This window comes from Columba livia, chromosome Z (assembly GCF_036013475.1).
Source record: "Columba livia isolate bColLiv1 breed racing homer chromosome Z, bColLiv1.pat.W.v2, whole genome shotgun sequence".
Classification (NCBI taxonomy): Eukaryota; Metazoa; Chordata; class Aves; order Columbiformes; family Columbidae; genus Columba; species Columba livia.
The window spans coordinates 83,626,855-83,915,212 of NC_088642.1; the positions used below are offsets into that span (position 1 = coordinate 83,626,855).

Consider the following 288,358-nt stretch of genomic DNA (forward strand, 5'->3'; position numbering starts at 1 on the left):
TTTCACTGCTATGGAGAGAGCTGTCAAATGTGATGCTCTGAGCATTTACACTGAGATCTGTTTGTGCCTGCTCCCTTTCTGTACCTCCAGATGCTGATTATGATGTGCACCACATGTGCACCTCGTATTCACCCACTGGCTACCCTGGTTGTAGGACCTCACATGGAGACAGCAGCATTTACCATTTCTTGGACTTCCACTTCACTTCACTTATGCTGGCTATGGTTTATGTTTCTCCAGCCCACCTGGAAATGAAAAATTGTGTTGGGTATTTCTGCCAAATGGGATCTTCCTGACTGTGCAAGCCCTTGGCCATTGCTTTGATAGATACCAGGTGAACAGGAACGATGCTGTTATTCAGAAGAGGTTCCTGTGAGGTCTTGTGCAGCTTGGCTTGGAGAAATGATCAGCAAATGTACCAAAATGCTTCCTGAACCACTTATAATTTACCTCACGTATTTCACTGTGCCAGTCTTCCTGAGCAGATGTTGGGCATGAAGTTGAAGGGGTATTCTCAGCTGGATTGGGAGGGACCCATATGCCTCCAGAGATGGGTCCAAGCCCTCACCGTGGAGCAGCCATTGCTGTTGGGGTGAGTCCATCACCCCCATACCTTCCTTTCTGGCCAGACTTGGGGAGCAGCAGCTCCTCAGCCCCACCACCTTTGTCAGGATGGGGATGAGAGAGTTTCTCCTTCCCCTCTGCTCTGCCCTGGGGAGACCACACCTGGAATCTTGTGTCCAGTTGTGGCCCCTCAGTTCCAGCAGGACAGGGAACTGCTGGAGAGAGTCCAGCGCAGCCACCAAGATGCTGAAGGGAGTGGAGCATCTCCCGTGTGAGGAAAGGCTGAGGGAGCTGGGGCTCTGGAGCTGGACAAGAGGACACTGAGGGGGGACTCATTCCTGGGGATCAATGTGGAAAGGGGGAGTGTCAGGACGATGGAGCCAGGCTCTTCTGGGTGACAACCAGTGACAGGACAAGGGGCAATGGGTGCAAACTGGAACACAGGAGGTTCCACTGAAAGATGAGAAGCAACTTGTTGGGGGTGAGGGTGGCAGAGCCTGGCCCAGGCTGCCCAGGGGGTTGTGGAGTCTCCTTCTGTGCAGACATTCCAACCCGCCTGGACACCTTCCTGTGTAACCTCATCTGGGTGTTCCTGCTCCATGGGGGGATTGCACTGCATGAGCTTTCCAGGGCCCTTCAACCCCTCACATTCTAGGATTCTGTGATGCTGTGATCATGACTCAAGCATGACAATTTAGATGGCACATGTAAGAGAATCACAGCTGCTGATTCTCAGCACACTTCCTCCTCGGAGCAGGCACCAGGGTTTCCTGGAGACACAACCAAACACAAACCTCTTGGCAGCAGCCGTCCTCTTTGACCGGGGACGCACTGGCCCCTCTGCCCGGCTGCTTCTGCTGCAACATGCTGAGGAGGCAAGTTCTGTGCACATTTCACATCTTATTTTAATGTAAAATGTTTTGCCTGCTCCCAGGGGATGGGACTTTGGGGAGGTTAGCAGCAGCGTGTCCGTGGCTTGCTTGTGTGACCTGCAACGTGTCTGCTGGCTGCAGGGGGAGTTGGAGCCTGGAGCTCTGGGTTTGACCCTTGTTTCCGTGGCAATTGTTTCTGGAGCTCCTGCTGTCTGGGATTAAGATTAGTGAGACCAAATCTGAAGTTGCAAAAGACAAAGGGAGAAGAAACCATCAGTTTCAGGGTACAGCAGTCACTCTGTGGCTTTCCAGGGGTTTTTCAGCTGTCCAAGGGGACAGTTCAGTGCTGTTGTGGCACTGAAGTGGTGTTTGTACAAGAAACCCCAGTCTGCAGCTCTGTTATTCTCTATTTTTTTTTTTTTTTGTAATTAAGAAGTTTATATACTAAACTACTGTTGCTTAAGCCAGTATCACACATATAGCACCAGCTCAGACCTTTGAATTCCAGAAACTCCTTACCATTGCTTTTCTTGCAGAATCATAACTGTGTATATTCTCAAGCTTGATTCCTGTATTTGTCATTCACAATGCAGTGCAACCAATACTGTACAGACAGACAGAAGTATGTTAGGTTATTTACTCGGATTTCTCATTAGCAATGTTAGGAAAACATTTATTATCCAGCCTAATTATTTTTAAACTTCAGTATAAGTTTTTACAATACTGAAGTCACTGGAGACATTTATGGGCTGAAAGTGTTGTTTTTGACAACACGGATACAAACATACGGGTTTTGAGGAAGTTGTTTCTGAATCACTGAAAACAGAATTTCTTCCTGGTGTGTGTGATTTTAAACTATGATTATTTGCCAGCTTTACCGGTCTGGATATTCTCTTTGATGTGTCGTTTCTGATGCTGGCCAACATGTTTCGCAGTGTTTGCACTACCTAATAGAAATGTTCACTGCTGTTCCTTGAAAATGAACATTTCTGCAGGGTTGGCAGCCTTAGGAACCAGTGGCTTCCCCGCTTGTTTGCACAACAGGTGCAACATGGAAAGCTACTCCTCTTCCTCACCGTGTGGACGCCTCCACCAGCATCCTCCATGGGGAGAGGATACAGCCAGACAAAAGCAAAGGTCATTCCTCCTGCATCTGAAATCAGAATTTTCTCTGGGAAACCAGCCTCAAACCTGTTGGGTCTGGAGCTGTTCATGTGCTTACATATGCAGCTCTTGCTTCTGACATATGTTTTTAGAAAATCACAGTCGTTTTGGATTTGCAGAAGTATCAACAAAAAGGAAGGGACTGTCATCTTGCATTTTGCATCTTGACATGATCAGCTTTGTGTTGTCCCCTGCACATCCATACTGTGTAACACAAGTGAAACACTAGAAGATTTTACTGCTACGGAGAGGGCTGTCAAATGTGATTCTCCGAGCATTTGCAGGTCGACACAGACAGTGTCCTGCCCTCAGAAATGTCCAGAACATCTTGCAGCTGATCCAAAACCCCACCTGAAACTCTTGAGACCATCACTTGAGTCCCAGCCCTCTGCACTTTGGGGGTGAGGATGAGCTTTGCTCTCCAGGCAGCAGTGAGCAGAAGTACAGAGGAGCTGGTACCACAAGTCCATGGCGTGAACATCTGGTGCTTTGTCCATGTGTACGACCACATCCAGAGACTAAAAACACAAAACACCTCGACCCTCTGAGCCTTTTCTTTTCCAAGCCTTTTCCTGGCCTCATTTTGAGAGGCTTTCCAAAGGTCTGATGACTCCTCTGAGCACATCTATATATTCTGAGAGTGGCTGGAATAAGGAAGATGTCTCAGAGGATGCTCCTCAAAAGAAGAGGAAGCCTCTGGAATATGCCAGGGTGGAGGGCTGAAGACAGATCCTTTTGCAGGTGCTTTTCTTCCAGCACCAAAACCACCATGTGCAGGTGGTGGGGTGATGTTCTGCATATGCAATTAAGTGACACAGCAAATCAGGCCTGCAGTTGGCTTTCTTAGAACAGATGAGCTGAAACATCTGCAGACAGCATCCTCCTCAAGGGCAGGCACAGCCATAAAAACTCAGACTAGCAGAGCCAGTTAATTAAGGTGATTGCAAATATTAATTGTTTTTCTACCTTTGCCTTTGTAGACAGAGACTGAAACTGGCCAAGAAAAAGGAGAAAGCATTTACAATTACACAATTTTGTACTAGTTGAATTCATATCCTGCACAAGATCGCAGACTTATTTCTCTTTAAGGACTTTCTATTTTAAAATGTTCTGCATGCATTTGATATCTCTACTTTTACATTATTATAGGCATACGTGCCACCAGTTTGCAGTGGTGATAAAAATGTGAGGGAATTTATATCATTAATGATGTTAAAATTTTACATGTGGCAGACAGGCAATAAAAGGTCAGGAATTGGCTCCAGTTTTGGACATCTGATCCCATGGCAAAACATATGTTGAGATCATAGAATCGTGGAGTGGTTTGAGTTGAAGGGACGTTACCAGCTCCCCAGTCCCCTGCCATGACAGGGACATCTTCACCAGCTCAGGGTGCTCAGAGCCCCATCCAGCCTGGCCTGGGATGTCTCCAGGGATGGTTCATCCACCACCTCTCTGGCCAACCTGGGCCAGGCTCTCACCACCCTTATTGGGAGGAATTTCTTCCTCATGTCCAGCCTGAATCTCTTTCCTTTAATTTAAAATCATCACTCCTTGTCATATCAATGTACATCACTGGTAGTCCCCCAGTCTGAATGATTTTCCCCAAAAAAAGTACTCCCTGATGCTAGTTTTTCCTGTTGTTAACTGGTATTCTTAAGAATACGTGGTGTACTTGGTACACTTGTTATACTCAAGAACTGTAACCCCTGCTCTGCAAGGCGTCCCAGCTTGTCTGGGTTTCATTCAGTATGGGGAGACACAGCTCATGTTTCAGCCTGTTTTAAATAAATATTCAGGAGACAGGTCTGAGTGAAGCCATTTGCTGAACTCCTTAGATCATTGTGCTTAGAAACCTCCTGTTGAACAGATGTTATCAAGGAATTGCTAACAGGAGCACCCGGATTATTTAATTCATGACAGAAGCAATTAGGCAACGCTGACAAGTCATTATTGTGGATACACTGCAAAACATTCATTATTGGTTTTGGCAAGGAACATGCCGGAGGTTAAACTCATCAAATATTATACTTTCTGCTCATCCCAATTCCAGGTTGCCCACCCTTCACCCAGGGGCTTTTCTGCTGTGTCCCAAACTTTGCTCTGCTGCTTTTTGAGAAAACAAAACAAATCAAATCAAAATAAAATAAAGCAAAACAAAATGAAACAAACAAACAAAAACCACCACCAAAACAAAACAGACAACAAAAACCCACATGGAAAACCAACTGAATAATCCCCATCCTCATTATTCCAGGATGGCCAGAAGCCCCCAGGAGCAATTTTGGGGTGGGATGAAGGAGTTCAAACCTTCGTTCTGCAACTGGTCCAGCCCATCTCTTGGCATTACAGCCCTATGAGACAAAGAGACAAAAGTATAGCTGGGCACACTGCTGAAATTGCAGCTGAGTGCTGCATTTCACATTATTTTACTACACATTTTTTTTAGGAGAAATTGTTTACATCTTTGTTTTGTGTTGGTTGTTTAAGAGAGTGTCTATTCAACAGCCACGCAATTTTGTGCCTGATTTATAGCCTCTTTTCATGCAAAAGCTTTCATGATGATTTATTTCATTTGCATTAGAAATTAGGTTAGTGCACTGTAAGGCATAAAATAAAAATCAGCTAATAATTAATGGCACTTATATATATATTTAAATTTAAAAATATTAAATATGCATTAACATTGAATGTATTAAATTAAAAATAAAGTACTGCACAAATTTTTCCTTGGCTTGTTCACAGCTACAGGGGATAGTAATTTTGGAAAACAGGCCTTATGTTCAGCATTGTTTGATGTACATCACACTTACATCCATATTTCTTTAGATACCAGGAAATTACTCATGTGATCAATAATTTTGTTCAGCAGGTTACTCTGAGAACAACATAAATAAGTTCAATTCACCAGCTCATGGTATTCATTGATTCCCAAGCCACAGTCCTTCTCACGGTGACCTCAGTTATCACACTGTGGTTATGAAATGTGCTGCTCCAGGTGGAAGAGCGTTTATGTCAGCCAGATGGTTTCTGTGGCATCCTCCCTACAATGGGCAGGAAGATGTTATTAAGGGGTGAGAGGTTCATGATGAAGTATGATGAACCTCTGTGGGCTCTGGGGGCATCTGTGGCTCTCCTGAGGCTCACACGCGGTGTTTCACATGGCAGCAGCTGCCCTCAACTGTTGTGGTTCCTCACCCATGACATTGGTTTTGATCGCCGTGGTGAACTGATACCTGCACTGCCCTTTCCAAACATCCCATCCTGGTCTGCCCCAAGCTCTGTTCACTCACTGCTGAAACCAGTCACAGACATTGTTCTGAAATAACATCACCATCATTTCCATGAGCTGTGTGTCTGGGTTAAGATTGGCTTCCTGTGATGCTTGGAGAGCTGTGGGACCTGTCCCATCCCTGGAGACATCCCAGGCCAGGCTGGATGGAGCTCTGAGCAACCTGGGATGGTGAAGATGTCCCTGTCATGGCAGGGGGGGAACTGGGGGAGCTTTAAATATCCCTGCCATCCCAAAACATTCTGTAATTCTATGATTCTAATAAGAACTCTTCTTAAAATGCTGACACTCGTTTGTTCATTTTATTGGCCAGAATGTGGCATTTTACGCTCTTAGCTTCAATGACTCTTCAAGGTCACCTGTCTCAGAGCAGCTGAGTCTCACAGTTCACTGGTCTCCTTCCCTCTGGACGGTGTCTGGGGCTGCTGCAGGCATGGAATGTGCTGTGGGTAATTTGTACAAGTAGGAAAAAAGAGATACGAGATGATACAGGGCCAACTGTGGGATTTTTTTTTTTGTGCAGACATTTTTAACCATGCTTAAGCATGTGAAATATTTATAATAACTGTGCTAGGAGGTAAATAGTGATCACTGTACCACAACAGCAGCTGCATGTAATTTATACTGTTATGCAGTGAAATTCTGCAAGGTTTGGAAGATATTTTTGCAAGATCTGTGTTAAAATAACTCCAGTGAAAATGTCCTGTGTGGCCAGATTTACTGTGTGTTTCAGACAGTCCTTGAAACTGGCTTTGGTGTATTTTAACAGAGGTTCTGCACAGCAGGTTCAGTTCCTGGTGCTCAGGGGAGGTGGAAAGAATCTGCGACTGGGTTATAATGAGGAAGACGGAGTGACCATGACTCTGTGGGAAGGGCAGGGGTGGAAATTGTCAGGACACGTGGTTGCTGGCAAACTGTGCATCGGTGGTTATAAGAATTATTCCTTGGATACAAATTTCCAAAAGGCAAACAAAAATGAATGATTTATGCAACACATGAATTAACTCTGTGGTGCAATAGCTCATGTCGGACAGGGGCTGTTTTTCAGCTCTGAGGAACAACTCTGCCTTCTCAGCCCCGTCCTTCAATCAGCAGTATCCTGCAGTGATGCACAGAAAGTATTAATAAATTCTGTGTTCAGGTCTTAGATGTATTTTCTCTCTGCTGAATAAGCAGAGAAATGAGGATGGATTTGCATCTGTCAAGAACATTCAAGGTTGATGTGAGTTGAAGGCGCACGCTGATCACTCACGACCGTGAAGTGCCATCGCAGGAGCTTACCCTTTTTCTTCATAGGATTGAGGGAACAGCTCAAAGTAACGGCAAATTGATCAGCTACCCTTGATGTCACATTAATAAATGATCCTTCTCTGAATTTACTTGATAATTTCTTGATGTTTCTTTAACCCTGCAGGCCACTGACTTTGACTTGGTTTCCTAAAGTTGAAACAGTAGCTGTGACTCCAGAAAAGTCTGTTGGGAAATGGTCAGGTCTCACTGGCAGAATAACAAAGTTATTTCCTTGAAGCAAAATGTGCCTCCTCCCTCACCCTTTTTTTAAACTAAGAACTTTCGATAGTAACAAGAATAAACAAAGAGAATCCAGGAAATACAGTATCCATAAGTATTTGATGCATTTGAATAATTTTTCTCCCTTTGTGCAAAAGTTCCCTGCAAATAACCCTGCGTTGCTGTCAGTCTGCTTTTCGAGGGAAGTGAAGTTCTTCTGCTTCTACCAATTTTTCAGTTCCTTGAGTGTTTCAAACAGATTTGGTGGAATCTCGGTGCTCAAAGTTTTGGATTTCCTGCAAGTTTTGAGATAAACAGTACCCCTGTATTGCTGCAGTGTCACTGCTGATCTTCAGTGTGAAGTGAGGGTTATTTTATTTTATTTTATTTATCTTATCTTATTATTTTTCCATTCCATTTCACTCCTATTCTATTCCATTCCACTTCTATTCTATTCTATTCTATTCTATTCTATTCTATTCTATTCTATTCTATTCTATTCTATTCTATTCTATTCTATTCTATTCTATTCTATTCTATTCTATTCTATTCTATTCTATTCTATTCTATTCTATTCTATTCTATTCTATTCTATTCTATTCTATCCTATCCTATCCTATCCTATCCTATCCTATCCTGTCTTCTGACCAGCAGCACACAGAAGAACAGGTGCAGTTTGCAGTTATGCCGGGATGTCTCTGGGCTGGTGGAGAAGATCTGTGTTGCTGGGAGGGAGGGAAGGTCTCAGAGGCACCACGAGGAGCCGAAGGAACTGGGCTGCAAGGATGGGGAAGGTCACAGGAAACAGGAACAGGGATGATTTTGGCAAGGGGCTGTAAAACTACAGATTTTGGGAACTGCAGTCTGTTCAAAGACTGTTTTAATGTGGGTCCGTTGAATACAAGAGATTACAGCATGGTCTGTGATGGCCTGTGGCAAGCCCTTGTTTTGCCTCTCCTGAAGAGATTTCCAAAATAGGGATGTGAACATGCCAGTCAGCTGCATTGGGACCTGCAGAAACCTCTGTACCTCTTTGATGACACTTGTCAAGGGTAGGAGAGAGCCTGGGGCTGTCGTACAGAGACACCTTCATTGTTGTCCTACTAGATAAAATCGCAGAATCCCAGAATGCCAGGGACTGGAAGGGACCTCAAAAGATCATCGAGTGCAATCCCCCCATGGAGCAGGAACACCCAGATGAGGTTACACAGGAAGGTGTCCAGGCGGGTTGGAATGTCTGCAGAGAAGGAGACTCCACAACCCCCTGGGCAGCCTGGGCCAGGCTCTGCCACCCTCACCCCAAACAAGTTGCTTCTTCTTTTTCAGTGGAACCTCCTGTGTTCCAGTTTGCACCCATTTCCCCTTGTCCTGTCCCTGGTTGTCACCAGAAGAGCCTGGCTCCATCCTCCTGACACTCCCCCTTTCCACATTGATCCCCAGGAATGAGTCTCCCCTCAGTCTCCTCTTGTCCAGCTCCAGAGCCCCAGCTCCCTCAGCCTTTCCTCACACGGGAGATGCTCCACTCCCTTCAGCATCTTGGTGGCTGCGCTGGACTCTCTCCAGCAGTTCCCTGTCCTGCTGGAACTGAGGGGCCACAACTGGACACAAGATTCCAGGTGTGGCCTCCCCAGGGCAGAGCAGAGGGGCAGGAGAACCTCTCTGACCTACTGACCACCCCCTTCTAACCCACCCCAGGTCCCATTGGCTTCCTGGCCACAAGGGCCCAGTGCTGGCTCATGGTCACCCTGCTGTCCCCAGGACCCCCAGGTCCCTTTCCCCTACACTGCTCTCCAACAGGTCGTTCCCCAACTTACACTGGAACCTGGGGTTGTTCCTGCCCAGATTCAAGACTCTACACTTGTCCTTGTTATATTTCATCACATTTTTCCCTGCCCAGTTCTCCAGCCTGTCCAAGTCTCTGGATGGCAGCACAGCTTCCAGTGTCACCACTCCTCCCAGCTTGGTGTCATCAGCAAACTTGCTGACGGTGCACTCTGGGATCAGGATGACCCAGATTGCCTTCATCCCTCCCAGTTCTCCTCTTCCCACCTGCATCCAGCTCCCATCATCTCTGCTAGTCTCAGTCTTCAGACCCAAACTGTAGATCTGATCCAGCTGATCTCTCTTCTCCACTCCGTTTTCTTCTCTCAAGTGCTTGACATACTTTCTCTTGAACATCCCATTGGCACCTGAGATCAGAGTTTGCGATGTCTTCTTGGCAATTACTCCTGGCAATTACCTCTTGGCAATTACTCCCCACTCTCATGAGAGCAGCTACTGCAGCTTGTCCAGGGAGCTCTTATTCAATCAGCTTCCTTAATTGCCTAGCAGTATGCCTGCTGGCAACACCTGCATATTTAAGGTCATTAGCATATATGCTTCAGCATTTTATCTGGAGAATAGAGCATTTCACTTGCATTGGCCCTGAGCCGCAGGAGACGGCTCTGCCTGCAGAAAGCATTCTGACATGGGAGGAGCAACTGGTGTCAAGTACTTCTAGGGTATGAAGCTCTTGGAATCTTAAAACCTTCTTGGCTTCACCACTCAGCAGTTAATTATGACTGATAATAATAATTGATGAGTTCATAGCAGTAGATTGCAGGGTTTGCTTATTGCACACACTCAGCTCTTCTGAGGAAGGTTATTAAAAAATCGATGTGGCTTGGACCCCTAAATAAATGCTAGTTCTATTAAGGCCAAACAAAATCAAACTTAAAATTGTCATTAAATTAGAAGTCCGAGGTGTTTTGTAGCAGAAGTTAATTTCTGCAAATGATGGGTCAAAATCTTTGGGGAATCTCCCTGTGCTGACAGAGGATCAAGAGTGTTTTATCACCCTAATAATGTATATGAGCCTTCAAAGTGACACAAGGTGACAAAGGGTCGAGGGTGATGATAATCCCAGCCTCATAATGAGGAGGAAGATATTTATGGAGGATGACTCAATGTAGCGATGTCCCACACTCTCAGATGTTCACTTTTAGAGATGCACCCCAAGCCGATAGCAGCTTACTCAGCGTCTGACAGGATTGTGGGGTTTTCCAGACTGGTGACATGGAAACACTCAGAAGTCCCCCAGGTTCGGGTGTTGTCTCTGACAGGTGTCCTACAAGCTCCAGCCCTTCATGAGATACTTGAGACAGTCAATGTGACAGCAAAACTTCTCGTTAGCCTGATGAATCACCACTGGTTTCCAGATTTTCATATAGTCAGAGAATCATACAACCACAGAATGGTTTGGGTGGAAGAGCCCTCCCCAGCTCCCCAGCCCCCCTGCCATGACAGGGACATCTTCACCAGCTCAGGTTGCTCAGAGCCCCATCCAGCCTGGCCTGGGATGTCTCCAGGGATGGTTCATCTACCACCTCTCTGGCCAACCTGGGACAGGCTCTCACCAACCTTGATATTTAGAGCTCTTACCAGGAAGAGATTTAAATTTAGTGTTCAGATCCTGTTGGTACTTCATGGCTGCCAAAAGTTATGTTTATTTTAAAACCTTAATTGCACGGACAAATGTAAAGTAGTCCCTGGTACAGACAGACATAAGCCAGCTGCAGAACATCATTGCAGCCCATATGGCTGTAAAATTTGTTGCAGAGTATCCTCAGGCGCACTTCAGTCATTAAACTGTCATCTTTGGATTTTGTGTATTGATTGAGTAGGGTAGCTGAACTCTCTTCTCATTTCCCTTTAGAAATTTATTTTTACATCAGAACTTTTATTTATAGCAGTCTAAAAGCAGAGATCAAGAGAAAATGTGTATGACTTCTTTCTCGAATGAGTAACTGGATGTTTTTCTTCATCATTAAGCTACAGGATTTAGCTAAACTGTGTGACAAAAGGGTACCTCATATAGCATTGAGATCATAAAATGTCATTCAGGTTAAACTAAGACATAAAACAAACTTCATTTTCTGGATAATATGCAACCCTGAAGTTCTGCAGTAATTAAATCTCTCTCTGGCTTTTTACAAAAAACTAAATGGTGACTCTCGTTTCACTCAAACTCCAGATTGTGCCTGTCTAAATCGAGCTTCATTCTGTACCTGCCAGTTTCACATCCTCACAACATCCTTCCTCTCTTCTACATTTATACGCAGTCTCACTGAGCATATCTGAGCCCCCAGCTCATTCCCCTGGGCTTCAGCAGGCGGATGGGGAGGTGGTAGATGTGAGAAAACCATTAGGATTTCAGACTTCTTTCCACTGGGTAGGTGTAAAATAATACAAAGAGAAACCAAACACAAGCCTTGCTGTACTTGGCACGATCTCTTCTTCTGCTGCTCTCACACAGTGCATGTTCCTGCAGATGCTCTGCATGAGCATCACCACATCCACCGGGCTGTTTTTGAAGGGTGGTCACTGGGTGTGTCCATTTTTGCCTTTGTATTAAATGAAACAGGAAGAGCTTGAAATGAGGATTGCAATGATTACATATTTTGGAAGTACAACAAAGCCTTTGAGAATAAACCCAGGGCCTCAAGCTGTTTGAGTTTTCCATAATAGCTGCAAAAATGCCATTTATGTCCACAAGGCCACTAAGGGGACCAATACCAAATCCCAGCACCCCAGGCTGTTTGTGCTGCAGGAGCTCTGTGTGTCCCCAGCCCCCCCTGCTCACGCAGGGTCACAGGCAGATCACACAGGATCCCAGGGGTGCAATGGCTCACAGAAGGAGACTCCACACCCGCTCTGGGCAGCCTGGGCCAGGCTCTGGCACCTCCCAGCAAACAAGTGTCTGCTCATGTTCACATGGAGCCTCCTGTGTTTCAGTCTGTGCCCGGTGCCCCTCACCCTGGCCTTGGGCACCACTGAACAGAGTCTGCTCCATCCTGACACCACCCTGCCGTACTGATCATCGATCACATCCCTCTCAGCTTCTCTTCTCCGCTCAGCAGCCCCAGCTCTCTCAGTGTCTCCTCAGCACAAAGATGCTCCAGAGCCCTCAGCATCTCCGTGTCCCTCCCTGGACTCTCTGCAGTGGTTCCTTGTCCCTCTTGACCTGGGGAGCCCAGCACTGGCCCCAGTTCTGCAGATGGGGCCTCCCCAGGCAGAGCAGAGGGGGAGGAACAACCTCCCTGACCTGCTGCCCACACTCTTCCTCACGCAACCCAAGATGTCTGGGATGCCTGTTAGCCCTGAGTTAGAGGTTGTTATTACTTGTGGCATGTCAGGGATGCAAAGCATGGAAACTTCAAAACTCCTGGTACAGTGGATGGTCTGGATGGCCATGGCTGACACCGGCCTCAGTGGGGACAGGAGACCATCGACACTTGGCTTGATCACCATGACTGGTGTGACACCGAGGGTTTTGGTGTTCACAGGAGAGACCCGTCCCCTCATCCTCAGCCTGAAGACAGGGCTCACCTGCTGGAAGAGCGTTTGTCCAGCCAGGAGAGGACCACGGCTTTTCTCCTCCATCAAGCATTCCAAATCAAAGACGACATCGTCTCCTTCCTCCAGGGAACCAAAGGTTATCAGCACGGGGAGACTGCTGCCCGGCGGCTGCTGGAAAACCACATCCAGACCATCACGAGCATCGTCAAGAAGCTCAGCCAGGACATTGAGGTAACACAAGCCGAGGAGCGGTTCCCTGCCTTGGTGGTGCAGCTCTAGCCCATGGTCCATTTTTCTCGTATAGAGGAATTTGCAGTTCCTTGTGAAAACAGAGTGGAAGGGACCAGGGAAAGTAAAAAAAAATGAAAGTAAAATAAAATAAAAATCAGATGAATAAGTTTTGGTGGTGTTTTAATTTAAAGATTCAGATTCCATTTGCTTTCCACTTTGTTTGAGCACAGGAGATAAGAGTTTAGGGGAAATATGAAGCAAGTTGTCCTTTCATCTAAAGTATAACGTCAAAACTCAGGTTTGGGTTAACTTATGAGTTTTCCTGATGCATATATTCTACTACTTTACATAATTTCTGTATGTAAACATGATCAAATATTGCTGAAGCTCTTCACAAAGCACACTGCAGACCGGAATGGAGGTTCAGGTTCAAGTTTTACTTAAACTGACTGATCATTCTGTGCTGGAAATCCATGGGATGCTCTTTTTCTGGCTGAAGACCTTGCTGTTATTTGTCAGCTTTCTATGTGGAATTTACCAGCACTGTGTGGCTTTTCCTTTTGGACACAGGTGTAAAGTAGAAAAATGTCATGAAATAGACTTCTCCACAGATTTGTTTTGTCATTTGAAGCATTAAATGTCTTCCAAATGTCACTAAAATCACAATACATTTTGTTTTTCATGTACTTGGAGAAATACTAGATCTTCTTTTCTTAAGAAGTATGTAATCATGACTCACCTGATATCAATCTGAATGAAAACGAGGTTGTCAGTTTCATACTGATTTTATTTTCAAGATTTTGATACTATGGTGATAAGAAATGCTATAAAATTGTTTACTCATCCAGGTCCTCTAACCCTACCCGGATCAAGTATGTACAGGATGGTTTTGCTAGAAAAATGCCTATCAGCATCTAAATCTATTCTTTTCCCTTGACAGTAACTTAATCTTCTTTAGGTCCAAATCTCAGGTGCGTGTTTTCCTTGTGTATTTTTTTTGTGAAGATTTGGTAAGGGTAGAGCACCAACAGCACAGAAAATGAGACCTGACAGTCAAAGCCATAAAAGAATCAGTGGAGGTTTGGAGAATTGCTCCTGGCACACAGGAAATGAGATTGAGCAAAGTCAATTTCTCTGGATCTGAAAAGGGATCTGCCAGGAAATGTGACTCACATACTACAAATCATCCCCAAAGCAGCAGGAAAATCCTTCAAAAAAGAGCGCTTTGGGGAAGATGTTGGGATGCCATTGCCACCAGGAATGAAGCTGATCACAGAATCACAGAATCACAGAATCACAGAATGGACTGGGTTGGAAAAGACCTCAGAGATCATCAAGTCCAACCCTCGGTCCAACTCCAGTCCGTTTACTAGATCATGGCACTAAGTGCCATGTCCAATCTCAGTTTCAAAACCTCCAGGGCCGGTGAGTCCAGCACCTCCCTGGGCAGCCATTCCAATGCCTGACCACTCTCTGCAAAGAATTGCTTTCTAATCTCCAGCCTCAATTTCCCCTGGCAGAGTTGAAGCCCATGGCCCCTTGTCCTATTGCTGACTGCCTGGGAGAAGAGCCCAATCCCCCCCTGGCTAGAACTGCCCTTCAGGTAGTTCTAGAGAGTGATGATCCCTTTGCCAGAGCCAGAAAAACACCCGGCTGATGAAAAGTGATTTGTGCCAGGTGGAAAATGATCAGACCCTGGACAAAGACGTCATTCGCGATCCCAGAAGAGAATTGCAAATTGCAAGAGGAGAAGCATTGATAGTAAAAACCTAAGGGCAGAGGGGTGAAGTGTCTGGCGTCACCTCTAATGACACCCATGGGATGGCCACGTCTTGGTGGTCCCTTTCTGTGCCTGCGGCACCAGGCTTGCATTGCCAAATAAACTGCCCAAAATACACTCGAGTTCCGCAGTACATTCAACCCTTTGAGAACATTATTTTCTGATGCAGAACAAAAATAAGAATGCCTGGTATAGTCAGTATTTCAGTTATCAACACTGTGTTTGGAAGGGGCAAGATTATTCAGGAATAACTGCATAAATTACAGATTTGAATTTAACTCCAGTTATTACCACTTTCTCCACACACCTGTACCCCACTTTTGATGGATGCCGAAGTGTCTCCTTCGGTGCTCAGGGTTTTTGCATGTGCCACCACACCTTCCGTGCTTGTGACCAGTGGGAAATGTTTGTCCTGACTCTGTTTCAGGGACACAAAAAATTCCTGATATTTGTCCTTTTCTGCTCTATATTTTTTTTTTTTTTTAATTTTTAAAAATTCACTCAATGGGGAACATTTAAAAAAAAAAAAAGTCAATAAAAGCCACTGTATTTTTGTACAAAATCAATATCTGCATTGAAAAGGGGTAAAGGGGTTGCAAACTGGCTTAAGGAGAGAAGCCAGAGAGTGGTAGTCAATGGTGCGGAGTCCAGTTGGAGGCCAGTATCTAGTGGAGTGCCTCAAGGGTCAGTACTGGGGCCAATATTATTCAATATATTCATTAACGATTTGGACGAGGGAATAGAGTGACTGTCAGCAAGTTTGCTGATGACACCAAGCTGGGAGGTGTGGTGACACTGGAAGCTGTGCTGCCATCAGAGACCTGGACAGGCTGGAGAGTTGGGCGGGGAATAACCTGATGAAATTTAACAAGGGCAAGTGTAGAGTCCTGCATCTGGGCAGGAACAACCCCAGGTTCCAGTATAGGTTGGGAAATGACCTATTAGAGAGCAGTGTAGGGGAAAGGGACCTGGGGGTCCTGGGGACAGCAGGGTGACCATGAGCCAGCACTGGGCCCTTGTGGCCAGGAAGGCCAATGGTACCTGGGGTGGGTTAGAAGGGGGGTGGTTAGTAGATTGAGAGAGGTTCTCCTGCCCCTCTACTCCGCCCTGGTGAGACCACATCTGGAATATTGTGTCCAGTTCTGGGCCCCTCAGTTCCAGAAGGACAGGGAACTGCTGGAGAGGGTCCAGCGTAGGGCAACGAAGATGATTAAGGGAGTGGAGCACCTCCCTTATGAAGAAAGGCTGAGGGAGCTGGGGCTCTTTAGTTTGGAGAAGAGGAGACTAAGGGGGGACCTCATTAATGTTTATAAATATATAAAGGGTGAGTGCCATGAGGATGGAGCCAGGCTCTTCTCGGTGGCCAACAATGATAGGACAAGGGGTAATGGGATCAAGCTGGAACACAAGAGGTTCCGCTTAAATTTGAGAAGAAACTTCTTCTCAGTAAGGGTGACAGAGCACTGAACAGGCTGCCCAGGGGGGTTGTGGAGTCTCCTTCTCTGGAGACATTCAAAACCCGCCTGGACATGTTCCTGTGCGACCTCACCTGGGCGTTCCTGCTCCAGCAGGGGGATTGGACTAGATGATCTTTTGAGGTCCCTTCCAATCCCAAACATACTGTGAAACATACTGTGAAACTGTGAAAAGTTTTGACCAGGTGAAGGGCTGTGTAGTGCTGAATTACACTGAAATGTCATCACTTCTCCTTTCAGCTTGAGAAGCAAAATCAGGATATTTTTATAAATCACTCCCCCTCCTGCTCTGCATCTGTAAAAGGTCACGGTTGCTGCACAAGGGCTTCCTAAAGTTAATGCTTGTGACACACTCAGACACCATCGGGATGAGCCACTTCAGAGGAGCCTGCAGGGCAGTTGGTCCTCCCATCTTTAGATCAGACTTTTAATACTGATTAAAAAAAAAACTGTGTTATTTATTATGGGCTGCATTCTACTGCAGATGTTTAAGGGAGAGAACGGAACTAATTAACTAGTTTTTGCATTTCTGAAGTTTTCGTGTGCTAGACTTCTTCTTATATAGCACATTTTTAAAGGGGAAAAAAACGACGTATTATTTATGGAGATATAGATTTTTGAGAAAAATATACAGTTACTTTCTCCAGGAAAGAAAATCAAGCTTTTAGACTTGCTGCCATAAATGGTGCTTTGAACCTTATTTTGAAATGTAAAAAACAAACAAACAAGCAAACCAAACAGAAACAAACATGCAAACAAAACACAAAGCAGAATAAACAGAAGTGCATTAATAGCCTTTTGTTCACAGGTTTTGGAGAGGCAAATAAGAACAAGGGATGGTGCTGCAGTAGAAACTAATTTTGCGGTTCAAAGTCTGGACCATAAGTACATCCATGGTCTTGGAGACCTGCGTGGAAGAGTGACAAGGTAAGGGAGGCATCGCACGCTCATTTCCGTCCCTGCTACTCGATTTGTGCAGAGCAGATTCAGAGTGGGCATAAATGTACTTCACACTCATTTTATGATGCCATTTTAGTGCCAAATCTGTGCTGTCACACTCTCCATGTTAGAAAAATTATCAAGCTACAAAAAAAAAAAAAACAACTGTATTTTCCTGTCTAATTCTTTATCATCCATTTAACATTTTGGGGATATTTTTCTTCTCCCTTCTGGCTGGACTTCAGCTGAAGTTGTTATTTTCTCCTACTGAAACTCTACTGTTGTTTCAATAAAATCTTTACTTCCCCTCTTGGAAATAAGGTCTTTTTGAGCAAACTTGATTTCTTCCTTTGGTGAAATTGTAAATTTTCATTAACACAAGCAATTATGTGTACATAACATAGGTGGACTTCCATGGGGCAACTTGTAACACTAAATATTACAATTAAAAGACAGACAAAGTAAAACTCTGCTATGTAATATCAAGAGAGAACATGGATCAAGAACTGTCTGAAACAAAACAGCAGGAAAAGTAAACATTAAGGAAGAAATTTCCCTGAACGTGTATTTTTCTAATTTTTATTTTTTCCTCCAGAGACCAGTTATATGCTTTTTATATAAAACAATGCTATTGACACTTGTGGATAACACAAAAATTGGTCAAGTGAGGATAAGGTGGTAGTAAAAAATAACCAGGAATATTGACAAGGGGGGCTGGTTGAGAAGAAAAGTATATAGTTTATAAACACAAAAATAAACTGTTTCAGCACTGAGTGCCCCAAAAATTTTGGGGAATGCAGGTAAACAACTTACCATGAGCTCTTACAATAATTGAGCATCAGGAATGCCAGATGTATGGACTTGGACAAGAGAGGCAGAGGACCAGAAATTCAGCAGGTTATTTCAGCTCTATGTGTGGCACAGAGACTGATACCAGAATAATGTACCGCACCCAGAGTCCTCTTCCTGAAAATAAAAACTTGATATGGTGTAAAAAAGAGCCAGGAATGTGATGGTGGGATGAGGAACATTTCTGTCTGAGGGAAGTATACATCTATGTATAGTTCATGGAAAAAAATAAATCCAGAGATGTCTTCATTTACATGTATAACTACCAGTAGAGAAAGGAAAAGAAATCATAGGGTACCAAGGGACTCCTGCAGAGAGACCCAAGAATCCAGAGTGGGAAGCTGAAGCCAACACATTCAAAGCTGGCAGGAAAAAGATTGGCTGATTAGCACTGTAATGAGGTAGGAGGTGATCCCACAAGAACCTCCTGATGTTTTGAATTTGGGTTGGCAGACTGTGGAGATGATAAGGTTTATGCAACATTCAATGGGTGAAGTGTGTCGCTCCTCTTTTCCCAGTACTTTCCCAGGCGTGATGCTTCCCTTCACCAGCTGCATCGGGACTTGCTCCCATCTCCTGCGCTTGAGCATCTCCCGGGAGCAAAGGAGTGAAGAAACACTTGGGAAAAACAGGAAAGTGGGATAATTGTGGGGAAAAAAATGACCAGTCCAGTTCTACTCATGTAAAGAAAATAACAACCAGAATAAGAGTTTGAGTACACATGGAGGTCCACAACACTTTTTATGGGATCCCAGTTCCTCTTCCTTCCTTGCCCATTTTTTGGGTGTGCTGATTGGCCTTTCCTACAGGTAGAAGGGAGGATCCTGAAACATACACAACTACACACAAAAAACTATTGTAAGGACACCAGAGCCATCATCTTATGATGCTGGAAATTAATTCCTTAGACCCCATTTTTGTTTTTAAGGAGAGAAAGAAGGAAATGGCTTCACCGAACATCTTGTAGTGTAGAGCCAGAGCTGGCATTTTAGCAACATTTCAGCAGCAATGATATAATGCAGTTTTATGCGAACGATTGCCATTAAGCTAAAGCATAGTATAGTTTTATGTGATCCATGAATCATCAGCACTTTCTTGTTTTTCTTGCTGCTGACGTTCCCCTCGGGAAAAGCTGAGACTTAACAGCAAACCGGCCCCCGGCGTCGCGGCTGAGTGAGCCGGGACTGACAGACAGACAGACAGACGGACAGACGGATGACCACCATTATAGTGGCGCTCAATATTTGGATTTTCCACGTTTCTTTCATCTTGAGTTTTAGGATTTAAAATATTCATGTGTACTAAAGAGATATCAGAGTGGCTGGAGACAAATGCACATGCTCGTTTATTGAATTAATAGGAATCTTCCAAATACAAACTTGTGATGGCAGTTTTCCTCTTGACTTGTAGCCTAACCTTAATCCAAGTCTATCTGGGATGAAATGAACCTTAAATGGAGCCACTGCTCTTCCTCACAGGAGATGATTCATCTTCAGTCAGCCATGTGTAAAGGATAAATGTGGATTAGCTCTTGTAATTTGTGTCTATTCTCTTACTCTGTCTTTCTCTGTAAAATAGATAGAGACCTCTTGCCAACTACTGAGGCAGTTGTTCATTAATTCTTGGACCTTCTGACTATATTTCTATGTTGTATAAGCATTTATGTGCCAAATAACAATTAAAAAAAGAAAAAAAGCAACCTTCAGCATCTCAGCTATAATGTCATTCCCATTGAATTAACAATACATTTTATTTGTATTCTAACTGTTAATAAGATTTTGCGGGGGCTTGGGAATGCGTATTACAGTAATAAGAAATAGGTAATCAGCTGTCAAAAAAGCCATACTTCTGATTAGTATGAATTCTTTCTCTTCGGGCTCACTGGCAGAAGAATAAATAAATGCACAAAAGAATAAACAATGCACTTTACTTGTATGGTTACATTTTACTTAAATTTTCTTGTGAGGATTTTTGTTGCTCGGAGAAAAAGTCCAACACTGATGTGTACCCATGAAGTTCCTTGACCATTCAGAAAGTGTGATACTTTGGCAAGCACAGTAGTCCAGTATATGCTGTTCCTTGCATGACAAGGGTTGAGCTCCTTGAACGTACAGCAGGTAGCTATGTCCCTGTTTCTAAATAAATGCTTTTATTTAACTTTCAGAGGCTTTTATTTCTTTATATATTTCAAATTTATATGCAAATCTCATAGGAATATGCTTTCTGTACTATCCCAGTCCATCTGCACTGCTGGTCGCTCACTCCAGCCTCTGCTTTGTACGACTGGAAAACAAAACCATGATCTCACTAGAAGCTGGTGAATGTCTCCTACGTGAAGAATCAAATTAGACCAAGATTTAATCAAGTATCTCCATTGTCTTCAATCTGCCAAACAGCAATAACACATTTAACTGGTTTGCACATAATAATGATATTAGGTGCAGGGGAAGTGAGATGTGGGCAGGACCAGAGGCTGAAGGCGCATCAGCAGTGCTGAGGGTCTTTGCAAAGCTTGACACGTCTGCAGGTCCCAGTCTCAGTTCTGGTCTGTCAGGCTACAGCAATGCAGATGTAGTCTCATTAACCCCACGCTGCAAGCCTAGTTCTTGGGGCTTTTGGATTCTAACATCAAACCTTCTATTTTAAGTATTCTCTGTAGAAAATATTCAGGTTTCTTTCTCTTGTAACTGAAGTTATGCCTTCATACTGCTACGGGTACATTAATTCTCGTTCTCACAGAATCATGGAATAGTTTGTGTTGGAGGGAACTTCAGGTGTCCGCCAGTGCCCCCTGCCATGACAGGGACATCTTCACCAGCTCAGGGTGCTCAGAGCCCATCCAGCCTGGCCTGGGATGTCTCAGGGATGGTTCATCCACCACCTCTCTGGGTACCTGGCACAGGCTCTCACCACCCTCAGGGCAACAATTTCTTCCTCATGTCCAGCCTGAATCTCCCTCCTTTAGTTTAAACCATCAGCCCTTGTCCTGTCACAACAGGCCCTGCTCAAAAGTCTGTCCCATCTTTCTCATGGGCCCCTTTTAAGCACTGAAAGGTGCACTAAGGTGTCCTGAAGCTTCTCTTCTCCAGCTGAACACCCCAACTCTCTCAGCCTGTCCCCCAGCAGAGCTGTTCTCACACTGCATGTCTCATAGAGCCTTCTAATTTCTGCCTTGTGGTGGGATTTTCCTAAGGGAGCCCTGAGCCCCCATCCCTGGTCTCTGTGGGAAGACCTGGCCTGTGTGTGGTGCAGCCATTGCCCCGCCATCTCCACTGCAGCCTCTTTTTATTTTTGCACATCTACCTCAACATCTCCACCAGCTGTCCAGCCTCAAGAAGCCCCCAGACCCTTGTGTTGTGTTCCTGTGTCCTGGAACCCTCCATCCCCCAGGATCATGGTGCCTTCACACCTTCCCCTTACAGAATACAGGAATGTGAGGGGCTGGAAGGGACCTGGCAAGCTCATCCAGTGCAATCCCCCCATGGAGCAGGAACACCCGGATGAGGTTACACAGGAAGGTGTCCAGGCGGGTTGGAATGTCTGCACAGAAGGAGACTCCACAACCCCCTGGGCAGCCTGGGCCAGGCTCTGCCACCCTCACCCCAACAAGTTTCTTCTCCTCTTTCAGTGGAACCTCCTATGTTCCAGTTTGCACCCATTGCCCCTTGTCCTGTCACTGGTTGTCACCAGAAGAGCCTGGCTCCATCCTCCTGACACTGCCCCTTTCCATCTTGATCCCCATGAATGAGTCCCCCCTCAGTCTCCTCTTGTCCAGCTCCAGAGCCCCAGCTCCCTCAGCCTTTCCTCACACGGGAGATGCTCCACTCCCTCCAGCATCTTGGTGGCTGCGCTGGACTCTCTCCAGCAGTTCCCTGTCCTGCTGGAACTGAGGGGCCACAACTGGACACAATAAGCCAGCACCTGGTTTGCTCTCCAGGTTTGCAGCCAGCTCTGGAGCATTCCCCTCCCTCTCTACATCCATGTTCACCTTCTCAGCTATTTTGTAGTTGTTTTCCAAATCAGTGTTTTCTTTTGATCAAAGTTCTGGCCTTTGTACAAAGCCTCTATTATCTGCAGTATTTTTATTTTTTTATATCCTTGATCTGCACACTCCGTAGGTGTATCACAATATCTAAGCATCACCAAGAGATGACAAAAAGCTGGTCTATTTAAACTGTCAAAACTTCTTTTCAGATCTTTTATCTGTCAACAGCACCCGCTTTATTCGGTGGTCGTGCTTTAGAAAATAATTTCTCTGGCATTTTAAAACTTTACTGTTTTCCTCACTCAACTCCTATTCTGTTATTTTTATTAAATTGTTCACTGTTTTTCAGCCTTCAGGTATTTTTTCTTCCACACTCTGGTTTTAAGTAGTACTGGCACTGGGGCTGGCAGTCAGTCCTGCGTAACAGCCTGAAGGATCGCTGCAAGAGGGGAAATCTGTGTCTCCTTGCTCATTATAAGTATATGTATGATATTATATGTCTATTTAGTTATACACTGAAGAAAGTATTCTTGCTTATGTTAAAAAATATATTTTTTTTAATATATGGACATGTATACATATACACTATACATACAAAATATGTGTTTGTGTATATATATCTACACATGAAAGACAGGGATTGAAACAGCCATTTATTCTACCTGGAAAGGGTGGCTGGTTACATGGTACTCAATCCCTGACTGCTCAATTAATGCCACCACCCTCGCATCACTCATTTGTTCATTTTAAATGTGATGAGATATTTTGGTGAATGCAACTGAAAGAGGCTAAATAGTAAATGGCAAATGCTCCTTACAAAACACCAAATTTCTGGGGCCTAAAAGGGATCTTCCCTAACATCTGTGTCCAGCCCACGGGGGTTGCAGACCGGGGTGGGTTGTGTCTCTCCGGGTAAGCATCCAAAATCTGGGGGTGCCCGGAGTGAAGATCATGCTCTCAATTTACACTTCAGATTTAATTTGATCTATTTTATTGAGATTGGCTAGTGGAAAATCAGGGGGACTCAGTCGGGTAGGGGGAGCTGTGGGCACAATAAGGGGGTTTGCAGCACAAGGAGCCCACAGGCATCACTGCTGCAGCGCAGAACATTGCCTCTGGCTGATCGTCCTTCCTCATCACTTCCAGCAGCATTTTAATGGGCAGTAACATCTGGAAGCAAATCGGGGATCACGGTGGTTGTCTCTGCCTATTTGCTACTCCCCAGGATGGTCCTGGGGGTCTGGATTTGATCCAGCAGCAGCACATGGAGACCAGCATCGGTCCTCAGCCACCCTCCAGCACCGCCCTCAGTGGCTCTCCTGTCTCTGGTTTGGCTGCAGATGCGAGGCAAGCATTGCAAAACTGTCGGGAGACATCAGTATTATCAGGCACGAGGCCCAGAAGACTGAGAAAGAGATTTATGGCCTTCACTCTGCACTCAAAAACTGTGTTAGTGATTTTGAGAAGAAGGTGAGTACAATACTTGGTGAGATAGATCTGTCTATCTATCTACCTGTCTGTTGATCTATCTATCTATCCATCCATCCATCCACCAATCTATCTTCCTTTCCTAATTGCTGAACAATTTTAAAGGCTGATATCGTATTTAACAGTGTATCATGACATCTATTAAAAAACATACCATGGAATGGTAGTGGCATTTATAATAGATGTAAGGTAACAACGGATAAGGAAAATATTCCAGGGTTTGGAGATCCTGACATTGTAAATGGCTGATTACACTTTCCCAATATCGTTTATGAGTCCCTTGAACTCATCAGATCATGACTCTGGTTCAGGAGCATCTGGAAGTTTCAGTTCACAGGATCATAGAATACCAGGTCAGAAGGGACCACAAGGATCATCTGGTCCAGCCTTTCTTGGCAAAAAAACCCACTGCAGTTGCAGGGATTTTGGAGCTAAAGAAGGCCATCTAAATCTTCTGGGTTTTCTTTATTTATATTATACTCTGGTATTAAATATAATCTCATTAGCACATTTTGACTGCAACCCTGCTGCACAAGGCACAGTGCCAGCCGTCATGTACCTTGCCTAGCCAAGGTCATCCTCTCCAAAGAAAAATTACGCATGACAGAACTTCAACAGAGATATCTTACCTGGAATTCTGTTGATGCTTGAGCATCTGTCTCCTTGAATACTTGTAAAAAATGTTCTTCTTCACCTGGAAATGGGGAATGGAGCAGATGCACGTGTCAGTCACACAAAACAGTACTCAAAATCTTGTAAAAAAAGGATAGACGTTGAACAGGGTGGAGACGCAACTTCCTCAGCTGAAAAGGGAAAATTAATCCTCACATGGTTGTAGGAAAGAAGAAAGGAAAGGATTTCTGAAAAGGAGCCAGGTGTTCCTGTGAAGGAAGAAAATACCAAGTCAGTGTAAGGGTCTTCATTGACACCTTTTTGACATTGACATGCCACAGCTACCAAAAAAACCATGACTTTTTGTGCTTGCTTGGTGTAAAATCTCTGAAGAAAATTGCTGGATTTTGATGTCAGAAACCTATTTCTCCGACAACCTCACGCTCCAGGCGTTTTCTCTGGGCTGTTTAATCTGCTGCTGCAAGTAGCAGCAGCTGCTGACCTTGAAAACTCCTGGAGCCTGAGGTTGTCGAAGAAATAGGTTTCTGGTGGCTTCCAGTCTCCTGAGTCACTTGCATGCCATGTTCCAGAGGCAGGTGGACGTCCAACGTGAAATAGCAGGTGCTGTTGCTGGAGCATCCGCAGTGTTTCCACGCTGCACCTCTGATGCATCGGGAGCCCTCAGCTCTGCGCCTGCACACCAGCTGTGATGTGCAAAGTCAGACGTTTGCAGATGATGGGCCAACAGCTCAGGGCCCTGGTTTGCCAGACCTTCTGAGGGCTGAAATCACAGCTCTTAGATGGGATGTTTCTAGCTCTACCTGCTTACACGGACTGATGCAGTCAGGTCAAGGGGGAGAACAGACATGTGTCCATTCTTGCAGGACATGGGGTTCTTAGCTTCACTATATGAGTCCTCCTTGTTCTCTGAATCCTGTCTGAGGGCACTGAGCCCACAGGTCAGGTTGCTGAATCACAGGATCACAGAATAGTTTGGGTTGGAAGGCACTTTCAAAGCTCATCTGGTCCAGCCCCTGCCATGAGCATCTTCTCTTCCCCTCTCCCTAGCAATGAACGTTCCCCTGGTGAGGGCATCTCCAGACACAGAACTGCGGGAGAGCACCAGGTACCTGGGACACCCCACAGCCCAGAGACTGAGGGTCTGCGCAGAGCTGGGGATGCACATCCCAGCCTGGACATGGCACGGGAGGTGGAAGCTTTGAGCAGGTTCACCAGGTGACATCTTGGTGCTGCAGATATTTGGTGAGAGATCGGCCATGAGCCGCCACGTGCGCTCGCAGCCAAGAAGCCAATGGTGCCCTGGGCTGCATCCCCAGCCCCGTGGGCAGCAGGTTTGGGGGATCCTGCCCCTCTGCTCCGCTCTGCTGAGACCCCCCTGCAGTGCTGGTCCAGCTCTGGGTCCTCAGCACAGACACACACGGAGCTGCTGGAGAGGGGCCAGAGGAGCCCCAGGAATGACCCGAGGCTGGAACAGCTCTGCTGGGGACAGGTGAGAGAGCTGGGGTGTTCACTGGAGAAGAGAAGCTCCGAGACACCTTAGTGCACCTTTCAGTGCTTAAAAGGGGCCATGAGAAAGATGGGACAGACTTTTGAGCAGGGCCTGTTGTGACAGGACAAGGGCTGATGGTTTAAACTAAAGGAGGGAGATTCAGGCCGGACATGAGGAAGAAATTGTTGTCCTGAGGGTGGTGAGAGCCTGTGCCAGGTACCCAGAGAGGTGGTGGATGAACCATCCCTGGAGACATCCCAGGCCAGGCTGGACGGGGCTCTGAGCACCCTGAGCTGCTGAAGATGTCCCTGTCATGGCAGGGGGACTGGGGAGCTGGGGAGGGCCCTGCAACACAAACCATCTGTGATTCTCTTCACACTTCTTGGGATCCCATGAGGTGCTGGACAGTCAACATTTGGAACTTGTCTGTGCTTTCAGGTATTCGTCCCGTGGTTCTGGACACCCCTGGGCAGGTTTAAATGGTGCCCAGTGTCTTGTTTAATTAACAAGCTCATTCCTTGCCCATGTGTGTAACAGCGAAGCCTGAATCAACAAAGCCTTTGAGTCCAGCAGGTCTTGGTGACTCTGAGCTCAATATTCAGGTTTACCGCATTTAATTATTTGGGAGAAAATTTCATTTTTGTGTAGCTGTTCCTCGATAGCTGTTTTTTCGTTTTGTCTTGCAATCATAATGTGTATTTAAATGTAAGTGCTCAGTGTGGCTCATAAAGGCATTCTCTGTTGAATTCTCATTAGGTAATGCAGCTATTAGGCAAGATAGAGGCTTCCAACTCTGATCAAAGCTTGACTTTAAAGACAGTCCAGGGAGATCAACATCACGAATTGCAGCTTCTGGATTTCAAGTAGGTGATGGAGGGTTTTTCATTATGATAATTCACCCTGAATGCTTTAGTGTGATGAACAGGTTGCCATGAAACAGCAAAACAAACCCGATAATTAGCATCCATTCAAAACACTGAGAGAAGGTTAATGAAAATCTATGCCATAAAATAATGAAAATACATAATGAAAGTATATTGTCTTGCGAGCTAATTGTTAAAATGGGGCGCTAAATGCCACCCTGTAAGAAGAAAGGTATGATACCAATTAACTTTTTATACTTAAAAGAAAGGCATGAAATACAAAATGCTATTTACCATTATAATTGGGACTAATTGGTGACTTGCCTAGTACGCAAAACAAGACATTTTCTTTATGCACTTGCACTCTGCCCATTTATGAGACCACCAGGGTGCTGGTGATGAAGAAACTTGGGCACGAGGCGAAAGCAGCTGCAGAGCCTCATATGACCATAGATTTGTGATTAGTTTCTTGCTTCTGCAATCAATGTAATTTTCCTGTTCTAGCTGCAGAAGTACTTTCAGGGTGCCATTTTAATCTTGATGAGTTTTAGAGAGGGAAGGATGAAACGAACAAAAGTATCTGGCATCCGTATTCAGAACAATGCAAAACAGCGCGGCATTGAATAGCAGAGGCAGCACAAATAATTTAAAATGTAATTATAATAATCCTGCAATAACAATATTTCAAAGGCAACAGCTTCCCGTCTTTAAAATGGTGAAGTAGTTGAATAAAGATTTATTTTAATAAGGATTCTATCTGAATTGTATTCAGAGGTAAAAAAAGGGCTAGAACTTTAAACAGCAGAAAGTTCTCATCAAGAGAACCAGAAAAGAAATGGGGGTGAATAGAGAAATAACAGCAAAGAACTAAAACTGGGAAAAAGGAAGAACAGGGAGACAAAGAGCAGTGAGCAGTGGAGATCGAGACGATACAAAAGGCACAAGAAATGGAACCGAAACAAGAGGGGAGGGAAATGGAACAATGCCAGAAAAGACAGAAATTTGAAAACTGAATTAAAGTAAATGCTGAGTTTCTCAAGAGTTAATGAGACCTGACTGAAATTGCCATCAGAAATAGGAAACCTGAGAAGAGGTGGCTTTCAAGACACTGAGATGTGCTGCCGTTGTCTATCCAACATAAAAGCCAAAATTCTTATTTACTAAATGTTCACATTCTATTCCTGTTAATATAAAATTAATGAAAACAGCGGGCCCTTTGGGAAATGTCTGTCTCCTTTTATATTGCTCCTTTAAAAGTCTACCAGGTTTATGCATTCCTTTTACAGAGCTGAAGTAAAATCTAGCTTGTGGAACAGACTGGGGCTTCCATATAAATCTTGACATATTTAAACCGTCTTTAAAGCCCCGAGTTAACTTTTCAGCTGTGTGGGTTCCAGTCACCTCTGACCGCACCCTGGAACTTGAACTGTAAATGTACAAACTGATATTGTTACTGAAAACTGGATGGATTTTAAACATATTTCAGGATTTCATGGGAATCGTGCTTATTCTTCCACCCGTAATAGTTGTATTCAACTGCACAAAGCCAATTCAATTGCCAATCAGTCTATTTTCACATATAAAAATTTATTGTAGCACTACCTGAGTTTGCTTTTATTAAATATCCACGGCTGTCCCCTTGTCAATATTTCAGGACTTTGCTGGGCTAAAGACGGTGGTAAATCATCTGCCCCAAAGGAAGTTTCAAGCAGAGTAAAACACGGAACTGTTTTGTTATCAATAAGAAATTACGTTGTAATTGTAACTATTATGTATTATTAGTACTGATAATAATGATCGTACTATTAAAAATGATCCTGCCACTACCAGGCGTGTCCCTCAGGAGTTGTGTCCCAGCCATTGTCACACGCTGGCCTCAGTTTGTGGGGTTTTCACCCTTCATACACAATTATTGCAATTTTATCTGAACCACATGAGCTGTGTAACCTCGTGTAACTGCCGGTGTGGCTCATCACATTTTCAGTATTCACTAAACGACCTTTTTAAATGTTGTGCTAATTATTTCTGAAGTAATTATTTCTTCCCGTTCATCCCAAGCCACACTTGGACTGGTTGCCAGGTCCTTTCTAAGTTGCTCAAATACAGTCTCACACAATTTATTTTTAAGTATTTCCCCATTTTCCAGCTTTGGAGAAATCGGAGCAAAGTCAAATTCCAGCTGCCAGCTACACGAGGTTTGGTTTTGAACTAAAAAGAGTAAGAGCGATAAGCTGACCTAACAAGGCTACTTGTATAGAAGATCTTGAAAGGACACTCTCTACAGCAAACTGCAACAACGTATCACTTAGAGAGATTTTGCTATCTTTAATTTATTTTTTAACCACATCTACAGCAACTGCTGCTGGAAATTATCACTTCATTAGACTGACACAAAGCTGTCGTTAATCACAGCGTATAAAAGATGCTTTCACTCCAACACCCTTTAGGAAAGTGATATTAAATATTAGAAGTGCTGCAAGTATTAAGTCCAGTTCTAAAATCTTGCTCTTTACCTGTTGATTTGTACCCTGAGGCCCAAGCAAGTTTAAAGTAATCATTGCTTTAATGAAAGCACACGTAAGAAATAAATACAATTACATCAAAATTTTTCATGACACTCTTACAGTCAAGTCATCTATAAGCATGAACATTTACATGTATGACCACAGCTTGGACCTGTGTTTACAGTTTGTAATGTTCACGTGGTAAATTACCTGCTGCAGGACAAGAAAAGCAAAACCCAGACCACATAGTTCGCTGTAACTCGATGTTTTCCTGCAGATTTGAGTGGAGCAGCGTTTGTTCGCCGCCCTCGCCCGCGGTTCCCATCTCCTCTGGGTGCTGTTGGTCTGTTCTCTCTGGCTCAGCTTTCACATTTCCATCCAACTGATGCCTCAGAGGCAAATGTGCATTCTCCTTTTGTTTGCAATCTTTTAGTTATAATTTATTTTTTTTAATCCTTAGAGATAAAACTACAAGCCATTTTGCTGCTCTCCCCGATGTCCAGCAGCGCAGTCAATATTCAATGGGATATTGTGCTTTTTTAATCAACTTCAAACAGAGTTAATTCAAGTAGGAAATTAACACTTTTCAGCCCTCAGATATTTTCTTAGCATAGACCAAACTGCAGAAATCAGATTTTGGCACGTAGGTACAACCTTCAAGGTAAGGATTAGTAAAATAATCGAGCTTAGGGCTTGTTAGAAAGCTACTTGGGAAATTTGGAGTAATTTAAACGTTTTACTCAAGTGACTCAGGACTCCTCCATAAAACTGACTAAGACTTAGTCTTGTTACCAAAAAAAATAATGCTAATTTTAGGTTGACAAGTATTCTGAGTGACTTCAGGGATCAGATACAGACTCATCGGAAGTGGACGGAAGCGCAGTTGACACGGTCTGAAGAAGATCAAGCCCAGAGCAGGCAGCAGCTGCTGGACGTGGTGAAGGAGAGACTGGTAAGACCTTCGGGGACACCCAACCAGGGCACATCACCTCCAGGTGCCAAATCACGCACTCAAAACCCGAGATCTAACACAAAACCGGATGCCAGCCAGAAAAACTATGAGTTATGGAAATCACGTAATTGTAGATTAATTTATTTTGGAAGGGTTCAACCGCTCTCTCAACCAGGACCAACAGCAAAGTCAGGGCTTGAGTGTCGTGGTTGAGACTGACAAATGACATAAACCAAGTTCTTCCACGATGAAAGTAGTAGATGCCGTTTATTGCCACAAGTGCATTTTTATACAGTTCTACCAATTCATGTGTCTCTTCACTATTGGTTACAAGTTACAGCAGTAACATCTCATTGGCTAGTTTTGCTATCATCAATGTTACTCTTCTACTCCCTTCTCTCTCACGGGTACATCCTGAACATCTTCGGATACTCCTTTACTCCCATCTTTCTCACGAGTAGGCCTTAATATCTTCAAGGCTAATTTGTGTTCTCATGCCCTCCATCAGGGAATCCACGGACCCACCGTGGTCCCACACTTGGGTCTCACCTGAGTGATTTTTGTTGCTGAGGATGGAGATCTCACAACATTCTGGGCATCCTCAGTTCCAGCAGTACAGGAAACTGCTGGAGAGAGTCCAGCGTAGGGCAACAAAGATGCTGAAGGGAGTGGAGCACCTCCCGTGTGAGGAAAGGCTGAGGGAGCTGGGGCTCTGGAGCTGGACAAGAGGACACTGAGGGGGGACTCATTCCTGGGGATCAATATGGAAAGGGGGAGTGTCAGGAGGATGGAGCCAGGCTCTTCTGGTGACAACCAGTGACAGGACAAGGGGCAATGGGTGCAAACTGGAACACAGGAGGTTCCACTCAAATTTGAGAAGAAACTTGTTCCTGGTGAGGGTGGCAGAGCCTGGAACAGGCTGCCCAGGGGGTTGTGGAGTCTCCTTCTGTGCAGACATTCCAACCCGCCTGGACACCTTCCTGTGTAACCTCATCTGGGTGTTCCTGCTCCATGGGGGGATTGGACTAGATGATCTTTCCAGGTCCCTTCCAATCCCTAGCATTCTATGATTCTATGATTCTATGATCCCAGGAAACAAAATCTTCCCTGATAATGGCACCGCTTCACATCTGCATAACCCTGATGTACCCAACAGTGACAGGGTCTTTTCCCAAAGGGCTTACCGGTGCCAGCACTGAACACCACCCAGTTTCATCCATTGATAAGCTCAGAAAACAAAGGGACTGTCTGTGCAAATTCTGCATGGTTTTAAACACAGACCAACCCTCACCACTCTGTGGTCAGTGTGTTAAAACATGTTGTTTCGCTTCCACAGCAGCAGTTAGTGCTTGGCACAGGACCAATACCTTCTAATTAATTCCTTCACAGCTTTTAAAGCTTTTCCTGCTTTGCTGTGTGCAGCTCATTCCACTTCAGCCTTCAAAAGCGATTGAAACACCATCACCTTGTCTTAGCACTGCTGATCAAACACCAGATTCAGACGTTTGGAACTAAAATGCTCTTGAGCTTTAATCTCCATTTATCCAGCCTGACGATGACCTCTTGTACTCAATCAACCAACACGTAGTGCAGCCAGGAAGATACCAAAACCATCAGCTGCTATCTCAAAGCTGCTGTTTGAATTCCTTTCCTCCACTAACAGTTTCTGTGATTATGTTGCAGAAAACACACCGATATATGCAGCTACTCTCCCCCAGGGGAGAATGCTGTACCAAAAAAGGCAGCATTAACAGGAGCTAAAGCTTTCAAAGCCTTCTTAAATAGGTTGAGTAAGGTGTGCGTTTGTTTTTCTATGTATGCATACATGTACACAGAGCATGCATGGTGGTCATCTGGATGTCATCTTGGTGGAAGCTCAGATCAGCTCCTGGGTGCTGAAGGAAACCTCAGCATCAATGCTGGAGAAAAGCAGCTGGGGACGAGCTTAAATCTGTACCAGGAGTGCACTTGTCCAGCCACCTGCACTACACGGCAACATTTGCAAAGTCAGAGCATGTTCCACCACCTCGTTGAACTCTGTTTAGGTTCAGACAGCTCTGCTGGGTTTGCAAACACCTTCCTTGGGAGGCAGAGCCACTGCCTGGGGCCCACAGGTCTCCCTTGGGCTGCAAGGGCGAGAGAAGGTTGGATGGTTTTCATAGAATCACAGATGGTTTGTGTTGAAGGACCTTCCCAGCCCCCCAGTTCCCCTGCCATGACAGGGACATCTTCAGCAGCTCAGGGTGCTCAGAGCCCCGTCCAGCCTGGCCTGGGATGTCTCAGGGATGGTTCATCCACCACCTCTCTGGGTACCTGGCACAGGCTCTCACCACCCTCAGGACAACAATTTCTTCCTCATGTCCAGCCTGAATCTCCCTCCTTTAGTTTAAACCATCAGCCCTTGTCCTGTCACAACAGGCCCTGCTCAAAAGTCTGTCCCATCTTTCTCATGCGCCACTTTTAAGTGCATAAAAGCCACAATATGTTCTCCCCGGAGCTTCTGTTCTCCAGCTGAACAACCCCAATTTTGATCATATTGATCAGATTTGACCAGACTGATGGTCAAATAAAGAGTTGACCAGAGGACTCAGTGAAACCTGAAGACCAAGGAAGGGGTGGGCAGGTGCTCAGCTCAGGTCTGAGCAGGAGCAGTTGCCTCCAAGACTTGTTCTGAGCTCAGAAGAGAGAGAGCACTGCTGGTCACCCCTCAGTTAGGACAGCTCTTACTGGGCTCAGCCTCACCGATGCCAGCAGCTGAGCTGGGTTTATACCACTGCATTGCACCCCTTAGGTCAGGAAGCTTGGGCTTGAATGGGCACGCAAAGGCAACCTGAAACGCGCTGTCAGAGTTCGCAGGCTTGCATGACAAATCACTGGGTTTAAATGAATAAACAAATAAAATAACAACAATTTTAAAAGTACCTTTGTACCAGCCCAGGCCCAGTTTCCCAGTTTATTTTGTTGGTTGTAGAAGGGAGGACAGACACATCCCCTGGGGTACCAGACCTCCCCTGCATTTATTCAGTCAGGCATGGGATTAGGAGTCAAGACTGACCGAACACAAGATTGGCAGAAGGCAGGTTAATATGGGCATATTTAAAATGTCCCTGTGTTATGTATTTAAAGGAAAGAACAGAAAAAAGAGTAGAAGAAAAGCTCCTACTTCTGTCGCTAAAGCTAGAACAAATAGATAAACCACAGAAATATGAGAAGCAGAAGAACCAGATGAAAAGTGATGAAAAAAACCTGCAGGCCAGAATCACCAGGTTTGAAAGACAGATCTGGAAGGAGCTTGAGGAGATCCAAAACGAATACAGATCAGGTGAGGAGGGGCTTTCACACATTATTTTTTTTTTAAATAAATATCTACCGCAACTTCCTGCTTCAGAAAATACTTCCCAGTAAAGACAGAAAGACATTGAAATGACTATTTCTCTCTCCCAAACCCCATTTGCAGATGTGTAAGGGTTACCCGCTTGTCTTTACAAACAGCCTGCATGAGATTTTCACGCAGGTTGCTTTTGCTTCCTAAGAATCTCAAGGCAGGATAATTTAAAAGGCAATTTCAGAACCTGTTTTCCTGATGTTTTAGAGTATTTCTCCTGTTAGCAAGGTCACTAACCTCCACGTGGAGGCACAGGTTGTTCCGTTCTGCACAGATCCTGAGGCTGTGACTGTGCTTGATGGTTTTGTGCCATTTCCACCCTTCACTCCCCATTCTCAATTAGCAGTAGCTGCAGAAAGAGGCATCTGGATGAGCTACAGCTGCCCGGCACACGCTGTACGTGGTGGGAGTGAGATGGGAAGCAGTCAGGTAACATCGCTGAACACACGGCAGCTACGTCTTATGGGGACAGTCACATCGATGTAGCTCACAGAGCACGAACTACATTACAGTACCCATTTGCGATGATCTGACTTTCAGCAGCAATGAGAAAGGCTTTCGCCTGGCACCGAGCACAGGGAAGATTTGCCCACTGTAACCCACCCTTCGTCACTCAAACCTAATTTATCAAAACAGCCTCCACTTGCAGCTGGTAATGGACACATCAAAGAAACAAGAATCACTCATCCCTCTCTCCAAGGGAACAGATGGCTGAAAGTTGTTACCCGAGGGATTCACATCTTACATGTTCTCACTTCAAACTCAAGCATCTGGTTCTCGTCTTCCAAGCCGTCTGTGATCGAGGACCCCAGTTCTTTACTTCAGCTCTGACTCCCTCATGATCCACAGCCCACCTGCTCCAAGGCAAACCAAGCTCTAAATAGCTCAGGTCTTCGTGCATCTTGAGAGGGGAATTCTTGGCTGTCTCCAAGACAATCTGAGTGAGCACAAGAGAGCATCTCAGGGAAAGCAGCAGCTAAGAGGAGCCAGAATTCTAGATTCCGATGCTGAGAGGGTTCTTAGCTCCAAATTCCCACTTGCAGAAACAGGCAACAGAAGAGATCCATTTATAGCGAACTTTGGGTGTGCACATGTTCAAACCCAAGTCCAGGGATTTCTCTTTGCCATCGCAGTCCCCTGGTAGGGGCTGTCCCCAAAAAGGGGGAGAGAGGAAGCCTCTGGGCTGTGTGTGTTTCAGCACAGATCGGAATCTTGGAAATCTGAGACGTGCCCAGAACTCACAAAATTCTAAGCAGTATGCAGTGTTTTGGTTGAATATTAAGTGAAGAAGTGACAAATTTAATCTATATTAAACAACCATTCCAAAAAGAAAAAACATGTAATCAGATGCCACGTTACAATGAACACCTTCAGAGGGGGAAAAAAAAAGAAAAAGAAAATAGAGGAAGAGAATGAATTAATCAATCCACTGTGAGGCTGGTTGCTTGCTAATAAGTTAACATATGTGACATGCTGGACAATTGTGAAGAGCTACTGTAATAGCTAGGTAACAGCAGCTCACAATTCTATTTTTCCAGTCTTCATTGACAATATTTTACTGTACATTGGTTTAAAAAATGTGCTTCAGGTAGTCTGTAGCTCCATTTTGGAAAAAAGTCTGTCTGCATGCTCCCATTTCTTTCTTTTTCTACACCTACAAATACCAACAGCTGGTGAAGCTGAGCTCCCATTCTCACAGAAGTGCAGGACAAACCAACATCCATCTCAGATGAAGTGTAATTCCTGTTTACATTTGATATAACTCTGGAGATCCATGGCACTAACCTCACTCTCTGGTGGGCAAACTGCAGAGCAAGTGTCAGAATCCGATGGGAACACAGAGTCTCTGATTCAAAATTAGGACTGTGGACTTAAAAAAAGCCCAAACCAAACAAAAAACGCCAGTGCTTAATGGGAGAACAAAATGCTACGAAGCCAGCAATAACTTTGGTTTTAAAGGCAAACAGCATTTTCTTTACTCCACATCACAAATCTGGTGTCAACTGCAGTTTACTGCTATGTGTATTTATGCTTTATATATTGTCCAATGTATTGGAAGATAGGATTCTTATAGCAAGGAGCTTACAACCCAAGCTGCTAATGCATGATATGGTATTCAGTAAAATGATGGAAAAAAAGTATATTTAATGTACTCTGTATTTATCATGGGTCAGAAACCTTTGCAAAGAAAAAGAAGGGTCTTCTAATGTATCGAGAACAACCACTACCTAATTAATTGTTCCTATTTTCTACCAGGATTCCAAGCCCTTCAGGAGTCTCTGGAGCTGCTTAAGCAAATACAAAACACAAAGCTGAAACTTGAAAAAAAGAAGATTCAAAAAGACATGAAAAAGATACAATGAAAGTGACCTCCTAGAAGAGTGAACACCAAGAACAAGCTTTGTCAGCTCTTGCAGATGCTCTCCAGTGAGAAGCGGCATTGGGTTAAAGAAAGGAGTCTTTAAACACACCTGATTTTGTTCTCCCCTGTCCACAAAGGATGTTATTGCTATTTATGATACTGTGCAGCCACAAAAATAACAGGTCTCTTGACACCAACAGTCATTTTTCACACCAATTTTACTACAGAATACTTCACTACAGAAGTTAAAGGACCGACTTAAAAAGCTACGAGTGATTTAATACAAAAGTATTCATATTATTTTAAGGACTTTAAGAAAATCAGCACTTAGTTGTTAAGTGTGGTTCGCCCAGTCCTGACATAAGCTACACTGGTTTTAGATTGGTGTAACTGTTGAGATCAGGTCTAGTAAATTCTTGCAGTCGCACATGAGGTGTATGTCACAATAGCATTATGAAAAATGGTATAAAATATCTACTGATGCCTGATTTGGATCTATTGTAAGTCACTGAATCATTAGAAGTAGCTAATAAATTTGGTACAGGTGACAAAAAGCTAGTTAACTATTAGCAGATTCATTTCTAAGGAGGTTTATTTCTCGTCTTCTCTGTTTGACTAAATAAAAGTGTGGATTTGCATTAGAACACTAAATAATGTATCAGACACTGTGGGTTTTGTTTTGCTTCAACAAACAAGAAGACTGATCTAGAAATAAGGAGGAAAACCCTGCGGGTAGGGCAATAGACTCATACGGTTTCCCCAACAGAAGCTAGCATGAGTACTTTAGCAGGGAGGTCAAAAAAGGAGGTGACAATGCAATTGCAACGGAAACCTGAATTTTTACAGTACATTTGTTTTTCAGAAAGTCCAAATTTAAGAGGGCTCAGAGAATCCTCCTCCAATAATCCCTACCTCAATCTGTTGTGCTTCTTGCTCTTCAGAAAAGCAGGTTTCCCAAGCCATGGATTGCAGGTGGCTTTTCCAAGAACCAGACCCAAGCAGTGTGAAACCGAGTCGATGTGGACAGCAGGGAACGCTGCTGCAGCAATTAATCACCTCGCTCCTGCAGGCAGAAACTTGGGCAGGTTTAGATGTAAAAAGCTCTAGAAGTCACTCAGGTCTTGTAAAAGATGAAGAACAGCCACCCTACTGCAGACAACCTTTCTGCGAGCTCCTTGGGAAGGGCTCCCGGCCTCACACCCATTTTTGGGTCAGATCCGTGTTCACCACATTCCCTACAAGCAGCTGGAAATCAGCAACAGTGAATTCCCGACATGGTGCAGCAGTTTCTGAGTGACTCTGAATCTGTATTTTGGTCTCACTGTGTGTTCTGTTCATCACAGGGTGTTCTGCCTTCACTGTAGACTTAAAGTTGTAGGATCATGGAATTGTTTTGGTTGGAAAAGACTTTTAAGATCATCAAGTCCAACCATTCTCCACCCCCAGCACTGCCCCATGCCCTGAGAACCTCATCTCTGTCTGTCCAACCCTCCAGGGATGGTGACTCCAGCACTGCCCTGTGCAGCCCATTAGCGCAGTCACAGCGAGACATTTGGGGTTGAGGGTGGCCTCACAAACTGTCTCTCTGGCTCCTTTTGGGCACTCGTGACATTTCTTGCCCATGTCCATGGCTGCTGGTGGAGCAGCAGATAGTGCAGCTTGTGGATCTGCCTCCACATCTGGGATGTCACAGTTCTCACTGTACTGAGCAACAGTAAAAAGGTGAAATAGAAGGTTATTGATGAGTGAGTTTCTAAAAGCACATGGTGTCAGAAAAATAAGAAAACAACCCAGGAAAACCTTCAGAATACAACCCTGAAAAGAGAAAGTACAGAGGTATTGCTGCACATTTCCTGTCCATCTACTTATGCATGTATCTATCCATCCATCCATCCATCCATCCACCCACCCACCCGTCCATCTAGACATACATCCATCCATCCATCCATCCATCCATCTCCATCCACCCATCCATCTACACATCCATCCATCCATCCATCCATCCATCCATCTCCATCCACCCATCCATCTACACATCCATCCATCCATCCATCCATCCATCCATCCATCCATCCATCTACACATCCATCCATCCATCCCTCCTTTCACATGGTAGTACAGTGCAACCAAATGCTGCTTTATCTATGCACTGATTGGTATAATTATACCAGAAGGGTCTGAGAGCCTAATTATAAATTTGGGTCACACATGAATGTATATTTGGAATGTTGCTGCTGTTTGAGTGACCTCAGTGCATAAAGGAGTTATCTCAGTATTTATCACTCCACGCTGCAACCAAACTCAAAATGATCCCTCTCTCTCCCCTGAGAACACACTAAATCTAAAAGTTATTTAACTTTAAATGAGTAGAAAGGAAATTAACTGGGAGGGAAGGGAAAGTAAACTCTAGACATCCAGGACGATATCTAATTGAGCTGCAGGATTAGGGATGTACTTTTCCTTGCAAAGGTGCATTCGTGCAGCGTTAAAACCATTATCAGGGAGGTTATATCTCTGTTGTGGTGTTGGTTTTGTTTGTTTTTTTTTGTTTGGCTGGTCGGGTTTTTTTGTTTTGTTTTGTTGTGTGTGTGTGTGTGCGCTTTGTTTTGGTTTGTTGCATATAAAAGGCATCAAACAAAGGTATTGGGAAGAAAGAAGAACACACATCTGTAATACCATGCTTTGTAATACCATTTTGAGAGCAGCTCAAAAATTGAGTAGAAATCCAATCCAGGAAATACAGAGAATGAGATGAACAGGCATGACCCAAATAAATAAATATCTCAGAGGCAAGCCATTGTCTCATGTGTGTATGAAAGAAAATGCAAGAAGCATATAAAATAATTCATATCCGAAGTAGTAAAAGAGTTTTACCTTGAAATTCGTTAGAACTTGTTCCATTCTGCCTTTGGCACAAACCAATGTAATAAAACAAATTACAGCGGGGGATGTTTGCTTTTCCCCCTTCACAGCAATAGCAGCTGAACTTATGAGTTCCCAGGCAGCAAAATCTATAACCAACTCTCAGCTCCCCAACGCAATGGTGCTTATGTGCCTTTGTACAGCACTTTGCATTCTAAAGCTGAGCTCTACACTGGTGTAAAATACGGGTCTGTCTCAACCGGCGTGAATTTTCTGTTTTTTTCAAAGTTACAGCACATTTTCCACAAGTGCTGATTTTGTAGAGGATATGCATTGTTAAAAAATGAGGAGAGCTAGATTTTTACCTCATACTGTTGGATTCTGCAGATGCTTAAATTTAAACTCCTGTTTCCTGAGCACTTTTCACTGAGTAAGGGGTAGCAAAATGTACTTTTATTTTTATTTTTTTCCTACAGGGTATGTAATACAACTTCGTGCTGTATAATTATCTTGTCCAAGGAGTTCATCACTGATCACACTAAAAGTAACTTCACATTCTTCCAAAGTGAAAAAACACTGTGCTATTTTTCTTTAGGACACAGAGAGTTCACAGTTGATAGTTTCCTACCCGGCTCCTTTCACCTGCTGTAATTTTTCTCCTAGATGTTAGTACTTTAGTGTGGAACCAGCTATAGGCTAAGACTAACATAGAAGGATTTCTGCCTAACGCATTAACGGGACAGGCAGCTGCTTCCCAAGCTGCCGTCAGATGTGATGATGCCTCTCCCACCACCAGAGTAGGAGGCACAAATATCAAGACCATGCGCCAAAGATACGAACTATAGGCTGCAACTTCTTTCCAGGCTTTTAATAGCAGCAAGCTAAAAAAAGTTACAGCTCGTCTTGAGAGTCACGAGTCTGGCTTTCGCAATATTCCCTTTTAATATTTGCAGTTACTGATAGTTCAAGACTATGTGACAGCAGGCTGTGAAGGGAACCACAATGGATCTAAATTTACCCTGAAAAGTCTTTTTAAGGAAGGTATTTTGCATTGAGATGGGTGGGAGAAGGAAAGTGTGGGAGACAAGGAGGGATTCTTGCCATTCAGGGAGGTTTGCACTCACCTCCGCAGTCGGAACCCCAGCCTACCGAGGGCTGTTCTCTTCTTTGAGGTGACAGCGATGCTGGTGGCCCTCACCCACTCTCCACGGATCACTGAGCACGGCTGGTCGTGGAGATGTGTGTCCCACACCCCTGCGCTCGACGTCTGTCTTTCTTTAACCACAACAGAGCCGTCTCCCTCGAAGTGCCCCTTCTCCTCTGCAACAGGGGATCGTACGAGCCACTGTATGATCTGGTGGACAGAGGGTTTTGTTGGGGCACAGACCGCCTGAGTTTATTGAATTATTGGCTACGCTGCTTCCTACAGAACTTGGTTAGAAACTGCTTACATAGAATTCCCTCAGCATAAGTGAGTTTGCTCAGCATAACTTCTGCAAGCTGTGAACCTTTGAACTTTCTGCTTCGTTAAGTAAAAAAGGCCTCAGAGTCTTCAAGAGAGGAGCCAAGGGGAGCAGCGTCCTGGGGATAAGAACAGAACAGTGTCTGACAGAAGAACGTTTTGGCTGTTACCAAGAACTTGTCTTCTCCAGCTGCAGGTGAGAAACAGCCGGTGACGGCCAGAACGTTACTTGACAGCCCGCCTGACGAAGATGAACAGACCGGTGAAGAATGGGAGAGCCCAGACTCCAATTCTGCGCTTGGCCCAGTGGCACACGGGGGTGCAGGCCGGGATGGGGTGAATTGTCCAAGGGTTTTCTGCTGGGGTCCCTGTGCAGGAGGCACCGGCTCGAGCTGCTCTGCGCTGCACCTTGCAATAAATTGTTTATTTTAGAAGAATTCCTGGAACCCACGCCTGAGTCTCTGCTGCGGGAAACCTAGGGAAAAGGAACTTCTCTAACAGTGATTTTAAGAAACTCTAAGCCAGGAAATGGGCAGCTATCGTGACTCTTGTCCACAGCTTGAAAATCCTAATAGCAACACTAACAGATTAGAATCATTGCTTTATTATTTTTTATTTTCATGTACATAAAGGCAAAATAACATCATGTCTTAAGAACCACTGTCATGATTCATCCAATTAGGCAGTCAGCAGCAGAATTACCAAGACATAAATAGAGTCTGTTATACACATTTATAAATATGACCCTGTCCCTGATGATCACAAGCTTTTCTTGATGGGAATGTTTACTGAAGCCTGCAGTCAAGAGGATACACTGCTCCAATTAAGATTAGTTAAAAAAAATAATTAGAAGTATAAACTGATACCACACATGATATTCCCAGTGGATTTGGGTCTCAACTGCAAAACAAAGTATATTAGAGGAATACAGGTGTTTTAAATATCTGAATGTTTTACAACATCTGAGAGACAAGAAAAGTTTGCTGCTACTTAGACAAGTAAGATTCCGTGCCAAGAAAAAGTAGAAGCCTTTTCACCCTGCCAATGCAGTGAATATTGTACTTCTGTATGTGGCCAAGAGGGAAATAAAGACAAGTACTCTTCATTGCAAATAGCGCTGAAGTTTCAGTGAGGAAGAAAACAAAAGCAAAATTGAGGGTTTTCGTTTCAAATCAAGAGTATTTTTATGGTGGAACCCATGTCAACACAAAAATAACCACTGTTGTTGAAGAAAAAGTAAAACTAAAACAAAGCTGCAGTTTATGTAACAAAAGAATAACACTAGACACAAATAATTAAAAAAGCCCAAACCACATATGGTCCTGGAAGACAGACTAAGTTGCGTAAACAGAAGATTTTTCATTTGAGACAGTTCATACTAGGCACTTGATGACAATTTCTCATTTAGTTCCAGAACTCTAACATCCCCATTAGCTTTGGCATTTTCTATAAGTACCTGCAAAGAAAAACAAACAATGAAAAAATTAGATTTTCATAATTTCACTGTTATTTTTTTTTACTGGCAATCTCAAATGCATGTTACTTTCTGCTGTGCAATATCCCTAAAAGTTTAAGTAACCCATAAGCCCAGATGGCAAATACTTAACATTACACATCAGCTTAAAACATCAGGCACTTGAAACCCCTGCCCTGTCGTGACTTGCTAAACCTGTGGTCACTTGCAATTAATGACTAAACCATCTTTTGTTACCTGAAGCTGACACAAAGTTTGACAATTACATTACCTCCTGGTAATGAAAGAAGCAGAGCTGGGTGAAACACACACTTGCCTCCTGCTAGTGCATTTGTATAAACCTAAATTGGGCAAATGGGAGCATTCTCTGCAGCTACCTAAACAAACCAGCCAAGGTATCCTTTTGTCTTCCTCATTTAAATCTACCCTTGATTTATTTTCCATACCTCCTATCTGCAGCTTTTCTACTAGTTAAAAAGCTCTGATGAGAGTCTAATGTTCACAGATGCTCATGAGCCTCTGGCACCTCTCATGTAATCCAATCCCATTATACATATTAAAAAGGAAAAACATTAAGTAGAATCAAGCAAATCTTTAACCATTTTGGTTACTGTGCTCATTGGCAGGGAATTCAGATGACTTTACAGAAGTGCAATGAGATCATATCAGGATCTTCCGAACTCATTAATTCTAGCTTGTTTTTAATGAACCTGTGTGTCTGTGTATGGATTTTTATCAACACTGAGCCTGCTTGATGTGTTGCGCCTCCAAATGTACCTCATTACAGACTGAATATTTCACCAGGGAACAGCAGTTAAACTGGGCAAAAGAGCTCACCGTGCCAGCGGCAGCAGAGAGGAGATTATTAGCAGAATGTATTCAAAGTGACTTAAATTACAAGCCCAAATGAACAACCCCTCTTTGCATCACATGAAAGAGCTGTGTGGATTTGTGAGTTTCATCAAATCCATTTGTGAAGTACTACCAACAGAAACTAATGTACCATTTACTATGTACTGAAAATGTTGTACCATTACAGCTATAAAAAAATCCTAAGTACAGGATGTACAGCACTCTACTGTTCAGATCTGGGTCAGGGATACCGCACTGTTCCAGCCAGGCTAGAGGGAACTTACATTTTTAGTACATTAATACATTCTGGTAAAATTCTGCTAAAACAGTCCCTGTGTTTACTGAAGAGTCACTAGTGGAATTCTTGCCAGTTTGGATTAAAGAGAGATTTTACTGTTCGTTTTTCAGTAGTATTGCATGGAGAAATGGAAGGCTTTCAAACAAACTGGATGCAACTTTGAAAATTCAGGTGTATTTTGTCAGTATAGAATCCTTAAACACTGCAACGTCTAGAGCAGGCAAACCAGCACCTCCTGAGCCTCCCTACACCCCACTTTAAGTTGTGAGCACAATATTCAACATAAACAGATTGAATTTCTGTATAAAATAGATTGTCTTACATCTATTAATTCATAATCATCTTTGGCATACAGGTGTCGCAAGAGGTACCAGCGTGCCACTGACACTATGGTTTCTGGATTTCCCGGTTGATACACCACTCTCTCCAACATTCGACGAGTCTCCCTAGAAGCAAAACCAACATGTAATCCAAATCAAATGCAAGTGTAAAATACCAGTGTCCCAGAGCAAGCAGAAGTGACCAGGAGTAGTGAGGGAAGGTCCTTATTTCCATATCACCCAAGAAAGCGAGGATGCAGAGCTGTACATCCCTTTGTTTCATACGTAGTTGCATCCAGAATGCAACTGTCATAATTGTTATGTTTAATATATTGCGCTCAAATTAGTGCGTCAATTAGCAAATAACCCAAAATAGATTGACATAGCAGATTTTATAAGTGCTACAATAACACGACAAACATTGTGCTGCCTGTGAACTCAGCGCAACCTCTGATTTCAGCGTGTGATCTGCTAAACAATACAGCAGGTATTCTGTTTAAGAGCTATGAAATAAATCTTTTGGAAAACATTGCACTGGAGAGGAGTAGGTACTACAATACATCTTAACAATCCCAATAGGATTTAATATTATCCACAAATCTATTAATATTTAATCCTGGCACTCAAAAAAGGTTCTGCAGCTCTTGCAAACACAGAGGCAAGATGTGAAATTGCAGAATAGAATGAAATTGGAATAGAATACTACACAAAGTCTAAAATTCTATTTGACTAATACTACCTCCAAACACCACTAGCTTATACCTAACCAAGACACTTTCAAATTCACCATGCGATTAGAAATCTGGTAAAAACTGGCAAGCTTATGGATGTCACATTTATTCACTGGCGCTCCATCACCCTTGGCTCTGCATTTCATAAACAATGTGATTTTTACAACCATTGTGATTTTTATAACCATTGTGATTTAACAGGCTGTTGAGAGTTGTATCTTGGTTTTGTTTGCTATTTGCAATTAAGTTTAATTTATTGTTTCAGGATTTTGAATCACATAGGCAGATTGATTAGATCTTGGGATATACCCTACTGCTTATGTAAGTTAATATCTGAAATTGCAATATGACTGATATTAACTTATTAAATAAGTTTTCAGCCCAATTTTGTTATCATTGACAACCATCACAATCACATTTGGCTGCCTGTTACCTTCTCAAAAGCCTACAAAGTAAGCCAGTTTGTTAGAAATACCTATAAAACCAGGTGAAATCATTGAACAAAAGTATCAAGAATATTCAAATTTTCCACAGCATAAGGAAAAATACTGTAAAAGACAAACCAGACCTAATAACTGAACTCACAGAGGTGGTTCCAAGCACCCTCCCCCAGATCTTTCTCCCCTACCTCAAAAAGCCACAATAGCATGTGGCTGTTTGGGAATGAACACAAACTTTGATTGTGAACCCAATTTAGGATCAAAATGAAACCCAGCCTTAGACAGGGTAGTGATACCTGTTTCCACAGTGATATTTAACAAGATCTTTGAGAAATGTATAGTCTTCCTGATTAATGTATGCATGTAGGTAACATGCTTTAAAATAAAAGTTGTCTTACAGCTGTTTTTCCTCACGGTATGAAGGTCATACACTTTTTTTTTGAGAAAAGGAGGAAGATTCTGCTGCTTCCTGCTCCCCACTCTGCTAATCCCTTCCCCATTCTCCCTTGTAACTGCCACACTACTTCAAGAATAATTAATTTCCTGTTTCCAATTTTCTTTTAGTTCTTGATCGGGGGATAATGACCACTTGGTACAGTGTGCTCCATTCAGACTCAGCAGATCATCCGTACCTTGCTCCCATTTTGCGACTATATTGTAGCAGTGCTTGTAGGAGAGTTGCCAGGGGACAAGGAGTGAGTTTCAAGGCTTCTGTTGTTGCCTCTTGAACCAAGGATGGCCAGTGGTCATTGGAGACATTAGCCTAAGATGAGAGAAAATAGAAAAGGGAGGGAAGGGGAAGGGGAAGAAAGGAAAGGGAAAGGGAAAGGGAAAGGGAAAGGGAAAGGGAAAGGGAAAGGGAAAGGGAAAGGGAAAGGGAAAGGGAAAGGGAAAGGGAAAGGGAAAGGAAAGGAAAGGAAAGGAAAGGAAAGGAAAGGAAAGGAAAGGAAAGGAAAGGAAAGGAAAGGAAAAAAGAAAGAAAAATAATTAAGAAGAAGAAAAAATAAAAGATAAAAAGGAAAAGAGAAAAAAATAAAAAATAAAAAATAAACAGAAAAAAGAAAAAAGAAAAAAGAAAAAAGAAAAAAGAAAAAAGAAAAAAGAAAAAAGAAAAAAGAAAAAAGGAAAAAGGAAAAAGAAAAAAGAAAAAAGAAAAAAGAAAAAAGGAAAAAGGAAAAAGGAAAGAAGAAAGAAGAAAGAAGAAAGAAGAAAAAAGAAGAAAAAATGTAAAAGAATAAAAAATAAAAAAGAAGAAGAGAAAAAGGAAAAAAGAAAGATGAAAAAAGAAAAAGGAAAAAAAAGAAAAAAGAAGGGCTTTGTTGTAGTTTGTAGTGTAAACCAGTTTTTGTTCACAAGTCACTATAAAGTAGGTTTAATTGAAGCTGTTCTGAGTTATATAAAATATTTGGCAGGTTAGAAAGACATTTCTTTAAAACACAAAACGAAACCAACCTAACAAACGGTGGTAGAAGAACCTGGAAAAGTCATGTCAAATATTCTAGAAGCAGCCTTGCCAGCATTCCACTTGCTGGTTTACGCAAAGAACCTTTCCATTTTTTATATGCGTGTTTGAGTAATGCTTGTTTTAATCACAAACCCTTGTTTGCTCCTCACCTTCTAAATTTTAATTCCATGTACAAGACTATTCTAGAATGTAGAATTTATCCCCAGAAGTGACAACATATTTTACCAGAAATAAAAAACAACTCCAAGATGGTAATTATCTAATAGGGCAATTATTGAGCAAATCCCTGTATCTTTTGGCTTAAGAAAAATCTTATCCCCATTGAGTCTGGATAGTATTCCAAGCACTGCACTTGAAGGCGAGCCCAAATTTTCATTTGGACAGATAACTGGGAGACAAGCCATTTTCAATCAGAACTTTCTTGGATCTGAGCGAGGTTTTCACCAGACTTTTGCACATTTAATTAAGCCAGTGCTGATCAGAGAGGCCAAAGAGAAATCCACTGATAGCTGCACTGCTCATTCAAAAAGCAGAGATAATCAACTTTGTATTAATTACATTTTTAAACAAAGTGTTACGTGCTGTTGGGCAATTAGGGCCAGAATTTGACAAAGGAGTACTAATTAAGTTAGAGGGTACCTTGCAACCTGTGGAGATATTTAGGAGCTATGGTCAATGGAGCAGAACACTAGAAAATGGGCAGAAGAATCATGGAAGGAAAAATCCTGTCAGTTGACAAATTCTTGCCATTCAAAGCATATAGTCTGTGAGAAATAAACTTCTCTACACTGAGGAGGATTCTCCTTTCTCACCAGAAGCAACAGCTTTGCTTTATCCTCCATAAAACTGACTGCCTTTTCTTACTAAAGCACTCAGGGCATATGGAGTTCCTTTGCCTGATTTTGATGATGGCTGTTAGCTCGATTATCTGTTAAAATACACGAAAGAGAGATCCCTAAGATCACAGAGGTATCTACCTTTCACACCTGGCTTTAAAGAAGTCTGGTAGTGCACTTCAAGTTTCTGGAGTGACAATGCTTAACGAGAACAGACACTTGCCAAAAATTTATGTTCACCTGGCCCCTCAGTGCAAGAGGCAGAATAATTTTCTTTATACCACAGGTACGCTTCCCTTAGATTGTCTTTATACTTCAAGGCAGGGCATCGTATTCATAAATGACCATACAGCATAAAGTTACTTGAAACTTGACTGAAGTCTCCAGGAAAAATGTTTATTAAGGCAGCTGTCTGAACAGGAGGACAGAGACTTGAAGGGTATGTCAGTTTGGATTATAAAATTGAATCTGTTATTAGAGAAATAAGCCTTATTGAAAAATGTAGACAGTGGTCCTATGTGATTATTTCACAGAAACCTCTCTTACAAAAAGATATTCTAAAAACAGTCCACTGCCCCTTGCAGTCTCATTTTATTCTTAGTTTTCTTTCATACAACACAAAGTAATTTAAACAAGGGGCTTCACTTAAAGACTGCAGAGGCCTTACATCCCATGAACTCCTGTTAAATAATGGATTTATGTAATTTTGATTATCCTACCATGCAGACTTCCAGTGCTAGCATAGCTAGTCTGAGCAGACTGGATAACTTCCCGTGCCAGCTGCCCTGCTGTGACGCCAACTGCAGACTCTTCCTGTAGCACATCTCCGCTCCAACCATCATCCTCTGAGACTGATACACTTTTGCCAGCCACTGAAAATAAACATCCAACAAAACCGGTTATGGAGCCACCAAAATACACATCCATTAAGTACTATAATTTAGTTCAATTTGTGAGAGTACCACAGCGTACTATTAGCTAAAACACCACCACCCACCCAGCCCTCATTCATTCCAACAACACCCTGCAGGAAAATGTCGTCTGCTGCAGAGCTGGCAGTCCACATCACTACAGTGACTTATTTTGGAGTTCCCTAGACCACCTATGGACAACTGTTTGACAGCTCTGTTAATCTGGAGATTGCTCAGAGGTGAACGAATGACTCGACTGGCTTTGTGAAAGTCACCCTTCAGACTAGAAGACCATCGTGTATTGCCTCATTTGTCTCTAAAAGTTTTGTAGCGATGAAAAGATATTTTTTCCTCCAGAACAAGGGTTCTCCCAACCCATCTGAGTAATGCCAGGAACATGAAAGATGCCACAATGTGAACCAGAGCTCAGTTGATGGGTGTAGACTTGGGTTAAACAGCTTCTGACCTAGCAGGGTCATACTGGACGAGTCAGATGGGGCAAAGGAAGCAGACACTGGGATCTGCGCAGAGTTTTGTGCTCCTGCTGACTGCTCTGCCAGAACAACATGTCCCGGACTTGCTCATGAAGAGAAAGAAAAGGATCCAAACTCCTCTTTAATTCTCTAGTCACATCACATTTTTTAAAGTGGATATAGCCACAAGTTTGCAAATCCCTGAAATGTACACGATATGCATCAAGATGTACAAGTCACATTTAGAAATATTCTTTGCTGGATCATCAAGCAAACAAAGCAATTTCTTATTAAAAAAACAATTCCCCTGCTTTTAAGCAAAGGTTGTTAGACTTTTGCTAGCTGAAGAGTGCCTGGTGTTAGAAAGGGCAAAATTCTTAACCCTTTCCGATGCATAGAAGTTATTGCGAAGAAGATGCAAAGAAGAAGAGACAAACTAGGAAGTATTTATTAGCGCTAGTGAGATTGTGCATTCTTGACATCAAGCTGCCGGACTGCTTTGTAAAGTAAAACATCCATTCGTCTGCAAGGAAAGAAAAGGCTCTCCTTGGCCTCAGCTCTTTGCAGCTGGAAGTATCTAGCACTCAAGATGTGAAGGAGAAGGGAACCCTCATGAAAAGGCACAATGGCAGCTCTGGCAGATCAGCTTTTCTCTGTTTTCCTGGTAAGACACAGCAGAAAAAGTAGAAAAGCTATCAGGACAGCAGCCCTTCTGAATCCTGCAAAACAGCCATTTAGACACAAGCCAAAAACTTAAGGAAAAAGCAAAGTCAATGTCCCCTCTAACTTTTTAAAATTGTAAGGCATCATGATGAATACTTCTGACTAAGCCAAAACATTTATCAAACTCTTGGGAAGTCTAGAGCCAGAAATCATAAAAGCCTAGATCTATCCATTAGGAACAGAGGTAGCAACCAGGCTTTTTCAGAATGCTATCCAAGCCCTGAGATATCTGCTTTAATTGAAGGCTGGAAAGATCTTCCTCAGAGGTATCTTATCTGTGGTCTGGATTAAGAAAAACAAAACAACCCTTCCCCCAATCACATACACTTTCAGTTCATTTATTCTCCCTGCTTGTAAGCAAAATGACACTTGGCTATGCTAGGGATGCTTGCAGAATGTATATAAGACCCAATTCAATTTTCAAGATATATTACTAAAATAGAGGATACAATCATGGCCTCATATTTTGCAAATCCAGTCTGAACAAGTTCTGCAGTTCAGAAAGATGAAGTCTAACAAATCAAACAAACAAACAAAAATAAGCATCAAAAAAGCATCTTTCCACAAATGGCAGTCACATGTTACAGGAGGAAAGAGCATCTGCAGCCTTATAACAAGCAAGATAATGATCTCTGCAGCACCCTTGACCTGATCTTCTAAGACTGAAATCAGCTTTAGTGAATCTTACCACAAACAGGGTTTTATTTGTTCAGCATGCAGAGGGAGCACCATGAATCCTGCAACTGTACAAAGGGCTTTAAAAGTTCATAGAATTTTTCTAAACAACATGTGTCTAACATTGGTAAAGGATGATAGTAACTGTAACTAACAGCAACAGTTAGGAAAGAAATAAACATGCTGCATCACCAGAAAGATCTTTTGGCATGTGTGAGACAGACCTCTCAGATTGTCTCACAGAAGCAGCACATAGAGCAAGTTCTAACACCTTCATATTAACTAAAAATGATTTCTTGTGATGCTGTGGAAGGGAGTGAGTGATCACTCTTACTAGGAGTGATTTATTTTCCATGCAGACTTAACCTACTCAAAGGAACATTGACACCTGACACCAGGAGATCTCAGAGAAAAGAGAGTTTTTCAGGTTTTCAGACCCTGAATTAGGAGTTGTATAGTACTACACTAGGAAAACATTTACTTCCGTCTGTTCTTACGGGTTATGAAATATTTCCCTGGTTTCTGCTCATGTGCCAAGTTGCAGGTCCCTAAAGACACAGCTGCCAGAGGTTTATCTCAAGCTTGCCATTCTCCTGTTTCCATGTCTGCTTGCTCTTACTAACAGTCCTTACTACAACAGCTATTAAAGACAGTTAACAAAATGTTACAAGTGAAAATGAGTTGTTTTTTCCGTCACTGTCTGTCGGCAGACAAATAAAAGCAAACAGCAAAACAAGCTCTCAGCCACTAATATTGCAAGCTCTGCTGAGCGTGGCAGACTGAGTCAGGAGAGAATCCACACTTACTTGCCAGGCTGCCACCGAAGGGGAACTGGCCATGACTGTCTTGCGAAGCTCCTCCAGGACGTTGTCTGGAAGTTCTTTGTGAGACTGCAGCAGCTGCTGACACTGAACTTGTCTCAGAAGCAAAAACAGAGCTGGGTGTTCAGGGTAGCTTTTTAAACCCTAAAACAAAAACAAGGCTCAACATGACACCAGAATTATTTCCAAACATCACAAGATCCTTCGATTTTTCCATTTTGGTCTTCGCAGAAAAGAGCACTGAGTGCATTCTCAGGATGCTTGCAACATGGTGTTTTCTTCCTACTCTGCACAAAGGAGAGTTCCAGGAATTGACAGATGAAAACAGGTAACATATTTTCTGTCCTCAAAATACATTTCAAGTCTATCCTAAATTTTGTACCTGTCCTACCCTTATAGGTTTCTGAAAGACAGACACATAACCAGCAGACTTCTAGTTCTCCTTTGACTTCACAATCATTATGAGTTTTGGGCTAATGGAGGATAAAATGAGTCTAATGGCTGAAAGTGACCTTGAGTATGTTCCAAGCAACTTCAGTTCTCCCAGCTAAGGTGCTTTATTTTCATTGAAACAGAAGCACTTTACCAAACATTCCCTGTCCAGTAACAGCAGATACCCACAGAGTAATTTTCGGAATCAACTCATACAAAAAACTAGCCATCTATTCTTTATCCTTCCTAGATGAAGCATGTGAAGCTTCTGCAAGTCACCTTACACATTATTTTACGTGTCCAAATCACAATACTTTCAAGAATTAAAACTCAAACTAGATCTAAGAAACAATACAGGTAGTTTTCACTATTTTTTTTTTAAATCAAAATATGTTGTGAGCCGTTAACAATCTGCTGCTTTGTGACATATAGATACTTTATGAAACACAACAGAAGCTTCTAGTATTTGCTGTAATTTTCCTCCATTAATAAATGTGGAATCACGTTGCCTGTCTCAAATGGAACAACAGCAGTGCCTGACTCATCATCCCCAGTTATATTGCTTTCTGAGATTCCTGGGGTCTAAAACTGTCAATAAGAGCTTGTGGTACCAAATGTTACTCTTTTTCTTCACAAATTGCAGGCACTGACTGTCCTCTTCACTGGCTATTTAACTAACAAAAAACAAGCAAAACCCAACATAACCTTCTCTCATGGTCAGATACCACCTTGTATGTCTAGAAATCTGTGATCTTTGTTAACCTAAGACAGGTCAGTAGACATGCTGGCCAGAAAAGGAAATCACATCCTCACCACCAAATAAAGAGACAAGTACTAACGCCTAGAAAACCAGCATATTCATGGAATCCTTTTGTTGTCTTTTTGTTTTTTTAAACTCCCCTCCCTGTTAATATAGAAATGCCGTAAAGAAGCAGCACAGTTGTATAGGATTAGCTGCTTTCCTTCATGTAAGTCGGGGATGTGAGCTGCTGAGTCCAGTTGTGTTTTTGCCTATCTTTTGCCAAGTCTTATGTTCATGGACACATGAAACACACACTTGAGGCTCATTAACACGCAGCCCCTTCCCCAGCTGTGTTGCTTTAGGAATTTTCTTTTTAATAATTAAACTTGCAGCATCCACGTGTGGCTCTGAAGTGGAGTACCAACACAAAAGAGCAGAAGGCCCTTAAGTCTAGAATTCATGCCTTGAATTTCTGTAATGTTTTGTTTAAAACCAGGTTAATGAATAAAGGCAGGAAGGGCAGACTTCGCTTTGTCATGTCATACACTGCTTGTTTCAACTTTTAACATGGTTTTGGTGTTGCAACCGGAGTAAGTATCTTGGGGAGAGGGAAAGTACTAACAAATATTGCATCTCAGAGCTCTGATGGAACAGACAGTTGCTAATTCAAAGATTACCTTTCTGTAAAATGCACACAAATCTGTACAATTCTAAGACAATCTGCCAGTATGATGCTATTATACCTTGGTACAAAGAGCTTCAGCCTCGGAGAGTTTACCAGCCTCCTCTAGACTGGTAATAGCCTGACATAGACACCAGTCCTCAAGACTCTGGATATAATTACGTGGAAGGTTATTTTCTCCAGCTGCAAAAAACAGATAAAACACTTAAACAGATTCTTCTATATGCTATAGCGTCACATCATGTCACATGCTCTAGATACAGTACAGAAGAACTTTTAGGAGTATTAACCTGACATGGCTTCCTTCATCAGTAGGAACAAGAAGAAGAGGAAAAAAACTACACCATTTGAATTAATGGTTTGAGAACAATCAATCAAACAGGGAATTTTAATTCCAGCTTTCAAAACACTACAGAAGTTGAGCAAGACTGAGGCTGAGGTTATTCCTCTACTGGAAAAGTTCCTTGTAAGCAGTGTTCCTGTGCTGTAATAATACATCCATCCATCCATATAGACATCAGAGTTCAGAAGCACTATGTTAAAAAAGCACTTGAAGCTTTGCAGGGGAAAGCAAGCTGTATTTAAGTAATTACCTCTAGCTCTACATTAAGATTTAGCATTTTTATGGGATAAAATACAGCTCAAACCACTCCTAAGCAATTCTCAGCTTATATGCAAGTTTCTGAAATTCAGAAGAGTACGGCAAGATTAGAGATCTTCTACTTGATTATTTTCTTAACTAGAAAATTGTATAGCTTACTTTTGGCTGAAACTGTCGATACAAGTGTCATCTCTAGATCTGTTAGCTTTGGCTGAGTGTTGTTTAGGCAGACAACGGTGTTTTCAGCATGACAGGCTGCCATTAGCACTGCCCAGGCAGCAGGATTATCTACAAAAGGATGGTTAAAGGTGTTTAACCCATTCTACATAATGGTGGTAGTTCATCTAGAATGGTCTTTACCAGATTAAGCATAAAAACATAGTCATCAATGGAACCACACACTGCAAATAAGTGATGGCAAGAACAAGGCACATAATTAAATCAAAACCTCCCATCAGGTCAGCCCAAGGCAGCTGATTATTATTTACCTCTATCTAGTAAGAATCTTCAAATTAGAAGACAAAGATGATGTTTCTAAAGCCAACAAATACATTTTTCACGTAGCCACTGCTCTGCTGACCTGAAGGTGCCACTTCCGACTACACAGATTAAACGTGACGATCACTTAGTGCTGGGTAACAGTGGCAGTGAAAACCCCAAGATGTCATTCAGAGCTTTCCTGAACTGAACAGTGCTCAGCTAAAGATTTCACCCATGGAAACTTTCATCCCAAAGACAATTCATTTTGCCAGTAAAAATGAAACAAAGTTTGAAGATCTGATGAAGTAAAATGTAAAGTGTACTGCTTTTGAATAGCAGTCACAGTCTTGTGTGCATCTGTAGGAAATTGAAATTTTAAACTTGGAGCCACACTAATGCATCAGAACAAAATCACTGCAGAAGAAACAATATATTCACTAACATGTGCAACTGGCGTGTGAAAACTAGATTTGCACTTTCCATTTACTGAAGATCACCATTTAGTAACAGGTAAACAGTTGCCTGTAGTTAATAACCAGCATATTTTAACAGAACATTTCAAATACAGATTGTCAAGCTACATGAATAAATCTCTCCTGCTTGGTGTAGCATACTGACTCTGAGGGAACATGTGTTTTTCCTTTTGGTCTAATGTGCTAAATGATACTTGTCTCTTCTCCTGCCGAGGGATTAACAAATTGCCCATGTTTTCAGAACTAGCTTTAAAACTCAGTCATTTTGTTCTTCTTGACTGGTTTAATTTCTCAAGCCTAAACTTGGAATAGCAGCGAAAATTTTGACTCTAAGCATTTTCCTCAAAATACACACGGAAAACCCAAAACAAGAAGAAAACCCAAGAAAAGCAGATCTTTTTGCTAACACAAGAATTTTGTTTCTGATGAGTAAAAATATCACTGCAGTGTTTGAGAACAAGAGTCACCTGGAAAAAGGTGGATTGCCTTCTGAATATTTTTCAGAGGGTTGTTTTTCTTATCTTCTAACATGTGACATCCTGCTGTCAACTGATTAACTGCAATATTCAGCAGGGCTTCCTATAAAACAGGACATAAAAGTGACTTAACACTGTAAGTGATCATATGGAATTAATTTTAGGATTGTTTACGGAATTATAAAGTCTGCATTTTAAGAAAGCCATACCTTTCCATGGTTTAGATCAAGTACATGGGCAATGTTTCCTGCCCTAGCTCCTCCCTGTAAGATTAAAAAAACAATTGATTCGGTTATACGACTGATAAATTAAAATTTTTTACAAAATGTAAAGCCAAGATATTTTTAATCTTTGTTAAACAGAAATACAACGTTTTCACAAAGAGATATTTTTCTTGCCTAGAGAACAATCTCTTTATAAAGAATTAAGAAGACGCATTCAAGATTAGATCTTATTCATTCATTGTGTTTCTAATTTTAGCACCACATAGAATCACACAGAATCGCAGAATGTTAGGGAAAGGGGTTTGTTTTCAGGTACTATTTCTGTTTACATAATTGACATAAATTAAGACAAGTAGTCTATATTTGGAGAAGAACTAATAATAAGCATAAAAGCAGCAAAGAAATACTGGCTAACGCAAAAAATCAAATTGACTAGATTAACCAAATTCAACTGACCTAAATCCTAACATATATATGTACATACACACATACATATGTAAAAAAACTAAACAAAAAAATTACACATAGTACAGCCTTTTCTTGTTGGAATAATTCTATTTTTTCCTGTAAGTTTATTTCAAGAAGATAAGGAATTACGACCCCATGGAAGATGCAAGTAACTGGATGTGTAACTTCACTAGGTACCTGTGCATTGCTCTGTATGTGCTTGTGTATGTAAGCCTTAAGTTTTCATATTAAGTAGTAAAGAAAACTAGTTTAGATAAAACACAGACTACTCAGGATGTAAACAGCACACACGTATTACAGCCATACACTTACTTTTGCCTTTTGTGATGCATACAGGGGGACTAGTCGAGACAGGAGACACCAGAGGGCAGGATTATCAGGGTTCCTGGGAAAAGAACAAGGATATTAGACTTTCTGGTTTAGAGGTGAACCTGGTCTTCCATGACTCAGTTGCTATAAATCTGAAATGCATCTTTTTCTATTAAAAAACCAATCCAGTGTGGTTGAAAACAGACATGGGTGGTAATTTCAATCAACACAACATTGAAGTTATATTGCTGGCTAAAGAAGTAAAGTGTACAATATGCATATCAATATTCATGTGAAGAAAACAAACTCTAAGACCACAGGTCATGTCCTCACAGTCTGAAGAACGAGGAAGTTTAGTTACAGCTGGAGAAAAGCAATTTGTATAAAGAATAGTTTCTGAAAACACTTGCGGAGAGTATGAGGTGTGGCTTGCTTAAAGGCATTCATTAAAATTCCCCCGTTCTATATTGCTAAGGCTAATCGAAACACATTTTAACACAGACATTTAGCTAATGGAACAAACAGCTTCAGACTGTTAAATATTAAATAAAGCCCTGAAGACTTTTCTAGGTTTGAAATTCTGCTACATATGATGAAAAACATTCTTAGAGCACAGTGAGCTGATCTAGTTACCAAAGAAGCCACCAAAACAAACCTAGAAAACCCCAAACGAGCCATGAAGCTTTTGCCTTTTGACCCCATAAATCAGAAAGTAAGCTTCTGTTGGTTGCTGCTACAACCTCAGCTAAGGACTTTTGAAAAATAACTTTTTCTTCAAAAGAACACGGCAGGTCAATAGAGGTCTGCTTACTAGTAAATGTAATCAAAGCAACATATTTACAAGGCAATCTGAAGAAAAACACATACCTGTGTATTGCTCTGGAGATTTCTCTCTGGACTGCCACATTTTTACCTTGCAAAGCATAAACAGCAGATGCAATAAGGCACCTCTCGTAAATTCCGTCATCCCCTTTTCCGTGCTTCAGTAACTCTTTTAGGGCTGCTGTTGCAAGCGTAGCATCCTGCTTTACCAGTCCCAGTGTGCACAAAGCCTTCAGACTTTCCGTACTAGGTTCTTTTAACGAGCTGTTGGATAAGAGGGAGGGACAGAGAGACTATTTTGGAGCACTAACTAAACTTACGGTTAACATTAGAGTACGCATTACTTTTGAGTCCTCCTGCTCATGCGCATCGTGTAAAGTTTACGGAATTAACAGCCTTTCATGGTGGAATCATGAATCAAGCTAGATCAGTATCCTTGAGACCTCGGGATGTGGAAAGCAGCAGTGGTTATGTGCCATTTCAGCACTCAAGCTATAATGTGTAACTGCTTGGCAAGACTCTGACACATTAATTGTCCTTCAGTAGCAGCCATGAAATGAATGCTAAGAGACAACATGTAACACTGACAACTATTTTCTTTTCTTGAAGGCATCTGTACATCTAACTGGCATCAAACCCAAGTTTAGCATGCCTGCTTGCAGCTTGCAACAGAAATCCAGGAAGGAAAAAGCCAGGAACGAGCCTGCTGCACAGAACTGGTCTTTCTGAGAACAGGGATGTTCTGAGAAATTATCCCTTGTTTACATCAAATTTGCTCCTATGTAAGGTGGTGTGAGCACACTTTTCACCATCTATTAGTTTTAGCACCATTACCAGTTGCACTGTTCTATTTGTTGCATTATGAGAGGCAGTTTAACCCCACATGAATAGTACAGATGGTGCATAGACGAGGTTCTCAGGGACATGGTTTAGTGCTGGAGTTGGGTTATGGTTGGACTCGATGATCCTGAGGGTCTCTTCCAACTGAAACAGTTCTATGATTCTATTCCCAGCTTTATTACAGACCTACTAGATGCTGTTACTGACTTTTTCCAGCAAGTTTTTCTAGTATAGGTGGAAAACTCTTAAGGTAATCCACTGATCTTCATCTCTGGTAAAACAAACAGTGAGCTCAGTACAAACAACCAAAATCGAAGACCTTGACTGATGTACTAGGTGAGGGTGTTCTTATTGCAATACAAACTGAATGGAGGCAAACAGCAAAACATAGCGTGGCAACAGTAATCTGCAGTTACTCCACTGTCATGTCCTAAACATAACTACAGGATGAAGTGCTGCTTACTTTCACTTATCAGGTGACTACTGGCTCCTAATCAAGCTTCTAATGATTACTTTTGCCTTAAAAAAAAAAAAAAAGACAAGAATGTAAACTTCTGATTCTATGCTTTGTTTTCATTCCCTAGCAAGAAATATTTCAAGGAGCTGTTAAACATAAACTTGAACAGCCAGCACTGTGCAAAGGCGCTGCCCTTTGACAAGTGGGATTCTATCGTATTAGCAACGGAGACATACTCATTGCTAAAAATCTCGGTGTCAAGTTGCCTATGAGACAAGAAGAAAGGCAGCTTCTTGTTCACGGTCTTGCTCTAGCATGAATTCTCATTAATAAAGACATCTGCCTACTAGATTGCACCTTATTACTAAAATGTACTGTGTACCTTTGCAGCACTGTGCTTCCAATTCAGATCTAGATATAACACTGTGGTGTTACTTTCCTAAACCATTCACTACTTTCTTTTTCTCCAAACACAAAAAACTAACTTCATCTAGAAAACTCTCATCGTTAATGTTTATAACAAAAATAAAGTCTGATTAATAGGAGGTAGGAAGTAGCTAGTTAATCATCAGTTACTCAGGATTTGGAGTGTACTAGGTCATGGACATTCACTATTTCAGAAACTTCAGGAGTCTGTTGGCAACATGAGACTGGAGTTCTCTATTAACAAAGAGCTGATGCTGAGAGGCTGAGGTGTTAGCTCTTAATACATAGCTAACAGGAGACTAACAATGACGTAGAGGCTTTTAGCCTCCACAGCTCTGAAAAATGACACTTGTGACTTAAGTGAACAACTGATACAGATCTGTTTCTTTCCATGGGGAAGCTACAAGACTGTCCCTGTCTATGATGCTTGGAACACAATTGTTCTGGAGATTTCAGACTATTTAAACAGAAATTGTTTTCATTAGTCATCTGAATTTCTCACAGCTAGCGGGACAGCTACAGATTAACATCTTAAAAGATAAACCTATTAAAGCTACCATTCAAGGATATTAGATATCAAACTGCCCAGCCAACTAACCCTTCCACTCCATACTGCTTTAAGAATACAGAAGAAGACACAGACCATAAAACAAAACAGATATATCACATGAATAAGCCTAAAAGAACACCGACTCCACTCCTACTTTTACTCTGCAACACCAAAAGGAAAAATCCCACCTGAGATCTCCCAAAAAGTAAATTTGCTGATTCAGCAATACAATAAAATATCATATACTGATTATTATTATCTCCACTCACCATTTAAACAGCAGTGTTTTGGCAGCATCAACTTTGTTCTGTTTATACTCTATTATTGCCAAGGCAGTCAGGATATGTGCTTTATCTTGTTCAGACTCAGCAACAGACAAGGCTTTTTCATAGGCTGGTAAAAATGCAAGACCCCAAATTTAAGTAGGAGAAAAAAATACAACGTTCATAAAGCCTCTAGAAAGGCTTGATATTAGAACACACAAACAGGGGCACTTTGTTTCAGGTCCACTATATTTTCACACCTCAAATAACAGGCAGAAGACAAAAAAAGTTGACTAAGACTTTGGAAGTAACTGTAAGTTAGGAAATGCTAGATGTTCAAGGCTGCTTAGAGCCTGGGAGTTGTTTAATATGTAGCAAGTAAAAACAGAACTGAAAAGCAATATTGGGATATCCAGAAAAACCCCAAAAGAACACAGTTTAAATAATCCCTTGTCATAGTTTATCTATGAAATAGAACTTCAGTTGGGCACATATCACTCTGATTAAAAACTAAAGAGTTACTTTAAATGCTGAGCTGGCCGCTCCTCTGTGAGCACTTACACTTATACACTGACAATTCAGTATAGCTTTTTGTACGTCTCACATCTTAGCAGTGCAGAACATAACAACACAGCACTTACATTTAGCACTAAAGGTAAAGTGCTTTGAACAACAGTTTAATCTCCTACCCAGAACAGATTTTTCCAGGGAAGTAATTTCATCTGAGAATAAAAGAAGCTAAGAGCAGAACAGCTTAATGGACAAAAATTACACACTTAAAGAAATGTAGCTTCCCTTTGTACATTTGAATAGTTCTAGTACCCTGCTGAATGGCCTAATGATTAAAACAGCTGTGGAATTTGTACTTCAGCATTAGGACTGAAAGACTGAAATAAACTGAACAACAGTTAGGTTGGTCAGACTAACAAATTTTCATAAGCTTCATCTTGAGAGAAGTAGCCTGTAATGCTTTGGATTAGGCACCTGAATTTGAATTAAGCTTACCTTTGGTACTTTCTTGTAAGAGCCCTTTCTTGAAGTAGGCTAACGCTATCCCCACAATGCCATCAAACTCAGTCAGGGGTGTTGATGTGTAAACCTCAATGGCCTTATCACACTGACCAAGGGCACTGTAAAAACAAAAACAGTCACTGGTATGGAGGATGTAGCAACAGCTGCTATGATGCAGACAAGATGTCCTTGCAGACCAGTATTCTCTTCTCCACAGCAGTCATATGCAGACATCTGGAAAAGAGCAAGATTAAGACAAGAATGTGTAATATATACCCCATTCTCCTTCTGTTACAGCAGCTACTTTCTCCAACTATCTGCGGCATGAAGAATAATTGATACAAAAAATCCTCCCAATCTGCACGACAGCTATATGTAAGGATGTCACTTAATAGTCCACACAACAGAGTGGGAGAAAAGAGCAAAGGAGAAACATGGAAAAAGCAAATTAAAGTATCCATGCACACAGACAGGAAAGCACACACACAGAGATGCAGCATTCTTGTTCTAAAACCACCATGGAAGAAATTATACAGGATTGTGTTTATCAGAACTAGTTATTAGATACTAGGGATTTGCTCTTGCATAAGTTGCCCCATGCATACAGCTTGGATGTGAGAGTACTGGAAACTGAAGAGTTGCTTCTAAAATCTTCCCTGAAGCTAAATAATTACTTATTGCATTATCACAGTCTAGAAGTCCCAGTGTCATCTACAGAAACTTAAAACTATATGAAGTTTCCCTAGAGAGCTAACAGAAATCCAAGAAAGCAGAAAGCAGAGCCTGAGCTGTCTCATATCAAAGAGAAGTTTGACAGTCTTTATCTGTTAGGAATTGTGCCCTGCGTTCCCTCAGAACCAGAAGGGAAATGTGAAGGGAACTCGGAATTGTGAGTAGGACTGCAGCACGGAGGGTCATCAGCAGAAAGATCACACACATGTATACAACACCCCAGCCTCACGTTACTTCAGGTTATTCAAGTAAATAAAAATTCAAAGAGCATGTAGAAGGGATTTTGAACAAACCTTGAAGCAGCTCTTTTATTCAGACTAAACCTACTACATATCTCAAGTGTGGAAATAGTAAAAAAAAGCCAATTTATTCTGGAGACCATACAACAGCTACATTGTGTAGACTATGTTAAGGCATTTAAGTATCAAGCCAAGGATAAAGGAATCACTGATATTGTAAACTATCACGATGTATAGCAACTCCTTGCAATTTGACTTTTTCTAATGCACACTACCCATTTCTGGAACACATATAAAGTTCAATCAAACTTGTCTACAGTTAAGAATTATGTTTAATAAATTATTCCTACCAACAACATTTTCCCTTTCAGGCTCACCCATGTTTTGTGTCAGTGTATTCACTATATCCAAAGCTGAAGTTAGGAGCTGGGAAAATATGCCAACAAACACTTACCACAGTGACCTGCCATAGTTTTGCATTGCTGTATGATACTTCTCAGTATCCCCAGAGTCTTTCAGTAATGCAGCTGCCCTGAAAATAACCACAATTAAGAATAATTACCATCTAACTATAACACGCATATTTCAACATTAGTTCTCAGAGCAGAATGGACAAATGTTTTATGGAGAAGCTTTTTTTAGCTAATTAAGCACAAACAGAGCCCATTTTGTCACTTTAATGCATCAACAGACATGTTCACCAAACATGGTTTCCTTCACCACCTCTCCCTGCCGTTTGAAAACAGAAAAAAACAAAATAAAACAAAACCCAATCACCTCATTAGAATGGGGTAGAGACCAAAAGTAAAACCAAGCTTATAGCTTATTAAACCTCCAAATTTCACTTAAATCCCACACAGTGAATAAGTTAAATGTCCTCGTAAGACCCTGAAGCCTTGGAATATCTTCTGCAGTTGTGTTCTGCATTTCCAAATTTGACATAAGAACATCCCCACACCTTCCAATACACTTAAATGAAATGTTCTATTGAAATGAGCAGGTAAGGTTTATTCAAGGAAGAGAAAAACCCTTAATTTTTTCAACCGGTACATGGAAAGAGGTCAAGGAGCTTCTATCAGTAAACTTCTCAGGATGTATAGCTTACCTCTCATAGGCATCTGCCGCCTGTCTTTTTAGATGCAGATACTCACTCAAATAACCAAGCATTGTGAAAGCAGATGCATCGTCTGGATTTCTTTCTAGAAAAATCAGAATTGACAGTATAGGAGAACATGATCAGAAGGAGCTGTCAAAAAGCATTACAAAAACATTGCTACATTGATGCTGCAGTGTCTGCATATATACAAAACACTTTCCCAAGTGCTTCTGTCAGTTGCTGACTTGGATCACTTTGACAGGCTGCAGGCAAATAAAGAAGAGATAACATCCACAACACGACATCATGTTAGCTCAAAAACATTTAAAATTTTATGACATAGGATTAATGTACTCAATATATTTTAAATTTTTCAGCCTGTGGTGGTTTGTTGTTTTTTTTCTGGTAATAAAATAGGAAACTATTCAGTTTGTATTGACTCTAGGAAAATACTAGTAGAATCTTATGGTTTAATGGTGCAACTTAGACATACTTATTAGTAGCTAAGAACATATTTGTCAGATGTCACCTCACCTCAGAATTCTAACTTTTTCTCCCAGACTAGGAAGGATCCCGTAGGCCTCTCTGGTAGTCCATTTAAGAACAGGGATTTCACCAAGAAATACTGTTTCTTACTTATCTCATTTTAAGTGCTTGCACCATATTTTGTAGCTCTCAAAACTCTGCAACAGATTAGTCATCAAAGGATATGGGTCCAAGCCCTCACCATGGAGCAGCCATTGCTGTTGGGGTGAGTCCATCACCCTCATACCTTCCTTTCTGGCCAGGCTGGGAGAGCAGCAGCTCCTCAGCCCCACCACCTTTGCCAGGATGGGGATGAGAGAGTTTCTCCTTCCCCTCTGCTCTGCCCTGGGGAGACCACACCTGGAATATTGTGTCCAGCTGTGGCCCCTCAGTTCCAGCAGGACAGGGAACTGCTGGAGAGAGTCCAGCGCAGCCACCAAGATGCTGGAGGGAGTGGAACATCTCCCGTGTGAGGAGAAGCTGAGGGAGCTGGGGCTCTGGAGCTGGACAAGAGGAGATGGAGGGGTGACACATTCCTGGGGATCAAGATGGAAAGGGGGAGTGTCAGGAGGATGGAGCCAGGCTCTTCTGGTGACAACCAGTGACAGGACAAGGGGCAATGGGTGCAAACTGGAACACAGGAGGTTCCACTGAAAGAGGAGAAGCAACTTGTTGGGGGTGAGGGTGGCAGAGCCTGGCCCAGGCTGCCCAGGGGGTTGTGGAGTCTCCTTCTGTGCAGACATTCCAACCCGCCTGGACACCTTCCTGTGTAACCTCATCTGGGTGTTCCTGCTCCGGGGGGATTGCACTGGATGAGCTTGCCAGGGCCCTTCCCATCCCTGACATTCTGGGATTCTGTGAGTGAATAAGAAGACAGAAGTCACATCTATTTCATCTTCGTGTAATACTAAGTATCAGTGGCCCAATTTCCCTGCTTTGGTTACTTTATAGTTCAAAAGCCTCTCCCCAGCCCAGCCAGATCACCCTTTGCTAGAACTAGTACAGGTGTATTATCCATCTATTCTGAATGCATCTGTTAGACTTGACACCTTGGTGAGGCTTTTAAATTACCTACCTGTATATTTGGTCAAGACCACCTGTGCTGCTGGAATAGCATTCATTTCAACAATGTTGTACCGATATAGTTCAGTGTTTCTGTTGCTTTTGTCCTGCAGCGTTGAACATACCCAGTGGGCGTAGCCTTTTGCCCCCTCAGTCTCAAGAAACAAACAAAAAAAAGCCCAAATAGGAGTCATTAAACTTGCTCAAGTGACATCAAAATAATTAAAGATTATAATAACAATTCTGTGTTTTAAGGCAGAGTCTGGGCTAAAAATGTGCATCAGTGCTAAGCAGGAGAAGAAAATACCAAACTGAATTGCTTCACACACAGTTTAAACCTGCCCTTTGGGCAAAGAGAATTCTTATTTTAACATATCACTTGCTGCACCACTGGTGGGATGACAGATGACAAAAGCTGTAAGAGAATGTAAAGTGCTCCACTTTCTTAGAACACAGTGTACTGGCAATATCCTTGCTCTCTTCTGGAACAGGTTATGCCTTTGATCTCTGTCCGATTATGTGGAACACCAAGGATGTTTTTTCACAACTTATGGTGCTGATTTCTTGGACCACTGTGACTAAAGCTTTTAATAAAATAACTGCCTGCTGTTCAATGCCAGTACGGGCCAGGAACAACAACAAGGAAGTCAGTCAGTCTCATCTGGAACATGATCATAGCTGTTCCATCAATCAACACATGCTTATTTTTTAAAATATTACATCACCTAAGTAGAGAGATTAGATAAGCAGAAACTTCAGTAGAATACAACTGTTATACTTACATGCATACTGAGTTCAGTCGTGTGCCTGAAGAGGTCCATAGCATCATAGCTGCCTACCTTCTCTGCAACAAAAGCCTACAGACAAGCAAGAGTTGCTGTGGTCAAGTACTTTAAAAATACTGACACTGACAAGAAATTCAGCACACGTTCCCTCAGGCACATCTTAGGCATTTAGCATGGAGACACTTTCTTTTCCTCATACTCCCCAAGAAACATCAGTTTCAAGAACAAAGTTAACACAATTAAAGGGAGCAGAAGCAGTTTCCACTGTATCAGTACTTAAAGCTTAAGATCTGCTTCTGCTGCTTTACATTCTTCAGATGGTGTGTGTTTAGCACAACTTAAAACAGCATCTGACAGGAGCTGAATTTCAGCATGTGATGGTGCTAGTTCTCCCCTATAATCCAGTTTCAATAGATATCATTACCAGGTCAGCGGCACAGGATTATGTAAAGGACCTTTAATGATCATAAAAATATGAGTCACAAGTATTTCTACTGTTCAGCGACAGCTTAGATACCAGTGGGAGCACATCCAGCCCCCAGTGGCAGGGAGATGAAGGGACCTCCCAGGAAATAAGAACTGCTTTTGTCCCAGGTATATGAGAGACACACTCTTTTTAATGCTGATGTTAGAAGCAGGGGCTGAGAAGAGAGTTAAGTAGTGCCATATAATGAGCTAGAGGTGCAGATGAAGCTGAAATAACTAGTATCATATGAATATGGTTATTTGTTGACAATGCTCAATAAAAAGCTTCAGAGCACAAACAGTGATTATTTTTTTAATAGCTATTTTCTTAGAGAACTCACAAGATCAGGCAGAAAAACATCACATAAAGATATTTGATGAATGTAGCTTCTATCGTGTTACCACTATGGAAACAAAGGGTCCCACCCACCCTCAGGGAAACAGAAGCTCCCTTTACTTAAAACATTCAATTTTCAGGACCATGCTTAAATGTCAACTATTAGGATGGAGACCAAGTACTCTCTCTGACTAAAAACTGTTTTTGGTGCAGAGTGCTATGATGTTTCATCACCTTACCTGTCCAATCCAACACAGTAAGTAAGAAGGGTCCAGAGACTGGGCTATCTTGAAGGCTTCGTGAGCTTGCTGTAGAACCAGAGACAACAGTCTATTGTATTTTCTGGCATGGTAACAGAGCACAGGTATCAACATGCAGTAGTATTGGAAAAGATTTCACAGGAAAATCAGGCCACTACTAAAAACATCTACTGTCCTATACAGAGCAATGGATTGCCCAGAAAAATAAACCAGTTCAGTCTTATTAAAAATAAATAAAAATCTTTACAAGATCAAAGTTCCCCTTCCTTCCAAATATATTTCCTTCTTAAAACAGTTCATCAGCTAGATTACCTCTTGGAACAATTATTATTTTAAAATCTGACTCTTGGAGGATCCAGTTTTGGAAATTTGCTTTTCCTCCACGCAAACAGTTAAACATATTCTAGAAATGGTAAAACCGATTATCACCCACAAATTATCTTTTCCCTATGGATTTCTTTTATTTAGAGTTCTTCAACATGGCATGAAGCGCACAAAATCTTGGCATTACTGGTTTTAGCAGTAAGCAGTCTGCAGTATCAAGTTATGTTTACTAAACATAATTCTGACCATCACATTTCCAATTAAACAAAATTTCTGTAATTCTGACCAGCAAATAGGACAGAATGTAGTTTTAGCTGCATGAGTACTCCGGAGTTAAGATATACTCTGATTTTTCCCCAGAGAAACTCTGAGGGTTACACAGAATTACAGTAAATCATATGACATGCTTATGAACAGATATTAGCTACCTATGGGAAACTCAAAGTTTAGTTTGTGACTTAAAATTAAAAGGTTTATTGGCTAAACCTGGTGTGCATTGGTATGCTTGTCCACTTCTCAGTCCTTCCAAATACTTTTAATTCCATACAGTTACTTGGACAGCAACCTCACCAATTCAGAAGTAGTTCACTTATCCCCTCCAGAATAAATATTTAGCATTTGTGTTCCTCAAGTAAAGTACAGATGTCAATTTTATGTCATTCAAAGGAAATGTGTTTCTTGAATCTGAGAGGGATGTTCTTCACTGTTTGTCCATGCTCCCACCCCCACACACACCCTTAAAAAAAATAATTAGAGGAAAACAATATCTGAAGATGGGAAAAGGAGTTACCTCGATGTTTCCAGTTACCAGATACAAAACCCCCAAGTTGGTCCAGGCAACAACATTCTAGACAGAACAAATAAAGTTAAAACCAATGTATTATTGCTATATTCAAAAATAACACTGCATCAGGAGAAAAAGTTTTAAATGCCCACTTGAAACAGATGGCAGCTGCCTACAGCACTTACAATTTGCTCAGCTTGAACAGATTTGATGAACGAATGTTGAGCAAGAGCATAATTCCCAATAGCTGGAGGGGGAAAAAGAAAGAAAAAAAAGGAGACCTAAAATCTAACTGAATTTCATAAACACCATTAGTCAAGTTGCCTTCAGTTTAGGGTATTATGGAGCTAGGGGTTTTGATGAAGACTTACCACTACAGGAGGCGACTACACCAAGCGCATTCCAATAAAGATGATTTTTGCTGTCAAGCCTCACAGCTTTTTTGATACACTGGAAGAAAATGAAATGTGGATTATATCACCAGAAGAGCAAAAATTAAGACTTTATTCACTTACTTCATCAGAGATGTAAGTTTTATTGAGGACAGAGATGGTATGCAGACAAGCATCAATATCAATTTAAATTTTAAAGAATGTAACAGGAAAAACAGGTAGTACCTGTAAAGACTTCTCCAGCAGTTCACTGATCTCACTCATGTCAGTGCCCACTGCTGTGAGGTGCTCTGCTTGTCGATAATAATTTATTCCAAGATCACACCATATGCTAGGCAGAGCCATCAATTTTAAAGCTCTGCCGTAACACCTACAGAAACATGAATCACAGAAGCATTATTCTAAGCCTCCCTATGAGAAGAGCAAAAAGCTGAAAAACACATTCAAAAGAGCACTTAAAAACCTAAACCAAGCAAACATGCATAAATACAAACAAAACCAGACAAGAATGGAAAGCAAACAACAACTAATCGATTTTCATTCAGACAGTTATCATCACAGAATCTACCCCGGTCTAAAGGCCGTCTGTAGTGCCCACCACTTGTGAAGCCACAGATGTGCATTAAATCAGAGTTAGGTCAGTTGCAATATGCATGTTTTTACTTACAACAAGCATCAGTCATTTTTACAGTTAATTGGACTTCCCCTAGGAAATATCTGACTTCATATATCGTCACTGAGATTTATTAAGCAGCTGCATTCCCTGCATTACAGGACCAAATGCACAAAGCTTAGAGGGAGTCACAGAACAGGTTATAGAAATACTACAAATATTTTCTACATCATGAGCTTCCAGGCCCAGAAACAAAGAATTACTTCTTCCAGTGTATTCTAGACCTCATGCTCAGAGCAAGAATTTATGATACTTTTATAAGAAGCACAGACATAAAGCTTAAAGTATTATCCTGGACTTCGGTAGTCCTGGGAGAATTGTATTTAAAGAGGCACAGCTTGTTGAATGACAGGCAGGATGCAGCCATGCTCTGGAGACAGAAACAAGAAGAAGAGCAGCTGCGACATGAAGTGTTGACAGCCACTCTGGCAATCAAGGAAATGTACCCTGAAATGAGCAGTGCGATTTGGAAGAAGCATGACAATCCATTTATCACCTCATTAATCTTTGCTCAATATGCAGGTGTTGACACATCAGCATGTCTTTCATTTTCCAGAAATGGTCTAGAATATTTGAGAGTCTCAGGCTGCATAGAAGCTCTTGGTAATAAAAATTGTTACCTTCCTCCTAGTATGAGCAGCTCACTTTTCTCCAGCATCTGTTTGTCTGCATCTTTACCCACAAGACATCCTTGAACTTGAACTTTCACTTTGGTTGGTGAAATAACATGCACGCTAGTACACGTATCTCCCAGCAGTTTCCAGAGGCAAGATACATCAGGACGGTGTTTTGCTGCCCTATAATCAATAATATAGAAAACCCACACAATACCCATTCAGACAATTCAATATCCTTTTTGGAAAGATAATTCACCACTTTGAAGAGTGGCACAAACTCAAATTTAATTTACCAATGAGCTGCTTTGATTTTTGTTGATTCAGTTTTCTTCCTATTAAAGCTATAGGTTTAAAAGCTCAAAAATAGCCAAAAAAAGAGAAACTATGAAATGCAAATGTGCCCCAACTTTGTTGGGACCAAGAGTCAGTTCTGAAAATTAGCCATTTCTTATCAACGTGTCAGCTGACTAAACCCACTCTTGCATTTCAGAGCACTGTCATGTTATATTACCAGACACGACTCCTCTGCAGAAACCTGATGGACCTTGTCCCGTAAGAGCAGCTATCCCTAGGTTTAATTTAGGACACTAAAGCATTTTGTATGAAATGCAAAACACAAAGATTGAGGGAGGGAAGGAACATTTTCCTCTTATCCACCATTTTTGGTAGAAATCCCCTCCTCCCAGCTCCATATATACAAGAGGACTGCTGGAGAGAACTGTGTGTCATTTCACACTTGTGTTATAATCAAGTTTTTCTTTAAACAGAAAAAACAAAACTCTCCATTTACAATTCATTCAAACAGCCTAAATCCAGAATGTACTATTCAAACCACTTTTAATACGTACATTCTTCTAGATCAGAAGCCTGGTCCATTTGGTTCAGTTTAACTGAAATCCTCAAACACTTAACTCTTATTCTTCTGCCTGTCAACCCACAATCCCAGTGCAAATTAAATAAATATTTAGTACTAACCTTGTAAAAAACTCAAGAGCCAGTTCTATGTAATCCACTGCCTTCCTATCAAGATAGTCATTAAGGGCTGATCTTGACAGCATGAGATAGCACTCACCAAGTCCTGAAAAGAAAATATCCTCTGTGAAGGGAGATGGTTTTATGATCTGCTTGATAAAGGAGGAGGGGTGGGAGGGTGGAAGCCTGCTCAGTGTTCTACTTGATATAAAGATTTATACCCTGGACATGTTATGCGAAAATAAAAAGACCCACAGTGACTCTTCTGCTCTTCTTTTAACCAAGCCTGTCAAGTGTGACCTGTACAATAATTTTAATATTAAAATAAACCTAATTAATTATAAAACCCAAAACATTTAAACTTTGAGTTTGTTCTCAAATATTAACTAAAGCCCTGATGAGAAATCTGTTGGTAAGTCTTTGACAAATACACCAACTTTCAGTTCACAATGGTCAAAAATCATTGCCAAAACAGAAAAAGAAGAAAGAATGTCAAGGCAGGCAAATGGGGGAGTCTTCTTTGAAGAAGATTTAAAACCAACATTATTTAGTCCTATTTATGTAAGAATATACTTCAGGTGGAAATAAATCCAACTGTTAAACAGGAACTGCATCTAATGCCACAACTTCTAGCATTTTGGAACTAACAAGATAACTGCTTGGTTTATATTTTTGCTGGCACCAGCAGTGATTCTGTCTGGCAGCAGGTCCTTGGCTTTGACAACCATTCGTTCTCAGAGTTATTTTCACAGTTCTGAAGCTACATTCCTCACACTATTGTACCCTGTACCTATAACAAACCACTAATCAGAGCACTCATGTTTTGCCAGCACCTTTATCTTGCCCCCACTAGGTATTTGTCTTGACCACACAGAAGTCCCAAGATCATGAGACTCTCAGATGTCAAGAAGCTCTGTAATCTAAAACCAAAACTGATTCTATTCTCCAAAGTTATTCATCAAAAGATATACTGGAGCAGAGGCAGAATAAACAGATAATTTAATAACACAAAAATAAAATAGATCTAAAAGATGCATTCAAGTGACACTGGTATAGTTGCCTCTCACCTACTAGGAGACTATGCTTAGAACAACTCAATCCAAAAACTGACCAGAACAGTACCAAAAGTACAAAAGACCTAGTTTCAGAGAGTTTTAAGAAAGGCCACAAAAGAAAGCATTGCCAGACGAAACACTAAACAGTCTCTAAGAAGGTGAAGACTGTTTTGAGACTTAAAGTAGGAACTAGAATTAAAAAATCAGAGATTAGGATGAGAGGGATTAAGAAAGACCACTTGGGAGATTTAAGAAAATACTAAGTATAGAGGTAAGTGAGCAGGGGGGCAAACCTTGATACTGTGTGCTTATGTCCTCTCTATGCATCTTATTCCAGGTAACGCTGTCAACTGTCACCTACAGACACAGCCATATACACATTTCTATACAACACCTTTGCAAACTGCTGCTGCAGTTAGCTGCTGCCCTCCTGTCCAACGAGTAAAACTGCCTGTCTGCAATATTCTCCAACTCCATCATGGAGCTTTTGCCACGTCACTTTAGTCTGGCAAACTCCAAGCAACAAAATTGTACAGAAGGAGGTAGAGGGACAACCACCCTGTAACCCTTTCAGATGAAAAACTTACTGTTGAATAGTAACCAAACAGTTCTGACTTATAAGAATCAGGTTATATTCACCCAATAATCAAAAGGCCTTACATACAACAAAAGAACATTGTATAGCTTAAAAATTCATACCAGTACCAGGCAGCAAATAGCACCTATTTCAGATGGATGTACAGGAGAAAAGATGCATGTATGGGTGAGAACGACTGAAGACTAAGTGGCAGGGAGAATGTGAACCAAACAGTTATTCATTGGCTATCAAAATGTTATACGCTCCCAGTATTATATGTCTTGAAAATCAGATTTCTGTCACCAGAAAGTAGTTACAGTTCCCCCACTTATCTCTGCTCTCCACTATATACTCAAGGCCTCTATCTGTTGCCACCTCTAATGCTTGTGAGACCTACTGGGATACTTTACTGGTATTTTTCATCACTTGAAGAAGCTCAGAGGGGTCTGAATCACCAGGGCTAACAAAAAAAATGTTAGCTCATGGTCAGGAGCAGCAGAAGATTAGTACAGCCCAGCTCTTTGAAACAGCAGCCTGACTCCATTGCCTGTTGAGCCAGTGTTTCACTGCTCAGGTGATACTACAGCACTGTTAGCTGGTTTCCCCTATTTATACTCCGCTCTTCTATCAATTTGGCCTGGTAGTTACTTACTTGAAAGAGATATAATCACTGCCCTACATCATGATCTAAGAGCTCTTCAGATATTTGCAGCCTACTACACGCTCGCTTTCATGCAGTGGATCACAGTGCTCAACACACCCAAACCCAACCCTAACCTTCCATGCAGGACAACCTCGATACACCAAGAAGCTCTCCACAAGACTGAAACCCTACAGTGCACAGAGGGAGAAAGGGTTAACGCTTTCAAATTCAGACACATTACCTTTCAGTGCAGGGACATAGTCTTCTGCCTTCTTCAAGACCTCCTTATACGTAGCTATAGCATTTTCGTATTTGCCTAGAATCTGCTCAACTGTTGCAGCTCTGTAAATGCTGTACACAAGGCCCGGGTTCAGTTCACTTGCTTTTCTGAAGGATTTTAGAGCTGTTGTATAGCTACCTCTGCTCAGGTAAGCCTCCCCCAGAGACTCCCAGCAGTTGGAATCCTTTGGATCAGCCCTGATAGCTGCCTGCAAACTGAAGATATTGAGATATAAATTTATTTAAATAAAATCTGATATAAGTTAACATAAATTATTTCCTTGCATTATATATTCTGAGGACACAAACGCATAATTATAGAGAACTTTTAAGCATAGCCCAGTAGTGTTTCCATCTTCAGAGTACATTATACAAGGTTAGACATTGTACCTAATCTTGGCTCATTATTCAGTGCTATACTGTGGTTGTCTATGACAAGCCTGTCACCAGGCTTGTTAGTACAGAGCTTGCTATGCAGAAAAGACTGCATTGTGCTAATTCTGGAATCGAAGATAGAGACAGCTTGCTCAGACCCATTTCCCGTTGTTTAGCACAAGCCATTCGATAATCAGCTAGCTTATTTTCAATACTTGCTAAGATAAAAGACCATTTTATTGGGATTTACAGAAATCGACCACCAGTTCTCTTACTCAGCCACTGCTTTTGACGGCTGATCAATTCTCAAGTAGTAAAGTCCACGAAGAAGCCAGGCCCATTTTGCTGTACCAGGACTTGCTTTTTGAGTTACCTCATTCAGGATGGACAGAGCAGTGTCCTAACCAAGCACCAAAAATGACAGGTTAGTAAACATATATATGTGTAAAGAACTAAGTTATTGTTATAGAAGAATACTCTTAATCCAGCAAACCATTAAACTGTCTAATCTATTAATTACTGTAATGAAGAAATGTTACAGGGGCTTTTAAATCTGGCAGGTTGAGTGGCAGATTAGAAGAGGAAACTATCACATTGAAATAGATGATTAATTTTTATGCATCTGTCTTTGCAAATAGACAGTAACTTCCTGCAGTTTTGTAGACTTTTTATATTTGTTGTTTTAAACTAGAGAATGATACAAGTATTTGCAGCAAGACAGATACTTAGACTGACTTCCTAGATGTTCCAATGGAGTCTGTCAAAGTATGGGTTGCTTTCTTGCTCTATAGTGTTATAGCTAAGAACTTTTTATACAATGCTACATAAGAAATATTTTTAAAATGTTCTGATGACTTTGTATGCTTTTTATGAAAGCAGCAACATGAAGGATGGAGAAAAGAAGTGGCATAGGTTAAACATAAACCCAAAACTAACTTTCTTTTCATGTTTCCTGCTGAAAAACATCCTTAATCTAAATCACATATGTGATGACTGCAATGTTATGGCTGGTTCTCCTATGCTTCTACCCAGATAGATTTAATTTGAAATCAAAGCATGAAATTGAAGCAGGTCCAACTATGAAAGCTGCTAAGCAAAGACAGAACATCTGTTTTCAGATCTTATTCTCAAATATAGAGAAAACCTGAAGTGATCCCTCAAAGAGCACGACTGACAGAAAAACAAAACACAGTAATCCAAAATCCTGAATGTATAATACCATGTCTCCAAGTTCCACACTTAAGTCTACAGCTGCTGTTCCAGATTCTTCATCAGTTCCATCCAGCTCGAAAGCCTTTTTATAGCAACCACGAGCTCTACTTTTGTCTCCAGCAACATCTCTGTAGTAGTTACCTAAATAACAAAAGACACTTCCCAAGTAGCTGTCCAATTTTGCAGCCTATAAGGAAATATGAACACAATATAAGACAGCATTTTGAAGGATTATACTGATGGACAGGTCCAGTGACAACTACTTGTTCAATCTCTGCTTATCAAATTATTTAAGCTCCTTCTGCGATATATCTGAGTAGTCAAACATATATTTTAAGATTTCAGAGACTACATGACCTTTAAATACTTGCAGAAACTGCTACAAACCTTGTGAAACAAAGCATTTTGTACATGAAGTACTAAAAAGTTACTTGTGCTAGGAGAAAACAACTCCTTATTGCATCCCATCATTTTAATATCCTACTCTATTTCAATCATTATGCTCACACTCTTACCTTACTACACCACAATTAACTCCAGTCTTTTCTGAAGTTTAAGTTTCTTTCTAGATACACTTGGCAGATTCGGTTATACTTAACAAACCCACCGCCCCCAAGCAGCAGAAAACAGCTTTGATAACAATAAAAACAAAAGCTCACATAAAATGGTTTAGAACCAAAAGTATTGTTCACTTCAACTACACTCCCCAGTACATTCTGCTGTTATTGAAGTGCAAACAGTAGTCAACACCTATCATGAAGTTATATTGTGAGTTTACAATGTCTTTGTGTATTTCCATATTCCCAATACAGATGTCAGACTAAATCGTTTGGATTTACATTCCTTACATATGTTCAGAGAAAAAGCCACAACCACCAAACCCCAAAGGTCACAAAAAGTATATTAATTGTGGAGTTTTGCAGACTTACTTCCCTGGACAGACATTGAAACTCTAACACCATTCTCATATTTTTTCCTTCCTCACTTTTTTTTCCAATTTGAGTTTTGCCCTTCCCATTACAAAATGTTTTCAAGCATCTACACTGGAGACTTTGACTTTACAGTCCTCAAGGGGAGAAGATCATGAGAATCACCACTATGTTTGGCTAAATCAAAGGCCTCAAGAATTAGGTGAGAAGAGGAAAACAAAAGCAGGGAGCTTCCAGGTAACTGCACGGGTCCCTGCAATGCCTTTTTGCACAGTTTACAGGGTCTGAAGAGCTGTAAATGGTAACAAGCAGAGTATTCAAGTCTGTCATTTCAGTCAGTGTTATTTTCTGTATTTGGTTTCTCTCACTAATTCTACATGAATACTTAAAGCAGCCTTTACCTTCAAGAACTGAGTGAGTGCTTTTCCTTTGTCTTTCTTTGTCTCATCACTCATGAACCAGTATGTGAGTCCCAGGTACTGATGATACTCTGCAGTTTCAGCCTTTCTTTCAATAGCATTTAAGAAACTAAATAAAAGGAACAGAGCTCAGATCAGACAAACTCTCAAAATCTGCAAAACAATATATTCTATTCTCCCTGACATTTCCCTGTTAAAGGAAAGAAAAAAATAAATTACCTTCTTTCTGCCTGTTCATAGTTCTTCTGGGAGTAATGGATGAAACCATCTAGAGCATGGGACTCAGCGAGATCAGGGTGTGACAACAGAAGCTCTTGTGAGATCTGCAAAAGGATGTAATTCTTCCCTAGATATTTTGTCTATGAAACCAAGAATTCCACTTAGCTTACAGGAATTACAATACAGCACTAACCTCAGAAGCTTGATCCAATAAACCTTTGTTTAGATAAGCCTGACCTCTGATAGCTACAACCACTGGATCACTGCTTGCATCCACAATCTAGAAAAGCAAATAACACGCATGACCAAGTTATTCTCTCCCCAGATTAAGAAAACGGGAGTGTCAAAATCAGGCAGACTGCATAAAGACAAGAAAACATTTAGACAGAATACAAGTGAATGAAGGAAAGGGGGAGTAGGATTAGAATAATAATTCAAATTAAGATGAACAACAACCATAGAACTAGCAAGAACGCAGCAGCTCTGAGCAAGACCAGACCAGGTCAAAAGTGACGGCTTCTAAAATTAGAATTTTGAGTGAAAAAGAGTTGTAGTAAAGCCTAAAAAACAGAGAATGACAGTGTGTTACACAATAATTGGCAAGCGTTATCTAAACCACGCAGAATATAAAAAGGAGACAAGGGTACAAATACACAGCTTGAGCTTCTAGTACAGAAAGATGAGGGCACTTTTAAAAAATCAAATAAGAAAAACCATACATTTTAGTCAATGAAAATACCTGCTCAAGTGCTTTAATGGCTTCTTCTGCAGCATCAGCATCAGCTATTTTAATCAAAGCCTCTGCTTTCAACTGAAGGATAAGGTTCTTCCACCGAAGACTGGGACCCTCAGGAGTTCCAAGAGCCTCAAGAGCTGTTGACAAAACAAAAGTTTCATCAAGTAAAAGTAGAAAAATGAACAACAAAGAGCACTGCTCTTCCCGATATTTTTAAAATCTTGTTAATTACAATTTTTCAGTCTAATAGAACATCACTTAATGGAACATTTTTTTGACTGCTCTCCCCCATGCTGAAGGAATTGTTCTGTAAAATTTCTATCCATTCATGTCTAAAAGTTAAATCAATTTTAGAAAGGTCCTCTCAGACGTGTGGAGAGACTGATTGCTTTCTAGATGCTGGCCTTATAATTGGAATGCTACATTTTTCCAATCTGTGTTCTGAAGAAACTGTGACCTTTTAATAAAAAAGTTGTTTTATACTTCAGTGTTCAAAGAAAAAAAATATTACTGAAACGCGGGATTTAACTCTGTGCCTGTGCAAAGGTAACTTTGTACTTTTAGGCAGCACTGATTACTTCTCCAATTCAATCTCACCCCAGAGAATGAGGGCATCTATGTTGAGCTTCAGCATTCTCCAAAGCCAGGAACATTACGAATAACTCAATTAGCTATCTTTATTTTCATGTATGATGAGCTTTTGTCTGACTTGATGCAGTCAGTAAAGAGGCCAAGCATAAAGCAATCCTTCCCCAGAATTCTCTGAGACTTCACACTTTCTTTGGACTCTGGAAAACTTCCTGCACGGCTTAATTTACAATAACATTGAGAAAAAAAACACCTTATTTTGTTTGTTCTGAGCCTACCAGCTTTTAGTTGCATTTGGTACCAAACAGACCTTGCACAGGAAAACAAAACCCTTGACCTTCATTCACAGATTTCAAAATCATCTCTTCTCCAGGTTGGAAAAGGACTTTAAAGGCTATCTACTTGTTCTGATATGCTGCATTGTCCATACATTTGATCATCCTTTTTCGTAGTCTATTAACTTCTACTATTATTTTGTTTTTTGAGAAGGAGCAGACGGGTATCAAAACTGCACACAAAATTCACCATGTGGCTAAATTTCGTAAAACAAATAGATGTGGGTGCCCTGTCTCACTAACTGTCCCCTTCTCCATAAATTCTAATATTTGAGTTGCTTATAAAGCATGGAAAAGGAAAGAAACAAAATGAATAATTTTCTGGTATCTACTATCTTTGTGAGAACATTTCTTCCTACAACTCCATGATTTTTCACTTATGACTACGGAATTTTATTAATTATTTTAACACCTAGTTACTCCCTCCGGTAATCTCATTTTAGAGTTTTTCAGCCTACTTTGAATGGTAGCGAACATTATAACCTTATTACTCAATACTCATAAAGGACTAGAAAAGAGGATAAACAACACAGGTACCAGTGAAAGTGTCAGGGACACATTCCAGCCTGAAAATAATCATTGTTCCTATACTGTGCCCTAGCTTTTAACTTATTTAAAACTCACAAAACCATTCAATGCTACAACTTTACTTCTTAAACCAAGGCTGCTCAGTTTCTTTAACAGTCTTGTAAGAGATCTTATCAGTTACTACCTGGAAATCAGAGTAGACTATATCACAACTCCTTCACCCATGTGCTCATAAACTCCTTCAAGAAGTTCTAAAAAAACAACTTTACTTTACAAAAGCCACGCTGGCTATCCCCCAGAATAACATTTCTACATAAATTCCCTAACTCTGTCCTTTCAGTGTTAACTAATTTAACCCCTACACATACCAGACTTGGTGGTGGTTTCCTTGATCATTCCTAGAACTCTTTTAAAAAGTCATGTTCACACTATCTACCTTCAAGCATTTGGGTGGCAATACAGTTTAAACAAGCAGTTACATAAACCACTCAGTACTTCAGCAATTTCATCTTTATGTTCCTTAGTCAACTTCTAGGTCAATATCTCGTAATACCTTGATATTAGTTTTTTGTGTCTTGTTTTATAGCAGCTTCTATTAATTCTATAATCACAGACAAGTTGTTTGATGAATCCCCTCAAAAGGGTCATGGTGTACATGGTATAGAAGTCACCCTGAGCTCTTCTACACTGAACACAGATGGGAAAACAACATGTCACTTTCATTCTTTCTGCAACACATTTCTTTTTACTTACTTTGTTCTGTTTTCACATTTCCTCCACCAAAATTTATAGACCTTTTGAATCTCCTTTGCTGGCAAGGACCTCCTCTTGGTTTTAACAACTTCCCATGACTGTTGAGCCAAGTCTGCATAGTTTTACCTCTTCAAGTCCTTATTGAGAAGTTTTTCATTGCATTTGTCCCTCTCAGAAAAAAGTCCACTTTGGCTGTCCCTTCAATTACACCCATTAGATAATGGCTCAATCTGGATTAGATATGGATCACTAGATCATAGGAACTGCCCTCATTCCCAGCTTGCCTGGATGAAGATTTACACTGAGGTTTCTTAAAATGTACTATGCAACACTGCTGCATTTTGTGTTAACCTGACTAAAATCTTATCTTTTAAGTCTAAATATGAAGTCTATGAAACTGAAAATCTGTGACACCTGCCCTTGCAGTTTCAGGCAATTCTCTGCTGTTTGGCAGAGTTGGTCAACCAGCAGCTGAAGAAGCACACCAGAACATGCAAACCTCTTAAACATTAACCATCAGACAGCTTTCTGGTTCTAATCAGCCAAGTAATTTCTCCTTTCCTGAGATTAAGGGTACACTGGCAGGATTACATAAAGTGCTGAAGCCCTGAAGCTGCTCTTACAATTAGCAGACATTTACCTTGATTGCAGGACAGGACAGCATCCCTGTGTTTGTGAATTTTCATCTGTGCCTCTGCCAGATAATGCCATGCTGCTGGACACTGGCTAGTCTTCTGCAAACCTAGTAAGAGTTTAAAAAAAAGCAATTAAAAAAGGCTGCAAAGACGCTGTAGCTGGCAGATGCTGTATTGCCATATAAAGCCAAACACATTATCAATCAAATAATAAGACTTGAAGTTATTTTTTCCTTTGAGTCTTATTTTGAGCTGTTTTAGACATAAAGGCCTCCATGCAGTAAGCCAAAGACTAAGAAGCACGTAAGCTTCTGTTAGGCTTACTTTTGCATATAACATTACACACACAGAAAATAAAAACAGGAAAAAGAAGTGAGGAAATATTCAACACTAGCCTAAGGTGCATTTTTGTTTCAAAAATAAAAATGTCCTTCACTTTGACCAGACATTAACACCAGCAGCCTGTAGATTGCTTTATAAAGTTTTTCTTAGAAATGAGAAAAACGCCAATAGAACTTCAAGACAGTAAAAAAATGACGGCAAGAGTGTTTCACTGAAACTTCTTGATAAACTTGCCTTAAGTAGAGATTCGGTAATAAAAATGTATTTGATTCTTCTGAGATTATATCTATATATATATGTGTATGTATATATACATATATATATATACATGTAAAACTACTAAATAATGCCTTGAAGCTTTAATGCCTAACATGCAAACATTTGGCTTACTGGGGAGACATTATTTCCAAGCTTTAGAAATTTCTAGCGATACCAACTGCCTTATTCTTTGCATTCCCCCCTTCATGAGCAGAGTATTACATGTAAAAGTGAAAACAAATAAATAAAATAATTTGAGAGATGTATCTTTTGCCAAAACCAGGATGTATGTCTTGTCAAAACATCCAGCGATCATGTGAGCTAGAAGAACTTGCTTTCCACGGAAGGCTTTTTCCTCTTAAGCACCTGAAAACTTTATTTCAGATTTTAGGCAAGACATCTTTTTCCACTGTGGATAAGCTGCCATAGAATATTGTAGAATATCTCAAAATCTAATTTCAGAAACAATCTTATTCTAAACTTGGGAGAAAGGATGCAGGATATCACAGCATAGCCTGACTGACTCATGATTGCATAGAACCCGAATGTTTATTTACGCAGCTTTGTCAGTAAGTTGCTTTGAATTTTCCACACCCAACACCATGCGATTAGAAGAGTCCTATTCTCCCACTAGTATACTTCCGAATAATTTTCAAAGAGCTTTGCCATTTCAATACAAGCAAGATTATTACAGATTAGTAAAACAACTCTTCAGTAAATCTGGCTACTGTAAAAAAAAATCCACTGATATTTCCCTTTCTATATCCAATATAAGTGTTCACCTAATGTAAGTGTTAAAGAGGCCTTAAAATGATATAACTTTAAAGGGAAGTCACCTTTGTTCAGGTATAGAAATGCAGTGATTAGATTAAGGAAGCTGCATTACATATTACTTTATAAATTCTGCATTCCTTCATTAATTGGTATTGCTGTAACTACTGCTTCATCTAGGTATATCCCCAATAACACTAAGATTTTAAAAAAGTCTGAACTTGATCACACTAAAATCCTACTTAAAGCTATATTTTGAAGAATTTCAATGCCCAATTGTTGAGTAGTCTTTTAAAATCCAGCTGGTCTTAGAACGGGCAAACTACTACGCAAGTATAAGATTTCAAAAATGTTCAGCATAAACCCATTGATATTCAAGTTATAGACTATTTACAGCTCATATTGCACATTTACCTTCAGTAAGACTCTTAATAGCCTCCTTGTATTTCTTTTCTTGGAGGCATTTTACACCAAAACCAATGATGCCTGGACCACTACTTGCATCCATCTCCAAAAGCTTAGAAATATACTGCAGGGCCTCTTCTGACAAAGTACCTGCTTTCAGAAAAAAAGAAAGAAACAAACAAACCATTATACAGAGTTTCAGATTTAAAAAAAATGCAACAGCACATCTTATCTACATAAATATGAGCCTCACTCTTTGAGCTCAAAGTAAGAAATTTATTTACTAAACTTTTTTCTAAAGGTACTACACACTTATCACCCTCCACCCCCAAAACCTTCCACGTCCAAAACTTGAAAAACACACAGTAATCTAAGTACCCAGTTACCACCAAAGAAAATAAACTGTCAGTCTGACACCTGAATTTTTAACCACTTGTGTTAAACTACTACAGGTATATTTCCTTATAAATAGAAACTAATTCCTTCACGGGCTTTCATGTAAGCCCAGCTAAATGCCCACATGTCAAAATCTGCCACTGATAAATCAAAATAATTTCCTTCCACAGTAGGTCTTGTGTGCCTACGAATTTGCTGGGATAGGCCTGCTGAAACAGTCTTGCTTTGAAACCACATAATTTAATATCTTAGCTTAATTTTAACTGATGCCACTAACTCTTTATGACTGTGTTTAGCCGTGATTTTAGACTTGGCAGTCCTTGCTTAAAGCAACTGCTGTGACTTGCAGTAACAGTCTCTGACCTACTATTTTCTTCAAAAAAATAAGGACTCCTTTGACATAAGGGTTGTCTTTGATTTGCATTTGGTAAAGGTGACTAATAATGCATCTGAGTTACCATCCCACAAGTTTGGGGCCTGAAGGACTATGACATGGTTGGAATGGCTCAGACAAAAACAAACAGCCTCATTAAAACTGGAGCACCATCCTTTCCACCCCAATACGGCTGTGAGATGGTGAGATGTTGTCAGAGCATTGGTGTATAAGAACTGTGCCAAGCAGATGCTCCTTTTCCTTTGAAAATTAGTTTCTGCATGTTTCAACTGTAAAGCATCCTCACGTGGAAATAAGAGTCTAGGACTCATTTATCTTCATCCTTTTTCAATCAAAGTGAAAAATTCTCTCTCACTGTTTCATGAAGCCTACTGTCAAAACTGGAAAAGGCATTCTTCTACCTAAGCTGAAAGTTATTTCTCTTTACATAAATCAGACTGTTTTTTTTCCCTGATTTTCTTTCCTTGTTTCAAAAAGAAATAGAATCAACTTCTGACACCTTGAACAATAAAATGAAAGATCAAAATTCAGTGGTTATATTTGAAAATGCTGAGAAAGCACCCAACACTATTGCAATGTTTTTCATGAACCAAAAAATAGCAATTGTATACTTTCAGATCCCTGCACTATTGAACATACCACGGTATTTTTGTTCCCCTCACTGATTCTCCTTTTCTACTTAGAACATATATCTAAACAGATCTGTTTATTCCCTATTCACCATGCATTCTTTTGAAGAAAGTTCCACAAATGTTTGGGTCTTTTTGCCAAAAGAGATTTTCTTTGTCAATAATAACTTCAGTGTAGCCCATCTTCAGCCTTAGAGCACTGGTTAACATTCTCCACTCTCTGTTCCAAGCTTAAGAAGTTAAATTTCATTTATGCTGCTTCTGAGTTTTTAAGGCCTTTTTTTTTTTTGCAACTTTGCACATTGCCAGAGTTGGACTTAACATGGAGAAGTTTTTTGCCAATTTACAGTCACCACTCAGTTACAGAGCTAAGAAACAGCAAATCGTAGGACCAAACACTGCATTTCTGTACCGGCACAAACAAAGCATAAAAGTAAATAGTGCACTTGCATTGGGTTGTGAAGGGTAAAAACTTGTAAAAAGATTGTAACAAAACTATGGAACAAATAACTTAAGCCCCAAAAATATCTAAATCCATCCTACTCACCCGACTGAACGAAGTGCAAGCAAAGTACTTCTAAAGGATAACTCGCAGAAGGATACAAAGCCATCATATCATTACAGGCCTTTTCCAATCTAGCTGATTCATGAGGAAACTTGAAAGGAAAAAAAAATAAGTTATTTGTGTGAATTATCAGATATGGAATATTACATCTCTTCACTGAAGCAGATAGGTTAACATAACCTTACTTTTGACAAGCACTGAATAAAGTCCTTGTAAAGATTTTGGTGGTCTTCGCCAGGAACAGGGTCAGCAGAGTTCACCGCATTTTCAAATGCAGTCAAAAGCTGAAATAAGAAATAATTAGGAGAGAAAGAAACAGTGACTCTAAGAAAAGGTTATCTTCATAGCATAGACTATTTCAGGCAGAAGGGACCTACAACACCCATCTAGTGCGCCTGCCTGACCACCCCAAGGCTGACCAAAAGTTAAATCATGTTATTAGGGACACTGACCAAATATCTCTCAACCACTGGCCAGCTTGGGCTATCAACCACCTCTCCAGGAAGCCCGTTGCAGGGTTTGGCCACCCTCTCGGCAAAGAAATGCTTCCTCATTCCCAGTCTGAACTCTCCTGTTGCAAATTCGAGCTATTCCCAAATGTCCTGTCACTGGACTCCAGGAAAAACAGCTCAGCACCTCCCTCTCCATGTCCCCTCCTTAGGAAGCTGTAGAGCCGTGAGGTTGCCCCGCAGCCTCCTTTGCTCCAAACTCGACAAACCCAGAGGCCTCAGCTGCTGCTTATAGGACCTGCCTTCCAGCTCTTCCATAGTTAAGTGGATATTTACATCTTATTATCTAGATCCTACCAATTAAATTTACACTAGTACTGTGAACAGAGAAAGTCTCAAAGTTCCTTATCACAAAGTAGTACTCAAATAGAATCCAAAGCACATTAACTGCCTGCTACAAGATGAAGCAGTAATACACTGTTTCATACCATAAGACGGGCACAAGGAAGACGAAATTTGTGAGAACATAGACTCTTCTTCAAACCTAATCAAAATTCAAAGAAGGAATTGGTAGCACAAAACCTAGGTTACTGTCCTCTAGGATTAGGTGTCAGCCCTTCCCTCTGCTCTTGTCTGGAAATCTAGTCCTCATTTCTTGACTCCTTATACATTGGATAACAGATACCACAGAGTACACCACCAATAAGCATGCCAAACAAAAAGTTGCCCACGGTTTGTCACAAGCAAAACACTAAATAGGAGGTTGCCTTCAACGCCACATCCTTCTAGGTTCAGCTGCTTTACTCAAAACTGCAATAAACTGAACTGTAGATTTCCATGTGAAAACTATTCCTGATATTTTTGTAATTTTATTTATTTTTGAAACTTCTTGTCCCCAAAAAGGCGAGCAGTATAGCCTACAGCACCTCTTTTCTGTAAGAGCTCATAACGTAAGGCATTTGTCTTCTCAAAAAGTAGAGATCCAGATACAATTTTCTGCTGTCTGAAAGTATTTCAGTTTCTATTTTCTACCTTCTGGAGCACTACTGTCAACCAGAATGGTGATTTCCACCTTTCATGCTGAAGTAGGTTCATCTTGCAAGAGCAGACAAGCCAGATAAAACAAAATTAACTTTAGCCATAGAGAACACAGGATTAGTGTAATTCATTATCTTTCTGTTTGCTCCAATTAGTTTTGACATTCTCCCAAGAAGAGAGAGCTTAAAATCTACAGGAGAAAGGAAAATTTGGACCCAAACAATGCTAAGCACTATGTACAAAGGAAAAACAGTGTTAAGTTAATTCTTTGACCCTCTGGGGAAGTTTCTTGTTTTGAATAATGCCTACATTCTAGACTCTGTGAAAGCTTATGAGTGATGCTTCTCATAACATGCAGAGGTAGAACTGTGCTGCAGCACTACACTGTGCTACAGGGCAAAGTGGGGCTCCAGCAGAATTTAGGAGGCAGTTAATGAGGGAGTTCCAGGAAGACTGCTTGGATTTAGGTGTTTATTCCACATAAGGCCCACCACAGGCAGCTGCAGCCTCACCGTTTCTGTCAGAAGTTAAAATCACACACCTTTTCCTGAGAAGTTTAGTACTACTGCAGATTAACGAGACATGAAATTGCAAGATTTGTAGGGGTTTTAAGGCTTCATTTCAAGTCCAGCTGCAGTATGCATATGTATGTATGTAGATGAGGAGGGATAAACATTACCGACTGTTCGGTCTTATTATCCTGGGTCTGTGTACTGTCTTTCAGCAACTGGATCATCTTCTTCCAAAGCTGATGAAGCTCTGCCTTTTCTATACCTTCCTCCTGTTTCATCTGGATCAGCTTCTGCCATGCTTCAGCCACCTGTCAACAGGAAGCAAATAAGTTGCCAATCTTTAAAGAACTGGATACAAGCTTTCCAATTACTGGGCACTCAACCACATCAGGGGAGACAACAAAGTAACTGTTAAAGTAATGACCCAGATTTACCTGCTTTCTGATTAAAGCAATAACAAATCCCAAAGCATTGAGAGGGACCTGTCTGCCTTACAAGGTACAGTAAATAAAAGAGGCAACACCAAAAGTGTGAATTCTGACTCTGGCTCCTGGAGGAAATAGTAAAAACAGACCTAAACAGTCCTCTGATAAGCTCTGAAGAAAAAAGGGAAATCTGGTTGGAAGAACAGCAGCAGTACATGTTGAAATTCCAGAGTGGAAAAATCAACAAAACTGAAAAAGAGTAAATAGGACCCTGCAGCCTAACTTGCAGTTTCCTGTTACACAGAGAGCAAGTCTGCTTTCATATGCTATTAATATTGAATTTAATTTCAGAAACTGGTATATAAAGATGCTTTGGAGCTAATTAATAGTAATGAGCCTGATGCTAAGTGATATGTAAAATTTTTGATTTTCCATTGTTGGAGAAATGGTGAGAAGATGTCATAAGACCATCCACCACATTGTAAGAAAGAAACCCTTTCAAAGGAAGAGTAAACAGCGTAACTACAACAATATGTATCCTTTAACATTACTAAAGAGACTATAAGCAACGTTTCTGTCAAACCCTTCAAGAATTTAACAGCTCCACCTCGTGGTAAGCGACCAGAGCCACAACTACTTTGCAATGATGCTGACAGGGACACTCTGGGAGTGCTTGCTGGGCTGATGCTTGGGTTGCCCTGAAGCAGCTTTACAGGTCCTGACAGTTATGTATGGAATACAACACACAGAATAATAGAATCACAAAATGTTTGGGTTGGCATGAGCCCTCCCAGCTCTCCCAGTGCCCCCCCTGCCATGACAGGGACATCTTCACCAGCTCAGGGTGCTCAGAGCCCCGTCCAGCCTGGCCTGGGGTGTCTCAGGGATGGTTCATCCACCACCTCTCTGGGTACCTGGCACAGGCTCTCACCACCCTCAGGACAACAATTTCTTCCTCATGTCCAGCCTGAATCTCCCTCCTTTAGTTTAAACCATCAGCCCTTGTCCTGTCACAACAGGCCCTGCTCAAAAGTCTGTCCCATCTTTCTCACAGGCCCCTTTTAAGCACTGAAAGGTGCACTAAGGTCTCCCTGGAGCTCCTCTTCTCCAGTTGAACACCCCAACTCTCTCAGCCTGTCTCCAGCAGAGCTGTTCCAGCCTTGGATCATTCCTGTGGCTCCTCTGGCCCTTCTCCAGCAGGTCCATGTCTGTCCCATACAAGGGAAATCAGCCACAGGCAATCGAGTTCAGGTTGTTTACAAATTCCACCCTACCCCTGGCATGAAACATGAGGACAGTCTAGGAAGGGATCACCACACCAGTGAAGGGCTAATCAGACACCTAGAGTTGGCCAAGCCAGGCAGAGGATACCTGACTCACATGTACATGTAAATGTGCATTTGGTATCATGCTTGAATTCTGGAAATAAAACAGAAAATGATGTTCTAATCTTTTGGCCCATATACTAACATCCTTTGCCAAGTTTTGGGAGTTTAACCGATTGCATCCAAGTCTGTTACACAGTGGAAAAAAAAGGAACATAGTTAAAATAATTTCTTCCTAGCAGTTGTCCACACAGGGACCCTGAGTACCCTGTAGCCCAAAATACTGGGGATTCCTTGATGAAAAGTAGTTACTTTTGATCAAAGGGAAATTTCTTAGGAGAGAAAGTAGTCAACCTACCTCTAAATAGTTCTTCTCTTGATGATACAGGTCCACAAGCTTGTTACACACATCATACCATTTTTGCTTGTCAGCACTAGAAGGGAGGAAGGAAGAAAATTCAACACAAACAAGCTAAGTTTTCTATAAAATAGTATAACGGTTTTCAAGTTCTGTCAAATAATTTTAGTAGGTTCAGTTGCCAAACAAATATTTAGAATAAATACTACAGATCACCCTAAAAGTTTTACTTGTTGCTGCTGCTCTGAGTAAAAAAAAAAATAAAAAATACTTCAAGCCATTGTACTTTTCTTTTTGAACAATTTTCAGATTAAGGAAACAAGTTGAACACTCCAGTCAGTTCCAGTAACAGCTGAGAGTCAGACTTGTTTAGAACTGTACCTAGAAGAATCAGATGACATATAACCTGTGATCTTAAAGCAGATAAAAATAAGTCTCCTTATTAATGCAGACAGTGAACTATCAGAGCTAAATGCTTAAAGGCACTGAGTTTAGACAGAGAACATTGAACAACAGAGAATTCTCTAAACTACTAACCTCAAATACAAGAATTCCAAGAGTTTTTGTGCTATCAAAAGAGACAGGATCAAGAAACCTTATACAGGCACAGCAAATGTGAGTAACAACTGCTGAGCCACTGTTGTGACAAGGTTTAACAACAAAAAAAGTCCTACCCTGTGTATCAGCAATGGCATTCACGGAGCTAGAAATCTTAAGACTAAATTATGGAATAGAATTTCCTTTACCTTTCATAGAGTTCTAAGAGCTTTCGGTAAACATCTGCTAAGTCGCCTTTGGCATCTGTTTGGTTGGGTTTCTCATATAAATTGGCTAACCCCTTTAAAAAAAAAAAAAATTAAAAATAAGTAAGATTTTATGTCAACAGTTATGTGCCATGCAAACACTGCAAGTTCTGCCTGTAAAAATTATTCTATTGCCTTCAATGATGTCATGAAAAAATCTCTGAGCAGTATCTACTTTGATACTTCTGTACAGTCTTCTGAAGCTACTTATTTTAAATTAAAAGCTTTTCTCACTTTCTTAACTAACACCAACAAGTATTTGAAACTTGCATATATTACAAAATCTTGTTTGCATAATAGACAGTACACAAATCACACTAAGTCATATGATAAAAGATCTATACCCAAGTATCATACTGTCTTGTACAGTAACAGAAATCCAGAATATGACTGCAAAACTGAGGAAATTTCAATATACCTTGAAATCAGACACCAACAGTTATACTTTAAAATGTATTTGTATTTAAAATACTAAGAACCTTACTAACTTAGAAAAATATCAATTGATGGTACCGGAGACAGACTTAACATACAACCTCATGCTTCAGAAGTCTCCAAATAACACAACCACATATTGCAAATAAATACTGTTACAGGTTGCCATGCACACACCAGCCAGCACATAGCTATTTTTAATGTATACTGTTGTTTTTAAGTAACAACAACATAATTCAGTAACAAACCCCTCAATGCTGGAAAAAGAAGATACTGGGTAAAACATTTTTTCTCCTATGAGAGAACCATTGTCAAATGTTTCTTGAGCTACAAGCATGGAAGTCCCTAAGCATGGATGAATTCACTGTATTCATGTTATCCCTTGCACGTTTCACTGCTATCTATCTGGTCTGCACAAGAAACACAAAATTAAATACACTGAAACTGAAGTTCACCCTGCTATACATATGCAGCCACCCACAGCTTCACTTTGGACACACAAATAATTTGAACCTCAGCCACTCCAAAGCTTCAGTAGAACTAAGGGCCTCAGGAAAACATGATGTAAGTCCCAGTACTGCTGTATTCCCTTATTTAACTCCATAGTGACATTTTTAGGGAAAGAAAAAGTGAATCTGGACGTTCACGCACCTGCCACGCCAGTAACTGGTTTGGTTCAAGTTCAATAGCCTTCTTATATGCTCCTTTGGCCTGATCAGGCTGCTCCAACTCAGCAGCTGCCAGGCCAATAAATACCCAGGCATTGTAGTTATTTTTTTCTTGCTTCAAGACTGCCTAGAAATACACAATTTTAAGTTAAACTGATGAATGAAATGCATTGACTTTACCCTTACAGTTTGGTGGACTATTCCATATGGTAACACTAGAAGTTAAGAAGTTAAATTTTTAGGAAAAGGCTAAGATTAATAACTTCAGCTTTTCATACCAGAGAATGCTCCATATCTGAACTCTTCTGCCAGTAACCGTATCTGTAGATCAGCAATTAAAGAACTCCCGCCAAGGATTTTTATCTCTATCATTCTAGACTTAATATTCTTATTGCCACATAAAATGCAAATGCAAAAGCAACAGGAACAAAAGTTTACGTGTGGGCAGCTAACATGATCAATGAAATTAAATTTGAAAAATCAATCTCAGCTCTTACGACAACAAGGTACTCGACATTCCGCATTACCATACAGCTGTAAGGGTATAAGCACAGCAAACAAAATGCACAAAAACATTTTACCTTCCAAGTAAAAAATTAATTACCTTGCAATGTTTTAAGGCTTCCTTATATTCTTTATTTCGTATTGCTTCTCTGGCACTCTTTAATGCTGCCTTCACCTCCTTATTCGACATTGTGGCTATTAACTGAAAAGGACATATAGACAGTTCTTATAAAAGGATATATTGAACTCAAAACATTGTTAATATCCTACTGTACCTGCAGAGTGAGCATTTTAAACATAGAAACACACAGAAACACACCAAAATGCACAGAACATTAAAAACTGCTGAAAGAAACAACATGGTTAAAATTAGTAACTTACACTTATCTTCAAGGTAGGATTAAGTCAATATTCCAAACAGTTAAATGACACAAAGTATCTACCCCTAAATGAAATTTTACTTAAGGTTTAAAATAAATTTAAACAGGAGGAAAGGTGTTACATGGCAGTCACCTTAGACTCCTAGAATTATAGAACCATCCTGTGCTGGAAGGACCCACAGGATCATGGAGTCCAACTGCTGTCCCTGCAGTGACATCCCCACAGGTCACCCCGTGTGTCTGAGGACGTTGTCCAGTCTCTTCTTGAACACTGTCAGGTTGGGCTGTGACACCTCCCTGGGAGCCTGTTCAGTGTCCAGCACCTCTGGGTGAAGAACCTTTTCCTCATGTCCCACTGACCCTCCCTGGCACATCTCCTGCCGTTCCCTGGGCTCTGTCACTGTCACAGAGCAGAGCTCACCCTGCCCCTCCTGCTCCTGCTGAGGAACCTGCAGCCCATGAGCTCTGCCCTCAGGCTGCTCTGCTCCAGCTGAACAAACCCGGGGACTTCAGCTGCTCTTCACATGGCTTCCCCTCCAAACCCTTCACCAACTTCGTAGCCTCCTCTGAACACCCTCCAGTAGCTTTATCTCCTTTTATCCTGCGTCCCCAGCCCTGCACACAGCGAATGCTCCAGGTGAGGCAAGAGCAGAGAGGAACAATGCCCCCCCGCCCGGCTGGCCGTGCTGTGCTGGATGCACTAGGACACGGGTACCTCTTGGCTCCAGGGACACTGGTGGCTCATGTTCAACTTGCTGTCAACCAGAACCCCCAGATCCCTTTCCGCAGAGCTGCTCTCCAGCACCTCATTCCTCAGTCTGCCCGTACAGCCAGGGTTGCCGTGTCCCAAGTGCAAAATCCGGCACTCAAACTTCATGCAGCCAGTGATTGCTAGGAAGGCACCCTGCCTATATTTCATTTTAAAAGAGGAATTACTAAGCAGCAAACTGTGCCTAAGAGGCATATTACCCTGGACAATGTGCTCAGGTTCTGGTGTGGAGTCTGCAGAAGGACCACGGCCATGGCCCGCTTGTGGCACTTGTTCATGGGCCACGGTGCTCCTCACCCTTCTCAACACCTACAGCAGACACCGTTTCCTTACACCCAAAAGTGATAAGCATCAAAGGACACATTACAGAGGTATTTGCGCTCCTGAAATCTGCCATAATCGTGCATTATTTTGATGCATATGGTAAATTTTTTGCCTCAAATCCGCTTTAGAAACACCACAGTCAAAACTAAGGTTGAGAAACAACACTGATGGTGCAGGCACTGAAAAAGGCTGAAAAAGTGAGAAACTTAAGAACAAAAAAAAAACCTTTTAGCAGATGAAGAGATGAAGAGAGTTGAAGAGTTGAAGCAGATGAAGAGAGGATGAAAGGCCTAGGGAGAAATTAGAAAGGAAAGGACAAAGGAAGATGGTGTATTCCAAAGATTCCCTCAGAGAGAGAAAGAAAAATGAAATCTGTCAAACTTACATGGCTCAACAGCTCCTGGAGACAAATTCTCTTCCTGAGAGGGTAAAGACTCCTCGATCACCACAAACACACCGTTCCGCTGACATTTCGGAGCCTGAGCTCCATTTTCACCTACAGAGAAACGAAGACACCACGTCAGCGCACAACCGGGCGCCCTGGAAGAGCCCGGCCCCGGAGCGAGGGGCGCCCGCGGCCCGCCTGAGGGAGCGGCCCAGCGCCGGCAGCCACCCCCGCGGGGACGGACACAGCGGGGGAAGGACACGACGGACCGACCCGACCCAATCCGTTCCGATTCCACCCGACCCGACCCGATCCGACCCGACAAGACCCGACCCGACCCGACCCGATCCGATCCGATCCGATCCGATTCGATCCGATCCGATCCGATCCGATCCGATCCGATCCGATCCGATCCGATCCGATCCAGCCCGATCCGCCACCTCCGGCCTCACCGGCCGCTTCCCCTCACCCGCCGCCGCCACCGCCCGCGCACGCGCCCTTCCCGCCCCCGGCCGCACCGCCCCGCCGGCCGCCATCTTGCGCCGGGCGCTGTGGGAGATGTAGTTCCCGCCTCCGGGGGGCTGTAGTTCTCCGCGATTCGGCTGTCGGGACTGCCGCTCCTCTCTCTCTCTCTCTGGGAGAAGGGAGTTCCCGGCGGTGGGACGATGCGGTCCGGCGGGCCGCTGGGGCGCGCCGGGCTGGCGCTGCTCCTCATGGCCGCCGCTGCCCCCGGGGAGCAGCCTCGGCCCAGCGTGGTGCTGGTGGCCTGCGACTCCATGGTGAGTGCCCGGGACAGCGCGGGGAGCCCGGGACAGCGGGGCTGCGGCGGGCGGGGCGCCGCACCTCATAAAATAGAGCCGTAGAATCGTTTCGGTTGGAAGGGACCCTCGGCTGAAGGAGCTGGGGCTCTTTAGTTTGGAGAGACTGAGGGCGGACCTCATGAATGTTTATAAATATATAAAGGAAAGGGGGAGTGTCAGGAGGATGGAGCCAGGCTCTTCTCGGTGACAACCAGTGATAAGACAAGGGGCAATGGGTGTAAACTGGAACACAGGAGGTTCCACTGAAAGAGAAGAAGCAACTTGTTGGGGGTGAGGGTGGCAGAGCCTGGCCCAGGCTGCCCAGGGGGTTGTGGAGTCTCCTTCTGTGCAGACATTCCAACCCGCCTGGACACCTTCCTGTGTAACCTCATCTGGGTGTTCCTGCTCCGTGGGGGGATTGCACTGGATGAGCTTTCCAGGGCCCTTCAACCCCTCACACTCTGGGATTCTGGGATTCTGCGTGAGTCCAGCCATAACCTAAATCTAACACTAAACCATCCCCTCATTTAGTAGCTAATGTTTTGTTTTTGTAACAGCACTTTTGGGTACCTGAATACTATGCTAAACTACTAACCTCGATTTTTAACCTAAAAAAAGAAAAAAAAAAAGTTGCAGAAGTCGTGGAGGAGAATTGGGCCTTTTCTGTTGACCACTGTTGGCTGCAGGTGTTGCAGTTTGCAGTGCATCTCATCAATTTGCCAAGCACATTTCTCAGATGTAAGAGTTTCACCAGGTTTCAGGAAGTGGATCAGACCAGCAGCAGAACACCAAACAGTGACCATGACTTTTTGGGTGCAAGTTTGGCTTTGGGAAGTGATTTGGAGGTTCTTCTCAGTCCAGCGACTGAGCTGGTCATTGCTGATTGTCGTATAAAATCCACTGTTCATTGCACATCACGATCTGATCAAGAGATGGTTTGTTGTTGCTTAGAATAAGACAAGACGACACTTCAAAATGATGACTTTTTTTGCTTTTCAGTCAGCTCATGAGGCACCCATGTCTCTAGATGGTGTGAGAAGCTGCAGGAAAATCTTAGTAAGGCTTCTGTATGTTGTCCTGCAAACAGAAAGATTCTCATGACTGTTTTACAGGGATTACTGAGGTAACTCTTACAGAAATGAAAGCTGAACCCCAGATGTTTGTGATGTGCTTCACAAAAATGATTAAGAACAAGGTGCTGTTTCTGAAAGGTACCTGTATTACAATAGGTACTTACGTAGAGTGTACAAAGAAAAATATACTGAAGAATAATTATGTTGCATAAATTTTTTATTAGATGGATTTGAAGGCAGAAATAGGTTAACCATTTTGATTGCAGAGAACAGGTAGAGCTGGATAGAGTTGAAACTAACAGATTTTCTGCTGGAAAATTGTTCTCTTCTGCATGCAGTCCCTGTGTTGAACTCTACAGAGTGACGAAAATGATGTTAGTCTCTGACTGTGGGCTTAATATATAAACAATGGCTGAGTTGCTAGTGAGGAAATTAAGTGATCATGCTGTAAGGTTAAAACATTTTAAACAATGACAGAATAATTCTAATCTTAAAACATTTCAGTAGTTTATAAGAATTGTTTCCTACTGTGGAGCACAATTAGGCTGTTCTTAACTCTCTTTACTGGGTTCTGAAATGTTGCAATCTCTGATTGTATGTGGTATTCTTCGTAAATTTTCATTTGGACAATGAGTGCTTTCCACAGGGAATTGTGGGTAATGGAAGCAGTAGTAACATGGACTCTTAAGTTCTTAATTTTTTTTTTTTTAGTCCTCCCTCTCTCAAATTATTACAGAACATTAAACTAGTAAAACTGAAGAGGAAATTCAGAAACACATCTGCTAATGTGCAGAAACAGCCTAGTATTAAATTGATAGGAAGTCTTATATTGTCTGATCTGTGTTCTTAAATGCAGAAAAAAGAAATAAGCTATTCTTTCCATATAGGAGAATATCATGTTAAACACAATATTTGTTTCAAACAGTTACTTTCAAATCAAATACACTTAAAAAAAATGTATTGTTTAATTAAAAGCTGTATAGGCTAGCAGTTCTCAAACTCATCTACCTGCATCCATGTACATGTTATGTTCTAAGCTATTAGAATTTTCTGTTACCCTTTGGAGTTTTCACTGTTACTCAGATACCCAAGAAGTGTTTTTATCTGTTTCATAGGTACCATTATTTAAAGGTGAAATTTCACAGAAAGCCTCGATCCTGCATCCCTTGAAACTGTACATGTTCCCTGTAGTTTGAAATAGATTATCAAAGGTCTCCATCTGAAGCAGTCATGGAGTTTTTATTAGTTGAATAAAACTAAGTATTCGGTCTTAAGAGGAAGCAACTGCCCTGATTCACTGCTGGTCATATGTGCTTATTTTTGGTTCTGATTCAGCAGGAGCAAAGTGGTCATTCAGTTGAATATTTTCTGTTGAAGAGGTAAAATCTCACTAAATAATTTGTTTCAAGATTCCTCACCCAACAAAATATTACAGTAAAAGCCACAGTGGAATTTTGTACTTAATGTCATGTAATGATGACTGTTACCAGACACCAAGAACCCATTGTGCCAGATGAGTCTTGCCCGATGTATGGCACGGAAAGCATTTTTTGTAGGCCGCTGATGCTGGTAGGCTGTGTGTGATGCAAAGGAGTTACTGCAGAGTTACAAACAATCACATACCAGCTGTTTTGCTATGGCTTCTCATACAGTAACTATTCTCACTTAATAAAAATAGTTTAAAGAAATTTGGTAAGATGGTCCATTGCCTATATACAGATTAGAGTGAGGAATTTGAATGCTGGCATTTATTTTGCAGAGGCTGATGTGATAATTTGTACATGGTCTTTGGAACAAATGAGCTGGTAGCTGGTGAATTTGTAACTGAAATTTGCTGCACTCTCCTGACTTTTTGTGTCTGCCTGCTTATATGCTCTTGTGAACTAAATGCTCTGCAAAACAGAGCTTCTAAAATACTTAAGCTTTAAGGTGTTTGTGCTTCTCTCTCAAATCTAGAAGAGTGTTACTCAGGTCCCTGCATCTGAGTAATGACTTTAACTGAAAGATATGTTAAAACTATGCATATCCACTGTCAACTGTTCCTTCACCAAAGAGCTGACCAGTGAGGCTGGGGCTGAGTTGTGACATCTTACCAAATCAAGGAAAAACATATAAGACAGAGACGTGAAACAGGATAGTTTACATGAAACCTGGTTTTACATCTTCATGATTTTGTACAGTAGAAGTACCAATTCAGGATTGGGTGTCTTTGTTTAAAGTTACTGGTTAAAAACTCTAGCTAAAGAAAAAGGTAACATGAAGGATCGATAAAGTATCAAAAGGGAACTATGCAAATGGAATTTCAGTGGGGCAATAGGCTTCTTTCAGCTTGCTGATTACGTTTCTAGTCCATAGCTTAAAATAAAATTCACAGAGATGTGGTGTGGTTACATCTTTAAAAAGAGGAAAAGGCTGAGGGATCAGTTCTGGTTTCACATAAATATAGAGCCATAGAATTGCTCTGGTTGGAAGAGACTGTCAAGATCATCGAGTCATACCATAACCTAACTCTATCACAACCCCATGTCCCTGAGAACCTCATCTCTGTGTGTTCAACCCCTCCAGGGCTGGTGACTCCAGCACTGCCCTGGGCAGCCTGTTCCAATGCCCCACAGCCCTTTGGGGAAGAAATTGTTCCCCAGATCCAACCTCAGCCTCCCCTGGCGCAACTTGATGCTGTTTCTTCTTGCCCTATCACTGGCTACTTGTGGGAAGAGACCAACAATGTACCAGTGCACATGACTGCATTGGGACTGACTCCTTTTCAACTTTCCCCATACCTATCCCTGTTGAATGTGTCATCGTAGGACCCTTCTCCTGCAAGAACTGGAGCTTAGAATATCTATAGCTGTAAGGAAGTAATTTTACTATGAAGAAGTCCAGTTAACTTTTACATTATACTTTTTCTTAAGTAATCCATTTTATATTGATTTAATTAAAACTTCTCAACACTTTGTTTTCCATACCTGAGTAGAACTGGTAACATTTGAGTAGTATAAGTTCAAGGTAACAAATCTAAGAATTAATGCAGACAATAGTTTGGGATAATGCTGCTTACACACTGTTTTTCTGTCTTTGATTGCAGGATGGGCGCTTGACATTTTATCCAGGAAATCAGACTGTGGATTTGCCTTTCATAAATTTTATGAAAAGACATGGCACTGTCTTTCTCAATGCCTATACCAATTCTCCAATTTGTTGCCCCTCCCGTGCAGGTAGGACCAAGCAAAACTTCAGATAAATACTTGTGCATGTCAATTTAAATGTGTGGTAATGATAGGAAATTTAAAAGCATTGAATTTTGGGGGATTTATTTTGTTTTTCAGTAAGACTAATTTTTTTTTTTTTAATTTGTGTTTGAATTTATACAGTATTGTCATATATGATCTGTTTCTCTTTTCTGATTCTCATGCTTCTTCCTTTTTTTTTTTTTTTTGTTCTTCTTTTTTCCAGCTATGTGTGAGCTCCCAAATCTTTTTGCAAACTTAACTGAAGCTTCAACGTTTTTTAAAAATCTTCAGGATTTGTAGAGAAATCATCAGTTTGTCTGCTGCAGTGCTGAACCTGCATTCAGGACTACGCTACCTTCCCAATACAAATTAATAAATCTCTTTCCCATTGTCAGGAAAAAACATTAAATAAAAACAGCTGAATAAATCGGTGGCTGTTAGCACTGCCTTGCAATGACACTAATTCCAGACATCCTGTTAAATACATAATATATCCATAATGTAGTTTTAATTGAATACTTCATTGTTTTTCTTTATGTGCTGCAATCATTGTCCTGTGTGCAATTTCACAATCACAGAATCTTGCAGAATTTGCTGCAAAATTAGGAGACTATATTCTTGAATCAAATGTTACATCTTGAAATATTTCTCATCTTTTTCACTATTGCAAAGACCCTCCAGAGATGATGTAAATGAAATTTCATCTATAGGTGAAAGTGAGCCCAGCCCTTTCCTTGCAAGGAGCTGAGGGTGCATCTATTGTGGAGGTCTTGGGGATGATGCTGTAAAAAATGATGGGAAGGAGGACTTTAAGGTGGGAAAGTAGAAGTAATGCCACAGTATGGGGTTGGGGCTGACACTCTGTGCTTACATGATATATCCATCGCTTAAAGAGCAGATTAGTTTTTGTTTAAGACTTCTTTTGACTCTAATTTAGTGTTGTGAAGAGTGAACAATTCTCAACAAGCTGCAAAGAAACACCAGAATTCACTAATAAAACCTTTTTATATAGTTTCTTTGCAATACTTCTTCTGGTTTCATTCCTTCTTGGCCTCCTCTTTTATAATCTTGCTTTATCTCTACAGCTGATAGTAAAGTAAATGACCTAAAAAGAATATTAAAATATATTAGAATAATATACTCTAATTCCCTTCACAAACATACTTAACTGTAAATTCACATTAAAATCTAACTAAAGTGGTGGAGGCTATGCTCTGGAACACAAGCAAATATATGAGTGTTGTATCAGGATCTGTATTACCATGGCTGTTTCTTTCTGCAATCTGTAAGAATATTTCCTGATCTACAGAAAGGCTTAATTTAGTAATTTCATAGCTCCTGGAAAGATGACACCTTGCTCTGCAATTCTGGACATTATTTTAGTAAAAATTGTTATTCATATTGATGATGGAAATAAGATTTGGAAGAGTAATACCTTGTATTACCTACTTTATTGAATGACAGTGTGACCTTTTCACCTCTAGAATAATAAGATTGATTTGTTTTCAAGTATATTCAACTTACATTTAGGTAGGAAGTACCACTTACTTGTCAAACAAACACTTTTTTTTTTTTCTTCCAGCTATGTGGAGTGGTCTTTTCACTCATTTAACAGAATCTTGGAATAACTTCAAAGGTCTAGATCCAAATTATACCACGTGGATGGATCTCATGGAGAAATATGGCTACCGCACACAGAAGTATGGGAAATTAGACTATACTTCTGGACATCATTCAGTGAGGTAAACAGATAGATTCACTTTCTGTGGAGAGGAGTGAATAAATCACGGAATGGTCTGGCAAGTGGTTTCTGTCTCTGAAATTGTAGGAGCTTTAATTTAAAAGAAACTGTGTTAGGAAACTAATAGGGATCTGTCCTGCAACTTTATGCAGAAGCAAGCATATCTCTTGCAGATGCACTTTGGGTTTTACCTGTAGCTGGAAGATGAATGTGTTTTTGCCCAGCATGAATTAAGGTTATATTTGATCATTGGTGTTGCTCCCTAAATGAAATTCATAAACCATATTTGCCTTGCCTTGAAACTTCCTGGCTTGATCATACTAGCAGTGTAGGAAAAGCATAAACATATTTGACAGGACTCTGATATTAAATCTCAAATCGTGAAACTTGAGGGGTTTTTTTATTTTTTATTTTGAAGGCCATGTGTTTTCACATACTTATGTTGTACTTCTATTCTTTAAAGCTTTATTTAAAAAAATTTGACTAGAATTACAGCAATTTGTGAAAATTACTTTAATGTGTAGAGACTTAACTGTGTTATGTTAAAAAAATAATAAACATAAAATGCCTGGACAGTTGGGACAAAATACATTGTCTTCCTTCTGTGTAGTTTTTATGAAGATGCACTATCTCCCTTATTCATAATGATGTCCATTATTGAAATTATAGTAACGAGTAGCTTTTCTTTCATGTTAAACAGGTTAGAGTTACTAAAAATTTCCTCACTTACTTCACATGAGCAATTGGAAGTCGAAAGGTCACATTAGCAGTTAATAGTATGTTGCACTTCCACGCTGCTTTCCGTCTACAAAAAACTTAATAAATAGTATCCACTTCAGTTTCTGGCCAAAATAATATTTACCTCCCCAGTTTAAGACTATCAAAAAGGATAAGACAGCTTTTTTTTTTTTTCCCTTTTTCCATATTCCTGTTCTACACTGAAAATAAAGCATTATTCAAATACAGACTTACAGCAAAATTTTCATGTTTACTTACTTTACCAAACAGTGTACATATTTGTGTACTACTGATGCTTCTGTCTTGTCTGTGTCTGCAGCTCTTCTTAGTAACTTAGCATCTAAATATGGACAGATGGGTGTTCAACGTCTAGTCTTTTGCTTAGACTTTTTTTTCTGAAGACTGCTATTCTGCATCATTCTTAAAACTTTTTTCTTCCCCAGTAAGAAACATACTGAAAAGTAGTAGTATTATGATTCTTTGTCCTTGCTTTTATGAATGTTGGGAAAAATTTCCTCTCTGTCAAGAAACGACTGAACATTAAGATGGATGCTTGCAGATGTTTGTATTATTGTAGTGTACAGATGGTTTCTCGTGACTGCCTCAGACAGTCATGCTTTTCAGAAGAGTGTAGTCTTAACAGCAGACTGTAAGGTGCCAGTAACAGACCATTCTTTGAGAAGGCAAAGGGTCAGATTTTCTTCTCTATAATGAAGCAATACAGAAATTATTCTGTGGGTGCATCACTCATATACATTTCTAGAATAGATTTTCAGTACATTAAAATTATTCTGAAAAATGAAAAGTACCTGCAGTATTATACAGATCCTTATACTTTTCTTCTGAATCCTTCTTTGTGCAGAGAACATTCTGAGTTGTCTAAATATTATGTAGTATGCAGTCACCCTGCCCTTCACTAAGATAGAAGAAATGTCTTATAACATTTAAATCTGTTTATCTCTAATCTAAAGTCACTCCAGGTTTAAAGAAGAGCAGCTCTAAGTAATTCCAGAAGTTCCTGGCTGTTCATATGATAACTGGAACACGAAGGTGGCACTGAAAAGAAGTTGGTTGCGTATAAATGTCTGGATTCCAGAAGTCTTGCTTTCATTTGCCTGAGCTGAAGACCGTAGGTGAATTCTGGCTTCAATGCAAAGGTTGTCACATGGGGACTGCAAAGCTGAACAAACAGATAGTCCTTAGTTCTCAAATAAATTTTATTGTGTAGGAATTCATGCAAAAAAAAAAAAAACGCAACCACCCTTTGATGTGAGACCATATTTAAGAAGAACATGATTTTTATGTTGCTTAAGTTTCTAAGTTGGTAAACTCTGCCAACTCACAATCTTATACTCACAAATACTAAGATCACGGTTCAAGTAGTCTGAACAGGATTGCTGGCATGTGTTAGCGCAAGGGATTTAACCTGATGAGGTCTTTCCTATTTTCCTGTTGACTGGCAGTGGTGAAATGGCATTTTGCACGGGTATTTTACACTGTTGGGAGTGAAAGTTGCTATGGTGTGATATTTTGCCCTTCAATTTTGCTTACTTCAGTCTTCAGGAAAACTAGGCAAAAGCCTTTCTGTTTCCTTATTGTACTTACGTTATTGTATTCTGATTTTGTGTGGGAATAACAGGAGAGGAATGACACACGGAGTAAACAATGACCTGGCTGCCATCCTGTTTTCAGGATATTGCTGGCAAGTCATCTGTACAGTGATCCTAACACTGACAGCCCCTTCTTCAGGACTGATCTGTTTTGCTGATGTCATTCTGTTCTTGGCTATTTGATGCACACCATTGCTTTCCTCTCGTACTTATTTTGTCTGGTACTTCAACATTTGAATAGTTCTGTTGATACCATTCTGAATACTTTTGTTATTAATCTCCACAGATGAGAAATAAAACAAGACAATTCAGGGGTTTGGAAACTGTAGCAGCATCAGTATCAGTGGAGTTACAGTTGTGTGCTGTGATTTTTCTCATTCTGCCATGTATAGCTTCATCTACTTCAGTGATAGGGTTTGAGTCTCACAAACAGAAATTATGATGTAACCATATGTTACATCATGTATACATAGCTCTTGGTCCCATGAGGCTGAATTCTTGGACACTTCAGAGATAACAAAAAAATACTGTGAAGTCTACGGTGTTGCAGATTCTAATTATCTTTGTCCTAGACCCTTGTCCTATATTTTCACCTGGTGCAAATTTTTCAAACATGTTTTTCTAACTTTGCCTTCAGTGAGAGTTTGAGATTTGTACTTAACGGGATTAAGGCCTTGTTGTTTCATTTGAATAAGTGCAGCTAGGTGTTGAGAATAAATGAAAATAAACACACCGGCTTTCTATGCCTATACAAAAGGAACTGGAAGATGGCAGTTTACGCAGTTTTTAATTTAAAAAAAACTGAAAACTGCAAATACAATTCCTCGGTTAGAGAAAAATGTACATCTCATTCCTGGCATGGCGTCTGTGTAGACATTTGAGAACCCTAAGTATCCAATTAAGTAACCTACAAATAGTCTTCTCTCTTTAGAAACTTTTCTGAAGCAAATATGTTGTTTCTTTAAACAACAAAACCACCACTGCTGCCTGATCCCATATTTACCTGATAAAAAAGAAATTATAACTTTTGTGCTGCAATATTTAAGTTGTGTGACATAAACTGATTCTGCTTTAACATAAACTATTACGAATAGTGCATTGCTAAGGGGAATCATATCTGTAACTACAGGACTTTGCATATCTTAAAAATATAAATACACAGTGAAACATACAAAGTAGCCATTTGAATGGGACTTACTCATGTTACTCCTAGCTGTGAATTACTGAGATTTGAGGGAGAGGCCTTCTAGGAAGTGGGTACAAAGAAATATACGCTAACATAGAGGTGAATCTTCATCCTTTGGGCTGTTGAATACGTGAAGCTTCTGCTTCCTGTCAAAAAGACTCCATATGTCCTTTTGAGTGCTGATGGCCCTTTTCACCTAAATTTAAAAACAGGTGCAGTTACTGACTGTGAGGTAATTACTTCCACTTAGGTTAATAATGATGCTAGTTCGTTAAGCTTTATCTACAATTTTGTATTGTTGTATTCCCACCCTTTTTTATTGGCTTTTTTTCCATTGTGTGTTTTTTACAATTGCTGGAGTACTATCTTCTGGCAAAAGAGATATGATCTCCCTTTCATTCCCATTGAAAGTGATAAAAATTGGAATTAATTTTCTGAAGCTTTTAAATAATTATATGTCAAGTCCTTGCTCTTTACTTTTAAATTCAAGGATTGAAATTAGTATTGCTCCCTTTTTCATCTCTCCACCTGGCTTTTTGAAAATTCTTATTTTGGCATATATTTTTCTCCTCTTCTGCCTGAGAATTAGCTTTCCTCTTAGGTGTGTTGAAACATCTCCTTTTTGCTCCAGAATGTGGAAAGGGTCTGAAGTGGAATTTTTTTGTTACTTCCTTTGAGATTGGAGGGTTTTGATCTTTAACCTGGTCCTAACCTGCATCTGATTTTATAGTCAGGCAGGTTTATGGCCTACATAGTAAATTTTTCTGCATAAGTCAGCATTATGACATCAGATGCAATTTGACACATAGCCACACATACACTCCCATTTAGCATCATTTCATATTAATGTTTATGAAATGTGATTTCCTTATAGACTAGCTAGCTACCTTAATTTGTTCTAAGTAATTTGTTTAACTCTGTTTACCTTGAAAGTGTGATCCTAAACAAGGAGTTAAAACAATTTAAAAAATTGTTTTTACAGGTAATTCTGAATAATTTTTCTAGAGGTTAAAAGTACACTGATAAAATTCTTGTGGGACGAAACTTGTTAGGTGCTTTGCAAACAATGAAAATACATGATCAAATCTTGAGCAGTTACATATTTTCTTTTATCATTTTTTTTTTTTTTTTATGTTTAAATGGCCATTAACAAAATCGATTAGTCAAGGTCTTAAATGGGCCATTTCGTCCCAACCCTTGTTTATGGAAGTTGTGGTGTTATTCACTCTGGCAAAGAAACAAGGACATCTGCAGCTCAGATTTTTTTCAGTGTTTTAGGGAGGCAATAATTGTCATTATATTAGAAAATCAGTTCCGATAGTATTTTCTCATTAAGTTGTTGTCTTTTTTTTCCCTTTCTTACTTTCTCTGTGCCTTTCTCCTCTGTCATTCCCTTTTGTCAGTAGCATTTATCAAGTACATCAAAACCTATTGTACAAGATAAATCATTCTTACAGTTTTTTGTTCTGGTAGTGTTTAAAAATGCTGTAATATGACAATTCAAAACCAGAGTGTTGCTTCTAAAGGCAGCCTCTTCAGGCAAGTTTTTTTTCCACAGCAGTTTTTCAAATTACAAAAATCAAAGACCCACTTAACCAGAAAAATAGTATGTGAATCCGTATCAGAATGAGAAGTATGGTCAGCCAGAAGGAAATGGTATTTCTAAATACTGTTTTTCAGATGTGAGAAGAACCATTCTGACATGAAGTTATAATAAATAAGAAGGAAGATTCAGAAGCAGAAAAAAATGGCTAAAACTTTGAGTGTAAAATTAAATGCACAATAGCTATTGATCAATTGAATAACAATTCTCCTTTATGTAGAAATTACAAATAGATGGCAGCTACAGGTGTAGGGGAGGTTCTTCAGGAATGCTTGACTCTTCTTACTTGGAAGAAAAGATTTTCCACTGAGTATGTATCTTGTCTGTATATTTTCAGTAACCGTGTGGAAGCCTGGACTCGGGATGTTGACTTCCTACTCCGGCAAGAAGGGAGACCCATGGTAAAACTTACTGGTGATAGGAAGCGTGTGAGAGTGATGGAAGCAGATTGGCGGAATACCGATAAAGCAGTACATTGGATAAAGAAGGAAGCAATTAACCTTAGTCAACCATTTGTTCTCTACTTGGGACTAAATTTACCACACCCATATCCATCACCCTACATGGGAGAAAATTTTGGATCATCTACTTTTTTAACATCTCCCTATTGGCTTGAAAAGGTATGTGAGGATTAAATTTAAATATACTTTTTATGAACAGTATTTTATTCCTCATGTGATTTTTGAAATTAGACCCCGTTTTGCTATTTCATTACACACTAAGAAAGTACTTGAATGAGATGTTAGATACCTGAACTTGTGCAAGGCAGTTGACACAGTCCATACAACATCCTTGCCTCTAAATTGGAGAGACACGGATTTGATGGATGGACCACATTGGCTGGATGGTCGGACTTAAAGTGTTGTGGTCAATGGCTCGATGTCCAAGTGGAGAGCAGTGACACATGGTGTTCCTCAGCGGTCGGTATTGGGGCCGGTGCTGTTTCAGATCTTTGTCAGCGACACAAACAATGGGATCGAGTGCACCCTCAGCACGTTTGCCGGGGACGCTGAGCCCAATGGTGCGGTTGGCGCATTGGAGGGGAGGGATCCATCCAGAGGGACCTGCACAAGCTGGAGAGGTAGGACCCTGCCAAACTCCTGAGGTTCAACAAGACCAAGTGCAAGGTCCTGCACCTGCACAGGACAACCCCCAGTATCAGTCCAGGCTGGGGTGCAGGATGGAGAGCAGCCCAAGGAGAAGGACTTGGCGTGTTGGTTCATGAGAAGCTCAACGTGACCCGGCAATGTGCACTCACAGCTCAGAAGCCAATGGTGCCCTGGGCTGCATCACAAGAAGCGTGATCAGCAGGTGGGGAAAGGTGATTCTCCCCCTCTACTCCTCTCTGCTGAGACCCTCTGCAGTGCTGGTCCAGGTCTGGGAACTCCAATATAAGAATGACATGGACCTGTTGGAGCAAGTCCAGAGGAGGCCACAAAGATGATCCAAGGCTGGAACAGCTCTGCTGGGAGGACAGGCTGAGGGAGTTGGGGTGTTCAGCTGAAGAAGAGAAGGCTCTGGTGAGACCTTACAGCAGCCTTCGGTACCTAAAGGGGACCCACAAGAAAGCTGGAGAGAGACTTTTTACAAGGGCAGGTAGTGACAGCACAAGGGTAATGGCTTTAAACAGCTGAATGGGGAGATTTAGATTAGACAGAGGCAGAAATTGTTGGCCCTAAGGGTGGTGAGAGCCTGTGCCAGGTACCCAGAGAGGTGGTGGATGAACCATCCCTGGAGACATTCCAGGCCAGGCTGGACGGGGCTCTGAGCACCCTGAGCTGGTGAAGGTGTCCCTGTCATGGCAGGGTGTTGGAGCTAGGTGATCTTGAAGGTCCCTTCCAAACCAAACCATTCTAGAGTTCTATGATTCTATGATTTCTGATTTAAGGCAAAGCAAATAGAAGTGAATTATTTATCGCGGTTGTAGCAAAGTGGTTGGTAACAGTAGTCAGTGAATCAATAAAGAAATTTGGCGTTCAATGACTAGAAACACATTAAACAAAGAATGAAATTGTTGCCTTACTTAGATATATTTTTTTCAGTAATGATATGAAGTTCATGGTTTATAGCATTCTGTATAGTGCCTGTTATAAATGACGCTGTATGTAATAATTCCGAGTTTTATAGTGAGAGATTGACTTTTCCTGCAGTATGAAGCTAGAATGTGAATTAGCAAGACACGCTAGAAGTCTGTCTTTTCTATTAACTTCTTTCCATGCTACTGTAGCTTTTCAATATTTTACAGTGCAGAAAAGTTCCATTGTGTTCATATGTGGAACAGCACTTCACGCCAAAGAAGAAGTAATTTTTTTTGTCTTTTGTGGTCTCCAGGTGCCTTTACCTGTCTTAAAAATATAAATGGGTTACAACACCTTTTACTGCATAAGGGCATTAAGATTCTCTGCAGCTGAAGAACTGCGAAGTAGGTTTGGAAAGACTTTATGCTTACTTCAAAAACCCCATATTGAGGAATTCCAAAGTCTCTTTATGTAGATGAGACAAAAATACAAAGACCTAGAAAAAAGAATATACAAATGAAAGTTGAGAGATGTGAGTTTCTTTGTAATTGTGAGGGCTGTGGGTTCTTCTAGGAATGGTGAGTAGTTTGAGGAGAGGAAGAGCATGGGGAAAAAACTCTTCATTGCCAAGAAGCAAGATCTAGCTTGGATATTAAGGAAAACTTCCTGGGTTCTAATTGCTAGGTTAGACATGTCTTGGTAAGTGAGGGTACCTGTTTTCAAGTCACAGATGGAGTTATAACATCTCTGACAATTTTTTTTGTCATCTTTAATCCAGTTAGAGTATTTAAACTCCATAGTTTGCTGAGGTCTCTTTCACCACTACATATACATACTCAGTTATGTGAACCACATGTTACTATTAATTGACCATTGGCTGATTCTTCTAAAATGTATCTGCTTTGGCCATGAAAGAAGCAGTCTTTGAAAATGTCAGAGATCAGTCTCATTAAGAAGTTTGATTGCACAGATCAAGAAATTGAATTAAATATGTTTACAGGGGATCTAACACAGAACGAAGTATTGACATGGTGTCTTTATGAAATCCTGTGTTGCTAAGCAGATGGTCCCCTGTATTTTGCACAAGCTGACAGTTTTTCAGGGCATGCGTCTTCTTTTCTAGCTATGGATTACAACCAACAGATTATGACTGTGAATCCTTAAAAGTAGGTTGTAGTCCTATAGAAAAGGGTTCGGTCTTCTGACAAATTGTGAGTGCAGAGGGACACTTTTTGCTCCCATTGTATCTTGAGCAACTCTTTAGGGGTTTAAAATATGACTTTATGTAGCCAAGGACCTTCAGCAACAGGAAAATGACTGAAGCAGTTGTCTGCTATTACTTTATCTTCTTGCAGGCTATTTTCCATAGAGCTTAGGGAAACTTAAGTTTGGCATATCTGGCTATTACAAAGCCAGGTTTTCAGAGGTAAAAGAGAGCAACAGGTGTAGTTTTATTTAGTAAGCTAAAGTTTTCCATACTGAGATTACATCATCTCTACTTTGTGGTAATTTGTGCTCTAAGTCTGCAATACAGAAATAGCTAATGCTGTTAAATGCAACACACACTTAAGGGAATGCTTACAAGTGTGACTGCCTAGGCTAAATGTGTATGTCAAACTTTGAGGCTCTAAAGCTGGTACTGCATCACACAGTATCTGTGAGCATGCCAGTCTGAATATAAAAATCCAGCCTTTTTTGTAATTGATTGGCTCCTACTTTTTAGTTTGAAATTAATCTTAACACTTCTTTATAACTAAATTGACATCTCTAGGAAAAAAATAGAGAAATATTTGTAAATGGGACTAATGTAGTGAATTCTTCTTATCAAGATGTCAAAATTTGTCATCCACTGTCCTGGAGACATTACCAGACTAAGTAAATTTCTGTGTTGTAGGCTCACATAACACCCAATCATTTTGATATATATGGTTTATAGTTATCTTGTAGTTAATGAGACACTATGCCAATACTTCTGTACTTACTCTGGAGTACAGTTCTAGAAGCTCATTCTGCGACATCTCTCTTAAAAAATGATATCAGCTGGTAAAGCACATTTTTCTGGCTCCTATCCTGAGTTTCTAGCTGATTTTTACAGTTGTCTTTTAAAATTACTTGATACCTGTGGAAGCAGAGGAAAAGTATGGAGGAGGCAGAAGCACCATGTAACAGACAAGCAGCTGGCATTCCCTGGACCACAAATGGAGAACTGTGAATTTATGCTAAAAGTGTTAAATTAAATCTGTTTTTAAAAAATATGTATAATTCAGTTGCTAAAGTAATGTTAATTTCCTCTTATTTTTAGGTTGCTTATGAAGCAATTAAAATTCCCAAGTGGTCTTCTCTTTCAGAGATGCATCCAGTAGACTATTACTCATCATACACCAAGAATTGCACAGGAGAGTTTACAAAGCAAGAAGTGAGAAATATTAGAGCATTTTATTATGCTATGTGTGCAGAGACAGATGCCATGCTGGGTAGGTGGTGTTTCATTATACAGTCAGTTTTCTTGTTTGGTTTTTTTTTATAAGAAAATGTTGATAGGGCTGGTCTTCTGGAGGGGAAAAAAAAAAGGAGAGAGGAAAAAAAACAAACCACCACAACACCAGCATCACTGTTCACATCTGGGAGTAAGTCACATGGTTGTTGCTTAATGAATCTGTATGATACATAGCTGGATAGCTTTTAAGGCTATTACAAGATTAATTCAGAACACTCTGAAAGGTAATCAAAACCACCAGTCAGAGACCATGTAAAAGCCCAGTAACTGCAGCAAAACGTTGCTTGATCCATGTAGAAGAGGAACTAAACACTCTTTGATTAAGTGCTAACTGAAAAAATTGGGAAGGGGACTGACAGGCAAAACAAAGCTGGAAGGGAAGATAAATTTTAGAGCATAAGCAGTTTCCTTAGAGATTGATTTCAAATGCGTAGACTTGGTGACAGATGTTACGCATAGACTAAACAGTAAGATTACTTCTAAAGTCTCACTTAGCAAGATGTTACTTAAAGTTAAGAAAAAAAAAATATTAACTAGGTATTCAGAATTCTTCCTAGTGTGCAGTAATGTCTACACACATAAAAATTATAATCCAAGTTGGTCTTCATTTACAGTAATTTTTCTTTATTTGAAAAGTGACCCTGAAAGAGCAAGAATTTGCATCTTGCATTCTAATATTAAATCAATGAATAAATAACCAAATCTTTTTAGCAATGTTTTAAAAGGCACAGAATTGCTCTTCCATATTTTTTAAGTAAGAGATCAACAGGAACCTTACAGTGTGGGGGATTAAGGTGCTGCAAAGTATCTGCACTGGGGTTTAATTTGGTAACATATTTTATGTTTTTAACTAGTCTAAGCAAAAATCATCTTAGTGTTTTAACATTAAAGATGTGTAAGTGCTTTGCTTAATTCCTGACTTCATTGATCTTGGCTCTGTATTCATTGCACAAAAGTATGTGCAAGGGGCTCCTGTGGGGATGTAGGCACAGGAAGGAGAAACTTCAATAAATGTGTGTTAAGTGGATACTGTCAAGAGTTCTTCAACCTAAATGTAGTTTCAGGGCTTCTGCTGACCTGTTCTACTGCTGTTGAAATAACTGTTATTAGTTATGCTAGAAGTTAAACAAAATTACAATAGAAAAGATGCAGCTTGTTCTGTGGTGTGTCCTTGTCTCTGGAAATTTTTGTGGTAGTTGTTCTGTGCCCCCTACACTTCACTGGGAGCCAAATGTCCAACTCACTGGTGACTGCATGTTACTCTGGGCTGAGCACTTTGGGCTCTGCCTTCTGTGGCAGAGAGATGAGTTTCCAACCCTACAGCTAGGATTTATTGGGGTTTATGTGCTGCTTTGCTGAGGTTGGAAGGAATATTTTGAACATATCCTTTTCAGTATCTTCTTGTTGCAGGTGAGATTATTTCAGCTCTGAGAGATACTGGGCTTCTGAAAAAAACAATCATTATATTCACTGCAGACCATGGGGAACTTGCTATGGAACACCGTCAGTTCTATAAGATGAGTATGTACGAAGGAAGTTCCCATGTTCCTCTTTTAGTTATGGGGCCAGGCGTAAAAGAACAGCAGCAAGTACCAAACGTGGTATCTCTTGTGGATATATACCCCACTATGCTTGGTGAGTTAAGTCATTTCAAATTATTTTTTTTCCAGTTACTTTTATTATTATGCATTTGTAATATAGTCACAATTACATCTCCACTTTGTGAGGCAATGTAGTAACACAATAGGACAGTTTATCTGTGGAGCATATAAACAGAATTAATATAAAATGCAAAAAAGCAGCTGTAGAAATTAAATAAAGGAGCTGATGATGTTCCTTATTACTGTGATCAACACAGTTACAGTGAATGATTATGTATGGGATTATTTGTTTAAAAGAAAAATGGATAAAACCCAATCAGATGCTTTTTAGATATGAATAATTTCTGCTGGCCTTCATACCTAACAGTTTACTATAGAAATTACAGTGTAAATGCATGCAGAGATGAGATTAAACCTTAACAGGAAGGCAGCTTCATTAGCTTGTCAAAGGAATGTCCTTGTTGAAGAGTCACATGGAAGAATCACGATGGAAATCACTTTCAACAGTGAATTTTTGAGCAGTTACCTGTGATAAATCATGCAAGAGATGAATCTCACTGGAACTAAACATTAGATTAAGTCACTTTATCTGGGATATTTCAGGCTACCGATCAGACAAATGTCCTTTTGAAGGCAGTCTGGAAAGCTCGCTCTTTTAAGAACTGTTACAAATAGACTGCAATTGCCTGAGAGGATGTGGAGCAGTTGATAAAACTGTACTAGGAGCAGTAAAAGCCAGTGAAAAATCCTTTTGCATATCATTTTAAGCTGATTTTCTAAAAACAGAACAAAAGGTATATATCTGCCTGTCTCTTCTCAAAACTTTTGAAGCAGTTATCCAGTTGAAAAGAAGATGTAAGCTGTGTAATTTTCCCTTCCAAATTCCAGTATCAAATCTTTTATATATATGAAGTAATCTGTATTAAAATGGTCCTTACATAAATTGTGGTATCATACATAAAGAGTTACAAATCCCTTTTTTACTTCTTTGTGCCTTGCTCAAGTTTTTAGCCCACACACTGGAAGCTACTGGGTTTACATGTTACAGGTTTTCCTAAACAAATGCTGGCCTTTTTGTTTACTAGAGGAAGAACTATGGATTAATAACAGGTATATATTAAAATGCTGTAGAAACAGAGGCAAAAAAAAGAAAGTACGTGCTGATGAAGAAAGAAGTCACCTGTGGGCAATCTGCAGGCACTGAGTGTCACCACTCAGCGTAGAATAGAAGATAAAATACTGCCACAGTGCTCTGTGAAATGGAAAGTGTTGAGTTCAGGATGTAACACCCTTGGGATTCTCAGCTATATTTTTCAGAATGTCTCTGAGGTGTCTTTGTAGTCTCTTAATGTTGACCTGATCTTTGGGAGCTAGAGACACTTGTCATATAATGATACTGAGGAGTTTATTCAATCTATGGTATCTTCTGGTGGCCACCTAGTAGGCTGTGGAGTCACCCATTGTTCTCCGTATGTGCACTGTGTTGATACCACCTTTGATACCATTTGTCTCCAGCCATACCAGAGAAACAAGTGGCTCTGGTCCCCAGTTATAGGGGATAATGACCATAATGACCAGCTTTCATAAAGTGTTTTGTAATTCACTGATGAAGAATGCTACAGAGGAGCTTAGCATTGTTATTATCAAAGAAATAAACGTTTAGACCATGTTGGATATGGAGCTTTTAGAGTGCTTTCATGCTGTGACAATCTCTTTCTCCTGCTTGTCATGGTGAGAGCAGAAGGGAAGGGTACAAAAACCACGATTACAAAAAAAAAACCCAGCAGCCATCACTAAAGGCTATCACAAATAGTTTTAGCAAACATCTTTTAAAGATTGACCGAGACATAACTGATCCTGCTTTTCGTCAGTGTGGTAGGCAGCTGACCTTGGAAAGTTCCTTAAGGTTTTTTCTTATAATTCGTGGGGTTTTGTGTTCTACAAGGAGAATATTTAGGAATGCATGTTTTAGTACTGAAATTGAGTTTATGTTCAGACACCTGTAGCATTATATTAGGCTTTTTTAAATCATGACAACTGCAGTAGCATTTTGACTTTGTATCACTTTGTGTAGATATAGCAAGAATTCCTGTCCCGCAGAATATCAGTGGATATTCTCTTATACCGTTGCTACGTGGAAAGGCTGAAAACGAAGTGTCACCTAGAGGTCCTCGGCCCTCATGGGTGTTGAGCGAGTTCCACGGATGCAATGTGAATTCTTCCACATACATGCTTCGAACTGGCAAGTGGAAATATATCACGTACTCAGATGGGCATTCAGTACTTCCACAGCTGTTTGGTACGTCACAACTTTTATGTCCTGATTGACTGATTAGTTTACTTAAATGCAACTTGGCTTTTAACTGGCTTTTTGTTTGTTCCAGACCTTTCTGCCGATCCAGATGAGCTAACAAATGTTGCCATAAAATTCCCAGTAATTGTACATTCCTTGGACAAAAAGCTCCGATCTGTAGTAAATTACCCAAAGGTTTCTTCTTCTGTTCAGGAGTACAACAAAAGACAGTTTATCAGTTGGAAACAAAGTCTGGGTCAGAATTACTCAAATGTTATTGCCAACCTTAGGTGGCATCAAGACTGGTTAAAGGAACCAAAAAAATACGAGAACGCGATTGACAAGTGGCTTAGTCGAAGTAAGTAAATAAAAATAACCTAGATTTTATATGACTGAGGGTGTGAAAACATTCTGCATTTATAATGTTATGCTGTATTCAAGCGTTAGAATTATTGTCATGTATAAACTATTGAAGGCAAAGACGCCCAAACAATTACTACTTTGTGTTAGAAAGCCAAAAGCATTTTATGTAACAAGCCAGCACAACAGATCTAGGTTTTTACATGTTATAATTCTGTAATACTTACATATACATATAGGAAGGAAAGTACATAAGTACATGTGCACAGAATATTTAGCTGGTTGCAAATATGCAGAGTATTAAGCATTAAAACTCAACAGGAATTTCCATTTCTAAGGACAGACTAAAGCAAGGATTATAAAATTTAGTGTAGTGAGATACCAATTACAGTGGAATGTGCTGGAGCCCCTTTCCCATCAGACAGATTTTAAATCCACAATGCATACACATTCATCCACCTTAGAGAAGCCATGGAGATTAAAATAAAATAAAAAGGTTGACTGGTATCAGTCTGAACATAGATGCAGTTTTTTCAAGTACTATGTCAGCATTCCTGTTTTATACATGATTGACTCTTCATCTTTCAAGCCCTGCCTTCTAATCTCTTGCTTTTGGATTTAGTGCTGTTTAAAATTTCATATTATGCATAGGCCACTAATTAAATACGTGCAAGTGAAGGGAAATCTGGTAGCTGGTCACTGTTGGAAATTAAAGGCAGACAAACAAAAACAACAACAAAACCCCTCTGTTTAAACCTGTGAGCAGAGCAGTCTCTGAAAAGTGGTATTGTGATTTGCAGAGGATAAGATGAAAACTGCCTGAATAAATCTCCATTATGTAGTCAGATTTTGCAAGGAAATGTTTTAATATACACATCAAGGAGTGGAGAACTGGAACCTGAAATGTACACAGGGGAGGGGCAATTGGAGCTTGCAGGGAAAGTTAACGTAAAAATACTATCTGACATTTTTGCAGGGGTGTGACAACAAAGCAAAGCAGTTTTGAAGAAGGTAAGATTTAGCTAGTAACTCTTCTGCTTAAGGGAAAACGTAATTGTAGCAGCACTTAGGTTTGCTTATTCTTGATCACAGTTGTTGCTGCTATAGTAACAGTATGACATTATACTTCATACCTAAATGCTTTCTGGAATCTGTAATGAAAGTAACAGTAAGGTAATAAAAGTAAACATGAAAAATACATGTATTTTCTGGTGACCACATGCATTTCATAAACAACTTACCACACACACGTCAATACGTCTGCTCTGGTGCTTCTTTTTGTATCTGGTCTTACTAAAATGCCTATTTAAAAAGAAAACATTGGATGTTAAAAGCAAAACTTTGGCTTCTGCGAGTTATTTATTATTTAGGTGTGAATTTTTTTTTGGAAGAGCTAGAGAGAGGAGGCAAAAGCCCTCTAACACCCTCCTGTCTCCATCTGGAGTAAACAAACTACCTGTGTTGGTGCAGAACTGAGCCAATTTAAGACCAAAACAGATATATTTAGTAATTTGAGTGCAGGAGTAGGCACTTGTTTCTCATTAAACATGACAAAAATGCACCCTGGGAGAGCTATCAGCAGTCCTGAGGATAGGCTAAAATTCAAAGTAGTCTTGATTAGCTGGAAAAATTGCCTGAAATTAATCTGACAAAATTTATCATGGTTTAGTTAAAGTAAAAAGGAGAAGAATGTTGAAATGGTGAACAACAAATTCCCAAGGCTGCAGTTTTGTAGGAAAAAGAAAAAGAAGCCCTGCACGCCTGACAAAAACAGAAGCAGATTGTGAACCAACAGCGTGATGTGGTGATGGAGGAAACAAGGGACGTTATGGGGTGATTAAAGGAGTGTGGTGTGTAAGTCACAAGGGGAAATTATTTTATTCTTAACACTAGTGAATCCTCATGGTATTGTCTCCACTTCGTGGATTTTGTGTTTCAAGAAGGATATAGAAGAGAGGATTCAGAGGAAGATAATATAAATACTGGACATGTAAATTATATTAGGTTTATTTCGGCCATCAGAGAAAACTTTTCAAGTTGGTAACTATGAGCACAGCAAATGCTGCCACTGAGAGCAGACAAAGAAATGTCTTTGGTTTTCAGGTAGGGCTGTTCTGATGAGCTATTTGGAGAGAAAAAAAGGAATTGTAAATCGTTAAACTTTAAAACAGCCCATCAAGAGAAGCTATCCAAACTCTGTCACTGTAATTTGTTAAACATAAATTGAGAATATTTGTCAGGGATGGCCAAGATATGTGTGATCCTGCATGGGGTCAGGGATCTGAACCCCGTGATGCTGTTCGCAGCCCTGTTCTGCATGTGAGGTGGGGATTTAGGCTCATCCACTATTTATTTCTCACTAAACAAAATTCAGCCCCATTTACACAGTGCAGTTTCAGCTTTACCTACTTTTATAATCCTGTGTAACCTTACCTGAGTGTTCCTGCTGCAGTGGGATGATTGATCTGGATGACCTTTCAAGGTCCCTTCCAACCCCTGACATTCTGTGATTCTGTGATAATCACCCCTTATCAGCAGCAGTAATTATGAGCAGATGTGAAGTATTGCAGTGAGGTTCTGCTGAAACACTGCAAGGTCATTGTTTCCAGGGTGATGGTGTCTTCTGAGAACAGCCACCTTAAGCCAAACTTCCTCAGAGGAAGCTCGTTGAGATTGAGATGCTGCAGCTGCTGTCAGACAGCACTTGGTACCTTCATAAGTAACCCCGGTACAACAAGAGCACCCACCAGGAGGCAGTTTTGATACAAGATGTGATACACAGCGTATATTCATAGATAAAAAGTGTAGAGAAGAGATTATCGGATAGGTTAGTGAGAGCCAGAGAGCACGGATGTAATTAGCTTCAGGGCCCATGTCACTGAATTACTGCTGATTTTTTTACACAGAATAAGCAAGAAAAAGCCCTGCTGAAGAGCCAGTGAGACCCTGCACAAGTAGGATCCCTGCCCTGAGCTGACCTTCCTCCTCCCTGCATGAGCAGCATTAGTGAGAGCCCAAACGCGCGCACGCCACTGCAGAATGTAAGAACCGAAAAGCCGCGCTTGGCAGCTTTCCCTGAAAACAGACGTTGCCATCAGAAATGCTGCACGGCCGCTGAAACCCGCGGAGCCGGCCGTGCTGTTCCCCGTACACAGGAACTACAGACGGGTCTTTGGGGGAGAAACAGCTTCACGCAGCCACAGCATGAGCACATTTTGGGTTGCGTTCAGCATCTCGGACTCCGTCAGGCATCAGCAGGTCCCTCCTGGGTCTGGCGAGGGCACCCAACACATCTCTGGTTTATCAATTATTTTCATATATGTATTTTCATACATTTCATCAATATCATCAACATATTGAGGGTATTGATGTGCATATGCTACCAGCTGTAAACAGTGCACATCATTTGTTCCCAGTCCTACAGAAACGGAGCTCTTGCATCTCAGAAAAGTCAACAAAAAATATTCAACTGGCGAAGTGGGTGTAATAGAAATCTTAGCAATAAAACCAGAGCTAAATGAGGAGGATATAATCTCAGTGCAGTATTTCTTCACTGTTCTGCCTTAGAACACGCTAAACAGGAATAAATACTAAGTTTTAGAAGACTTTTGTCACATTTTACACACATACATCCCATTGCAGTGTGCCTGTTACAGCCCCCTGCTCCGTCTGTACACCGAATTGGTTATTTAATGCAAAAATTACACCAGCCCGCTTGAGATGAAAAGGTCACATCCACACTATTCTAGTCTGCTCAAACAACAGCAAGAGTAATTTCTTGGACTGACCGACTTTATTTCTGAGTGAGGTATCACAAAATCCACACGGTACTAACAAAATACTCGCAAGGCTTTGTAAGGATGACCAAGTCGAGCTCTGAATGGGAACAACGTTCGGGCAGTTTGCATAGCAACAGCCAACCTGCTGATTTTCCCCTCTTCTGTAAGCGTGTTTGAGACTGAAACACGGGAAAAAATAAAAGAATAATATATATCCCCAAGATCAGCCAGCGCTAAGGTGAGAGACCACGGGCCACGCGGGCGGCTGCACAAACGCTTCACAGCCCCGTCCCGTTCTCGACACAACAGCTGTTCCGTGAAGAGTCCTGCCCATCCGCGCTAACACCGCGGGGCCGCGCTCGGTGTGCGCGCTGCGGCCGCGGCGGCGCCGGGGCTGGGGATGCCCGGGGTTCCCGAGGTGCCGGGTGTTCCGCGAGTTCCCGGGGTTCCGGGGGTGTCGGGGATTCCCGGGGTGCAGCGGGCTGCCAGAGTCCCGGGGCTGCCGGCGCGGCGGCGGAGCGGGCGGCGGAGCGTTGCCCCGCGCCGCCCTTGGCCGTCGAGGCCGGGGCAGCAGCAGCAGGCGGCGGCGGCCGCCGTTCCGGTCCCGGGGAGGTCCCGGCGGAGGCGACGCGGCCCGGGCCGGCGGCTGTGGAGCAGCAGGCAGGCGAAGGGGTTGACGGCGCTGTTGGCCGCCGCCACGATGGCCAGAGCCGCCAGCAGCTCCCGCCGCCCCCCGCCGGGCGCCGAGGCCAGGCCGAGCTCCGCGGCGCAGCGGGGCAGCCGGCAGAGGGCGAACAGACCCGCCAGCACCAGCGGCAGCCGCAGCGCCCGCGCCCGCCCGCGGGACAGGCCGCCCCCCGGCCCGGGCATCCGCTGCCGTCGGGCGGTCAAGCTGCGGGCGCAGGCCCAGCAGAGGAGCCCGGCGGGCGCCAGGAAGCCGGTGGCCGCCCCGTAGACGGCGAAGGCGAGGCCGTGCCAGCGCGGCAGCTCTTCGAAGACGCTGCGGCAGCGGGACCCGCCGGGGCGCGGGGCCGGGGTGAAGGCGAAGGCGTGGGGCAGGGCGAGCAGCGGCGCCAGCAGCCAGCCCAGGGCGGCCAGAGCGCCCGCGGGCAGCGCCGGGCGGTGCCGCTCCAGCGCCAGCAGCACCAGCCCGTGGGCCGAGGCCAGCGGCCCGCTGCGCTGCAGCAGCGGCAGGAGGCGGCAGGCGGCGGCTCCCGGGGGCCCGGCGGAGCCGCGGAGCTCCGCCGCCAGCCGCGGCAGCAGCGCCAGCCAGCAGCCCGCCAGGTCAGCCAGCGCCAGGTGCCCCACCAGCAGGTCCCGCCGCCGCCGCGGCTGCCCCCCGCACAGCCGCCGCAACACCAGCCCGTTGCCCACTAGCGCCAGCAGCAGCACGGAGCCCGCCCAGGCCGCCCGCGGGCCAGGGAGGGGCGAGGTGGCGCCGGGGGCCGAGAGGTTGAGGCCGGGGAGTAAGGGGTCCTGCTCCATCGGGGCAGACGCCGCTCGGGCCCCCGAGATTTCCCCGGCGGCGGCGCGGCTCTCCCCGCAGTTTATATAGGGGTTCGCCGTCATCCGGCACAGGGGGTGGGCTGCGCGCACGGCGGATCGCACGCCCCCCGCCCCCGGCACCGGCGGGCATCATCCCGCGGCGGTAGGCTCCCCTGCACCGCCCGGCATCGGCGGGCATCGTCCTCCGTCAGTTCGCTCCCTTGCACCGCCCGGGATCTTCTCCCGACGGCTCAGTAACCTCCTCCCCTCGGTGCCGGCAGCACCTCCCCGGCAGAGCGGGGCCCTTCCGAGCATCCCCCGGAGGGCAGACAGGGCGAGCAGCAGAGGAGAGCAGAGAGCTGGGGGTCTCATGGCTACTTCTTCTGGTTGGGATGCTGAAGGGAGTGGAGCATCTCCCATGTGAGGAAAAGCTGAGCGAGCTGGGGCTCTGGAGCTTGGAGGAGACTGAGGGGTGACTTGTTCATGGGGATCAATATGGAAAGGGGGAGTGTCAGGAGGATGGAGCCAGGCTCTTCTGGGTGACAACCAGTGACAGGACAAGGGGCAATGGGTGCAAACTGGAACACAGGAGGTTCCACTTAAGTGTGAGAAGAAACTTCATGGTGAGGGTGGCAGAGCCTGGCCCAGGCTGCCCAGGGGGTTGTGGAGTCTCCTTCTGTGCAGACATTCCAACCCGCCTGGACACCTTCCTGTGTAACCTCATCTGGGTGTTCCTGCTCCATGGGGGGATTGCACTGGATGAGCTTTCCAGGGCCCTTCAACCCCTCACATTCTGGGATCCTGTGACCCCTGACAGCTGCCCACCCTCGCACCCGTGTCCGCGGACCACGTCGACCCCACACCCCCTGGCAGTGATTTTTTTCCCCTTTCCCCAAAAGAGGAAAAGGACTTAGAGCAGGGAACAGCAAGGAATTGCTACAACTCATAAACCCAGCTGTATTTCTTGCTGGAAAACAAATCCTTTTGCTGCTCCCAAACCAGTTTCTTTGACTATTGTTCCCAGCAGATGGCACTTGGCTACACTGACGCCTCCGTTCAGCTCCGTGTGTGGTGGCTCAGAAAAAAACAAAGCAGCCAAACTGTTAAGAAACCATTAGGAAAAATCTAGTAGAAAATCAACTGAACTTGTGTTTGTGTGGGAATAACTTTTTTGTCTTGTTGATTGAAACGGTTTTACTTCCATTCATAGGTGGCACTCTGGTTGCTTGTTGGTAGCTCAGAATCCTGTTGTAGGACCCAAGGAGGGTGTGTGGGCTGTTGTATCACAGAATCACAGATGGTTTGTGTTGGCAGGACTTTCCCAGCTCCCCCAGTCCCCCTGCCACGAGCAGGGACATCTTCACCAGCTCAGGGTGCTCAGAGCCCCGTCCAGCCTGGCCTGGGATGTCTCCAGGGATGGTTCATCCACCACCTCTCTGGCCAACCTGGGACAGGCTCTCACCACCCTCAGGACAACAATTTCTTCCTCATGTCTGGCCTGAATCTCCCTCCTTTAGTTTAAACCATCACCCCTTGTCCTGTCACAACAGGCCCTGCTCAAAAGTCTGTCCCACCTTTCTCACAGGCCCCTTTTAAGCACTGAAAGGTGCACTAAGGTGTCCTGAAGCTTCTCTTCTCCAGCTGAACAGCCCAACTCTCTCAGCCTGTCCCCAGCACAGGTCTGGAAATGGTCCAGCCTCGGGTCATTCCCGGGGCTCCTCTGGCCCCTCTCCAGCAGCTCCATGTGTGTCTGTGCTGAGGACCCAGAGCTGGACCAGCACTGCAGGGGGGTCTCAGCAGAGCGGAGCAGAGGGGCAGGATCCCCCAAACCTGCTGCCCACGGGGCTGGGGATGCAGCCCAGGGCACCATTGGCTTCTGGGCTGCGAGCGCACACAGCGGCTCATGGCCGATCTCTCAGCCCGGTGCCCCCAAGTCCTTCTCCTGGGGCTGCTCTCCATCCTGCACCCCAGCCGGGACTGGTACCGGGGGCTGTCCCACCAGGGCCAGGACCTGGCACTTGGCCTTGAACATCCAACCTGTTGTGCTCCATGTCTCATTTGAATGGATGGTTTTCAGATGGTCATCAGTCTGGAAAAAAACAGGAGCAAGCAAAACTGGATTTTATTTTAAACTTAGAGGGTATTGAAGATTGCAGTTTCCAAGGGATTGTGAAAGGGCAGGCAGACAAAATGCCATTTTAATGCACTTTTGATGGGCAGGTGATGCTCACCAGCTCAGTTGTCTCCTGGTCTGTGCTTAACACCCATGCCTATTTAAAGAAAGGGAGGAGAAAGCAGGTGTTTGTTCATCTGGTTCCAGCTGTGGAGGCAGCATTGTCCAGTGGCCCCAAGCTGGGGGCTGAATGGAAGAGGAAAAGGTCACACTTGGTGAAAAACACCCGGAGGTCTGTTGCCCTTCCCTTATGGTCCTGTCCCAGATCCAGGGGACCCCTCTAGGCAAGAAGCTGCTGCCTCCCCTGGGGCAGCTCTGCCTCCTGGTCTGCTCTAGGTTGAAATGTCTCATTTTCTGTTCTTTGCAGATTCACGTCCTCCTCATGGATGAGAAAGTTGCCACCAGCAGGCTTGCTGTAGGAGGATCTACTTACAGGTCTTCTGTGATGAGGGGTTCTTAGCTGCGCCCTTTTCCTAAAGGAATAAAGTCTTTTGCCACCATGCATTTAACAAACTCATTAGTGTATTAACAAGTGTACATTGCCTTGATGGCTTTCTTCTGGAGGACCCTCAATGTGTCAAGGCAACTCTTAATCTTCGGTTTTAGATGAGCATGGATCTCTCTACTGTAAAATGAAGCCATTGGCTGTTGATTCCTTGTGCCAGTTGGGCCTTGTAGGGTCCACAATGCGCTGACAGTCTGAGCCAGGTTTTGGTCTGGGGTCCCTAGGTGATTTATGTGTACAAAATCCAGGCCGGCCATAGGAATGTCATCATTAAATGAACTGGAGATTTGGTGCCAAGTGTTCTTTTAACTCTGGTCTGGACATACATATGTATGTGTGCATGTGTGTGTTGATGTATGTGGATATACATGCGTGTGTCTGTATCTCTATATGTGTACATGTATAGACACAAAACTTTTTAGAGTTGTGTTTCTAAGAGTGTTTCTAGGTACAGGCTTCTGCATTTTAAGATTATGGCCAGTTTGGGAAGTTTATAAGCACAGTCAGCCAAAAGGTGATAGTAAAGTTGGGCATTTCCTGTTCCAGTTCTTGTGGTTCGTTTGCTACACCCTGTGCCCATTTCCTAAAGGAGATAAGTGCAGATGCCTTATTGGATGGTCCTGTGAGCCTGACAGTGACATTTCACTTTCTAGGTAAGACTGGGTGGAAGTTCCTCTGAACTGGAAAGCAGAGAGTCGTTCCTGACGGTTGATCATATGCCAATCAGATAACAACTGCCCTTGAAAACGCCACGCTGTTATTTACACCCAGCGCAGGGGTTTATTAGGAACCATGCAGACGCTGATCTGGAATAAACACGTAACACAATGCGTGGCTCTGAGCAGGGTTTCGGCAGGTCCCCCGTGGAGGAGGTGGTGGTGGTGGGGGGTTTTAGGGTTTATTAGGAACAAGGGTTTATTAGGAACCATGTTGCAAGGGTTTATTAGGAACCACGCAGCTGCTGATCTGAAATGAACACATAACATGATGGTGGGTCTGAGCAGGGTGTTGGTTTGGCAGGTCCTGTGTGGAGGACGTGGTGGTGTCAAGGTTTTATTAGAGTTTAGTAGGAACAAGGGTTTATTAGGAACTACGGTGCAAGGGTTAGTTAGGAACCATGCAACTGCTGATCTGGAATAAACACATAACGTGATGGTGACTCTGAGCAGGGTCTTGGTTCGGCAGGTCCCGCGTGGAGGAGGTGATGGTGGCAAGGGTTTATTAGGAACTATGGTGCAAGGGTTTGTTAGGAACCATGCAGCTGCTGATCTGGAATAAACTCATAACGTGATGGTGGCTCCAAGCAGGGTTTCATTTTGGCAGGTCCCACGTGGAGGACGTGGTGATGGCCCGGGCTGGTGGGGAGGAAGGAGGAACCTGCAGCTCTCCCCTCCCGTTATCAGCGCAGCCCCAGCACATCCCTGCTCCTTATCAGCCCTGGCAGAGCTGTGTCCCGCGGCGCTGAGCCTCTGTACATCCTGCCCCCTACGCTATAGGGGCCAGCCCCTCTGCTGGAGTCTGCACGTAAAGCCGGGCACACCGGGCACGCCGTTAGATGTGAGCGGACAGAACAGCTGTGGCGGGCACGGCGAGGAGAGGCGATGCTGGACCTCGTCATCCTGAGCCTCCACTTCTTCCTCTGCTTCCTCATCTCCCTCGCGATCTGGCGCCGACGTGAGGTACAGGCGGCTGCCCTTGGGGCATGCACCCCTGAATGGGCTCCCCTCCCATCTCAGCACCTGCTAATGCCTTTCTCAGCCTTATTTTTATGAGAAATCAGATTTTTCCTTGTACTAGGACTTCAAAGGGAACAGGAGCACTCAGCTAATTGTAAGCAAATTTAGCAGGAAGGCAGGTTTTGTGATTAAACTGCTTACGTTGTCTGCTGGGAGAGGCTTTTAGACGTTTGAAATATGTAAGAGGAGGAAGGGAAATGCAGACACGTGCTGAAAAGCCCAGGTTGGATTGAGCTTCTCAATAAACAATTCTTTCCCCTCTTGGAGTTGACATTTTCAGTTTTTTATCGGCTTGCATCTGTTTGCATTTCTAGCCATAATATTATGTAAAGGGTATTTAGTTTCCATGTAAATCCTGCTGTTTACTGATAGCAAAACTAAATAGTAGAGTATTTTACCTGAAACGCCCTTGTATCTTTTTGTGTGCATGTTTTGCAGGGGTATGGTGGTTTAAGTGCAGAGTAAGGGAATAGTGATTTAGAATTTATCTCTCCTCAGCCCCAGGTATCAGGTTTGCAGCAGATGGTTTCCCTGGTCCCAGTTCTGTCAGTGAGCACGCTGACCAGACATTATCACCGAACTCACGTGCTTTTCTTCATGTGCACGTTGATAGTTTTCCACTCAAAGTTCTGCTCCTTTAGCCTCACGTGTGAAACGGGTTGGGGTTTTCTCTGGGACTGAAACATCCTTCCTACACATAGAAATCCAAACATCAACTGCTTTGCAAGTGGTTTCTTGATTATTTTGTTGTTGTTTTTTTAAGGATGTGGCTTTGCACGGCTCAAGTACAGGAACAGTTGAAACGGGGCCAGATGGCCTTATATTAATCGGCAAAGAAGATGACATAAAGAAGTCTGGAAGAGTAACAGCCAAGGTCGATGGCAGAGAAGTTGTTGTTTTCTACCATGAAGGGAAATTTCATGCTATGGACTCTCGCTGCTACCGTAAGATATTTGCATGTATGATCTCAGCATTGCAACAATTAAACAAAAAGTCCGCTGTGTAAATTAATACTGTGTTCTACCCTGTTTCAGATGAAGGAGGCGCTTTACGTCTGGGAGACATTGAGGTACGTAAGCAAAATAAAAATAACGTAGGGGCATAGAGACGTGTGGAATCTCTAACATGTTTATTTGAATATTTTAATCTGAACATAACGTTGAAAGAAACGGATGTATATGTAAAATAGCAGGCAGCCATAGAGCTAAATCACCAAACATGGGTTTTATTCCACAGATACTTCCAGGAGAAGAATCAGAAGATAATTACTTGCTTTGTTTTCTTCTTTGCAGGATATCGATGGCCAAGCATGTATTGTTTGTCCTTGGCATAAGTACGTAATTACTTTGGAAACAGGAGAAGGATTATATGAAGGAGTAGATCCTTTGGAGCCATCACCAACACCACAGTGGCGATCAAAAGGGGTCAAACAAAGGATCCACAAAGTCACGGTAGACAGTGGGAATGTTTATGTGAGCCCTCCAGATTTCTCTGTGAAATTCGACTCTGATTATTTCGCTGAAAAGTACAGAAAGAATGAATTAAATTTGGAAAAAATGTGCAACTCAAAACCAGCCAAGTAAGTTGTGGCCAGAAAGCTGAACGCTGGTGAATGCCCCAAAGAAGAAACATTGTCGTGAGATAAAAAACATGCCATGGCCATAAAGATTGTCTCCAGATTAAATTCTGGTGTTAACGTTGTGTTAAAACACTGAAACACGTAGGACTGGGTAAGATAAGAAGCTCTGCTTTGTCAGAAATGTGATTGATCTTGTGCCAATGAAATTTTTATTTGCACTTGCATGTCAAAAAGAATTATTTACAGCAGAGTGCTTCATAGTACTTGATATTTTAGAAATCTTATTTTGATAGTATTGTTTTAATTTTTCAGAGGGGATATAGTATATTACTACTTAAACATGTTACATAGTTTAAGTTAAATAGTCAGGTGTAAAGGTTATGTTTATATATACTCAACAGTTTATACTTATGATGCCTTTGGAATGACATGGAAATTTTTAATCTTTTAGATACCTGAGCAATCTCTGGATGTTTAATAAGTGTCACAAAGAAAAGTACAAAACTTGAGTGTATTTAATGAGCTTTTTTATGCCTCTTTGTCTATTACTACTGTGATTCCATAGAAGTATTCATTTTCCTAATCCCCAGTGAACTCCTTTTGGTAGTTCACCAAATAAATGTGACACGCATTTGTCATTTATGGCTTGTTCTTCCTGATTCTGTTGGACAAGAAAGAAGCTATTTGGTATAAAAACCTGATACATAATGTAGTGCCTCTTGTTTGTTTTTACTTATTTAAAATACATTTTTATACATTCATTTGCAAAAAAAAGTGTTTTTAGTTTAGAGCCAAAGGTTGGGGCGCATTTTTGGGTGATTTGTTGGCTGTATGCAAAATTTGGTGATAATCGGGTTCAGTTTGACGTTGCCTCATCTGAAAGTTTTGTGTGTGCGGTGGGTTGTTGTCCTTTTAACGCACATAAAGGATAAGTAGGTCTGTGTCAACACCATTATTCATATAAATGTATTTAGCAGCAGTGAGGCACAGGGAAGTACCAGAGGAAAACCCCTGTGCCTGTTTGATCGCAATGAAAAGAAGCAAAGCACACAATGAATTTATTTCAGCGCATTTAGGTGTAGAGGTCCGCCTCTCACCACGCCTGCTTACGTTGTTTTTGTGGTTGATAGGGAGAAGTGGCACCACCTGAGCTGACCTGTTTCAGTTTTGTGTTTTAGAAGAACCGCAGCACAGAAACACTTTTTTTCCCTCTCTTTTCCTTCTACTTCTTTCTCCTTCCCCTTCCACTTCCGCTTCTTTTCCTTCTTTCTACTTCCCCTTCCACTTCCCCTTGCCCTTCCCCTTCTTCTTCTCCTTCTTTCCCCTTCCCCTTCTCCTTCGTCTCCTTCTCTCCCCTTCCCCTTTCCCTTCTTTCCCCTTCCCCTTCCCCTTCCCCTTCCCCTTCCCCTTTTTTCCCCTTTCCCTTCCTCTTCCCCTTCCCCTTCCCCTTCCCCTTCCCCTTCCCCTTCCCCTTCCCCTTCCCCTTCCCCTTCCCCTTCCCCTTCCCCTTCCCCTTCCCCTTCTTTCCCCTTCCCCTCCTTCCCCTTCCTCTTCTCCTTCTTGCTCCTTCCCCTTCCCCTCCTCCTCCTCATCATTCCCCTTCCCCTTCCCCTTCCCCTTCCCCTTCCCCTTCCCCTTCCCCTTCCCCTTCCCCTTCCCCTTCCCCTTCCCCTTCCCCTTCCCCTTCTTTCCCCTTCCCCTTCCCTTTCCCCTACCCCTTCCCCTTCTTTCCCCTTCCCCTCCTTCCCCTTCCTCTTCTCCTTCTTGCTCCTTCCCCTTCCCCTCCTCCTCCTCATCATTCCCCTTCCCCTTCCCCTTCCCCTTCCCCTTCCCCTTCCCCTTCCCCTTCCCCTTCCCCTTCCCCTTCCCCTTCCCCTTCCCCTTCCCCTTCCCCTTCTTTCCCCTTCCCCTTCCCTTTCCCCTACCCCTTCCCCTTCTTTCCCCTTCCCCTCCTTCCCCTTCCTCTTCTCCTTCTTGCTCCTTCCCCTTCCCCTCCTCCTCCTCATCATTCCCCTTCCCCTTCCCCTTCCCCTTCCCCTTCCCCTTCCCCTTCCCCTTCCCCTTCCCCTTCCCCTTCTTTCCCCTTCCCCTTCCCTTTCCCCTACCCCTTCCCCTTCTTTCCCCTTCCCCTCCTTCCCCTTCCTCTTCTCCTTCTTGCTCCTTCCCCTTCCCCTCCTCCTCCTCTTCATTCCCCTTCCCCCTCCCCCTCCCCTTTCCTCTTCCGCTTCTCCTTCTTGAAAAACGCAGATCAAAGTATTGTCAGGTCTTCATATACAGCTGCATTGGCTCATGTGATTGCTTAGATAGCATTTTTATTGCTTTTTTTTTTTTTTTTGAAAGTACCGCATTAATAAAAGTTGGCTATTTAAATTAATAGAGATGCAGTTCAGGAAAGTAAGAATAATGAGCAATATGCAGTTTCCTGTATGACATTTAGTAGAATGTTAGTAACAGGAAGTTTTACTTGAAAGTTTGGTGATCATGTTACTGGAAGAGTGTTCGGGCTTTTGTGGAACTGAATTTTCTGGCTAAAATCCAGCAAAGTGTTTAATGATATGTTTACTGTTAATCATATGCAAACAGTGGGACTGAATGCCCAGGCTTAGCTAAGTCCCTTTTTTTCTCAGTATTTGTCAGACATAATAATTACTGCAAGGTTTTAAGGTGGTGTTGCTTTTAATTTAAATGCGTTCTTATTCTCAAGAAGATTGTCTTAATTTAATACCTAAAGTTCATCAGCCAGTTTGGTTTCCCCTCTGTTTTCTTGTTGATGATCATGGAACAGAAAAGTATGAACGCAGGTGTCTGCAAAAAGAAGAGGGAGAGTTGGCTGACTGTTGGATTGCTTTCTTTTTGCTTTCTTTTTGTTTTTTTTTTCTTCTTTTTTGATGCAAAGAACAAAACCTTCAGTTGCTACCTTTAAAATAATATATAGGTACTCCCTATTCTGTTTTATTTGTCTGAGCTTTGAAGTGCTAGAATATGCACCTGATTTGAAAATACTGTCACCATTTAGTGTCCCGGGGTTGGACATTTCTGAGTCTCTCGTCCTGCCAGCCCTTTTCTAGGTCTTTAGTTATACCAGCGTATCATGTAAAAATATGGAAAATGTGGGGTTTTCATGAAAGGGAGGAGCCAGGAGGTTGGTGGGGAAGGATGGAGAGGGAACATGGGGGGATTTTGGATGTGATGGGGAGTGGGGATGCAGACACCAGAGCTGGGTGATAAGAGGAGGTCTTGGTCCTCATGGGGGAAGGAAACTTTAGTGGGAAAAAACAGAAAGGCAGCAAAAGGCACTTTTGGGCGCAAGGAGACTGAAGGGCATGGAGAGTGGTCCAGGGAGCTGCTGGTGGGGTGGAGGATGGCTTGGTTTGTAATTAGAAACTAATGGTGAAAAAGGAGGGAGATGAGGAGTGGTGAAGCCAAGGCAGCAGGATTGGGATGGCATTTAAGGGACCACAAAGACAGCAGGAATGAGTAATTGTGGGCAAGAGACCAAAAAGTCACTGCCTGGATAATTAGAGCTTCCTGGAGAGATGTGTTAATGAGCAGGATGTTAAGGTCAACCCTCCAGATCATTCAGGAGGAGTGTTTTGTTGCTGATAGTTTTCGGGGTTTAGTTTAATTTGACAAATGAGAAAACACCATCTGTTTTACCATCATTAATCAGCCCGGCAACGAAGAGAGAAATATATTTTGTGCTTTGGCTTGACAATTTTTCAGGAAGACTCTGCGAGACGTTCAGGCTCTGTAAGACGCTTTCACAAGCAGCTTCAACAGAATAAATAAATCATGTTTTTCCTATCAGGAAGTCATCTTTTTGATAAAGACAGGTGAAAACTGTGACTGCAGCATGTTGAACTGCAGCTTGAGGCTTGACCTGATGTAGCTGCACTGTCAACCTCAATTAGACCATATCAGCTGTCAGGCTGGATGCTGTACGTTTTCTTTCTGCATGCAGTGCCTTGTTCTGCAATGTCGTGTTGTGGGTGCTCTACACAAAATAAAGGACAACTTCAATGTGAAAAGTGTTATAAAGTTGGAATTGTTGGGGTGAGTTAGAAGGGGGTGGTCAGTAGGTCAGAGAGGTTCTCCTGCCCCTCTGCTCTGCCCTGGGGAGACCACACCTGGAATATTGTGTCCAGCTGTGGCCCCTCAGTTCCAGCAGGACAGGGAACTGCTGCAGAGAGTCCAGCGCAGCCACCAAGATGCTGAAGGGAGTGGAGCATCTCCCGTGTGAGGAAAGGCTGAGGGAGCTGGGGCTCTGGAGCTGGACAAGAGGAGACTGAGGGGGGACTCATTCCTGGGGATCAATATGGAAAGGGGGAGTGTCAGGAGGATGGAGCCAGGCTCTTCTGGTGACAACCAGTGACAGGACAAGGGGCAATGGGTGCAAACTGGAACACAGGAGGTTCCACTGAAAGAGAAGAAGCAACTTGTTTGGGGTGAGGGTGGCGGAGCCAGGCCCAGGCTGCCCAGGGGATTGTGGAGTCTCCTTCTGTGCAGACATTCCAACCCGCCTAGACACCTTCCTGTGTAACCTCATCTGGGTGTTCCTGCTCCATGGGGGGATTGCACTGGATGAGCTTCCCAGGGCCCTTCAACCCCTCACATTCTGGGATTCTGGGATTCTGGGATTGAGAAGCATATGAACATACCCCATATGGAGTACATACAGTGGTGAGAGGGGTCTTTGCAGGACAGGACATCACACCAGGTGGGGAAAAATGTCTGGTCTGTAGGAAAACAATTTTACGACCAAGCTTTCACTGCCAAAGCCCTTTTGAATAGTGTTATATGGTTCCTAATTTCATCCATCTCTGCCAGCGGCTGAACCAATACCATGCTGAGGGTGTGGGGATGCAGGAGGAGCAGGGGGTGAAGCGTGGGGGCATGTGATGGGTTGGGTCAGGTCTTTGGACTCTTATCCAGCAAGCTGCTGCTTTTATTGAATTTGTTCATGCAAACCTGCTGATTTTGTTAAGTGCTATTTTTTACTTGAATAAAGAGTAAGCACAGTTCTCAACACCTGACACATATAAATTACTGAACTAGGCTAGAAGGGAAAATGCCAGTTCTGCTTGTAGGTACACAAACTGATAAATCAATGAAAAATATCTTGATTATCTCATTAATGACTCTTCTGTGAAATGAGGAGAGTGCCTTGATGAGCACTGGCTGTGATTCTGGACCAGTTGGGTTGTTTTGCTAGAAGAGATGTTTGAGAAGCGTGGTTTGTTGCTGCAAACTGTAGTGGTTAGAAACCCAAGGCTTATGAAGGGAAGGCTGCTCCAGAAATAATTATCCTTTTTGAAGATTACGGTAAAATGTAAGCTATCTTATTAATATATATGTATATATATGTATATATATATATTTAACTCTTCAGATTACAATGAACAAAGGAAATTATTTCGTCTGTGGCTTTCCATGTGCTCTTGGTGCTTTGCTGAGGCTGTGGTTAACTTGGGACAACACAGGGATTACAGATAAAGGTAATATCTTTTTATTAAGCCAGGCAATGTAGCTAGAATAATTGCTAAAGCTTTTAGGCACACTGAAGTGGGGCTGTAGCACCTTAGAGAATTTCTGATTTATTCATATTTGTGGATGAGTTGTTTAATAGGAAATATTACCTCTGCTTGCAAATCTCCTGCCTTGATTCCAGTTAACATCCAAGACACACAGATGTATCCTCATTCAAGTAAAAAGTATAATATTTTTTACCTTAAAAAATGTCATGCTCATTTGGCACGGATTGCTCCAAGGAAGATTGCAACCTCTGTAGATGCAGTTTGGCCCAGGAAGGCACAGAAGAGCGGTGCGGTGGTGGCCACCCTCATATGGGTTCTATGGACATGAGGTGTTGGACTGACTCAGCACCTGAGAAACCAGCAACACCATCTGAATCTGAAAAGCAATAGGTGAGGATGAACATCAGCTCCCAGGAGGCCGTGTCACCTTGCAGTGCTCACGGTGTTTTTCATGAGACTCAGCACTGAAAGAAAACCCGAAGCTTAATGTCAGCTTGGAGATGCAGGTGTTCATGTGAATTTTCATTATCAGTTTGGCTACTCAAGCCTATGCAAAGCAGAAAGGAGTCTTGATTTTAAGTAAGTTAATGTGCAAGGCCAAGTGCCAGGTCCTGCCCTGGTGGGACAACCCCCGGTACCAGTCCCGGCTGGGGTGCAGGATGGAGAGCAGCCCCAGGAGAAGGACTTGGGGGCACCGGGCTGAGAGATCGGCCATGAGCCGCCATGTGCGCTCGCAGCCCAGAAGCCAATGGTGCCCTGGGCTGCATCCCCAGCCCCGTGGGCAGCAGGTTTGGGGGATCCTGCCCCTCTGCTCCGCTCTGCTGAGACCCCCCTGCAGTGCTGGTCCAGCTCTGGGTCCTCAGCACAGGACACACATGGAGCTGCTGGAGAGGGGCCAGAGGAGCCCCAGGAATGACCCGAGGCTGGAACAGTTCTGCTGGGGACAGGTGAGAGAGCTGGTGTGTTCACTGGAGAAGAGAAGCTCTGGGACACCTTAGTGCACCTTTCAGTGCTTAAAAGGGGCCATGAGAAAGATGGGACAGACTTTTGAGCAGGGCCTGTTGTGACAGGACAAGGGCTGATGGTTTAACTAAAGGAGGGAGATTCAGGCCAGACATGAGGAAGAAATTGTTGTCCTGAGGGTGGTGAGAGCCTGTGCCAGGTACCCAGAGAGGTGGTGGATGAACCATCCCTGAGACATCCCAGGCCAGGCTGAGGGTTGGACTAGATGGTCTGTAAATGTCCATTCCAACCCAAACCATTCTGTGATTCTATGATTTTATGAAATGTTGTACTGCTGGTTGTTTTTTCCATTGCTTTTTTAATAACCGATGACTAGTTATAGACAAAACATACTGGCATTTAAAAATATGTGCTATTATCCTTCTGTGCCGATCTCTTATCCCAATGGGTTTTGCTTTCATAATTTGGATGGTGCAAGCTTTAGTCGTAATTATCTGTTCATTTCCATGCACATTTTTTACAAAATTTTTCCTTTGCTATGCAGAATGGAAGAATCCCTTCTGAAAACCTTCATAGCAATAAAATACAGTAGGTCAATAACATTGCCTCATGTCGCCTGCATATTCAAATATTGTCAGTCAGTTCCTTGGTGAATGATGTTTTCTGTACTTCATGGCTGTGAATCTGAAGCAGAAATTAATGGATTAAATGTTCCCTAGTTTTGGTATAGATGAGTATTCCTGTAGGGGAAAAAGAAAAGAGAGGAAAAAAAAAGGGAGACTTTAAGTACTGAAAATGAAACAAAAATAATACAAAGCATGTTTATGGCATTTACCCAAACATTCTCCCCATATCTCCCCATTGCAAAATAAAAACAAGAAGAAATCCAAAACTTCCTTTGTAGTAATAAAATAAACCTTATTTCTTGCCCTTTTAAGTTCAAAAGAGACAAAACCAGAGCTGTTCTTAATCCCCTTCCTGAGATTTCAGATAAGCAAGGCGGCTCGTGGTTGCTGCCCCTTGCAAAGGGCAGCACTGCTGTTCTTCAGCGGTGATGAGTAGCTTTTCCATTACCTAAGCAATTACGTGCTCAACCACTTCTGACATGAACAAGGCTGCTTGCCAGAAAACTCTGGAACCCTCCCCGTGCCTGGTTCTGCAGAGCTGCCCCCTCAGCGGTGGTGGGGACCCAAGGGATGGTTTATTTCTGTGCAAGAATATCACGGAATCCCAGAGTGTCAGGGGTTGAAGGACCCTGGCAAGCTCATCCAGTGCAATCCCCCCATGGAGCAGGAACACCCAGATGAGGTTACACAGGAAGGTGTCCAGGCGGGTTGGAATGTCTGCACAGAAGGAGACTCCACAACCCCCTGGGCAGCCTGGGCCAGGCTCTGCCACCCTCACCAGGAACAAGTTTCTTCTCATCTTTCAGTGGAACCTCCTGTGTTCCAGTTTGCACCCATTGCCCCTTGTCCTGTCACTGGTTGTCACCAGAAGAGCCTGGCTCCATCCTCCTGACACTCCCCCTTTCCATATTGATCCCCAGGAATGAGTCCCCCCTCAGTCTCCTCTTGTCCAGCTCCAGAGCCCCAGCTCCCTCAGCCTTTCCTCACACGGGAGATGCTCCACTCCCTCCAGCATCTTGGTGGCTGCGCTGGACTCTCTCCAGCAGTTCCCTGTCCTGCTGGAACTGAGGGGCCACAACTGGACACAATATTCCAGGTGTGGTCTCCCCAGGGCAGAGCGGAGGGGCAGGAGAACCTCTCTGACCTACTGACCACCCCCTTCTAACCCACCCCAGGTACCATTGGCTTCCTGGCCACAAGGGCCCAGTGCTGGCTCATGGTCACCCTGCTGTCCCCAGGACCCCCAGATCCCTTTCCCTATACTGCTCTCCAATAGCTCATTTCTTGACTGACCTCACTGGATGCCAATTAAATCTGTACATCCCTGAGAAACGGTGGTTCCTGCTGCAGCTGTGATGGTTTGGGTGGCTGCTGACAAAAGCTGGAAGTGCAGGTGCATGGTCTGTGCCCATTCCTGGGTGCTGTGCTCCTGATGTTTGTGAAATTCTGTGGAGCAGCTGGGAATTGGTGACCAGGTCGGTTACAGAGGGACATTACGTCCTGGTGGCCCCTCCAAATCCTTCAGAAAGGTGGGAACAGTGACAGTGAGAATATCAGATTATTTGGCCAGAGTCGTGGCAAGTGGAATGAAAAGTGCTGCTTCACCTCGCGACCCTTGACAAACTCCTGGTGTCTGACATGAAGCAAGCTTCTGCAATGTAATCTCTGTACCTCAGGAACAACATATACATGAACATGGAATATAAACATAAAATTGGATCCTGGGGGCAGTTTTGGGCCCCTCACACCAAGAAAGGCCTTGAGGTGCTGGAGCGAGTGCAGAGGAGGGAACGGAGCTGGTGAGGGGCTGGAGCACAAGTGTGATGGAGCGGCTGAGGGACCTGGGGGTTCAGCTGGAGAACAGGAGCTGAGGGGAGACCTTCTGATCTCTGAACTGCCTGAAAGGAGCTTGGAGCCAGGGGGGTCGGGCTCTGCTCCCCAGGAACAAGCGCCAGGAGCAGAGGAAACGGCCTCAAGTTGTGCCAGGGGAGGTTGAGGTTGGATCTGGGAACAATTTCTTCCCCAAAGGGCTGTGGGGCATTGAACAGGCTGCCCAGGGCAGTGCTGGAGTCACCATCCCTGGAGGGCTGGACAGACGGACATGAGGTTCTCAGGACATGGGGCAGGGACAGGGGTGGGGGAGCGGGTGAACTCGATGATCTTGATCTCACCCAACCAAAATGATCCTGTGATTCTGCAATTAGTAAAGAGTGAATACCTCTAACAAAACCACTGTCAAGGTCTTTCACGTGTCACCCATCTCCAAGTTTTCTCACAGCCAGGGAGGTGGAACAATGGACGGCAACGTGTCTGGCTGCCAGCAAACTTCAGGTTGTTATCGCCAAGGGAAGGAACTAAGTTTCCAAAACAAGCAGCCCTCAACCTTTGCAGGATCTTTTTTAACCCAGCAGCACTTGGCAGCCCCACGTTTGAGAACTGTCTGCAGCCGTGTCCTGTCCCATGGCACATGGGATGCACATGGTGCTCGCTGTGCTGAGATGGGATCTTGGCACAACACAGCGCGGACCTGGGAACGGTGCCCAGTCATAGGTTTCTTTTAATTTGGATTGAGAGGAGCTAAGGTGCACAGTCATGCATATATAAGCATATTGTACACACTTTGTAAATAAAGCTCTAGCTGCTAGGCTATATCACACGACAAATGGCAAATGAGGTGGCTGTGAGGTCACTTCAGATGTTCATCCTTTCAAGAGTTTGGGAATCCAGGTTTGGTACATAAGTACCACTGCTGACAAGCACAGCTTTTTAATCAGGGCATGACTTAGCAATACTCTTTGAAGAGGCGCCTTCATTTGTCTGTGAGGCACGGCCCGAGCTGTGTTGGCATCCTGTGTCATAACATGCACCTCGTCCTCTGCTGGCGTGGTGGAGGGTTCGTGTCTCACACCACCTTTTTCCAGATGTGAAACCACCACAGCCTTGAAGTTACGAGCAAAACTTCTGGGGCAACAAAAGGATCAGGAGATTTTTACAGAAAGCCCATATACCAATATTTGGGAATCCCACACTGCTCCCTAGTTAATGCTCACTGATGCAAAGGCAGGCATGGCAAAATTCATTAGCTGAAAAAAGACAAAGGCAGAAATACTGTTTTGAAGGATTAAAGATCTAATGTCCAGTAGTTTGCTTCTTTTGTGTTAGATATTCTCTGACTGATGAGCTTTGTTTCACCTTAACTGGTGTGTGCATGTCTCAACCTGCACCACAGTAATGTCCAAGTTTTTGGGGAAAAACCACAGTTTTCTAGCAAGATGAAAGGATAATGATCCCCACTATTCCTGACAAATGAGGCAAAAATTAACATAAATGGTGCTTGTTAACTTTGGGTCCAGTCCCATATCTGCGCCATGATGCTGAAAACCTGGTTTTGTCTTTATTTTTCCTGAGTACAAAATAACATACAGCACTTCCATATGAATCGACAGCTTGCTTCAGTGGTGGTTTCAGGTAAGGACCCTGCACTTCAATGAATCATAGCATGAAGTGTCAAGAAAATGAGAAATGCAATTAGTCATTGCCCATTAAAATTTGTTTCAAGTGACTTGCCTAAATTTATTTAAGAATTGTGGCAAGGAAAACATTCTTTACAAGTAACTACAAGTTTTCCACACCTGGAATGAACTCATTCACTCAAGCTGCGGGTGGCAGTGTACTGCAAAGGTTTGAGACGAGGATGTTTTAATGCTGTCATGGTCACCCTTGCTATCCCAGCCCTGTGCTATCACCTTGGTAATGGATTTGAGAACCCATCTCCTTGTTTCCTTGTAGTCTGGGATTGATACAGGGAATTGACAATTAACTAATTAACACTTAAAAAACTAACACTTGACACTTACAGAACTAACCCTACTCCACATCACTAAAGACACTTAGAGAGTTAACCCTTTAACCCACATCACTATTGCCTAGCCTTGTTTAGCTCTGTGTAACTTATTGTATGAAAAACAGGACTTCACTGACGCCTTGCAAGGATAATAGACCTTGGTGCATCCTTGATGCATCCTTGGGTGAACTAGATTACAGAAACTTGGGCACAGGACAGGAGATACGCCAGTTTAGCCAACTCAGCAGTCTGAGACCCAACCAACTCATCACACTGGACCAAAGGTGCTGTGTACAGAGCAGAGGACCCGGGGTCACAATCACTGCGCAGCTGCAACCAGGAGGAGCCAGAGGTGGAGACTATGGAAATGGTCTCCTGAACTCATTGTAATAAGAACCGCCTTCTTGGGGATAGGTTATGAGTATGTATAGGCGTTCCTAAAATTTTCATGAATATGTAACACTTTACTGCATTTAACCAAGTTCGCAGCTACTGTAATTTTACACATGCATTAGGTGAAATGATTCCCTGTGTGTCTGGCGTCATAAATAAATGCATACCTTCCTTATAACTTCAAGGGTTGTAAGGTCATTCCGCACCACAGGATGTGATGAGAGACTTAAAAAGTTAGAGAAAAGAGGAGAAAGTAGAAGGTGCACGTTCATGGAGACACGGGCTGCACTAAGTGATGACAACAAGAACAACAGACAAATGTGCTTTAGTTGACGCTGGTAGAGCGTTGTACAAAGAGACCCTAAAAGGGCGATCCATACAGAAACCGAGGCCATTTCTCAGCTATTTCAGGAGTCTCAAAGGGTTAAAAAATAAGTCCAGATTTTGCAGGTTAGTGGTGAGAAATTATTTCCTTGATAGCAGAAATTGTGATGTTACCACCAGAGTAATACGGCAACTGAAACGAGACAGAAGACACAGAATCAACTAAGAATGAGAGGGTTTCTTCATTAGCCTTCAAAGTCTGCTTGATATCAGGTTAGAGATCGATATAAATGAGAAGTTTTTGGCTTTAAATCCCTAACTTGTGCTAGTCACAGGTAAAATATTGCACTATCAATTTTCTTTCAAATTTTCTTTATTACCTTCTTTAAAAAGTTGTTTTTTACCACTGCTGAGCTATTCCTGTCTTCAGCAGCCAAGCATTAAACTGCAAATTTAGGCCAACAAACTGCCTCATATATAAAATAATAAATTAAGCAAGCCATGATTTCAGATGCATGCAGAACACCATTGGCAGAATCCAAAACATCAAAACCATAAAAAGTTCATTTATCTCACAAGAAAATGTCTTTATGATGCACTTATTAGTTAATCCTTGTTTAGAAATTTTGTAGCTTCTGAGGAAACTTTTATACTGTGATGTATCTAATGGATCGATGTTTAACATATATGCCCCATACCATGGCACAGGGGTTGGAAGAAGGTGGCTAAGATTTTTAAGAGCCCACTTACTCCATTTGAGGTTTCTGTAGTATATATCTGGCTTGAACAAATTATTTTTTAGAGGATTTAGGCATTTTATTGATAATATTGTCAGATTCATTGCTCTTACTGACCAGTCGTTGAAGGTTTCTCTTAGGCAGGAATTAAACCCATAGAAGGACTGGATTTTGAAATGACAGGTTCACTGGAAGAGAAGAACGTATTAAACCATAGGAGTACCAAAATAAGATCAAAACTCCGTTAATTATATCCTATTTAGCAATATGTAGAAATGTGTCACATAATATATTTCTATATACTACCTCATTACTTTGCTGACAGCTCAGTTTTAAATTGGTACAAATGTTTATACTGATAGACAATGGTAAATACTCCTGAAGACCGCAGCTTCTCAAATAAGTCCCATTTATATTTTTACTCTTAAATTTCCGTGTTTTCATGTAGTGAATAGGAAATAAAAAGTAAATTGAGCCATTGATTCCACTCCTGGAATTAAAGCATGAGCTATTTCTGTTTTAGTCATGATGTTGTATATTATTTAGTTTCAAACTCACTTGAAAAGACTTGCACTAACAAGCACAAACTTCATAAATCATTGCACATGAACTTTATTGAAATGGGCTCAAAGGGGAAAATTAAGTGTAAAACCAGAATGTTCTGTCCCACCAGACCACATTTTTGTCAAAAGTAAACCAAAGAAGACAATAAAACTGTCTTGTAGGGATATCATTGAATAAACCGCTATTGTAAAATACACGGGAGAGTCTATAAACCTAGAAGCTTATAGAAAAACACTATTATTACTAAAGAGAAAACAAAATTGATTTTATTATTTATAGCTAGTTTTCCACTTAATTTTACCCTCTTTCCAAGTGTTTTGCCTTGTTTGGTCTTTTTTGAACATCATGCCCCTAATTTCCCATTTTTGTGAGGTGAAAAAGCATTGTTAGGTAACCCTGGCAAGATCTCTGGAGATACGGATCTGCATGCAAGACTATAGCTTGAGTTGCTGCCAAATACATAACTGAAAATCACAAAGTAATTTAAGGCTCCCCGCTGTAGAAATCTGAAGATTACTGATGATTTAAATATAAAGAACGAAACCAAAAGCACAAACAACCAAGAACTGACGAATCTTTCCTTGCAGAAAAAAGCTTGATTTATTTTTTGTAAATGTCTTCAGAGAAGAAAAAAAACTGTCAAATGTGTGCCTGAAAAATTACCTTTCAGTAGCATTTGCTGTTTGTACTTACATTATGAGAATGTCAGAACATCTTAATTATTTGTAGGCTTCTGCAGTGCCTCTGAAGTGAAAATAAGGCAAAAAAATAGGGCCTTTGCCACAACAAAATTGACGTTGTTTGTCATATGCTGCCTCTGTCTTCAGTTTTAAACTGGGAGGTGAGATGTCACCATTAGCAGGCTATGAACATGCGTTTTGAAAACAGTACCAATTCTTTTATTTCTTATGATTCATTGCAGAAGAAAAATAACATTAATAAAGGAGAAAAAAAAAGGTTTATGAAATTCAAACAGAATTGCATATATATAAGTGAAGCGTGGCATTTTATTGTGAGGTTAACTGAAGGAAGAAGTTCATAGTGGTAGTCAATGGTGCAGAGTCTAGTTGGAGGCCAGTATCTAGTGCAGTGCCTCAGGGGTCAGTGCTGGGGCCAGTATTATCCAATGTATTCATTAACGATTTGGACAAGGGAATAAAATGACTATCAGCAAGTTTGCTGATGACACCAAGCTGGGAGGAGTGGTGACACTGGAAGCTGTGCTGCCATCAGAGACCTGGACAGGCTGGAGAGCTGGGCGGGGAATAACCTGATGAAATTTGACAAGGGAAAGTGTAGAGTCCTGCATCTGGGCAGGAACAACCCCAGGTTCCAGTATAGGTTGGGACATTACATATTAGAGAGCAGTGTAGGGGAAAGGGAGCTGGGGGTCCTGGGGACAGCAGGGTGACCATGAGCCAGCACTGGGCCCTTGTGGCCAGGAAGCCAATGGTACCTGGGGTGGGTTAGAAGGGGGTGGTCAGTAGGTCAGAGAGGTTCTCCTGCCCCTCTGCTCTGCCCTGGGGAGACCACACCTGGAATCTTGTGTCCAGCTGTGGCCCCTCAGTTCCAGCAGGACAGGGAACTGCTGGAGAGAGTCCAGCGCAGCCACCAAGATGCTGAAGGGAGTGGAGCATCTCCCGTGTGAGGAAAGGCTGAGGGAGCTGGGGCTCTGGAGCTGGACAAGAGGAGACTGAGGGGGGACTCATTGCTGGGGATCAAGATGGAAAGGGGGAGTGTCAGGAGGATGGAGCCAGGCTCTTCTGGTGACAACCAGTGACAGGACAAGGGGCAATGGGTGCAAACTGGAACACCGGAGGTTCCACTTAAATTTGAGAAGCAACTTGTTTGGGGTGAGGGTGGCAGAGCCTGGCCCAGGCTGCCCAGGGGGTTGTGGAGTCTCCTTCTGTGCAGACATTCCAACCCGCCTGGACACCTTCCTGTGTAACCTCATCTGGGTGTTCCTGCTCCACGGGGGGATTGCACTGGATGAGCTTGCCAGGGCCCTTCCAACCCCTCACATTCTGGGATTCTGTGATACTGTGATAACATGTATTCTGCCGTCAGAAAAGCACCACACCCGCCATGGAAAAGAAAATACGAGAAGTAAAAGAGGAAGTTTAGACAAGTTACTGATTTCAGTGTTTGCTACACCTTTGTACACATTAAGTGCAAAACAAACCAGATAAGTAACTCGTATGTGTGTTCTTTCCATCCAGCTCAACCAGCTCTTTGAAACTGTTTGTCAGCCCCTTTTTCAAACTTTGGCAATTATTGTAGTTTTTCTGCAGTATCAAGAATAGCACGTTGTTATGATACAGGAAAATTCCTCTTCTTGCTCTTTTCTTTTTTGCACTATGAAAAATTTAGGCCCCCAATGCTAATCTGCTTTGATTTTTTCAGACCTGACCATCTCTCTGGCCTTTTTGCCTCATTTTTATTGCAACTACAGTACTATTAATAAAGCAATAGAAACTAAAGCTAGTTACCACAAAATATCTAGTTCTAATCAGTCAGTTTGTATCTGTGCCAACTCTAGACCAATAACAAACACAAGGTGGTCTGTGGTTATGTTTTATTTACGCCAACTTAGAGAAAATAAAGCATAAAAGAAAAATACTGATTTACGGATTTACATTTTTGGTTTGGAGAGCTGGCATTCACAAATGTCAGCTTTTTATTGAAAGCTTTTTATGTGGAAACTTACCAAATTTGTCCTTCAGATGAGCACTTCAAATTCAAAGCAAAAACACAAAAACCCACAAACCAAACCAAAACCCACCCAAAAAAAAAAAAAAAAAAGCCCAAAACAAATCAAACAAAACCCAATGCAAAACTCTCTTATAAACCCCACGACACCACCATCACCACCAATTCCAAGAAAATGTTGTGGAAACGAAAATGACACAGTGCTGTGAATTTCTACCTCCCTCGTGGGCAGAGGGAGCCTGGTTTCCCTGGTTTCCCAGGGACCCTGGTTTTTCAGGCTGGTTTCCAGAGAAAGAAACACTTAAAGCCATGTCTATCGCACCACCCGTCTGCCAGCTCTTAGTAGTGAACTTTACCTATAGCGGACAGATGGTGGAAAAGCCTTGAACATAGTAAATTCCTATTAGTATTGTAAAAATAGGCTGCTCAGTAGCAAGACCTCAATTAATGCTCCTACAGAGACAACAGCCACAACAGGAGCACTTCTGTGACTACACATTATATACCAGTGCTTGAGGCAGCGAAATAGTCATTCACTGGCTTCTGCTCTTAAAAATAATCCGTTTATAAAGACACTTCAATTTGTGTCCTTGTATCATGTCCCATTTCTCACATCACGTGTAGTTTATCATCCAGCAAAGGCTCCAGAGCAGCTAATACCCCTGAGGTGTTGAGCAGCTGTTCTGGAACAAGCGACCTGGGAATGCAGGAGAATGTCAGAGGCTATGAGGTGAAAATTAAGTGGTTTTTATTTATTACAGTGAAAGCAATAACATTCGGTTTTCATACACGGGCCGTTCTCTCTTCTGCTGCCCTGATACACGCTCCTGTGGTTAGAGGTACAAAGACAGCAGAGGAGGCTGAGAACTAGTGAGAAGTAGAAGGAGTATTAAATAGCCATAAAATTGTAACAGAAGGGAAAATAAGAAAGCAGAAATAAGATAAATAAATGAACTACTAAGCAGACAATTTAGAATCTAGCTCTAAACTTAATCTTTGGACTTTTTGAAATAAAACCAGCATTTTAAACATGAAATGGCCATCCAGTGACATCTGTGGCGATGTTTAACATCTGTATGAGGAAAGCTGAGTAACTATGTGCTGTCTTCTAATTCTGGAGAGGTGCAGTTGTATGAAAAGAGTTAGAAGGTAACTTTAAACAGTAAACTTACTTCTGGTTAAATTTAATTTATAACGTATTAAGAACTTACAACGTTGACAGCTGAACAGTTAGTGCTGTTAGGCATATATACAGGGTGGATATTTGTATATCTAGGTATAAACTTTGTTCTTTAATTTTTCTCTTCTTAAAGTGCGTATTAACTCGATGTTGATCTGACATTATTGGACTATTCTGCTTTACCTGATGCAGCGAATCCTATCTGCACCCCTGTAGTGCATTTTTAATAACAAACTGTATACATTACTGAACAAACCTGTGGGTGGACAAAGGGCAGAACTTCTGCAGGAGCACATTAAGTAATTTTGAGGGTTTCCTCGCTGTAGAACTCACATGCTGGGTCACTGGGTCTTAAGCGGTTATCCAGGTGATCATAAAATGGATTAAAACAGTGCAATTAGCAGCACTCGTTAAACAATGACATGGGAATTGTATGGCGCAGCTGCGCATCTACATCTGGGGATTCTTCCATCGTGAAGGGGTTGTCTTCTTCTGCAGCACATCACGTTGTTTCAGCCTTGCATCCTGTCCTGGGTTGACCCGAGCTGGCAATACAACCGCGATAGCCGCTCGATCACCTGCTCCCCTGCTCCCCGCCTCAGCCAGGGAGAGAATCAAAAGGGAAGGGAGAAACTTGGATTGAGACAAACACACTTCAGTAAAATAACAAAATACTGATACACTGCTAGTAAATATAGATACATAAAAAATAGAAATAAAAGATACTCAAAGCAGTTCCTCATGAACTCTGTCCACATTGAGCAGTCAGGCCCAGCAAGCCACACCTGGTCAGAACAGACAATCCCAGAGAGAGAAAAGAGAGGAAAAAGACAGAAAAGTGCAGAGGCCTCTGCAAAATGGCAAGAAAAATGAACTAAATGTCCCACACTGCACTCCCCTGGCTCCGGCAAAAAGAGCGAAGAGAAGGAGAGAGGTAGCGCTGGATCCCAGCTTCTAACTCTCCTTAAATAATTAGCATGAGACTAATGAGCTGGAACACTCCCATTGATCGGTCTGGGTGTCAGTCCAGCTCTGTCTGTCCATCCCCGCTGCCCCACACCTGTGGGCAGAGATCAGAGTGCCCTTGGCTCTCAGACCAGAGCAATTCAAAACATTAACTCTGCGCTGGGCTGTTATCTCTTGTTCTCAAACTAAGTCCTAATAATAAGCATAGTAGCTACGGAAAATAAAGGTTTCTAACTGCACGAAGAAAATGAACCCATTCTCAGTCAAACCAGCACACATCTCTGCAGCAGGTTGGACCACGCAGGCAGGAGATGAGTCCCATTGCCATAATTCGGGAGCTTGCTCCCTCTCTGCCAAAGGCAGCAGGCTTGGAGGACAGACCTTCCACCGGGCGCCTGCAGCAGCAGAGGAGGATTCTGGTAGTCCACAGCTCAGCCTCGTGTGTTAGCAGCTTTACACTGCTCAGTAGTTGCTTTCACAGCTCTGTTGCACTACAAACTGGATCTGGTTTAAATTTAAAAAATGTCATTTTTCTTTCTCCTTCTCGTCCCATCAGATCATACTCCATGCCCTGCATACTTTGACTCAACATTGGTCTGATATTACATTACTTGATACAGTAATACTAGAAAAAATAGTTAAAGTAGGTGTTAACAAGTGGCCAGGAGTAGATAACATTTATGAGAGTGTTCCTCAGCAAATCAGGTAAGAAACCACAGAACTGGGTCTGGGGTCTGTGTATTGTTGGAGGTGCCATCAGAGGCTGCCATTGCATTCAAAAACTGCTTCATCAGGATCTGGGGAGTGCTGAAGCAATGGGCCCATTCACAATTGCTGGTGAGGTGACACAGTCTGCGGTGGAGAATGAGCCCGAGGGACACGTGGGTGAACACGGTCTGTTGGGAAGGCGCTGGAGAGGCTCCAGTGAAGCCCAGCATCGCTGGCATTTGGAGGAAGGGCGGTAAGCATGCCGATGAAGGCGGTCGTGTGGGCATAATAATCCTCTTGCATTTTCAAAAAGCCTTTGAGAAGCTTTTTGCAAAGCTTATTAAACTTTGTAAAGAAACTGAGATTGGACGAGAGGTTGTTTTTTGGGTTGAAAGCTGGTGTAAGAAGAGGAAGTGAAGGACAGGGCTTAGCGGTCACTCTCCAGGAACAAATCAGGTCGGAAGGGACCTCTTGAGGACATCTAACCCAGCTTCCACTCCAAGGCTGTCTAGTGAGCTCACATTGCACAAGGACTCTTCCATTGAAACCTTCGATGCCTCCAAAGACGCAACCCCACGACTTGGTACAAAATCTTTGGGATGTGTGCTGATATTCCTTGCTTTCTCCACCTCTGGAAAACAGTTGACAGTGAAATCTGTTGGGCTGGAGGGACAGTGACCTCTGGCCAGGAGCACCTGGGCCATCTCTGAAACTTGCTCGAGTATTCACACAGGGGAATATAATCAAACCCATTCTCCCAAGCCCGACCAAGCCTACACCATTTTTTCTGGCATAGTTGTACTGAAAAATACTAGTGCTCCTTAACACTGGCCGTTCATTCCTTGCTTTCCCACACACAGGTGGCTTTTATTGGTTTGGATGTGGCAGATGGTGACAACAGCAGAAAGAGTCCTTCTGTTTGCTCAGGCTCTGTCCATGCACGAGGTCTTGGCTGGTGGATCCTGCAGCAGCAATCTCTGTAGCATGGATGAGCACCAATAAAGTCGAGCCTATCATAGGTTATATTTTGCAACATTGCCTCTATTCACCAAAACATATATTCGAAAAAAAATATCCCGGAAATCTGCCTCTCCTAGAATAACGCAGTTTCTCGTGTGCCTGAGGCTGCTCAGAACATCGGCAGCTCTGTGCGGGCTCAAGTAACAACTGGGCTTGGCAACAACTTCTCAGTCCAAGTGCATTAAACCCCCTCACTGGCCTGAAAATATGGGCCAGTTGTGAATGTGAATCAGTGCAAGGAAGGCTAAAGCTTGGAAAGGAAAAAACCCTCCTCCTTGACTTGGCTGCAGTTATTCTTTTGCTGTGGAAAATATCATTACCCTGTTGTCAGCAAAAACTGCATACTTGTTTTCACTGCTTTATCTGAGGTGCTCGCTGGAGAGCTTCAACAGAAATAATTTGAAACAAAATAATAATGTTCCAGTGTAAAATGCACAAGCTCAAGCAAGCCATTGTTTTCTGAGCCCTGTCAAAGGCTCCTTTTTCTGCAGTTTTGTCGTTGTATGTCGGCAGCAATGGCAAATGCCTGCTGGCCGCAGTGTTTGCTGGTCATAGGGTATTCAGCTTCCACATTGCCAAACAAGGAACAGTCAAACAATCCTCTATAATCCTCTTCTCTCTGTTAAACAGTCTTCTATGGCTTTCCCTTGCAGTGCCCAAGCAACCTGCAAAATGCATCTGAGGTAGCAGCACCAAGCACCTTCTCAGCTCGTGATATTGATCACCCTGCAAAAGTGAACTAATTCGCTTTTTTTGTGTGTGTTTATTTGTTTGAAAAATATTCCGCAGTCTCTCAGCAATGCGGGCAAAAATGGGGCAACAGACCTACTTTCACAGAAGAACAGGCAGCGTTTTCAATTTTAACTCTTGCTTTACAAATGCTGTTTTAAATCTTCTGATTGCTGGAGTTTTGCTGAAAGATTGCAGTATTTCAGCCTGTAAGCTCTGAGTGCTGCTCACCAGGTGAGACGCATCCCACACCCACCATCTGCACGATGTGCCAGAATTAAAGCTTCCTGCAGCCCTAATTATCTTCCCAGGGGGTTGAAAGAAGGAGCGAGAGGAAAACAAGTGTGTTCTGTGGCCCTCCGCCTCTGTTGGTACCTCTGCCCCTCGTGCCCTTCGGCAGGGCTGGGGCTGCAGCAACGACTAATCTGCGCTAATTGGAGTTTGTTTGTGTTAATTGGGTCACCTCTCACTAGGGCCACCTTATTTACCAGGCCGTTTTTTCACAGTATTACAATTCTATGTGTGTGCTTGTTTGCGGGTATGGATGTATAAATATATCTAAATATATGTGTGTATATATATCCGTGTGTGTGCGCGCTTAGCTGCGCTAGGTTTTGTTCACTAGTGTTGCACAGAACATTTCTCTCAAATGTTGCCTCATTTTAAACATCTAGGCCACAACAAGTTCAAATTTAGGGATTCCAGGGGATATTTAGTGCCCTTCAAAAAGTACAGTAGTGGCCATGGTGGAAAAGGTGCGATGTCTCTGACTAGGTTGGCTCTCATTAAACGAACTTTGCATAGGGAGTGTTTGGACGCTACTGAAGATTGAGATGTGTAGGATGATACAACACGGTCTGAGGATAATCTGGGGGAAAAAACAGTGCTTTCCTTTGGTTGATTTTTTTAACTCACCAGAGAAACATGGATTCAAACCTTTTATTTTTTTTACGGCTGGAGGGAACAAAACCAAAATCCCAATCTGTCATTTGTCTTTTGCTTTTCCACACAAAGCGAGATCGAAAAGCAGAAGAAACGGGAATGTGATAAAACATGGGAAAACTTGTTAATTTTTCTTTTTGTTTATTTGGTTTATGTTTGGCTTTGTTCATGTTCTTCTTGGGTTTTGTGTGTGTGTCGTGTTTTGATTGTTGTTTATTGTTTTGGTTTAGTTTTGGTTTTAATAAAGCCCACAGATTTCATAATAAAAATATAAAAACTAATACATGACTTCATTAGCATACAACTAATGCTTATGATCTTCAAAAATGTCCCAGCCAATCAACACAAAACTGGTATAAAACTTTAGCAGTGACATCAATTATCATCTCCCAAATTCACCAATGGTGGAATGGAACCTTCTTCTCAGAGCATGAGGCATTGCAGGCAAAGGTCTGTTAATTATTCTGTTGATAATTGTATCAAGACCTGTGTTGAATAAGTTCTTGCCAGTGGGAAGTGTTGGCATAATACAAGGTGTTTATTTATAACGAAATGTGTCTAAAGTGTTTGTACTCTGTGATGGTTTTTGTTTGTTTGGTGTCGTGTGTTTGTGGTTTGGGTTTTTTGTTTTTTTATTTGCTTTTGGGGGGGGTTGTTTGTTTGTTTGTTTTGGGGGTGTTTGTTTGGTTTCATTTGGTTGTTTGTTTCCCTCTTTTTCCTCTAATGCGTGTGGTGGTACCTGACAGATAACATGCCACTTTAGAATGGATTTACTTCCAGGGATTTGTGTTTATTTTATTGCAATTAGAGATAGTCCTTTTTTCAAAACAGTGCTTTAAACAGCACACAAATGCTAAAAAAAAAATAGACACGGGCATTTAAGAAATTGTCAGCCTAACATTGAAAGAATAGATACTATTTACCTAAAAAAACCCCCAAACCACTTTAACAGAGGATTTGTTGCACTGCTCTCCTCCAGCTGTGACAGCCCTTGGTGCAGATGTGCTGGCACTGCCCCAGCACCGCGATGCTGGTGTTATTTTCCGCAGGATGCCCTGTGAACGCTCCCACAGGGCTCGGGAGGCCTTTGTCTGCTGTGCTGAGCTGGCTGCAGCGCGTTGGCTCCGCAGACACGTCAGCCCAGCCCGTGGCTTGTGCTCCGCTCCCCGGCTGACGTCAGGATGCCATGGCCGTGACCGAGCGGCCGCCGCATCCCCGGGCGCCGCCGGTTCACCGGCAGCTGCTGAGTAACGCGGACACCAGCGCCCGGGCTGGTGCTGGTACTGCTGCTGCTGCTGGAATTGCTGGTACTGGTACCACTGCTGCTGCTGGAATTGTTGGTACTGGTACCACTGCTGCTGCTGTTGTTCTTGGTACTGGTACCGCTGCTGCTGGTGTTGCTGGTACTGCTGCTGGAATTGCTGGTACTGCTGCTGCTGGTGTTGCTGGTACCGGTACCGCTGCTCCTACTGGTATTGCTGGTACTGCTACTGGTGGTACTGCTGCTAGTACTGGTGCTGCTGGAATTGCGGGTACTGTTACCACTGGTCCTGCTGGTATTGTTGGTGCTGGTACTGCTGCTACTGCTGGTACTGCTGCTGCTGGAATTGCTGGTACTGCTACCACCACTCCTGCTGCTCCTGCTGGTATTGGTACCACTGCTACTTCTTGTCCTGGTACCACTTCTACTACTGGTACTGCTACTGCTGGTACTGGTACCACTGCTACTGCTAGTACTGGTATAATTGGTACCGCTGCTGCTCCTGCTGCTCCTGTTGGTACTGGTACCACTGCTGCTGCTGGTCCTACTGGTACTGGTACTGCTGGTACTGGTATTGCTGCTGCTGCCACTGCTATTGGAACTGCTGCTGGTGCTGGAACTGCTGCTGCTGGTACTGCCGGTACTGTCGGTACCGGTACCACTGCTGGAGCTGGTGCCACTGGTGCTGGTGCCACTGGTACCGGCACCGGGTCACCCCGACTCTCCGCAGGGGAGGGACGCGCCGGGACCCCCGGGGGCGGCGGGGACCAGCGGGGCTGAGCGCGGGCACGGACAGACGGACAGACGGACCGCCCGCCCGGCCGCGGATTTGTAATGCAGGCGGCGTTTCCAGGTTTCTTTTCCACTTTGCTCTCACCCTGCTGTTGGATTTGAGATCATGTATGTGTTTTGCTGTTGATTTTGGGGGGCAGGGGGGTTAGAATCCAGGTGGGGGAGAGGATTTGGAAGCATTGATATATTAGTTTTGATTTAAGGGTGTTGTTTTTCTTTTTTTGCTTATCCCTGCCTTTCCTCTTTGCTAACACAGCTTCGTTTTTTACTACTTTTAAAAAAATTTTAGGTCGGTTAATATTGTAGCCTTGGGGAACGAAAGGGACGGGTTTTCTGAAGACAATCAGCAGCCGAGCCTGATCTGGAGCTACCTCAGGAGAAGCGCCCTCATTTCCCAGACCGACAGCAGCCTGTCCGCCGGTCACCTCGGAAACGCGGTTTTCACCGAGTACCGAGCCTGTGTGTTCGGAAATGTCAGGCTGCTGGTGCACGACTGTCCTGTCTGGGTAAGACATCAGCCTCTGCCTTTTAACCAGACTTAACAGCGTTAGCTGTCCTCGTCAAATGCAAATCTTAAATTTAAATTTTAAATAATTTCCATTCTTGTGGGATTTTATCCATATTTTCATCCTTGCAAATGGTAAAAGCATGTAAAACGTAGGCAAGGCAAATGCTGCAAGGTCTAGAAGGTGAGGCAGAAAGTTTCTCATTAACAAGCCACTGCCCACCCCCCCTGTGGGAAGGTGATATATTCAATTATGCTGTTGAGTGAAAACTTGGCTGAAGATAATCCAGAGGTAAACAAGGACCCCTTTTATGTGACTCTGCACCATAAGCACTCTCTTCGAGTGTTTATCAACAATAAAACAAAGCTTACCTTTTCCTTTTTTTTCTGTAAAAATGACAAGGCAGTGAGCTTTCCAGCTTTGAAAAACGACAGATTATAAGATCTGATATTTTGCAAAATACAGCACACGGAGTCATTTTATTTATTTATTTATTTAAATAATGAAGACTCACATCTTAACATTATTTACTTAATTTGAAGGTAAACAAAAGGGATTTTGGCACTTTTCCAGGTTGTCAGCACTTTTGTTAGTAAGTGAGATAACTCAGTTATGAGTATGAGCAGATCAATCATTAGGTAGGAAATGATACTGGTAATCTAAATTAAAACATATTTAGTGACTACTTAGCAGCCTTAGAAAAAAAAATTAAGCTTAGCAGCTTTTGGAAATTGAAACAATAATCAGTTTCAGCTCCATAATTCTATCCTTAGACTGATTTTTGCAGTCCCGTAAGGGAAACCTTTTTTTGGAATCCGCAGGAATCCTGGCAGTTCCAGAAATAAATAATCAGGAGTCTGTGATATTAAAAGCGAATGGTCCTGTTCTCTGTTTCTCAAGCCTTTTTGTCAGCTGTGCTTACGAGAGCAGGTTCAGATGGGCTGGGGGATCCTGGTTTTAATCTTTGAAGCCACATGAGACATGCAAAGGGAGGGTGTAGGACTTCAAAGGGTGTCCCAGAGGACTGGGGGTTGGTAAGGGAAGTGGCATTTCAGGCAGGGATGGCTGGAGAAGGACGAAGAAAGGACCCAGATTGGAGACACGGGTCATGTGGTTTGATGTTGTTTTATTTGCATTTGCTCTTCTGCAAAACAAGGCTCTTCAATTCTGCAGAACTTGTCATTTTGCCCTTCAAAAGCTGGTTTGTTATTGTCTGGAGCGTTACCTTTCTGAGGTCTCTAGGTTTTTCCTTTCCCAGCTAAAGCTGGCAAGAGATTTATTACTGGGAATGGTGAAGAACAGCTGCCATCTTTCTCTTAGTAGAAGACCCCTCAGATAGGTGGACTGGGCTCTGCTGGAGGTTATTTGCTCTGAGCAAAGCTCTCTCTTTGCTAGTGCTGGGTGGAACAGCATTGTTTTCCATAGTCTGGATGCTTGAGGTTTGCCATGTCATTGTGGTTATTTCAGGAGTGTTCCTCTGGTAGCTGGGGGAGATGGTACAGGACAATTCTAAATGTTGACCGATGTTGCCTCAAGTCATATTCTTCATGGAAAAATGTTCTTGTTGCACATTACTAAAGCTTGGAGGTGGTGATATGGTGGGCCTCTTGTTATTTCCACCTCTATCATCTGAGCATAAAGTAAAAGCAGATTTGCACTATCTCTTCTAGATTAAGTCCATGCAATTAAGGTAAGCCAGTCTTAGACATAAACCCAGCAACTCAAAGCTGTGACTCCCCAAACTCCAGAATGCCCAACTGCTCCTTGTCCTCTACATCTATCAGCCTGGAAAAGCAGCGTGGACGTGACTTTACCAAGCACAGCTCCCCAGTGCCTGGGGGGACCCTTTTGTGATAAGTTTTGTGGTACAGAGTGAGATTGCTCATGTTTCTGTTTGCTGCTGCACGTGTCTTTGTCAGCCCAGGTCACTGATGAACTTTTTGAGCCTACAGAAGGGGTCAACAGCAGGAGTGTCTTGAGATGATCTCTTCCTGATTATATTATGGTATTTGGCTTCTTATGATGTGTTATGTCTCTTTGAAAGGGCTGCAGTGGGGTTTTTCAGCAGCTGCCGAAGTGTTTGTGCACTGATGGGTTGGAGAAGCGTGAAAGGTCTGGACCATGGTGGCATCATCCCGCTGGGCACATGGCTGGTGAAACAGCAGGAGCAATGCCATGGGAGGGTGGTATTTCATATTTGGGGTGACCAAATGTGGCTGCCAAGCTGCAGGGATAAGACAAAAACATTCTTGGTAAAAGTAAAACAGGAGCAGCATGTTGTGAGCAGCTCTTTCCCATGGAATGGCTGGGTGCAGGGTGGACATGCTGAGCTTGAGGGGGATGTTATCATTAACGCAGATGACACGGGGTTGTAGAGATAGTGGTAGAGTGTAATTTTCAAAATCTGCAGGCAAAACGTCACTCTTTCCATACCCGTGTTGATCTCTGTGTTACCATCACTGGGTGTATCACTACAGCCCATTGTGTCCTGAGCTGCAAAGCTGCGTGGTGATACCTCCCATGTGCAAGGGACAGATACACAAGCGGACCCATGACCTTGGTTCACGTGGCTGCAAGAGGCTTTGACCAAAAATGCAGACCCAGGGTGAGAGGAGACATGAAGAACTAGGGAAAACATACCTGTGTGCTAACAGCCATGCTGAATATTGTGATTTTAATAGCTGATCAGTTGCTAATGCATGCTTGGGTTGTGCTCTCATAAAGCATGTTGAACTAACATGTCCCAGTTTTGCTCATATTTTGGGGGGCAGGCTTCAGTATGGGAACTAGTAACTTAGAAGGAGTAATTTGCAAGATGAATTTTAAGATTTGCTTTGGATTAGTTAGCATTATTTAGCACTCTATACAAGATTTGACAGTTTTCGGGACTGAGTTGCTGTTTCATTGGCTTGCTTGTAGTTCGCAGCTTCAGCCACTTTGTACTGAATTTTATTGCGCTTCTGCATATGTACAAGCAAGAACTGTAGAAAAAGTGCAGGCAAAACTCGTAATGTCTGGTGACAAGTGAATCTTCCTCAACTTTAGAATGAAGCCCAGCGTCGGAGCTGTAATGTATATTTTAATTCACTTCATTATGACTCTGGAAAAGAAATGGCAGAATGAAAACCTCACTGTGTGTGTCCCCTACCCACACCACCTCTTGTGCTTTGCTCGCTTTCTTGGGGCTGTGCCATAAGGATAAAAGCATTTTAGTCCTGGGCTGGGGAGTCTTGCTGTCCTTTTTACCTTTTTCTTTTGTGAGCTACTGGTTGTTTGTTTGTTTGTTTGTTTGTGGTTTTGTTTGTTCATTTGTTTATCTTTCCCAAGGCAACAATACTTCCAGAATTTGTAAAATTTCCTCCTAGTTTACAAAAACTGTGTAGTTTCAAGAGAGTCGCTGACATCACCCTGTTCCCAACACCATAAATGTTTGAGGAGGAGGTTTGGAGAGCACCCAGTGCTGGATTTGGCGGATGCTGCGATGTGTTGGTAGCTGCCCCGGAACTCAATAGTGCTCAAATATATTAACTGCAATATTATTATTATTATTTTGCATTCTTACTTTCAACATCTCTTTCCATGAGTCTTTTCACATCTTTGTGCTTTTTTTACTACACCAAATGAACCCCATGAGCTTTCTCACCTCCATGGTCCTACCCATGGTGCTGTTACCCGGTTCCTTGTGCTCCCTTTGCTGGCCAGTCTGGCCACACATTAATATGTCTGAAGGTAAAGGAATCTGATCCACTTCTAAATTTTACTTCTTACTTTTAGAAATTGGGTCATATTATTGCTTCTGTACAGAAACATAGCTTGCAACTTTCCATTTGTTTAGTATGTCACCCTTTCACATTTTTAAGCATGGCTGTCTCAGGTTGGCAGTTTAGAACAAGTGATCGTATCGTGGTAAATTATTTTCCGTACTGTGCTCCTTATTTTTGCTTTCTACAAACATTATTAAATTGCCTTATGAGAGGACAACAGCAGACAATGCTAGCCTTCATTAATTTTGTTTCTGGGTCAGCTCAACCAGTTAAAGCTGTTTTGGAAGAACAAAAGTGACAGCCTGGGGTTGTGGTCTGAATTCCTTTGATTTCTGAAGAAGCTGCTTCCTTCTATGCAAAGTTCAGGGGACAAGTAGCTTATGGAGACCAGACCTGAAAAGTCTGTTCTGCTGTGGACCTGGATGATTATACATTTCAGAGGAACCTTTGCTGTCGTTGCTGCCCCAGACCAAGCGCTGGGCTTGTTGGACATAGGGACACTTACCAGCGGCATTTAGAAAGCGTGTGGGCATTGCAGGGGCACAGTGGATTTCATTGCCGTTCCATAATGGCATTCATAAGTTATTTTTAACAAAGCAAGTATTGTCCTCTTGAGGGGCCGTGTGATCGTGTAGGAAAACCACGTCTTCATTGCCTCTGAAGGCTTTATTTTCAGTGTTAACGCTTGAGAAGTAGCTTTTACTAATGGCATGAATATATTATGAAATGTGTATAATGGAGATGTGCAATGAAAGAATGGAGCTTTTTTTGCTAATAAGTCCTGAGAGGAATAGCGATAGGAGGATAATTATAATTAATAAGGCCATATTATAATAACCTTAGCTATGCAGTTACTGCTTCCTTTTGTCAATAGCTGTCTTGGGAAGTGGAACGTGCTAAGAGCAGGAAGCATGATGAGGAATAGCCGCTACATAAATTTAATAGTTGGAGCCTGGAATTGAGGTTATCCCTGAATCCTAACTGTGGTGCGGTTCATCATCTGCAGAGTTTTCTCTGCAATTTTTGCATGAAAGTTCCCCTAAAAGTGATAATCTATTTAATTAGCTTAACTTGTATGAAGGTCCAGACGCTCTGTCTCAGTGATGCTTTGGGACGTCCAGAGGATTTTCCCAGCACAGAACAGGCTATGCTTTGCTGGTGTAAAATGAAAGTAATTGCATCAAGACCTCCAGAAATGCATCTTTCTCCTCTGTGTTTTTAAGTGTGGCATCCATCTTCAAGAATGGGCTTTTGAAGGTTTTAAATCTGGTATGTGAGGGCACAAGGAAACTGCAGAACAGTAACAGAAATCATGTGTTGTGAGATGTTGGTTGGCGCGTTCTGCGTTTTTCACTTATTGATTTACCCCTGGCTGGCTCGTGCCTGGGGAAAGTGGTGTCAATCCACACCAGAACTTCATAAACTATGGGAAAATGCTTTGTGACGTGATTAACAGACACGCGGTCGTGGCACAGGGCACTGGTGGAAAGCACAGACCTCCACAAGCTGCTGCAATTGCGGCCACGCACACCCGGGCAGCCGTCACAGCATCACCACGTCTCCATAGAATTCATTTCCCCTATCGTTAAACAAAAAAAAGGGGGAAAAAAAGGATGTTTGCACATCTTTGTGGCTGCTTTCATAAGGGTTTTGCTAGATTTCCCCCCACCTGCAGAAATGGAAACACAGCAAATTGAGTTAAGCACAAAAAAGAGTAGGGGAATCATACGAGGTGATGAACATATTTTCTTTTTCTTTTTGTTTTGCTTACCAAAATACAACTCCTTTTCTTATTCTATTGTTTTCACTAGAAAAACAAAACAAAACAAAACAAAAAACCTGCTTTTTTTTTTTATTTGCTCTGTGATATTGACCTCTTAAGCTGCTGTTTTGCTATATGCCTATAACTATATATAGCTATATGCTATATGCACACACAAACATGAGTCTACTTCAACATACTCTGTTGAGATTCCCATCAACAAGAAGGTTCTTTCCTTGGGCACGGCTGTGTTCATATTCACCAAAATTTTCCCCAAATCTTTCTGTTTTGTAACACAAAATGGTATCATAATGCGTTAGACATTTAGCTCTGTTATCACAGAATCACAGAATCACAGAATCGACTGGGTTGGAAAAGACCTCAGAGATCATCGAGTCCAACCCTTGGTCCAACTCCAGTCCGTTTACTAGATCATGGCACTAAGTGCCATGTCCAATCTCAGTTTAAAAACCTCTAGGGACGGTGAGTCCAGCACCTCCCTGGGCAGCCATTCCAATGCCTGATCACTCTCTCTGTAAAGAATTTCTTTCTAATATCCAGCCTAAATTTCCCCTGTCAGAGTTTAAGCCCATGCCCCCTTGTCCTATTGCTGATGCCTGGGAGAAGAGACCAATCCCCACCTGGCTAGAACTGCCCTTCAGGTAGTTCTAGAGAGTGCTGAGCTCACCTCTAAGCCTCCTCTTCTCCAGACTAAACAAGCCCAGCTCCCTCAGCCTCTCCTCATACGTCTTATGTTCAAGTCCCTTCCCCAGTCTTGTTGCTCTTCTCTGGACCCGCTCCAGCACTTCAATCTCTTTCCTGAACTGAGGGGCCCAGAACTGAACACAATACTCCAGGTGTGGCCTCCCCAATGCAGAGCACAGGGGAAGGATCACTGCCCTTGTCCTGCTGACCACGCTGTTTTTGATACAGGACAGGATACTGTTGGCCTTCTTGGCCACCTGGGCACACTGTTGGCTCATGTTGAGCTTCCTGTCCATTAGCACCCCCAGGTCCCTTTCTGTCTGACTGCCGCCCAGCCTGTAGCGCTGCAGGGGGTTGTTGTGACCAATATAAAAGAGAGGGAGCTGCAAATCATTCACGAACACATCGCGACGTGTGAATAATACATATTACATTCTGCAAGAAGTTTCCATAAATATTTTTTTTATTATTAATACTTAAACTCTTGTCAGAATTCTTGCATATTTATACATCTGGGCTCCAAACCTGAGCGGTAATGCTGCTGGTTATTGCAGAGCTCACAGAGATGAGCATGTGCAAACCAGGGCTGGGCTTGAATACAGGCAGATAGAAGTGAATTGCAAAAGGACAGGCATGTTTTCTGTCTGCCTAAATATCCTATATTATTGTTTTGTTTGTATAGTATTTTCTCCTGTATTGTTTGTACAGTATTTTTCTCTTAAGCCTCTGTCACATTTAATGTATATAGCCCTGCTAAAAAATCTGTAGCAATCTTCATCAGCTCAAACATATTGAAGCTGTCCCTTGAAAATTCTCAGTTTTTGATGGAATATGTGACCAAGTTCCGCAAATGCCCATCTAGCTGGGTGCCACAAAGCACTGTAGCTGGTAGTCTTACTGCTATAGGTGCTAAACTTGTGTTTATGTTTTAATTTTGTATTCTTCACACAGCTTAAATGATTCTGTTAAATGCTGGTGGAGATTTTCCTTAGCCTGGGATTATAATAGTCTCTAACTGAGTCAACTGAAAAAACAAATATCAAGGGCAGTGCTTTGAAAGCTCTTGTGAACATGGTGAATCATTGGAGAGCTATTCTTGATTATTTGTTGTAACAGTTTTCTGTGGTTTTCTTAGTACAGAACATCTACTCAAGAAACTAATGGGAATACATATTATACTTCAGGTTTATTTTCTGAATTATTTCTTTGTAAAGACAACACTTCAATTGGGTACTATGTGCACTGACAGTCTACACAAATATTTGCCAACTGACGCATTTCCATCAAGTTCATGCAGCCTCTTGTACTTAAGAATACTGTCGCTAGTTCACCACAGATTTCAAACAATGAGTCTTTTGCAGGGACCAAAAATAGTTATATTGACAATGCAGGTCACTTTTTGAATACTAGTAATATTTTACATGTTTCTCTGGGTACCGTCTGTAATGCTCTTATTTCTGTGACCTGCCATTCAAAAATCGCATTGGCCATCTCCAAGCCAAACTTCGGGTCCTTTTTGTCACTTCCAGTCACTGCCCTCCTAAAAAGTGTCTCTGCACCTTTCTTACAAGCCCTCTTTAAGTATCCAAGGGCCACAATAATCCCAGAATGTGATGGGTTGAAGGGCCCTGGCAAGCTCATCCAGTGCAATCCCCCCATGGAGCAGGAACACCCAGATGAGGTTACACAGGAAGGTGTCCAGGCGGGTTGGAATGTCTGCACAGAAGGAGACTCCACAACCCCCTGGGCAGCCTGGGCCAGGCTCTGCCACCCTCACCCCCAACAAGTTGCTTCTCCTCTTGCAGTGGAACCTCCTGTGTTCCAGTTTGCACCCATTGCCCCTTGTCCTGTCACTGGTTGTCACCAGAAGAGCCTGGCTCCATCCTCCTGACACTCCCCCTTTCCATATTGATCCCCAGGAATGAGTCCCCCCTCAGTGTCCTCTTGTCCAGCTCCAGAGCCCCAGCTCCCTCAGCCTTTCCTCACACGGGAGATGCTCCACTCCCTCCAGCATCTTGGTGGCTGCGCTGGACTCTCTGCAGCAGTTCCCTGTCCTGCTGGAACTGAGGGGCCACAACTGGACACAATATTCCAGGTGTGGTCTCCCCAGGGCAGAGCAGAGGGGCAGGAGAACCTCTCTGACCTACTGACCACCCCCTTCCAATAATAAGGTCTCTCTGTTCCAAGAGGTCATCATAGTATTTTAGATTCTTGGGTTGACTTTTCAGTTCCTGGACCAGTTCCAGATTTCCATCAAGAACTTCCAATGCAGCACATGTGCAAAGCCGTGGATTTCACCGGTGGTTATGAGCTGCCTTTAGGTAAAGCAAAAATTGTAAAGTTACAGTTGTCATGACAAAAGTACAAGTAATAACTGCATATTAAATGTAGTTGCAGCACAGTTGTATGTTAACAGGATACAAGATAATTTTCCAGTGTAAGTCTTACACTTAACGCACAGATCACTGAGAAATGGAATATGAAGTCAAAAAAGAAAGTTTAGTTATGTGATTGAAGTCCTTACCCTGAAGACATTAACACTTGTTAAGGCTACATGGAAGCTCTTGTGAAGCCGATAATAATCATACCCAGCTGATAAAACTTGGATTAAAAGTTCATAGGTACACGGCATAGTTCTGGGTAACCCCTTCCCCAAAATGTTGTGATAAATAGTAGGCTTGTATAAATTGCTGCAAATCTTTGCCGCTGAAGTTGCTTTTATTTCCTTAAAAACTTTTTGAAAGGTAATTAAAAGTAATTAAACCAGTAAAGTTTCTTCCTGCAAAGTATATTCCTCGATAAACCCTATTTTTTTCTTCTTCCTGAAGAATTCCTGAACTCGTAAAAGAGATTTACTGTTTATTATAATGGACAACTTGTTCTCCAAACAAGGAAATTACAAAGCATGAATTCTGCTCTTTGTTTCACGTCTTCAAATAAGAGATTAAGTTATCGGTTAAAAATGCTTCTGTAAGGTTTTGCATTAAGGCTGTTGAATAGTTCACCTTTCCCTTTATAGGCAGGAAATTACCGATTTGTGTTTCTTCTGTTTAGGATATATTCGACAGTGACTGGTACACCTCTCTCAGTCTCATTGGAAGAGCTGATATTATTGTGATTAAATACTCTGTCAATGACAAGACTTCATTTCAAGAACTCAAGGAGAGTTACATCCCAATGATAAAAAAGGCATTAAACCACTCTTCAGTCCCAGTAATAATTTCTGCCATTGGTGCCAGAAAAAATGGTATGTACCCAGTTTCCTGCAGTAGCGGTTAAAATCTCACTTGGAAGTTAGAGATGCTGCATTTTCAACAGAAGGTGATTGTTTTTCCAAGCTGTTGACAGAAACAGTCTGCCAGCATGACAGTAATGCGTGTGTGTGCTATGGCACCGTAAACTGGTGTATTGGCAAGAACATTATGCTTAATTAACCCTGGCAATGAATGAATCATAGAATCATAAAATAGTTTGAGTTGGAAGGGACCTTCAACCCAGCTGCCATGACAGGGACATCTTCAGCAGCTCAGGGTGCTCAGAGCCCCGTCCAGCCTGGCCTGGGATGTCTCAGGGATGGTTCATCCACCACCGCTCTGGGTACCTGGCACAGGCTCTCACCACCCTCAGGGCAACAATTTCTTCCTCATGTCCGGCCTGAATCTCCCTCCTTTAGTTTAAACCATCATGCCTTGTCCTGTCACAACAGGCCCTGCTCAAAAGTCTGTCCCATCTTTCTTATAGGCTCATTTTGAGAACTGAAGCTATCACATGCTGGGATTAAATCTAATGCTTTGGGTGCACATTTGGGTTTATGAGTTGAACCCTATGGTTATAAACTCTCTCTAGTTGTGTCTCAGGTATAAAATATCTCCAGTGTATGAGACTGGGTCCCTCAGATTGTAACCACTGGAAAGGGGGTGGGAAAAGCCTGGAAATCCTGTAGGATGTCCTTGGATGAATGGACATACTACAAAGGTGGTACCACAAGGTGCCACGTGCTGCCACATCACAGCAGCATCGCTGTGGTATAGATACGGTGCGGCTGTGGTATAGATTATGTGTTTGCACATCGCTACATCCAGGCTGATCAGTCGTCTGCTATGAGATCGATGCGAATTGATTTTACACTGAATATTTAGCTAGCACAAAGTTGTGTTGTTGATGTCTAATCAATATGAAACTCAAAGCCACTTGGCTGTGGAAGGACCATGTGGACTTGCACGGTGTCCAGCAGCTGAGGATGCCCATGCTGGGGAGAACACATGGCTTGGTTACACATCAGTAACCTCCGTCTGTTGACAGCAGGCAAATCACGTTCAGGAAGAACACCAGAGATACAAATAGAACAGATGTACAAACTTTATTCTGTATTTCCAAATGTTTTGCATTGCGTTTTTGTTGATTTTTATATGGCCCTTTTAGTTGTGGGGTCTGATTTTTTTATTTCCCTTTTTTTCCTAAAGCAACGAATGCAAAATTGCACCTGTCAGTTTTGCCTTTTACTTTACAAGTTTGACTAAAACAAGTGTTTCTGAGCATCCCTCCTGCTATAAGCAAGCAATATGGTGGATGTAGATGTAAACATTTATTTTATGATGTATGAAGAAATATCAAGCTGTGTGAAGTATATCTTATGTAGACATAATGCTCAGCTTTGCCAGAGCCTACTTATATAGCTTTTTGCTTAGGGACTGAGAAAGGGCTATTAAAGAACTCCATAATAATTAAATCTTTATTTTTCCTTCCCTTTACTAACTCACTGATGATGATAAAACATTTTTATACTCTGATTTATACAAAGGTAATACATCTGCCTTTCTAAAGGCAAGATCTCACTGAACTAATGTTTGTCTTCCCTAACACACTTTCTTGCATGTTTCGTTTTATCACACAATACCACCAAAATTAACAACTCGACCACTGTAGTTTTTATTTTCTACTTTTATTTTTTTTTTAGTTCTTTTTTCCTGTCTTCCTCCCTAAACAATGTGACTGTGGGACGACTCAGGCTCTCCAGTCGCATTTTCTCTTTGGGAAAGAGCTGGAGCTGCGCACACACAGAGCCCTTTTGTTTCTAGGAGGCATGTGAGAACACAACCGTTTACTCATACGAATTACTAAGATACAAATCTGTAGCAGCAAGTAGCGTTGCTGAAAGGAATTTTCAAAAAGCTGTGCTGTTGCATGTTATCCATAGTTCTGAGCGGAGAAAATCAGTGTAGAGCGTGCGCAGCGCATTTGCAAGCTCTTCCCTGGCTTTAGTTCTTACTGGCTTTAGGAAAAGTTGAGCCTGGCTGACAGATTTTGATCAGTTGACGGGCATAATTTTAAAAACCACCTATTTTGGCTTAAAAAATAATATACATATATATATATAAAATATGTATAATTAAATCATATTCTGCAGTACATACATGCCTGTAACAGCCAGGACTGCAGTGGAAATTTTTCCCTTCCATTGCTGTGTATGTTTCTTGTACGGGCAGGCCACAATAATCAAACAAGTTTAAGGGAAACAATGAATGATAACACCTGCAGGCTGGTTCAGCCAAACCTGGCTTCTGGAGGTGCTGCTTGGCTTCTCTGACTTAGCAAAACTGAATGTGAATCAATGCTAATGAAACATAAGTTGGGGTTTTTTTTGCATTAGTTGTAGATTTCTTGCTGTAAAAATACTATGTTTCCATTTCCCTTTTTGTTTGTTTTTGGTTGGTTGTTCGTGGGTTGGGTTTTCTTTTTTGTTTTGTGGGGGGTTTTTTTGCTTTTGGGTTTTGTTGGTTGTTTTTTTGGTTTGTGTTTTGTTTGTTTGTTTGTTGGTTTGGGTTTTTTTGTGGTGTTTTGTTGTCGTTGTTTTCCCTAAACAATACGTATGTATAATTGTTTAGGAAGAGAAATATTCTGGATTATTTGACAAAAAATGGCACTTTTTGGTCACTTTTTGCCCCAGGAGTGACTTGCACCTGCCCCCTGTGCACTTCGGACAGGAGGAGCTGTGTCACCACCTCCGAGGGAGTGCAGCTGGCCAAGGAGCTGGGAGCCACTTACCTCGAACTGCACACACTCAATGACTTCTACATACAGAAGTACTTTGGAGGAGTGGTGAGTGAGAAACCCCCGGGTTGAAAGCAGGGTGCGACACATGGGAGGTGCACGGACGATGTCAAAGCTTCAGAGAGTGGAGGCGGACCACGAGCCAAGGTTGAGTTCCCACTGGTGCCAGGTTTAGCTTAGATATTAAGCATAAATTCTCCCCCATGAGGGTGCCCCAGGTTGGCCAGGGAAGTGGTGGATGAACCATCCCTGGAGACATCCCAGGCCAGGCTGGACGGGGCTCTGAGCAACCTGAGCTGGTGAAGATGTCTCTGCTCATGGCAGTTGGGTGGAAGGTCCCTTCCAACCTAAGTTATTCTATGATTCCAGCTGAATATGTAGTACTAAAGTTCCTCTAGTTTAAACTACCTTCTAGGAAGTTTTAGAAAACTCACAGCACACACTGCAAGAATTTCCTGCCCCTATTCCTGTCCTTTTATCTTGCTGGGATGGGATAACCAAAACTCAACTGGATGAGGCTCTGGACAATGCCATCCCACTTTGAAGCTGCATCTTGTTTTGAGCAGGGTGGGTGACCTCCACAGATCCCTTCCAAGCCAAATTATTCCATAATCTTCTGGCATTTTTAATTGTAACTGCTCAAACTCTCACAGCTTTTCTACTTGTAAAGTAAGGCAGGTAAGTCTGTTGAATTGCCTGGGTTTTTTTAGTATATTATTGTGGTTGCTTGGTTTGCAGTCATGACACAGTTTTGCAACCCTGAGCAGATCCTGGGATCAGCTGCAGCAACACTGAACAAGGCAGAAGCTGAGAAGCTTGTTAAAATGTCCCTCTTCTAATAAACTTGTTGTTTTTCCACTCTCCCAAAGGCAGGGAAGCCCACTGAGCACTTCCAGAATACAGATTTTCAGACTTGTCTTCTCCACAGAATTATTTCACGCTGATATTTAATTTGTGGTTGTAAGGTGTTTTAACCCCAGCCTTATTTTGGACCTTTTGGTTTCTTTCCCAATGACGTTTGAGCTTGAATAAAAAACTGCAGTTCTTTCAGCACAGTAATTTCACACGGTCTGTGCTGTTGTCCCTGGTGTGTAAGTACAGTCTATTTCCATGGAATTTGATGGTAAATTGGAATAGCTGGTCTGTTTTTATTGGATCTTTTTATTCCCAATTAAAAATGGGGAATTCACCTAACACCTGGTCCAAACAGAGTATTTTTCTACTTTTTAGAAAGCAGTATATGTGCTACAGTAATACCTTAGGTGATGAAAACATTTAAGACATGCATAAACTCGAACTGAACCACCCTTTGTGCCTCTTCATTCCTGTAAAAGGGATCATTTCCCTTCGGGTAATTTTTTATTGCAGGGATGATACTTGCAGCCTGTGAGACAAACCTTGCCCACAAAGACCACCCTGTAATGGGATTTTTTCAGAGTACACAGTACCTTTGCATTTTGTGGGTTTGTTGCAAGCTGAAGAGCTCGTATATGGTTTTGTCGCTTCTATCACTTGCACCTGAGCGTTATCCATCAAGTCTCATTCTTCTCTGTAATTAGCACCTATGCAAGGCAGTAAACTGAATATCTGTGCAGGTGTCATTTGTGGGAAGATTAAATACTATTAATGACCAACATTGGAAAAAATAGACTTTAAAATTGTACTAATTCCAACTACATTTGGTACCTGCTCCTAGTAAAGAGGTGCTGAGATTCTCCTGGATGACATTCTTAGAGGCAACAGCCTCAGTCCTGCATACAGCACCCACTCGTTCTCCTTAGTCTGATGTCTAGGCTGTTCTTAAATAAGCAGGGTTTTTCAAAAACACATTTTGTGTTTTAGCTGGAATATTTCATGATCCAAAGTTTGAACCAGAAGTCATCTGAAAAAATGAAGAGAAGGAAAAAGTCACAGAAGTGTCATCGAGTTCAACCACCGCAGCTTGAACAGCCAGGTGCTCACTGATGTCCGGTCTCTGGTATCGTTTGTCATGTGTGTTGTATTCCTTGCCCAATTAACATTTTGTAATCATTACTATGAGCTGTGCTATCTGTCATCAGCTATTCTGGTTATGTTGCTCTAGTTACATCCCCTTTTAGTGATGACTTAATTAATTTGGGGACAATTGTGTAGCAATATGCAATATTGTAATGGACTTATAATTTATTTTAGAGTGGTTTTTTGGTGCGCTCAATGAAGTGATGCAATGGTGAATTAATGTAAAGCTTTGCATACAAATTATAAGTCATTACATAGTTACATCATGTTTTATTGTTCTACAATATCATCAAGTAATATTTTTGCTCTCTGCAAATAGAACAGGAGAGTGGTGTATGCCCCAGCATGTGATTTCCTGCACACGTTTTCTGAGCATCTGATACATTCATTCAGTGAAATAATTACTGACAATTAGTTAACTCTAAATATGTATTTGTCTCTTTTCACATGTACTATAAATTCATTGAGATCCGTTAGGTTTGGGATTCACAGGCAAGGTTTCTTTCAAACATAAATGCCTGAAGAGGTTTTATGAAAGGATGGACACTTTTCACTAACTTAAGTATTCCTTTTTTTTCTTATATTACTAGACTTAGTATTTTCATTTTTTTGCAGTATTTTACTAAACATATTCAAATGGCGTTCAAGAAACTTTCTTGTTGAATACTTCTTTCAAAAATTCTGTTTCATTCGATCAGGTCTCTGGGAACAGAGTTGAGTGTTGGTTGATACTGCCTTCAGCTCTACAGCCCGACTCGTTCTCTTCCACAGAAAAAATGCCGATCCTGAAGGGCGAAGCCTCGCACTACGACGCGGACCTGCACAACCTGCTCTGCTGCTGCCAGTGCGCGGACGTGGCGTTTTACTCCGAAGACCTGAGCACGGTGGTGGAGGCTCACAAGATCATCCTCTGCTCCGTCAGCCCCCTCTTCATGCTGCTGTTTGAGGTGAAGAGCCCGGCCGACATCCCGGACGCCTCCATTGTGCTGACGGCGCGGAGCCTCTTTGCGGTGGATGTTGGGGCCACTTTCCCCCCGTCCCCCCGTGGTGTCCCACCGTGTGTCCCACCGGTGAGGGTGGTGGTGAAGGACTCTGTGTTCTGCTCTTGTCTGCCGGACATCCTTCACTTCATTTACTCAGGTACTCCCAGGAACCATTCCAGCTGCTCATTTCTCCTACAGTTACAGAATCACAGAATCACAGAATCAATGGGGTTGTAAAAGACCTCAGAGGTCATCAAGTCCAACCCTTGGTCCAACTCCAGTCCATTGACTAGATCATGGCACTAAGTGCCATGGCCAATCTCAGTTTAAAAACCTCCAGGGCCGGTGAGTCCAGCACCTCCCTGGGCAGCCATTCCAATGCCTGACCACTCTCTCTGCAAAGAATTGCTTTCTCATCTCCAGCCTCAATTTCCCCTGGCAGAGCTGAAGCCCATGGCCCCTTGTCCTATTGCTGACTGCCTGGGAGAAGAGACCAATCCCCACCTGGGTGGCTCATGGAGGAGTATGGAGGAGTTGATGGCTCATGGAGGAGTATGCACATCAACCTAAGGAACATGTCTTTGCTGTTGGGAGATGATGTGCTGACATGTTGCTACATTTATTTTAACCTTGTGATTATGATCATAAAATCACAGAAATTTGTGTTGCAGGGCCCTCCACAGCTCCCCCCGTCCCCCCTCTGCCATGAGCTCAGGTTGCTCAGAGCCCCATCCAGCCTGGCCTGGGATGTCTCCATGGATAGATGCCTTAATTTAGATATGTTTTAGTGTAATTTTCCTTTTGTTATTTTCATTTCTGGTCAACTGCCAAGAAAGAAGTTCCTTTCAATCTCTAGGAACAAAGCACAAAATCCCATAGAACTCCACATTGTCCATGTAACAGGAGCACACGTGAGATGTCAGAAAAGACCACTTTCCTGAGATATTTTCAACTCCACAAGTAGACATACCCAGTTCCTAGTTGAGCTGCTCCTCAACTGAATAGTTTCAGTGGCACAGAGGACCCAGTTCTCTATTCATTACATTGCTTTTATTGTACATAGAATCATAGAATCATAGAATTATTTCAGTTGGAAGAGACCCTCAGGATCATTGCCCTGTCTGGCCAACCTGGGACAGGCTCTCACCACCTCAGGGCCAATAATTTCTTCCTCATGTCCAGCCTAAATCTCTCTAGTTTAAACCATCACCCCTTGTCCTGTCACAACAGGCCCTGCTCAAAAGTCTGTCCCATCTTTCTCATGGGCCCCTTTTAAGCACTGAAAGGTGCACTAAGGTGTCCCGGAGCTTCTCTTCTCCAGTGAACACCCCAGCTCTCTCACCTGTCCCCAGCAGAGCTGTTCCAGCCTCGGGTCATTCCTGGGGCTCCTCTGGCCCCTCTCCAGCAGCTCCATGTGTGTCCTGTGCTGAGGACCCAGAGCTGGACCAGCACTGCAGGGGGGTCTCAGCAGAGCGGAGCAGAGGGGTGAACAATGTCTATGTGAAAAAAGCCTTTCACCTAGATGAAATGAAAATTGATTTCGTTCCAGATCTAATTAACATAAATTAAGTGCAATATTTTATTGAACTAAGTCCATAACCAAACACCAATACTATTCAAAAGCTCTGCCAAAAACATCCAGAATTTGTGACAGTTGTAGATCATGCACTTTTAAATTATTTTAAATGATTGTATGTTCTAATCACATCGATGAGAGTGAAGGGCTACTTAAGAAAACTGAAGTAATTTCTCTTTAGCATATGGCGCTGCTGAAAACAGTAATAACTGGTTGGGTTGCAGGGGGCTCTGACACTCTGCATAAGTTTTGCTGCCGATTCAGTACAAGCAATGACCAAAGACCTCACCTGCTAATCCCAGTTGTCTGTTAATATGAAACTGATATTTTTCTACCTAAATGTTGCTCAGGAATCCTCAGGTGAAAGAGAATTTTTTTTTATTTTTTTTTTTTCTGGAAGTATGTGATGGTAATTTGTTCATTATTAAATATTTTGCAAGCTGTCAGTACATAAGAACATTTATGCATATATATTGAAAGAGTTAGACAGTTTTTTAATGGTGCATTCTGGTTTTATCTACAATTTTTAAAAGTCCAAAATAATTATATTAATAGATTGTTAGAGCTGCATCCATAAAGAAGCTTAGTCAATCTCTGCTTAGTAGCTGAGATGCAGATGCTGACTTATGAAGACAGAAGGAAAACTCTTTCAGGTTTCAATTAGAGTTTGTAATTGAAAACATCCCTTCCAGTTCTTTCCAAACCAGCGTCAAATACAAAGAACAGATGCAGAATTTTTTTCAGTGTGAATGGATTGATTTACTGGCATCATGAATAGAGGATTAAACCTGGAATTTCAGCAGATGAAATATAAGTGTGTCTGCTGCTTTCTTTGTATTAATTTTAGTTTTGTTTATTTCAACCAAAGAGGTGGGAAACTTTGCACAGTTGTAGACGAAACTCTGCTGTGCATCACAGCTCCCGACCCGAAGGTCATTGGCGAAGGTCATTGGCAAAGGTCATTGCACTGTTTGGCACCTTTGAGAGGTGACGATGTCTTTCAAAGACGTTTGATGCATGGGCTGAGAACAGATCAGGTTACGAGGCAGTGTCATCATTTTCAGCCTTTCAGGACCACGACATTATGCCCATGGGGTTATAAACACCATCCACATGGTACACATAGGAGCTGACAACGCTAAAGACGCCGAATGCTGTATGTGCTGTTTCAGTCTTTTCTGCAGCTTCCAGGACTGGGCTGGCTTGTGCTTTACCCTGAGCTTTTTCTTTCTCTGACTCTTCTTTGCTGCACAGCCCTGGGAATTAGAGCTGAAAGGTACCAAAAAAACCCCATGGTGTCTTTGAGACTCACTCCAGCAAAATTTATAGGGATAAATTATGTTTATTTTAATGTCAACCAACACTTTCAGTTTTTCCAAGAAAGCTAGGGTGGGCCCTGAAAGCATATCAAGGTTTTGACTCTAAAAACAAGAAATAAACAAATTACACTGCAAACTTGCTGGGTTTTTTACATACCGCTATTCAAACTCTAACTGTGCATGAAGCTCTTCTGGTTCAGACACCTGCAAAGCAATCCAACCAGCATTAGGAACAGAAGCTGGATAATTTCTGTTAATATTGAAACATTCAGGATTTTTTTCAGAATGCAATATGTAGTGATCAAACAGGGACAAATCCAGACATCAGTTTTGAAAGCAAAGGAGATGCTCTGGTCTCTCTGCACTTAATTGGATTCTTGTAAAAGTACCAGGGAAGTTTTATTGTGCAAGAGTTGCATTTTGCCCTTCCTAAGCAAAAAGATCTAAGTATGTGCAAAAAATACAGTTTCTGCAGGATCTGTTTTCCATGGATATTTTTTCCCTCTGCCTGCTAAGGCCTGTGCATTGCTGATTTGCAACCCAGCTTTTCCTGGTCTTGCGACAGGTGCTTTCCAGTGGGAACGGCTGGAAGAGGATATAAAAAAGAAGTTGAAGGACCCAGAAGAAACTGAACAAGTGCTTGAGAAAGTTAAATGCATCCTGAAAACTCCAGGGAAGGTACATCTAACTCTGTTGGGGTAACTGTTATTAGTTACTTTGGTTTACTTTGGTTTTTGGGAAATTGTTTTGCAGACAAGATTTCCTTGTCAGTCCATTTTAAACTCCGGCTTACCCAGTTTTTGTTATTTTAACAGTGGGTTGTTCACAGACAAGAACAAAACAGAAACACAGAGATGCTGATCTGATGTGCAGAATTAATGTAATTGTTAACACACAAGTGGTTGTCCTAGAAGTGTTGCTCATATTCACAACTCTGCACATTGTCTAACAACATGGTTATGTGCTTCTAATTCTCATCTGATAGAAGCTGCCTAGCAAAGCCTGGCTTTGCTGAGTATGTGCCAAAAGTTATGTTTCTGGAGTAGATCAGAAGAGTTGATTCCTCTTCTAAGTGCTGTGAGGTGGAAATCTGTCTATAGCTCAGTGTATTTAATTCAGCAGACAACTTCACAGTAAAATGTGATCTGTGTCACGTTATTACCTTAATAAAGAGTTACAATACAGAATCAATTTTAACAGCCATTAGCTGATAGAGCTCATATATTCCCTGGTACTATAGAACTTGCAGAAAGTATTTCTGTTGATTTAAATGAGAAATTAACTTGGACTGTCTTGAGATAATACGAAACTCAAAATGTTTCTTAGCTGTTTTAAGCTTCTGGTTGCTCAGCTGTAGACTTGTCAGTCCTAAGTGTCCACAGCTAAAACATTAATAGGCTTGGACTGGGAAAGTCCCGAAAACTTTTAAGAAAATAAGCATGAGCTGTTGTTTCTTCTGTGGTTTTGCTATGCCTTTGAGGTACTTTTATTTCGTACTTAGAAGTATTTCTTTGAAGACATGAGGACCAGGTAAAAATTGAGATTTTCCTTATAACAATTAATTAAATAATTCAGACAAAATTTTAACCGTCAATTCAATCTCACCTGAATTTTGCTTGTTGCGATTTAGCACTATGATCCTGGCGGTGTTCCTTTTGGTAGCTTAGATTCAATTTTTAAAGTAAGAAAAACAAAACTGAAAAACTAAGTGGAAGTCCTGGGTTTTGGAGGCTCTTGATGTGAGCACGCCCAGATTGTCAGAAGAGAATTCTGCATGTCAGCCCGTGAGCTCCCTCTGCCTCTGTGGAGGCAACGCCAGGACAATATCAAAAAACACACAGCTTCTGGCTGCCTTGCATACGTGTGCCGCATCATATTGGGGTTGGACTTGTGTCCCATCAGTCTTCCCCACAGAGCCCTCAGACCTTGCGCTTCTGCAGCTTCGGGTGCAAACAGAGCAGGTGCGAGAAACTTTGGGGTCCAGAAAATTCGTGATGCAGTTAAAGCTGCCCAGAGATGTTGGATGGGGGAGTTTTGCCAGCCCAGAGGGTACCAAGGGAAGAGCTGGAATGTGAGTGTAGGAGACAAAGATGCCTTGGAGCTGCTGTGCTGTGAGGAAAAGGAAATTAAATTATAAAGATAATTGCAGAGTATTGCACATGTAAGAGGCATTAGCAGAAGAACACAAAGCAGGCAGTGAAAGGCTGCTGCTTAGTTTCCCTATATAAACCATGGTTTGTATTCTTCTGTGGGCAGTGTTTTGTAATCTTCCATGGCAGTGTTTTATTAATAATATTTTATTAATATATTAATATTAATATTTATAAATTGTTTTGCAGCTGAACGCTGTAAAGGACTGCAGATCTCACCAGATAAAGCGGCTGTACAATACTTCTCTCAGGCTGTTCTTTAATACGCCTGTCCTGGCTGATGTCATCTTCAAAATACAAGGTACAGTACCACTGCTTCTGTTCACATGGACACCACTGCTCCTCCAGCTTATGTCCTCTCTGCAGAAGAAGGGGAAATGAAGATGGCCGTGTTTTCTGTTGCATCAAAACTAAGACCATGCATATGCTTAGTTATCATTGTGAAAAGTGTTTTTTCCCTAGAGCTAATGCTTGTCCCTATGGGTGCTTTACAGCAGTGTCCACTCTCAAACTGGTTTATCAGGGCTGAGCCCATACGAGTGTCCTCTGCCTGTCATGGTAGACTTTGTGCCCTCACAGGTTCAGCAGAACGAGGGGTGTTCTGCAGGAAAGGCTCCTGCCATGGCGTAGCACCAAGGTAGACAGTCTAAACTAGGGTTTGCATCACAGAGGATGGTGATTTTATTGAAAAACTTATTTGTCTTCCTCACGTTCCCACTTGCGCAAACACCAGGACGTACCCAAGGGTTCTATCCAGCACCAAACCTTGGAGAGGCATGGATCCTGGTGGCCACGTCTGCACTTGTTATTGGTGGGCTTTTTTGTTGTTAATAATTAAAAGAAGTCTGTTGAGATGATGGTAATTATCATCTAGTCCACTTTGCGGCCAGGACTAAAAAGATGAGGGGGAGCAGGGGACGGATTTCCATGCTGACTTGTCTGGAACAGTCTGTTAAGTTTAAAATTTCCGCTGTGCTGAGCACTGAGGAGGCCAAACCTCGAATCCGGGGGCAGTTTTAGGCCCCTCATGCCAAGAAAGGCCTTGAGGTGCTGGAGCGAGTGGAGAGAAGGGAACGGAGCTGGTGGGGGGCTGGAGCACAAGTGTGACGGAGCGGCTGAGGGACCTGGGGGTTCAGCTGGAGAAGAGGAGCTGAGGGGAGACCTTCTGATCTCTGAACTGCCTGAAAGGAGCTTGGAGCCAGGGGGGTCGGGCTCTGCTCCCCAGGAACAAGCGCCAGGAGCAGAGGAAACAGCCTCAAGTTGCGCCAGGGGAGGTTGAGGTTGGATGTGGGAACAATTTCTTCCCCAAAGGGCTGTGGGGCATTGGAACAGGCTGCCCAGGGCAGTGCTGGAGTCACCATCCCTGGAGGGCTGGACAGACGGACATGAGGTTCTCAGGGATGTGGGGTAGAGGTGGACTGGGCTGTGTTGGGTTAACAGTTGGACTCAATGATCTTAAAGATCTTTTCCAATCAGAACTATTCTATGATTCTAAGAAGTTGGTGGCGTTACAAAGACAGGCTCACGAAGATGCCAGGTGCTCCTCAGCATAGACATGGACAATGAAACCATCTTTTTTCCCCTTTTTGTCTGCAAAGAATGTGCTTGGGTGCACCAATATGCTGCAGTGTCACAGCTGGTTTTTTGTTTTTGCTGTTGTTGTGGTAGTTGTCATTGTTGTTTTTCTTTTTCTGGAAATAAAATGTGCTCACCCTTAAAAATAAAGATGCAGGGGGGTAAAAGTGCCACATGCTTTTGCGAGAATAAGTATGAGATGGTTTTTAAACGCTCATGATTTTCCCGTTTTGTCCATGCTCACACTTCATGCAGCAATATTCTTTTAGGATTCAACAGTTATTTTCAGCTTTAAATCTCATGCACAAATATGAAGCGTTAATTCCTCAAACATAAGTACCTGAAGACAAGCAGATTCTTTCTAGGCATTCTGTTCAATATGCAGCAAGAACCCCAAAAAGGTATTTGAAAAGGAGAACAAAATACTGATGCTGAGTTTAATTACATGAACAATTCATCTCTGTCCCACTCGCAGAGAGACTCTGTGGGAAGCTGATGAAACCATACCACTGCTATATATATTTCACAGAAAAAAAAATTACTGCTGAATGAATGGGGTGACAAGTACTTTTTAAAAAGTATGCTTACTGTTTTCCTAGTGCTTGATAAATCTTCCAAGACTTTTTCTCTAATTCATTAGCCACAATAATTGTATTAAAATTAAATAATTACTAAGAGACACCGGAGGCTTTAATCTTGATCAGGCAAATAGATTTTTAAGTCTTCAACTAATTCCTTGAATATTGGGGGTTGCTTTGAGCTTTCCAGCTCAGAAAAGCACATGGGAGATGTTGAAAATGGGAGCCCATTATGTCTGTATAAAGACTCATAATGTGGCCAAACCTCCTAATTAGTAGGTAAGTATCCAATTGCATGTAGAACTGCATGTACACCTAACACCGCTTCTGCACCGTCCACTGCTCATGTTATGTGAGTAAATGTATAATGGCATTGTTGTCTCCTCTCTATATAGAAATATACCTATTTTGTATGCAGCTTAGGTAATTTGGAAGTATAAACACAGGTGAATAGAAATAGAACAAAAATCAAAAGGTGTCAAATGTCTTCAAGGAATTAGGTGGGTGGTAGGGTTGTGGTTGAGGAAATTAGGATAGTAACTTCTGTATAAATATTTATAGTATATTTATGTTGCTTATCAGTTGATCTGTATATTATAAGTTTGATTATAAGATTGATCAGCATTATTTTTGTAAGGTAGCCATCAGGAAATTCATTTAGACAGAACACTTAATCTGGTTAAATTCATACATGCTTAATGGATTTAGTGGAGTTTCATCTGGGATAATTTGCCTTTCTCTGCTTTTGCAGTTGTGTGAAAGTCTGACTTCTGGAACACACATTCATTACCAGTGGGGTTACTGATGAAAGCAAATTACTCATTTGCATAGTAATTCACTGTGCTGTGTATTTATGCAGCGGGACAGAGGTTCAGTTCATGTAAAATGGTGTAACGACAGTGGTGTCAGATTTTTTACTAGTTGAAAGACTTTCTGACTGATAAAAGTTTGGCCTATTTGGAGCACCTGGTGTTGGGAGCAGGTTGTCATAATAAATTTGGTATTTCCTTTTGTTTTCTGCTGGCTACTAGGCAAATGTAAATATCTTGACTGGTATAAACTGAGTGCGCTATTGGTTATCTGTTCGATATGGTTAATTTTAAACACTTTAATTGGCTTCAGTGAAGCAAACACCTTCTAAGAAAATACCCACTTCAAAATCAAGATGTTTCTGTGCATATAAAACGATCACGAGTTTTAATTTGCGTCCCGCAGGCGCCACGGTACCAGCGCACAGGGCAGTTCTGGTGGCTCGCTGCGAGGTCATGGCCGCTATGTTTAATGGAAATTATCTAGAAGCAAACAGCATCCTGGTCCCAGTGTACGGGGTTTCCAAAGACACTTTCCTCTCCTTTCTCGAGTATCTTTATACCGACTCCTGCTGCCCAGGTAAGAGAATCTAAAAACACACGTATGTCTGTCATTTATTTTTCTGCAGTGACTCATTAATAGAAAGTAAAGTTGCTGCCTTGTTGCTGCTGCACTTATTTCGCCGAAAAATGCCAATGTTTTCAAGTATAATGCATCAAGAAAAGCAACTTCTTCATACTGTGCAATAAACAAATAAATCAGCCTTATTGAAGTAAGATCAACTGCAGGCAGAACAAAAACCGTCAATAAAATGCTGTATTTTTTGGTGCTTGAGCAAGACTCAAACTTTGACATTTTATCTCTGGTCCATCGCAATATTTGGAATTTTGTTTCTACATCACAATAATTCTGCTTTCTAATCTTAATTCTGGGTTTTATTTTAAAATGGTGTTTTGTTTAGCATATATTTTGATAAGTTTAACATAAGGAAGGTTAAATTGGAAGAATACCTTATTTATACTCATGGATATCTTATTTCTATGTAAAACTAGGAAAAGTGTGTCAAATGGAGTATTTATCAAGAAAAAATGAACTAGAGTATTCTTTGTGTTTTAATCTTTGTCTTTTTTAACGAAAATCTACATTCTAAATAAGAAATATGATTTAAAACCAGCTATTTTCCTGTGATGTGATGAATGATGTTGCGATATATATTTTTGCTTTTGGTTTCATTTTCAAATAATTCTATGCTATTCTTTGTTTTTCTGTATGTTTCTCTTTCCAGTCTAACATCTCCTTGTCTATCAGTTTAAATATGTAACTGCCATACAATTTTTTTATTCTTTTTTTTTAATATGGTAGCTCCATCTTCTTTTGGGCCTTTTTACAGATGTTTCAAAAAGATGGACCCAATTCGAAATCCCCTCTGTATCTTTGAAATTGGGTCCATCTTTTTGAAAGACCCTGTATATTTTCTTGTACATGTATCACAGAAGTTCTTTTTTCAAAGAGAAGTTAGAAAGCTAAATCCTCTTATTAATCATCACTTTAAATAGGCCAGGAGCACTTGACTTAGCATCTTGGAGATACAGGATATTGAGAATATTTTATTACATTTGCTTTCTAAAAAGTACTAACTACTCTTTTTGTGTTAATTAAATAGTTTATCTGGAATAAGATAGAAAACTTACAGAATATAGAAAATAGAATATATTCTATATAGAATACAGAAACTTTTAATTATGATAATGAAAAATAAAAGAAGGTGATCGACAGCAGTTTGATTTTGGGTTCAATGTTAGGCGTTTAAAAGGCAGCTCAGTGAAAAGTGGCTCTGATAATTTTGTCGAAAAGGTAAAATACATGTGAATTTTTGTTGTCGTTTTTCAGCCAGTATTCTCCAGGCCATGTCCCTCTTGATCTGCGCGGAGATGTACCAGGTAATGAGACTCCAGCACATCTGTGAGCTCTACATCATCACGCAGCTCCAGAGCATGCCGAGCAGGGAACTGGCGTCCACGAGCCTCAGTATTGTCAGCTTGCTCAAAAAGGCCAAGGTGTGTGTTGAATACACCAGATAAGAATATGTATATTGGCTTCAGTGGGGTTTTTTTGCTTGTTCTTAAAATGTAATTGTTAAGATTTTTAAGATCTTAATAATTTCCCTTCCTAAGCGTTGATAAGTAATCCTGATTAGGGATATTTGGTGGCACAGGATTGGCTAAAATAAAGCCTTCTTCAGCCTTTTATTGCATTTATACCATAATTTGTGCAACTGGCTTCATTGAGGACATATTGTTGTAATTTGGCTTAACTGCAGCTTTTGCCAGATAAGGTGTGTTTTAGGCAAATGAAGAGGCACTACTTTCTCTTTTGGTCAAAAAGAAAATATGCAATATGTAAGCGGCAAAGGAGATCTAACCTGATTGAATATTGAGTGAAATACATAAAAACCATGAAAATATTAGAGGCTGAAAAAAAGAGATTGTGTAAACAGAAGAGGAAAATAAAAACTGAACTGTTTGCAAGTCTCAGGCAGGGTATTGTCTCAAATGAACAGCGTTTTGTGGAGAAAGAGGAGACAACAAAACCATCATGACATGCTCCTCACGTTCCTTTTTCTGAAGCTCTGCTTCTGTGCATAAAACAGAGATTTTGAAGATTCATGACCAAAGGAGCCCCAGGGGTTGGATCACACCTCTGGGACAGCGAGTTTTATTGTTTGTTCTTGGGTCTCCATCTGTTTACATGTTTCCATCAACATCGTTTCCTTCATTATCTCCTACAGCCAAAACTTTATTTAGTAAACAGTGGAAATCTGAAATATTTTGGCATGCAAGGTATAGTTGTGTTATAGACATAACAGCATTAAGTGGTGTTTGTGTTTCCTTCTTGCAGTTTCACAATTCTGATTGTCTCTCAACCTGGCTTCTTCATTTTATTGCCACTAACTACCTCATCTTCAGTCAAAAGCCTGAATTTCAAGATCTTTCAGGTAATTTATCAATTACTTTTAAAACAATAGATGTTTTTACTTTCTGCTTAGATCGGAAGCGAGGTACTGGACAGTACTACTTCTGCATGAGAAGATGATTGGGATTTCTTTAGGATATACATTCTAGTTTAGTCCAGAGTCCGAGCTGGATGGTTCACCCTGCCAGCTTATGTACCTAATTTTGTTCCGTTTGTACATTTGAATCAATGAGTCACTTCCAGTACCTGCTCCTTAAGGATTGGGGTTTTCTTTGAAGAAAACAGGATTCTTACAGTACTCTCTAGCAGATTTCATGAAATCAAATAATTAATGTCATTCAAGTAGGTAAACCCAGGTTCTTCCAGGGAAGTGTTATTTACTTTCCCAAAGGGTATATTTGTTTCCTGATATGTAACTCTAGAAACTTTTGCTCATTGATGATGGGATTTTTCATCACCCTGACAAAGGTGATCTTGACGTGTGCATCTCTTTGACCCTTGGTTCATACTCACACCATTGGTAATGGGCCAGTGTATTGCAGAAAAGGGTTTTCTTGTTAGTGATCTGAAGCTCTGTTTGGTCCAAAGTACATCAAAGGTCCTCTTTCCGTATTTGCAAGGCTCATATATGTATGTGTGATGATAGATAACTGTGTAATCATTAGGAGCAAAGGAAGGAGATCTAGGTCCTCCTTGACGTGTTTGGACTTGAAATTCATCTTCCAGCTGCCCATCGGTGCATCTTCTGAAATGTCCACTTTGTATAGGGAGATCTGGATTAAACTCGGTAGACCAGGGCACCTGTGTCACCCATCAGTGGGGCTGGTCCACAGTGGACTTGATCTGCTTCCCTTGTTGCTGGTTCAGGTGACAGGGTGACACTTTGTGGGATCTCCCTCACTACAGGGTTTTGGTCTCAACCACCCTGTGGTTCTCCTGAAGCTGCAGGGATCAGGTTGTCCTCTGCGTTTTGTGAAGACAGAGGCTGCCTCTGGCTTCCCCTGGGTAGCCAGGAGTGCACAGAGACCCTTCTGGCTTACGGTCCCTACAGGGCTCTATCTAGGCACATCTGCTTACCCATTTTTCCATTCCCCAGTGGGATATCACTTTATTCATATAGCTTATTGAATGTGTGTGGGTTTTTGTCTGTTTGTCTTTTTGTTGTTGTTTTTTTACTGCCGTGGAAAGTTAGAGCAATGGCACTTCTATCTCCACACTGCAGTTATCCCAACGGCTATCAGGCTGCATATATTTTGAAACTTACACAGTGATGCTTCTGATAAGCATCATTTCTCAGCACTCACCAGCAGGTGCTGTGGGATGAACAGTTGCAGTGTGACCTCCCCAGACCTTTGCTTTGCCACCACCTGCAGTTTCCTTCCATGCTTCCACCATTCGTGGAGCACCCAGGGCTGATGGAGGGCGGTACTAAAGCAGTCAGGTGAGATTTCTGAGGTCTCTGGCCGCTCGCTGATACCAGGCTGGCCATTTTGGTAAGCGCCTGTATGTTGACTCAAAGGACAAGGGTACCACACTAGAGGATAACTTTGAGTTTTTGTGTCCACACACCCAGCAATCTGCCCTTCATCCTTCTGCTCCCTCTGAGTCTCTTGCACTGAGGGGTCAAGACTCTCTGCTGTATCACTTGCACTGAGACAGACACAGGAAAGAAATAAGGATATGTAAGAAAATATATATGGATGGAATGAAATCATGCTTATCCGGCTTGCCAGGGCACAAACACTCACAGGCACATTATGATGGGACCACACTTCGCAGACCTAGTTACAGGTAGTCTCCCTTTCTTACTCAAGACTGCATGGCACAACGTGGAGGACCAGGCCGAAAGAGTTGCGGTGAACGGAGCCAAACCCAGTTGGCGACCGGTCATGAGTGGTGTCCCCAGGGATCAGTATGGGGCCAGTTCTGCTTAAACTCTTTATCAATGATCTGGATGGGGAATCGAGAGCACCCTCAGTCAGTTTGCAGATGACACCAGGCTGGGTGGGAGTGTTCACAGAATCACAGAATCCCAGAATGTGAGGGGCTGGAAGGGCCCTGGAAAGCTCATCCAGTGCAATCCCTCCATGGAGCAGGAACACCCAGATGAGGTTACACAGGAAGGTGTCCAGGCGGGTTGGAATGTCTGCACAGAAGGAGACTCCACAACCCCCTGGGCAGCCTGGGCCTGGCTCTGCCACCCTCACCCCAACAAGTTGCTTCTCCTCTTTCAGTGGAACCTCCTGTGTTCCAGTTTGCACCCATTTCCCCTTGTCCTGTCACTGGTTGTCACCAGAAGAGCCTGGCTTCATCCTCCTGACACTCCCCCTTTCCACATTGATCCCCATGAACGAGTCACCCCTCAGTGTCCTCTTGTCCAGCTCCAGAGCCCCAGCTCCCTCAGCCTTTCCTCACACGGGAGATGCTCCACTCCCTTCAGCATCTTGGTGGCTGCGCTGGACTCTCTCCAGCAGTTCCCTGTCCTGCTGGAACTGAGGGGCCACAACTGGACACAATATTCCAGGTGTGGTCTCCCCAGGGCAGAGCAGAGGGGCAGGAGAACCTCTCTGACCTACTGACCACCCCCTTCTAACCCACCCCAGGTACCATTGGCTTCCTGGCCACAAGGGCCCAGTGCTGGCTCATGGTCACCCTGCTGTCCCCAGGACCCCCAGGTCCCTTTCCCTACACTGCTCTGCAATAGGTCATTTCCCAACTTATACTGGAGATCTGCTGGAGGGTGGGAAGGCCATACAGAGGGATCTGGACCAGCTGAATCGATAGGCTGAGGCCAATTGTCTGAGGTTCAACAAGGCCGAGTGCCGGGTCCTGCACTGGGGTCACAACAACCCCATGAACGCTGCAGCTGGGGAAGAGCGGCTGGAAAAGGCCCTGGGGGTGTTGGTGACAGCGGCTGAACATGAGCCAGCGTGTGCCCAGGTGGCCAAGAGGCCACAGGATCCTGGCTGGTACCAGCACTGGGGTGGCCAGCAGGCCCAGGGCAGTGACCGTCCGTGTGCTGGGACCTGGGGAGGACAAACCTTGAATCCTGGGGGCAGTTCTGGGTCCCTCATCCTCAGAAGGACATTGAGGCACTAGAGAGAGTGCAGAAGAGGGAACAGAGCTGGTGAGGGGCTGGAGCACAAGTGTGATGGAGCGGCTGAGGGACCTGGGGGTTCAGCTGGAGAACAGGAGCTGAGGGGAGACCTTCTGATCTCTGAACTGCCTGAAAGGAGCTTGGAGCCAGGGGGGTCGGGCTCTGCTCCCCAGGAACAAGCGCCAGGAGCAGAGGAAACGGCCTCAAGTTGCACCAGGGGAGGTTGAGGTTGGATGTCGGAACAATTTCTTCCCCAAAGGGCTGTGGAGCACTGAACAGGCTGCCCAGGGCAGTGCTGGAGTCACCAGCCCTGGAGGGGTTTAAAAGACATTTAGACGAGGTTCTTAGGGACATGGGTTAGTGCCAGAGTTGGGTTAGGTTATGGTTGGACTCTGTGATCCTGAGGGTCTCTTCCAACTGAAATGATTCTGTGGTACTATTATCACCTCAGGGATCCAGGAGAGCAACTGAGCATGGTGCGCCAGCTCTCTGGTATCTTTCTGATGGCTGAAATCTTCAGCAGCAGCCCTGCCTGTTGCACAAGGCGAGTGGGAAGGTGCCACTGGCAGCCCTTTGTTCCTGTAAATTCACTGACCTCAGCCCTCCCCGAGCTGCAGTCTCTGCTCTGCATTGGTCTCTGTCCTGCTTGGTCAGAGCCCCCAAAGGACCAGGCAACCACTGCAGGCTGACCTGGGAAATTCTGAGGTAGAGTGATGAAAATGCATATTCCTGCGAAGGCAAAGGGGATTTCATGTAAAAATACAGCTAAAAACTCTGCTACATGGTTTCATCAGTGACAAAAAACACGTGCAATAGAATACAAAACTTTTGTTTAATTATTAATTGCTCTCCCTACCTCTCTTTTTGCAATGATCTTCAGACAAACTATTGGCATAGGGGCTGAAATACCCTCCTTTATATATTGCAGCGTAGAAAAATGCTCACAGTTGATTACCCCATCTGGTTATCACAGCACCCCAGGCTGTTAGTGAGCCCTGTGTGTCCCCAGCCCCCCCTGCTCACGCAGGGTCACAGGCAGATCACACAGGATCCCAGGGGTGCAACGGCTCACAGAAGGAGACTCCACACCCGCTCTGGGCAGCCTGGGCCAGGCTCTGGCACCTCCCAGCAAACAAGTGTCTGCTCATGTTCACATGGAGCCTCCTGTGTTTCAGTCTGTGCCCGGTGCCCCTCACCCTGGCCTTGGGCACCACTGAACAGAGTCTGCTCCATCCTGACACCACCCTGCCGTACTGATCATCGATCACATCCCTCTCAGCTTCTCTTCTCCGCTCAGCAGCCCCAGCTCTCTCAGTGTCTCCTCAGCACAAAGATGCTCCAGAGCCCTCAGCATCTCCGTGTCCCTCCCTGGACTCTCTGCAGTGGTTCCTTGTCCCTCTTGACCTGGGGAGCCCAGCACTGGCCCCAGTTCTGCAGATGGGGCCTCCCCAGGCAGAGCAGAGGGGGAGGTTTATCTTTTGCAGATGAAGAATATCCATCTTCAGGGTAATCTCTCCGATCGTGGTAATGGCTATTGTATTTATTAACTAACTTATTTATTGTTGACTTAAAAGCAAGGGAACATCATGTGCTAACTCTTCTGTCTGTACTATGGCAAGTTCTAGGCAAAGTGGAGAGTGCTCATCCTTACTTTTCTAGTCACATTTATACCCCTAACTTTTTTTAACCTATTTTGAAAGACTTTTTGCAGCCTGTGCATTTGTGCTGTTTAGATACTACATTTAATTCCTTTGTTGCTCTGTTTAGTGGAGGAGCGCAATTTCGTAGAGATGCACAGGTGGCCTTCCAACTTGTACCTGAAGCAGCTTGCAGAGTACAGGAACTACGTCCACTCTCAGAAGTGCCATTGTGCAGTGATGTAAGAAGCCTGAACACACACAAAGTGCATCTCAACTGGGAAATCTCAGACTGGGAATGATACGGAGCATAATAATCACATCAAGAGCAAAACCAGATGTTCCCTGCAATGCGGTATGCCTTGCTGTAGTGCACTTACTAGTGGTCCTCGCTTTGATAATAAACCACGCTGTTTATTTTTTTCCCTAAAGCACAGAGAAATGTAGCATGAAGATTTATTTCAAGCACAAAGATTTCACACTGATGGGGATTTAACGTAGCATGGGACAGTGTCATGACTGTCATCTGTTCCGCCTTCTTATTTCTTTATTGCTTGTTGCATTGTTTTTGATGGTTATTTCTGCCTGCCAAATCAGCACCTGTTGAAAGCAGTGTTTTTTGTAAATCTGTGTACAGTAGGAGCATTGTGGCAGTGCAGGAAAGCTGAGAAGTCAGCTCTTAAGTTCTTTAAATATTTCAGAATGCAAAAATTTACTGCATCATCTGTTGGTTTGCAAAATAAAGTGTAGGCTTAATAAACATTTTAGTAACTGTTTGTTTTCTACTTCAAGTTAAGTATCTAGTTCCTTTTGTTAAAACTGTTAGAGTCGTATGAGCAGGTGTTTTACTTCCAGAAGGATGGCTATGTGTCACTATATTCCCTAGTGCCTCCCAAACATATAGAAATTAAACATATTTTCCTTCCGAGTGGACAGGAGAAGAAAGTCTGTTTCAATAATTCATAGAACACCTTTGCTAGTGTTGTCATATTCTATTTTCTCCCCAGGAGGAAAGAAGTCAGACCAGAGCATATCCATACTGTACTGGGAGGGACTGGGAGGGAAGGGGTCTTTAACGTTATGTAGGTTTGTGGGGCAAAACTCATTGACACTAGTGACCTTTTGAGGAAAAGTGGACAGGGAATGCCAACTTTGAGCTCAACCCTCCCCAGGGGGGACTCAATTTAAACTGAATTGTCATCATGTGCCATAAACTACATCATGTGAGATAAACATGATTATTTCTTGCTGTGTAGAGTCTTTCTCAGATACAACAGAGAAATCTGAAATATTATGACTAGGATGACCCTTGTGGACAGTACCGAGAGTTTTCTCAACCTGAATCATTCGTTGTCACCTTGTGTATACGTAGTAATATCAAAGACAACATGAACCCAACCATTACATAACACATCTGTCTGAGCACAGATGTTTTTCTGTTAGTAGAGATCTTATCAAAGAATTAAACCCTTCTTGTCTTGTTGTGTTTTAAATTCTGCTATGCCAGCTGCATTTAATTTAGTTATGTAGTCTGAGCCTAGAAAGACAAAGAAAAGACACTGAAAATGCTATTTAGTGTTACCTCAATGTCCGCAACAGGACATCTAGAAAGTAGTTGGAGACTGCAGATGGAACACCAAATTATGGACCTGAATCTTTTTTTGTTTTATTTTTTGCTTGAAAGACTTTTTTAAAAATATTTCAATACATGTTTATATGTGAATTGTTCTTTTCAAATTCCATGCTAGAGTCATAGAGATTTATTTACTTTTCCTGGTGATGTTTTGCAGAGGTTGAGAGGGTATTTCCTTTCCTATTTTTGGATAGAAAAAATAACAATAATAATAAAAAATCTTGTGACTCAGCTGGCTGCTGCAGGCTCAAAATTCTGAGGTTGTTTTTATGTAAGAATGAGAATTCATTTTTATTTTTAAATTTTCACCCTAAAATTCTTTAGAAGATGAGATATACTTATCTACAGCCCACTTATATAGGAAGTCTGAAATATAGAGTATTACATTAAATTTTCAAGGCCACTAAAGAGAAACAAAAACTTTAAATAAAAAGTATGCAGAGGAAAGTAATACATATTGAAATCAAATGTGAAAAAAACATTATTTCCCATCATCATAGTAAACATTTAAAATAATAGGCATAAGTTAACTGGATAGATACAAACAAAGCTATGGGGTTTTTGAAACATTCAGCTCTGAACCAAAAACGAAAAGAAAAGGTGAAATACAGGTTGCCTGGACACCCAAGAGCATCTTTGGTCACAACTTGTGCTTCTACCAGCAGATCAGTTATCAAAAATACGGATTATATGCCTCATACTGACTTCTTGTACAAAACTGAGACAAAGTTGTGTGAATGTTTGTCTGTGTTGCACATGGTCCTAAATTTTTAGTGTTTTGAAAACTTTCCCAGGTTTTTTTTTCCTAGCAGTTAGTCTGTTGCCAGTAATTTAAGAACAAATAAAAAGCAACAAAATAATGTTTTTAACTTCCTGTAAATGTTTTATAGTCATTTAAATATAGGCTTAATGGAAATACAAACACTTTATAACCAAACAAGAGAAATATTTTGCTATTGTGTATTTTAGTCAGTGGTAAGCGTAGGTTTTATAAAGAGAAGCCAGGCAGTGTAAACATATTTATTATTTATTGGCAGATTAATGCATGCTGCTACTCAGACATTAAAACGGTTTTCCCTTTTACTGAGTATCCTCATAATGGTGCCTGTATCAGGTGCGGGTGTGTTGTCCTTGCAGACACAGGCCATATGATAAATTTAAATTCTTAGAAGAATTCTTATTATAAATTCTTATTTCTAAGCTGTGTGATGATTTTCTGTATTAATGCGTTTACCTTAAAGCTATTTTAAAAACTAATACTTTGGCATTCAGAAACATGACTGAAAGTAAATGATGATGAGTCATCAGCAATTTTTTTAAGTGGAGGCATGAGGACAGTATCAGACAGTCAGGAATTAGGGCAGGACTAAGTTTGGTATTTATGACAACTTTGTGTGGTATATATAAAGTAAAAATTGCTATGATATGAAAAAACACCCTTTTCACTATGGTATAAAGCAAAAATCAGGGACCAGATGGGGGGGCAAGGGGAAAAACAAAGTTATTTAAGCACAGATCCCAGCATCTCCCAACCTCAAGGACAGAGTAGAAGTCAAAGAAAGAGGCCAGTGGTCAACCTGGGTGCCCTCAGGCAGGACTTAGAGGGTTGGGATTACAGTTTCAGGTTTAGATTTAAGTGGAGTTTTGAATCCCGAGTCCGTCATTAGAACTAACTCTCTAAATTCACATCTAGAAGATGGTTTTTTGAACAACAGATCGCACCGTATAATACTTGTACCAATACATGTGTGTGCTTGTCCCAAGCTAGCAAGAAGCTTGCCAGAGACTGACACAGTCAGGTAAAAACCTCTGCTATTGTCCTTTAGTTCTTGCTGTATTTGATTGATTTGATTTAAAAAATAAATAAAAAGAGAGAAGGAAGAAAAGCTATTTTATTAACCATGTGCTGAAATGGTTGTATGTTTTGCTTTTTACATACTCTGACTAAATTGTACTTGGTTTTAGGTTGACTATGTAAAATTTTGTTAGAAAATAAAAAAAAAAATCTCTAGTCAGTATCATGTGATAATTTACCCATGTGCATTAGAGATTTCAGTGTTACACTGGAAATATTTTTGTAGCATGTTAGAATCATAGAATCGTATATTTTCAGTTGGAAGGACATTAAAAGCTCACCCAGTGCCCCATGAGCAGGGACATCTTCACCAGCTCAGGCTGCTCAGAGCCCCGTCCACCCAAAGCATCTGGGTTCATCCTCCCCCTTTCCCTTTCCCTCTTCACCCTGGATTTCCTAATCTCAGCCAGCTCTTCTCCTGGACCTGATGACCTGATGGGGGAGTGTCCCACACGAGCCATCCCTACTTGTCCCACTGTCACTGTCCATTCGGTGATGAACTTGTGATGGTTCGTTTACCTTGATCTCGAAGCACAAAATTAAGGCGACCAAAATGCCAAGGCGTTATAATTGAATCAGCGTTACTTTATTATTTTGGCTGTAAAGCAGCACGTGACAGAGAAAGTAGAGAGAAGGGGAAAGAAAAATAAAAGGGGGAAAGATGATTTAGCTACCACCAAATGAGTCCCAGAGGTGTCTGTCTGGTCTTGGGTCCTGTAAGAAGAGTCCTCCATCGTGATCTGGGATCCTTTGGTGGAGAGGTCTCTACAATGTTCAGTCGGGAACTATCATTTATGCTTCTTCATCCCCCCTCACTTCCATGCATTGGGGCCAATCTCTGCCTTTGTTTCACAATCCAGGCTTAACTGCACAGGCTCAAAGAATCACCACTTTGCTTGACAAGACCCATCTGCAGCTGCATGTCCTCATATTCAGGGGTCTCTTTCTGGTCCCTTGGGTGACCTCAAGACCCTCGGTGAGCTTCTGGGCATGCTTTTCTTTGTTGGCCTTAGTAACAGGAGGTGGGGGGCACGTTTGGCTGAAGCAGCAGGTGAGAGTCCATCTTCTGGACAGCAGCTATTGTCTCCAGGTCGAAGAGACCATGTAACACAATTTCTTTTAGGAGGTGGAGGCAAGTTTGTCTGAGGCAGCAGGTGAAGTCCACACAGCAGCAATTGTTACTGGGAACCCCTGGGTTGGATAGACCTGTGCAACACAATTCTTCTCCCCAGGCCTCTCTCCAAGTTGTTGTCCAATTCAGGTCCCTGATGGTGAAGTTCAGGCAAATATTGTTCTTCAGACCAGCTCTTACACCCACCCACAGGGTGTCCTTTGCCTGTCCTGGAGCAGGGGCAATGGCTGGACATGTCTGTCTCCGAGGGTTCAGACAAGCCATGGTCTGTGCCCAGCGCTTGGAAGACCAGGTTATGGGGTTTCTGGTTCTGAAGAGACCTTGCTGCAAGATGGGGCTGCAGCAGAGCCTGACACACCGTGGGTGCCTTGGGACGGGTGGTATCCCCATGAAGAGGGGTCTTGAGACACAAGCCCTGGCAAAAATCAGAAACGTTCCTCTGGTGGGGATGGGCAAGGAAAGGAAGGTGTTGCTGGTGGCACTGGGAAAGAAGAGAGCTTTGGAGAGAGCTTTGGAGAGAGCATTGCCAGCTTGGTGAACAAAGCTTTCCATCACTGTGAATCCCCAAAACCCCAGCAGCAGCTAAGACAAGCCTTCTTCTGACAGCCCATCCTGGGTAGCCCTTGCCATCCCTCTGTTCCCATTGCTGCTGCCGTCCCCCTCCCGCATCCCTCCACTGCTGGGAAATTACCTTCTGCTTTCTTGTCTGGAGCATCTTTGTGCTGAGGAGACACTGAGAGAGCTGGGGCTGCTGAGCGGAGAAGAGAAGCTGAGAGGGATGTGATCGATGATCAGTACGGCAGGGTGGTGTCAGGATGGAGCAGACTCTGTTCAGTGGTGCCCAAGGCCAGGGTGAGGGGCACCGGGCACAGACTGAAACACAGGAGGCTCCATGTGAACATGAGCAGACACTTGTTTGCTGGGAGGTGCCAGAGCCTGGCCCAGGCTGCCCAGAGCGGGTGTGGAGTCTCCTTCTGCGAGCCATTGCACCCCCTGGGATCCTGTGTGATCTGCCTGTGACCCTGAGTGAGCAGGGGGTCTGGGGACACACAGGGATCACTAACAGCCTGGGGTGCTGGGTTCTGTTATTCTCTCACTGGTAACGCCCCCATCATTCTTCTTCAGCCTGGAAATCTGCTTCCACTTTCTATGGGTTTTATATATATATATAACCATCAATCCCCCTCCTGATGGGAAATCAATTTCTGCTTAAACACTCTCATAAAAGTGAGGAAGATGCAGATTTAAGAGATTTGATCTTCATCCCCTTGTCCTAGCAAGATTCATCCCTGCGGAAGTTTCAAAAAGCATCCTGGGTGATACCTACATCTCACACCTCATGAAACAACACCTGCAAGCTGTTTTTCAAATATTTTATTTTCAGTTACTGATTTCAGCCCTAGAAATTTCACCAAAACTTTTTTTTTTTTTTTTCCTAAAAGGATACTGAAGTCCGAATTTCCACATTTTTTCCAGATTTAGGGATTGCATTTCACAGCGGGGTTAGGGGGCAGTGCAGAGACCGGCAGAAGTAATCGTCACAAACATCACAAAAATCAGCTTAATCAGTCAGAAAACCCCAAACAAAAACCGAGTGACAATGGAGGGAAGAGGAGACAACCTTCCATGAGCACCAAAATGGGGGCAAATCCCCACATATAAAAGAGCTGATAGTTGAAGGAATTTTTCCTCTGGAATCAGGTAAGCCTTTTTGCCAATAATTTATAAAGTATGTGCAAGTTTCCTGCGGATCTGAAACATCTGAAGTGCATATTTGCATGCTAAATTTAGGCACATGAAACTGACTCTGGAACTCAAATAGCGAAGTATTTCTACCAGGTTGTTTAAAAACTGCCCTACACATCTGTGTACACATGTGCTTAATCTCTAGCTTTTTTGGACGATGGTTTCAATGAAACAGATGATATTCTGGATTTTTGAAGCCGAATAGGGGGGTTAGGACCAGGGTCTTTGCCCATGCAGAGAAAATTATGAATAAAAATAAACCGAGGAGATACAATGGGAATATAACACAGGGAAAATAAGAATGAGGTCAGGTAATCAGGACCTGAATTGTACAGATCATTTGCCTTAATTAATTAAAAAAAAAAAAAAAAAAAGAGGGAGATTTCCTGAAAAACAGTTGAGTAATTTGGGGTATATTTGCAATACGTTTATGCCACGGATAGGGTATGAAGGAACTTGGATCCTTCACATACACTGACAAACGCCTTTCAAAACGATGACAGAACAGAGGTTTGAGGTGTTGAAGTGGAGCATGGAATAGGAACAGGGACGGGAGGCGCGGTTACTGCTCCAGTGACCGTCCCATGGCAGGTTACACGGTGCATGAGCTGCTGAGCAAGGCAAAACCCTAATACCTTGAAAAATCCGAAATGAGACATTACTTTTCCAAGCCCTCTCTGAAGATGAAGGCACAGAAGTGATGATCAAAGCAGTAAAAACTTGTTTAATTTCCATTTCTATGCAGCAAAAGGGGAGCCAAGCTCCAAAACTGGGCAAAAATGGCAGAGAAATACCCCAGGTCAAATTCCACCAAACTCAATGAATTCTGATGATATAGCCACGTGCACACCTGGAAGCTCTTTGTAACAGTTGATAAGGGTTCAACGACAACCCTGTCAAAAAAAAAACCCAGTGATACTACCACAGTTTTGCAGATATTTCCCTTCATGTTGGCTTTGCACCATGGGGGAGAGAATGTTCCTGGTTGGAAACAGGGCTTGGAGGGACAGATAGATGGGTTGACTATGAGTAGGAATTATTTAGGGATGATGCACGGCGATCAGAAAGCATGCGTTTAGCAGAAAACGCAGCTCCTCTTTTTACACTGAATCATTTTATTTTCAGAATAAGAGGTTTTGCTTCCCAGCAATCTGAGTGCGATGTGGCTCGCTGCGATTGGCACTAAATGGGTATTGAGCACCTGAGATCCCTCGTCAAGCGGAGTATTTACAAAGCCAAAGTCTGTGCTTTGCACCTTCACTCCCCGGTCTGTTCCTTTAATAAGCAGCTGGCAGGAAATTTAACACTGTTTGGATATCTCAGCGATATGGCAGGAGTAAACAGCCATGCGTTATCAATAAGAACACTCTTTTCATTGGGAATGTGAAATTACTGCCAGCTCGCACACGGTGGGCACGGCCGTGTCCTCAGGCTCTCTCTGATGCCAGAGTTACAACCTGATTTTGAAAATAATTATTTTCCCGGAAATACAGCGTGACAGTTGTGTAGGCTTGGGAAATAAACGTTAAAATCTGTATTTCTACCAGGATTAGGCAAGGCCTTCTGCCACCCCCCGGGGTGGTCAGGGGTGCTGTAAGGACACCCTGGCAGGGGTGACCAAGGGAAAAAGCACCGAGGGACCCTGGGGACACCATGTGCCCCTTACAGCAGCCATTGAACATCTTGTGGCGCTCTTTATACCTGCTCATGGTGAATATCAGTGGTTACCTGGTCAGGATGGTGGTTTTAACTCACTCTGGTGGACATGAGCGTGGGTCTAGGCTGGGGCAAGCGATGGAGAACAGGATCCACTGGGACACAATTGCAAGGGAGGCAGGAGCCAGAAAACCATCTCGGGATGCAGGTTGTGTGGCCAGAGCTCCCCAGTGTCCTGGTGGGTCCTGCTCAGGCACCTCGACTGTCAGCAGCTTTTCACACGAGAAGCAAGCGAAGGAAACCGCTCAGACAGAATATTTCAGCAGCCCCTCCTGTCCCCAGCTGCCACCAAATAGCCAAACGAGCAGCAAAGTGTGAAAAGTGTAATTTTTTAAAAATTTTGATAGATACCTCCCTGCTCATCCTCGTTCTCTAGCGCCGCCGTCCACACGCTGACTTTGGTACCGCAGCCCCCGTTCCATCCCTGCGCCCCCTGAACAAAACGCTCCCCTCTCCGCACTCCTCCCAAAAACGGCTGGAAGGGCAAAGGGGCGTGGGGGGGATACACAGGGAGTGGCCGCCTCTGGGCTCCTGAGAGGCACGCAACCTCCGCTGGGCGGCAGCAGAGGCCCGCGCATCGCACCCCGCGCAAAGCACACCCGCGCATCGCACCGGGCGCATCGCACCCCCGAGCGTTGCACCCTCCTCTCGCAACACACCCCGCACATCTCATGTCCCAGCGCATCACATCCCCCCGAGCAAGTATCGCTCCGTGCATCGTCTCCCCCCCGCATCACACCCCCCAGCACATCTCACACCCCGCTCATCACACACCCCGCGCATCGCATCCCCCTGCGCATCCCCCCGCGCATCTCATGGTAACCGTCGAGCATTCCACCCCCGCGCATCGCACCCCGGCGCGTTGCATCCCCCCGCTCACAACACACCCCGCACATCTCATGCTCCCGCGCATTGCATCCCCCCAGAGCAAGCAGCGCTCCGTGCATCCTCTGCCCCGCGCATCACACCCCCCAGCGCATCGCATCCCCCCACACATCTCACCCCCGCATACCACTCCCCTCTGCGCATCTCATCCCTCCCCCGCGCATCGCATCCCGCTGCACCAGCATCGTCCCGTGCATCACCCCGGGGAACCTCCTCCCCGCGCATCGCACCACTCCGCGCATCCCCCACACACCCCCTCCCGCGTATCACATGCCCCCCATGTAATCCGCACTCCGCGCATCGCATCCCCCGCCCCTCCACGATCCCTCCCCCGCACACATCACATCGCTCCGCGCATTCCTCGAGCATCTCATCCACCCACACACGCCCCACGCATCCCCCATGCATCCCCCACGCATCCCCCATGCATCCCCCACGCATCCCCCATGCATCCCCCGCGCATCCCCCGAGCATCCCCCACTGCTGCCGCAGGGCGAATGGTTCCAGCGGCCAGTACCACTGACTGTCCCATTTTTGGGTTGTAAAGGACCATTTGTCCCCAATGGGTGTAGGGGACAGAGTCTGGTGTTCCCCAAAATGTCCATTGCTGGTGTTGGGGTGCAACCCAGTGTCAATGCAGGACATCACCGCCAGCATCGGGGATTTGTCCCCATTCACAGAGTGGCTTTGTGATGGCATTTCTGCGTGTCTTATGCCCTTCACTACGTGGAAAACATGACTCCGTTTTCCTCATCAGCCTCACCGACAGTGGAAAGCTCGGTGTTTGAAAATTACTGTTTTAGAGAGGAGGGAAGGTGAAACCGCTGAGGTTTTTGTTGTTTTGTGGGAGGCCAGGGCAGCCTGGTCAAAATGTAAAGAGTCAAGGTAAAGAAGGCTGCTGGAAAACAGGGGCAAGAATGGGAATCTGTGTCATCTGGGGGGAAAGTGACATTTTGTGGCAGCAGACATGGGCAGGGACAGAGGTTTGCGCAAACTTTATGGTGTGCGGTGAATTCACCTGGACAGGCTGGCTGCAAGTTGGCCTTTTTCTAACCAGCGTTTACAGCAGTAATTCAATGCGTGTGGCCTCGAGAGGAGCTTGCACTCCGTGATGTACTTTTCTAAAGAATAAAAGCAAAAGAATCCAAATCCTTGAAAATCAAAATCCTTGAAAACTCTTTTCTGCTTTAATTCTCCCTGTCCAGCACACCTTGAATCAAACCATTTCATGGGATGACTTGAACAGGTTTCACATTGGCACAGGACACACCACCTGAAAACACAGGGTTCTCTCCAGTGGTCCTTGCAGATGCCACACAAAATCTGATTTTTTGGAGAACATATTTTATGCCCTGGCACTACTCGGCAGCTTTTGTTTGGGTTGTTTTGTTTTGTTTAATAACTTTGATATAACATAAAACACTGCTTTTCTTCTCTGAGTCTCCTACAGGGTAAGAAACAGTCAAACAAGAAGTAGGAATTGAAGGACTAGGTGAAAACAAACAAGTCTGGGAAAAACAAAACAAAACAAAACAAAACAAAACAAAACAAAACAAAACAAAACAAAACAAAACAAAACAAAACAAACAAGCCTAAGCAAAAAGGGCACAAGCCCAACCTGTTCTTGTTCTCCTATGCAGCAGTTATTAAGCACTGAGTAACGCAGCTGGTATGCGAGGCGAAAGACGTTCTGGCTTCATCCCCTCCCTTTGAAGAATTGCTCTTGGGAGGAATTCAACAAACCCTGCTATAGGATGGTTAAAACTTTGATTTGTCTTCTTAAGAAATGAAGTATTTTTAGTAATAACAGTCTATTCACTAGTCTTGATTTACTACAGATGACACAAGAAATCAGCTGGAGATGCCCAGAACGTCCCCTCTTTGCACTGTTTTAGCACCAGACCTCAAGCCTTCCTCCCCGTGCACTTAAACTTTTGCTTTTTTTTGTGCAGATTCATTTCAAAATTCGTGGTAAGCCTGCTCCATGTTTGTCCAACAGAATAAATAATCCTTATGTTTGTTTTACGTACATAAGGAAAAAACCCTTTCCTTGCTCATGTTTGCTCATGGGCAGCTGCCAGTGGTTTTGTTTGGTCAAGACAGGAGCCCAAATTCATTTTTGTGTCTCCATATGGTTTTGAGAATCATTTTGTTCAGGCATTTCTCCCCGGGCCTGGTTAGTGATTTCCCACCCTTTGTTTCTGATCGGTGTTTGTCTTGTGGGGTAGATTTCCTGTCTTTATGCTTCTCTGAGTGCCATAATGTTCCCTGGGTGACGGAATATTTGTTTAATCGGACAATATCGCAGCTGGGAAATGCTCGGAGTCATTTATCACGCCGGACGGCTGGAGGGCTGGAATTCAGTATATTTCCTCTTGCTTTTGTGGTTCTATAGGAATGTCGAAGTGTTTTCCCGGTGAAACGCGGCTCCGCGGTGCGTTGGGAGTGCGTACGAGCCACGGTCACCGCGTTATCTCGCAGGTGTTTTGCATCTACAGTTTCTCCTCTCCCTCTTGTTGATACAATTGGACGTTAAGTCAGTTGGGCTACTCGAGTGTAGAAAAAGAACTGGGGATATAAGTTTTGTAACAGGTAAATTGAGCTGAGCAGCGTAAGAGGAAGGAGAACGTCATGAGAAAAACAGACAACACACATCGAACTAGTATTTCCTTCGACTTCTTTGCCAGCAAATCTTCATATTTGTGTGTATTAATATTTCTGAGGCCAGCATAATTGTACATAATAACGCTATGTAGCGTACATTTCTGAAAATTCTCATAAAGTTTTGTTTTGGGAAGCTGTGGTGCCCTGATATTAAGACAGGCTTTGTCTGGAGGATAAGCAAGGACACACGGTCTCCTCCTCCTTTGCTTTGGAGCATAGAAAAGATCATTTGCAAATGAGTGTATAGTTGGAGCTGGGAAATGAAAGGTAAAAATAATCCTCATTTTCAAATCTGTTCTCGGTTTTGTTACCCAGATAGAGAAGATTGAAAAACCTTCACGAAGCAGATTTTAAGCATCTGCAACGTGATCCTCAGTGTTTGTAAATTGGTTCAATGTTGGGGCATCCTGTCAGAATACCCCAAAATACGTGGTTATATTTTAACTGGAAAAAGAAGAAAAAAGAAAAGAAGAAAAAGTGGGCAAAAATGTGTGAGAATGGGGCTTGTACGTGCCGCTCTTGTGTCCCCATTAGATGATGGAGCCACAGGTTTGCTCTGCGGGTGTCCGGGTGCTGCTGCTGTAACCAGCGGAACAGCAATGAGAAGGCACCTACAGAACACACAAGGAAATTGCAAAATGCTTTAAGAGCTTTTGAAACCCAAAAACAGTTGTTTTGTTTTGGGTTTTTTTGGTCCCCCGTGTTGAAATCGCAGGCAGGTCCCACTCTTGTCGGGTACACCCGCGAATCCCAGAGGGTGCTGAGCGGGTGCCAGGCATCCTACCAGCCTCGCGCTCTTGTTGCCATCGCGGTTTTGTTGATGGGCTGATCAACCTTCTGAAAAAGGGGGCGGAAAATACCCCGAGAAGCAAAAAAAAATGAGTATGAAATGCCATTTCCCTTACTGCATTTGTTTTGGTTCTGTGTGTGTTTTATTATTGGTTTTGTTTGCTTTGTTTTGTTTTTTCTGGTCCTTAATTACTGAAGCAGCCACCTTAAACTGCAGAGTGATTTAAGGTGGCCTGTGTCCGGGATGCTAAAGCATCAGTGCAGAGGGTGCAGATACAGAGGGACACATCCAGCTGTTCCTGGTGCCTCACTTGGGAGTGGAACAGGGCATTTGCCTTTGCATAAAGTGTATGATTTTCTTTTTCTATTTTAAATTCAATCTGAATTTCAGGAGGGACCTATGCCTGGGACATTGTCAGCGGGGTGGAGAAGGGAGCAAACCAGGTTTTGGGAAGCTGACCATGGAGACACAACCTGCCATCGTGCAACGAGGAGTTCCAGCTGCTCCTGCTGCGCAGCCCTCATCATTCAGAGCCCGCGGAAACAAACCCAAAACCTCCCCAAACTGGCTTCAGAGGTGGAGCAAGACCAAAGACCACCACCTCCAGGCCGCTTTTGTCCTCCTGCCGATCTACGGTGCGACGTTAGTGACTCCAGCATCATCTCGGATGAGTCCAGCTCCCCGTGGGCTTTCTCTGCCCCAGCACATGATGGATGCGAAATCCTCCAAAATTCCTGCATTTTGGGGTCGCAGCACCTGCTGTGTCCACCCAAGGTGACACGTAGGACAAGTTTTCTGATGAGGTCAGATGCAATTCTGCTTTTGCAGCCTCCTATTACACGTATTGGTTAAGTTGGTCTCTTCAAATGCTAATAGGTGATTCCATAGAGACACAAAGAAGCGTTCTTTCACTGAAAAAAATGGATAACCCCAATGAAAGATGATGATGCTTTAAGTACAAACTGTCTTTAATATGTAAGAGCCTTTAATATATGGCAACACTTCTCTTCATGCAATGCAAAATGATCTGAAAATGAATTTTTCACTCTGACGCACCAGTAGTGTCATTATATGATTACACGTCTTAGTTCCAGAGAAACCTTTGGCTGCTGCATGTTCTAATAAAATGCATCTGCTAAACCAAGTTTTGTCCCAAGACTAGAAAATAAGGATTTGTAGTAATCACTGTGTCCACAATGAGAGCACATTTTAATGTCTTTTCATGATGTGATTGTCCTCAGATGGCTCGTATTCTACACATGACAAAATGATTCATTAATAGCTCGCACAATGCAAGGAAAGATGGCTAAAGATTTGTGGCTTTCTAGCTGAACAAAAACACTGATGTTCATAGCGGCAGTTGTATACTTGACCTCCCTCAACATAGCCTAGAATTTAATTAAGAATTAATGTTGAACTTCACTGCCCCTTGGTGCAAAATACAAGGTTTTTATCTGGAAACATGCTTGGTATTTTCCCCATTTCTCTCCTGATCTCTGTAACAAGGACATGTTGAAAACCTGAAGGAAGATAAAACTCATGTTCCAATATACCATCTGAGCAACACGGAGGGTCTTGGCGAGGGTTTGCTCTTTGCTTTTAGGTGCAATAACCCCTCAGGGAGCTGAGGTACGGGGTGTCCTGTAGGCTATTTTAAAATGGAAAAGCATCATCAAAAGGGAAGAGGAAGACGTGCTGTGTCTGCTAGAGATGACGTTCACACTGAGATCTTATTTCAGCCTCTTTTCTTTTAATTGTATTACATTTTTAGCGTTACAGCAAAAGAATTACTTAATGTTGAGTATTTTTGAATGAAAAGGAAATTCGTGACAAGAATTTTGTACGTACAGAAATCAGAAGCAATTCAGATTGTGCTGTTGCTGAGAGGCTGGAATTGCTGCAGAGATGCCACTCAGCACCACAATGTAAGTGCAATTAATGAGGAGGTAAGTAGGGGGTATAATCAGTGGCTGTGTTTACTTATCACCTTTAGCTGGAATCAGTGGAAAAATACGTTTGGTGTAGTATGGGGTGAAGGTTGGAGGGGTTTAATCACGTTATTGTTTTCTCTGTCATGTCACGTCTCCACAATCTGTCACGATAGCGTGTTCCCATCCCACAGCCCGTGCAAGGACACCCGCCTCACCTCAGCTTTGCTTTAACAGCAGATGTTTGTGTAAATGGTCACTGAGACCCAGGAGTCAAACTCAGTCTGTAATTATCCTGGAACAGCAGGACACCCGCCGCGTGCAACAGCTGGGAGGGTAATTACCGATGGGTTTTCCAAACCGTCCTGCTCCCTCCATGAGTTTTCCTGGCTTGTAGACGCCCCAGGGCTGGGCACTGCGGGCAATTCCCGCAGCTTGTGTTGACATTTACTGCCCGCTTCCCGCTGGGATTCCTCAAACGTGAACAAGTGAAGCTGCGGCGCCAGAGGTGGTAAAACGACTCCAATGATTACGGATTTTATTTTGTCTGGGAAGCGGAGCCGTGGCTGCTGCTGGGGCTGCGATACCGACATCCCACCAGCACCCCTGCTTTTCAGTGAATCACAGAACCACAGAGGGTTTGTGCTGCAGGGCCCTCCCCAGCCCCCCAGCCCCCTGCCATGACAGGGACATCTTCACCAGCTCAGGGTGCTCAGAGCCCCGTCCAGCCTGGCCTGGGATGTCTCCAGGGATGGTTCATCCACCACCTCTCTGGGTACCTGGCACAGGCTCTCACCACCCTCAGGACAACAATTTCTTCCTCATGTCCAGCCTGAATCTCCCTCCTTTAGTTTAAACCATCAGCCCTTGTCCTGTCACAACAGGCCCTGCTCAAAAGTCTGTCCCATCTTTCTCATGGGCCCCTTTTAAGCACTGAAAGGTGCACTAAGGTGTCCTGGAGCTTCTCTTCTCCAGTGAACACCCCAGCTCTCTCACCTGTCCCCAGCAGAGCTGTTCCTGGTTCTCTGCCACCCCACATCTCGCTGAATCAGCATCGTCCCCCTGTCCCACGCGCGACTTGCCAGGCGGGGCTGGTGCAGCCGGCACAGCATCCCCGCCGGATCCTCACGGTGACCTGGCAGGACCGGTGGCTCAGGAGGGGACAGTTCCCTCCGAGTCATCCTCCAAACTGATCTAGTTCTGCGGTATTAGAAGGTGGAAAAATGAGGCATAGCTCAGAGATCCTGCTTTGCTCTAGGAGAGAGTTATAAGCTGTACATTCCAGTCTTGGTTTATTTGTCATTTTCAGAATAAATTTCTGCCTGAAGTTGCCACAGAAATTCAGCAGGAATATTTAAAATTATTTTTTCCTGTGCTACATACACTCAACAAGAATTCTGTTTCTCCTGGCCACATGGATTCAAGAAGCAATTGGACACACGGTGTGAATTTTGGGGTTGTCCTGTGCAGGGACAGGATTTATGGGTCCCTTCCAACTCCGAACATTCTGTGCTCCAGTGATTCTGTGGCTGGGGCTGATGTTTGAGCCAGGGAGAGGCCGAGGGGTGAGTGCTACGTATGTTGTAAAGGCAAGCTTACATTGGAGGGAGGGCAGAGACAACCAGACTGCAGAATTAACTTGAGGTGACTCCGAAAGAACCTCGTGCCTCTGAAGTTCTGCTCTGACAGTAGCTCCGCTGGGTTTGCACCCCGGATGCCATGAGAGGCGATGGACCCTTCATCAAAATTTGCCTCCATGTCAGGCCGAGCCAGGTTGCTGAGAAATAAAAATTGCTTGTTTTTTAACAGCACTGTGGTTCTGCCAGGCCCATTATGGTGACACGGGACAAAGCTACTTCCTCCAGAGTTTACAGTGTTCTTGGGTCGTTTGGTATCTCTCCTCAAGACATGTGCAAACTGTTTGTATACGAGGATTAGGGTGAGGGTGGCTGTGTGAATTCCCATTGTTGTGGGTAAACCACCCCCTGTGATGCTGGCACAGAACCACAGAGTATTTTGAGTTGGATGTTTAAAGGTGGTGTAGCCCAAGGCCCTGCCATGGGACATCTTCAACTGGGTCATCAACTAGATGATGCTGCGGCAACCAGAATTGTTCATGTCGCTGACAGCACCACTGTCTGATGTGCCTGTGCATGAACAGGAGGAGATTCTCCTGCCAGAAGAAGCAAGGACAGTTCATAAATTAGGTGATGCAGTCCTTCCCTTTTGTCTGAGCTGCATCACGTCGCAAAGTGCTGTAGGACACGATGTAGCTGAGGCAGGACAAGGCATGAGAATGTTTTCCAGTGTGACTTTTAAGTGTAGGAACTGCTGATGAGGGCAAGCCATTTACAATAATAATGGAAAAACACCCTTGCCAAATGGCCCGGGAATGGTCCTTTTGCTGCCCGCTCCTCTCCAGCCACCTCCACACAATGCAGTCACGTTGTGCACCACAATTTGTGTCTTACTTACATATATTTTTCCCAAGATTTTGTAAAGCTCAAGATTCACATGCAATGAAGTCACACTTGCTGTTCCTGAGGAGACTGTAGTTTAATTCTCTACAGACCCAGCGCTAGCACTTATGTACAGCAGGACCTTCAATATAAAGTGCTTTTATGTAGCCCAGCAGTTGTGAGGCTGGGGGTCAATGTCAACTGGAGACCCACGTGTGATGGGTGCAAACAGCCCCCCAGCCTTGAAACCTGAGCACAGAGAGTTGGGAAGAGACAGTGAGACGCATCTCGACCCCAACAACAGCGCTGTGCTTCCACGAGAGACCGACCTATTGTCTTTCTGTATTTTGAAAGCCCCGAGTGAATTTATTTTGCCAGCACTGGGTCACTGGCTCAAAACATCATTGGTCATAGAGGAAAAGCCTGAACCTCCTGCAAGGTCTGTCCTAAGAGGGAAAGACCAGCAGAACTTGGGTGGGAACAGGCTGAACTTTGCGTTACCTGGGGAAAAGTGAAACCTTTGGTAGTCAGTGCTCAACTAATTCCTGATGAAGACTAGTGATAAATACTGTTACGGCAGCGTGGTTCAGGAAGGAAAGGTGGCCTCAAGTTGCGCCAGGGGAGGTTGAGGTTGGATGTGGGAACAATTTCTTCCCCAAAGGGCTGTGGGGCATTGGAACAGGCTGCCCAGGGCAGTGCTGGAGTCACCAGCCCTGGAGGACTGGACAGACGGACATGAGGTTCTCAGGACATGGGGCAGTGCCAGAGTTAGGTTATGGTTGGACTTGATGATCTTTTCCAACCAAAACGATGCTGTGATTCTATGATTTTATGGCTCTATAGCCCAGTGCCACTCATGGGAGCAGGGTGACTACTGCTGTGCGTCTTTCTTGAACTCTTCTTTTGACTGTCTTAATGTCGTTGCTCTTATTTCCTTTTCCCTCTGCTGTTTTTCTCTCTTGCCATGTGCTTCTCCAAGTGCCTCCTGCAGCAAAGAGATGCATCCGACATCTAACTGAGTACTCCATGGTACCCACGATGACCTGGGGGTTGAGTTACAGGGGAGAAGGGACCTCGCACGGACACGAGCCCTTGGCAGGTGTTGTGTCCCCCGCACCCTCCTGCGTGTGGGTGCTCAACCAAAAGCACCTCCTCATCACTTTGTTTTAATTGTTGTTATTTGTCTCTCACAGCGGAGGCAAGAGGGGAGGGAAAGTGGTGTTGGCCTCTTCTGACGTACAAGGTAATCTGAGCTGAAAAACAGCCAGGTTTGCGGGTACAAGAATTAACGAGATCTGAATTTGTACTGATTCGTCACTTGCGGCTGGTTATCACCAGAGCGTCTAAGGAGGATGAAATCTCTGACTAAAGTTTTTTCCTGTGGCTCAAATGAATTATATGAGTTTCTCCGCACCAAGTTTTTCCCTCTGAATCGCACTGGGGCACGAGTGCCGGAAGCAGAGCACAACCTGCATGCGTTTGCTTTCTGCTCCAACTGCAGCACCGCGCTCAAACAGCCCAGAACAAACCCCTCCTGCTCACCAGTATTTACCGTCCATCGCTCACCTTCCTCATTCCTCTCTCTGCATTCGACAGCGTCGCTCTTGCAAGCCTGGTGTTCACAAATTAACAGCGGGAGCCCTGGGCCCCCAGACAAGGACACACCGAAGCCTCAGGGTTGTAAATATAACATTTTATTGAACTTGAATTGATGTAGAACAGAGAGGCAACAATGGCTCCAGCTTCCATTCACAAAATGCCCCCAGGATGTTTCATGTACAGGGTCTTCATACAGTTTGCACGGACGCAATTGAAAAGAAAAGTTGTGAAACCCTCTCTGGGTCAGAAAGAGGGACGCACAGCCCTGCTTTAAGCCTTCATGTTCCCGATATTGTCCTCCCTTCTTCAGTTTCGTACCCTCCCCCAAAACAAGGTTACAGAAGTGCTGGCCACATCCCTCCCCCACCAGGTACACACACAGGTGACACAAAACTTAATAACTATACTTCAAAGCAGCCATAGGTCTTTGCATGAATCAACATTAAACACCCAGAAACACTGGTTGTAACATTTTTTTTTTAAAGCAAACAAATGAGCAAAGTTACTATAATAGCATTTTAGCCCAATTTCTGTTTAAAACCTGTTGAAGTAACTAGACTCCAATATTTGTCTACATGTTTCACAAAACACTTCCAAAATATTTGAATTTATTACTTTCTTTTAGTGACGGACGAGGTGAACTGAAGGCGTGAGAGCAGTCAGGAGAGCTGCTTCCACTGACCACATCTACCATCAAAATAACACAAAATACTCTGGACACAGTTTTTATCCCTCAAACTCCAGCAAGATTGGAAACCAATTTTCCCAACCAATGTTGTTTTCAGCCAGCCAGCGAGGGCGGCTGCCTCCCTTTTCCACCGTTTACATTGTGTAAATTGTAGTGAGATTCACAGTTTCCGTGAAGGGGATGTGCACCAATCGCTTCGGATCCGTAGCGGTGTCACCAGCCCCGATGCCACCACGGGCAGTGTCTGCTCCCCAGAGCTGTTCACAGCAAAGGCAACAATCGCACCAGAGGACCCCAACATCTGCTGAACAAGGGATCTGTGGATCTACAGCACCATTTGGCAACACACGCGACGTCGGGTGTTCTTGAAAGGCATCAGAAGTGCTCAATGCAAATGGGAAACACCTTCAGCGAAGGCGCTGAGAGCGGGTCGTCAGGTTTGTGATGGTAACGCAGCGCCGTGACGCTGAAATGGCACGAACACGTACAGCGGGTAGAGCGGAAAACGTGTGCAAATACAACACCGCGGTGAAAGAATGGAAGGAAAGAGAGGGAAGAACGGAGGAAAAGGAGAAAAGAAGAAAAGCGGAAAAAGAGAAAAGCAGAGAAGGAGAAAAGAAGAAAACCGGGAAAGTGGAAAAGGAGAAAAAAGGGGAAAAGGAGAAAAGAAGAAAAAAGAGGAAAAATAGGAAAGCGGAAAAGGAGAAAAAAGCGGAAAAGGAGAAAAGGAAAAAAAGGAGAAAAAGGAGAAAAAAAGAGGAAAAATAGGAAACCGGAAAAGGAGAAAAAAGTAGAAAAGGAGAAAAGGAGAAAAAAGTAGAAAAGGAGAAAAGGAGAAAAAAAGAGAAAAACAGGAAAGCGGGAAAGGAGAAAAGGAGAAAAAAAGCGGAAAAGGAGAAAAGGAGAAAAAAAGCAGAAAAATAGGAAAGCGGAAAAGGAGAAAAGCGGAAAAGGAGAAGCGCAGAGAAGAAGAAAAGGAGAAAAGGAGGAATGGGGGAAAGGAGAAAGAGAGGAAAGGAGGGAAAGAGGAAAGGAGGGAAGGAAGAAATGAATCAACTAACTGCATTGTCTCGTGTCACAGTGATGAACAGCCCCGGGCAGCGTTAACGCCGCGTCCCTACACACAGGTTAGATCAAGAGCACTGAGCCGCCAAGATGCGTCCCAATACCAGGAATTCGCATCATTTTAATCCAAATAGCCACTTTGCTTCTTGGTTGAAAGCTAACGACACAGTGCGGTTAATTTAACAGCTCCCACACTTACACCTGGGCATCACTGTGCGCTCGGGACCGAATCCCCTCATTAAACCCAGATTACGCAGCTCTTAAGGGAGCAAGAAATCCCCTTGTTTTGCCATTTGAAATGTCAGCCTGGTCTCCAGTAGGTAACACAGATATTGCTGTTATGCAGCAGAAAGGGATGCACCTCGTCTGCTGTTCCACCTCCGTGAACGTAACGGCTTTGAACTCACAAATTTAAGGCAAAAGTTCAATCGCTCCCGTTTACCCAAAGGCGTGTTTTCTGACACACATTTTCTGGTTCACGGTGATACACAACAGCTTTTTCGTGACGCTGGAGATAAGGTCTGCTAGCGATGTTACCAGCATTTTGGCAAAAACTCTAAACTCAGATTTGTAAACATAATGCTTCCCTTTTCAATTGGCAGCGTTTTGAAAAGACGAACACAGTAAGACACACAAAGATTTTGCTCAATTTCAACCGAGTAACCTGTGTTTTCACACGACAAAGTAAGCAATTGTTTACATCAAAATAAACCAAAAAAACTGAATGAAATGAAACTTTGTGCTGTTTGGTGATCACAGTATCTTATAGTTAAATAGATCTGTTCTTTTTTATATTCCTGGCAATCAGGACAAAATTCTTTAAATATATATTTCACGTAGGCAATAGATTCTTTGCATATCTCTCTTCAAAAAATACTTTATAGGAGTATATAAATAGGTAGCCTACATGTTTAATTTTATAATCTCGCCCAAAAACTATATTTCGTAGAGTATCAATTCCCCAAGTATTATTAAAGCTGACAAACTATTGAAATGGAAATGCTCTCACCTTCCACAATAGAAACAGAGATTTTGTAGGAAAAACCTACGGCAACACTCGTCAGTTGTTTTAACCTGAGCGTTTGGCTTACCTAAGAGTAGCAGCTTTATTTTGCATTCCCCATCAGGCACTCGTGCACACACACGATAAACCACACGCGCCCAGACACCCGTAGGCCACGTGGGGTCCCCGGCTGCTGCAGCATCGGGGAACCGGTGCAGCTAAAACTTTACACCAAACACACACAAGCAAACACCTTAAGGCAACCACTGCAATGGGGGGTTTAAGGTAAAAGGTTAAGCTTCTGCTGTATACAGCAAATCCACGTGCCTCTTTAACCCTCCAAAGCAATGGCTTATTTTTTTTTTTTAATTTTGTGCAAATTTTAAAATCTTCTACCATTTAAGGCAAAGAGTTTGTATTAACAAGAAAGGTCAGAAAACAGCCTTATATTTATCCAAGGACATTTCAATCTGCTACATTTCCTTAAAATGCGCACAATTTTGTAGTAGAGGTACTGGATTCCCAGCACCTACCAATGAAATTATTCCAATGGACAAACATAAGTTTTGAAGAAAAGAAGGGACCAGAAAAAGCAGCTTCAAATATGCATAAAAGAGACATCAACAACAAAAGTAGTTAAGTGTGTTAATACTGAAACTTCTGTAATTCAAAAGAAACTTAGAGCAACTAACCCTAAAGTTTAAATAAATAAGCTACAGTTCGTTCACGTCCCGGCCAAAGCAACGACTAGTGCCACAACTCCGCCTGCTGCTGGTCAAAATCCGCTATTAGTCTCTTAATGTGAGACAGCTTATTGTGGAGATAGACACATCTGTACTTCTCCTCATAGTAGCTGGGGTTGGACTGTCAAGATAAAGATAAAAAGAAAATTAGGGCACGAAAACTTTCCTGCGGAGCTTAAGATTTCATGTCTTTTGCTTAAAAACAGCCCTGAGCCAGGCTCCATATTTACTACACCCCACAAATCTAGTGTTACACAAACCTGTTTTATCTTTTGATACTCTTCTAGCACTTCTTCATGAAGCCTCTTAAAGAAAAAAAACAAAGACAGTATGAAGAACATTTCACTACTACCAGAAAATGCAGAGCTACGTAAAGCACTAAAAATACGCTCAGTTTTACTCAAGGCATTTTCTTACCCATGAGCCACCGGGTTCCTGTGCTGCCAAAATAACCCCCCAACCCCTTGTATCACCCAGGATCTGCAATTAAACCTGCAAACGGGCAACAAAAGGAGCAGGTGTCTCGCGATTTGCTTTGAGGAGTTGCTCACGCTGCTGTGTGTTCACACACAGCTCAAACAGGTGGGGTTTGGGGGCTTTTTGCAGGGTTTTGTCAAGCTACAAGAATCAGAGCTGGCCCGTGCAGGGTCTGAGCCGGCATGCAGATTCTGCAAGGCTGCGCTTTGTCTGGTTGAGCAGTACCAGGGGTTTTTAAAACACTCCCTCCGCCCACAAATACATTTGCAATCTGGTCAAAAACTAAATGAAAGCAACCAAAAATCCTCAGAACTAGAGAATTCTGGTATCGCAAATGTGGAATTCGCACGTCCAAATCAGAGAAGTGCAGGCTGAAAAGATTGAATATCAGGCTTTTAACACCCTTTTCTGCTAAAGTCACAGCTGGGATCAGCCCCCTGGAAGATAAGGAGTAAGTTGTGACTGTAGGTTTAGATAATATACAGAATCACAAGAAGTGGAGGGTCAGGAGAGCCTTGGGATTGTGGCCACTGGTTTCCACACATTTCTGATCCCCTCCTCCACCTGTGTCAAAGCACACCGAGGGGCCAGCAAAGCCCCGGCCTGCTCTGTCCAGCTGCACAACTCATTACTCAGCCCCAGGCGCTGCACGTGGCGAGTCTTTTAAAACCATATCAATATAATTGAATAGCTAAATATACCGAAGAGCCTGCCTGTGCTGAAAACGCGGACTTTTGGAAGGGATAAGAGGGAGATGAAACACAACCTCCACAGTTTTATCCTCCTTTACCTGATACTCTTTGGACCCTGGAGTGAGAAGCTTCCGCTGTGCATCAAAGTCCATGAACCTCTTGCTGATGCTTTCCATGCGAGCATGCAGGTTCCTGTACTCTTCATACTCTGCATTAAAGTCATCCTTGTAACTTTGGCGTTGCTCGTATGAGACTATAGCTACGTATTTTCTAAAGGAAAAATAAGCATACACGCAATTTTACACCATGGATATTTCACAGTGAACACCAAGCACAGGGAACCAAGTTTAAGTTGGTTCGCAATGTGACTGACTTTGCTTCTACATGTAAGCGCATGTGCTCCAAGATAATACATTTACGTAATTACGGAAATCTACCATATATTTGTGACTGTTATTTGTTAATATGCACAAAAAGCAGTGTAGCATACTTAGGAAACATTAGCAATCATTCAAATATAGGAAGACCAATAAATGCTTCAGTAAGAGATGAGAAACTGCTAATCACAATCTCTTTCTATGAAGGGCCAGGTTAATCAAGTTATATTTACTTTTGAAAATGAATTTTCCTTACATTTTTGGAAGGGACTGCACTTACGGAGTTGGAGGCAGATAGGTTATTGGCTACATTTGTGCCTGTCTAACACAGGTAATGACAAAATTTGGTTATTTCAGTGAACAGCAGTTCCATTGTTGTCCATTCAACCAGTGAAGTTGCGAAACCACAACAGAAACAAACTGCAGAGAAGCTGAAACTCAAAACCACCCGTCACATCAGCTCCTCAGGAGGGCAAAACGCATAAATGCTTAAAGGTGCTGATACAATTGAAACTTTCTTCATTCCCCTCTCCCTCAAGTCAACGCGAGCGGATTTAACAAGCTCATTACACAAATCCAAGAAGAAGCGTCAGTGTGACAAACAGACACCATTTCCCACCGCTGTCACACCAGTAATTCTGGTCCTCCCAGCCCAAAGACCTGGTTCTCTTTAGATGACACAGACACCTCCACGCGGGGACGAATCCTCCAAACCACCCTTAGGTTAACTTTGAAGAAGCCATAAAAAATTAACAAGCTGAAAGGCTGTACCGACACGGATGACAACTTTTGTTGGTGATGTATGCCAGGCTGGAGGCACCCGATTGGAGTATTAGGCGGTTTTTAAAAGGAAACTAAAGGCGCCTTTCAACATTTTGGGAGGTACCTGTGGAGCAATTCGCAGGTACGTCCCACAGCACGTCCCAGCAGAGGACATGAGCCCAGCAAAGCACATGGAGAGGGAAGAAATGGGAGTGGAAGTGGGCAAAAACATCAATCTGTTTTGGTTTTCCAGCTTTTGCTTAAAAAGCTTGATTTCTTTTACTCTCATAATCTTTATATTGAGACAGAAACTATCTTCATGCTAAAGCTGTGATTATACTCATGAATTATGTAGCACTTAGAGACAGGAAGAGAAACTGCAATAAACTACCAAAGCGCTTTAAACTGCCCCAAGTCCCAGGTGCTCTCAGGTTTCAGTTTTCCTGTGATGATCAGGCAGGTGTCTGAAACAGCACGACCTGATTTTTTTCCAGGACATCATGGCCATTAGATTATCTGTGAGACTGCTCGAGGGGTTGTTCCTTTCACAGAGCATGCTTCACTGAAGTTTTTACTCTCAATCAGAACTAAATCAATTTCATGAAATCTTGCCTGAATGCTTTTGTGTTTTTAAACTTTTAGCAATGTCTATTGGCATCCACCTTTAATATTAGATTACACCAAATAACCGTATACCTTACTTCTCCGTGTATCTGCTCTCAGCTCACTGGGGAGCGCACAGTGAAAAGCTGAATTTGCCTGTTTTCACACAGCAGCGGTTGTAGATGAAATGTAGGTTTGAGTTTCATAGATTGCAATAAGCTAGTCATTGTAGATACATAACAGTAATTATTTTTATCTTGTTGATGTCAAAATAAAGCAGCTGCAATTTAAAATTTGAATTGAGGCTCTTTTGTTTTCCTTAGCTCTTTGGTCTGCAATTCTATGGTGAAACTGGATATTTTGCTGCAGCTTCAAGTCAGTCTGTGGCCATTTTACATCAAAACTTTAGAAATAATAGAGGGTTAACTCCTACAAAGCCTGACACCTTTCCTCCCCACCTTTTCAGCTTAGACACACCAGGCAGCGAAAACGCAAGAAAGATGTTCAAATTTACATGTTTTCTAAAAAGAAAACAGCTCACTTTTTTTTTGTGTTCTTGAAAAAGAATTAAAGCGAATGCTTTAAGTCTTCTTCCAAAATACAACAAAAATTATTTTTAATGCTTCTTTTGCCCCACAATAACTAAGGGACAACCTCCACGTTTAAAACCTGTCAGTACTTGAATAATGCAGCTGGGTGACTTAAAAGAACTTGTTGTTATTCCATAATTACATTTTGGTAAATTTTTGGGTTTCTAGCAAAATTTGACTTTTTACAGGTGATTTTTCAAATGCTTCAATGAGTGGCAAGAAACTTAATTCTTATTTTACTCACACTAAGTAGTCTGGTTGTTCACTTGTTGTTAAAGGGGAACCTGCAGAGGCAACGCAAGTTTCTTCAGCTCCTACAGAAAGGGAGAATTTTGACACTTGTGATAAACAGATTTTTAACATGGCCAAGCAACACCAACCTGGAGGGCCTGAAAACATCCCTTACAGTTTGATTCTCACAGTAAATTACTTGGGATAAGCTCTATAAGTTAATAATAGGGCTGACACGACCTACGCCGCAGTAGGCAGTACCGGGGTTTAGAGAGAGGGCACAGATGCTTTATTCTACAGGTTCTGTGCTGCCATGGTATTAACCCAAGGTCAGCTTTTCTTATTCAAAGGCATGATGTGGCATCTGCACAGCAATTCAAGTTATGCAGCAACAGATGTAGCTGCACAAAAGACAACAGCTTGATATATATATATATATATATATAGCTATATATATATAAACATCCAGGTTCCAGAAAGAAATAGAGTAGAAAGGTGAAGTCCTTTCCATGCCATGCTTTTATCCCGCGTTCCCTGCCAGTTACGGATATTAGATTTAATTAGATTTAATTTCGGCACTCCTCTAAGCAAGGAAGTCAATAGCATTGTGGGTGGGTTACTGGCATTCAGGCTTCAATAACCTGCGACAAAGGCTTGCTCCTCATTAACCTCGCAATGCTGGGTTTGAAAGTTATTTGCACTTGTTAATTGCTCTTTTAAATGACATTATGGAAGCACCGTACAATTACTCTCTAATCCCTCTCTTTAAAGGAATATTTCAAGAGCCCCCTGTCTTTTTGATTAATAAGAGAAACAGCTGCTGTAAGGAAAAGGAAGGAAAACATGAAGGAACATTCACTATCCTGGTAATTTATATCTGCTTTTCATTTGGGGTTTTGCAGCAATCTTAAACAAGACACATTCCTTTATATTTACCACTGTCTTACACTGCTGCTGTTTAAACACAGTATTTCTCAGTTTAGCCATTCTTGCCAAACTCTAAGATATCTGAGCTCTAAGTCACGGGGAGAAAAAAGAGCTATCATGCAGTGTTTTACTAAATGCTTTTGCTTTTAACATTAAAATTATTATGTTGTATGGCAGGAGTATAAAAATAATATATAATACATAACACATAAGAATATATAATACATAATATATTATATATATAGTATATATAGTATATATACTATACTATACTTTAGTGTATATATAGTGTATATATAATATATATAGTGTATATATAGTATATATACTATACAGTATATAGTATATATATGTACTATATCTACTATAGTATACTACACTATACACTATACACTATACACTATACACTATATACTATATACTATACACTATATACTATACACTATATACTATACACTATATACTATACACTATACACTATACACTATATACTATATATTTGAGAGAAATGCAAACAGTAATATCCACATTATGTACAGTACAACTTATGTGAACAGTTAATTTCCAAAAACTCAAGTGCATTTGTTGACATGTCTCAGTCCATTTGAAACCTTCAGCACGAGCACCAACTTGAAACGTAGTGGAGGATTTTCCTTCCCTAGCCGTTTAGAATTTTGTTACTGGCTTCTGGAGAAAGATGCTCATACGTTTATTAATTTGAGCGTGAACATTTTCAAAGCAAAATCTCTGAAATTTGACAACACCTAAGATTTAACAAAGGAACCGAACTTTGCTTTATTGTGTGTGCATTAAGAAATCGAGTATTCTTTGTGCATATCTGCTAAGCATTTCAACGCTGTTTTCAGTAGGTAACATTTCTATATCTTTCGATATCATGAGTTTTGCAGCCAGGATGGAGAAGAGCTTACAGACAGCACGGGTCAAACCAACATTCTAGTAAATCACCCGCCAGTTTACATACATTTTAGGCTTTCCATGAACCTTGCATTGTAATACAGATGAAATACATTTAATATCTGATCCATGTGTTTCAATAAACTGGTGTGCAATAAGTACTTGTGACAGGTTTTTATCTTCAGCATACAGACTTCGAAATTTGCTGAAGGAAAAACTGGAGTAAGTTTCACTAAACTGTCAATTTCCTGGAAACCAAGAAAAAAAAAACAAAACAAAAAAGCCCACATCACCCACGCGATAATTGTGATTTTCTAGTGCCTAGCTCTTCCTTGTAACCGGTTTCCATCCAACAGCAATCCATTTAAGATTTCTATGTTCTAAAGATTTTTGTACTACACAGTGAGAACTCTTAAAAATGAACCTGATTTCAGCTACGTTTCCAGCAGAGCAAGCCCAGCTTCTGTGTTTTGTTTTTAAACTGACAATTACAATGTGGTGCAACGGCAGGAAAAAAATTGACTTTTCGTGCCATGAAGCAAGTATAATGGAAAAGCACTTAACGTATAGCAAGTGAAAAAATACACCATTTGCATTTCCAGTGCCCAGTTTTACTGGTCCCTTTTCAGCAGTCAGTTTTACTGGACCCGTTTTACGGGTCCGTTACCTGTCTAATAGTTACAAAAAGCAGCGTATTTATACCTTCATATGAATCCAAATGGGAGGATTCTTCCAGCTTTGTAGTTTCTTCTTTTCCAAGGTCTTTCTCCTCCTCGCTCGTACTTGTAGAGTCCTGAGTTTCGCTTTCGTCAGTGTCCTTACGCTTTTTCGCCTTATTGGTCTTTTGGTGCAACATCACACGCTTCCTGCTTGCAGATTCGGGATGCTCCTCCTGCACCGGGGCCGGGACATCCAAACCAGTCTGAGAGGTGTATTTCTGTTGCTGGTCCTCATAGACGCTGTTGTGGTTTTGACTGGAGGCGTCAACCGGCAGGTCCTGCGTCCCGCGGCCCTCGGGGGTACAGGGGGAGCTGGAGATTTGGGGAGGGGTGGATGTGGGGAGCAGAACTGGGGGCGCGGGGGCGGCGGCGGGACGGGGGGGCGGCGGAGCGGCCGCTTTCTCGCTGTAGTGGGACAAGAGGCCGCTGAACTGGGGGCGACTGGTCAGGTGAGAGATCCTCTGCTTCTTGTTCATCACAGCACCAATAAAATTGGAACTCAAAGGCCGTTTCTGTAGTAATAACAAAAAAAAGAAAAAACACCAAACTCAGCGGAATTAAGTTTTACTCACATTCTGAAAAAGAAGCATTTCTGAACAGGCAATTGTTGGAAATACGTCTTTCTCACCTGAAAACAGCGGTCAAACAAAGAAGCACTGCAGCTAAACACATGGCTTATTTCATTCTTAGTTTCTTATCTTATGCTTTACCAATGTGTTCTTCAAATCCACAGATAAAGCATAGAGGGTGTGGGTCTCTGCTCCCCAGGAACAAGCGCCAGGAGCAGAGGAAACGGCCTCAAGTTGCGCCAGGGGAGGTTGAGGTTGGATCTGGGAACAATTTCTTCCCCAAAGGGCTGTGGGGCATTGGAACAGGCTGCCCAGGGCAGTGCTGGAGTCACCAGCCCTCGAGGGGTTTAAAAGGTGTTCAGACGAGGTTCTCAGGGACATGGGTAGTGCCAAAGTTAGGTTATGGTCAGACTTTATGATCCTGATGGTCTTTTCCAACCAAAATGATTCTACAAAAGGCTTTGGAAGAAAGACGCTGTGTTTAGCTGCAATATCAAAGGCTTCACCAAAGTGAGGAGGTCAGGTCGGTGTCCTTTAGGTACTGACTGGCTTAAGAGTCAGATTTTGCCATCACGCAGCCACCCAGTTTACTGAAGCAGCCCAAGAAACAGGCAGCAGCGTGCTTATCAGGGCGTGTGAAGCGCAAAGGTGATAAGAACAGCTAAAACCTGTCATTTTGCTAGAGTTGTTGTTCCAGCTGTTGTTCAGCTGAAGTGCTGGTTCACATCCTCTTCTGAAGCAAGAACACGCGGCTCAGGTGGATGCACAAGCTTGGACCAGGAACACCAGGCATGGCTCTGCGCCACCCTGCTGGGACTAATCCAGATCCTGTGTGCAAAGCGTTCCTGGCACCTGCACCACTTCATGCTCTCACTGGAAGAACGTTAGGGAAAGACAGGAGTGACCTCCCCTCTCTAATTAAACATAAACAGCTGAGTGGTGAACGACTTTCTGTTCTTCACACCTTATCGCTGTGCACCGCATGCAATGCAGTTTCAGTCACAGAAAGTATCAAACTTTTCCTTAAAGAAGTACCTTTCATACAAAGTCTGCCTTCTCACACCTAGGCTGCCCTGAATCAAAACCACACAATATAGAATCATTTTGGTTGGAAAAGGCCTTTAAGATCATCGAGTCCAGCCGTGAAAAATGGGTGTTTAAATTATGCCTATAGGAAAAAAAAATATTCCTCCAAGTGGATCACGGTTGTAGTTTGTCCTCATTCTGAACTTTTCCAAGCTTTATATTCAAAGAGTAGCAGAGGATGTTTGTGCATATGTTATTATAACTACCATATCACAAAGAACCTTGAACATGTGTCGTTGCATAACAAAAATATATACATACCTTGTTTTTAGAAGACCTTCCCACACACCAAGATAAACAAGTGTGGCAATATGAAACAGTTTTAAATATTTAACCAGAAAGTACAAGGTTGTGTAACAATAATGGGTAACCACGGAGCTCAGCAGGTGAGTTCAGGCTTCTGCAAGGTCACTGTGCTGCGGATGGACAGTTATGGCTGTGCAAACGCAATGGGGTGGTCTCCGTCAGAGACATGGGTGTATTTACAAAACACCGTGCAGCCAGCAATTGTTGATTTTTCTGAATATTTTAATAAACATTCTGCAATACAGAACACTAAAGATAGCAGTCCTTAAGCTACACGACCATATGATTTTTTGCAGTATTTGGCGGTGCAACTGTCTTTAAAACAAATACAATAATCCAACTAGAAATATATGCTTCAGTTTTACATGTGTTGACAACATTACCAGTGATTCACATCACAGCGTTCACCCCAATACAAAGTGTGATAAATCTTAACAGACTGTAAATAACGTAAAATAAATTACAAAATACCTGAGAAGGTGTTGATGAAGCATCTTTATTGGAGTTTACAGGAGATCCCGAATGGCTGGTGCTGGTGGCATTCTGCGATGAATTTAACTTTCTGTAAGGATAACCCAACATTTCAGGTTAGAAGGCAAAAATGTTTAAGTCATAGTTCTTTCATTATAGGGAAGACTGGCATTCATTTCCCAGAAAAGGTTTTTTAAATGGCTATTTTCTTTCCCCTAGAGACTGAACTTACCTAGAAAGTATTAACTCCAATGACTGTTTATCTATTTCACTGTATCCAGGCCAATCTTTTTGAATATCTTTAAATAAATAATCCTTCAGAGTGTAAGAATTATCCTTTGGATTCAGGTTGGCTACCTACAGGCAGATATTTAAGAAAATAAATGTTCATTATACCTAAATGCAAACTACAGAAAAAAAAAATAGATTGGTACTGCAAAGCTTAATCAAAGCTGAAAACAAAACCACACACCAGTTTTCCAGGGTTTCCAGATGTGAGATCAAAGCAGCTTTCATGTAACGAGCAGAGATTTTGAAAAGTGTGGTCAGTGTGGGATGTAAGAAAACCCCAAACTGCTGCGAGCATGTATGAAACATACTCCACGAAAACCTCCCTCTGCACCACGTACCTGGTGTTCTGTCTTTAGTGCAGCATTGAGAATCAAGGCAAACTACGGCAATGCTTCAAATCCTCACTAGACGAGATAAGGCGAGAGGCCTAGTTTTCATTTGTTTTTCTTTATTTCTGAAAACTGAAGAACACTATCTCCACGCACAAGCTCAGAGCTGTTCAACCTCAGGAGGACACCTGCTGTGCAAAGCACAGACCGTGCCTGGAACAACGAGTGTTTTCCACCATCGCAATAACAACCTCAGCATTCGTTATTTCTCTTGACAAACAACTGCTTGTCTTAGGTGCACAAGTCACAACAAACTACAGCCTTCTGTGGAATGGTTGTATGCGATAAGCTAACTGGCACTGAACAGCTTATTTTAGTGCAAAGATTCATTATTCAACCCTCTCATAAGTTTTAAGCCATACTGAAGTTTTACTGATTCAGAGGGAAAATGCAACTGTACTCATATCTTATAAGTTATACTTTGAAAATGAGATTTAGTGCTAAAATGGTTAAGGACAGGTGTACAGGCCCCGATGTGCTCCCCATTGTGCAGACAAGGTTCACTGCAGCAAACCGCTGTCATGAGAAGGTCGTGTGTGTGCCTCGCTGTATACATCTGAATACAAATCGGGTTTATATCTTCCTTAAGAAAAATGCCAAGTATGCTCAAAACATTAAAAACCCACCGACATACAAAGTGTTGGTTTAGACTTCATCACCTGATGTCAATTCAGAGTTTCAGGGAAGACCTCAAAGAGTCTCCATCAGTTTGCCTGAAAATGCTGAATAACTCATCAACATACCACCACTACTTTTTGCCTGTTTTTCCTCCAAAAGCTAATTCATGTGTGTGTGCATGCCTATCCGTCCCCATCTTAAAAAACAATTAAGAGTAACAGAGGTACCCAGAAACAGTAATTAACTTCTTAAAAACAGAATTAAAGTTGTGTTCCAAGAGAAGCAAATGTGGATCTTATAGGATCATATAGGATCTTACCAAGTACAGGCTGCTGATTTTACATTTGTACCAAAAAATCCCATTATGAAGCTAAGAAAAACGTGAGCAAGGCTTCTCAGGTTGCAGTTTTGCTAACATGACCATTTCTGAATGCAAACCAACACCTTGAGGTGGTTCAAATCACACAGAGAAGACAGATCCCAGTAAGTCTGCTTAAATATTGTCAAGCCTAATGGGACAGGAGAAAATTTTTGCACCTTTTATCCTCTTGGGAGCAGAGCTTTCAGACTTTTGTAATCAGCTTAAAAGTATAAATCAACTACTTCACTTTGTATGTAAGAATATTGTTCTCATTAAATTGTGTATGTCTTCAGGGTCAAAAAAACTACCATTTACTGGGCAAACAAAGCAACAATGCTTAACATATTCAAGGAATGAGCTTTAAAAATTCAGCATAGGATCAGCCAAAGTTATATAAATGTTGAATTTTACTCACTTTAATAGGTTCCAAAACACTTTTTCCCTAGATATATATGAAATATTCCTGCTTTACATATTAATACATGCATACTCAGCCACAGCCTACAGGCACATTAAAAAGTAAGGGAGGAGCCACTGCATCTCACAATACTTTATGAAGACTCTTCTGAGCTGTTATAGTAGAAAATTCATGTGGCAAACTTGAACAAACAGCTTAAAAGTTTCAGCTGTAACATTATTGGCTTGCTGATAATTTTAATGGATATGATAAAGAAATACAAGTGGAACTTGACTGAAAAGAGCACTGGGAAAGCTACTGAATAAAAAAAGGTTTCACCTAAGATAAAGACACAATCCACATGGCAGCAAAGAAAGATTAGGCTCGAAATAGGACCATCACCTTTTTCATTTACAATTTGGCTGTAACATTCTTCCCTGGTTTGCGATTCCAACAGACCCTACAAGAAGCCAAGTACCAATTCCAGACCAGCAACAACGTTCAAATGAAACACTGACCTGTGTGATTACCCAGCTTCTCATAAACTCATCACAAGGAATATTGAGTACTATGACAAACTATTTCACACAACTGAGAGAACACGCAGTCAGTTTCTCTCAATTAAACAGGTAAGCAGCCCAAGTAAAAGACAGAGGAAAAAAGAGCACGTTAAAAGCAACAAAGCTAGAAGTAGTTAATGATTGCCTACCATTCTAGCAAAACAAAAACACTCCCCAAAATTTCTTAAGTATTTCTTTCCTTTCCCTCATGTTAAATTGCAGTTTGGGCACATGTGTAAAGCTGACTGAAAAAGTTAAACAAGGAGTAGTACTTGAGTTGTCTATTATTTTCTAATTTAAACACGGGAGTAACACACCTCAAAATGATGATTAAAAGAATAGCAGGAGGGACAAAAAGCTGACACAAAACTGCATGATCTCACCTGCTGAAGGATAATTCCAAGCGAATTCTTGTCTTTTTGGTTCACTCCATCTCTTTGCAAGCGAGCAAGTAACTCCGGTTTCTTGTAATTCTTCAGTGCCAGTAAGTGAATTACCCTGTCCCGGTACGGCCGCTGAGAAACAGCACCGTGAGTGTGAGTCCTCCGTACCGTGACTGCGGGGTTCATGGGTGTCGACCTCTTCCTCTGCGGAGCAGCATCTGGAACGCTTCGTGGTGGAGGTCTTTTGATCTGGACTCTTTTTCCTAAAGTAAAGGTGAAAAAAAAAAGAAAAAAGAAAAAAAAGGTGATGTGGGAGGTCAAGGGAAAACAAGAGAGTTGATTTACAAGAGTTTACTAAGCTGGATAAACTCTGAAAACTGTATTTACTTAGCATTTCAACTTCTACAAGAACACACAGGTAGTAAAGGTGGCTCAAGCAAGGCATCAGTGAAGAAATACTCAATTAAAAAAATAAGGCTGGTCAATGAGTGATACTGGTAGGAACACCTTACCAATTATTCATGTAGATTGTGCTTTTATTACTTTTCCAGTTTATAAGCTCAGGCACTGAATACCCAAAATCAGGATCTTCTGTTTTTTAGGAGAGTAAAGTGTGATGCCAGGGTCTTGCATGTAATCAAAAGGTTCCCTATTAATGCCTAGCGAGACCAAGTCTATACAATTAATTGCATCACCGGATAAAGAAACTACAAGCACTTGGTGTTAATCACTTGAGTTACCATAAATTAAACCACATTTTAAACAAAAATCTTTCCCACTTATTAAACAAGCCCAAGTTTATCAGAAACAACATACCACAGATTTAACAGCTCTTGGGACCAAGTTCTAAAACATGGCCTGCACAGCATTCTGGATCAAACTCTATAAAAATACGTGCTTCTCACCCAAGGAACAATGCAAGTGTTTGCAAGCGATGCATCCAGAATTGAGAACTAACATCACCCAACTTGAACATCACTTTTCCAGAAAAAGACCCAAATTCTATAGTCTGTGTTTTTATATAGCACTTGTTATCAGACAGAAAAAAAAAAAGATTTATCAAATATTATAGAAAATCACTGTAGTCAACATGGTTCGCAATCTAGCAGAGGATGTGACTCAACCTAGGCATTTTTCTGAAACCAACAACTCATGTTTGGTACATGAAGGAGACTTTAATGAGTATTGGTGGCAAAATCTGGAGCTTGCCTCCCCTAAAAGACACGCAGACTCTGAGCTGTGCTTATGTACCACTCGTCCTCAGGAACAGCACAAATTTGTTTCCATTTTGTAGTGGAGACCAAACCTTTATTAACTTTCTATCGTGCGTATTACCTGGACTTTGCCCTTCTGGTTTTCAGGAACAAACCTAAGTGTGCACACACAGGGTTACTTTTTTAGAACCTTATGAACCTGCTAGTTGCTTGTTGAACACATTACAAACGTTTTGATGAGTTAAATTTGATGTAGACACACAAACCCACCACACAGCCCACAATGTAAGCAGCATCCAAACAAAATAGCTCCTCAAGTTATGTCTCTGAATCACTTAAAAGCCCCAAATTAACTGAAAACATAATCAATCATTAACATGACCAACAACTCCAGTTCCTAATTTGTCCTGCATGAAGAATGTTGCAAAGTCACACCGCGACCTACCAGCAGCTAGACCTGTCCTACCTGAGCTCCATCAACGCCAGCCTGAAACAAAACATCCCCAAACACCGTAATTGTCTTAATTCCAGCCTTGAGACCCCATTTATTTAATGTTAAATTCACCTGAGATCTGTTTAAACCACCAAAAAAATCATGCTGACCAGCCACACATGAAATAGAACTTCTCCAATGAGAAGGTCTGATATACATGAAAGCGGCTCCTGTCATGCTGCTGTTAAAGAGCAGCGTGGACACTATGGGGAAACCAGAACAACTTCATGTCCTGGTACTAACCCGTTCCCAGCTTCCTCAGTGTCAAGGCCTTACACAATTATATCTGTATCTCCAAAACCCATGACTACACTGGCTTAAAATGCTGTGCAGTAAGCTGAGGCAGAGCGAGCGATGGACCGTCACTGTCAGGGACATCTGTGCTGCAGGACGCGGCCAAAGCCAAGTGAGAGCCTGTTCTGCTCGATGAGCATAAAGAACTGGCTGGAGGGTCAGGCCCAAAGAGTTGTGGTGAAGGGAGCCAAACCCAGTTGGCAGTTGGTCAGGAGTGGCGTCCCCAGGGCTCAGTACTGGGGCCAGTTCTGTTTAACCTCTTCATCAGTGTTCTGGATGAGGGGATCGAGTACACCCTCAGTCACTCTGCAGATGACACCAGGCTGGGTGCAGTGTTGATGTGCTGGAGGGTGGGATGGCCATACAGAGGGGTCTGGACCGGCTGGATCAATGGGCTGAGGCCAATTGTCTGAGGTTCAACAAGGCCAAGTGCCGGGTCCTGCACTGGGGTCACAACAACCCCATGAACGCTGCAGCTGGAAAAGGCCCTGGGGGTGTTGGTGACAGCGGCTGAACATGAGCCAGCGTGTGCCCAGGTGGCCAAGAGGCCACAGGATCCTGGCTGGTACCAGCACTGGGGTGGCCAGCAGGCCCAGGGCAGTGACCGTCCCTGTGCTGGGACCTGGGGAGGACAAACCTTGAATCCTGGGGGCAGTTCTGGGCTCCTCATCATCAGAAGGACATTGAGGCACTAGAGAGAGTGCAGAGGAGGGAACGGAGCTGGTGAGGGGCTGGAGCACAAGTGTGATGGAGCGGCTGAGGGACCTGGGGAGTTCAGCTGGAGAACAGGAGCTGAGGGGAGACCTTCTAATCTCTGAACTGCCTGAAAGGAGCTTGGAGCCAGGGGGGTCGGGCTCTGCTCCCCAGGAACAAGCGCCAGGAGCAGAGGAAACGGCCTCAAGTTGCGCCAGGGGAGGTTGAGGTTGGATGTGGGAACAATTTCTTCCCCAAAGGGCTGTGGGGCATTGAACAGGCTGCCCAGGGCAGTGCTGGAGTCACCAGCCCTGGAGGGCTGGACAGACGGACATGAGGCTCTCAGGACACGGGGCAGGGACAGGGTGGGTTATGGTTGGACTCAATGATCCTGAGGGTCTATTTCAACTGAACGATTCTATGATTCTGAGATGGATGTACCTGCTCCAGGTCACTGCTGCGGGCAGGACCAGCGCTGCCCGACCACCGAGTGCCTGCAAGGGGGATGTTCACCTCGGACCTGCAGCTCCAGGCTCCTCAGGCAAACAGTACCCAGAACAGTCTAATAGCGGATGATACCACCTAAACACTTTTTGTTTTGTGGGAAACAATGAAATTCATGGGGAGATGCCAACATTACCTTACTGTAACCTTTTTTTCCTTTAAAAAAACCCAACAAAACTGTCTTGTAGTAACAGTTGCTTACTGATGAGCAAGATATCAAATAATTAATATTCAATCAGGATTAAGAACTGTGAAAAGTCAAGCTTCCCAAATCAATCTTATGAATTTGTATATGAGACTTCTACAATGCTATTTTTTTTTTAGATTAAAAATTAAGGTTATTAATTTAGCACAGTATTTAGTTACCCAAAAGTGCTGTTACAAAAGCAAAACGTTAGCTACTAAACCAGAGGATGTAAGTGCATGGGGTGGTAAAAACCCTCACCTCAATGGTCAAACTTTCAACCAGTCAAACAATATGGGAAAAAGGAAGGAAAAAAAGTCTAATGTCTGAATGCAGCAACAGGAGACGTCAAATCTGCCAAGTGAGGGCAAGCTACCTACACCTGAGACCTCCGCGGACACCACCTTTTCCGAGGATGCACTGAAAAGATGAATTACCGAATTTGAAATCTTACAGACAGCTATTAGAAAATGAAATACAACCATACCTAAAAATGGTCCACCAGGTTTAATAACCTTTGCACTTCGATTGCGCGACTCCTCTTCTGCCTGCGTCATGCGCTCTCTGGTCGTCTGATAGGAATCGCTTGTTGCACATACTGTAATTTTATTCTGTATAGATCCCAGGCAACTGAGTTGCGAGGCTCCAGAACTATAAAAACATTGAAAAAGGTTGAGCCCAAGCACTAGTTCAGGTTTAGAAGTATGGTTGTATCAGGAACTTTAAAACCTGTCTTAACAGGTGAAGAAATATGTTTTCCAGTTCTGACAGCTAGCTAGGGCATAAATATATTTAAAATTGCCTCTGTGTAGCCAAACTCTATCAGTTTTACCTGTCAATGTAATGACATTTCTTCACATAATTGTACCTGAGAGGCAGACTCGGGGCAGTGTTGCGGTGGAACTGATCATGGCTGCAATGACAATGACGAGGCAACTCACGTCACGTCACAACCCTAATGGTGGGCAGCTCCCGTCCCAGAGGTTTTACACCATCTGCAAGGCACACACCTCCTCAACTCTGCCTGAGGTGGCCCGTTGTGGCCCCAGGTAGCCCCAGGCCCGTGGAGGACAGGCCGTCCTTGCCTCAAGAGCTGTGCACAGCCCGCGCTGCCCATGTCCCCTCATCTTGCTCCTCAAGATGTCCGCCCTCCTCCTCGCCCGCTTGGTGCGTTTCTTGGCGCTGAGGAGGCCTGTGCTCTGCCCACTGCTTCTCTGAGGATACATGTCCCACAAGAGGTGCCCAGAGCAGACCCCACGCGTGGGGAAGGACAGTGAGGTCTCCTCCATAGCATCAGGAGGTGTTTTTTGGGGGCCCAGCCCTCTGTGGTCAGTCCACACGTGCTCCTGCACTGCCTTGTGCCCAGCAAGGAGGGCACCTCGACTGGTTGACAGCGGCTTCGTTTAAACTGGCTTAATTAGCACCACTCTTAACGAGCACACTGTGCCGCACCTGCCATGGCAACAACTCTGACCAGAGAAAGGGCACCGGCTGTAGCTAACCCAAAACATTTCAACCACCCTAAAACTCCCCATCATGGCTCCAAGAAGGGTCAAGAATCTCGTGTCTCAATCTACCACATAACTTCTGAACCTCACAAAGCTGGACCAAGCCACCGACAAATATTTCAAGACAACACATCTACAGTTTAGTCCATAGCCTAGACCTACGTAATGATTCCTCACTCCAAAATCAGCACCTGTGCTCAGAAAAAAAGGGTCCTTCTTGCCATCTAAAGTGTAGCTTTTACCCATTGCCCATTTCCTTCAATATTGCTGCCTTTTATGTGTTTTTTCACCACAGGAACAGCCAAGCACCAAGACCCTGTGTAATCGCCCTCCTCAGGCTGGGCATTTTCAAAATCCAAGCCAGTTTTGAAGCTAGACCTGACTTGAGCAGAAAATTAGACTAGGCACCCTGCAGAAGTCCTTTCTGGTTTTATTGTTTTAAACGACTCTGGATGTATTAACTTTGCAAGCACTTTGCACAAACTAAGAGGTGGCTACAAAGAACTTTGGAAAAGCTAGTCTGAATTAGATTTTGAAGTAGATTAGCAAAATAAAATGACATTAAAACTACCCAGGCACGCTATTCAGAAGTATTCAGAGCTAAAGCAGCTGAAATGCAATCTTACATCAAAAAACAGAGTTTAATTCAAGTGAAGGTGCTTCTTCCCAAGAAGAAAGTGCCCTCAGAGGTGCTCACCAGAGGCAAGGCAGGACCCTTCACATGCACCCCTGCGCCGGCTTTGTGCCTCGGGTAAGAGTTTAACCAAAAACAAGCAAACAACAAGCCCCAGGCTACCCCACTAAACCACTCGGCTTCTCCCAGTCCCGTCAGTTCAGTGAGTTCACTGAAAGGCTGTATTGTACCAGAACAGACCTAATGCAAGGGGAGGCAGAAAGATGAGGATGCTGAGAGATCTCCCACTAGGCAGAGAGTTATTAAATGAGTTAATTTTCTTATTGCTCTCAAAACCTGCTCTCTGGGAATCTCTGCTTTGACACTGAGGGCAGAAGCTCTCCTGTGTCCAAGAACCTGAGCAGCACCTCTTGGAGACGCGTCGCTGTGCCCCTTTGCTGTCGGCTTCTCACATCAACACAAACTCCACCGAGATGTCGGCATCGATCAAACAGGACAACCAGCACCACTGGACCACATCAATACTACCGTGAATGTAAAATTCTAGAAGCTGAAGCAAATGTTGTGTAAAATCACAGTATTTTCTTGCCTTTTCGGTAGATGCTAACACTGTCCACTTTGGCAGAATGGATCAGGACAAGGTGCTGCTGTATTACGTTTGGGTTCTGAAATGCCATGGTCATGGAATTACGGGTAAGGTCACAAAGTTATGTGATTCTTAAAATAAGAAACTACCCATCGTGGCCAGCATGCCAGCATGCTGCCAGCCATAATCATATTTACATATGGTTGCAGAATGGATCTGGTCTAGCTTGGACCACACTGAACTCCAAACGCTTTTAAAAATAGCACCAAGTACTCAAAAGGTTACTTTTTATAAGAGCAAACCCAGAAAGAATTTTATGTAAAAGCGAGTATTAATAACTTGCAAGAAATCATGCTATTGCTAGGAATTAATTCTCTACTGCAGCTCGTCACTAGGAGCATGCTTCTGTTAAAGGTTTTGCTATACGCTCAAAACCACAGAATCTACTTAAATTTGCCATGAAAGAAAATGTTAAGTAAAACTTACCTTGAGTCTGTTTGCTGGACACAGTCAAAGCTTCCCTGAGGATTATCTTTGCCAACATTTGACACGTAGAAGTTAAATGTATGTGCTTCATTTGGCGCATCAACTCCGGGAATTTTAATACTCTAGAAGGAAAGAAAAAAGGGTTATGTAAAAGCTTCAATCTACGCTCCTTTACTTGCCACTAACCAGGACTATAATTTCACATGAGAAAACGTATTTCAAGGATTTTGACATTATTTCAGTCACATCACTAGAAAAGCTGCTTTGGCAGCTGAAACCAGCGCTGAGTACGTGCTTGTCGCAGCCTTTAGTTCAGCAAAGCATCCAAGTCGCAAGTCATCCTCCCCCGTTTACTGCAATTAATATGCATGTGCTTAACTTTAAATGCCAACGTCTAAGTCCAATCAAACAGGCTGAAGCTCAGCTAACAAAACAGAGCAGAGCAATTTGTACAGATTTTCCCCGACTTTGAGATTTGTTCGGCCAAAATGAAGCTCCAAGAAGGAAAATAAACAACAACACCGACATGAGTAAAATTCTTAATCTATAAATTTCAGCTCCGACGGGTGCTAAAAGCCTTATTCTTTTACTCAGCTCTAGAAGCAATTATTCACATAAATGTAAAATGTAAATAGGTTTTTCTAAGTTTAGTCAGATATAACAAAACTTGGTTTCCTTGGCTGAACCAGTGATCTAGTACAGAATGTGCTGCATTCTGCTGCAGCATGAAAATGTAAATATGAGGAATCATTAAAATGTTTGTTGGCATGGGCACATTTTTCAGTGTGCTGCTGTGCAAAACAATACTGAAGCACAAAATACTAGTGATATCCAACTACTTTATTCTGAAGGTTAAATTAGCCTGCGGTAAATCGAAAAAGCTACTCTTTTGAAATTCGCTTGAATTTTTGATGGAATATTAATAAAGATAAGTAAAAGCAATATGCAACAGTCACTTAGAAATCTTTCTCTCAACATTTGCTTGTGAGATTGGTTAGTCTTCATAAATGCCGTTTACACAAAGTGCTACTACAAAATAGCTCAGCTGCCATTTATATCAGTATTTTAATCATGAGAACTGACAGTTTACCAACAGCTCGGGACAGTGACTGGATGTGAAGGAGAAAGACAAGTCACCCGAACATCGTATTAGTTTAGTTAAGCTTAAAGTAGTAGTAGTGTGCTTGAAAGAGCAACCTGTGCACTTTATACATGAACGGAAATAAACTGGGTAAATTACCAAACACATGATCTTCGGTTATATACACATCTTTACCTTTTACCAATTATGAAGGTTACTATAAACATCAACCTAAGATGACCACAGGGGCCCAAACGATAGTAAAATTCATCTATATTCTATAAAATTAAGTACAGTTGATTGAATGTTTCAGGTTTTACTATAAATTCAGCAGGTGTATATGTATTAATTTGACAATTTGAATTCTACCCACTGTAGAAGACATGATGTTTTCTAGCCTGATACACTCTTCAGAAAACCAATAAATATACACTGTGATAAATGTGGGGCTGGCGCTCGGGAACACGGCCGAGCAGGGGAGGGGTGGACACCGCTTTGTGTGCTTGGACTTCATTCTCAAAGCTTATTTTGAGCAAATCTTTACTTTCTGTTCATCAGCCTAAAGAACATATATGCACGTACTTAAACATTAGGAATTTCCGTACCCTAACATCTATATTTAAAATTACAGAAGAATTGCCGTGGGTATTAAACCATAAAGTGGCTCAATGTGTTTGGATGCAATGATGCTAAGAGCACGTTTAAAAACGCTTTTGTTGCTGTTCCGCTCCCTCCAGGGAAGTCTGATTTCTCCCAAAGACTGAAGACATATACACTGATATCGACAAAAACAAGTCTGGCTCAGTACAGGCCCGAGAAACTTATCACCAACAGATTTATCCCGTGCAAACTCAAATGGGAATGTTGAATGTTTCAAAGCTTCTCAAACACAAACTCTGTAAGAAAGATATCAAAAGAACGAGGGAACCAGCGACTGCCACCACCGAGACAGGTCTCTTCTAATGAGTAGTTACGAGCTCTAGAAATTATTTTAATTCTCAAATTTTTTTGATACGTTTTTCACAAACTTTGCAAGAATTAGATGCCCATTCCTTGGGTATTCACTAAATTGGATGAAGAGGATGCAAGAACTATGCAGGAACATTTATCTGCTTGAAGATTTCAGAAGTGGCAGTGCAACTAGCCTGAGAACAAAAAATTAACTCTGTATTTAATCTGTAAAGCAGACACAAGCCTTTCGTTTTTGTGACCTTTTTTTGGGACCCATTCAGAACATCCACACAGCCCAAAGCTTTGTTCCTTGAACAAGCACATTTTTTGAGGTTAGTCATAATTCAGATAACTCAGTTTAATAAACTTGGGAAAAGCTCCAAGGGAAGTCACATTTTAAGGCACATTTTAAGTTATATGCAGTCTAGAAAGCATTCCTAGGATATCAACACGTTTAAAGACAAAGCAATATGTGAACCAGATAAACTTGCTGACAAAACCTGGGTTTGCAAAAACAACCGTCACCTTAAACCCTTATGGATGAAGTTTTACTGCTGTTGACATATTCGTCGTTCCTTTCTGTGTCCCGATAGACAACACAACACTTTGGAGGAGTTCATAGACTCAGCAACTTCTGCAAATAAGCATTTTGTTTTGAATAAACAATTCTGGTTTTAAACTGTAAATTTTTATTATAGGGTTCTGAAGAGTTCAATGGGCAGTTAAAGGATTTTTCACTCAATCAGAATTAACATACTGCATTACCTGAGATAAGCACAGTGGCAAAATGCTTCTTTTCCCTATTTGAGCAGAACTTGCAGGAGGTGGCCAAGAAGCCCTTATTAACAAAGTACACACTGCAACCACATTAATCCATAACAGAAAATAAACCTTTGTTCGCATCAGGAAGCAGCACAGCAAGCCCGTTGTCAGCACCTTTGTGATTCTGATTTGTATTCAGCCTTCCACATATAAAGAATATCTGGCTGGTCGGTGTCGTGCAACACACTGAAAAGGAGCTTGCTCTATTCTGTTACAGCAAACAGGGAGATTTCCAAACAGCAAACAGCAAAGTATGATAACTACATGGCTTCCCCCTACCCGGGTGGTCTGTGAAACAGCAATATATAGCAATTCATGGGATCCACATGTATAAATGTAGCAATAGTTACATTCATACAGTCCTCAAATTGCATTTGGCCCTTTGAGGGGAACCGCGAGGCTGCTGAGGCCCCCAGTGAAAATGAGTGTGACACCGCTGGTGTGGACTGTCACAGAAGGCGAAATTCAGTGAAGAAATGTCTTGTAAGTGATGGGCAAAAGCTCATCCTGTGTGTGTGTTGGCTAATAGGTACTGCTGCTCCTTAAAACTTAACTTCTAGCCTCATTTTCTCCTTCCTTAACCGTGATTCCTAATAACAAGCAGGAACTTTACGTGCAATTCCTGGTGATTAGAGTATTATTTTGTTGCATATGGTAATTCACCCTTAGATTTATGCAGTGGATGATGAGAGAGAAGGGAAGGGGAAAGGGAAGAGGAAGGGGAAGGGGAAGGGGAAGGGGAAGGGGAAGGGGAAGGGGAAGGGGAAGACAAGACAAGACAAGACGGAGGAAAAAGAGAAAAAAAGAGAAAAAAAAGAGGAGAAAAAAGAGAGAAAAAATAGAAAAAAGAGAAAAGAGAATAAAAAGAAATAAGAAAAAGAAAAAAAAGAAAAAAGATAAAAAGGAGAAATAAAGAGAAAAAAGGAGAAAAAAGGAGAAAAGGAAAGAAAAAGAGAGAAAAGGAGAGAAAAAGGGGAAGAGAGAAGGAGAGAAAAGAGAAAAAAGAGAAAAAGGAGAAAAAAGGAGGAAGAAAAAGAAAAAGTTGTCTTCTAGGGCACCTTCCTGAGCGCTGTCGCTGCAGCAACACACAGCAACGGCATTCACAGAAGAACCCTCCTTTCCTGGAGCATCTCCCGCTAAACCACGACCCAGCAGCTGCTCCTCGCAGCCAGGCTGAGCTCCACGGGGCACAGGGACGCGTTGTGCGGCAGCGTGCGGGACGTAAGGACCGCACACCTGTTTATCCACACACACCGAAACTTAGGAAGGTGCCAGCTTGATGTGCTAAAGAACATCCCAGGACTGAGCTGGTACAGGGTTCTCTCGGATTTAAAAAACAAACAAGGTCTCAGCACAGGGCACAGAAAACAGGAGTGGAAGAACAGACCTTCTGTGGAGATGAAGCCTTAACAGTTTTCTGCTTTAGAAATTTGAGACTTTAGGATAAAACTGTAAAGTTCTATTACTGCAAGCGGTTTGGAAACAAAAGGATGTACAGGTCACTTCTAAGTCTTCTCAAATGAAAATACGGTTCCACATTTAAGTGACAGGAGAAAAGTCAAGACTGTCCTCAGCCTGCTTTAAAACATCACTTTAAATTCCACACCCTCAAACTAGCCTGTGATTTCTTACCATCTAATGGATTTAGTAATAGAGAATATCCGCTTATCCGCTCCTAGTGTAAAGCTTCTCCTCCCATTCCCCACATCTGACACAATCCTGACCACCCTGAGTCAGAAAGTCCCTTTTATTTCTCCACTCCAGCCTTTCCCATTATCCATAGAGAACTGGGACTAGAACGTGTGTAGAGATGGAATATTTTAAAAAAAAGCCTTTTACTTTAACAGCAGTATTTTATCCTTAGCTAGGAGCCAGATAGGTGCCTGAACTGCAGAGGAAGCACCCTCAGCAGACAAATAAAACCACTGCTTCTTTTCGGCAATATTTAAGGAAATGTCTGGCCATCATAGGTAACCTACAACCTCGGCACCGGGAAACACACCCTGAGAGCTCTGATCTCCAATTGGAAAACAGTCTGGAGGAGGGATGGGATGGGATGGGATGGGATGGGATGGGATGGGATGGGATGGGATGGGATGGGATGGGATGGGGTGAGGTGGGATGGGATGGGATGGGATGGGATGGGATGGGATGGGATGGGATGGGATGGGATGGGATGGGATGGGATGGGATGGGATGGGATGGGAGCCTTGCAAAGGGCCAGTCCTCTGCCACACAACTTGTGTATGCTGGAAATACTCAGAACGTGGCTACATAACATACAGAAACAAGGAGCTAAACATTTCCCTCCTGTTGTATGTATGGTAGTAAACATCCTGTTTTAATTTACCATCTGCATTGACAGCCTTAAATTTCTGTTCCTATTGCAGAGACTTAGGATCTAGGAGTCTCCTTCAATAAATTCCATAGTTTGCATTTCCTTAGTTACGGACAGAGCCGAAAAGTAATGTAAGAGATCATTGCTCCTGCAGCAAAGCGCCTGCAGACATTTCCATCTCACGGAGCACGGCAGCAAACCTTACTGTTGAGTTTCATAACGAAAAAGCACATACCTGGACGAACTTACTATCAGAAACAAAGGTGACACCATTGTAAATTAACATTTGGCTGGTTAGAAGTCTTGTGACTCTCAGATTTTGACAGCTTTTGATAAAAGCTACAGGTTATTGGTTTAGGTTTGGTTTTTTTACAGCTGAGAAATAGTCTCACCCAGCCTAGTGACATCTCAGACCTCACATACTACTGCTTTAAAGCAGCATGTGAAATATTGCAGAGCAAGAGAGGGTGCAGCATTGATGAAGCGTGCTGGTAATTTCTTCACACCGACAGCCAGGTTAATTATTGTACTCCGAGAGCTCATTTTGAACGCAGCTCCTGCTCCATCCCTTGCAGCGCTCGCACACCTGTGCCAGCAGATCTGCTGTACTGGATTACTCCCCAGCCCAATTAGCAAATCCAACTTCCCTCCTGACGGCTGCACGATCTTGATCTGTGCTCCCAGCCACCCTCTCCTGCTACAGTGGTTTTGGCTGATTGTCTTAACTCGGGTGGTTACTAATTCCAGCAAGGAAATTGTTTTGCCAGTATAGTTTAAATTGCAAATAAGCTGTAACAAGAAAGGCTTTTCTCACAAGCGCAGCATTGAGGGACTTTGATTTGCACAACCAGCTTTGTTATAGATAGAATTCTACCAGCATCGGAGTACAGTTCAGCCAAACCGATGCTGGATCAGGACTGAAGTCTCACACCTTTGGGCAGGAGTATGTCCTCACGCTGGCACAAAAACCTTACCCATCCTTCCCTCATCCCTTCCCGGCTCTCTCTACACAAGCACTGCACAGTTATATGGAAAACTGGACCAGTTAATGGATCTGAATTAAGGCTGGCAGCATAAAAGGCACAATCCCAACTTCAGTCTTTAAAAACAAGTCTTTGGCCATCCCTTAAAGTTAAATACTAAACCTAAAATCTTAAATCATTCCTGTTAGAGATCACAGCCCGCATTTAATTTTACCTTCAGCTTTAGTTCTCCAGTTTGCACCACTGATTGATTGTTCTACAGGACCCATAGATTTTAGGAGGCTACAACTCTTCCTATTTTCCATCAAGAGGCTTGAAATACTTCATTATAGTTTCAGAACAGGTCCAAGAAGCATCAGTAGTCTCTGGTATAAAAAAAAGCAGCCCTCAAAGCTGCACTTATGCTTCACACCTTGAAAACAACCACTTAAAGTCCATTGTAAGACGTTAAATTTGCACTACTCAGTTGACACCTTACAAGTCACTCCCATTGCTTTCAAATATTGGCTAAAGGTGACAAAAGCAAGATAAAAAGAAGCATACTTACAGCACGATTCTCTTCCAGTTTCAGCTACAATTTTTAAGTAAATATGCAATGAGCCATACCTGGTGTTAAGCAGATCTTAAGAACGTTTGTAGGATGTATTTTATTTAAAATAAGTGAAAGCGGTTAACCCACACCGCATTTATTTCCCCATATAAAAAGAGGACAAAATACTCACCCCTTGGGATCCTTGAAACTGAATCGAAGGTTGAGAAGAAACACGATCCTACGAAAGAATACAAGTAGAACGTAAGCAAAATGCCAAATCCCAGCAAAAGCTATTTCGAGGCTCCCGCAGCCCCAGGGTTTCCCTGCTCGGTGCCGAGACGCCCGAGAGCCGGAGCTTTGTCGGTCTCAGCAAGGACACCTGGACACCACAGGGAGTCACGGACGGCACTGAGCGTTGTACAACAGGTATTTGCTGACACGGAAAGGAGAAACAACCTCTCCTCAAAGTACCACGGAATGTGGGGGCCCAAAACAACCTGCTCTCCCCTTCCCAAACCATGCCCTGCTGTCCTGGTGGTTTATAGACTGAAATGGTGATGCTGGAAACCAAACCTCCCACCGCAGCACCTCCCGAGCAATGCGGACAGCCCGGCCACCGCCACGAGGGCAGGGGCACCACCTTCTTCTGCTCTTTCGCTCTTAAATTAAGCTAATTAGCCTCAGCTAGCACATGTCTCAAAGACCAAAAGAGATTCAGTACCATCAATCTCATTCCAAAATCTTCCGAGCTCCCCCCCAAACAATCTTTGTTTCTTCAGCCAACTATCTGCCAAGGGAAATAATACAACATGGCCAAAAATAACAAAAGTCACCTGGACCCTGTCTCTATAACTCCACGGCACCAAGTGCAGCCTGACCTGAGAGGATGGAAGAGTGCTGCTCTGCTTCTGTGCTGACACCACGGCCCGTGAGGATTCGCAAATATAAAGGGAACAAAATTTAAAAATCAAGGAGGTTGCTAGTGGGAAACTACTTTTGTCTGTCGCAAGCTGGCTTCTGGTCTGATCTGCTCCTCGGCACAGCCCAAACAGCAACACCGACCCTGCCAGCAGGAGCCCGCTGATAAGAATACCCCGTTTTGGCAGCAATGCTGACTTTGCTCAGCTTTACTGAATCCCGAAACCACGCTGCTGGACACAGAAACGTATGGCAGCTGTGCTGACAGGCCCGATTTGCCAGGCTGTGTCCATACGGTGTTACAGAGCGTTTCCCAGTGCACTGCAAACATGCTCAACAAGTTGCACCAAAAGTTGAAATCCTAATGAACACAGATTTTATTCCAGCAAAAGCAAGTGTCTATGGACTCTTTAAAAATTATTATCTTTGGTTTTCCACAACTGCAGGCCTAAACACTGCCTGAGGTTACGGAGCAGCCAAAAACGCACACAACCTTAAGGCCCGAAATGGCTTGCTGCCATTTGTCTGCTCCACAAACCCTCCGACTCAAAACCAGAAAGTTGTACAAGTCACCTGAGTTTGACATTATTGACATATCCACAAAGTCCAGCGCACAGTTACGAACCCAAGCCTTTGTCAAAGGTTTTCCAGAATGAAGTTTAGTGCTGTACACAGAAATTAATGTATGAAGGCACTTGACAAAACATCAAGCCAGAGAGGCTATGCCATGACCGTGCAGGACCACGCAGCAGCCATCACCTTCGTACAACGGCTCACAGAACTCGACACGAGCTGATTTTTGACACGGAGAAACCACCGTGGCTTCACCAGCCACCTCCTGTACTGCAGCACAAGGAAATGATGTTAAAAACATACACAAATTTATCAGGGCATTGAGCAGAAAGGTCTCACGTACCCGCTGGCAGGCGGTCTGGAGCACCAGGCTGCTGAAGCGGGGACCTTGGCCCTGCCACCAAACCTGTCCCCACAGCATCCAACAACCTGACAGTTTGGACAGCCCCCACGTGGACCTGCAGCTTCTCCAAACCCCGTCCCTCTGCTCCCCCAGGATCACACAGTTTTCCTGCGCTTTCTTCTCGCAGCCAAGAGCATGAAGTTTGGGAGCCCAGGAGTCCCACCACTTTCCTACACCCATTTCCCTCGTATTTCCCCACCACCCACTCTCGTTAGGGGTGTCAGCAGTTGCATCTATTCAGACACTTTTTGTCCATGAATTAGTCCAGTCCTTATCTGAACCCACTGACAAACCAGGAGTCCACAGATGACTTGGAACACGGGTGCTTTACACAGTGCCAAAGGAACCCTTCTCCATCACCCTCAACACCCACCCAGACGGTCATGGAACTAATCCTTTCTAAGGACTGGAAACTGCGGTTCCAAGATCTCTCATCTTGTAGCTACAACTGCCTGTTCCAAGTTTCATGTCATGCAGAGCTTATGTTTCCCCTACAGGTCACTTTACCTGTGGTGAAAACAATATTCCATCTTTTTTGACACCAATTCAGATGAGCAAAGTCTTTCCAGAGCTCCTCAGCATCACTTCCATGGAATCATAGAATCATTTCAGCTGGAAGAGACCATAACCCAACTCCAGCACTAAACCATGTCCCTGAGAACCTCATCTAAATGCTTTTTAAACACCTCCAGGGACTAGAACCACCTAAAAAATGCAAGTATCTCTTCCAAGCTTTGAGATCTCGGTATCTTCTCCAGGCCATCGCTCAATATGTTAAGTAAAAGTGGCCCCAGGGCTGAGACCTGGGAAATCAGAGGTGGACTCGCTGCCTCCCCGAAGAACATGTGAGCTGATTCCTCCTCCCAATACACCCTCACCAGTTTGGCCAGTTCAGCCCAAAACCTCTGGAATAGCACAAACTTGAAAATCCCACAATCCCACACCCAGGGTATAAACTCCAGAGCCCTGCCTAGTTAATCCAAGGAGGCGATCCTGGAAAAAACTGCCAGTGCCTGAAACAGCTGGAGCAACGTCCACATTGCCTCACTAAAGAATAGGAATAATCACGGATCAAGGCAGCTGGAAACCAAGATACAAACAGCTTCAGGTACACTGCACTGAAGTAATTACTCTTTATTTGTATCTGAAGCTTTTACTTAAGATAAGAAATAAGCTCTCCACAGGAGAGGTTAAAAAAAAATACATTAGCTATAGCTGCTGTGACATTCAGGTCTTCAAGCTCTAAACCGGGGCACAAAACCTCAAGAACTAGCTGGCTTGTCTTCTCCAGGTTCACTCTTTTGCTTAATAGTCTTTGGGCAGGGACTGCGTCTCCTTGCAAGACTCAAGATCTGCGCACACATGGCACGCTGCAAGTAACTCAGATATTTATGAGGCACCACCCTGGTACATGAAGCTAATTATCTACTATGTTCCAGGCATGCTGACTCAGAGCAAGCAGAAGATGCCTTTGCATCAGCACATTAGAGACTGTGATGTCTAGTAACACTTTTCAGATGCTTTGATAATTTTTACAGAGCTGTGTATTACGTAGCAGGAGGCTATGACAAGATAACAGTGTTCCTCAGCAACGCCGGCATAAGGATTTCCCCAACAACCTCCTCCTCTTTCCACTGGGCTCTCTTCCCTGCCTTGGGGCCTACAGCCACCCATCGAGCCCAAAAAAGTTGTCAATAATGAATCACAGAATCCTTTAGGTTGGAAGAGACCCTCAACATCATCAAGTCCAACTGTTAACCCAACTCTGCCACCAAACTATGTCCCTAAGGGTATGGCCTTGGGTCAGCACCACTCACGCTGAGGAATTAGAGGTCTCCCTGCAAGAAGAAAAAGCACTTGGAAGGAAAGACTACCTGCACTGATAAATAAGTTACTGCGACAGCGTCTTGCTGTGCAGAGGATCCCTCCTTACGTGCACAGCCCAGCGAGCACATCAGCCGCATCCCAACAGCTGCAATGACCGACGGGCTCAAGCAGCCAGTCAGGCTGAGCTTAATGAAGTTCAGATCACCAGCTCTGACCCCAAACGCAGAACATAGTCAAATAAGCCTGCTGTGGGATTTCCATTTCAATACATGGATATGGAGATACAACAGTAATTTAACCTCCTTTGGTGTATCCACTCTGATTAGTCTTGGAGTTACACTGTTTTGTTGGGGCTTTTGTTTTTTAAATATGCAACATCTTCTCTCAATCCAGACAGTACCCGGTAACCAGGAACACCCAAAACACACAGCTCCACCTGGTTACTATACAAACCCTAGAGACACGGAACTCATCATCACACCAAGAGTACTTCACCAACACCGGTGCATTTATCCTCCTGTTCGCCATAAGCAGGTGTTACTACCATTTTACAAGCAGTAACAGAAAGAGACAATTACGATCTGCATCACCTGGTAGTTTTGGGTGTCAGATGCAAAAAATTCAAGTTTTGATTTTCAGTGAGACTTGTTGGCACTTGACATTGTCACCAGTGGCTCCCAGTTCTCTCCACTGTCCCCATGAGCAGCTCGCAGCAGTCGCAGTGCACACCAGGGGTGCTGAAAATGGGAATACACAACCGCCCGGTGCCAAAACCAGAGTGCCAGCACCAGGATGGGGTTAACACAAAGCTGGGAGCAGATGCGAAGAGGGTAAGGGGCCAACCTGGTGCACCTCATGAGCTCACCCCACCTCCTGGAGCCACAGCACTGATGCTGCAGCCCTGGGGAGCCTGGGGAGGGGGAAAGTGCTGGAGGTGCTGGGCCAGGAGGCAGGACTGCCTTTCGGAGGGAAACTGACCAACAGATCTACCTAGCTGTACTGGAGAACGAAAGCTGTATTCTTGGTGCATGGTCATAATCTGCTCAACTGCCCACAGCTCCCTTCAGCACTTGTGGGTCTTTCCCATAACCTCCTCATCTGGGTGTTTCTGCTCCGGCGGGGGGACTGGACTGGATCAGTTTCCAGGTCCCTTCCAATCCCTGACATTCTGCGATTCTGTGATTTAACTCGCCAACCTAGAAGAAGACATTCAAAAACATAGCTGAACGGGTAGTTTTCTGCAAGGGAAAAAACAGAACAAGTCTTTCCCCTTTTAGGGGCCATGAAACCTGAAATCAGTCCAAACCATCTCACAGTGTCGCTGTGGATGCTCAGCTGAGCTGTACCTCCAGCGATCACCGGCACAGGGTACATACACACAAGGCACCACGACCGAGCCACTATGTTTGCTAGGAGAGCATTTCTCTGCCCTGAGCTCTTCCTGCTATCCCATGTGTCATCAGCCACAACCTTCTGACACCTGAAACAGGACACGCGCCTTAGTCACTTCATACCAGACCTCTGACTTACGCAGGGTCCAGCCCTGGGCGCCGGACGAGGATTCTGTGGGAAGGTAATGCATCCATACCCCTGCAAGAACTACAGCTAACACACAGCTACCCCAAGGAAACTGAGGGATTAGGATATTTTTTTTCCCCACTAACAGATTTATTTGAAAATGGACTCGAAAGTTAGCAACAACACAAAAGCAACGCACAGTGATGCCACCCAGGCCTTGCTGCCATATGAAAACAGGTTCCAAAGAGCCTGCAATCAACTAGTCACTGATGAAAATGCATTTATAATGAGTACTCTTATTGCTCGAATTGATCAACTCTGCATTATCGGTTACATCACACGTTCAGATACATGCAATCTTAGATTTCAATAAATCAAACTAGAATAGATACAACTTATGGATGCTCCACCAGTACATTTAGACTGGCAACTTGGAGACAGAGATGCCACACAGGCACATCCCTTACGTTTAAACAGAAGTGAGCACCAGCCTTCTACAATGGAGTAACTGCATCAGTGGACAAAGGAAGGGCTACGGATGTCGTTTGTCTGGACTTCTGTAAAGCCTCTGACATGGTTCCCCACAACATCCCCCGCTCTGAATTGGCGAGACATGGATTTGATGGGTGGACTGTTCAGTGGATGAGGAATTGGCTGGTCACATCCAGAGGGTAGCAGTCAATGGCACAATGTCTGGATGGAGACCAGTGACAAGTGGTGTCCCTCAGGGGTTCATATGGGGATCACTGCTGTTTAACACCTTCATCGACGACATCAACAGTGGGATCAAGTTGACCCTCAGCAAGTTCATGCATAACACCAAGCTGAGTGGTGCAGGTGACACATCTGAAGGACAGGATCTGTCCAGAGGGACCTGGACAAGCTCAAGAAGCGGATCCATGCAAACACCATGAGGTTCAACAAGGCCAAGTGCCAGGTCCTGCCCTGGTGGGACAGCCCCCGGTACCAGTCCCGGCTGGGGTGCAGGATGGAGAGCAGCCCCAGCAGAAGGACTTGGGGGCACCGGGCTGAGAGATCGGCCATGAGCCGCTGTGTGCGCTCGCAGCCCAGAAGCCAATGGTGCCCTGGGCTGCATCCCCAGCCCCGTGGGCAGCAGGTTTGGGGGATCCTGCCCCTCTGCTCCGCTCTGCTAAGACCCCCCTGCAGTGCTGGTCCAGCTCTGGGTCCTCAGCACAGACACACACGGAGCTGCTGGAGAGGGGCCAGAGGAGCCCCGGGAATGACCCGAGGCTGGAACAGCTCTGCTGGGGACAGGCTGAGAGAGTTGGGCTGTTCACTGGAGAAGAGAAGCTCCAGGACACCTTAGTGCACCTTTCAGTGCTTAAAAGGGGCCCATGAGAAAGATGGGACAGACTTTTGAGCAGGGCCTGTTGTGACAGGACAAGGGGTGATGGGTTAAACTAAAGGAGGGAGATTCAGGCCGGACATGAGGAAGGAATTGTTGTCCTGAGGGTGGTGAGAGCCTGTGCCAGGTACCCAGAGGGGTGGTGGATGAACCATCCCTGGGACATCCCAGGCCAGGCTGGACGGGGCTCTGAGCACCCTGAGCTGCTGAAGATGTCCCTGCTCAGGGGGCACTGGGGAACATCTGAAGGTCCCTGCCAACTCAGACTACTCCATGATTCCACAGTTCTGTGATTCTATAACCAGCCAACCTTATCCCCCAGCTCCCCACTCAGAGTTCCTAAAAATTCTTGCTCCTGGTCTTCTCCATCACTCTCAGTTAACACCAGTCTGCTTTTTTCTTTCCCTAGGGCTTATTTTCCCAGTCTTGTGTCATCAACTTTAGTTCCCCCTGCAGCCAAGTCCCACCTTGATCTCTCCCCAGTTGCTCCTCTGGGGTCGCATCGCCCTGCTGCAGGTGCCACAGCCCATCCTGACACACCTTAACCTAAATCCATCACAGCTGAGGACACATGCAAGCTGCAGTTCTGAAAAGACTAACTAACAAGGTGTCCACCTTTGAGCTGAGCTCAAAAGCACAAAAGCAAAACCCCTGTCCCATCTGTGAGCAGACGCACACCCTCATTCCCAGAAAGGCGCTGCCGGAGCTCCCTGAAATTCCAACCCTTGCAAAAAAAACTAGTTTTTTAAGCACCAGACAAAATCCTAGCTGTTTGGGGCAGATGTGAGCCATGGGGAATTTCCACCCTGGTAAACGAAATATGGTGGAGCCCTATGACTCCATTTCATTTGGTTAGATTGGGGGAACATCAGGCAAACATTGCATCTCATACGCTCACTGACTCAGCAGTTCTGCAGCTGCAACACCCCAAAAACTGTTTGAAGAATAAAAACTTAAATGCAAGACAGATTCCTAGGAGTCACAACAGTCCTTTTCTGAAAAGTTCAAATCTTACAGACCAAAAGCTTTGCTTTAACAGCATGCAGAATAAAATATACACCGCCAGCTGCTTTCACCTGGAGAAGCACAGCTGAAACACGACTGTAGATGGACATTAATCCTGCACAAAGCTGCGTCAGTGGAGGACAGCGCTGACCCCACGGCTCTGCAGACTCCGCTCTATGCGGCATTGCCCGATCTCTTCAGAGCAGTCAGCACATTAGGTATGGCCACACCAGCCAGAGTGAAATTATATGTTGTAGTCAAGCCAAACAAGAGGCCCCATGTGCACCAAGGCAAAACAACTGCACTTGTCTTTAACCTGTTCTCTTTATGCTGCTCCTGAGGATCATGTAGTAGCCAAATTTACAGCTAAGACAGCAAAAGGTGAATTATTTTTTTTGTTGCTGGGCTAAATTTCTGCACAGAGGGTGGAGTTCAGCGCTATAACTTGAGCTAATCTAGTCAGCTGCCACTGGAAAAGGGAGGTTCTGCTCCCACCGCTGACTCTGGCCATGCCCTCCCATCACCTCACCTCCCGTGCTCCTCCATCCAGCACCAAATCAGCATGGAAAAAAGAAACAAGGGCAAGTGTAGAGTCCTACATCTGGGCAGGAACAACCCCAGGTTCCAGTATAGGTTGGGACATTACATATTAGAGAGCAGTGTAGGGGAAAGGGACCTGGGGGTCCTGGGGACAGCAGGGTGACCATGAGCCAGCACTGGGCCCTTGTGGCCAGGAAGCCAATGGTACCTGGGGTGGGTTAGAAGGGGGTGTTCAGTAGGTCAGAGAGGTTCTCCTGCCCCTCTGCTCTGCCCTGGGGAGACCACACCTGGAATATTGTGTCCAGTTGTGGCCCCTCAGTTCCAGCAGGACAGGGAACTGCTGCAGAGAGTCCAGCGCAGCCACCAAGATGCTGAAGGGAGTGGAGCATCTCCCGTGTGAGGAAAGGCTGAGGGAGCTGGGGCTCTGGAGCTGGACAAGAGGAGACTGAGGGGGGACTCATTGCTGGGGATCAAGATGGAAAGGGGGAGTGTCAGGAGGATGGAGCCAGGCTCTTCTGGTGACAACCAGGGACAGGACAAGGGGCAATGGGTGCAAACTGGAACACAGGAGGTTCCACTGAAAGAGAAGAAGTAACCTGTTTGGGGTGAGGGTGGCAGAGCCTGGCCCAGGCTGCCCAGGGGGTTGTGGAGTCTCCTTCTGTGCAGACATTCCAACCCGCCTGGACACCTTCCTGTGTAACCTCATCTGGGTGTTCCTGCTCCATGGGGGGATTGCACTGGATGAGCTTGCCAGGGCCCTTCAACCCCTGACATTCTGGGATCCTGTGAAAAGAACCCCACAACTCAATAAATGGGTTCAGCAAAATCCCAGGGAGCAATACAAGGGATACAGGAGATGATGCACCAGGTCTGGCAGCAGCAGATGCCAGAGCAGCTGAGCAGGGAATGCTCAGCTCTGCTTTGGGAGCTGGACCCCAGACATTGTCTGTCCACAGGACATAGATGCACTGGAGAACCGTCCTGCACGTCTCGCTGCTCGCTCTGCAGAGCAGCAGAATCGCTGGCCTCAGAGGGCAACAAATACCCAACCGAAGGCAAAGTATTACTGTCCACCAAACAGAACTTGATTAAAAAAAAAAATCCATCGTTTGGATTAATTAATACTGCCACAGACGATGCTCAAGGATTTAAAAGCGTGCTGCTCAATACTGCCAGAAGAAATCTAGGCAAGAATATCTTCCGCCATCTGAACCCAGTCTAAGCCAGGACATGCTCACCAGCACCAAGCTGCTGCACAGACACAATCTCTGTTCCGTGTTTCTGAAGGTGGAGCTGAAGTTAAATGATTCTAATGTAAGAATTTAAGAGTCTTTCAAGTTTTCTTTAACTGTCATGCCAGCTAAGAAAGTCCTCAGCAGAGGTTGTGAGTGCTCCATTCTTTATGCAGACTGTTTAAATCTGTATGTTAAGCAATCCACAACGCAGAGCCAGATTACAAACTGCCGGGTTCCACAGGTGATGGGATAAGTAAGTCAGAGGGTGATCCTGATTTCCCACCTCTACAATTTCTGAGCTATTACCCGTGTTACACAGATAATATCTCCAGCACAGAACGGAGGCAACAGCAGAGCTGCAGGTCAGCTTCCTTGCATACCCTTTACTATATTCCCCAGTTCTAAGCAATGCTGATTTTAAGCCTTCATTGTAAATTTTTCAGTTGCGCAGTCAGAACTGAAATAGGTCAGCAACACAGATGTGTGTTAAGCTATCGAGGAGGAAGGTTTCACCAACTGCAGACAATCAATCCTGTCCTCCCCTGGCACCAGACAGACGTGTGAGCTCGCAGAACCAAACCTGACCTGTTTTAAATGGAGACAGCATCCCCTAATGGCGATATTCTTGTCAAACACTAATATAACAAACCAAGAAGCGTCTGCACTAAGATAACTCTGAGGGTCGCTTCCTGGAGCACCACGGGTTTTCCTGCCAGTGTAAGAGTCAGAAATGAGTGATTTGGTTGAAGAGTTGAAAATATTACCCTTTCTAAACCAAGAAATTCCAGAGGCTAGAAAAACAGAGATAGAAGTTTTTATCTTCTATTACTCTTCCACTTGCCACTGTTCAAATGGCACATTCAGACTCGAGCAGGAGCAGATTACGGAAAGCAGACCTGCAGGAAGCCTTAGAGACTCATTTACTGCTAGGAAGATGAAGAAACAGTGAAATAGGGAAAAGAATTTCAATTATTTTCTTGATCATAATGACCACAAATAACTCTTTATTCAGTTTGCAATATCCTGATGATTAGGCATATATTACTCATTTTTCATGCAAAATTGCATTAACTCAGAAATTGATCCCAGTTTGGAAAAAAAATAGGTAAATGATTTACCCAAGTTGTTTCATCAATTAGAAATACTTAAACTTCTCCCAAGATGTATTTACCCCCAGTAAAGAAAGCAGTTCTATTACAGTCAGCACAATTTCCAACTTGCCATGTGTCTGGACACACAGAAGTGTCCGATTTCAAACCACAATACCACATATCGCACTTCCACAAGGCGTGCACAACCTCTGGGGACCTCCGCTCCCGATTACCGCACAAAATACCCAAAACCAGGAGTCCGAGCTGCCTGGTGCTTGGGTCCCATCACGAGGGAGATCACAGCAGCGTGCCCCACCTGCATCCCATGGGCTGCAGGATGGCATCCCTCATCCTTCAATGTCACTTTAAGAATCCCTTTCACAAAGAAGAGAATATAGAATCCACCAAACATAGCAACTGCTTTCTCAGTATAGTTATCTACTTTGGGGTCAAACCCAAATGCCTCTGGAATGAGATGGAAAATTGAATTAGAAAAGAGAGTACCAATGGCCAAGCCCACAAAGTAGGTTAAAACCTTTGGGGAATGTGACTTCTTCAGGAGGGGAGTTAAAATCAATCCCAGAAGCAATGCCAAGTTAATGACAGTCACAGCCATGAACCCAAATCCCCAAACTTGCAAAGAATGTGGTTTAGACGTATCCACAAAGTTTTCCTGATGATCACATGGGTGAAAAATCAGCTGTTGCAGAACAGCAGGACATATTGTGGAGAAGCCTGAACTTAATAAATGACTGTTGTTTGGTATCCCATGCAAAGAAAAAATTTCTTCACCACTCAAGCACTGGTTGTGGTGCAGGTGGGCCAGCGATATCCTTCATCCCTCGTCCTTCATTCCTCATATCGCTCACCCCTCCATCCCTCATCTCCCTCATCCTTCATCCCTCCATCCCTCATCTCCCTCATCCTTCATCCCTCCATCCCTCATCTCCCTCATCCTTCATCCCTCCATCCCTCATCTCCCTCATCCTTCATCCCTCCATCCCTCATCTCCCTCATCCCTCATCTCTCCATCCCTCATCTCCCTCATCCTTCATCCCTCCATCCATGATCCTTCATCCCTCATATCCCTCATCCCTCATCTTCCCCATCCTTCATCCCTCATATCCCTCATATTCCTCATCCTTTATATTCCTCATCCTTCCTCGGGAGGACAGAACCCGTCCGTCCTGCATTAAATGACTTTAAATTAGCCGCAGGGATCCCGCGGCTGCGGCTGCGAATATCAAATACCTGAGTCACTTTTGGGACGGGCGCTCGCTGGCTGCGAGCCCCTCTGCATCCCCACGGACACCCGGCCCTGCCCACCCGCGGGGACAGCCCGTGTAAACACCGGGCAATGTCCAAACCATTAATTTCAGCCAGCGGGCACGCTGCAAGTTTGCGAAGTGTCACCGCGGCGGAGACAACGCGCAACAACGTCCAACCGCCACCGGGCTCCTCGGACCCGTCCCCGCGGACACGAGTGGGGATCCCGGGGTGTCCCGGCACCTGCACCCCCGCGGGCACTGCGGGAGGCACCCCACGGGGAAGGGGGCGGCTGAGGCTGCCAAGGAGACCCGCCGGGGCTGCACACACTGACACCACGGTGACCCCCCCACGGAGCCGCGCCGCTCACCTTGCAGCTCTGGTACTTCTCCAGCGCCCGCAGCGCGGTCTCGGTCAGCCTGACATGCATGACGGTGACCCGGGACGCGCCGCCCTCGCAGGACACGCCGTAACGCTCCCCTTCCCGCAGCTCCGCCATCTTCCGCGGCCCCTCAACGGCCGCCGGCCGCTCCGGCCATCCCGCCCCGCCGGCCCCGCCGCGCAGCCGCGACACGCCCAGCGGCACCGGGCTGTGGCGTCACTGAGGGGCGGGGAGGGCGGCGGGGACACCGGGCGAACCCAACAGTGTGCGGGGGTGGGTGGGGCCGGCGGGGGTGGCAGAAGTTTGTGTTGAAGGGACCTTCAGATCCCCCCCAGTCCCCTGCCATGACAGGGACATCTTCACCAGCTCAGGGTGCTCAGAGCCCCGTCCAGCCTGGCCTGGGATGTCTCAGGGATGGTTCATCCACCACCTCTCTGGGTACCTGGCACAGGCTCTCTCCACCCTCAGGGCAACAATTTCTTCCTCATGTCTGGCCTGAATCTCCCTCCTTTAGTTTAACCCATCAGCCCTTGTCCTGTCACAACAGGCCCTGCTCTAAAGTCTGTCCCATCTTTCTCATGGACCCCTTTTAAGTCTGGAAAAGCCACACTAAGAATCCCAGAATCCCAGAATGTGAGGGGTTGAAGGGCCCTGTAAAGCTCATCCAGTGCAATCCCCCCATGGAGCAGGAACACCCAGATGAGGTTACACAAGACGGTGTCCAGGCTGTTTGGAATGTCAGCAAAGAAGGAGACTCCACAACCCCCTGGGCAGCCTGGGCCAGGCTTTGCCACCCTCACCCCAAACAAGTTCTTCTCATATTTAAGTGGAACCTCCTGTGTTCCAGTTTGCACCCATTGCCTGTTGTCCTGTCACTGGTTGTCACCAAGAAGAGCCTGGCTCCATCCTCAAGACTAAAGTGTCCCCAGAGCTTCTCTTCTCCAGCTGAACACCCCAGCTCTCTCACCTGTCCCCAGCAGAGCTGTTCCAGCCTCGGGTCATTCCCGGGGCTCCTCTGGCCCCTCTCCAGCAGCTCCATGTGTGTCCTGTGCTGAGGACCCAGAGCTGGACCAGCACTGCAGGGGGGTCTCAGCAGAGCGGAGCAGAGGGGCAGGATCCCCCAAACCTGCTGCCCACGGGGCTGGGGATGCAGCCCAGGGCACCACTGGCTTCTGGGCTGCGAGCGCACATGGTGGCTCATGGCCACCAGGGCAGGACCTGGCACTTGGCCTTGTTGAACCTGAGGAGGTTTGCATGGATCCACTTCTCGAGCTTGTCCAGGTCCCTCTGGATGGATCATGGAGTCCAACTCCTGTCCCTGCACAGGACACCCCACAGGTCACACCGTGTGTCTGAGGACAGTGTCCAGTCTCTTCTTGAACACTGTCAGGTTTTGGCCCGTATGGGAATACAGCGGAAGATTTGGGGGGTAGATTAGTTAAATGTAAATACTCTCAAGTGACTTGTACCCATCTGTAGAAAAAGCACATACATCACACTACTTGTTTTACTGACCTTGTGAGCTTGATGAGCAGAACCTCTGTGTTAGATAACATAGGCCTGTGAGAAACTCCAGGCACCTTATCACTATGTCTGAGATTCCTGCTTTGTTGTGAGAAAGAGCAGGAGGCTGCGCCTGCCTGAAGCCTTGAAACACAGCGAGCTCAGCGGGCCCGGTGACCTTCCAGCAGGGCTGAACCGACCAGCACCTGCGTCCCGCTGCTGTCACCTCTGCTGGGAGCTCAGGTGCGGCTTCGGAGATCCCCCAGCAGAGAGACAACTAAAATAAAACTTGCTGTTTGCAAATGCATTCATGGCCTCTGGCTCTTGTGCGACGTGCCTGCGTATGTGTACACAGGGCTGTGACACCTCCCTGGGGACACCTCCCTGTCCAGCACCTCTGGGTGAAGAACCTTTTCCTCATGTCCCACTGACCCTCCTGGCACATCTCCTGCCGTTCCCTGGGCTCTGTCACTGTCACAGAGCAGAGCTCACCCTGCCCCTCCTGCTCCTGCTGAGGAACCTGCAGCCCATGAGCTCTGCCCTCAGGCTGCTCTGCTCCAGCTGCAGACCCTGCACCAACTCATGGTGCAGGTTTTTAGTAGAAATAAAGTGTACTGGGTGTAACGAGGGTGATGCTCCACTAATGAGTGCCCTGGGGGCCTCCAGGCCGGTGGCCCTGCTCCCAGCCCTGAGGTGGAGGACAGGGAGTTTGGGCCAGGCAGTGCCTGCTCTGCCACCGCCTCGAAAAAATCAGCTGTTTTGTGTTAAAACACGAGGAAACACACTGCTCTGCACATTTCTGATACAGAGCCATGTGACGAGGCGAGTCGGTACCTCAGAGTGGGTTGTGCTGCTGCACCACTGTCACTAATTGTGGCGCTTTTTTTAAAAAAGAATAAAAAGGAGTACACGGGCCATTTGAATTTTTGGAGCAGCGTTATGGCGTGAATCAAAGACAACTGAGTGCTTCTGTAGAAAACTTATCTGCTTTATTGCCTCATAGGTAAAAGAGCAGCTTAATGCCACTAAGTAGAGCAACATAGCCTTTCTAGCACAGGCCAGGCCTAACTTAGGTGAGTCACTCTGTGAGGACTAGTGCAGGTACACGATCACTGAAATTTAGTCTATTTGACAAAATCCTCCCAAGTCTTTTCTCACCCCATAGTTTTCTAAAACAGGGCAAACCAACAGCATCCAGAGGCTCCGTGTGCTCAGAGGAGGAGCTGACATGAAAGAGCCATCACTTTAGAACCGACCAAAATTATAGGCTGATAGTTCTGCTGACTGCAGGTTGCCATTTAAATTACTTACATGCACGGAAAATATTTTATAGGCAGCTCAAAATAGTTTTACTTTCATTTTACCCATACCTTATTCCTGCTCCACTATTCATCTCAGATGGCACAAAAGAAACCCAAAAACGCTCATCCAGTCTTTACAGGGTTAAGGTTTTAAAGCGTGCTATTTAAAGTCTGTTGACTATTATCTCCCAAAGCACATTTTTCATGTCACGAATTAAAACCTTGTCTTTACGCTCAAGACCATGTCCATATCTGCCCTGGTCTGGTCTCTTGGCTGCCCCGCTCAGATTACAATTTACAGTTTCAGTTCTCATCTCCAACAGTTTTGTTCTTTTTCTCCACTAGTAGTTGCTCTTTCTCTCATACTGCCCTAGACCAAAATATCTTTCCGATGTATATACACACACACTTTTATATATATATGTATAAACACACCCTCATTCAGCCCCCTTCAGCCCACTTCTGGTTACATACCTGCTTAGCTTCACTTTTTTGTGAAGATTTTTATCTGGCCAAACTAAGCAAATAAAATATAAAATAAGAAAGCTAATGGCACCAATTTATTGACAATATAATGCATTATTCTATCTATACCATGTAATTTCTTACTTAGGGAAGGCTTAAGTAGGTCCTATAAATGCTATACCCATAGGTGTGTCTATGCAGTGTTCTGTTGCAATCAGCATTGCCTGTGTATGTTCCTTTGCAAGACTGGTTCTCTGGAATGTGAATCTTTCTTAACAGGACTACTTTATTATATAAATAATAACATCCCAGGGACCAGTAGGACATGGAGAGCAGACATCAGTGATGTCTTCAAAACGCCTTGATGTCTAGGTCTGGAGGTTTCCAGCGGGTCATAATCTGTGCCGCAAGTGGTAACACAGAGTCTGTACAAAAATAAAGACAAGAAAGTAGAAGAAATATTTGTATGAGCACATTAAAGAGAGTTAATGCTTTTGGTAATCCAGTGCTTTCATCCTCCTCTGGGCTCTGTTCCCTTCACACATTCTGCCACTGCTCAGCCCTTCAGGGAGTTTTTTGCTTTCATTCCATTTTGTTTTGGGTTTTGTGGGGCGAGGGGGACATACACAATAATTTTCTCTGTATTCTCAGATATTGAGTGAACAAAAAACTGAGAAGAGAGCAGGCTGTTTTGGCTCCTGACTTTGAGACCTCTCCATCTGTTTCCCCTTCAGTGAGCTCCCAAACGTCACCACGGGAAGAAGGTGGCAGATCCTCTCCAGGAAAGGCAGAGAGAACCTCATCTGTGAGACACAGAACCCGGAGCTCGAGTAAAACAAGCCAAAGGTTCACGGTGGAAAAACAAACACCTTCAGTAATCGCCAAAGCAAAGACTAATTTACGCTCGTTTTACCCACTTCCAGATTTTCTTTCTGCTGTTTTCGTATATGAGAACACACAGATCATAAATAATCTTTTGTAGGAAATGAAAGATTTCTGGTCATTCAGTTAACTTAGGATCTGGTCCAGCTCCTGTTGTTATCAGGATCAAAGTCAACAAGGGTGCAATACGATACCCTCATAAAACTCATGGACAGCTTAGCAGGATGATGATGGTATCGCAGCTCATTATCTGGTTTTACAAAGTGAAAAATTTGAAATTCCTGTTCCTGAAAACAGTCCCTAGAAGAAAACCCTGCAGGAGTCAACACCCTTCCATTCTCCACACTGCATAGTTCGGGGTTTTGAGGGCTTACCTATACAGAGAAGAAGCTGTGATCCTGCCAATGAATGAAGCTGCACCTTTTTAATTAAAGGTGTGATTACATGCTGTGTCAGTGGACAACTGTAGGCTAATGACAGAGGTTTCTCTCGCGGTAAATTGTTTAAGCTTATCTTGCAGAAGTTAATTAAGAAATATTGACACAAACTGCTTTAGTGGCAAATGGTAAGTGAAATAATTTGTTCTGCTTGTGCAGATAGGTCGGGAGGAAGGCTTTTTTCCTCCCCCCTGCAACTTGTTTAAAATACTCAGATGAGTTCAAACATTTGAGGAGCTTCTAAATTTTCTGACAGAGTGTTTTCAAGCAGCATTCTGCAAGTATCAAAGTGAGAAATCTAACTTCACCTTAAAAAGCTTAAACTATTGCTTCTTCCTGATAGTTACTACCTGTGAGCAGGGGGTAGTACCTGCATGTAAAGTTTGGTGAATTTTTGGCGTTGTTTGAAGTGGAAAAGGAGGGCGTATGAAGGAAAGGAGCTGACTGTACTGATAGTTTTTTATATACTTTCCTCTTCCACAGTCCACCCTAGAAGAGCTGCTTGGAGAAAGGAGCTGTAAAATAAGAAGCTCGGTAGCCAGGCAACAGCATCATTCATCCCGTGCCTGCTGAGGTGTGCCAGAGCAGGGAGTGTGCGGAAAGGAGGTAGGGGGTGCGTATAGAGAGAAAAACCCCAACAGATGAGATTCAGAGGTGCACAATTATGCCAGTAGAAAACACGACCACCAAAAGGAAATGGCAGATAAAAGCAGACAATTTCCGTTTCTGCTACTGCTCTTTCCGTATTTCATTCCATCCTGAAATGGACAAAAACACCTTGCAGTTTTTCAGCACTGTAGTGTGTTTTTATGCACACGCAAAATTAAAGAGCAACCATTGGCAATGATTTTAAGACATGTGGCGTGTTAGCGTGCACACTACTGCAGAACGTGGTATAGCTGACAGACGGTAGGAATCGGGCTGTCATTCCTATGATGCCATTGCCAAAAATCAGCATCACTTTGTGTTTAGGAAGGGTGGACAGAGGTGGCAATGCTTCAGAAACATTTTGGTCTCTCCCAGGGTTCCTCCAGAGCCCTGTGCTGGTGAGCAGAGCTGCAGGGACACGGCGAGGGCTGGGGGTGACCAAGGAGGGCGACTAATTGCGGAGGACTTTCACAACTACAAGTTTTTGGTGTGCTCTTCCTCTCGCACAGGGCATCCACACACTCTTGTTCAGTAGGATCGGGTCTCACAGGCGGTTGTCATGACCCAGTTTGTGGGGATTTAGTGTTTTCTCTTTTTTATGCTTGATAATTGATGGTACTATAACCAAAGTTCAGATGGCTCTTGTGATGCAGAACCGAACCCACTGAAACATGTGGCCAGCTTGGATAAATAGGAGCCCTCAAGTTCTTATGGCTAGCCCTTCCTCTAAAAAAACATACTTTAAACAAAAGAGAAAAATAGCCAGCGTTTGGGGAGAAACAGCCAATTACTGTTACAAAGCAGCTAATTGCATTATTTGTTCCTTCTTTAATGAAGCGCCTTGTGGTTCATGGAGCAGCGGAGGCTGCAGTGACAATTCATGCTGCTGGAGGAGAGGTGAGTGATACCAGCGTATTTTGTGGTCTGCCAAGAAAAATCTGCATTTCCTTGTTAGACATGTTAAAAATATACTCACACAGATAGTGGAAACAAAATCCGCAAGGGTACGTAAGAAATGGTTGTACTTAGTTTTTCGTAAATAGTAAATTAGTTATAAGAATGTCAAAATGTTGCTTTAAAATTCAGGGCAGAACTGACTTTTTAACCTACTTAACCACTTACGTGGTTAGTGAAATACTGCCTGTCATACCAACTGTGCCAAATTACGCTTTATGCAGTCTGTGTTTTTATAGCTATCAATGTAATCCCCAGTCCCTGTTCCACACGGGGTCATTCATCCTGGTAGCAAAAGGTGAAACCCTCCCGTCCGTTCTCGTGAACCTGACAACAGGTGCCCTATAGGCTCCAGATGCATAATTCCTGCGCAGTCCTAGTCCTTCGTACAGCTGCCTTCTGCTCCTCCGTAGTGCCAAGGTTGGGCTTGCGTAATTTCTGCTTTGTAGATTATTTTTACTACTCACTGGCTGTGTGCGACAGAGAGGTGTATCGTTTTCAAGTTGCCCAAACAAGTTATTTACATGTACTATTGGTCCATACAAGGCACAGGAAATATCCAGCAGCAGTTAGAAAGCAGACTTATTTTATTTAATGTCTATACAGTTTTAAGCTAATGTCTGTTTTCCATCAGCCCTGAGGCTGTGCTTGTGCCTATGTGTGTGTATATATATTTATGGTATTTACTTCTGTAGTGTACATATCAAAGCATAGGCAAGATTTCTGTTTTCAAAAGGCTATTGAATATATGCAACAACTGAAAAATATTTTGTGATAAAGTTATCTTAATCTACTAGCCATCACTGTTACTTTTTCCCCTGAAAATCAGCAAACTGTGTTCTTGACTCCTGATATATTTTCTGCCATTAGATGCAATCATTCTTTATCCTGCTTGAAGAAATGAAATATTATATGTGAAGAATTACCTGGATGTACGCTGTCTGTGTACAGGCAACGTGCTGTGCAGGCATGGAAATTGCTGGGGAGCACACCCCACATACAGCATAGCATGTTGGCCTGTTGTTACAGGAGTTGTGTGGCTGTGATGTGCTTTAAATTCCCCGGGATAACATAAAGTCACTATGGTAACCGAGATTTGGGTAATAAATTAGTAGAACCAATCAGTAATTCATTTGGCCAAGGGACGTTATCCCCTTCTGTAATCAATTATACGCAAATGTAATAATGTCATGGCAGTCTGACATTCCTGAAGCAAATACTGTACTTTTGTTGAGTAACTTCAGATGCAAAAGAATGAATGCGTACCCTTCCCTGAAATTATGTAGTGATTTTTAGCTTAAATTATTATTTATTATTAGATAAAAGGAATAACATTGGGGTGATTTACTCTCTGCACAGCTGAGGCAGGAAGAAACTATGATTTGACTTTATGTTAATACTAGTTTTTGAAAAAGGTGAGTAGAATGACAGAGTAGTTCACAGAAGGATCTGTAAGATATTTTTGTTGCTGTTACTGCTTTCTTTTCTATAAGTCTGTGCACTTTAGTCCGTGGTTCCAAAAGACCATTTCTGCTGATAGTTCAGTGTGCACGTGTTTGTAGGATGAAAGGTAAACTAAAGTCATGCACGTCTAAAGCAGAAGCTCTATCAAGTACTTCTCTCTGCAATGAGATTTAAGTTGAATTAATCTGGTGTTCATAATGTTAACATGCTGTTTCTCTCCAAAACTCATCTCTTTTCTTGGTTAGTCTTTAAGGCATGGAATTTGTTCCCCTGGCTGGGTGAGGTGTTTTTACTGGGTAAAATGATATATCCATGTTTTTATTTGTTTAATTTTATGGTCAAAGAAATAGCCCAAAGCCATGGCACATCGTCTGGATACCGTCACAGGAGTCCCCTGCTCTTCAAGCTGTCCTCTGAGAGTGTTGTCACCGTGTCAAGCCCACATGGAACCCCCAGCTTCAGCCCCTGGTGCCCATATGGGACCCCCAGCTTCAGGTTCTGGAGCCCACATGGGATCCCCAGCTTCAGCCACCCAGCTCCATGTGGGACTCACCGCTTCAGGTCCCGGTCCCGGTCCCGAGGGGGACACAGTTTGCAAAGTGTTGTGTTTCGTCCTTCCGTTCCTCTCTGGAATTCACAAGTTTTGCTCTGAATTCAGTTTTGAAGACAGGCATGTCTGGGCTGGGGTGATTTTGGCCGGTTTCTCGGAGAGCAGGAGGTCACTCCTCCGTGTCCCTCCCAGTTTTCTGGGCACAGTGCTGATCGCGGTGGATTTGAGCATCACTCCAGAGCAGATGGTCATCTAGGAGGCGGCTGTCCCTCCGTGCAGCTGCGATGGCAAGAAGAGCTCATATGCAACACTCTGTGGTTTAGAAACGTGCGCTTGCAATGGAAAATCATCTCATTTAGTACATTAATTGCTGTCAAAATAGGTAAATTTAAACTGGTTTATACTGGTGCTAGAGTTTTGCACCAGTTCAGGTGAATTCATCCTCAGCCTGTAGCTCTGTGTAGTGCTACATCCAATCCTAGGAAGCCTTGTGCTGGGTCAAACCCGCTTTCCCTCCCTGGTGAAAGGCACTGAAACTAAACATAAAACCACTGTGATGATTTGAGAGAAATTTAAACTGGAAATTGTGTTTTCTTTCCACAGGATGGCCAGCGCAGAGCCAGCCCGGTGCCGTGTCTGCTGTCCGTGTGTCCCCATGCTGGTGCCAGCACTTGTGCGGAGGGGAAGAGTGAGCAAAACAAATTGTTGAGTACAAACTGCCCTGTGCTCTGAAATTATCTGGTGAATTTTGTCTAAATTATTGCTTAATATTAGATGGAAAGGATAGCACTGGCATAGCGCTGCTACAGGCTGAGCAACCAGAGTGCTGCAAATACTGGGTTTGGTTTTTATTGGTTATAATTCTTAGCCTAGACCAAGATTCCTGGGTCAGATTATCCATGAGTGCATCAACATGTGAGTGAGAACAGAGGCTCGGACCACACTACCTGCTGCGCGTTTTCCCACCGGCTGGAGAAGACCTCACCTTATGGCCTCTTCACATCTTCAGTCTCACAAACGCCTCTGATCTTCTTTTCAGTGCCTCTCGATCCTGTCTAGTATTTCCAGACTTTAAAACAGGCATAAAATAAAATCAGAAGCGGTCTTGTTATTTCATGAAAAGCAGCAGAGAGGTCAGACCTAGACTTTCGTTTCCATTCGCTTTAAAAATACCAGTTAATAATCTGTAATATTCTTGGTTTTGCTCATGAATGAACTCTATGTGATACTTTCTGTAAATAGCCAAGTACAAGGCAAATGTTATTAGAAGAAAGTAAATATGACTTTTGCTTTCTCTCCTTGCATTTGGCATGAGAGATGAAAAGAGATTGTAATTGCATAATTTTCCCCTAACAGGGAAAATAGGACTGTGACAATGAACTGCAAGAAGCAAAAGCTTTTTTATTACAAGATCAACACCTGATTTCCAGATTTTTTCGTATAGACAATTATGAATTTGGAGGATTTTTCACTCTGTGCTGCTTTTGCGTAGTTTGAAACACACCAGTTTTGATGTGCTTCCTTACGGAAGATTTCAGCTGCTAAGCTTGCTCTTTGTCAAAGTATATGGTTAAGTCCTTATTGTAGCTTTAGTCCTTATTGTAATTTTATTCTATAAATAGAAACATGGCCTCTTTGCAGTATAATACATGTCTTATTTGCCTCTCTTATGCTGGAGAATCATTAAACCAATTAGAGGCATGTTTTTCCTGACTGTAATTTCTTTGAGACTTGCAACCTGTAATTTATATGTAACTTAGTATGTAGCAAGACATTTGGGGTTTTTCCTTCTCTTTCCCTGCACCATTCTTAAAAATAAAATTGTCCAGATGTTTAGATACAGCTCTTGAAATAGGGACGTGCAGGACTGAGCTTCTTTACAAAGTAGCAGTGTTAACTGCTGTAGTAATGAGATTTGTTTACCCTGTTTGCTAGAAATAGTCACAGTCACCATTCAGACGCCTTCAGCTCTGTCAAAATACCACAGTTACTGTAATTTTGACAATTAGAATTGTGCATCCCACTTTGCTATTGTTTATACTCTCATGTAATTGTTAGCTACTCACCACGTCCTATTTAACATTGTGCTGTTTAAAATGCTTCTTTTTTTTTCTTTCTTTCTTGTATTTTAGAGTAGATTTTATTATTCTTTCTTTTTTTTTTAGTCTTTTAGTTGTTAGTTTGGAGTTTTTTCTGCTTTGTTGAAGGGAAGTTTAAATTTAGACGTAGGCTGGAACTGCTGAAACCAGCTTATTTATGGCTATTTGGTTTTGGTTTATGTTTGCCGTGTAAAGCTTATTTATTCATCCAAAATGGTTAGGCACAACGTGGAATGTTTGCCTTCCACATTAGTTCCCAGTCTTTCAATTTCTGTCGTGCATTTGAAATGAAGATACGAGTTTTGGTGTAAAAATCGGATGCACTGCGTGACGCACTGCGTTAGACAGCGCTGTATAGATAATAAAACTCAAAAACAAGAAAGGAAGGGTTAAAGGTGCCGTATATCGAAACTGCTATCACTTGCTGTTGGGCTGAAATTCTGATTCCACTACAGCTGTTGGAAAAGCTGCCGTTGAGTGCGGAGGAAGGACCACGAGGACATGGTGAAATAAAATAAACCAGCGCTGTTCACACTGATCCTTTCTCCTCACACCGCTGCCCCACCAAAAAATTAAAGATTAAAAAAGCTTCCTGGGTGAAGCTGAGTCAAAGACAATTCAGTTTCATGACAAAAGCAAAGAAAATTAAAATCCCTAATTTGGGACTAAGGTTGTGGTGATGCTCTAGTGTGAAGGAAAACTGGACTGTGGTAGATACAAGAATGGGTCTGTGTTCCTGCTCCAGCAGTGACTTGCAGGGAACATGATTTCTTGTTGCATAGTACTGATCTACCTTATTTGCAGTGTCTTGAATTACTCCAACTGAAGTTATTCTGTAAACGCAAAAATACAATTACTATAAAATGTCTGTCTCACTGCAAAGCTGAATGGGAGAACAAGAGGTTGAGATTAGCTCTATTATTGTGCCTTGAAAGAATTAATTTATCCTTACTCCTGAAAACCTTTCCCTCATGATTTGCCTTTTCTGGGAGCAGTTTTGTTGCTGGAAAGCCGCTGAATGTGCAGTCCCCACTGTTATTAGTGATTAGGTCTCCAGATAATGTGAAGCGATGATGAAGAAATGGCCATCCTTCAGGAAGGGATTTTCTGGCACATGTATTCCTGAGCGACGCGTCGCCCGGGCGCAGTGTGTGCTGGGGCAGAGCTGTTTCACACCGCAAATAATTCCAAGAAAGGAAAATACACAAGCACTTTTCTGTCGGGACGCGAGACATCCCTTTCAGGCCGCTCCGCCGCTCGCGCTGCTGGGTGTCGTGGTGGCACTGTGGGGAATAAAAAGCAGCTTCTTGGGGAATTGCCAAAACGAACAGAGGAGAAAAATTAATAAGCAGCAGCCACTGAGTCATCCTATCTGCTAGACCTTCTTTAGCATCCGGAGACAACGCTCCACCAGACTGGCATAGGCCCCAGAACTATGTTGGACCACTTCCTTGGATGGGCCATGTAAAGAAATGTCATGCTTGCAGGCTCACGTTTAAGAGCCACCATGTATATATATATACATACACTTTCAATTTCCAGGACACACATGGAATAAATCTTGCAGCTTTGGTTGCATAGTAGCTCCCTGTGGCACCTCATTAGCATCTCTCTAAGTCACCTATTGTCGTCAAAACCCTTAATGACTTTGTTTGGGATTTCATTAAGTCAAGAGCAAACCTAATTAGTTCCTTGGTGTTAACCAGAGAGGCCCAATAGCCCTTTCTCTGCACCAGAGACTTCGCTGACGAGATAAACTTAGTGTCCTCACCTTTAAGGACACCGGGCACGCAGGGGACACGAGGCTGCTGGCTGTCTGTCCTCGCAGGGAGCTGCTGTTCTGGGGATCTCCCGCCCTCTCGGTGCCTCTGCCGTGCACACACACACAGGTTTCTCAATTGGAAGCTTTTCCGTGTGAAACAGAAAGACTCTCCAGCCCATTCTCGGGTTGTTCTACCTGAGCCAGCACATGCGCAACAAATCTCCTTCCAGCCCATTCTTCAGAGGAGGCAGGGGCTCAAATGCCAGAAACTGCTCTTTTTTTTTAAGTTTCAATATTTTTTCGTGCTTTGTTTTTTCTTTTGTCTCTCTGAGTAGCATTATATTGCTCCTAGCACCACACAGTGTCCCTATGGTAAAGGTTCTTCTCTGGGTACCATTCAGTTGCTCCTAGGAAGGCTGCCATGGGGCGAGCACAGCTACCAGGCTTTGTCCTGACCTGGGCTGCTCCAAAACAGTTCACCAATGTCCACATTGCTGGAGAAAAGTCACCTCTTGCTAACTAAGTGCTAAATGAAGCGTGTGAACCTGCAGAGTACAGCCTCATGTTATTCATGCTGTATATGATGGGAGCAGATTTATACATACACATAAACCTAATGAAGTTTTACCTGAAAAACATGGTGTAATCATGAATTATCAGTCAGCAGCTGTTCTCTAGCCACTTACATCTGTTTCCTGGAGAAGAGAAGGCTCTGGGGTCATCTTGCTGTGACCTTACAGAACCTAAAGGGGACCCACAAGAAAGGTGGAGAGTGACTTTTTACAAGGGCCTGTAGTGAAAGGACAAGAAGTCATGGATTTAAACTGCAAGAGAGGAGATTTATATTAGATATAAGGAAGAAATTGTTGTCCCTGAGGGTGGTGAGAGCCTGTCCCAGACTGGCCAGAGAGGTGGTGGATGAACCATCCCTGAGACATCCCAGGCCAGGCTGGACGGGGCTCTGAGCACCCTGAGCTGGTGAAGATGTCCCTGTCATGGCAGGGGACTGGGCAGCTGGGGAGGGCCCTGCAGCACAAACTATTCCACGATTTTATGATTCTAAGTCGTACATTGCTTGTAGGAAACCCTGAGTCTGGGCTTAGTACACTCATCAAACCAGAGCAGCTCATGAACCCCCCCAAGCTTTAGCATTGCTACTCAGAAGTATGCACTTGGCACAGAGCTGGCAGACACTGGTTAGCTCTTCAGCTGATCACTTTTGCAAGATCCCCTGGGAAACATCTGGTGCAACCAGTTTCAGACACTGTATGAGATATTCTGGCTGTAGCCAGAGAGCCACCTTTGCTTTGGAATGGCATCCTGAAGGTTTTCCTTGGGTCTTTGCATATGGTTGAGACCACAAGGCACATAGAAGACACTCTGGGAGTTCTGGGAGCAGCTCACAAAAAGGAGACAAAATAGGTTGGAGCTCCATGCTGTGGTGGGGCTGTGCTGGTGGCACCTGGGTAGGTCTTTGATGATGAAAGGAGCTTCTACCCATAGTTGGGCTGTGCTTTACCCCACAGTCCCTGTGATCTCCTGGCATGACCCAGTCCGATCTATTGGGGAGCTCCATAAAGCTCAAGAACTTGTCAGCGCACCAAACTATAGCAGTTTCTAGGTCAGTATCTGGGTTTCTAGGCAAACAACTGGAAACACATCTACACCTCTTCCAGGCAACAGCAACCTGAATGCAGTTACAGTGACAATACAGTCAGATTCTCAACATACTACCACTGTTTTGTCACTTGCAATAGTTTCCGATGGTTTCTGTTGATACGGTGTAGGTTTCACACCTGTAGGAAAAGTCTTTCTATTGTCTTAGGCTTTGTAAGACTAATCACAGTGGAATTCTTTCAGGAGATGCTGACATGAAGTGTTAGACTGGTTCCGCAAAACTTGGCAATATTTTGATTGAGAACAGTGATATTTCTCTAGAAAATTCAATCACAGAATATCAGGGTTTGGAACTAAACTAAATCCCTTTTGGAGTTACAAAGTCTTCCTTCCATTAGCAGTAGAGAGCATTCTACACATTGTGATCTCATGATAATAATAAATATAGGTTTAATTTAAAAGATGGCTCTTGTTTGCAAATACAGGAAATAATTTAAGTACAGTTAGGAACCTTTTAACTGCAAAGTCCTCCTTTTGAGATCTGGTGTGTGACTGTAGCTGGGTGAAGACAAAATATCTGTTCCTTGGAAGTCTGCAATAGCTGCCACATTGCTTTGAGGGTGCTCCTCAGTGGAGCTTTCAGTACCTATAATACAATGAAATTCCTGCTCAAATATTTGTAGGCTGATCCTTTGTTTGAGTCTGAAAACATCTGGGTGTTAGACAGGATCTTCGTTCTATTTTTGGCTTCTAGATTATAGGTTACTTTGATAGCAAATGGCATACCAGGTAATGATGTTCCAGTTAGCAGGTTGAACGTTAAGGCGGTAATTTCTGGGTGTTTTAAAGAAATTCAGGTAAGACAACAGGTAACAGGTGGAATTGGACAGTGCAACGAGCTGACAGATGAGAAACCTCTGACTGTGTTGTGGGGAATATCATATCTGCTTGTATGAAAGAGCATCGTGATTTACCCAGGTGTGTCCAGCCCCCACAAACCCTCGCTGGCTCTGGAACAAAGTCAAGCTGTGAAATGGTTAAAGGTATCGCCAATTAGACATTTGTGATTAGACTTCAGAGCTTGAGAGATCCGCACAGTTTGCCGCTGTTGTTTCAGCTCACTGGATCGCCAGATGAAAAGACAACAGCATTGCCCTCGGGGACGGGCCCGGGCACTGCAGGCCAAGGGTTCCAGGGGAGCGTTGCCCAAATATCCGTGCTGGAGCTGGCAAAGGCCATTTTCCCAGCAGCTGCTCCAGTAACGTGTCACATTATTACGGCTTGGTTTGAGGTATGTGAGAATTTTTATGGCTGAGGGCTGTTGTGTTAGCAGCTCTGGGCTGATTATTGAACCAGCACTGTCCCAACGGGTGATGGACCATAGCCCGCAGTTTTTACACTCTAAATACAAGATACAATACCTTAATTTCAATTTTTTCTTTTTTTTAGTTGGAAGGATGGTAGATTATTTTGCAAATGTGTTGCTGCATCTCCCATGAAGTCACCTTTGCTTAGAAAATAAGCAAGTCCTTTACCTCCTTACCCCATCCAGCTTCCCCCAGCTCAGACGAGCTTTCCCATGCAGAATGATGGTGTGAGATCCAGTCTGGGGGTGTAAGTTCACTCCATCTCACGTCCATGTCTTATTGTCTATTCAGATGACAGAGACCGGCGTGACTGAGGGTTGTTTTGGACATGCATAAAGGTGAAGGCCTCATGTTGCACCAGGGGAGGTTGAGGTTGGATCTGGGAACAATTTCTTCCCCAAAGGGCTGTGGGGCATTGAACAGGCTGCCCAGGGCAGTGCTGGAGTCACCAGCCCTGGAGGGTTGGACAGACGGACATGAGGTTCTCAGGGACATGGCACATGGCACATGGACACAGAATCAACTGGGTTGGAAAAGACCTCAGAGATCATCGAGTCCAACCCTTGGTCCAACTCCAGTCCATTGACTAGATCATGGCACTAAGTGCCATGGCCAATCTCAGTTTAAAACCCTCCAGGGCCGGTGAGTCCAGCACCTCCCTGGGCAGCCATTCCAATGCCTGACCACTCTCTCTGCAAAGAATTGCTTTCTAATCTCCAGCCTAAATTTCCCCTGGCAGAGTTGAAGCCCATGGCCCTTGTCCTATTGCTGACTGCCTGGGAGAAGAGACCAATCCCCACCTGCCTATAACTTCCCTTCAGGTAGTTCTAGAGAGTGATGAGGTCACCTCTAAGCCTCCTCTTCTCCAGACTAAACAACCCCAGCTCCCTCAGCCTCTCCCCATAGGTCTTATGTTCAAGTCCCTTCCCCAGTCTTGTTGCTCTTCTCTGGACCCGCTCCAGCACTTCAATCTCTTTCCTGACCTGAGGGGCCCAGAACTGAACACAATACTCCAGGTGTGGCCTCCCCAATGCAGAGCACAGGGGAAGGATCACTGCCCTTGTCCTGCTGACCATGCTCGTTTGGATACAGGACAGGACACCACTGGCCTTCTTGGCCACCTGGGCACACTGTTGGCTCATGTTGAGCTTCCTGTCCATTAGTCCCCCAGGTCCCTTTCTGTCTGACTGCTCTCCAGCCACTCTGTGCCCAGCCTGGAGCGCTGCAGGGGGTTGTTGTGACCAAAGTGCAGCACCCGCCACTTGGCCTTGTTGAACTTCATCCCATTGGAACTGGCCCATGGTTGGACTCAATGTTCTTATAGGTCTTTTCCAACCCAAATGATTCTGTGATTCTAAAAGCAGTACGGGGTGTCCTGGGTTGGGCAACAGCCACCCAAACCTGGGTATCTTCCTGTTGTTGCAGTGGGGCTGAACGTGGTTTAAAAGCACATTGAGGAGTCCTGAGCTCCAGGGGTATGAGATGGAATGGTGACACCTCGTTTTCTCAGTGCTGAAACCTGTCACCCCGCTGTCACCTTCTCCTCCGGGGACCCGGGATGGCTCATGGCCATGTGCTACTTTGCCTGCACCAGCACGTTCAACTGTGCAGCTTTACCCCAGCACGGACCAGATCTGGAAGGTCAGTCTGCCGAAATCCCAAACTTCTCTGGGCATTTTGCTGCTCTACAAACTAGAATTTTGCCTTCTTAAGTCTGTTTGTGAGCAAAAGCATTAAATATACAGGACCTTATGCTCCTTTTTTTTGGTGTTGCATACATTTCTGAAAGACGTAATTGTAGGCTTATTTTTCATCTAAAATCACTGAAGAAGGTTTCTCCAAATAATTCATTGTGCACTGGGGTTTAATATGTGCTAGAAAGCGTGAACATCTGCTAGAAAGGAGGTGTGAGTTTAGAACAGCAGCTGAAGGTCTCCCTCAGAACTAACCAGTTTCTATGAACCATCTCTGGGGATGTTCTGCAGGTTCAGCCCCATCCGGTTGTTTCTAAGACAACTGATAGTTGGTGAGCAGAGTTTCTAAATTTGATGAAAAAGATGATCATCCTTTGAATTTGTTTTTTTTCTTCCCAACTAGCCCTTCCACGCTGTAGACCTGAAATGTCGCTTTACATGGTCTCATCTTTTTACCGGTTATCAAGTGTACTTAGAGCCCGGGCTACAGTAGGCACATCTTTTGGTCTCAGCTTATACACCTAAAAAATAAGTGACCACCCAAGCTGTGGAGGTAGCGTGTGCTTGCACACTCAGCCCTTTCACCCAGGTTTTTGTTTCTGAGGTTCAACGCTCAAAGCAGGGTCCAAAATATTTATTATTTTAATGCACAAGGTGTCTGCTGCCTTACTCAAATTCCTTCCTCAGAAATGGGTCAGACGCTCCTCTGCCTTCACCCCATCAGAAACCCAGACTTAGAGTGCTCTTACTTATGGCAAAACTTCCCACCCTGCATAGGGAAATATGATCTGGACAAGTGAAGTCGTCCTGTCCAGCCAGGTTATAATCTTACCTGCATTGTACTTATGTTACAACGAAGTTATATACTGTGTGCAGATAAGGATTGTATGGTATTTGGCTGTTCTTTTACAATATTGGTGGGTTCTTACTACAATGCAGCTGGATTAATTCTAATACAATGCTTTATTAAGCGCTCACTGAGGCTGGTTTCCTCCTAGTACGGGTGTGGAGAGATAAGTCAAGCTTTAACACACTATTTAATTGCTTGCTGTGTTATATGTTTCATTTCTTTTTGTTCTAATAAACTCAAAGATCTGTGACCCAGGATACTCTTACGTTTTTTCCAGCTTTCTGAGACACCTCCTGCTCCCCGCTTCCCTGCATTTTATTTCATAGTGTTTTACTGTCACACCTAACTGACTTAATAGAGAATTGGGAAATGGGTTTGCGTCTCTTTATGCAACTTTTGAGCCTAAAGTGCATTACTGTGAAGTGAGACGCTGGTGAAATCTTGAAGGTGATGCTTTGACCTGCCCGTCTTCCTCCTGGAGTGAAGGTGATGAGCGGATGATAATTTAAAATAATTTAAAATCTGTTTTCAGATGATGTTTCTACTTATGAGGAAGCGGAAGGACCCTCGAGCATCTTGAACCTGGACTACAGGAGAAAAAACGTGACCATAAAAGCTGAAATTCTTGGAAACCACCACTTTCTAGTGCTTGGGAGACATGTTCCATCATCAGCGTTTCTCCTGTTTGGGAGATGTGTTTTTTCTTGACATTTGTTTGCACAATATCGGCTCAGACAGGGTCGGGATTACCCCGTGTGCCTGTGCATTATCGTCTTCTGTAGTTTTACGTTTCCTCGGTGGGAAGGAGGCAGGAGAGTTTCTCTGAACTTTGGGCCTAAGCTGATGCTCATCCACACGGCTTTTCAGCGGTAGATTTTTAGTTAGAATCTAGAATTAGAAGCGCTAAGAGAAGATTCATCCTCAGAGGAAGTCTGACTGAAAGTTTGCCATCAAAACAGTTTTCTCCGAGGGAAATACTATTTTTTCTACAGCGTTTGGAAAAAAGCACTGACTACACAGCACTCAAAGTATTTTGACAAATGCAGCTGGACAACTTCATGTCTGTTTTTTGGTGGAGCCAGCTGCCCTGATGTACCAAAACAAGGACTTAATTTTGTTTTTCACCACAAAGGAGAGCTGTTCCCTGAAATCGTCCCATTTTTCAGATGATTCTTTTGCCCCAGGTGCATTCATACAAATACTGCTGAAGAAATCAGGCTTGCACAAGCACGTCCTAAGGTCAGGATTTGAACCTGATCCATTGACCGATTTGGTTTAGTTTTTCTGAATGTTGGTAGGCGCATTAAACGCTGGCCTCTGTGCTGAGTTTTCTTTCATGGTATAGTTTTCATCGTGCCTATAATCATCATCTTACCCTATGTTTGAAAACACAATTTCTAAGTGTATTTCCCAGCTGTACAAGGTAATTTAAGGAGCCTTGAAAAATGCTGTCTGAACCTGAAATGATTCTAAGTTTGGGAACCGTCAGATAAGAGATTTCTGTCTGGATCATTTCCTAGGCTTGCAGTATTCGTCTGTGCTTTTGAATGTGCAAAGCCTTCACAGAATCACAGAATCACAGAATCACAGAACGGACTGGGTTGGAAAAGACCTCAGAGATCATCCAGTCCAACCCTTGGTCCAACTTTAGTCCGTTTACTAGATCATGGCACTAAGTGCCATGTCCAATCTCAGTGTAAAAACCTCCAGGGCCGGTGAGTCCAGCACCTCCCTGGGCAGCCATTCCAATGCCTGACCACTCTCTGCAAAGAATTACTTTCTAATCTCCAGCCTAAATTTCCCCTGGCAGAGTTGAAGCCCATACTTCTTCCTAAGTAAACCATTTACAAAACGTTGTTGCACACAAAAAGTGAGATTAAGAAGAGGATGGAGGAGGCTTGTGTTGCTGCAGGAAAACCCAAGCGACTTGGCTGTCTTGGTGTTGTCTCCGATGGTGTTTGCGGGTGTTGGTGACAAAGTTCTGCTCATCTTCAGCAGGGTCAGACACCGCCTGGGCCGCTCGGTTCCCACTGGCTCTGTGCATTCAGTAAATCCAATACAAAGGTAAGAGCGAAATAATGAAATCGGGTGATAGCGATACTGCAAAATCACAAGCTTTTGGGGAGCGTTACTGTAAATACCACGTGAGTTAAGTGAATGGGTTTGAGGACTGGAGCAACAGGTGCAGGAAAAAGCCCTAAACAAACCTGGTTCCCCACCATAAAAGGATAAAAATATCACATCAGGATGGATGGATGGAGAGGCTCAGTGTGCAATAACTACTGCTGTGAAGCCTTGTGAATGGAATCGCTCGCTGAGGGGATCGTGCCTGCGAATTCATCAGTGTCGGTGTCCAGGAGGACAAAGAGCTGTTTAAGATAATGGACATTGTCCTCAAAAGAACAAGTGGCTTTGAACTAGCTGTGATAAATTTCATCCGGAAAGAGCAAGAGAGTGAAAAACCCATTTGTATCTTCTTTTGGGTCAGCTTGAAGAGTAAACATGGAGAAAAGGTTTTTCTAGTGGCCTTGGATATTAAACAATGAAGTGGGGCTCAGCTGTTCATGCAGCATGTTGTATTCATGTTGCTCTTACAGTTCCCTAAAGCAGACTCCCCGGATTAAGCTGTACACGCTCCACTAAAACCAATGCCTATGTTAATTTTTATATTCGGGTTTGGTCACTACATTTGTCGAAGTTGTGAAACATGCCTTGGCCGAAGTGAAGAAAGGTTTTAAAGGTTTCTCTCATTATCCTGGGGCCATGTTGGCTGTTGTTGGACGTTCGAAAGGACACGGTGGGACTTTGTCCGTGTGGTGTAAAGGTCCCTGGTTTACCTGGACCTGCTTGGAGCAGCACGTTTGACTATGTGGCCTCGAAGGGTCCCTTCCAGCCTTCATTATTCTCTGATTTTAAATACTGGATTGCTTTTTGAAAGTGGGAACTGTCCTTTTTACATGTGCCTTTCTCCCTGAGCACAGACATACACTGATTTGAATACAGGTATTGGTCTATGCCAAAAAAAATGTTGCAATTTAAAAGAAAACCTTTCCATTGTCCTAAATAATTGTGTTTCTAGGTGCTGTCCCACATGCTCACTGAGGGTTTTTTGCAAATTCCAGCCTTAAGCTGCACCAGACCTGCTGACACCAAGAAGATGGTACTGAGGGACCATTGCTAGCAAAGACTGAGCACAAAATAACAGGTCATCTCAGCTGTGATGAGGGATAAATCTTTGCAATTAATTGCTTTCATGGTAGAGAATTACAGTCAGTAAGTATTTGTTTCCAAAGCCAATGGCTTGTTACTCAGGCTCTTATGAGTCTACTAATAGGTACTTCTGATTTCGTAGTGCTGATTTTTGGTCAGTTGTTTCAAGATAACTCCCAAAGCCAGCCCAGTCAATGTCAAGTGATTTATTTTGACTCCTCCAGAAACAATTCATGAAATGCCAGCATTTTGGTTCTCAGTGCCTCCTTCACAGCATCTCAGGATTGTATTTTGTGACACAAGGACACAAGCAGATATGTGGTAGAAGTCAGACGCTGTTGTGATAAGATGCTTTGCAGGAGTAAACTAGAATTGTGGCAACAGCACTTTTGCAGTTGTTTTACTACCTGGCAAGTCATACCAAGCTGTAAAACTAGGGGGATGTACTCGGAGGCTCCATGTTATCTATAGGCTCACAGATAGAAAGCTTGGGCTGCAAAGAAATTGCTTGCATGTTAACTAGGCAGCCTGCAGTATATTTATGCATTTTAAACTATCCTTCAAAATGTGTTTTAACGGGGAGATTTTTTATGACCATTTATGCCCTCTGAGTGACTGAAAATGTCTCAGTTGACCATGCACATCCCCATGCACACCCCCGTGCACATCCCTGTGAGCGTCCACGTGCACATCCCTATGTGCATCCCTATGGACATCTCCATGCACAATTCCCATGCACATCCGTGTGCACATCTCCATGTACATCCCCTTGCACATCCCCATGCACACCCCCGTGCACATCCCCATGTACATCCCCGTGCACATCCCTGTGAGCGTCCCCGTGCACATCCCTATGTGCATCCCTATGGACATCTCCATGCACAATTCCCATGCACATCCGTGTGCACATCTCCATGTACATCCCCTTGCACATCCCCATGCACATCCCCATGTACATCCCCATGCACATCCTCTTGCACATCCCCATGTACATCCCCATGTACATCCTCTTGCACACCCCTGTGCACATCCCCATGCACATCCCCATGCACATCCCCATGCACATCCCCATGCACATCCCTGTGCACATCCCTGTGCTGTTGTACACTAGCATTTCAGAGTCTGCTGCCCCATCAGTCTGCCCTGTCCTCTTCTCGTGGGTCCAACCCTGAGCTGAGTGTGTGCACAGAAACCGTGGTCTACCCAGATCCATGTGGCACTGCTGTGGAACCAGCGCTGAGTCCGACAGCAACTTAATCTCGCCTTCACAGGGTGTTTTCAAATGAAATCACCACTTTTCTACATCTATTAAATCTCCGAGGGTCGGGGCGCACCTGCTGTTCTGAGTGTGCTACGATGAGGGTGGTGGCAATAGGGACCCTGAGCTGCTGTGCCTCAAACTCCAGTGGGTGTTTGCCAAATTTACACAAATCTGTAAGGTGTGATGCTGTTTGAACTTGGTGCTAATTAACATCCAAAGCCATGACTCAGCCCAAGTTAAATCCCCAGCTGAAGTCACAGTGGCAGATAGCTATCACGGACTTTGCTGATTAGCAGGCTGTGAATAAACTTCAGCAGGTAGAGTTAAGCCAAGATCAACTAAGCAGTGATGAAATAACTTGTCCATTTCTCCTCTGAACTGCAGGTTCACAATCAAAAGTGCTTTAATTCCCAGCTCCTAAGGGAGGTATTTTTTCTGGTGAAAGTGACTGTCTACGCTAAAAAAGATCAGCTGAGCACAAGAATTTTGTTACCTATCATCAGCATCTGCTCCCACCTTACATCAGTAGTTTTTACTTTTGGGCTGTTCGATTGTATTAACACATTTGTTCCAATGTGGGACATGTCTCCAGCAGTTGCTATTGGAATTTGTAGAAAGAGACACTCTTCAGCCCAAGAATCTAAGAAATTTAACAGTCTGTTCCCCAGATATCTGAGAAATAATTGTGGTGATCTCTATTCCCATCACCTTTCAAATTGAAAGCACAGCAGCACAGGACATGATGTTCTCAGCAGAGAAAAGCTATTCTAAAAATGCTGCCTTTCTATAATGGCAGGTTTCTTATCTGTTATTATATCATTGTGAGACTTGTGTTTGAATGCTGACTTCTTGGTGACTAATTGCTCTTAATCAGCACACAGTCTAGATATTAAAAACGTCTTTTCTGCTTCGTACTGGGAAGCAATGTAAACAGTCGCTGCGAACAAAATTCGCACGGCTTCTCAGTGGAATTTGCAGATATGGCTGAACAGCAATTAAGCTGTTGATTTTAAGCAGCTAAAATGGAGAGAGTGTTTGTTTAGCAATCTCCTTAAAGTTGAGACAAGAGCTGTGGCCATGAACGGGCAAAAGAAAACCATCTTGAATTTCTAGTGTAACCACTGTTGCACCCACATGCTTACGGCCGATGTCCGCCCCAGCTCCCCACAGCGAATTAACTCCTTCACTGCTTTGTTCAATCAGCTGATGCAAAATTGGGGAAGAGCACGGCTTTATGGGGCTGGATCAGCCCTCATTTTCCCTCGTTATCCCTTTCCTCACATACTGCAGGCGGATCCCGTTCCTCTCTCTGCTGCCCACCTTCTGAACCATGAATTGCAATGCACTCACCAGCTTGGAAACCGCAGCACTTGGGTTATTTCACACACAAAGTAGGATTTTGCGTAGCAGTTCAGAAAAAGTATGGTTTTAGATATCAATGCCTTCATGCATTTTTCAGTGAGCAGCACCAGTTGCCACGTTGCAGGGACCGCAGTGTCCTGAGGCGTCAATTTGATGCAGCTGTTCTGCTTTATTTCCGCACACTGTGGTATATGAGACAGCTTTCCGTGCGCAGCCATGTCCTCAGGCTACATCGCCTGCTGCGCAGCGAGGATTCGGGCACACGCGTGGGTTACTATGACAAAACTGAGCATCTTGGGTTCTAGCAAACCAGCTGCTCCAAAAATTCGCGTATGTCATTCTCCTACCTGTTGTTATTTATGGGGCAGGGAGGGTGTCACACAAGGGCGGCTGCGGGAGAAGATGCAGTGACGCAGATTTGGTCCAGAGCATCCTTCCCCAGTTCATCTGGGATAACCTGTGGTGTGCTGGTGATCCTGGTGGCGCTCACCAGGACCCTCTCCACTCTCAGATACTCTTTTGCTAGAAGGAGCACACTACAGGTCCAGAGTGCAATGCAGACATGGAGCATCATTCATACGCACCCAAAGGGAAGGCAAATATAACCACATAAAATAGTTGTGCTTTGCTCTCAGCCCATTAATGGGTGAACATTTCGTTCTGCATCGAAATGGAATTATAGAGTCCTCCTCCTTCATCTTCTGAGTTCTGGTTGTTTCTGCCCTGTGTCTGTGTTTCCGTTTTGCTGGTACAGTTGTTGAAGGGCTTTAGGTTGGAAAAGGTCAAGTAATTAACCCGTTTCAGTGGTAAAAGTTATTTTCATACCCAAACCGCTGCTTGTGTGGCCAAACAAATGGCTGAATGAGGAGGTGGCAGCGCCACCGAAGTGTCAGGCTTCACTCTCACTTTGTCCTGATCAATGTGTCCCCAGGACGCACAAAACGGGAGAGGACCGGAGTCCCCGTGGTGTGTCCGAGCTGCCGACAATGCCATGCACACCCCAGCAACAGCCTGCAGACACGTGAGAAGGCACTTAATGCTGATAAATGTTTATTACAACTCCCGCTGGGTTCTTCCCCTGACTGTGAGCCAGACGGCTTAAAAATAGGTGAAAAAGGAAGCTGAAAATCCAAAGGATGCTGGGAACACACGACGCCTACTAGAGCTACCAATAACAAACACTCTCGGGGAGGATAGAGGCTGGTAACAATGATTTTCCTGAAAAAAAAAGTGAAAAAAAGAAAAAAGTGGTGTATGCAAAAGCTTCTCTTATTTAAGGAAACGAAACCACAGCTGTTAAAACTGAATGCGTACCAGCCCTTACCAGACCGGATCCAAGAGACCCGCGCAGGAATGTGGTCCCGCTGTGCTACCTTTGCTGCAGCAGCACAAGAGGTTTTTTCCTGGCAGAATTTCGTGTCCTGGGCTTGCACGTGGGAGCTGGAGCATCGCTGGGGATGAACAACAGTGGGGGAAATGGGGGAAACAACAGGGGAAAAGCAGCTGGGGGAGCACACAGCTGTACAGGCGTGCTGCCATGTGAGCCATGAGGGTGAGTCTTGCATGTGCAATGTAAGATTCAAAGAATACAAGATTCAAAAAACCATGCTTTTAATAAATCGCAAATCCTTTCTAGCCACCCACAGAGTACTGGGACAAGCTCTGACATTGCCCAGTTTTGGGTCGAGAGAGGTTCTCCTGCCCCTCTGCTCTGCCCTGGGGAGACCACACCTGGAATATTGTGTCCAGCTGTGGCCCCTCAGTTCCAGCAGGACAGGGAACTGCTGGAGAGAGTCCAGCGCAGCCACCAAGATGCTGGAGGGAGTGGAGCATCTCCCGTGTGAGGAAAGGCTGAGGGAGCTGGGGCTCTGGAGCTGGACAAGAGGACACTGAGGGGGGACTTGTTCATGGGGATCAATATGGAAAGGGGGAGTGTCAGGAGGATGGAGCCAGGCTCTTCTCGGTGACAACCAGGGACAGGACAAGGGGTAATGGGTGCAAACTGGAACACAGGAGGTTCCGCTTCAATATGAGAAGCAACTTGTTGGGGTGAGGGTGGCAGAGCCTGGCCCAGGCTGCCCAGGGGGTTGTGGAGTCTCCTTCTGTGCAGACATTCCAACCCGCCTGGACACCTTCCTGTGTAACCTCATCTGGGTGTTCCTGCTCCATGGGGGGATTGCACTGCATGAGCTTGCCAGGGCCCTTCCAGTCCCTGACATCATCACTCATTACATCCTTTAATTACCTGTAATCCTGCAGACAGCCGGGCTTTTGTGTAGCCAGGCTACTGGAATGCAAGTGGAATAATGTGGTGCTGGCACCAGCTCCCATGCCCCAGTAGGTCCCATCGGGGCCGTCACTTTCCATCTGTTAAACACGAGATGGTTCATCAAGTGTGCGATGCTGAGCCCCAAACAGGTGATCGATCGGCTGGAGAGCTGGATAGGAGGCTGTTTCTCTGGTGTCACAGAATCACAGAAGTTTGTGCTGCAGGGCCCTCCCCAGCTCCCCAGTCCCCCTGCCATGAGCAGGGACATCTTCACCAGCTCAGGGTGCTCAGAGCCCCGTCCAGCCTGGCCTGGGATGTCTCAGGGATGGTTCATCCACCACCTCTCTGGCCAACCTGGGACAGTGTCAGTGGAGTTTTACAGCTGACCGTACAGTTTGACTCCTGCTTCATGTAGGTACAACCATTTCCTATCTAGGTACCGAGACATCCTATAGACCTCTTATGTCCGTCCACCTTTAACTTCGAACCAGGTCTTTTTGGACATTTTGGATACGGTTATGTGACGTGGGGAAAAAACCCTCCTGTTTCTCCAAACTGCTATGAATACTTATAACCTCCCTGGAATAAGGATTATTGCTGTTTTGGGCAATGTGGAGATGAGCCCCAGCTTTGATCTCAGCAAGCGGTGATCTTGGCATCCTCGGGAAGGGTGAGGGCCTGTCCTACGCAGTGTCTCGGCATATCAGGGTAAAGGGGGAGCAACCCCTCAAACAGGCCACCAGTCTTTCCAGTCTGCCCATGGTGGTGTGGAACACACCATATTATAGAACCTATATCTCGAGATACCATAAAAACCTCTTCTGAGTGTCCACAGATAAATTACTGTTCTTAACCATAGACTTTAAGCACATGTAAATCCTATGCTTGCCTTGTTCCACAGACTACTTGCATGAGTAAAGTCAAATCCAAAATTGAATTATTGAAAGCTTAAAGATTTAGATACTTCTTTTCTCACTAGTTGCTCTTGTTTAAAAGGAAATACCTATTTTCTTCTCTGTTCCTCTACACCTGGTGGGAGAAACACCATATTTCATAGGACAGCTGTTTCTTCCTCAAAGTGCACATGCGGCACAAGGACGGCGCTTCTTGCTGGCTGCCCTCACAAAGAATTGCATTTCCATCAGTTTCCTTTAACTGAGCATTAGAACTAAGAGGAAAACATCTGAGCAGCATGTCTGTTCTCGGTCGTCTTCCAGAAATTCACTCGTTGGCTTAAGGTTTTCTCCAAAAACGTAGCTCAGCTCCACAGTGATTCTGTGCCATTTTTTCTGGAAGATTCCTGTATCGTTTGTTTGTTCATCCCCTGTTACTCTCAGACACCTTTCACCTCTAAAAAAATTTTAAAAATAAAAAATAAATCCCCTAAAAATGCTATTAAGATGGAAAATGTGTGTATATAGAAAATGTGGCAGAGAGGACAGTGTCTGTTTTAATATTTTGCGACTGGCCACAAACACTTTCCGAAGCCCGAACTGGCAGATTAAGTGATTTAGTGCCACGAAAGTAAAGCTGCGCTTTGGGCTGGATGCCACAGGGCAGAGTAAACCAGAACGCGAAATGATCATCAGTGCTCCACAAAGGCTCACTTGCTTCTAGAGGCTGCTGATGCAAATACCCACCCTCCAAACAATACAACTTTAGAAATAATTGTTCCAGACTTAATTACTGTGTGTGCATCACCCCTGTCGGTCCTTTCCTAGGGCAGCAAATGGCTCCAGCAAGGAAACATCCCCCAGGTTAAACCCCTTACTCTGCCGACCCGTCAAATTTAGTGATAGCACTCAGGAAGTATAAGCATTGTCTGTGACATTTCTTTGTCATGTCAGCTTAATTTTTTAGCCTGTTTATATTAATAATACAGGCACAGACTCTGCAGAACATTACTGAGAACAGCCCAAAGCTTGTGGCAGATTGCCAGTCTTTTTTCTAAGAGGATGCACTGCTTGGTGGCTCTTGACGTTTCCCTCATTTAAAAATTCTGCCAGGGAGAAGCTGTGTGTGTCCAAATGTCACCCTTTTGTTGAATTTTCTATAGGAAATCCCTTATTCCTGACTTCTTGTGAAAGGCTGACTCTGACTTAGGGCACTTTGGTTGGTAAACGTGTCCTCCAGAAGGCTGCAAACATCTGTGTCCTGCTCGCGTGCTTGGAGCTTGAACTGGTGTGCATCTTGGGTCCAGTACAGTCCCTGCATGTCCTGGGTGCTCTGGAGCGTCTGGAGAAGGGGCAGGACAGGTCATCTCTACATGCTGTCCGGTGAGCTCCTCAAAAGAGAGATGAACCTCCATTACCACTTTGGGGATGTGCTCACGGAGGCAGAGCTGGGGCAGGACATCATTTCTGTACCGAAAAGGAGCCCATGAGAAAGATGGGACAGACTTTTGAGCAGGGCCTGTTGTGACAGGACAAGGGGTGATGGTTTAAACTAAAGGAGGGAGATTCAGGCCGGACATGAGGAAGAAATTGTTGCCCTGAGGGTGCTGAGAGCCTGTGCCAGGTACCCAGAGAGGTGGTGGATGAACCATCCCTGAGACATCCCAGGCCAGGCTGGACGGGGCTCTGAGCACCCTGAGCTGGTGACGATGTCCCTGTCATGGCAGGGGGCTGGGGGGGCTGGGAAGGGCCCTCAAACCCAAACCGTCTGTGATTCGATGTGTGTGCAGGACCCAGGGAAGAGATGGACTCCCTGACATGTGTGGTGGCTTCTCTGACCTTAGCAGCCTGTGCTCCTGGAGTTCTGCGCAGAAGCAGGTGCTTCCCAACAGCTCCCTGCAGCCTTGAGGATGCCACAAAGACTGGCCATTGGGTGAGTTGTTTCCCTCAACACTGTTATTTTCCTTTTTTTGTTGTTGTTTCTTCTTTTTTTTTTTTTAATTCCCTTAAAAATGAACTTGTTTGAAAGCCTAAAGACTTTCAAGCAGATAGCAAAGCTCATAATTTCAGAGGCAATTTCTCTAGTTATTATAGTTGGTGGAAAAATATAGCTGGTGTCTAAATCGCACCAAATTTGAGGCTATTAATAGCTGTTTCTGGTAAAGCCTAGAGCTGGAGGAATGGCCCCACCTCTGTCATGTAGAGCACTGCTTGTTTTCTCTGTCTAGTTGGTAACACAATAAAATCTCTGGCAACTTTATACAAAGGGATTTAAGAACAGTTGATTGTCTCTGTGCGGCTCTTCCTAGGAGTACCCACTTTAGCGTGCGTGCTGGGAGGCATCGCCACTGCAAACTATGGTGTATTGATTGAAGATCATACAGCTCTGGGTGGGGTGAGAACCTGCAGTGCCCTCCGATGCGAAGCCTGGAGGTCATCTGCCCCAAATACCATAAAACATCTCAAATGAACAAAGAGCAGGAGCCAGAGACGACTCAGCCCAGATGCACAGCTTTAATAAGAGAAGAAAAGTGCCTTCGGTGTCATCATGAGTGGGGTTTTAGCTGGGCACGTAGCGGAACAAAAAACAACTTAGTGTTTGGTGCAAGTCCCGTCTTCTTGAAAGGCTGAGGGAGCTGGGGCTCTGGAGCTGGACAAGAGGAGACGGAGGGGGGACTCATTCATGGGGATCAATATGGAAAGGAGGATGGAGCCAGGCTCTTCTGGTGACAGCCAGTGACAGGACAAGGGGCAATGGGTGCAAACTGGAACACAGGAGGTTCCACTGCAAGAGGAGAAGAGCTTGTTGGGGTGAGGGTGGCAGAGCCTGGCCCAGGCTGCCCAGGGAGGTTGTGGAGTCTCCTTCTCTGCAGACATTCCAACCCGCCTGGACACCTTCCTGTGTAACCTCATCTGGGTGTTCCTGCTCCATGGGGGGATTGCACTGGATGAGCTTTCCAGGACCCTTCAACCCCTCACATTCTGGGATTCTGGGATTCTCTCTATTGTTTCTGGCAAGTTGATATTTGCATACAGCAGCCACTCCTGCAACAGTGGTCATCAAAGCGTAAAGTAAAAACAAAAAAGAAAAAACCCCAGATTTCTAACTTGCTGCCACGCTTCACGCTCCGCTCGACAGCCGCGAGGTGCGGACGGCTGGAGGTGACACGACGGGTGATCAAACAGCTCCGCGGTTCCACGGCCGCGCGGGAGAGCCGGGGCCAAGGTGCAGATGAGTGAGCACCGAACATCTGGGTTCAGCATCACCGATGATGCTGCGGTTCAGGAGCCCTTTGGGGAGTGTGGGGGTGCACAGCGCCTCTGAACCATCCCACTTTTGGGTTGCCTGGGGCGGGAGAACCTGCAAGGAGCTGTGTCCTGTGCATCTTGTTTCTTCTGAAGGACCATCTGCAGCCTCGAGCGGGCACGTCCCACCAGGTAGCACTGACCTCCATCTCCTCCTGCAAAGCCACCACTCAGGAGATGAGAGGAACAGGAAGGTGCTGCTGTTGTAATTGCAGCCCTACATCAGCTGCTATTGCTGTGGATTTCTGGGAAGCACATGAACTTACACCAAAAGCGTCATTTCTGGAAGAAATATATCTGTGCACCCCCGCGTTTGCTTCTGGGCTTTCCTTGGTGATTTTTCTTGGCGTCCTGTGCAAAAGAGCCACCAGGAGAGCAAGGGCTGTCTCGCTGGTGTAACATCTGCATGCAGCAGCAACACTGGCAGAAAAGAGAATGTCTGACTTAAGTCGAGGAAAATACACAGATTAAAAAATAAATCTAAAGAAGATGGGCTGAGCTGCACACAAGTTTTCCCCTGGCAAGGGCAAACTGCTCAGAAATCGCCCTCCAGTCTGCTTTGTCCTTTGTTTGTCACTACGGTTATGCTGACTATTGCATTTCTTGTTGCTGTGAAATAGTGATCTGTGACTCTTCAATAATAACATTTCTTCCATCATCAGAGAGCTTAAGCCAGGGTTTAAACAGTGGTCTCCTAACTCTTGCAAGAGTATTGACTTGGTGTCTGGCAAGTTCCGCAGTTGGACTCAAAAACGTGGGAGCACTTTTTATCCAGTGACAAGAACACAGGCAATGAGTCCTTCCAGAAAGGACAGACATCACCACCTGCTCCTGCTTTTCTTGGGTAAGTATGCTGCTCAAGGTATTTTTTAATTAAACCTGTGACCTGTTTTTTCGAAACCGCATTGGTGTTAGTGTGGCCGGCATAACATCTTGTCTACAGCACCAGTTTTTTAAGCTGAGATGAAAGTCTGAATAGACTGCTAATGCAGGTTGTTGTCCTTGAAATAAATAACTTACGCTTTTTCTATGGATAAACAACATTTAATCCAATTCCTGAATTGTATTCCCTAAACACGTGTTCATCAGAGCATAAGCAAAACAGCGCTGGGTGCGCGGGGGATTCGCTCTGCCCAACACGCACACCTTTTAACAATAAGAAGTGTGCTTAAATACAGTAAGGTGTTACATATTCATAATGACCCCAGGAGCATCTGTACATATTCATAACCTTCCCCGCTTCTGATTAAAATGAGTCTCAGAGAACCATTTCCCTAGTCTCCTCCTTGACCCTCCCCTGTTGCACCTGCACGGTGTCACTTGGTGGCTTTGAAGAGGGGTCTTTGGGGTCTTTGGATGAAGCTCCTTCAGCTTCGCCACAGTGAACTTTGTACCTGTGGCTCATTATGATGAATTGGCTGGAACCCAAGCTGCCAAGTTGACTGAAACCAGACTGGCTCCCCTTTTTTGCTGTACCTCTTGGCTGTCTTGTCTCCTCAAGGTTGCAGCTGGTGCTGGAAAACTTCTGATCTCGGCATTCCATGAGGTTCTGCTTTTTTCTTGACACAACTGGTTACATACAGCTCCAAACTAGATATTCATTATGTGGCTAAAAGTGTTAGCTTGTTAGTAAGCCCTTATTATGTGGTTGGTTAACCCTTAAAATGTTAGTTCCCTCTATCAATATAACTTCATAAACAAGTTTAATAACTTTTTACATAGAACTTAACCACCTTTTCCTTTTTCCAGGTTCAGAGCCTGAGCCTCATTTGGTTGTATCTGTAAACATCAAACATCTCAGCACGAATCTCAACTGCATTTCTCACGTCCTGAAAGTGTTAGAATGCTTTAAATAAAAATCCTTTCATTCACTTCCCGGTTTCTTCCTCCATCTTCTCCTGTGTGTCTGCACGGGCTGGGAGCAGAAGAGCGAGGGATGTGGCCACGTTTAACGAGAGCATGAAGGACCCAATCCTGTGCTCATCACAAGACACCTTGCACGGTGTGTCAGCCTTGTCTTGGCATTGTCCCAGGTGTGAAAACATGGAAAATAACCAGAGACAGGGGGAGGTGATGGACGGCGGCATCTCTGGGTCAGGACTCTTGTAACCACGCGGCAGCATTTCAGGATTTTGTTCTCCTAACAAGAAACTGCAAGACATCTCCTCCTCCTTCTTCTTCCTTTAGTTTACAGAGCAGTAGACACATGCACACACATACATACATATATACACATATCACACAATCACAGAATGTCAGGGATTGGAAGGGGGTTTCTAAAGGCTGCGATCTGCTGTGATCAGCCAACAGAAGTTTTGCAGCCACCTGCATTGTCCTTGGATGTCCCCCTGTCCTTGCATGGGTTCAGGTGATGGTAGATCAAGCAGCGCTTTGGATGCAGCAGGTTGGCACCCTGCTCTACACTCAACTCCAGCCTTCATCCTGAACAAGAATCTTCATATCCACATACAATCAACTGGTGAGGGGCTGGAGCACAAGTGTGATGGAGCGGCTGAGGGACCTGGGGGTTCAGCTGGAGAACAGGAGCTGAGGGGAGACCTTCTGATCTCTGAACTGCCTGAAAGGAGCTTGGAGCCAGGGGGGTCGGGCTCTGCTCCCCAGGAACAAGCGCCAGGAGCAGAGGAAACGGCCTCAAGTTGCGCCAGGGGAGGTTGAGGTTGGATGTGGGAACAATTTCTTCCCCAAAGGGCTGTGGGGCATTGGAACAGGCTGCCCAGGGCAGTGCTGGAGTCACCAGCCCTGGAGGGCTGGACAGACGGACATGAGGTTCTCAGGGACATTGGTCAGTGATGGGGGTGGGGGAACGCTTGGACTCAATGACCTTGAGGGGCTCTTCCAACCTAATGACACTATGGTTTTGTTGTATGATCCGTCAGAGGGTACCCTGATCCCACTCAAGCCCGTCCCCACACAGGATTCCTACTTGTAGGTATGGTTGCTGCTCCTGCACTTAATTTTTTTTATCTCACCTTCCTTATTTCAGAAAATTCAATGTCTTGAGGTAATGCTTGCATTTTGCTTATCTGTTTGGAAAGAACAACTGAACAGATTTTTGGGGGGAATTCCCCACAACACCACACCCCGACAATCACATACACCCGTGGGGATGCAGGAATCTGATGATGCGCGTGGGCAGCGCGGGGCTGAGCACCCCATGGCCCCTGTCCCGGGGTCCAGCCCACCAGACCTGCGCATCTCCAGCAGCATCTGCTCCACGTTCCTTGGTCCACACACCAGGAGATGCGAGGGCAGGTCCGTGCACTGCGAGTGAGCAAGCAGCACCGCGACAGATTTAGCGCAGTAGCTCTCAGTGCTGGCCCTGTCACTTCATTGCTAAAATACACTTCATTCCATGGACCTCTCGACCTGTCTGGAACTGGCAGCTGCTGGAAATCTCCTGAAGAACTTGTTCTCACAAGAGTTCTGGCTGGTTTTTATATCTAAACGGTGTTGCTAAATTTGGACGCTTTATTGATAAGCATCTGGGTTGGTAGATTTATCTGATCTGGACCTTTGAACCTGCTGAGTAGGTGGCACCTCTGCTGAGTTTTCATTGTGAGAATGAAATAGGTCAGCAGATTTCCAGCCATAAAGCGAGACAGGACATTGTGTTACCGCCTGTCTGCAGAGAATGTTCTTGGTGTTTGTTTCAGAATGAAGCGGTGAGGAGACACGGCTTTATTCTGTCCTCTTAACCCTGGTACCTGTATATGTGTGGCAGTTTTGTCCGTGAATTCTTATACTTGATGTGATAGACATTGTGTTTTAATGGAAATTAATGTTAAGCTCCTTACCATTGCTGCCATAGCAGGAGGAAATTACTGGGAGATGGCTCAAAGAGGTGTGAGATGGAGACAGGTAAAGCCGCCCTGGGTTTTAACTGGGAAATCAATGGAATAAATTTTAAGCCAGAGTGGTAGCCAGTTTGAGTGAAACACAGGCAAGGCTTGGCAATTATTTGATATTCCTTCCCCCTCAGGCAGATATGCGTTCAGGTTTTAATCTTTAGTGAGTTGAACAGATCTTTCAGGGTAAATTATGCAGGTAACACTTGGTTATGCACCTTCTCAGCACTTCATCTGGGGAGGAAAAGGAAAACCCTAAAGATTGGAAATGGAGCTGCTGATGTGAGACTGATGTCCAGCACCTCAAATACCGACACTGCAGCTCAGCACAAAACAAACAGCCAGCCGCAGGATCAATGACAAACAAAAGTGTCATCACTCAGAGGAAATATCAAAGTATCTAATTTTAATTCTCATTCATAAAATGAAGCTGCTAAGACTGTAAATGATCCAAGTCATATTAGTCATCATTCGTAATACTAGCAGCCTCCTAAGTGATAAATAAAGTATATTCTGAGCACAGCTGAGCACTTGCTGCCCAAAGAGCAGCAGCTCTGGGGTGTGGGGTGTCCCACCCGCTGTCCTCCACAGTGACGCTCATGTCCGACCAACAAGTCACAGAAGAGCAATTGAGTGACCACCTGGGGTGGTTCAGTCCCTGACCAGGGAGCAGATGGGTAAAATGTACGTGAGAGATCGGCCATGAGCTGCCATGTGCGCTCGCAGCCCAGAAGCCAATGGTGCCCTGGGCTGCATCCCCAGCCCCGTGGGCAGCAGGTTTGGGGGATCCTGCCCCTCTGCTCCGCTCTGCTGAGACCCCCCTGCAGTGCTGGTCCAGCTCTGGGTCCTCAGCACAGGACACACATGGAGCTGCTGGAGAGGGGCCAGAGGAGCCCCAGGAATGACCCGAGGCTGGAACAGCTCTGCTGGGGACAGGCTGAGAGAGTTGGGGTGTTCACTGGAGAAGAGAAGCTCCAGGACACCTTAGTGCACCTTTCAGTGCTTAAAAGGGGCCCATGAGAAAGATGGGACAGACTTTTGAGCAGGGGCTGTTGTGACAGGACAAGGGGTGATGGTTTAAACTAAAGGAGGGAGATTCAGGCTGGACATGAGGAAGAAATTGTTGCCCTGAGGGTGGTGAGAGCCTGTGCCAGGTACCCAGAGAGGTGGTGGATGAACCATCCCTGAGACATCCCAGGCCAGGCTGGACGGGGCTCTGAGCACCCTGAGCTGGTGAAGATGTCCCTGTCATGGCAGGGGACTGGGGGGCTGGGGAGGGCCCTGAAACACAAACCATCTGTGATTCTGTGATTCTCTTTTGTCAGCCTTAAATGCAAGGAGACACTGCACACATTGAGCTCCAAGGTGTGAGAGACACCGGTCCCCATAAGCCACAAGGGAGGGATGGTTTATATCCTCTCTCAAACAACATTGTTTTAGTCCAGTTACCACACACGTAACCCTTGTCTTCCTTGATCAGAACCCCCAAATGCTCCATCCCCCACCTCCTCCCCTCTGCAGCACTGCCTGGATCAGAAAACAAATCTAATTGAGTTTCTCCTGCCCCTGTCTCCTCTGCCGCAGACTCACGGACCTCCACAGGCAGCAAAGCCCATAAACTGCATCTGGAACATAACACGGCGCTAATGCAGAGTGACAGCAAGGAGTTATTTTCCAAATGGGACGCCTCTTGCGTCAAGCAGTCAAGTGATTAATTAAGAATTGCTTTCAATTTTCAGTTTTAGAGCAAGGTAGGTTTGCATTGTTCTGGAACTGTTTCAGTTCCAAATGCATATACTCAATCCCATTTGCTTCCTTGCAGCTCTCCGTATCATAAATTTAAGAGACAGACTTCATTTCATGCTTGTGAGAATGATCTTGATATCTTAAAATTAGGAACTGCAAAGACGATAAAAGACAAGCCAAAAGCCTCCAACATAGAATAGTGTAACAACCTGTGTTTCATGCATTCCTCAGTTATTGTCTCAAATCAGTTTAAAAGAAAATAATCTGTCCTTCAGGAGAAGTTTAACGTGTTCTTCCAAAGAGTTTCAGATTCTGGTGTGGTGCTTATTGATTTAATTTTAGGCATGTAAAGGAGAGCTTTTGCGTTTCAGAAATAACACAAACATTAATACGGTTACATTATTTAAATGGGCTTTCTCAGTGCTTCTAGTTTAACTTTAGACTCTAATTGAAACTGAACCGTGAAGCACCACAGCTTCTCTGACCCCCCATCTCCCTGCTGTCCGGTGCTGAGGGTGGAGTGTTGAATTTACCCATGTAAGCGACAGGAGATCACGGTTTGGTCCTACAACAGCATCCTCTCTCCAGCTCCTTCAGCCCATCTCATTTGCAGTACGTTTACAGGATTTCAGCTTCAAGCCACAATAAATGGAAGGATGCTGGGAGGCCAACTCTGAGCACAGGAATTAGGTTCAAGGCAGTTTTAATTAATACTCCCTTAAAAGTTGCTCTCAGGTAGCAAAATTATCTTTTATCCTCACAAAAAGGCTTTGCTGAGTGCAGAATGAAATGTTACTGCAATTCCAGTTCTCTGCATATAGGACAGCACAACCGTAACACAAAAATGAAAAACTGCCAGTACCAAATGTTATGAAACCAAACAGATGAAAACCTTCAGTGGATGAATAAGATTGGCCTGACATATCTGTCATAGGCCATGGGGTAAAACAACAAGATTCCGTTGCTGTATAATGACAAATGTTTTTGCTTGAGGTTCTCTTCATCTCATCTACATAGCTGCTATTCAAGCACACGCAGGTGTTCGGTTGGAGCAGACAACAGGCTGCTGCGAACAGTCGGTCCCTGCTGTGATACAGCCTGGCTACTATTTTCACTGAAACAGTAAAAATGCAAGCCATGGTTGTTTAAAACTTCGGTCAGCATCAAAAGGAGACACATAGATGTCAAGGTGTCACAAATTAAGGGATTTTCTGCTTTGCTTAGCTGCTTTGCGCTTGTTTACAGCGGTGAAAAACCAGGACACCACGCTCAATGGTGAGGAAGGGTCAATATTTAGTGGGTGCTCAGAGGGAATCCATCCAGGACACGTTCAGGGAAAGCCGGAGCGCGCACCGTGCTGCTCTGTGCCTCCAGATCAGCGGGCACCGAGCAGGGCGGCCGAGCGCGGAACAACACAGGCACCACTCCGTTCCTAAAGGTGCCCGAGATCAGGATTCGCAGAGTGCAATCTGGGTGAGGACTCTGTAGCGTATGTGTGAGCCAACCTCAGAATACCAAAAATAACAGAATAATGGCTATGAGGGACTATCTGTGAATTTACGTTATTTCTCTTTGAATGCTGGGTGGATAACCGAGTTTATTACTCGTGAAAGACTCACACATTCATACCAGCACAGTTACCTGGACAGGGAGCAGATGCGATGCACCACGACCAGTTCCACATCACAGCACGCTTCCAATGCTGGCAAAAGTCTCCTTAGCCCAGTAGTTAAGTCCTTCTACGCTTTCCTCACTGCATGTTGTGAACAACGGATGCCCTTATACCTGCACTGTGCAGATGCAGAACAACAGCAGACCTAAAAGGGACTGTGGGGACAGCAGGGCATGGCATTCCCAGCTGCACCGTGGACACCTTGTCCAGGGCTGCACAGAGGTGTGATAAAACACTGTCCTGGACAGGCAGGGTCCGGCACTCCATGAGGTACTCGCCAGATGCACCCGGAGCCTCATTTCACTAATTCATATAATCACAGGTGGTTTGTGTGGCAGGGCCCTCCCCAGCCCCCCAGTCCCCCTGCCACGACAGGGACAGCTCAGGGTGCTCAGAGCCCCGTCCAGCCTGGCCTGGGATGTGGCTCCTTCCTGTGGCTCCTCCGGCCACTCTCCAGCAGGTCCACGTGTGTCCTGTGATGAGGAAAGAGGAGTCAGAGTTTTTCCAGATCTGAGACATAACCTTAAAGATGAGGAAACATATGCTGACGGTTCCTGTTGCCTACGTCAGCCCCGCAGGAGCCCACGGCAGCTGGGGATGCTGATGGGAACGTTTTGTGTTGCAGCTGGCCAGCAGGATGCAGAAGGCTTCCCTCTGGACCAGGCAGGAGTGGCTCCTTCCCAGGACACACCAGCTTGCCTGGCTTGGCCTCTGGGTGCATCTGCTTCTCCCAGCTGATGGTGCAGGGAATCACACATCTCTTGCTCACAACATCTGTATTTCGTTATCCACGGCACAGCAGCGCGATCTCGGGACAGGTGTGAACAAATGAAACCTCCTGAGGAAAACAAACTGCAAAGCTTGGTGGGCACAAGTCGGTGCTCATGGGCTGCATGGAGCGACCTGAGACCCAGAAGACACAAGTAACAAACAGGAGGAGCGAGGCTGGCCTTGCAGCGAGGCATCTGCCTTCAGTAGCATCCTAGCGCCCAGGAGGACAGCATGAAGGAAGGATCACAGCAGAACGCTCCCGTCTTGCATCGGTGTTGGCTCCTACACCTCTGCCAAGAACTCTGAGCCTGTGATTGCCCCTGCTCTGCGCTGCAATTGGCCTCACCAAGGCTGTGTGTCACCTTGAAGGACTGGGAACTGGGAACAAGTGGTGGAGAAGATGGTGCTTGGATGTCTCATCTCTGATACTGACCTGGACCACGCACAACTCTGGGAATGTCGAGGGTTTAGATTGCGGGGTGACAATAAAACCCTGGCAGATGTATTGATAACCTCCTCTCCTCCCCGCCTTCCCCCTTTTGCCCCTCCTTCTCCCCCCTTCCCGCTCAGGACAGGAGATCGCGAGGGAAAGAAGGACAGAGAGAAGAGAGTTGGAAAAATTAACAATGTTTTACTAACGCTACCAATAAAAATAGAGAAAATAATACAAAATATACAAAACCAATCTGGAAAGTCCCGGCAACTGCAGAGCCGGCACCCAAAGTCCTGGACTGGACTCTGCAGCCAACCGGAGCTGGATTCAGTCTGTCACTGGCCTCAGTTCACAGGGACGACTCGCAAGGTCCTCTCCTAATGTCGGCCATAGGGAAAAGGGAAAAAGGCAGGAGATCCTCATGATCTCCCACTTTTATATGAATTATCACGTGAATGGGATGTTATACACAGTTGGTCAGTTTTTGGTCACCTGTTTCTCGCTGCCCCTCTCGCGAGATGTCCATCCATCTTATCAATGACCTCACATTCCATGGCTCTGTTTACCAAAACATGTATCTGGCTTTCAGGAAAAAGCAACTAATAAGAGGCTTTAGCTGACAGGCTAATTCACTGAAAGAGAAACTTGTTTTTAACAAAACCAGGACAGGGAATAAGGAAGGAACACATAAGTCATTCACTGCTTTCTGAGACCATCACCATGTGCCAAATACCACTCTATGACTATAATAAAACAGACAATTCACAAAAGGTAATCCCTTTTTTCTGAAGCAGGACTGTTCAGTGCCCAGACTGACAACTCCTGGGACCGATGGACCACTTCTAATAGATTTGTGAAATACAACTGAGTAAGAAAGGCTGTTGTCGGTACGTGTAACTTGCTACGCAAGGATCCATAGTACCAGCAGGAGATTTTTAGGGATCTTCAGTTTGAAAAAGGCTGAAACCTGCGGTTCTAATGCAATAGTGGCCAGAGGTGCTCGCCGGTGGTTGGTGTTTGCAAGCAATGGTGGCCAAGAGCCTCTGTGAGGGTGGTAAAACAATGACCCAGGTTGGCCAGAGAGGTGGTAGATGGACCATCCCTGAGACATCCCAGGCCAGGCTGGACGGGGCTCTGAGCAACCTGAGCTGGTGAAGATGTCCCTGTCATGGCAGGGGGACTGGGGGGCTGGGGAGGGCCCTCAAACCCAAACCATCTGTGACTCTGTGATGCTTCTGTGAATCTTTGCCAGGACAAAACGTTCAGCAGCAATCACTGAAGAAAGCGTAACACCATCTGAATAGGAACAAATTCATATCATTAACACAATATCAATTAATTAGAATAATATGTCTATGTCAGATAATAGAAGATATGCAAAGTGTATGTGCTCATATAAATATCTATGTGTATGGACATCAGCTTCTTAATTTAAGCATAGTTTCTTAATATGTAGTAACCTGCCAGATGTACAACTGCATGTTTTCAGCAGCACGGTGCAGAAGGAACACGGGGATGCTCTCGGGGTGCCCGGCGATGTCCCCGTGCTGGGGGCTGCAGGAGATCTCCAGGCCGCGGGAGATGGAAGTGACGCTGGGTATCACGCGTTTGCAGTGTGTTTATCAGGATGTGACTGCCCTTCACATTGTACTTTCCAACAAAAGCTTTGTTAATCTCCCTCTAAAATGCACCTCTTCCCAACATCTGCTCTGTATCTGCTTCCACCACTGTGGCTGGTTGGTTGTGGTTTTTTTAACCTAATACCCTGTTGCATAGTTGTTTAATCAGACTCCAGTGCTTAAGCCTCAAAAAATTGGCCTTGCACCTGGAAAAATAGCAATGTAATTTTTTCAGCAAGATTATGCATAAATTCAGATTTTGCTGATATCCTGTAAGAAACCCACAACTCCTACTTATAAAAAGATAGTTAGTAGTAAGGCTAATTATAGCATTTTAAACCAATTCAAGGTATGCAAAAAAAGCACTATTAAAACAGGCTCAGAATGATGGGAAGCCACCACTGTTAAAATAAAAAAGCACTGTGTTGTCCACAGAATGGTGATGTTTTCTTAGCAAATTGTCTTTTAATGGGGATGAAGGGGGTGATAACACCTCATTTGGAGCAGAGCCCCGGTTATTGTAGGTGGCCTTAACCCCCCAGCTTTTGAGGAATGCGGTTGGCTTCCCTCAGCCGATGATTTGGATTTATTAGTGTCTTTTGCTGTGGGCTCCCATGGAACCCATAGACGACAGGCAGCCCTGGGGAAGCCTGGCAGAGAATCAACCTCAGTTTTATTTCCCCTCCATTCCTACCCAGCGTTGCAAAGAATGAGTAAATTTCCAACAGATGTTACCAAAGGTCTGGGGCAATTTCATAGTGAACTAACATTGAGAAGATCCTCCAGGCAGATGAAAGTCTCAGCAGTTTACTTTCAAGTGTAGCTTCAGTAGAATTATATCACCTTATCAGTCATAATTTATCTCAGATTTGTGTAATGCACACCATCCCACAAGGGAATATTCAAAAGTTGTCATTAAACCACAGCACATCACGCAGGTATTTTGTTGCACATGCAGTTTGCCCATTAGTCACCAACAATTATTTTATATGACATGCAATGTGAAACATTTTGCCTAAACACGGTCAGTGGGGCATCCCAGACAGAAGAATTCCTCAAAGAGAAGATTCACGGGAGGGAGGTACTTTCTGGCCCCTGGGCTGAAAATCAGGCCAACAAAAGACCAAAGACCAATAGAGCCCTTCTCAACAGGTGAACTTTACTAATCAACGCACCTGCTGTCTTCCTGCATGCATTTACATATATACAAGCAAAATTACATGTCCTATAGAGATGCTTTGCTTAATGGCAATACATCACATCTCAGGCACTTTGAAATATGCCTAAAGAGAAATATTTGTGTATGTGAGTGAAAGGAGGACATTTCTTTGTTCTCTGTCCTTCACATAAACACCAGCCCAGGTTCCTTCTTCGTTTTTCAAGTGGTGTAATTGACACACAAGCGTCGGCAAAGGGAATCACTGTGTGATTCACCGGCTGGATGCAGGAGCAGATGAGTCAGGACAGAGTCACCTGGGCTGCGTGACAAGGCTGCACCCACAGGAATGAGCCAGGGAATGCGTGGGGCGGGGGATGGGAAGATCATCACTCAGCTGGCCGGAGCAGCAGGGCTTCTGGATCCACCTCCTGAGTCACAAACCAGGCTGGGAGAGAAAAGCAAGGAAGGACAAAGGCAGAGATTCCTTCCTGCCTTCCAGCATCTTCCGCCTTACGCTTCTGCAAGTTCTGGATCAACATGGCACGTGGTAATCAACCTCAGGGAGCTCCAGCTCCATCACCTTGTCCAAACCCCTTGGTGCCCATCTTCTTCAAGAACGGGGCAATGTTTGAACCAGGTTGGAAGGAGTCACATGGACCAACACTATGGTGAACGTAACTCATGTTCGATATAGACAGGAATGAGCAATGTGAACACTGGGAGAGTTTTGACATCTATGTCCTAATTTTAGACATTTAGCTTCAGCTTGAGTTGCCTTCTGTGTAGCTGGTGAGCAGGGACAGGCAGCCTTCCACACCTGAACCACTTTTAATCCCTTTACACGGTCTACAGGGGTCCAGCCTCCAAATTCAGACACCTCGTGTAGACAGTTGAGGCAACAGCCACTCATCTCTGTTCATCATGTGAAATGGCCGCTCATCTCTGTTCATCATCTGATCACCCTGTATTTTCATAGTACCTGTGTTCTGGGGCTTCTTTAGTGAGGGGAACCTTGTGGCAGAGCAATGTCCATATCCCTTCTCTAGAGGATCTCTACCCTGGCTCAGAATAAGTCAAATCAAATAGACAGTTGAGAACAGTTGAGCCAGCGCATCAGAAATTCCTACATTGTGGACCCAGTGGCCATGTGAAGGACATGCTGGGCCACCACACCAGCTCTCTGGACCAGACTGGGATGTTCAGTTCTCATGTGGTTGCTGCCAGCATCCCCAGATATAGGTTTATAGAGACTTGCCACGTGTCTCTAACCAACCTTTCTTTTAGACAGCGTGATGTTACTGAAAAGCACCTGGAGTCTGCAACTTGGTGTCTTGCTCTGAGCCTTACCTGTCCAACCCAAGGCGCAATTTTACTAATCCAGCTCTTTTAGAAAGTATTCTTGTCTTCTGGAAGCAGGTAAGTTACGGTCCCACAAGACAAAGTCTACCGGGAGAGACAAATGATGCAAAACTCCATGTGTACTTCTCCAGGATGACAAAAATTGTCACATGAAATAAGATTATGAGAAACAGAAGAGGAAAAACCGGATGCCAGTTCCTGGTCAGCAGGGTGCACTACATCCTGGTTTCCATCCAAGGATGCAATGGTTGTCCCTACAACCATTCTTGGAAAGGTTAACAACTTGTGGTGTAAATGGGGCAATAATAGCTCACCCATCATCATTAAGTTGCTCAGGAGTAGTGAAAGAATCCTGTAGGAAGCTGTAATCCAATATCTTACACCATCTTTATGATGAAGTGTATAACTGCTGACGGAAACCCTTGACCGCCCACATAAAGGAGAATATTCACGGCACGGCTCCATAATTGCAGAGATTGCCACAGCCAAGCAACAACACTCGATGAATTTTTTCACCCTCCAACAAAAAACTGAACAGCTCTGTGTTTTGAAGCTGTTTTGCCTGATATATTAATCTCTTTATGACTAAATATGCTAACTTTTACATAGTTTTGATACTTCAGGACTGCTTTATTTCATATTTCAAATTTCTGAAGCACCTGAAGGTTTCCACACAAAAGATCTGGTAAAATCTTCAGTGAAGATACCTTAGCTTGTATCACTCGTGGGACTGTTTGATACATCAATTTCTATTTATGGCCTGTTCTCTCGAATGTCGGAGCTAACAATTTGACAGCATCCAGAACAGCAAACAAAGCATCTGTATCTTGGAGAGCACTGCCAGAACAAGGACAACACAGAGAATACATTTTCGGGGAGCCAGGAGACTTGTGCACCATCATCTTACACTTTCATGCTGCTTTAAAGGAGGTGCAAAGAGGTTAAAAGCCCATTGACCAGCCTCACAAAGTCATCCTAATTGTCTTTAACTCTGTGTCTACTTCTACCTTCCTTTAATCCATCTCCAAGACAGCTGTTGTTCAACATGTATCAGAATGTGTACCTCTGCTCATCTAGGTGGGACATCCTTTGGTGGGTTGACAGGATAGCCAGGGTACACATAAACAAAACCAATAGACCGTTTTTCTTGGGTCGAGTGAAATAAATGGCTCAGTTGCTACGACAGCTCTGTTTTTGTTGGGTAACCATTAGAACAGTGAACTGTGCTCACAGTACAAAACGGTTATGACCGGTGGAAAATTAGTCAGGCTTTCTGGCCATTTCAGAAAGCAACAGTAAAAACATGGTGAAGTCAGCCTGGGTCATGTTCTTTGGTGTGACACAGCCTTCTGCATCCCCAGTGACAGGGACAGAGACCAAATGGACAGTCCACATCAGCAGGTCCAACCTCTCCTCTCGCAGACATGCAGGGAGCTGATGTTCAGTTCGGATGGAGACCAGTACTGAACAGCCCTGGTTGCCTGGTGGGACGTCTTGATGGGGACCACCACCACACCTTCCCTTGGAGGAGCATCCGCTGCTCTTCAGAGGAAGACAAAGAGATCTTCAGGGAGAGGGAGAAATTGAATTATTGCCTGGCACCTGCAGAAGGCATGAAAACCTGCAAGGGACAAAACCCGAATGACCGTGTTTTCAGCTTGACACAACCGCGTTCAACGGATTCAGATGCAGCATCTGGACCACTCTTGGAATGCAACACAAATGGTTTCGATGCAAGAGAGATCCTCAGCTCTTGGCTTTTGACTTATAACCTTCTACACATGCACTGTGTAGAGTGGGTTTAGTTATTAAAGGAAAGCTCCTGTCTGAATTCCCCTCCCTGCTGTAGCTTTGGGTTTTTTACATTTTGAATCTGAACACGGTGTTAAAATAGGGACTGTATTACACACGGTGGTTTCTGAAAAAGATAATATTCAGCTAAAGAAGCAAAACAAAAGGAAAACTAGTTGGCCTTTATATACATATATCCAGCATTTCTGGTTTGCCTGGTTTGTAACCGTAGAAAAATATTACCATTTTTTCTGTTGAAATTGTTCTATATTGGGGGGATTCTTTAATCAAATTACTCCTATGATTCTATGACTTTGAGCTTGTTTCTAAATAATGTGTCCTTTACTCCCGTGACAACTACTTTTCTTCGTGAGAACCCCCATTTTTTCTTAAACAGCGAGAATTTGGTTTATGTGTTAAACACACCTAGTGCTCGTGGAAAAGACACGTCCTGTGTTACAAATGCTCCTCATGAATGATAACAAAGTTTTATGAAAGCAACAGAAGATGGTGCATGCTTTTGCAGATACGACTTTACATATAGTTTGATATACTGATATGTACCTGAACAGATATGATTTTAAGAATGCATTTTAAAACACCAGTGTTCAAAATGAGGCTGATATCATAAAGCATTTGTGCAAAATAAGTGCCTCCAATGCTGTTAGTAATGCACGTGGTGTTACACACACAGTCAGGTGCTTTTCTCCTGGGCAAGCTGCTTAATTTTTATTATGCAATCAGGCAAATCCTATTTTCAGTCTGAGGAAAAGGCATCACATTGTGATACAATCTTTCATTACATGTTTTTCTAGCATTTTTTTTAATTCTCTTCCGTCTCATGCTTGAGTTGTTGGAGGTTGATCCTCCAGAGGATACCACAGAAGCCTCAGAAAGGTGCTTATTCTTTATCTCAGTTTGGACACCCAAACAAACCCTTAATGATGTCTTGTAAAGTGTTTGGTGTCTCTGTCTTACCTGGAATCACAAAGAAAATTTCCTTTCAATGAGGGAGATCAGCAACTCAGACCTGGTCCCCACACAGCACACGTGGGGACCCTTCTGGGGAATCACCGGTAATCCAGGGACCCCTTTATCCCTCCCTCTCTTTCCCAAACATTCCACTTGTATTGAGTAACCTCTCACAGAACAAATCTTGCTGAAGTTGTTTTATTTCTGCATTCTTTTAAAGAATCAGCACTTCCTGATGGGGAGGAATATTCCTCACTACCTTAACTCTCAAGGTCTTTAAGGAAATAGAGTAAAATTCGAAGGGGGTAAAACATATATATATATATATATGGTATGAATTAATAGTAATTTTGATCCAGATGGGAAAATAGCTGCTATTTTCATGCTTAAACTCTGTCAGTTGTTAAATAAGAGAGCAGAAGCAACAGAGTATATTGGATAGCCTACACTGAAGAAGCAGAAAATGCTTTAAAAAGTAGCTTGTAAGTAACCCAGAAATAGAAATCTTTATCTCCAAATTATTTCATGAAGTCCTATGACCAATTGATGCAGGAAGTGAAATCACAGCACTTTTCTGAAGGACTTTGAGTTAAAAAAAATATAATGACTAATGCTACTGTATCTGTTTGTCTCTGGTTTTCATCTGCACTTCTTTCAAATTAAAAGAAAAGCAAACAGAAAATGCTTTGCACTCCTATATCTACATCTGGCAGAGAGGGAACATCATTAAAAAGTCAAGTGCCTGCTGTCCTGTGTTCGTCATTACTCTGCCTTGTTGCATCACAACCCTGGAAAGCCCAATCTGCAGCAAATTGAGCCCAAAGCTCATTCATCGGCAGCACAGATTCTGAGGTTCCAAATATATCCCGCTGACATCTGTGTTGATGAAACTGGCTCCTCTGCAGCCTGGAGACAGACTCACGTCCGCAGCACGACCGTGTGATGCTCTACAGAGGTTGGGGTTTGCCACTGGAAATGCTCAGCCCTGCTGCATGACTCACCATGAGAAGCGTCTCTTCGTTCAACGGCCAAATGCCCGAGACCTTCTCCTCACAGCACATGTGATGATTAACGTCTCGATTTAAATCCGCTTAAAAAAGAACTTAAAAATAGATTGGAATTGGACTCAGCTGCTTGTTTGTCATAATGAAACATGGAAATTTCCGTATTGATTTTGGGTCGTAGCTGGTTGTGACCCCAACTTGTGATGCAATTAGACTTGTTAAAACGCAGGCACAAATCAGTAAATGTAGCTATGGTTTCTTAAAGCCACCATGAAACCTTGTCTGCCTGGGAGAAAATCTACAACCTTGTTGTAATGGTTTTGGGCATAAACCATCTTGCATCAGCACCTGAATGACCTTCTCCCACATACTTCTTGTCTTGTTGGCTTGAATTTGCTTTGGAAGGGACATTCCTTTACTCAAAACAAGATGCGTTCCTGTAAGACCCGTATGGTCTTCAGTAAACTGCACCATTTCTGGTGATCGATCCCGTTGCCTTGGGTTGGCTTGTGTGGTTGCATCAGGGCGTGGCAAAATGCAACCCCCCCTCTCTCCCCCTCCCTCCTTCAGTGTGGAAGCAGTGGGCACATCTCCCTCTGTCTCTGCTACTCGAGGCCAACAGCTTCTTTTGTTTGGCCCGGAGCCCCCTGGCCAGGGCCATTAGGAGAAGGGAGTGCCGAGGCGCCACTGAGCCGCACCCAACGTGGGGGATGTTCGGAGGCTTCAGGGGCACCCACAGCCAGGGTGGGGGTGCAGAGAAGCTTCTAGAATGCCTACAGTCAGATCTCATCAGCCTATATAAAAACGGGACTCTCATCGAGACTGGGCCCATTGTCGCGGGTCTCTCGGAGCACGAGCGAGATGCTGCCGCCCAGAGCCCCCTCCCGGGATGGGGACTGCGCTTGCCTCGCCGCCACGGCTGTGAGTGAAACTTCTCGCAGGATTGCGAGTGTATTTGTACTTCTCGTGCACATTTGCACGTGTAACTTTCCGCGCTCCATATGAGCCCGTGTAAAATTAATCCTCGCAGAATCGCGGGTGTATTTTCCTTCCGTGCACATATGCATGTGTAATTTTCCGTGCACATTTGCACACGTACTTTAAATTATTTCCTCGCACAATCACGAGTGTATTTTCCTCCCGTGCTTCCACATAAGCACGTGTAGGATTCCGTGCACACTTGCACGTGTAAGTAAATTAATTCTCGCAGGGTTGCGGGTGTATTATAAATTTACCCTCGTGGAATCACGACTGTACACTTCCCGTACTCGCTACGAGTGCGTGTATCTCTTTAAAATAATCCCACACCGTGTTTAGGCAAGTGTGTGCTCCTCCGGGACTCGGGGACGGCTCCGGCATTGTTTTGGTGAAGCCACGTGCATGCACTCTGTGGACCGCCTGTTGTATTAGTGGCTGCCTCTTAAATAATTTTCCTCAACTGATATCCGAACCTGTATTTAAGTCACTTTTGGAGTGCTAAAACCCTGTTTCTCACTGGTTTAATAAAAGTTGGGTTTGGACCTTGTTGTCCCTTAAATTAACCTACGGGGTGCCTCCATGACACAGGGTTTTCCCTTTTTGTGAGAAATCTCCTCTCACTTGGAAGATGGAGGAGAACCAAGTCTTGGTGTCCCTGGGGCTGTGAAGGACCTGTCCCTGGCATCTTGCCCCATCTTCTCAGTCCATCATGGACACACCAGGAGAACGAGCGTTGCATGGTGCAAGCAGGAGGGCTGCATGCTCCATCCGCTTGGCCCAAAAGTCACTGGATATATCTCTCTTCTCCAGTATAATTAAGTGTCTGTAGCTACTAGGGAAGAGATGGACAACCAGCAGAAACATTTCATGTAGAAGACTTGACGTTACATGCTTAGCTCCCCTATCAGAGGAGACACACTTCTTGGCAGTCTTTGTGGCACCTGGTTGTTCCCTATTCTCGAAAGTGACGTGAGGAAACTGAACATGCTCCCACCGCAAACACAGCACGGAGACCCAGGATCTCCTGGTGTGACTACAAAGAGACATCATTCAGTAACGGACTCAGTGTTTGTGACTTGGGTACTGTGTTTCTCACACCATTGGATACCTTAAGAATATCTTCAGCACTCAAATCTGAAATTACTAGCACCAGAAAGAAAGACTGTATGTGTTATAATAAAAGTTGATGTGGCTTGAAAGTGAACTTAAGTTGGTTAAAACAAGCAATGTTTGGGTTCCTAATGCCTTAGCAAGATTCAGAATGAAGTAAGAAATTATGAGCAAGTATATTTGTACATTAAATTGATATAAAATATTCAAGCTGGCAAGACAGATGTGACTTTCATCTCAGTGCCACTGGCAACACCTTACACCTCCCTTAGGTAGCTACTCAAATTAACTTTGCCAAGGTCAAAATAACCGTGTGTTTCCTCTGCTGCTATTTTAGACAAAGTTTTGCTTTTAGTTTCTTCTTAAGTGGAAGGATACCTCTTTGTCTTTACATCCACTAAATAGCAAGATTTACAATTCCAGCACAGAGAAGGCTTCTACAAGTGTAAAGATGATCCAGCTTTGGCCTACAGAATGCTTTCCAAGATTCCCGTAAGGTTTTAACGGGACTGCTTTGATAAGTGTCATAGGAAACATCCTTATCTACAGTACTATCTGAGGCTGTGTTTGTATGGCAAATGGTGATACGATTACAGCAGTGAAATACAGAGGAACATTGTCATTGACCTGGAGGAACAAGGAACATGTCCGTCTGGGACATGCACACCAGGTATTTCTGCACTGCTTTCACTGCTGTTTCCTTTGTCAACAACATTAGGGTTGACTTCAGTACGCTCACCACTATGTCCATCACACCTACATTTTTCAGAGCTCCTGAAGTATGTACTTATATGTCTAAGATAATTTTCACTTTAATTGTAAGTCAAGCAAAGTGATAGAAAGGTGGGTTTGAGATTTTTTTACCTGAGAACCTGTGCAAATATTTGGGTATTTCTGAGAAATGCATGGACGTTGACTAAGAAAACTGAGTTAGAAAATAGTATGAAGAGGACAACTTAAATATGCAAAATTGCACGTAAGTGTTGTGTAAGATTGAGCAGACCCCAAACTGGAAGTGATTGATCCAGTCCCACATTCTGGTGAGAACACTCTTGGTAATGAAAACTGTCCAAACTAGTAAACACGAACTAGGAAGAGCCTAACTCTACACTCTCCATCTCAGTGTAGCCCCTTGGGCACAGTTATTGACAACTGAAAACCAACTCACACTGCTTGAGTAAATACGTATCACCAAATGGCTTGTCGTTTTCTTAGACATAATGACCACAATTGGTAGCATTAAAGGATAAGTGTATTTTTTATCTTGTATTGTTAAAATGTGGACTTCAACTTTATTTTACATCAGAGGAAACATTTTCTAGTCTGAAAAACAGGCATTCCTAAAGAGATCTTCCTCAGCTGCAGCGTTGTATTTGTATAATAGTAAATGCAGAACTTATGTCTAGAAAACAGAAAATTTCTGAGAAAAAAAAACATCTGGTGTCCTTGCAGATATGAGTATGAGGTAGAAGAGGCCAGGTTGTTATTAAGTGTGTGCACACAGTGGGAACTCACTGTGCCCATAGCCTGTTCTACCAACATCCAGCTTTCAAAACAGATTATTCACTTGAATTCTTTGATAATGTCGGTGTTTTTCAAACAAATTGTTCTGCTATTTATTCTGTTGCTGTTGCTGCTAGGTGCTTGGAGGACTTTGATGTCTCATTTTTTTCTGGAAATGAGCCCGTTTCTCTGCCAAATATGACAAAACTGGCTTTGGGGGTAAACGACAGCTTGGGGGAGGAGAGGCAGGAGAAAGGGGCCTCCAGTTCTCCCAATTCAAACATTTTCTCAAGTCTCTACACGTCTTTCCTTCAGAGGGGACAAGTGCCACCACCTTATTTCTTAGATGCCACAACACCTTTTCCCCAGCTGGGCAGATGTAGAAGAGTTTTTACCCGGGGATATGGGCAGGCAGAGCTCCAGACCCATTGCCCACCCTCCAAAACATGGTTCCACTGGCAGCCCTTCACCCATATACTCACCAGGAGTGTTCCTCTGCATTTCTGTCATTTTATGTGACATGAACAAAATAAATACCTCTTTCTGTAACAGTGGTTTGGTTGTCCACACGCCACCCTCTTTGCTTCAGTCCATGCAAACATTTTCCTATGATTTAGAGCCCTGCTCCTCCATTGTCTTTCTGTAGCCAAATTAACAATTATGCAACACAGTAATGAACCCTGAAGAAAAACCGTGTATGAGTAGCAGAGGACCAGGAGAGCAAACTTCTTTCATCCACATCTGACAGTTATCTGAAAGACCAGGTCCCTCAGCCGCTCCATCACACTTGTGCTCCAGCCCCTCACCAGCTCCGTTCCCTTCTCTCCGCTTGCTCCAGCACCTCAAGCCCTTTCTTGGCGTGAGGGGCCCAAAACTGCCCCAGGATTAGCGGTTTGTCCTCCCCAGGTCCCAGCACAGGGACGGTCACTGCCCTGGGCCTGCTGGCCACCCCAGTGCTGGTACCAGCCAGGATCCTGTGGCCTCTTGGCCACCTGGGCACATGCTGGCTCATGTTCAGCCGCTGTCACCAACACCCCCAGGGCCTTTTCCAGCCGCTCTTCCCCAGCTGCAGCGTTCATGGGGTTGTTGTGACCCCAGTGCAGGATCTGGCACTTGGCCTTGGTGACCCTCAGACAATTGGCCTCAGCACATTGATCCAGCCGGTCCAGGCCCCTCTGTACGGCCATCCCACCCTCCAGCACATCAACACTGCACCCAACCATTTACAAAATGACTGAGAGTGCACTTGATCCCCTTGTCCAGATCATTGATAAAGAGGTTAAGAAGAACTGTCCCCAATACTGAGCCCTGGGGACACCACTTGTGACTGGCCAACAACTGGATTTGGCTCCATTCACCACAACTCTTCAGGCCTGACCCTCCAGCCAGTTCTTTACCCATCACAGATACACCATCTGGGCTGTGGGCTGCAGCTTCTCCAGGAGATGCTGTGGGATACAGTGTCAAAGGCTTTGCTGAAGTCCAAGTACACAACATCCACAGCCTTTCCTTCATCCACTGGATGGGTCACCTTGTCATAGAAGGAGATCAGGCTGGTCAAGCAGGACCTGCCTTTCATAAACCCATGTTGACCAGGCCTGATCACTTGATTGTCCTGTATGTGCTGCATGATGATACTCAGGATGATCTGCTCCATGACTTTCCATGGCACCAACTGACAGGTCTGTAGCTCCGCGGAGGTGCTTTCTAAGAACATACTAGACAACTTTGATATATTTAGGCTCTCCCTTCAGTGAATGAATGTCTGACTTCAGTTTTTGCAGATTCAGTAATCATAATTTAATTATGCAATTTAACCACCCGAAGAGTTTGTTGAACACTTTTTAAGCTGTAAGTATGGATAAACCAACAAACAAATACTAAGGGAAATACTGTTTGAAAAACCCCTTTTCCTGCAGTCACCCTCTTTGCACAGACTCTTCCATGTGCAAACCCAATATGGGCATCATTTTTGTCATTGTTTTCAATTTACAATGTTGGCAACATTTCTCATGAATCTGGAGTGGAAATTGTTAAAAACGATAATACTAAGAATCGAAAAATTCTAATTAAAACTGGGGAAAAAGCAGTGTGGATGGTAGCCAACAGTGCAGCTGTGGGTGCGCTGGGACACCCAGTGAAACAGCTGGCTCAGGTCAGGACAGCGGCTGCCAAGCCCACCGCTCACCATGGCCTGGGGGACCCTGGGGCACATGGAGGCGCCTCGGCATCTGTGAGAGTCGGTCTGAAGATGGAGCGGTATTTGACTGAACATCACCATCAAGAACGTAGAGAACTGAAGATGAGACAGAAAGGACCCATGGACAATGACTTGGAGAGAGGCCCGAGGAGAAGCATTGTGTTGAACTGTTTTCTCCGATACAGGGGTCTCCTGCTAACAATGGCTGCTGTGTGGACTTTGCCTGCTTCTCCAGCCAAACCAGCCCCAGCCTCATGAAAGCTGTTGTCATGAGGGTCTCTTCAACCCAGAAACAATAGCCACCGTCCAGAAGATGTGTTCTCACCTGCTGCCTCAGTTACACGTGTCCCTCACCTGCTCCCCCAAACAATGGCCAATGAAAAGGAGCATGGCCAGAAGCTCACCAAGGGTCCTGAGGTCACCCAATGGACCAGAGAAAGACCCCTGAATGCTGGACATGTAAGCGCTGGCAAAAGAAATGTGTGAAT

At 43.6% G+C, this 288,358-nt stretch overlaps 6 protein-coding genes and 1 long non-coding RNA gene across 30 annotated transcripts; 4 read left to right on the forward strand and 3 right to left on the reverse strand.

Annotated features, from left to right (window-relative positions):
- Positions 1 to 1,341: 1,341 nt before the first annotated feature.
- Positions 1,342 to 36,493, forward strand: FAM81B (family with sequence similarity 81 member B). Its single transcript, XM_065046552.1, has 8 exons — positions 1,342 to 1,439; positions 12,726 to 12,969; positions 17,033 to 17,151; positions 23,338 to 23,467; positions 26,364 to 26,470; positions 29,791 to 29,926; positions 33,053 to 33,248; positions 35,568 to 36,493. The coding sequence occupies exons 1-8, from the start codon at positions 1,429 to 1,431 to the stop codon at positions 35,672 to 35,674; spliced, it is 1,050 nt and encodes a 349-aa protein (XP_064902624.1). The 5' UTR covers positions 1,342 to 1,428; the 3' UTR covers positions 35,675 to 36,493.
- Positions 36,494 to 40,585: 4,092 nt separating this feature from the next.
- On the reverse strand, positions 40,586 to 90,601 carry SKIC3 (SKI3 subunit of superkiller complex). Of its 14 annotated transcripts, none has more exons than XM_065046545.1 (42): positions 90,472 to 90,601; positions 89,954 to 90,064; positions 88,196 to 88,297; positions 87,575 to 87,718; positions 86,432 to 86,523; positions 85,686 to 85,761; positions 83,745 to 83,885; positions 81,764 to 81,862; positions 81,561 to 81,669; positions 79,604 to 79,744; positions 77,824 to 77,925; positions 74,983 to 75,116; positions 74,437 to 74,523; positions 74,244 to 74,347; positions 74,007 to 74,133; positions 72,684 to 72,863; positions 71,740 to 71,864; positions 71,052 to 71,305; positions 68,539 to 68,641; positions 67,567 to 67,743; positions 66,499 to 66,643; positions 66,253 to 66,331; positions 66,067 to 66,128; positions 65,888 to 65,944; positions 64,753 to 64,821; positions 63,709 to 63,783; positions 62,940 to 63,081; positions 61,349 to 61,442; positions 60,698 to 60,775; positions 59,267 to 59,391; positions 58,268 to 58,391; positions 55,771 to 55,989; positions 54,907 to 54,979; positions 54,112 to 54,165; positions 53,894 to 54,005; positions 52,633 to 52,761; positions 51,934 to 52,055; positions 50,002 to 50,160; positions 47,133 to 47,285; positions 44,745 to 44,875; positions 42,944 to 43,067; positions 40,586 to 41,453 (listed from the first exon to the last, which is right to left on the reverse strand). In XM_065046545.1, the coding sequence occupies exons 3-42, from the start codon at positions 88,283 to 88,285 to the stop codon at positions 41,376 to 41,378; spliced, it is 4,689 nt and encodes a 1,562-aa protein (XP_064902617.1). In that variant the 5' UTR covers positions 88,286 to 88,297; positions 89,954 to 90,064; positions 90,472 to 90,601; the 3' UTR covers positions 40,586 to 41,375. The 14 variants fall into 14 exon arrangements, with proteins under 14 accessions (XP_064902617.1, XP_064902610.1, XP_064902616.1 ...); XM_065046538.1 differs by having other exon boundaries at positions 79,604 to 79,747; positions 90,472 to 90,496; XM_065046544.1 differs by lacking the exon at positions 90,472 to 90,601 and adding an exon at positions 90,423 to 90,452.
- On the forward strand, positions 90,503 to 114,235 carry ARSK (arylsulfatase family member K). 5 transcript variants are annotated; one of them, XR_010469084.1, is made up of 11 exons: positions 90,503 to 90,732; positions 94,912 to 95,041; positions 96,639 to 96,798; positions 102,272 to 102,554; positions 106,255 to 106,426; positions 107,860 to 108,084; positions 110,125 to 110,349; positions 110,435 to 110,701; positions 111,680 to 111,714; positions 112,373 to 112,557; positions 113,610 to 114,235. XR_010469084.1 is itself a non-coding variant. In XM_065046549.1 (10 exons), the coding sequence occupies exons 1-9, from the start codon at positions 90,619 to 90,621 to the stop codon at positions 111,685 to 111,687; spliced, it is 1,584 nt and encodes a 527-aa protein (XP_064902621.1). In that variant the 5' UTR covers positions 90,503 to 90,618; the 3' UTR covers positions 111,688 to 111,714; positions 113,610 to 114,235. The 5 variants fall into 5 exon arrangements, 4 of the variants coding, with proteins under 4 accessions (XP_064902621.1, XP_064902622.1, XP_064902620.1 ...); XM_065046549.1 differs by lacking the exon at positions 112,373 to 112,557; XM_065046550.1 differs by lacking the exons at positions 111,680 to 111,714; positions 112,373 to 112,557.
- A 5,288-nt stretch (positions 114,236 to 119,523) lies between these two features.
- On the forward strand, positions 119,524 to 122,668 carry RFESD (Rieske Fe-S domain containing). The gene is made up of 5 exons (XM_065046554.1): positions 119,524 to 119,635; positions 119,969 to 120,324; positions 121,145 to 121,325; positions 121,416 to 121,450; positions 121,674 to 122,668. The coding sequence occupies exons 2-5, from the start codon at positions 120,247 to 120,249 to the stop codon at positions 121,962 to 121,964; spliced, it is 585 nt and encodes a 194-aa protein (XP_064902626.1). The 5' UTR covers positions 119,524 to 119,635; positions 119,969 to 120,246; the 3' UTR covers positions 121,965 to 122,668.
- Positions 122,669 to 144,345: 21,677 nt separating this feature from the next.
- Positions 144,346 to 190,842, forward strand: RHOBTB3 (Rho related BTB domain containing 3). 6 transcript variants are annotated; one of them, XM_065046560.1, is made up of 13 exons: positions 144,346 to 144,506; positions 145,191 to 145,360; positions 145,542 to 145,758; positions 155,044 to 155,236; positions 157,937 to 158,088; positions 159,883 to 159,994; positions 160,810 to 161,178; positions 164,482 to 164,594; positions 166,256 to 166,367; positions 169,435 to 169,608; positions 170,920 to 170,969; positions 171,928 to 172,024; positions 189,548 to 190,842. In XM_065046560.1, coding segments are annotated over exons 2-13 (1,659 nt in total). In that variant the 5' UTR covers positions 144,346 to 144,506; positions 145,191 to 145,358; the 3' UTR covers positions 189,616 to 190,842. The 6 variants fall into 6 exon arrangements, with proteins under 6 accessions (XP_064902632.1, XP_064902630.1, XP_064902628.1 ...); XM_065046558.1 differs by having other exon boundaries at positions 144,349 to 144,506; positions 170,920 to 171,086; positions 189,548 to 190,832; XM_065046556.1 differs by lacking the exon at positions 189,548 to 190,842 and adding an exon at positions 176,867 to 180,384 and having other exon boundaries at positions 144,349 to 144,506; positions 170,920 to 171,086.
- LOC110360565 (uncharacterized) lies at positions 180,789 to 185,942 on the reverse strand. Its single transcript, XR_010469085.1, has 4 exons — positions 185,831 to 185,942; positions 185,170 to 185,293; positions 182,048 to 182,229; positions 180,789 to 181,853 (listed from the first exon to the last, which is right to left on the reverse strand). It is a non-coding gene; the product is annotated as an uncharacterized LOC110360565 (long non-coding RNA).
- Positions 190,843 to 195,222: 4,380 nt separating the features above from the next.
- Positions 195,223 to 236,019, reverse strand: ELL2 (elongation factor for RNA polymerase II 2). 2 transcript variants are annotated; one of them, XM_021291083.2, is made up of 12 exons: positions 235,782 to 236,019; positions 223,860 to 223,907; positions 216,963 to 217,084; positions 214,236 to 214,399; positions 210,367 to 210,629; positions 207,600 to 207,724; positions 207,368 to 207,458; positions 204,919 to 205,447; positions 202,388 to 202,457; positions 199,910 to 200,081; positions 198,903 to 198,947; positions 195,223 to 198,763 (listed from the first exon to the last, which is right to left on the reverse strand). In XM_021291083.2, exons 1-12 carry the CDS (start codon positions 235,908 to 235,910, stop codon positions 198,647 to 198,649), a joined length of 1,875 nt encoding a protein of 624 aa, XP_021146758.2. In that variant the 5' UTR covers positions 235,911 to 236,019; the 3' UTR covers positions 195,223 to 198,646. The 2 variants fall into 2 exon arrangements, with proteins under 2 accessions (XP_021146758.2, XP_064902627.1); XM_065046555.1 differs by having other exon boundaries at positions 195,223 to 198,947.
- Positions 236,020 to 288,358: the final 52,339 nt, after the last annotated feature.

What these genes read in the sequence shown, in the direction of transcription:
- FAM81B (XM_065046552.1), top strand. An exon ending in ACGTGGTGAAGGAGAGACTG is followed by an intron (nt 29,927 to 33,052) that starts GTAAGACCTTCG and finishes ATGTATTTAAAG; the next exon opens with GAAAGAACAGAAAAAAGAGT. An exon ending in CCAAAACGAATACAGATCAG is followed by an intron (nt 33,249 to 35,567) that starts GTGAGGAGGGGC and finishes ATTTTCTACCAG; the next exon opens with GATTCCAAGCCCTTCAGGAG.
- SKIC3 (XM_065046538.1), bottom strand. Translation starts at nt 88,285, where the DNA reads ATGTCGAATAAGGAGGTGAAGGCAGCATTAAAGAGTGCCAGAGAAGCA. An exon ending in CTTGCACTTCGTTCAGTCGG is followed by an intron (nt 79,748 to 81,560) that starts GTGAGTAGGATG and finishes TTTTTCTGAAAG; the next exon opens with CAGGTACTTTGTCAGAAGAG. An exon ending in ATCTCCAGAGCAATACACAG is followed by an intron (nt 54,980 to 55,770) that starts GTATGTGTTTTT and finishes TTCTTTTCCCAG; the next exon opens with GAACCCTGATAATCCTGCCC.
- ARSK (XM_065046549.1), top strand. Translation starts at nt 90,619, where the DNA reads ATGCGGTCCGGCGGGCCGCTGGGGCGCGCCGGGCTGGCGCTGCTCCTC. An exon ending in TCTGGACATCATTCAGTGAG is followed by an intron (nt 96,799 to 102,271) that starts GTAAACAGATAG and finishes GTATATTTTCAG; the next exon opens with TAACCGTGTGGAAGCCTGGA. An exon ending in CTCCCTATTGGCTTGAAAAG is followed by an intron (nt 102,555 to 106,254) that starts GTATGTGAGGAT and finishes TCTTATTTTTAG; the next exon opens with GTTGCTTATGAAGCAATTAA.
- RFESD (XM_065046554.1), top strand. Translation starts at nt 120,247, where the DNA reads ATGCTGGACCTCGTCATCCTGAGCCTCCACTTCTTCCTCTGCTTCCTC. An exon ending in CGATCTGGCGCCGACGTGAG is followed by an intron (nt 120,325 to 121,144) that starts GTACAGGCGGCT and finishes TGTTTTTTTAAG; the next exon opens with GATGTGGCTTTGCACGGCTC. An exon ending in TACGTCTGGGAGACATTGAG is followed by an intron (nt 121,451 to 121,673) that starts GTACGTAAGCAA and finishes TCTTCTTTGCAG; the next exon opens with GATATCGATGGCCAAGCATG.
- RHOBTB3 (XM_065046556.1), top strand. An exon ending in TCCTGAAAACTCCAGGGAAG is followed by an intron (nt 164,595 to 166,255) that starts GTACATCTAACT and finishes ATTGTTTTGCAG; the next exon opens with CTGAACGCTGTAAAGGACTG. An exon ending in TGTCATCTTCAAAATACAAG is followed by an intron (nt 166,368 to 169,434) that starts GTACAGTACCAC and finishes TGCGTCCCGCAG; the next exon opens with GCGCCACGGTACCAGCGCAC.
- ELL2 (XM_065046555.1), bottom strand. Translation starts at nt 235,910, where the DNA reads ATGGCGGAGCTGCGGGAAGGGGAGCGTTACGGCGTGTCCTGCGAGGGC. An exon ending in AGAAGTACCAGAGCTGCAAG is followed by an intron (nt 223,908 to 235,781) that starts GTGAGCGGCGCG and finishes ATTCTTTCGTAG; the next exon opens with GATCGTGTTTCTTCTCAACC. An exon ending in AGTTTCAAGGATCCCAAGGG is followed by an intron (nt 217,085 to 223,859) that starts GTGAGTATTTTG and finishes CTTTCCTTCTAG; the next exon opens with AGTATTAAAATTCCCGGAGT.